At 40.8% G+C, this 288,358-nt stretch overlaps 3 protein-coding genes, 2 non-coding genes and 2 pseudogenes across 7 annotated transcripts; 1 reads left to right on the forward strand and 6 right to left on the reverse strand.

The window, feature by feature from the left end:
• Positions 1-1,236: 1,236 nt before the first annotated feature.
• CERS3 (ceramide synthase 3) lies at positions 1,237-136,762 on the reverse strand. 2 transcript variants are annotated; one of them, XM_025392216.1, is made up of 13 exons: positions 136,692-136,762; positions 121,561-121,821; positions 114,433-114,520; positions 94,757-94,930; positions 84,267-84,381; positions 78,319-78,437; positions 72,469-72,526; positions 71,906-71,956; positions 68,076-68,168; positions 64,903-65,031; positions 61,356-61,462; positions 47,634-47,787; positions 1,237-3,718 (listed from the first exon to the last, which is right to left on the reverse strand). In XM_025392216.1, exons 4-13 carry the CDS (start codon positions 94,927-94,929, stop codon positions 3,560-3,562), a joined length of 1,158 nt encoding a protein of 385 aa, XP_025248001.1. In that variant the 5' UTR covers position 94,930; positions 114,433-114,520; positions 121,561-121,821; positions 136,692-136,762; the 3' UTR covers positions 1,237-3,559. The 2 variants fall into 2 exon arrangements, with proteins under 2 accessions (XP_025248001.1, XP_025248002.1); XM_025392217.1 differs by lacking the exons at positions 114,433-114,520; positions 121,561-121,821; positions 136,692-136,762 and adding an exon at positions 96,766-96,791 and having other exon boundaries at positions 3,318-3,718.
• A 6,223-nt stretch (positions 136,763-142,985) lies between these two features.
• Positions 142,986-143,092, reverse strand: LOC112629510. Its single transcript, XR_003120618.1, has one exon. It is a non-coding gene; the product is annotated as a U6 spliceosomal RNA (small nuclear RNA).
• A 1,888-nt stretch (positions 143,093-144,980) lies between these two features.
• LOC112628334 lies at positions 144,981-146,577 on the reverse strand (annotated as a pseudogene).
• Positions 146,578-148,216: 1,639 nt separating this feature from the next.
• LOC112629650 lies at positions 148,217-148,323 on the reverse strand. The gene has a single exon (XR_003120728.1). It is a non-coding gene; the product is annotated as a U6 spliceosomal RNA (small nuclear RNA).
• Positions 148,324-156,803: 8,480 nt separating this feature from the next.
• LINS1 (lines homolog 1) lies at positions 156,804-186,718 on the reverse strand. 2 transcript variants are annotated; one of them, XM_025392252.1, is made up of 8 exons: positions 186,685-186,718; positions 185,993-186,483; positions 164,095-164,591; positions 163,910-163,999; positions 162,543-162,684; positions 161,206-161,796; positions 159,473-159,644; positions 156,804-157,690 (listed from the first exon to the last, which is right to left on the reverse strand). In XM_025392252.1, the coding sequence occupies exons 3-8, from the start codon at positions 164,491-164,493 to the stop codon at positions 156,811-156,813; spliced, it is 2,274 nt and encodes a 757-aa protein (XP_025248037.1). In that variant the 5' UTR covers positions 164,494-164,591; positions 185,993-186,483; positions 186,685-186,718; the 3' UTR covers positions 156,804-156,810. The 2 variants fall into 2 exon arrangements, with proteins under 2 accessions (XP_025248037.1, XP_025248036.1); XM_025392251.1 differs by lacking the exons at positions 185,993-186,483; positions 186,685-186,718 and adding an exon at positions 185,595-185,714.
• On the forward strand, positions 186,072-235,568 carry ASB7 (ankyrin repeat and SOCS box containing 7). Its single transcript, XM_025392253.1, has 6 exons — positions 186,072-186,520; positions 186,703-186,801; positions 193,196-193,317; positions 195,620-195,881; positions 213,372-213,977; positions 232,182-235,568. Exons 4-6 carry the CDS (start codon positions 195,671-195,673, stop codon positions 232,319-232,321), a joined length of 957 nt encoding a protein of 318 aa, XP_025248038.1. The 5' UTR covers positions 186,072-186,520; positions 186,703-186,801; positions 193,196-193,317; positions 195,620-195,670; the 3' UTR covers positions 232,322-235,568.
• LOC112629105 lies at positions 229,279-231,537 on the reverse strand (annotated as a pseudogene).
• Positions 235,569-288,358: the final 52,790 nt, after the last annotated feature.

The following is a 288,358-nucleotide window of genomic DNA, read 5'->3' on the forward strand; positions in this document are numbered from 1 at the left end:
CTGCAATGGCGTGGTCTTGGCTCATTGCAACCTCTGCCTCCCGAGTTCAAGCAATTCTCCTGCCTCAGCCTCCCAAGTAGCTGGGATTACATGCACCCACCACCATGCCCAGCTAATTTTTGTATTTTTAGTAGAGATGGGGTTTCACCATGTTGGCCAGGCTGGTCTCGAACTCCTGACTTCAGGTGATTCACTTGCCTCAGCCTCGCAAAGTGCTGGGATTACAGGTGTGAGCCACCACACCTAGCCCCTTTCATTAGTATTAAATATTCCTCTTACTATCCACTAATTCTCCTTTCCTTTGTCTGATATTGATATAACTATGCCAGCGTTTGTTTGGGGAGGAGTAGAGTTTGCATGGTATATATTTGTCCATCATTTTACTTTCAACATTTTTTATAGTATATCTCTTATAAGCACCATATAATTGAGATTTAAAAAAATCCAGCCTGGCAATCTTTGTTTTTACACTTGTTGTAATTACTGGTAAATGTGAACTGAAATCTACCTACTCACCATCTTAACATGAGTTTGCAATTCATGTTGCCTGTTCTGTGTTTCCTTTTCTTCTTTTATTTTGGATTCAATATTCTGTACCATTGCATTTTCCCATCTCTTAGCATATGAAACTGCAGAAAGGACTAAAACCAGAGGAGAGCACACAGAATCTTGACTGTTCTTCAGAAATATGTGGGACTCTGTTAAAATGAAGATTTCTGCTTCTCACTCCAGAAGTATTGAATCAAAATGTGGAGCAGAAACAGGCAAGGTGCATTTGTTTTTAAAGCTCCACAGGTAATTCTGATGGACAGCCAGTTGAACCATCAATCTAGACTCTGTTTCCTCCTACACCTTTGAAAGGTAAATACAGAAAATGAGGCTGAGAAAATACCTTTATAATCAGTCCCCTTTCTTAGCACTTCAGTGGTTCCTGCACAGGTTGCAGATGCCGTGCTCTGGTTAGACTCCAGCCCCCAGGCTGGCTGGCTGGTTCCACCGTGCATAGCCCAGAGGCTCACCCCAATCAGGCAAGGGGCTCCCCATGTCAGCCAGGCTTGTCTTATCTGGTGTCTGACACCACAAAGGCAGCAGCCCAAATATCCCAACCTGGCTTCCTTCTCCTCACTGCTTCCCTGATTCCTGGCATGGCCCTTCCGGAGGAATGGCGAGTCTTTACTTCCACTACACAGGAAGACCTGTAAGCAATGTGTGTGCTGAATCTACTCAATCACCACGTACACTGGACTTTTTGTTTTATTGTAAGTCATTACTGTTACAATATTGATGGCACCGAGACTGCATTTTTATAAGGTCCTCTGGAAGAATCCCGAGCCCTTGTTTCCTGTAGAAAGGGTGGTTTCCTTTAAAATTAACCACAAAAGCCCTAAATAGTGTTACAAAAATGTGTATCTACTTCTTATGAAGTGGTTTAGTGCTTTCAGCTGTATCAGAAATAGTTAAAACTGGTATATCAATTTTACCTTCAACATTCAAATGAGAAAACAAACTGGAGATAGAGCTAAACAAACACTTTTCTACCTTAAGCAAGAAGATATTGGGTACAGAGGCAGAAACCAAATAAGCAAATAAGAAAATATACCGTTAACTGAAAACATAAAAAATTGTATCTTAGTGTGACCTTCTTCCACCAAAATAATAATAATATAATATTAATAAATCAATAGCTATGCCCTAAAGTGGGTGCAGGCATTTTGATTTATAATATCATATTATACATATAATGCTTATGATATCATCCTCATAAAAGCAAATGTTATACAGAGAAAATCTGACCTTGTTTTTCTGTTCTAACAATTTCTCAAAAAGATATTTTGTTGCAGAAAGAATTCTAAAGGATTTTTTGTTTATTTTTGTTTAGCCTTAAGGTTTCAAATGTATACTTTTATGTAAAAATAATAGTAACGCAGTCTGTTCTGTGCAGTGTCCTTCCGGCCTCAGGGGCCCTGCAGCTGCCCTGCTTAGGGCTGATTTTCCAGTCCCTACAAGCCGACCACTCCTGTGGCTTTATAATACGAGCCCCTGAATAAATAGGATGAATGTACAAAATCTGACCATTATGAGAGACTGTGGCGGGGGTGAGGGCGGATGCAGATTTCACTGAGGGTCTTCCTTGGGAAGGCCTGGCCTCTCCTCAGTTAGCAGCCACCTGAGAAGTCTCCCAGGTCAGCCCTGCACACTGTGCCCAGGACATGTGTCCCTGTGGTGACAAGGCCACAAGGGAGGCAAGGACGTATGCAAGTCTTCCCCAGTGCTCCCTTCCTGAGGGTGAGGACAAGCTGGCTACTGACCTGCCCATCCCTATCCTTCCTCCCAGGGAGCTGGCACTGACTCTAACACCTGCCCTTAAATGTTTCTCGGGGGTATATTTTGGCCTTTTGTGTTGTGCTGTTTCACTGTGACACAGGCTGATTGGATTGGAAGCCAGAGGAAATCACGCAGCATCCTCTGTTCCCAAGATCTCCCCGGGTCAGGCAGTGCACATGCATGCCCTCCCCAGAGGCTCAGGCCTCCTGGGTGATGCGGCTCAGCAAGCAGCCTGACCTGGATCCCATTCCCCCGTGGAGGTCCCCAGGTAGTTGTGTTGGCCTGAAAGAAGGGCTCAGGGCAACAGCACAGAAATTTCCTTCCTAGAAAGGGAAAAAGGGAAAGACCAGCAAATGACAGGAAGGAACAGGGCCTAAACTTCCTTCCTTGAACCAAGGGTCCTGAGGGAGAAGAATTCCAGGAGAATCTGAGAATGACCCTTGGAGAACTGATGCATAAATAGTTAGCAAATAAAATGGAACACCTTTCTCGGCACTTTCATTTCCAGGTATCTCCAGAGTTATTTAAGAGGAATTTTTAAAGATTCTGCCTTTTGTTCAGGCCCAACGCAGTGCCAAGTTTAGCCAGGTTTCTCTCTCCCAAACAGTGCAAAGTGGGTTGGTTCACATTGACAGTGTGTACTTAAACTTCTGTGATCTCACTTAATCCTTACTGCAACCCTGTAGGGTGGCAGGCAGGGACTGACACCACCCTGTGGAGGTGACACACTTAAGCTTCAGGATGTGTCCATAACGTGGAAGAGTCTCCTGGTGTGGTCCTTCTGCTCCTGTCCTACTGCCACTTCTAACTCATTTTTGAGAAACAAGCTGCTCTTTGTGGCCAAATACACCTGAGAAAAATGGCATTACTTAGCATTTGTGAAAGTGTCCCGAGGACAGGCAAGGTGACAAAGTGAAAGGGCCTATAACAAAGTGATCCCCTGAGAAAGTTATATGCACAAAGGAGCGCAGTTAGAACTGACAGGGTTCTCTGGAGAAATCTTTGAAATATTTGACCAGTCTGAGTCCTAACTGCAGTAAAAATTCCTGGGCATGCTTGTATTTAACATTTTAACACAAGTTAACAACATTTTGGTAAACATATCTTAGGTGGGAGGGAAGGTGGTGGTGAGAAAGAGGGAAGGGCAGAATCTGGGGTATGTGTGGGGCTTGGAAGCCAGGCTGCCAACAGTCCTTGCAGCATGCTGTGCCGTGGGAGTCCCGTGGGCTTCCAGCTAACAGCTATGCTGACCATTGGGAATGAGGTGCCTCTCAGCCCCGAGGCCGTTCTTTAAACAATCCATCTCTTTGCCTTTGGTACCATCTTCCTCTTCCTCCTCCTCTTCCTCTTCCTCTTCATAATCCTCGTCATCGCTTCTCACATCCTGGATGTTCTAGACAAAGGAAAGAATTGGCTGAGTGACAATCTTCCAGGAAGAGTCTTGAGTAAATCTGCCAACAGCCAGTTTCAAGTATGGCTCCCTTTAAGGAAAACCCAACATCTGAATAACTAAACATTCACCAACATTGACTATATCATGGATCATAAAGCAAACCTTAACAAACCTAAATAATTGACATTATGCAAAGCATATTTCTAGACCATAATGGAATTAAGCTAGAAACCAATATCAAAAAGATAATAAGGAAATTTCAAAACACTTGGAAATTAAATAAGACCCTTCTAAACAATCACTGGGTCAAAGAGTAAGATTCAAAGAATATTAGAAAATATTTTAAACTAAATGAAAATTAAAATACAACATATCAAAATTTGTTCAATGCAGCTAAAATAATGCTTAAAAGGAAATACATAGCATTAAATGTTTATATTCAATAAGAAAAAAAGCTCTCAAACAATTTGAGCTTCAACGTTAAGAATCTGGAAAAAAAGAAGAGCCAAATAAACCCAAAGCAAGCAAAAGGAGGGAAATAATTAGGGCAAAACAATTAATGAAACTGAAAACAGAAAAAGCAATAGGGAAAACCAATAAACCCAAAAGCCAATTCTTTGAAAATATCTACAGCATTAGTAACTCACTAGCAAGATTGATAAAGAAAAAAAAAGGGAAAGCACAAAGTAGCAGTAAAGAAAAAGAAGACAAGACTATAGATACTGCAGACAATAGAAGAATAACAACAGAATGCTATGAACAACTCTATGCATATACATTTGACAACTTAGATAAAATGGGCCAATTTCTCAAAAACTACAAACTACTAAAACTTGCCCCAGCTGAAACAGGTAATCTGGATAGTCATATAACTATGAAGGACATTTAATTTGTAATCAAAAACCTTCTGAAAAATAGCAGCATTAGGTCCAAATGTTTACATTGGTAAATTCTATGAAACACACAAAGGAGAAATAACACAAAATATCCACAATCACTTCCAGAAAATAGAAGAGGAGGGAACATGTCTCACTTTATTTTATGAGGCCAGAATTAATTAACCCGTGTAAAGTTTTTGCAGATGTGATTAAGATCCTTGAGATGAGAATAGTATCCTAGATTATGTAAGTGGGCCCTCTATGGCATCACAAGTGGTCCTTATAAAACCTGAGGCAGAGGAAGGGCCAACACACAGAAGAGAGGCAATATGAAGACAGAGAAGAGACTGGGATGATGCAGTTACAAGCCAAGAAATGCTGGCAGCCACCAGAAGTTAGAATCAGCAAAGAACAGATGCTCCTCTACTGCCTCCGAAGAGAACACGACCCTGCTGACTGACACCTTTATTTTAGCGCAAAACTAATTATGGACTTCCGACCTCTTGAACTGTGAGAGAATACATTTCTCTTATTTTTAGCACCAAATTTGTAGAAAATTGTTACAGTCACCATAGAAATTAATACAACTAGCAGTGGCCAATTAAAAACTGAAATTTAAAAATCTGTGCCATTCATAATAGTTTGAAAAATCAAATATCTAGGTATACACCTAACAAAGCATGGATAGGATCTGTATTTAAAACCTACAAAATTCAGAGAGAAGTCCGAAATTCTTTGAAAGAAATCAAAGAAGATATAAATAGTTGGAGAGACATACTATGTTCATGAATTGGAAGACTGAACATAGTGAAAGTATTAATTATCCCTATATTATCCTATAGATTCCACACAATACCAATCAATGTCCCAGCAGACTTTTCTATAGATGCAGACAATGTAATTCTAAAATTTCTATGGAGAGGCAAAGGAACTCGAATAGCTAAAGCAAATCTGAAAAACATAATAAAATGGGAGGACTTACACTGCCAAATTTTAAGACTTATATAAAGTTACAGTAATCCACACAGGGTGGTATCTGCAAAGGAATAAACATGCAGATCAGTGGAACAGAATGGAGGCTCTAGAAATAGATCCACACAAGTATGGCTGATTGAATTTTTACAAAGGTTCAAAGCAATTCAGTGGAGAAAGAATAGTCTTTTCAACAAATGGTCAGAGCAACTGGACATCTGTAAGCAAAGAAGTAAACTTTGACTAAAATGTCATACGTTGTATAAAAGCCAGCTTAAAATGGGTCATGGATCTAAATGTAAAATATAAAACTATAAAACTTTTAGAAGAAAACCCATGACCTTGATCTGGGCAATGAATTCTTAAACATGGCACAAAAAACATGAAAGAAAAAAACTGGCAAACTGGACTCCATCAAAATTAAAAACTTTTGCTCTAAGACAGACACTAATCAGAGAATGAAAAGATAAGCTGCAAACCGGGAGAAAATATTTGCAAATCACATATCCAATTTGTATGCATAATAAAGAACTCTCAAAACTCAATGGTAAAAAAAAAATAAAAAAAAAAAAACCCTAATTTAAAAAATAGGCAAAAGACATACAAAGAGACACTTTATCAAAGAGGACACAGGATGACAAATAAGCATATGAAAGGATGTTCAACACCATTAGTCATTAGGAAAATGCAAATGGAAACCATGATGATGTACAACTACAAACCCATTAGAATAGCAAAAGTTAAAATGACTGGCAATACCAAGTGCTGACAAGGACGCAAAACAATTGGAACACCTACACAATGAAATTACTGACAATAAACTACTACTAACAATAAAAAGGAACAAACTATTGACATTTATAAGAAGTTGGATGAATCCTAAAGATATTATGCTGAGTAAAAAAATGTTAGTTTAAAAATATGATCTATTATATGGCACATGAATTTCATTTTCATGACATTCTCAAAAAGATAAAACTATAGGGATGGATAACAGATAAGTGGTTGCCAGGAACTGGGTTAGAGGGAAGAGTTATTTGGGGTGATGAAATGATGCTCTGTATCTTGATTATGGGGATGGCTGCACAAATATATGCACATGTTAAAATTCACAAAACTCTACATCAACAGAAAAATGTCCATTTTCCTGATAATAATTTTAAAAATAAAATTTATAAGGATTTCTTTTTAGGAAGAAAATACTGTGGGTTTTCCCACTAACATTTGCAAAGTGAAGTACTACTCAAGTGGGCATTTTGGTTGTCAGGATATTGTTATTACTTGTAATTAGAATGTTTTCTATTTTCTTCATGCAAGAACTCCTTCAAGGACAGTTACTCATTATGAGTTATATGTCTCCTCCTCTTCTCTCATGGTGTCTCAAAGTAATTCTGCAGAGAAATCTAGAAAAATAACATCGCCCCAAGGAAAGGAGATGGAGGTGCCATAGATCCGCCCTCACTGTGGAAGATAAAGGACGATATGAATGATTAAAACAAGTAAGATAACTCAAGCTCTGTACATGTCCAGTGATAGACACGACCCCGGGATCACCCTCTAGGCCAGTTCACAAATGTCTCTATTAAACCCAGCTTAGAAAAGAAAAAAAAACATGGAAGATGAAGACTGTTTCTTCTCACATAATTTTTTGAGATGACATCCATAACTGTACAACTGATTTTTTTTCCTTTTGTGACCTGCAGACTAAAATTGACCACCTCCCAAGAGTCTCCGCATATATGTAACCAAGTACCTCCTCTGTGTGTAATCTGAACATGGCTTTTGAAAACCCAATGTGCACACATTATACTGGCTTAATCACAGAAATGCAACTTCATGGGGCTCTTCTCTGTATGTTCGGTGCTTTTCTACAACACCACAGAAAGGGTGTCAAAATAAACAAGCCTCCCTGTAAACACTGAGGAATAAACTTGGTGTCTCCTCAGTTAAGATGCATCAGAGAAAGGCAACCTTTCTCTGATATGCTGGGAGCCGGGATCAAAAGCACTTCCTCCTCCAGATGAAGCCTTTCAGGAAAGAGCCATGCTTAGTTGATGCTTGCTTACATAGTCACTGCCTCTTCCTTTCTCAAAAGATTTCTATAGAGAACAAGGGTATATTAGTCTGTTTTCATGCTGCTGATAAAGACATACCCAAGACTGCAAAGAAAAGACTCCTTCCACACTGGTTAGGAGGCCTCACAATCATGGCAGAAGGCAAGGAGGAGCAAGTCTTGTGCAGGGGAGCTCCTCTTTTTAACACCATCAGATCTTGTGAGACTTATTCACTATTGCGAGAACAGCATGGGAAAGACTCACTCCCATAATTCAATTACCTCCCACTGGGTCCCTCCCATGATACATGAGAATTGTGGGAGTTACAATTCAAGATGAGTTTTGGGTGGGGACACAGCAAAACCATATCAGAGGGGAAACTCAAATCAGAATAAAGAACCTAATTTCTCTCCAGAATGGCATACCAGCATCTACCCACCCATCTCTGCAGGACTTAAAGAGCTATGTTAGCTAAGAAAGACACTAGTCCTTGAGGGTGCCACCCCATCTGCTCCCAGCCACATACCCTCCAGCCATTTGCCTTTAACAAGAGATCCCAACTGTATAGGGCCTGTTGGAACTTTATAGCATCTTGGCGGTCATAAAGGTTAGAGAATACTACTGACGTTTAGGGAGCAAAGGCTAGGGATGCTGGCAGTCCTGCAATGTGCTGACATTCACATGTCCCATCAGATATGCATGTAGGTGAAAACCCTGTCTGTAACTATCCAAGCCTAGAATCTAACTCCTTTGTACATTCAAGCACAATAATTTTTTGGATGGTTTTAATATATTCTGAATTTTCCAGGATTGCAACTATGTATATAAGTCAAAGTAAGACTATACAGTTTGCCCTCCATATCCATGGGCTCCACATTTGTCAAAAATATTCAGGAAAAAAAAAAAAAAAGAGTGGTTGTCTCAGTCCTGGACATTTACAGATTTTTGTCATTCCCTAAAAAGTGTAGTACAACAACTATTTACACAGCATTTACATGGTATTAGGTATTGTAAGTAATCTAGAGAAGTATACAGGAGGCTGTGTGTAGGTTACATGCAAATGCGACATCATTTTATTTATTTATTTATTTATTTTTCATTAATTTATTTATTTTGAGATGGAGTTTTGTTCTTGTTGCCCAGGCTGGAGTGCAATGGTGCAATCTTGGCTCACTGCAACCTCTGCCTCCCAGGTTCAAGTGATTCTCCTGCCTCAGCCTCCCGAGTAGCTGGGATTACAGGTGGCCACCACCGTGTCCATCTAATGTTTATATTTTTAGTAGAGATGGGGTTTCACTATGTTGGCCAGGCTGGTCTTGAACTCCTGGCCTCAAGTGATCCACCCACCTTGGCCTCCCAAAGTGCTGGTATTACAGGTGTGAGCCACCACACCCGGCCAATTTTATATGAAGCACTTGAGAATCCTCAGATTTTGGTATGTGTGGGTAGTCCTGGAACCAATCCCCAATGGATACCAAGGGAAATATGTACTTTTCTGTTTGGAAACTCACAATTCCAGAACACCACGTCACTGACAGCAATGCTACTGATGACATTTGAATCACCCATATAACACAGCTGTATCAGTCTTCATTTGTAGCCATCCATTCTTGGTGGTTCTGTATACACTCAAGCACAGCACTGGCCAACTTCATGACATTTTCTAGCATAGTTATGCACACATTTCACACACGAAATGTATATTTTATCAGAAATATCTTTCATCTCTTTTAAAAACAGCTGTGGAATTATATTGTTTTTTGAAATTATAATTATAGGTAAATTATATAACCTAGGAATTTAGTTTCAGGCCAGTGAAGGAATGTGGCTCCGATAGGATTGACAACTACTACTTTAGATGATGAATCAAGCTCAGAAAGGATCCCTCTGGATTTCCTTGTGGTAAGAGTTTGTTAGATGGATGAATAGGATGGGTGCATGTCATGCAAGCTTGAATGATATAAATTGGAAATCAATAAAATCTCACTTTATATTCAATTTTACCTTGTACAGTCCATCTTTCATATAACAATAATAGCAATGACACTTAAAAGGCTTAACATGTGGCAGACTTGGGACTAAACAATTACATGAACAACATTTCCTCCTCACTGCCACAGGACATAACAGCAGTTCTCTTTAAAAGAGAGGAAACTGAGGCTCAGGAGGGTTAAGTAAATTTTACAACACCACACAGCTATGAGAGGCACACAGGATGAAAAGCCAGACTCTAAGCTTACACACCTTGAACAGCAGTGCTCTACAGACCCTTGCTGGAGTAGGCTGCACAAATACTTGATGAGGCAGGACACCCAGGAGACTTGCAACCCAGTTCTATTTGAGGTTGGCTCTTTGTATAAGAAAATGCCTTCTCCCCTCCTTCTGAGCCAAGTGCCCCCTGTCTCACTACACCTTCCATCCCTATTCTGACCTTCCCTCAGGTGCCATCAGTTCTGGCCTTTAGGTATAAATTTGAAGATAAAAATTAATCCTAATAAATGATTATTTCCTAGGTGAGACAAGCACTGATAAGTTCTATATTCTATTTCATTTTTAAAAATGACAGTCTAGATCTATGAGATGGATTTGGCAACCTATTAATGATTTGCAACCCACAGTTTGAAAAACACTGGCTAAGGTATGCTAGAAAAATGAGGTTTTTCTAATCAGCTTAAATTTAAAAAAACTTTAAAAAAGGTGCAGCCCAGCACCCATATTCTGAGAAAAACCATATCACAAGTGCAGATTTTTTTCCAGTAATTAAAACACTTCATAGAAATTAGAAACAAAATCAAGTATGCTCTAGGGGGAACAAGGGATCTACACACTCACTAGAGGTCAAGCCATGGTGTTTTCTGAAACTCTGCCTGTCTGCTTTGACTTAGTGCCAAGACTTTGCTTGCAAAACCAGTGTGAGTCCATTTCTTTGAATCTACTGGGCTCACTGTGTTGCCCTTCCCACTTGCTCTCCACACACCAACAACCTGTAGGTTTTGTTACTGAGTTATTGGAACTTTTTTTAGGCAAATTGTTGGCCCTAACCCCCCTTCAAATCATTAAAGGGCCAACCAAACACATGCTTAAAGAAAGATCCAAAACCCTCTTTGAAGAGTGGAGAGGTGGACCTGCGTGTCGGCAGCCACAGGACTGTAGTGATTTTGTGCCCTGGCCCGAGCATGCTGTGGCACACACGCTTGTCATCTGCCAAATTGACTCCCCCTTGGGAAAGTTTTACTATAGCAGCCGCCATTACAGAGCATATTACTATTCTGATAACTTTCAATAACTTTCCTTTTAGACCTAGCAAAGGTATCTAATATTACACTGAACTTTCTCCAAAAACTACCTGGGTGGTCTAGAATAAGTTATTAGCAATATTATTCATTCCACATTGGAAGTGGATGGTCATGATTTTTTAAGGTCTTTTAGAAGTTTCTGCCCCCAACAACTCCCTTTGGTTACATAAAACAACAGTGAAAAGAATGAGAGACAAGTTTCTAGCTTAAAAGAGACCCAGTTACTTGTCCTAACAGGAGCTTTCGAGCCCTCACATCACTCACCAGGACCAGTATTTGCAAATATTATCAACTTGGCACTCCAGCAGGCACAGGAGGCCTGCATTCGGTGGGTGTGGTTGAAATCACAGTCACTACAAAGGGAGACTTCTTTTAGTTTGAGAACATACAATATACTAGGAGAAACTGAAAACCCTGAAATTAGGACCAAAATGACCTTCCCCTGATTAAAGGTGGATCAAAGTCAAAGTTTTCCTTTGAAGGGTGTGTTCTAGGAGCACAGGCATAGAGATGAACTGCCTCACATTCTAAGACTCACTCATTCAGAGCACTGGAGTGTCCCTAAAGCAATAGATGTACTTCCAACTTCTGCTTATCCTTTTCTTTCGAGGGGCTTAGGAAAACTGATTGAACCTGTCATATCACATGGTAATTAACTTTGGCTGGTATCAAATTTTTTAGACATAGAATACCATCACAAGATAACAGCCCTGACTTCCCACAGTCTAGAAGTGCCAAAGCATTGTCTAAAGTCCTTCTTAAATTTTTGTGGCAAAATGCACATGAGATTTACTATGTTAACCATCTTTAAGTGTGTTCAGTGGGATTAAATACATTCATAATGCTGTGTAATCACCACCGCCATCCATTTCCAGAACTCTTTTCATCTTGTGAAACAGAAACTCTGTACCCTTTAACAATAACTCCCCCACTTCTTCCCTTTCCCCAGCCTCTGGCAACCACCATTCCACTTTCTGTCTCTATGACTTTGTCAGTTCTAAGTGCCTCATATAAGTGGAATCATACAGTATATGTCTTTTTGTAATTTGCTTATTTCACTTTGCATAAAGTCCTCGAGGTTCATTCATGTTGTAGAATGTGTCCAAATTTCCTTCCTTTTGTGTTTTTTTTTTTTCTTTTGAAACAGAGTTTTGCTCTTGTTGCCCAGGCTGGAGTGCAGTGGCACGATTTTAGCTCACTACAACTTTGCCTCCCTGGTTCAAGTGATTCTCCTGCCTCAGCCTCCCAAGTAGCTGAGGTTACAGGCACCCACCACCAAGCCTGGCTAATTTTTGTATATTTAGTAGAGACGGGTTTCACCATGTTGGCTAGGCTGGTCTTGAACTCCTGACCTCAGGTGGGCCACCTGCCTCGGCCTCCCAAAGTGTTGGGATTACAGACGTGAGCCACTGCACCTGGCCAAACTTCCTTCCTTTTAAAGGCTGAACAATATTCCATGGTGTACATATATCACATATTGTTTATCCAATCATCTCTCAATGGTTGCTGGATTGCTTCTATGTTTTAGCTATTGTGAATAATGCTGCTATGAACAGGGGTGTGCATAAATATCTGTGTCCCTGCTTTCAGTTCCTTTAGACATATATCCAGAAGTGGAATTGCTGGATCATATGGTTAAGCCTATGTTTAATATTTTTGTGGAACCACCATACTGTTTTCCACAGTGACTGTATCATTCAACAGTTCCATCAACACTTATTATTTTCTGGGTTTTTTTTAAATAGTAGCCCTCCTAATGGCTGTGAGTGGTATCTCATTATAGTTTTGATTTGTGTTTCCCTAATGATTAGTTATGATGAGCATCTTTTCATGTGCTTATTGGCCATTCATATATCTTCTTCAGAGAAAGGTCTATTCAAGTCCTGTGCCCAATTTTGAACCCAGGTCACTTGGAGTTTTGTTGCTGCTGAGTTTTAGGAGTTCTCAATATGTTCAGTTTATGAATCCCTCATCAGATGTATGATTTGCAAATATTTTCTCTCATTTTGTGGGTTACCTTTAACTCTGTTGATGGTGTCTTTTGATGCCCCAAAGTTTTAAATTTTCATGAAGTCAAATTTGCCCATGTTTTCTTTTGTTGTCTGTGCCTTTAGTGTCATATCCAAAAAATTATTTGCCTTACGTTTTCTTCTATAGTTTTAGGTCTTACATTTAGGTTTTTGTGTGAATTCAAGTTAATTTTTGTGTATGGTGTTAGGTAAGGGTCCAACTTCATTCTTTTGCATGTGGATATTCAGTTTTCCCAGCACCATTTGTCAAAAAGACTCCCCATTGAATGGTCTTGGCACCCTTATCAAAAATTATTTGACCATATACATGTAAAAGTTTATTTCTCTATTCTATACCATGGTCTTTATGTTTGTCTTTATGCCGGTACCACACTGTCTCGATTACTGCAGATTTGTAGTAAGTTTGGAAATCAGGAAGTTTGAGTACTCCAGCTTTGTTCTTTTTCAAATTTATAAGGGGTGCCCTAAAGTCTTTTAAGTCCTGTGAAGTTTGAATCCACATTACTTAAAACACAACCTTAAGATCAGTTTAGTCATGGTTCCCTGACTTACAGAAGAAAAATAGAGCCAATTTTTTGACTGTTCCACGTATACAGAATACTTCTTTTTGAATTTCAGAGCCAGACACAAAAGTTGCTTTTTATACTCTCCCAACTAACCAGTGTAAAATAGAATATGTTCTATTTTTCACTAATCATTTTTTGCTACTCTCAATGAATCTCATTCCTTAAGGAATGATTTCATTTTATAAAAACCTGTGGCTTTTAAAATTAGCTTTTAAGAGAAAAATTAAGTTTTCGTGCTAGACAGACTCTGGAGAGTATCTGGTCTGACATTCATTTTTCAGATGAGATAAAAGCTACAGGGGTCAGTCCCACCCAGTAGAGTGATCAGCTTAGTGGCAGCAGAGCTCAGATTATACCATGTGACTTTTGATAAAAATACATGGATTTTTTTCATACTCTCCATATGACCTAAAATAAATTAAAAATGTACCAGACTGTGTGAGATCAACAAATTGTGATGGATGCAGAAAATGATTTGATTATATCAATATAATTTGCACTGGGGATTAAAACTGTTTAACATATTCTCCAAATTGCTACATTTTACATCCTTTAAAAACAGCTTTAGGTTCACAGCTTGAAAGTTCCACAACTCTAACCAGGCAAAGATTTGCAAAAACATTTTGAAAATAAAAGTGCACTGGGATTTTAGGTAAAGCAACATTCCAGAAAAAAATCATGGCAAGACAGAAGACTAAGCCCACAAAATTTGTATTAAAATTGAAATGTTGAAGTTTGTTTCAAATCTTAATATTCAAGATACACAAAGAACTCATATGCACCATTAAGAAGGAAGAAACCCAATGTGATAGGAAAGCAGGCAAAGGGCATGAACAGGCAATTTGCAAAAAAGTCAACAGAACTGACTACTATACTATCCTATCCTATACTATACTATATGCTAAATCTTAGTAATCAGTAAAATGCAAATTCAAATAATAAGATAAAATCTCATGTCCATTAAACTAGTAAATACTGAATAGTCTGATAATACTGTAACAAAAGTTGTTGAGCATGTGGGGAAAAATAAACACTCATACATTTGGCTAGAAAAGTAGGTTGGCAGCATCTAGTAAATGTAGCCTAACCACCAACCCCACAGAAATACAAGATAAGAAAAAACCCTCAGAGACTATTATAAACACCTCTATGCACATAAACTAGACAACCCAGAAGAAATGGACACATTCCTGGAAACATATAACCTCCCAAAATTGAATCAGGAATAAATTGAAATCATAAATAGACCAATGATGAGTTCTGAAATTGAAATAGTAATAAAATACCTGCCAACCAGAAAAATTCCTGGAACAGATGGATTCACAGCCAAATTCTACCAGAGGTATGAAGAAGAGCTGGTACCAATCCTTCTGAAAGTATTCCAAAAGATCAAGGAGGAGGGACTTCTCCCAAACTCATTCTATGATGCCAGCATCATTCTGACACCAAAACCTGACAGAGACACCGGAGAATCAGAGAGCCAAATTGTGAATGAACTCTGATTCATAATTGCTACAAAGAGAATAAAATACCTAGGAACACAGCTAACAAGGGATGTGAAGGCCCTCTTCAAGGAGAACTACAAACAACTCCTCAAGGAAATAAGAGAACACAAATAAATGGAAAAACATTCCGTGTTCATAGGTAGGAAGAATCAGTATCATGAAAATAGTCATACTGCCCAAAGTAATTTATAGATTCAATGCTATTCCCACTAAGCTACCATTGACATTCTTCATAGAATTAGAAAAATCTACTTTAAATTTCATGTGGAACCAAAAAAGAGCCTGTATTGCCAACAAAGCTGGAGGCATCATGCCACCTGACTGCAAATTATACTACAAGGCTACAGTAATCAAAACAGCATGGTACTGGTACCAAAACAGACATATAGACCAATGGAACAGAACAGAGACCTCAGAAATAATACCACACATCTGCAACCATCTGATCTTTGACAAATCAAACAAAAACAAGCAGTGGGGAAAGGATTCCCTATTTAATAAATGATACTGGGAAAACTGGCCAGCCATATGCAGAAAACTGAAATTGGACCCCTTCTTTATACCTTATACAAAAATTAACTCAAGATGGATTAAAGCCTTAAATGTAAAACCCAAAATGACCAAAAAAAAAAAAAAACAAAACCCTGGGAGAAAACCTGGCCAATACCATTCAGGACACAGGCATGGGCAAAGGCTTCATGATGAAAATGCCAAAAGCAATTGCAACAAAAGCCAAAATTGACAAATGGGATCTAATTAAACTAAAGAGCTTCTGCGCAGCAAAAGAAACTATCATGAGAGTTAACAGGCAACATACAGAATGGGAGAAAATTTTTGCAATCTACCCATCTGAGAAAGGGCTAATATCCAGAATCTACAATGAACTTAAATGAATTTACAAGAAAAAAACAAAAAGTGGGTGAAGGATATGAACAGACACTTCTCAAAAGAAGACATTTATGCATCCAACAAACATATGAGAAAAAGCTCAACATCACTGATCATTAGAGAACTGCAAATCAAAACCACAATGAGATACCATCTCACACCAGTCAGAATGGTGATTATTAAAAAGTCAAGAAGCAATAGATGCTGCTGAGGCTGTGGGGAAACAGGAATGCTTTTATACTGTTGGTGGGAATGCAAATTAGTTCAACCATTGTGGGAAACAGTGTTTCCTCAAGGATTCCTCAAGGCAATTCCTCAAGGATCTAGAACCAGAAATACCATTTGACCCACCAATCCCGTTACTGGGTATATGCCCAGAGGAATATAAATCATTCTACTATAAAGACACATGCACATGTATGTTTATTGTGGCACTCTTCACGATAGCAAAGACTTGGAACCAACCCAAATGCCCATCAATGATAGAATAGATAAAGAAAATGTGGTACATATACACCATGGAATACTATGCAGTTATAAAAAGGAATGAGACCATGTCCTTTGCAGGGACATGGATGAAGCTGGAAGCCATCATCCTCAGCAAACTAACACAGGAACAGAAAACCAAACACTGCATAAGTGAGAGTTGAACAATGAGAACACATGGACATAGGGAGGTGAAAAACACACACCAGGGCCTGTCAGGGAGCAGAGGGTAAGGGGAGAGAGTATTAGGACAAATACCTAATGTATGTGGGGCTTAAAACTTAGATAATGGGTTGATAGGTATAGCAAACCACCATGACACACATATACCTATGTAACAAATTTACACATTCTGCATTTGTATCCTGCAACTTAAAGTAAAACAAACAAACAAGCAAACAAACAAAAAAACCACTGGAAAAAAATCAGAGATGACAAAAACAAATGGAAAAACATTCCAAACTCATGGATAGGAAAAATCAATATTGTTAAAATGGCCATAGTACCCAAAGCAACTTACAGATTCAATACCATTCTTATCAAACTACCAATGTAATTTTTCATGGAATTAGAAAAAAGTATTATAAAATTCATACAGAACCAAAAAAGAGCCCAAATAGCCAGAGCAATCCTAAGCAAAATGAACAAAGCCAGAGGCTTCACACTTCCAGAGCTCAAACTATACTATAAGGCTACAGAACCAAAACAAAATGGTACTGGTACAAAGACAGACACATAGACCAATGGAATAGATTAAAGAACCAGAAATAAAGCTGCAGACTCACAACCATCTGATCTTTGACAAAGTTGACAAAAGTAAGCGATGAGGAAAAGACTCCCTATTCAATAAATAGTGCTGGGATAGCTGGCAATCTACAGAATGGGAGAAAATATTTGCAAATTGTGTGTATTCGTCCGTTTTCACACTGCTATAATGATACTACCTGAGACTGGGTAATTTGTAAAGGAAAGAGGTTTAATTGACTCACAGTTCCATATGGCTGGGGAGGCCTCAGGAAACTTACAATCATGGCATAAGGGGAAGCAAGGACCTTCTTCACATGGCAGCAGGAGAGAGAAGAGTGAGCAATGAAGGGGGAAGAGCCCCTTATAAAACCATCAGATCTCATGAGAACTCACTATCATGAGAACAGCATAGGGGAAACTGCTCCCATGGTCCAATCACTTCCCACCTGGTCCCTCCCTCAACATGTGGGGATTATGGGCATTACAATTTGAGATGAGATTTGAGTGAGGACACAGAGCCAAGATGAATCTAAAAAGGGTCTAATATCCAAAATCTATACAGATTCTACAAATCAACAAGCAAAAAACAAACAAGGGACCACATTAAAAAACAGCAAAAGACATGAACAGATATTTCTCAAAAGAAAACATACATGCAGTCAACAAGCATATGAAAAAATATTCAACATCACTAATAATTAGAGAAATGCAAATCAAAACTGCAAAGAGATATAATCTCACACCAGTCAGAATGGCTATTAATAAAAAGAAAATAACAGATATTGGCAATGTTATGGAGAAAAAGGAATGCTTACAAACTGCTGGTGGGAATGTGAATTAGTTTGGCCACCGTGGAAACCATTTTGGAGATTTCTCAAAGAACTTAAAACAGAACTTCCATTCAACCCAGCAATCCTATAACTGGGTATATACCCAAAGAAATATAAATTGTTCTACCAAAAAGACATATGCACTCATATGTTCATCATAGCACTATTCACAATAGCAAAAACATGAAATCAACGTAGGTGCCCATCAGTAGTGGACTGGATAAGGGAAATATGGTACATATTTCATGAAATGCTATACAGCTATAAAAAAGAACAAAATCATGTCCTTTGGAACAACATGGATGCAGCTGGAGGCCATTATCCTAAGTAAATTAATGCAGGAGCAGAAAACCAAGTACTGCATGTTCTCACAAGTGGGAGCTAAACATTGAGTTCACATGGACACAAAAAGGGATACAACAGACACTAGGGCCTACTTGAGGGTGGAGGGTAGGGGGAAGGTGAGGGTCAAAAAACTACCTATCAGGTACTATGCTCACTACCTGGGTGACAAAATCATTTGTACACCAAACTCCAGCAACATGCAATTTACCCAAGTAACAAACCTGTACACGTACACCCTGAACCTAAAACAAAAGTTGAAAAAGAGCTCCTCTTCCCCCTACTCCAGCCACGTAAGATGTGCCTGCTTCCTCTTCGCCTTCCACCATGACTGAAAGTTTCCTGAGGTCTCCCCCACCATGTTACCTGTACAGCTTGCAGAACCATGAGTCAATTAAATTTTTTTCTCTGTAAATTACACAGTCTCAGATATTTCTCTCTCTCTCTCTTTTTTTTTTTTTTTTGTTTGTTTTTGTTTTTTGAGATGGAGTTTTGCTCTTGTTGCCCAGGCTGAAGTGCAATGGCATGATCTCACCTCACCACAACCTCCGCCTCCTGGGTTCAAGTGATTGTTCTGCCTCAGCCTCCCGAGTTGCTGGGATTACAGGTATGTGCCACCATGCCCAGCTAATTCTGTATTTTAAGTGGAGATGGGGTTTCTCCATGTTGGTCAGGCTGGTCTCAAACGCCTGACCTCAGGTCATCTGTTGGCCTTGGCCTCCCAAAGTGCTGGGATTACAGGTATGAGCCACCATGCCTGGCCAGATATTTCTTTATAGCAGTGCTAGAACTGACTAACACAGAAACTTGGTACCAGCAGTGGGGCATTGCTATAAAGATACCTGAAAATGTGAAAGCAGCTTTGAAAGTGGGTAATAGGAAGAGGTTGGAACAGTTTAAAGGGCTCAGAAAATGACAGGAAAGTGAGGGAAAGTTTAGAATTTCCTAGAGACTTGTTGAATGGTTGTGACCAAAATGCTGATAGTGATAGGGACAGTGAAGTTCAAGCTGAGGAGGTCTCAGATGGAGATGAGGAACTTACTGGGAACTGGAGTAAAGGTCACTCTTTCCTTGTTTCAGCAAAGAGACTGGCTGGCATTATGCTCCTGCTCTAGGGATCTGTGGAATTTTTAACTTGAGTGAGATGATTTAGGGTATCTGGTAGAAGAAATTTTTAAGCAGCAAGTGTTCACGATGTGACCTGGCTGCTTCTAACAGCATATGCTCATCTGCATGAACAAAGAGATGTTCTGAAACTGGAGTTTATATTTAGAAGGGGAGCAGAGCATAAAAGTTTAGAAAATTTGCAGCCTGACCATGTGGTAGAAAAGAAAAGTCCATTTTCTTGGGAGGAATTCAAGCTGGCTGCAGAAATTTGCATAAAGAGGAGCTGAATGTTAATAGCCAAGACAATGGGGAAAAATGCCTCCAAGGCATATTCCCAGCTGCTTTAGCTCCAGCCATGGCCAAAACGGCCCCAGATATGTCTCAGGCCAGTGTTCCAGAGGGTGCAGGCCAAAAGCCTTGGCAGCTTCCACGTAGTGTTAAGCCTGTGGGTGCACAGAGGGCAAGAGCTGAGGCTTGGGAGCCTCCACCTAGATTTCAGAGGATGTATGGAAATGCCTAGACATCCAGGCAGAAATCTGCTGCAGGGGTGGAGCACTCATGAAGAACCTCCACTAAGGCAGTAAAGAGGGGAAAGATAGGGCTGGAGCCCCCACACAGAGTTCCTACTGGGGCACTGCTGAGTGGAGCTGTGAGAAAAGGCCCACCATCCCTCAGACCCCAAAATGGTAGATTTATTGACAGCTTGCACTATGCACCTGGAAAAGCCATACCCACTCAATACCAGCTCTTGATAGCAGCTGCTGGTGCTATACCCTGCAGAGCCACAGGGCCGGAGCTGCCCAAGGCCTTAGGAGCCTACCCCTTGCATCAGTGTTGCCTGAATGTAAGACATGGAGGCAAAGCAGATTATTTTGGAGCTATAAGATTTAATGACTCCCCTGCTGGGTTTCAGACTTCCATGGGGCCTGTAGCCCCCTTTCTTTTGACTTATTTCTCCCTTTTGGAAAGGGAGTATTTACCCAATACCTATACTCCCATTGTATCTTGGAACTAACTCATTGCTGTTTTATTTTACAGGCTCATAGGCAGAAGAGACTAGCTTGTTTCTGATGAGACTTTGGACTTTGGACTTTTGAGTTAATGCTAAAATGAGTTAAGACTTTGAGGGACTTTTGAGATGGGATAATTGTATTTTGCAATGTGAGAAGGACATGAGATTTGGGAGAGGCCAGGGGGAGAATGATATGGTTTGGATTTGTGTCCCCACCCAAATCTCATGTTGACCTATAATTCCCAATGTTGGAGGAGGGTCCTGGTGGAAGGTGACTGGATCAAGGGGGTAGATTTACCCCTTGCTGTCCTTGTGATAGTGAGTTCTCATGAGATCTGGTTGTTTAAAAGTGTATAGCACCTCCTGCTTCTCTCTCTCTCTCCCTTCTACTCCAGCCATGTAAGAAGTGCCTGCTTTCCCTTTGCCTTCTGCCATGATTGAGAGTTTCCTGAGGCCTCCCCAGCCATGTTACCTATACAGCCTGCAGAACTGTGAGCCAATTAAACCTATTTTCTTTATTGAAAAAAAAAAGTTGAAAAAGAAAAAAAAGCTCATTGGCTATACACACACCAAAAATTTCATATTCAGTTAATAAACTAAATGTTGTACAACAAAAAAAATTAAAGTGAGTTCCTTTGTGATAGCAAAAAATAAAAAATAAAATAAATTTGACCTCATAATTCCATGTATGGAGAAATTCACACACATGTTCACAAGGAGACATATATCAATATGAATAGTCTTATAATGAGTGAAAAAAGCTGCACATATATATATATATATATATATACACATATATAAGCTCATATCACTTACATAAAGTTTAAAAATACAGAAAATAATGCTCTAATGCCTGTGACTATATCCAGACATAATAAATATACAGAGGAATGAGAGGAAGGATACCAGCTTCAAGACAGTGGCCATCTCTGCAGGGAAAGAGAGGGGGAGAGAGAATAAAATGAGTAGGAATGTACTGGAATATACCATCTGTCTTTTCTGGGTTCTCACAGGTGATTTCATTTAGTACATAGTAGGCACTCTGTATATATTTGTTGAGAGAGTGAATGAGTTAATCTAATACCATAGCATTAATTTAATACTGTCTAACTGTAGATGACTTCCAAGTTTATATCCCCAGTATGGGCCTCTTTCAGGCTTCAAACTCAAATACTCAATAGCTAGAAAATCCCTCAGCTGTCTAACAGTCTTTAAACTCTAGTCTCCTCCTCTTACACCACCTTTTTCTCTGGCATAAACTTTCCATAGTTAAGCAAATGGTACTACCACCCACTCAGTTGCTGAAAACAAAATCCCAAACATTATCCCCAATCCCTGCCTTTTATGAGGTACTTCATTTCCAGCCTGTTACACTCAATTGGGTCCTTTGATATGGGTCCCTGTACTCTTCAGCTCTCCAAATGCTGTCTTCAGCAATGTCCAAGCTGTATCAGATCTCTGTGGCCAGGCTCCAGATTCTGAGCTGACACGAGTTGGCAAGCTCACACGAGTTGGCAAGCTCACACCCAGGACCTCAGGATAAGGGAGCACAGTAGTCAGCAGAGGGGCGTGTGACACATCGGCTGGCCCTCTGTGACACAGCTGCATATGTTTTGGTCCTGAGAGACCTCTCCTGACATACAGTCCTCTGCAGCAGGCTTTGTGATGGCCACTTCAGATAGTTCCTGCTGGACAGCATTGCATCTCTCAGAGGAGCAAAACTGCTATAGTTGGCAAGAATTCTGAATAAGGATAATTTTAAAAGTATCTCATCTGTGCTTCTCTATGGATAGACAAAATATGACTTGCTCTTAGGCAATGCCAATCTATCAGCCTATTTTCAAGTGAATAACATTATCATCTATTGGCCCATAGATAAGTGGCCATTACGTGAGGCTATTCTATACCAGAAATTCCCAACAGATGTGACAGGAAAGCGTTAAAAGTTATGCTGAGACATTAATCCTCTCAGGCCTTGGGGTAGCAAGGCAGAGCCTGAAGCTACCAGAGCTCCAGGTGCCTGGATTCCTTGTACTGTCTTCTCCTGCTTTGAGGTCCACCTCGGTTTACCCTTGCATGCTGCACAAACATCAATCTCTCGGATGCCAAGAAGTGATGAAGAATGGGAAGTACTGCCCCAGACTCTGACTACGAAACCAAATGAAATTTTTCAGTAGGTAGAAACTGTGATTCATTTTCTTCTAACAAGTCTTCCTCATAAATATGATTGCTTGAGCTAGAGACAAAAAGGTGTGTAGCTCAAACTCAGATTCTGTGCTTTCTGCCAAGAGACAGGTGAAGGTGGCCACCCCCAGGATGGGAACAGTTTTACTGAGTTAGACTTAGCAAGTAAAGAGGTCATGTGGTGAAAAAAAGAAGCAATGAGAGAGCCATGTCACTAAGTGAATTAGAATAAATGAAGAACCACTGTTTGGCATAGTCAAGACGGCCTCCCCTGGTGTGTCCTTCCCAGCCCACATGGTACATAACAGTGAAGGAACTGAAGGTTATAGTGCAGAGAGTGCTATCAAAGTAAATGTTTTCTCAAACTGGGATTACAACTGACACATTAGCTACAATCTCATTCCCTCCATCCATCAAAACTTTCCAATGCAGTTGCCTTATCTCAAAAGGAAATGGCTGGCAACTGTTTTCTTTCAAAACCATTATCATTTGAATAATTGTAAATGCCAATATTGCCATGTAAAGAAATACTAACCAGCTAATTTTGGAGAGCTTGGTTTCTCAAGGAATCATGTGTTTGGCTGTTCCTGCATAAATCAAACTTTCCTCTGGATGAGAAGACACTGGCAGTGGGAAAGCAATGAATAATTTGGGGAAAAACACCTTGCCACAAAGGGCAATCAACCAAAAGACAGACAGTTCATTCATTCACCCCGAGGTTCACAACCTTGGCACTGTGGATATTTTGGGCCAGGTGATTCAGGGACGTTGCTGCCCATTGTGGGATGTCTAGCAGTAAGCACCTCCAGTTATCTGTATCATACTAGTGGCACCTCCCACTTGTGACAGACAAAAATGTCTCCACAGATTGTCAAATATCCTTGAAGGCCAAAACTGCTCCAGTTGAAAACCACCAGTTCAAAAAATCCTTCTTGATATCCTGTGCCCTGTGCAAGACATTGGAGATATAATGGTCTGTTCTCAAATAACTTACAATCTATTGAAAGAACTGAATGCTACAGAATCAAACACACAATAAAAAATACATTGTTACAGATTTAATGAGTGTTAGGAAGTAGAGAATACCATGAAATTTAAATAGGGGAATCTCACTTAGATGAGGCTGATACCAGGGAGGCCTTAAGGAAATGAACTCAAGTTGTAACCTGTAGTTTAACAGGAGTAGCCTGAGAAGAGTGGAATAAACATTTCAAGAAGAAACAACGTGTGCAGAGGCCCTGCGATACGAGAACCTTGCATGCTTGGGGATTAGCAACGACAGCACAGCTAATGAATGTTGAGAAAGGCAGGGCCTGACTCCAGGTGAGGCCTGGAGTAAGCACGGATCAGATAATGAATTTCACAGGTCATGGTCAGAAATTCAAATTCATTTCTAAACCCAACTAGAAGCCACTTTGTAGCACTGTTTTGGGTGTTCGGAGTATATCAGTGAGCAAACAGTCAAGGTGTTTGTCCTCAGTGAACTTCCGCTCTGGGAGAGCTGGTTGCTATAGCAGTGCTCTCCTCCACTGTGTGGAAATGACTGGAAGGAGCCCAGCTGGCATACTCGGGAGGCCGAGGTCACAGTCCAGGAGGGAAACTCTGGAGGCTTGGGTCATCGGAGTAGCTCTGAGATGCGGAAGGGGTATTAAGTAAGAAAGAACAGTATCTGTAGACCCACAGGTTTGAAAGGCGCCTTTAAGCATCTTCTAATCCAGTTTCTATTTGGTGCTGATAGGCTCTTCATAATAACCCTAGCAGGAGATGCACACCCCTGCCTCTGCCTCTGCAATAATTCACTACCTGCTTCCTTTCATATTTGGGGCTGATCTCTGCCTCTTTGGAGCTCCCAAGCATTCCTCCAAGTTCTACCCCTTTGTACTAGGCAAAAGAAGTCTGTGTCCTCCCTTCAAACATTGGTTACTTTTCCAAACATTTAAAGATAATGAACTCCTCTAACAGCTAAATATTCCGCCATCCATAAGTTGATCCTCATATGACACGGCATGGAAAAGCTTCGCCATCCTGTGTTTCTTAAATAAACATATTCCTATCCACAGCCATCACCCCGTATTGTACAATATGTGTAACACAACCAGCATCACTCAATTAATACACAACTTCCCACCACTTTAATCTCCACCCAAAAAAAAGGTGAGCACAATACATTTAAAGTCAAATCCGGATGTCTACACTTTTGGCTTTATTTTTGGTGTAATTTTTTTGAGAGATATATATATATGTGTGTGTGTATATATATGTGTGTGTGTATATATATGTCTATATATATGTGTGTGTATATATATATGTCTATATATATATGTGTGTGTATATATATATGCTTATACATAATTAACCTGGCCTTCATCTGTATTCCTCAAAAATGATTGCAAGAATGACCAAAAAAAGGCCAAGTGCGGTGGCTCACGCCTGTAATCCCAGCCCTTTGGGATGCCGAGGCAGGCGGATCACGAGGTCAGGAGATCGAGACCATCCCGGCTAACACGGTGAAACCCCATCTCTACTAAAAATACAAAAAAATTAGCTGGGCATGGTGGCAGGCGCCTGTAGTCCCAGCTACTTGGGAGGCTGAGGCAGGAGAATGGCGTGAACCCAGGAGGCGGAGCTTGCAGTGAGCTGAGATTGTGCCACTGCACTCCAGCCTGGGCGACAGAGCGAGACTCTCTCTCAAAAAATAAAAATAAAAAAATAAAAAAAGAATGACCAAACAAAAACAAAAACAAAAACAAAAAACTTGACAATGAGAAAAAAAAAAACATTCCAATGCTAATAGGATAAAATGCTCATTTGAACTAAATGAATAATCTTTGCCCACAGTATTTCCATACACCTCTGGGAATGACATCTGTGCTACAGCTTCCATAAAATCATAGTGCTGTGTTTTTGAAGTGCTGTAACTAAATGCTGTGCTTGGGAATCTGTGGCTTTGCAGAAATGTCAAAAGCCCAGAAGATCGTGAATTACTCATAATGTCCCACTGCTTTTTGAATGACTCCATGTCTAAATCCGCAGTTGGCAATGAAACAAAGAGCTATATAATAAGCATTTTATGCTGTTTTGAAAGCAAATTTTTAGCTTTCACTGTATGAAAAAAATACATTCAGTCAGAGTTCAATTTTCTGAAGTACTAGCAAAGTACATTCCTTTTTGTTATATCGGTTCTAATTATCCAAGTTGACAAGGTCACAGAAAAAACAATTGAGTTTTTTCCCCTTTTTTCCCTCCTCAAGGCAGTCGCATTAAATTTAAATTGAGTTCTGTGAACTCTGGCTACACATGGCCGTTTTCCTTTCAGTTGTCCGGAATATGAATTTTTTAGACCAATGCTTCCCAAACTGTAACGTGCATGCAAATCACCTAGAGTTCTTGGTAAACTACAGATCCTCATGCTACAGGTCACTGGTGGGGCCTGAGATACTGTATTTCTAGCAGTCTCTGGACTGTACCTGGGCTGATGGTCAGACCACACTTCGGAGAGCATGGTTGTTAGACCACAAACCCTCTCTGGATTGCTACTCTTTGTGAAAAGAAATTGCAGCAGAGGGTCGCCTAAGGGTCTTTCAACTTCTAAAATTCCATGCTTTAAAATAACTTTGACTTCCTTAGTCTCTATATTTCACAAGTAACTTTTCAGTCCAGAAAGGCAACATAAAATTCCCAATATGTCTCAATTTACATAATAAATGGTTCTTTAAAAATAATTAGCCAATCATTTTATAAAATAAATCCTGTTTTTAAATTCTACAGAAAAAAATGTGCTATTTAAAGAATTCTGTTTTTCTACAAAAGAAAGAATCCCAAAGTGCTTATTTTCAAGTCTGAATTTTTATCAGGTTTTTTTTTTTTCTTTTAGCGCAGAACATCATTGTAACACAAAAGTCCACTAATTTTGTAAGATTTTCAAGATGGGAATGTTTGTTGAGGTCATGCCAATTGACTTTACAAATGTAGGGAAGAGTATAGTGATCTCTGCTTTTTAAAAAATAGACCCAGTAAATGGAGCGGCACCATGGACATTTTTCCAGTGGTGGAGAAGACACGTGCAGCTGGTTTTCTCTGCTTAATCTGGTAGATCTCAGCCTAGGATGCAAATTAGAATCATTTCGGGGAAGAAGAAGACTGTCAGAAATTCCAGTGTCTGGATCTCACCTCCATGGATTTAACTGGTCTGTATTGGGGCCTGGCTGTATTTTTCTGTTAATGCCCAAGCCACTCTAGTTAGCTGTAGTCAATATAGCTAGCATGTAACAAGTTAGCAATATAGCAGTAACAAGTTGATCTGAAGCAAAAAGTCTGGAATCCTGGGAGACCTTCTTTAAGGTGTGGGTAGTATATCTTCTTGTGTATTAGTCTTAAGTATAATTACAATCCTCCTCTGATTCAAAAAAAATAATTAGGACTTTTTCATGAGCTGGCTTGTATAACATACTCCTGAATTCCTTTAATAGGTCCTCTTTTGTGTTTTTTTAAAGACAGGGTCTTGTTCCGTTTCCAGGCTAGATTGTGCAGTGGCACAATCATAGTTCACTGAAGCCTCGACTTCCTGAGCTCAAGCAAACCTCCTGCCTCAGCCTCCCAAATAGCTAGGACTACAAATATGTACCACCACTACCGGCGTTAATAGGACTTTTAAACAACAGGTCATCAGAAACATTTAAGCACCTGTCACCAAATGTCAGGCTTTCCCATTCTTAAACAAAAGGCTGGAATGATAACCTGATGAAGCAAAATGAAGTTTAACAAAAAGGAATGTAACTTCCAACAAAAACGAAAAATCACTCTCAGCACCAGACAATTCCCCAGCGGAGGAAATGTTGCTTAACAATAGCTCATGTGAAAAAGACATGGAGGCTTAATCAATTTCAAGCTCAGTATGAATTAATAGCATAATGTGACTAACAGCAATGGAATACAAAACTAAGCTTCATCAATAGAAATAGAATTTTCAGAAAAACAGAGAAAACAAACCTGCTTGATTTTGTCTGAGTCAGACCATATCTAGAAAACTGTGCTGACCTCTAGGTATAACATTTAAATAATCTGGATAAAATAGAACAGTAGAGTGATCAGGTAAGTGAAAAGACTTCATAGCATATTTTAGGAGGTATGTTCAAAAGAATTGTATGTAGTTAGCCTGCAGAAACAGAGTCATGGAAGAGGTGGTAGGGCGTGATGATTGGTATCTGAGGGGCTACCATCTGGTTCTGTGCTGCTCTGTGGAGCTCTCCATAACTGAGATATTGTCAAGGTCACTTGCAAGGTATGTGGTATGAAATTTGTTATTAAAAATAGTTAAGTCTGGGCACAGTGGCTCACGCCTGTAATCCCAGCACTTTGGGAGACTGAAGTGTGCAGATCACGAGGTCAGGAGATTGAAACCATCCCGGCTAACACAGTGAAACCCCATCTCTACTAAAAATACAAAGAATCTGCCAGGCTTGGTGGCGGGCGCCTGTAGTCCCAGCTGCTCAGGAGGCTGAGGCAGGAGAATTATTTGAACCCAGAAGGCTGAGGTTGCAGTGAGCTGAGATCACACCACTGCACTCCAGCCTGGGCAATAGAGCGAGTCAAGACTCTGTCTCAAAAAAAAAAAAAAATTCAAGTACCTAAGTTTGCAATGACTTGAGGACTTCTGGGGCTGAAGAACAATGGTGGTAGCCTGATTACAAATTCCCCCCAACACCCCGCCATTCTCCCCAAACAGCTATAGAATCAACATGAACATATAGCTTCAGGTTTCCTAGGAAACAGGACACTGTTCAGATTATCTATAATGAGAAGAAAAAAATATATACAAATTCCCCTCTCTAGATGGCAGCCCATATCCAGTAAAAGGATTATGCCCAAATACAGAGGCCCAGCCTCCTTGGCTCAACTGGGTCATCTCTGAAGGGCCACCCAGCTCTAGAGCTCTCTGTAGGGTTGGTGGAGGCCTTGGTTGCACCCACATCGAGTTCAACTTCTCCCTTTGCTCAGCCCAGCTCCCCTCACTCCCCCACAGGTGTGGAAGCCCAGGGTATCCCCAGATCCTCCTGTGTGTGCATGCCCACGCACACATGCGCACGCGCACACACACACACACGGATCCACACGTACACGCACACACAAACACTCTCAACTGACATGGCAGGAACAAACAGCAATAGAAAGCCTCAAAGTGGGCAAAGCTTGCCTCAGGCTTTCGCCACAGCCTTGCTGACTTGTATCTTCCCTCATTACTCTCTTTCTCTGGACAGCCATGATCCTGGGACCCTCTTGAGGCCTGGGCTTTCTCCACGTTCTTCATACTGTCTTGCATGCAGGTAGATTTAGGGGCTACCATCCAAACATTGAACAGGTAGCTGCCCACATAGGGCCTGTTCTGGCCTTAGCCCCTGCAGTTAGGCCTCCGTGGAGAGCTCTGAGGAGTAGATCTGGGATTCCAACCCAGCTAGATGATTCAGCAGAGCCAGTTCCATTCCTTTGAAAAACAAGACCATGTTTCCAAGCTCAGAATAAAGACGTCTCAGAAGTATGCCAGTTGCTTGGAGGAATCGTGAGGCTGAGGCCCGCTGGAAAGGACAGGCATTCCATGATGTCTTAGCTCAGGCATCCCGGGCAGTGGCCATGGATCCATACGAAGAGTGCGTGCCCAGGACTGCACTGCTCCGGACTTCCCGGGCCTGTCATGTGGCAAGTAGACACCGTTTGAAGAACACAGCCCCTTTGAGCATCCAGAGTTCCACAGACGGCATGCGTGCTGTTCCCAAATCAGAGCACAGATCAAGCCATCTGCATCATAAATCACTCAGGCGCTAAAGCCCACATGATAAATCAAAGTGAAAATGTTTGAAAAACTAATTTCTTTTACCCACATCTACACACTGAATGAGTGTTCAGGAATAAGGTTTCTTTTGTGTCACACAAAGCTCTCTTCTGAGACTTAGGTAGTAGGGGTGGGGAGATAGCCACAGGGAGGGTGCGGCCACAGAAAACAGTGGGAGATTAGCAGGGACAGTGCTGGCCAGCATGGGGCCTCCCTACACCTGTTTTTACCAAGCTCTCTGGCCCAAGAACCCATTAATAAAACTCTCATATCCTGCTGTGAATGTGCAGATTTATTAACAAGCCATGAACTGTGCCTGTGCCCCCGGTCTAAAGTTCAGATTCCATATAAGACATCTGTGTGTATGCGTCTGTTTCTCTACTAATAAAAAGGAGACTATCTGTTCCTTTCAAGATTATATAAAAATTCATTTCGTTTTGGGAAATGATGTTTAAAAATAATGGGAACAAGGGATGTCAGAGCTTCTTGTACTGAGTTCTTCCCCCTCCCTCACCCTCCTTTCCAACATTAGCAAGACATGGTCTGTGGTTCTGGGTACATCACAGTCCACATTTGGGACAGAGGAAAGAGAGGCAGGATTGGAATCCCACAGATACCAACTCCGTGCTCTCAGGAAGCAGGTCTCATCTTAACAAACCCTTTCATTTGCAACTGCCTCCTTTGACTTCCCATTGGCCAAATGACTTGGGTAGCCCAGCACCTCGAAAGAACTAGTATTTTGAAAACCATTGCCAGAAAACATGTAAACCAAGAAATTTAGCACACTGGAGCTAATATGTGATAAACTAGAGTATGGAAGATCCCTCGTGTAACTAAGTCAGTCCTGAGTGATTACAGGGAAGAGAGGTCTGCTGTTGGAAACAGATGCCAGCAGCCAGAACCTCTTTGAGTAAACAGGGAGTACTGAAGAAAACTGGAATAAAAGCTTGTTTTACACTGGCTAGCCATATGCAGAAAACAGAAACTGGACCCCTTCCTTACACCTTATACAAAAATTAACTCAAGATGGGTCGAAGACTTAAATACAAAACCTAAAAGCATAAAAGCCCTAGAAGAAAACCTGGGCAAGGTTTGACCATTCAGGACAATATGAACATTCAGGACATAGGCATGGGCAAAGACTTCATGACTAAAACACCAAAAGCAATGGCAACAGAGGCCAAAATTGGCAAATGGGATCTAATTAAGCTAAAGAGCTTCTGCACAGCAAAAGAAACTAGCATCAGAGTGAACAGGCACCTATACAATGGGAGAAAATTTTTGCAATCTATCCATCTGACAAAGGTCTAATATCCAGAATCTACAATGAACTCAAACAAATTTACAAGAAAGAAACAAACAACCCTATCAAAAAGTAGCTCAAGGATATGAACAGACACTTCTCAAAAGAAGACATTTGTGTGGCCAGCAAACATGAAAAAGAGCTCATCATTACTGGTCATGAGAGAAATGCAATCAAAACCACAATGAGCTAGCATCTCACGCCAGTTAGAATGGTGATCATTAAAAAGTCAGGAAACAACAGATGCTGGCAAGGCTGTAGAGAAATAATGCTTTTACACTGCTGGTGGGAGTGTAAATTAGTTCAACCATTGTGGAGGACAGTGTGGCAAATTTCTCAAGGATCTAGAACCAGAAATACCATTTGACCCACCAATCCCATTACTGGGTATATACCCAAAGGATTATAAATAATTCTACTATAAAGACACATGCACACATATGTTTATTGTAGCACTATTCACAATAGCAAAGACTTGGAACCAACCCAAATGTCCATCAATGATAGACTGGATAAAGAAAATGTGGTACATATACACCATGGAATACTATGCAGCCATAAAAAAGAATGAGTTCATGTCCTTTGCAGGGACATGGATGAAGCTGGAAACCATCATTCATAGCAAACTAACACAAGAACAGAAAATCAAACACTGCATATTCTCACTCATAAGTGGAAGTTGAACAACAAGAACACATGGACACAGAGAGGGGAACATCACACACCAAGGCCTGTCAGGGGCTGCGGGGAAATGAGAGGAAGATCATTAGGACAAATATCTAATACATGCAAGGCTTAAAAACTAGATGACAGGTTGATAGGTGCAGCAAACCACCATGGCACATGTATACATATGTAACAAACCTACATGTCCTGCACATGTATCCCAGAGCTTAAAGTAAAATAAATAAATAAATAAAATAAGATGCTAACAAGACAAAAGTTTTTAATAATGCTAACAGACCAGTTTTGCATAATCATAATGATAGGACACCAGCTATAGGGGATTCTAAAAGCACAAAAAAAAAGAGATTGTTTTGCTTATTTAAACATCCTAGTATACTCTTTTCCATCAGAGGTCAGTTTGCCTAAAATTAAGAGCTAAAAAGACACACTGTTGTCATCAGCAACAGAGAGAGACACTGCAACATCTAAATGTGGTAATCATGACAATCCTATAGGAAGCAGCATCTGTTGTTTCCTGACTTTTTTTTTTTTTGAGATGGAGTCTCGCTCTGTTGCCCAGGCTGGAGTGCAGTGGTGTGATCTCGGCTCGCTGCAAGCTCCGCCTCCCGCGTTCATGCCATTCTCCTGCCTCAGTCTCCCAAGTAGCTGGGACTATAGGCGCCTGCCACCAAGCCCAGCTAATTTCTTTTTGTATTTTTAGTAGGGACGGGGTTTCACTGTGTTAGCCAGGATTGTCTCAATCTCTTGACCTCGTGATCTGCCCGCCTCAGCCTCCCAAAGTGCTAGGATTATAGGCGTGAGCCACCCCACCCAGGCTCCTGACTTTTTAATGATAGGAAAAAAAGACAGAAGACTCTCCAAAAAGCTTGAAAAAGATATCGAACATCCCAGTATAAGAAAACGTCTGGGCCGGGCGCGGTGGCTCACACCTGGAATCCCAGCACTTTGAGAGCCAGGTAAGGCGGCAGACACCTGTGTTCCCAGCTACTTGGGAGGTTGAGGTGGGAGGATCACTTGAGCCCAGGAGGCAGAGGTTGTAGTGAGTGGAGATGGTGCCGCTGCACTCCAGCTTGGGTGACAGAGTGAGACCACCCCAAGAAAAGGAAAAAAAAAAGGAAATGTCTGAACAATGTTATCCTGGAGTAGAGAAAAGATATCTAACTGAAAACTAGGTCACTGTTTTGCACAACCCTCAGAAGTGTGGTGGCCTCCACTTCCCAAACTAGCAGAGGAACCCCTTTTCAGTTTGGTGCTGCTTCCATCTCAGAGTGCGAATGCGTGGTTGGGTCCTCTTCTGAGCTCTCATCTGGGTGCCTGTGTTGTACCTGTGGATCTAACCTGGGGACCTCCCAGTCAAGGACAAAGCCACAGTACTTCTATGGGGTCAGGAGACCTGGGAAGAGGCTAGTTTATCCATGGGCCCTGCTTCCCACTCATAGAACATTTTCTTGCTTTTATTACCTTTGAGCCATGCAGATGATTGCCTATTCAACTTCAACTTCTTATAAACAACTCTACCCTTTATAAAAACTCAGGCTTATGATTGTTTTAAGGCAGAAAAATCCTCTAATGGGGATACCATTAATGAGATTTTTCTAGAGTGCCCTCTATGAAATTAATTCATTGATTAATTCATTGGTTACTTGTTAATCAATTACTTGTAAAGTAATTAATTCAATTACTTGTAAAGTGATGATAACAAACACTGAGCAAGGTAGAAGATACCATTATGAAATTCGTGAGAGGCCAGGTGCAGTGACTCAAGCCTGTAATCCTAGCACCTTGGGAGGCTGAGGTAGCCGGATCACTTGAACTCAGGAGTTTGGGACCAGCCTGGCCAACATGGTAAAACCCCATCTCTGCTAAAAATACAAAAATTGGTCAGGTATGGTGGTGCATGCCTGTAATCCCAGCTACTTGGGAGGCTAAGGCAGGAGAATCACTTGAGGCAGAGGTTGCAGTGAGCCAAGATCGCACCACTGCACTCCAGCCTGGGCGACATAGCAAGACTCTGTCTCAAAAAGTTAATAAAAAAGAAAAAGAAAAAGAAAGAAATTCGTGAAAGCTGAGCATAAGCCACACTAAATACACACTCAGGAAATATTAATATGTATCAGTTATGTTTTGAGGACGTATGTTCACAAATACAAAACCTCTGTGGAGGCCAAGGTGGGTGGGATCACGAGGTCAGGAATTCGAGACCAGCCTGTCCAACACAGTGAAACCCTGTCTCTACTAAAAATACAAAAACTAGCTGGGTGTGGTGGTGGGACGTATAATCCCAGCTACTTGGGAGGCTGAGGCAGAAAAATAGCTTGAACCCAGGAGGCGGAGGTTGCAGTGAGCCGAGATCATGCCACTGTGTTCCAGCCTGGGTGACAGAACTAGACTCTGTCTCAAAAAAAAAAAAACCTCTAGGGAAGTAGAAGAGCCCAGTATTAGCAACATGGGCTCTGAAGCATCAGGCTTCATGGGGGTGAATCCTGCTGCTGTGTGACATTAGGCAAGTCATGTAACTTCTTCATTCGCCCTCATTCTCTTCCTCATAAAAGAGGGATGACAGAAGCTGCTCCACAGAGTCACCAGGAGACTCAAGGTCAGTAGGAATTCACATATGTGGACATGCATAGCAAACTGCAATACAATAGCAAGGCCTTGCAGAGAGGAGCCACAGTGTCTTGGTAGACATTAATGGTGTCTTGGTAGACATCAGTGGTCTCTTCCATTGATGTCTTCCAGTTCTAAAATTCTATAGGAATTCCATTTTGTTGTTGAGCTGAATATATAGTGTAGAAGAACATTCAGATTTGAAATTCTTGAAGCCAAGCAACTCAGTACAGTTATTTTTACCATTACAAGTTTACAAATTATGCTGTTCCTTGAATAAATTTCCAAGCTAGTTAATTCGTACAAATATTCAGAAATATAAAAATATAAGTTGATGGTATTTCTTTTTTTTTCTAGACAGAGTCTCACTTTGTCACCCAGGTTGGAGTGCAGTGGTGTAATCTCGGCTCACTGCAAGCTCCGCCTCCCGGGTTCATGCCATTCTCCTGCCTCAGCCTCCCGAGTAGCTGGGACTTCAGGCGCCCTCCATCACACCCGGCTAATGTTTTTAGATTTTTAGTAGAGATGGGGTTTCACCAAGTTAGCCAGGATGGTCTTGATCTCCTGACCTCGTGATCTGCCTGCCTCGGCCTCCCAAAGTGCTGGTATTACAGGCGTGAGCCACCACGTCCAGCCTAAATTGATAGCAGTTCTAACATACTTTATTTCAACAATCAGTCTTTGTGGTATTTTTATAAATTATTGTTCAGCAAAGTGCAGTTTTACATTCCTTCTTACCTACGAGCAGAATAGCTTAGAGGCTTCTTGAATGTTACAGACTTTGTGTTTCTTCCCTAACGTGTTGACATCTGTGAGAATGTGTCAAAAATGACCACCTGGAATGTGAGTCATGAAAGTCAACTGGCAGAAGACAGCTTAGAAAACCGTCACAGGAGCCTTTGGTTGCAAGTCAAGGACTCACAAGGTCAGCTGCAGCACTGTCTGCCTGAGCAAAATGAAGAGGCTTGCTGAGAGCCAACTGCCTGACAACGACTCATTCACAGGCTCTCTGTAGTTTGGTAGAAAGAATCTGCTAAAGTAGTAATATTGATCATATTGATCATGACAATGGCAGCTAACATTTACAATGTGCTTACTATGTGCCACCCACTGTTCTAAGGGCTTTATCCTTCAATGCAGGCACTAATATCATCATCCCCATTTTACAGGTGAGGAAACTGAGGCAACGAATGAAGTAATATGCCCAAGATCACATTGCCAGTGAATGGGAGAGCTGAGGTTTGAATCTACACAGAACCTGTACTCTTAGCTATCTAACTGCTTTACTTGGAAGTGATGTGAGATTAAAAAAAGAAGAAAAACAAAATATTTTCTTATGCTTTAAAAAAGTTCAAAAGTAAGTTAAAAGATTTATGCTGTATTTTAATCTATGATCTTGATTACTCATCAATTGGATTATGTACCCACTTTTTTTTTTTTTTTTTTTTTTTGAGATGGAGTCTCACTCTGTCTCCCAGGCTGGAGTGGAGTACAGTGGCATGATCTCGACTCACTGCAACCTCCACCTCCCTGGTTCAAGCAATTCTCCCACCTCAGCCTCCCAAGTGGCTGGGATTACAGGCCCATACCACCACGCCCAGCTAATTTTTGTATTTTTAGTAGAGACAGGGTTTCACCATGTTGGTCAGGCTGGTTTTGAACTCCCAACCTCAGGTGATCCTCCTGCCTCAGCCTCCCAAAGTGCTGGGGTTACAGTCATAAGCCACTGTGTCTGGCCTGTATTCACTATTTACTTTCATTTTTTAAAAATTTTGTGGGTACCCAGCAGGTATATACATATATATTTTTTAACTTTTGAAAATTTTTGAATATTTACTATTTTATAACTCCATACAAGTATTTTAAATTAATTTTCTGGTTTTTCTAGTTATTATTTTTTTTTACCTTAATTCAAATAAAGAATAATTTAAAGGGTGAAGTGTTACAAGTTAAGAGACTCAAGTTCTACTCTTGGCTTTGCCACGAAATTACTGTGTGAATTTGGTCTAGGCTTCGGTTTCTTCATGTGTATTAGTGTGTGCCTTTCTTTAGCTAAAACAGTCCGGTGTATGTAAAGTATCATTCTATGAACTGAAGAGATCCTGCCTGTTGAGTTGCAGATGGCTGGGCAGGTTGCCAAGGGGCTAGTTTCTCCATCCTGGCTTTCATGGCTGCATGCTACAGTTCCCCCCACATGTCTTGAGTACTCACCAGCACAAGATGTCACAGAGACATGCTTGAGTTGGCCAGGATCCAGGATGATATTTAGAAAGAAGAGAATAAAAGCTTAAGGATGATCAAGTTCTCTTAAGTAATGTTAAACAAAAGCATACTATTTCCTTCTAATTTCCTCTCAAGGCACTTCTCATGTTAGCAAAGAAAATGAAAAGATGAGTGTCAGCCTGTCATATTTTCTGATGTAATGTATGGGCTAGTAGCTCATCACAAAATCAACCATTTTATAGGAACTAGATAAGTTTCAGTGCCAACCCTTGTTCTCAAGCAGCAGGATGCCTGCTAAGCAGGTCCATATATGCTAGAGTTTTGAAATTATAGTGATATTTTTATTTTTAAGGCATTCAAGAGCAAAAGCAAATAGTGGAAGGTTCTCATTCATCAAAAGCAATGACCTTATTGTTTAGGAAAAATAAGATGTGACTATTACCAAAAATGTTATTTTTAGAAGTATAATCACCTTCTTCTTTTCAGTCTACCATGAAAATTCATGGAGACCAAAAATGATTAATATATTATTTTGTAACCTGCTACCCAAAACAGGGTGGTTTTCCAAATTTTGTATCCTTTGCATATTTAAAGTTACTTACTGAGAGTTTTCCATGTGTAATGAATTGAAGGGACAAATTCACAATCTCTGTTACAAGACTTAAAAGAAATTTTTGGAGGCTTATGAACGTCTGCAATTTCATTTGTAAAGTATCCAAGAATTTGTCGCCTTAGTAACAATTAAATGCATTAAATGCTAAATGCTTATTAAATAGAGTTGAAAATTGATTTGTTAGTTGTTCCTCTAAGGATTTTAACTCCAGCCTCTAGCCCTCTCCTCCCCTTTGCAATGCAACTATGTCTTCACATAGTGTTCTTTAAAAGGAGGCTTTATGGCTTTGGAGGCATACGCTGACTTCACAGCCAGTTTTGCCACTGCTGTGGAAAACACAGTACACATGCAAGCCAGCTGAAGTCATACAAACTGCAAGGATTACGGCTGTGGGGGCCTCCACAACTCCTGTCAAACTGCAATTAGAAACAGCTTCTCAAAAGGACAACATGAGAAATTAGAAATTCTTGTCCATGGCTCCCCAACCTGCTAGGTTTCTAATCAGGCCTGGCATGACCCATTAGAGATCAGACATAGGAAAATCACAATGAAACTAGGGTATCTTCTGTTTTCCAAGTTTCACTCCCCCTGGATCCTTTCCAAGCCTGTAATTATTGTTTCTCATTAGTTAATAAGGGAACCGTTTCTCTACAGGGACAGGAGCTTTTGGAAGGCTGGACCCAATCATTACAGGCTCAGTCCAGGGCCCTTCCGTCACACCAACTACTGCAGGTGCAAATTATCTAACTGATTGAGTTCTTATTTAACTTATCTCAGTTACTTCAACTTTATCACTCAGAGAATAAGACAACTTTTTCAGAGATCATAGAAAAGCTATTTAGAACTTTAATAAACTAGAACCATTCAATGAAAAACTAGAACCATTCAATGAAAGTTTTTTTTCTTGGCACCACAACTTTAAGGGGGAAAGTTGTCTCTCAAGAAAACAAGGTCATCAGTAATTTAGTTAAAGAAGAAACTTCTAATTTTTTTTTTTTTTTAGATTAATCGAGATGTGGCCTAATTTCCCATACCTCTGTCAAGATCTAGAAGCTAAGAGACGGTAGAAAACTCAGAGGTCAATTATGGCAATTTCCATTTCCTTTGCCAACTCTTCAATGATCTTTGAGACACATTTACTAAAGTTGGAAAACTAATTAATCAAAGAGTTGATTAAAACTGAGCTTATCAGACTAACTGCCAGCATCCTTGGTAAACACAAGTCACTCAATCTGACAATACAGTGCTGTATATATTATACACGGATAGGAACACCTAAATGTGAGCCAGCTGTAACTTTCAACTTGACAGATCCTTAATTAAAACTCCCTTATGTAAACCAAAAATAAAATTCTAAGCCCCCCAGCTGCCTGATGGACCCCCTCTCAGCCAAGGACATTTCAATATAAACCTGAAAATCTAGTTCAGGCCATGATGGGAAGTGAGAATCAGACACACCTCATTATATACCCTCCTTCCTTTGAAATCCAGGCACAGCTGACCATCAGTAACATTAAAACAGAGATCTTAAGACTGACTTTTGTAGCAATAAGACACCAAGTTCCAGCCTGACTCTAGTATAGCATCACATGACAGACAGCAGCCCCTGAAAGAAACTGAAGTATTTTACTCCAAAATATATTTCTTTGATATATTTTGAAATGGCCCTACCAAACTGTCTTTTGTGAAGCAAACCTACATTTTGCAGAGAATCGCCTTTCCTTTCTGGATCTTTCCTCTGATCCAGGAGAGAATGAATTAACAGTCTGGCACCTTTTAAGGTCTGATAACAGCACTGAAGTCAGCTACCTGGAGGCTTCATCTGCATGATAAAACCTTGGTCTCCACAACCCCTTATCTTAATACAGACATTCCTTTCTATTGATTTCAGCTCTTATCTAATGAGTTATATAATAACTCTTTCAACCAATTGCCAATCAGAAAAATCTTTGAATCTGCCTATGACCTGGAAGCCCCCCACTTCCAGCTGTCTTACCTTTCCAGACCAAAGCAATGTACATCTTACATGCATTGATTGATGACTTATAGCTCCCTAAAATGTCTAAAACCTAGTTGTAGTCTGACCACCTTGGGCATGTTCTCAGGATCTCCTGGGGCTATGTCATGGGCCACTGGTCATTCATATTTGGTTCAGGATAAATCTGTTCAAATATTTTACAGAGTTTGACTCTTTTCATCAACACTTAGTAGTAGAGTACGATTTTAAGACAAAGCAGAAATGTGATCTTTTTCAGTTGCTTTAAAGGCTCAACTCAAACTCCATCACTCAATGAAACATTTCCTAGTCCCTTGAGTTAATTTATCTTTTTATCTTTTCTTCCATAGCAAGTTTCTGGAGCCTGTATGTACCATAGGACATTCTGTACGCTACAGTTAGTTGCCAGTAGGTGAACATTCCCCACTAGATGGTGGGCTATTTCCCTAAAGTCAGGGATTATCTTATTCATCTCTGTTGCCTTTCCCTCACTGTTTTCTGGAATTAAAGCATAGAACCTAATTCAAAACAACACAACAAAAAACCTTCAATAGTCTAAAAGGTCGAATCAATAGGCTAATTAATTTTTTATTATTTAGAGAAGATGTTTTCAGAAACAAAGTATAGTAAAATGATGGACAGTATTTCAGAGAGTAGTGGGGAGCAAGCTCAGAGGAGAGCATTATGTGCAATTTGGATATTCAATAAAAATAAACATAAGGCTCTGAAGTATTATTCAATTATCATCATAAAGGTTGCCCAAAACTAGAGCACATTTTGACTCATTATGGAATTCTTTAAAAAGCAGCAATCGGGAACAACTAGAGGCATCTGGTACATGCCTCCTCACCGAGGAACCAAATAGCGAGTAGATAATCACACTTTGAACAGATCCTCTTAAAGAAGAGTGGAATTTAACAGAGAAGTGACAGGAAACACTTAAGGCAAGAAAGCAAAGGGAAGCCAAGACCATCTGCTCAGCTAAGAACCTGGAGACACTCACCAATGTGGGAAAGGGGTAAGTAAGAAATCTCAGTGGTCCACATTCCTATCATGGACTCCTGCAATCCTAGCCACAGGAGAGCCCCTCCACTCTCATGGGCCATAAGACTAACATAGAGAGCTGCCTAGAGTTGACACAAAAGCATCGCTCCATAGAAGGAGCTCACACTAGGTCCCACATACCCCTAAGTCCTAAGCAGCTACAGCACAGTGCCATTTTGAGAGCCTAGCCTCCGCCAAACTGCAGCCTGTGCTGAAGCACAACAGTCCTTGCATCGACACATTCCTGGAACCCCACTGACATCCCCCATGTGTGGGAACTGCTGTGGCTGGCTGTTGCTACCAGGGCTGAAGCAGCAACCATTGACAGTAGCCCTGATACCCCCAGTAGTGTGCCATCACACATTTGTATGTGTCCCACTGCTGGATGCCACTACCAGGGCCAAAGTGCAAGCCACTGGCAGTGACCCTACTGTCTTAGTAGTAGAGTTGCCATGCATTTACAAGTGTCCTGAGGACAGGTTACCCTATCCACAGCTGCTACATGGGGATGAAGCATGTGCTCCCTAGCCAACTACCTGCAGGTGCTACCACTGAAAGCAACCCCACTTTTCCAGTAGCAGGGCACCCTGCCCCTGCCTACCACAACCAGCACATGCGTGCACCACAGCGGGGCCTGAGGATAGGTTTGCCTGGCCTGGTTCCACACTCCCTCCACCTACCGCCCAAGTATACCATTGGAAGGCCCAGAAATCAACTGGCTATGTTCACAATGATTGGTGCCTGAGCACTCCTCCCAGGGGCCTGAGGATGTGCCCACCTAACCTGCTGCTATCACCACAGCTAGTACTCACCTGCACATGCCACCTGCAGGCCTGGGGACTGGCCTTCCTAGCCCATTGCAGCCACTGCCAACACCAGTGCAGACCACTTGGGAGCCAGAGGATTGTTGAGTGACTGCTACTGCCATTGCCCATGCCACAGCTTCTGCCCAGGGGCCCAGAGGCTGACCTACCTCCTGCCCCATCAGTGCCACTGTTGGCACCTGGAAAAGCTATCTGAAGACCCAAGAATCAGCCTGCCTGGAGCTGCTAACACTACTGCCCAAGGATAGGACCATTTGGCCCACTACTGCCACCACTGGGGCCCAAGGACTAGACCACTTGGCATTCCCATCCCCAGCAAAACTTCACCAAAGTCTCCACTAACTGCACCCTAAGCCAATGAAAAATTCACAGACACCACTGAGGTTGTTTATAGGCAAAAAAAATCACATAATGACTACACTATTGCATGCACCCAGAATCAGAACCAAAGTGCCCTACCAACAACCACTGTAAGTACATCTTCAGGAAAATATCCTCCTCTATGAAAGCAAATTCAAAAAAATGTAAGAAGCAACTGTTATACCAGATGTGTAGATATCAATTTAAGGACACAGAAACATAAAAAAGCAAGGAAATATAATACCTCCAAAAAAACACAATAATTCTCCAGCAACAGATTCCAATACAAACAAACTTAAGATATCCCAGAAAAAGAACTCAATATAATTATATTAAAGAACCTCAGTGAGATATAAGGGAACACAGATAAACAATACAAGGAAATCAGAAAACAATTCATAATATGAATGAGAAGTTTACCAAAGAGATGGATATCATAAAAAAAGAACCAAACAGAAATTCTGGAAGTAAAGAATTCATTGAATGAAATACAAAATACATTCAAATGCTTTAAAAATAGCCTAGATCGGCCAGGCACAGTGGCTCACACTCGTAATCCCAGCACTTTGGGAGGCTGAGGTGGGCAGATCACGAGGTCAGGAGACCAAAACGATTCTGGCCAACATGGTGAAACTGTTTTTACTAAAATACAAAAAATTAGCTGGGCATGGTGGCATGCACCTGTAGTCCCAGCTACTCAGGAGATTGAAGCAGGGGAATGAATCTCTTGAACTCGGCAGGCAGAAGTTGCAATGAGCCAAGATTGTGCCACTGCACTCCAGCCTGGTGACACAGCGAGACTCCATCTCAAAAAATAAATAAATAAATAATAATAATAATAATAGACTATATCAAGCAGAAGAAAGAATTTCAGAACTTGAAGACAGGTCTTTTGAAATAACTCCATTAGATAAAAATAAAGAAAAAAAAGAATGAGAAAGAATGAACATAGCCTACATGACATATGGGACACTGTAAGAGAAACAACTTATTGAACTTTTGGTGTTCCAGAGGTGAAAATAAAATAAAAAAATAGAAAACTATTTAACAAAATAATAGCTGAAATGTTCGCAAGTTTGCAAGAGATTTAGACATCCAGATACAAGAAGTTCATAGATTCACAAATAGATATGATTCTAAAAGGTCTTCACTGCATATTATAGTCAAACTGTTGGAAGTCAAAGACAAAGACAGTATTCTAAGAACAGCAACAGAAATGTGTCTAGTCACCTGTAACGGAACCACCATCAGACTAACAACAGAAACCTTACAGACCAGGGGAAAATGGGATGATATGGTCATACTCCTGAAAAAGGGGGGAAAAAAACCTGTCAGCCAAGAATTCCATACCCAGAAAAATTATCTTTTATAAATGTAGGAGAAATAAAGTATTTTCCAGATAAGCAAAAGCTAAGGGAATTCATCACAACTACACTGGCCCTACAAGAAATGCTTCAGGCAATTCTACATCCAGAAGTGAAAGAATCATATCTACCAGCATGAAAACATAGAAAAGTATAAAACATACTGGTAGAACAAAGACATAAATAAATAAGAGAAAGGATTCAAATGTTACCACTGCAGAAAACCACCAAACCACAATGATAAACAATAAGAGGGAAAGAAAGAAACAAAGGATATACAGAACAACTAGAAATTAATTAATAAAATGACAGAAATAACCCCTCACATATTAATACTAACCTTGAATGTAAACAGATTAAACTTTCTACTTAAAAGATATAAACTGGCTGAATGGATTTAAAAATGACCCACTATATGCTGCCTACAAGAAGCTCATTTCACCTGTAAAAACACATATAGACTAGGCCAGGCACGGTGGCTCATGCTTGTAATCCCAGCACTTTGGGAGGCCAAAGTGGGAAGATCACAAGTTCAGGAGATGAAGACCATCCTGGCTAACACGGTGAAATCCTGTCTCTACTAAAAATACAAAAACAAGATTAGCCAGGTGTGGTGGTGGGCACCTGTAGTTCCAGCTCTAGGGAGGCTGAGATGGGAGAATGGTGTGAACCTGGGAGACAGAACTTGCAGTGAGCCGAGATCGTGCCACTGCATTCTAGCCTGGGTGACAGCAAGACTTTGTCTCAAAAAAAACAAAAAACAAAACAAACAGAAAACCAAAACAAAACAAAACATATAGACTAAAAGTAAAGGAATGTAAAAAGTTACTCCTGCAAGTGAAAACCAAAAGCAAGCAGAAACACCTATACTTATATCAGACAAAACAGACTTTAATTCAAAAAAAAGTAAAAATAGACAAAAAAGTCAATTATAAAATGATAAAGAGATCAACTCAGCAAGAAATACAATTCTAAATATATATGTAGCCAACAATAGAGCACTCAGACATATAAAGCAAATATTACTAGTGAGATAGATGAAGCCCAATACAATAATAGTTGCAGACTTCAACACCCTACTATCACCCTACTAGATGGACCATCTAGACAAAATATTTACAAAGAAACAGTGGATTTAAACTGCACTTTATGCAAAATAGACCTAACAGACTGTTACAGAACATTTCATCCAGTGGCTACAGAATACACATTCTTCTCATCAGCACATGGGACATTCTCCAGGATAGACCATATATTAGGACACAAAACATGTCTCAACAAATTTTTAAAAACTGAAATTACATGTAGTGTCTTTTTAGACCACAATGGATTAGATAAAGAAGAGAAAGGACTCAAATGTTACCACTGCAGAAAACCACCAAACCACAATGATAAACAATAAGAGAGAAAGAAAGAAACAAAGGATATACAGAACAACTAGAAATTAATTAATAAAATGACAGAAATAACCCCTCACATATTAATACTAACCTTGAATGTAAACAGATTAAACTTTCCATTTAAAAGATATAGACTGGCTGAATGGATTTAAAAATGACCCACTTATTAAATCAACAATTAAATGACCCACTTATTAAATCAATAAGAGAAACTTTGAAAACTGTATGAATACATGGAAATTAAACAACGTGCTCCCAAACGACCACTAGGTCAAGAAAGAAATTAAGAGGGAAATCAAAACATTTCTTGAAACAAGTGAAATAAAAACACAACATATCAAAACCTATGAGATAAACCAAAAACAGTGCTAAGAGGGAAGTTTATAGCAATAAACTTCTACATCAAAAAAGTAGAAAGATGTCATATAAAAATCTAGTGATGAACCTCAATGAACTAGGAAAGCAAGAACAAGCCAAATGGGAAATTAGTAGAAGGAAAGAAATAATAAAGATCAGAGCAAATCTAAATGAAAGAGACTGAAAATAATTACAAAGAATCAACAAAATTAGAAGTTGGTTTTTTGAAAAGATAAACAAAATAGATTGCTAGCTAGACTGACCAAGAAAAAAGGAGAAAAGATCAAAATAAAGAAAATCAGAAACAAAAAAGACACATTACAATTGATACCACAGAAATACAAAAGATTATCAGAAACTATAGTGAATAACTATACACTAACAAACTGGAAAACCTAGAGGAAATGGTTAAATTCATAAACACATAAAATGTCCCAAGACTGATTGAGGAAGAAACAGAAAACCTGAAAAGACCAGTAAAAAGTAAAGAGATTGGATCAGTAACAAAAAGTCTTTCAACAAAGAAAAGTCCAGGTCCAGATAGCTTTATTGCTAAATTCTACCAAACTTACAGAGAAGAATTTACAGCAATTCTCCTTAAACTACTAAAAAAAAAAAAAACTGAAGTGAAGGGAATTCTCCCTAACTCATTCTACAAGGCCAGCATTACCTTGATATCAAAACCAGACAAGGACCCAACAACAAAAAAAATACTACAGGCCAATATCCCTGATTAACATAGATACAAAAATTCTCGACAAAATTCTAGCAAGCCAAATCCAACAGTACATCAAAAAGGTAACATACCAATACCAAGTGGGATTCATCCCAGGGATGCAAGGTTGATTCAACATAAACAAATCAATAAATGTGACACATTACATAGACAGAATGTATAATACAATTTATATGATCATCTCAATAGACACAGAAAAAGCATTTGATAAAATTCAGCATCCTTTTATGATAAAAACTCTCAACAAACTAGTCACAGAGGGAACATACCTGAACATAATGAAGGGCATATATGACAAATTCATAGCTAACATCATACTAAATGGTGAAAAGCTGAAAGCCTTTCCTTTAAAAACTGGAACAAGACAAAGATGCTCACTTTACTACTCCTATTTGACGTAGTACTGGACATCAAAGTCAGAGCAATCAGGCAAGAGACAGAAATAAAAGGCATCCAAATTAGAAAAGAGGATGTCAAATTGTCCCTCTTTGCAGGTATCATGGTCTTATATCCAGAAAAACCTAAAGAACCAAAAAAGTCTTAGATCTGATAAACAAATTCAGTAAAGTGACAGGATACAAATTCAACATAAAAAAATAGTGTGTCTATATATGAACAACACACTAACTGAAAAAGAACTCAATAAGGCAATCTCATTTACAATAACTACAAAAATACCTAGGAATAAATTTAACCAAGGAGGTCAAAGACCTCTACAAGGAAAACTACAAAACATTGATTTTTAAAAATTGAAGAGGACACAAACAAATGGAAAGACAGCTCATGCTCATGGATTAGAAAAGTTAATATTAAAATGACCAGACTGCTCAAAGCAATCTACAGATTCAATTCAATCTCTACCAACATAGCAATGTTGGCCAGGCATAGTGCCTTACACCTGTAATTCCAGCACTTTGGGAGACCAAGGCAAGAGAATCGCATGAGCCCAAGAGTTTGAGACTATCCTGGAAAACATAGAGACCCAATTTCTACAAAAAATTTTAAAAATTAGCAAAGTGTGGTGGCATGTGTCTGTAATCCTAGCTACTTGAGTGGCTGAAGTGGGAGGATTGCTTGAGCCTGGGAGATTGAGGCAGCAGTGAGTCATAATCATGTCCCTGCACTCTAACCTTGAAGACAGAGCAAGACATTGTCAAAAAAAAAAAAAAAAAGATACCAATGCCATTTTTCACAGAAATAAAAAAAAAATACATACATTGGGGGAAAGGACACCTTCTTCAATAAATAGTGTGTAGAAAATTGGATATCCACATGCAGAAGATTGAAATTAGATCTCTATCTCTCATCATATACAAAAATCAACTCAATATAGATTACAGACTTAAATATAAGACCCTAAAATATAAAACTACTTGAAGAATACATAAGGGAAGTACTTCAGGGAAATACTTCAGGACATTGGTCTAGACAAAGATTCAATGGCTAAGACCTCAAAAGCACAGGCAACAAAAACCGAAATAGACACATGGGACTATATTAAACTAAGAAGCTTCTGTGCAGCAAAGGAAACAATCAACATAGTGAAAAGACAAACTATTGAATGGGAGAAAATATTTGCAAATTATTCGTCTGATAATGGACTAATATCCAGAATATACAGGGAACACAAACAGCTCAACAGTAAAACAACAACAAATAATAATAATAGTAATTCCATTAAAAAGGGGCAAAGGACGTGAATAAATATTTCTGAAGAAAAAACATACACTGGCCAACAGGCATATGAAAAAATGCTCAACATCACTAACCATCAGGGAAACATGCAAGTCAAAACCACAATGAGATATCATCTCACCCAGTTAAAACTGCTATTATTAAAAGGGCAAAAAGTGATTGACAGACACTGGTGAGAATGTAAAGGAGAGGGAACTCTTATATACTGTTTGTGGGAATGTAAATTAGCACAATCTCTATGGAAAACAGAATGTAGATTTCTCAAAACCTAAATGTAGAACTGCCATATGACCCAGCAATCTCACTACTGGAAATTCATGCAAAGAAAACAAACAAACAACAACAACAAAAAAACAATATATCAAAGAGTAGAATGATAGACACCAGGTTGGGAAAGGTGTGTTGGTGGGGTTGGAGGAAGATGAAGAAAGGCTGGGTAATAGGTAAAAACTTAGAGTTAGATAAAAGGAACAAATTCCAATGTTCAGTTAGCAGGTGACTATAGTTAACAACAATACACTGTATATTTCAAAATAGCTGTAAGAGAGGACTTGAAATGTTCCCAACACTAAGAGATGATAAATACTCAAGATGATGGATACCCCAAATGTCCTGACTACACATTCTATGCATGTACAAAATATCACATAAATATGAACGAATATTACATATCAATAAACAAAAGTTTAAAAATTTTCTTCAAGCATAAAAACAAGCAGCAATTTTTAGAATTTTTGAATTTTTGACATTTTTTAAATGTCAAAAATAACATGTTCTAATAAAAGCAATTTCTTTAAAGCACCTTAAAGACCTACTTATGAAAAATCTAGCTCTATTTTACCAAAATTTTAATCAAAAATAATCAAATCAAGAAAAAAAGAATTCTGGTTAAAACCATGAATTAACTTGAACATTCAACAGTCTGGGCCTCACCATTAACCTGGTAATGACATTAAGAGCAATAACATTTGGACAGTCCTTACCTTCATGAATATACATCTGTTGAGCATCTTCAAGATGTAATAACCCCAGTAAAGGTGAAGGACCTGCAAGATCATGAGCTGTAGGTTGAGGAAGATGTATGAAAAGAAAGGCTCGAGGTAATACATAGGCAAGATCAGCGTGCAATATAAAATCCTGAAACACCAAACAGATGAGAGAATTTCATCACAACCAAAGCGCTTATGAATTTTCAATAATAAAACAAATACTTTTTCTCCTAATAAAGCCCAGGAAATTATTGAAAGAAAAGATACAATAATATTATCTTAAATATCATTACTGGCAAGCAGCAAAAAAAGTACAATCTGTCTTCTTGAAGAAAAGTTAAAGAAAACAGCATTTTTATTACGCAGTGTTTAAACTAGAATGTTTCTGTACCTTGGTTTCCTCTTTTCCAACAAGAGCATACACTAACCATTTTTACCTTCTGGTGGTGGGGTTAGAGGATTTTGAAGAACAAATAAGATAATGCATGTTTACATGAGGTTATTATTGCCTTAAAACATAATCTCATTTATTTGGCATCAAAGGTGAATAGAGAATTCTACAAAAGTAAATTTTCCAAATAAAAGAAGCTTTAACAAAGCAAAAATTCCATGAGTACTTACACTTGTGCTTCCTAAAGTAAATTGCATGCTTTATTAGTTTCATAAATAGGCTCCTGGACACAATTTGAACTGCTCCTGATGACGTCAGATGCACAGTGTCTTCAGATATTATTGCCATATGGGCCGGGCATGGTGGCTCATGTCTGTAATACCAGCACTTTGGGAGGCCAAGGTGGGCAGATCACCTGGGGTCAGGAGTTCGAGACAAGCCTGGCCAACATGGCCAAACCCTGTCTGTACTAAAAATATAAAAATTAGCTGGGTGTGGTGGCACGCACCTGTAATCCCAGCTACTAGGGAGGCCAAGGCAAGAGAATTGCTTGAACCTGGGAGGTGGAGGTTGCAGTGAGCTGAGATTGTGCCACTGCACTCCAGCCTGGGTGACAGAGCAAGATTCCATGAAAAAAAGAAAAAGATTTTATTGACATATGAAGGGCTATTTGTTCATTTCTCAAACATATATAGTACCATGAATTTAGAGTCTTTCAATATGCTTGTTTATAAGTATATTAGTTATAGAAACAATTTTTTCATGTAACATTGGGGAAACAGGAAAAGAAAATTGTCCATAACACCATCACCTTAAACAAACAATATTGTAATTTTCATGCATTCTCTTCCAGTATTTTCCTAAACAATTTGTTTTTTTTTATTAACATGCAGCAAAATTTACTGTTTTTTGGTGTATCGTTCAATGAATTTAATGTCTATAGGTTTGTTTAACCACCACTACAATTAGGATACAGAACAGCCTATCTTGCCAAAAAATTCCGTGATGCTATCCCTTTACTGCCACACCCTCCTCCACACTTAAACTTGGCAAACACTTTGCTCTGTATCCTTTGGTCTGTCTGCCAAAGACATAAATGGAATCATACGTTGTGTGAGCTTTTAAGGCCACCTTCTTTCATACAACATAATGCTTTTAAGATTCATTCAGTTGTCATGGTTATCAATAGCATGTTCCTTCTTATTACTGAGTGGCACTCCACTTTATGGCTGCACCACAGTTTGTTTTTTTACCCACTGAAGAATATTTGGGTTGTTTCCAGCTTTTGACATTTATGAATAGAACTGCTATAAATATCCATGTAGATATTTATTTGTGAAAAGAAGTTTTGATTTTTCAAGCATAAATATATAGAGGTAGAATTGTGTGCCATCTGGTAAATATATGCTTAACTTTATAAAAAACTGAAAAACGATTTTGCAGAGTGGTTGCTTTACATTCTCACCAGCAAAGCATGAGAATGTAAGTTGTTCTTCACCTTTGTTTGTACTTCACATTGTTCTGTATTTTTGCCACTGCAGTAAACATAGCATTTGTGAGATTTTATGTTCAACTACATTTAGCTTTAAATCAAAGACATTTTATGCTATTTAGACAACTTGATGTATATAGTCTTTCATAAACTGAAATTATTTCTGTGAAACTATATATTTCTAAATGCGAGATTACTGTTTTAAGGTGTACGTTAAAGTTAGAAAAATTCAAGGTGTATATTAAAAGGTACTAAAATGTTATCAAATTATTTTCCAAAACTGTAACTATTTATAAAGCCACCATCAATTTATGAAAGAAGAATTTCACTGAACTCAGAACTGGTATGAAATAGTTTCAAAATTTGTTAATTTAAAAGATAAAATACTTTCAGTTTAGTTTACACTATTTGCAAGGCCTTAACATTTCCCCTGTGTCTGCTTAGTAGCTCTATTTCTTCTTTTGTAAGTTATCAGTTCAAGTTCTTTGTTTGAAAAACAGGGGCCAGGTGTAGTGGCTCATGCCTGTAATCCCAGCACTTTGGGAGGCCGAGGCGGGTGGATCACCTGAGGTCAGGAGTTCAAGACCAGCCTGACTAACATGGTGAAACACCATATCTACTAAAAAAAATACAAAAATTAACCAGATGTGGTGGCAGGTATCTGTAATCCCAGCTTGTCGGGATGCTGAGGCAAGATAATTGTTTGAACCTGGGAGGCAGAGCGTGTGGTGAGCCAACATTGTGCCACTGTACTCTAGCCTGGGCAACAGAGCAAGACCCCATCTCAAAAAAAAAATGTAATAGCTTGATTGGTTTTAAAAACTTAGCAATTACAGAAAAATATACAGAGGTTAAGGAAGGAAAAATCACTTGAAGTCTCACAACTTACAGGTAACCCAGAATATTTTGCTAAACATGATTCAGGATATCTCTCTCAAAACTATATTCTTTTTTTTTTTTGAGATGGAGTCTTGCTCTGTCGCCCAGGCTGGAGTGCAGTGATACGATCTCCACTCACTGCAAGCTCCGCCTCCCGGGTTCATGCCATTCTCTTGCCTCAGCCTCCTGTGTAGCTGGGACTACAGGCTCCCACCACCACACCCAGCTAATTTTTGTATTTTTAGTAGAGACGGGGTTTCACCGTGTTAGCCAGGATGATCTCGATCTCCTGACCTCATGATCCGCCCAAAGTGCTGGGATTACAGGTGTGAGCCACCACGCCTGGCCAAAACTATATTCTTTAAGGTGCTTCTTTTTTTGCACCTCCTATCACCACATGATTTTATGTAACGAGGTGATCACTACCTATGTGTGATTGTTGTACCCTGCTTTTTTCATGCAATAACATGTTACAGAGAGCTTTCCACATCAATAAACAAAGCTATATATCAAGAGTTAGCAAACTTGTTTGTAAAGGAACAGATAATAAATATTTCAGGCCTCTGGACCATTTGGTCTGTGTTGCAACTACTCAATTCAGCCATTATGGTACAAAAGCAGCCATGACAGCTAACATTACATAAACTAATTCATGTATAGAAAGTACATACATTAGTGTATGTGGCTGTGTTCCAATAAAACTTTATCAACAAAACCAGGCAATAGGCTGAATTTGGCCTTTGAGTCATAGCCTACCGACCCCTACTGTGTATCACTATATATAATGGCTTCACAGAAATTCATTTAATAGATATATAATAACTTAACTAATCCCTTATTAATAGACATTTAAATTCTTCCCAAATGTTCATTATATTCGAAAGAATGCTGTGAGAATTACTTGTAAAAACATTTATTTTTTTTGAGACAGGGTCTCACTCTGTCTCCCAGGCAGGAGTGCAGAGGCATGATCACAGCTCACTATAGCCTCTACCTCCCAGGCTCAAGCAATCCTCCAACCTCAGCTGCCCGAGTAGCTGGGACTCCTGGTATACGGCACAACACCTGGCCAATTTTTGTATTTTGTTTTTTGTAGAGACAGGGTTTCACCTTGTTGACCAGGCTGATTTCAAACTTCTAGGCTTAAGGAAGTTAAGCCTTCCAAAGTTCTGGGATTATAGGCATGAACCACCATGTGTGGTCCTATAAAAACATTTTGATGTAATTGTTTGATTATCCACTTAGAATAGCTAAAATCCTGAATCAAAGGGTAGACTCATTTTACAATTTGGAATATAGTGTTACACTGCTTTCCAGAAAGACTACACCAATTTATAATCTTGCACCCAATATATAAGATTACCTGCTTCCTCAGATATTGACCAATATTGTATTTTATCAGTCTCCACCTAAAATAACAGAGTACTGTTTATATTCATATTTTTATTTAATGTGGAGTGATTATATATATTTATATATCTATTTATATCTTTTATTGGTTATTTAACTTGGCTACTTTTATTTATTCTTTATGAACTGCTTCTTTGTGGCATCTGTCCATTTTTCTATTGGAGCATTTGTTTTTTTCTGTTGATTCTTAAATGCTCTTTATATATTAAGGATATCAACACTATTTTTAAATTATGTTAGCTTTATACAGTCTAGTACTTTCTTTCAATACTGATTTTTTTTGGCAAAGCAATTTAAAATTTTTTAAAATCAAATCTGTCAATTGCTTATTTTATACTTTGCATACATGTTATGCTTTAAAGGCTCTTTTTCAGCCCCATCAATATAAAACATATTTTCCCATATTTTCTTAAAATCCTGGCTTTACTACTTATATACCATGTCACTTATTTGTGCATTTCCTCATCTGTAAAATGCAAGCAGAGAGTACCTACCTTATTTATTCAATAAACTATTAAAATACTGAGCATCTACTAAAGTGTGACTTGACACTTGGTAGTAGCCAGGAATGTAGTAATGAATGAAAGGGACCAAAATGCCTAAACTAGTAGGACTTACCTTCTGGTATCCACATTTATTTATAAGCTTATTACAGGAAATGATACATGTAAAAACCTATTTGCCATTCTGGTTTGTTGGATCCTTGGGCAATTTTGTGCCTTATTCTGTACTCTCTCTGCCTAGAATGTACTTTCTCTTTTCAGTTGAACCCCTTTCCATCCATTAAAGCATGGGTCTCTCCACAACAAAAGTTTCTATGTAATTCTGGTCACCCCTGAATTTATTCCTTTCCTCCTGGCTCTCCCCTCCTCACTAGCAGGCAAGCTTTCCAAAGGCAGTGGCCAGGACACCTTCACCTCTGGGTCCTTCCCTTGTCTGGCTCAGAGCCTTGCCCCTTACTAGGTCTCCTGTTGGGAATTTGTCACTGTTATTATTGACAAAGGGACCTACTCAAAAATACCTTCTTTACACAGTCTACTAGAGAATATGAATAATTAGCTAAATATACAATTGCCCATTGTGATCCATGCAAAGAAAGAAAGAAAAGGACAGGGCATATGGCAGGGTTCTACATGTACAAAGACTGTGAAGTGGGAAGCATGATGGAAAATTAGAGCAGCGGGGAGAGGTATGGCAGTGAAGTGTGGTGTAAGATGAGGTGGGAAAGGTGAAGAAGCCATCTCAGGTAGGCCTTGCATGTCAAGGTAGAGGTGTGGCCTTCATTGTGAGAGCAACAGGAAGCTTGGCTGGTTTTAGAAAGAGGAATGACACATGTGGAACAGAATCATCAGAGCTGGGTTCAAGGCTCAATGCCACTAATTTCTTGGCTCAAAACTTGCATAAGTCACTGAGCCTTAGTTCCTTAGTCACTGGGTAGAACTAACTGCCCCTCCACCACCTCCTTTGACTAGAAGCTCCCAGGAGACACACAGCCAGCTTTACAAACTATATAGCCCTCAGAATGAAAGAAGCTGCCATTAAGATGCAAATGTCTTCTAAGAGAGCTGAGCCTCTGGGCAAAGAGGAGAGGCCAATGGAACTGGTGCTGGAGTCTTCAAGATTTCAATCAGGGCTCCCAGAATGTTACCAAGTTCCACAATCTCTCTGGGCTTCAGTTTCTTTTGGAAAATGAGAACACCACCTAGGTGGTTATGAGGATTAAATGAGTTGACAAATGGAAAGTGCCTATTACACAGTAAGTACTCAAAAATGATAGTTACAACTATTACTCTTACTACCACTATGGCCACTACTACTTTCAACAACCAGCCCTCTCCTACTGCAGAGAACTTACACCAATAACACAGTTAGAGCAACACCCCCCAGGAGAGTGCTCCTGAACTGGCTGGATTTCCTGCCAAGGGGAGGAGGAGGAAGCCACTTTGGAGAGGATGAGCAGGCTCTGAGGAATGGGGACTCTGCTGCCTGAACATTCTCTGCAAGAGGACAGAGGGGACTAGAGGCCAAAGAAGTGGAACAGGAGTCAAAGGGGAGTAGCCATTGTGGCACGGGTAACAACCAGCTATGATGCCACAGTTAAAATTTCAAGACCTCAATAAAGGATGGTCTAGTCTCTCAAGTTTCCTCTCCTTCTATGCTAAAAGAAGACTAGGAAAAAGAAAAAAAAATTCCATCTGCCCTTCCCAGCTCTCTTCCTAACATACGTGCAAACATGTGTGCAGGCACATACATAGAGCACACAACACTTGCACATTATCGGTAGTCACCACCTTACAGCAACTGAATGGAATTTTCCTTTTCATAAAGAATGCCAAAAGACTGCTGTATTCCTAAATTCTTAGAACTACTTTGTCCCTGTCCACTGGATTTAATCTTTCCAAATGGATAAGCTACTACCATGCCCTTGGATTGCAAAGCTCAGCTTTTTCTGTTTTCAGTTTTGTTTCCAATCTTAGTTCTTCCAATCACTGGACTTGGCATGGTTTGGATAAATTGCAGTGTTGGTATAAATATTAGCTGGTTTTGCTGGACTAGCTAAGGCAACCACCAAAAAGTTGTATTTGTCTAATGAAAACTGCAAGGGAAGGGTCTTATTTTCTTGCTAATTGTGGGTTTGAGCATTAAGCCCTTTTAGGATAGCAAATACTTGTTCTACAGGTGAACAATTGTCTACCTCAGTGATCTCTTAAGTTTCTAAATGGGTAGTTGAAGAAAACTTAATAAATATTTAGTGAAGGCAAATGATATACTCTTAATCATCTAGTTTCAAATTTAATTTGAAGCCTATCTGTTCTGTGTTTCAAATATCCTGTTTCTAGTCTTGATTCTTCCATAACTAGCTGTGTGATCCTGGAAGTACCTTAACTCTTCATCTGAAAAATAAACAGGTGTCTAAATGTTTCAACAATGTCAGTGACATGAAAGACAAAGAAGAGATAAGGAACTGTTCCAGATGAATGACAGCTAAATGCAATACGTGATCTGGAGCTGGATCTTCACACAGTGAGGGGGAAAGCAATAAAAGACATGATGTATTGATTGACCAAATTGGAACATGGAAGGTAGATTGCTACATTTCCTGCAATTGATAACTGTATTGTGATTATGTAAGAAAATGTCCTTCTTCTTAGGAAATACACACTGAAGTATTTAGGGCGCAAGGAATTATTCAGTTGATGTTTACAACTTGCAAACGGTTCAGAAACAAATACGTATATTCATACATATGTGTGGTGGGGAAGTAGAGAGAGAAAGAATGACAAAGTAAATGGGGCAAAATGCTAACTGGTAAAGAGTATATCTAGGGTTTCTCTGTAATATACTAGAAATTTCTTTGTAAGCTTAAAATTATTTCCAAAATTGGGAGGTTGAGGCAGGCAGACCACAAGGTCAAGAGATTGAGACCATCCTGGCCAACATGGTGAAACCCCGTTTCTACTAAAAATACAAAAATTAGCTGGGTGTGGTGGCATGTGCCTGTAGTCCCAGCAACTCAGGAGGCTGAGGCAGGAGAATCGCTTGAACCCGGGAGGCAGAGGTTGCAGTGAGCTGAGATCACACCACTGTACTCAGCCTGGCAACAGAGCAAGACTCTGTTTTGGAAAAAAAAAAAAAAAAATTCTAAATACGTGAATACGTGAATAAAAGGATTGGACTAGATTATAAACAAGGTTCCTTAATCTAGGATTCTATGGTTTGAAGAGGGGTGTAGCTGTTCTTCATGAACTTAAAAATAGCATAAAGAAGGCACCAAACACATGGGCAGGATGGGAGAGCTCTTCTGAGGGCCCCTGTGGAGCGAGACAGTGAACATATGTGGTAAAAACACGTAGTCTCCTTCATCAGGTGTGTAACTGGAAAGTCTAGTTCTGAGATACATATCTGCAGTGGTGGCTCAAGGGAGTGGCCCAGCTTCAACAGAGTCTTTCTTGCCTTGTACCTTCCTTTTCTTTGCTGGCTGCGCAAACAGCATTAAGCTGGCACCACCATCAGAACCCATGCTCTGCCCACTGCTTCTCATTTAGGATCAAGGTTTCAGGCCTTCAGAGGAAAAGAAGGGTCCATCATTCCCTCATCCTGGGTCCCCACTGATGAACATTAGCTAAGAGCACTGTTGGGTGCTTTCAGCTTTGTCTTTCTCTATTTTTTAAAACTCTCCTTTCTCTCTTAACCATTCCAAGTATTTACATGGTCTAATTGTCGATAATATTTCCTTTCACATGTGGACTTCCCAGGGTACCATTTTTCGACACTTCTAATAGCTGGATCATCAAACGCTGAAATCTGAAGTCCAATGAACCAGTGGTGAGGGAGAAACCTTACAAGCATACGTATCTTTGCAAGTAAGGGAGCTAAGTATTTGAGTATTATTTGCAGTTGAAAATGTTTTGTGTTTTTCTTTTTGAGACATCTGAGAAACACAGGTCAATGTGAATAGTCTTCAAACATGTGAATCAGGGGTAGCCACACAGATCTCTGTACTACCATGATGCACTCCTGAAAGGCACAAGCTGTGTCTCACTCCCCTTGTACTGTTTAAAACACCCAGCTGTGATGAGTTCAAGAAATGAAGCAACAAGCCACCCTGCCCCCTGCACATTCAGCTGTGACAGACACTGACCTTGCAGGTTGCAAAACCAGCAAAGCAGAGCATGCACGCCTTCCCTTCAGGCAGACCTACCTGGGTGGAACCACGATCTGCTCTTGTTATTTGTGGAGGAAAACTGTTAGTAGTCAGAGGAAGAGGTTTGCCTGGCCTTAGAAAGGTCTTTCTAGCCTAATAACTCTCTGTGGGTATTTGGATAATGTTCAAGAAGATAGATACATCCAATAATTCCAAACTAGAGAAATAATTTTTAAAAACAATAGTTGGGAATACAGTGTGAAAAACATATGCCTGCGATTTAAATGATTTTGAACAGAAATGCAAACAAATGGAGTTACCAGACAATTAAATTAAAACTATCTGACCAGCGTGCTTTTGAATTTCTGCCTAATGTTAATGAAACAATGCTTAGAAGACCAAAATAACTCTTGCAGATGCTGACTGAGAATGGGATAAGATCCTCAGAAATAGAAGGGCACAGTGGCTGGACATGAAAGGGAGACTCACCAGGAGAATATGCAAATGTGCTTGAGGCTAGGGAAAATCAGAGAAAAGTCAAAGAAAGGGCCAAGGGAAATGTACACACTCCAGATCTTCTTCTCAAGGCTTCTAGACAAATCTCAGATGAGCACAACCCCAGTTAGCTTTTGCCCCGCCCCACCGTGTATATCACCACAGGATGTGCAACAAAAGCAGCTGGAAAGAAGAACAGAGCAACTAGATTGCAAACTGCCTCCCAGAGTGCCTCTAAAATGTCTGCATGGTGAAACAGGTTAGCTAAGCCACCCTCCAGTGATAACTATGATCTGCACATTGCTTGGTCCATAGTAAAATCCCAATACATTAGGATAGAATAAAGCATCCTCGAAAAATGAATCTACAGAGTTATAAGTTTTAGACAGAGGGAAAGAGCCAAGTTAACAACAAGGAACTACATTTTCCCCTTTGACTCCATGAAGATGATTGTGCTGGTGGCAAGTTCATGCTGGTGGGAAGACCATTTAAACTAGAGCAGTACACTGTACCTGAAAGAAGCTCCCTCTCTGATTGACATGCTTCCTTCAGAGACCATTGAAAATCGATCTGCCAAACTTCCAATGGCTTAGTGAGGTTTTTCTCAACTTTCCAAACAATGAGAATCAGTCAACATCCATACAGAAATATTTTTACCAGGAAACAGTTTTTGTCGTTGTTTTGTTTTTTACCTTTTTTTCTTTTTTTTGAGATGGAGTTTCACTCTTGTCACCCAGGCTGGAACACAATAGCACAATCTCGGCTCACTGCAACCTCCACCTCCCAGGTTCAAGTGATTCTCCTGTCTCAGCCTCCCGAGTAGCTGGGATTACTGGCACCTGCCACCATACCCGGCTAATTTTTGTATTTTTAGTAGAGATGGGGTTTCACCATGTGGACCAGGCTGGTCTTGAACTCCTGACCTCAGGTGATCCTCCTGCCTTGGCCTCCCAAAGTGCTGGGATTACAGGCTTGAGCTACCATGCCTGGCCTGTTTCGTTTTGTTTTATAGTCAAGTCTGTTCATATTGGTTTATTTGCAACCCACCTCCTTGAAGACAGCAAATAGGAGTACTGGCTGCCCTCCCCAATGGGCAAGTGAATTCAGTATAAAGATCAAGAAAATGCCAAATACATGTAACTTAATTTTCCTTGAAAACCAGAAATGCTGGCATGAGAATGAGTTTTTAAATCTAGGGTTTTTAAAAACAACAGTGTGTGGGAAAATAGCGCACTACCCCGACAATCACTGAGCACTACTGTGTTGCTCAATTGTTTATGGGTAAGTAAGCTTGCTTGTTTATTTCGAGACATCATGGGATAGTGTGAGGTGAACGTTCTCCATTGCTAAATCAAAAGCCAACCATGGCAGCAATGTTGCAGAAGCTTCTCAGAGGGTTCACTGGACCGAGAGCTTCTATGGTGTGTGCTTTTAAAATACATCTGCAAATTCTTCGAAACTGCTCCCATCAAGAAATGTAGTCTAGTTTTCCTTCCCTTGAATATGAGTCAGATTTAATGACCTGGTTCCAATGAGAAATACAAGGTTGGAAATGACATGATGTGACTACTGAGTCTGTTTATGAAAAAAGATGCAGCATCTCTCTAGCACTCTCTTGAAATGCTCACCCTTGAAATGCAGGTGCCATGTGATGAGAAGGCCAAGGAGTAGAGGGGCTGTGGGTGTTCCAGCTGACAGCCCCAGCTGAAGTCTCAGCCAGCAAGCACAAGCAGCTTCAGTCAGGTGATCTTTCTCCCTTCCTTCCTTCCTTCCTTCCTTCCTTCCTTCCTTCCTTCCTTCCTTCCTTCCTTCCTTCCTTCCTTCCTTCCTTNTCCTGCCCTCCTTCCTTCCTTCCTTCCTTCCTTCCTTCCTTCCTTCCTTCCTTTCTCTCTCTCTCTCTCTTTCTTTTCTCTTCTCTTCTCCTTCCTTCCTTCTTTTTCTTTTTTTCTTTTTTTTTTTTGAGACAGAGTCTTGCTCTGTTGCCCAGGCTGGAGTGCAGTGGCACAATCTCAGCTCACTGCAACCTCCATCTCCCAGGTTCAAGCAATTTTCCTGCCTCAGGCTCCTGAGTGGCTGGGATTATAGGCATGTGCGCACCACACCCAGATAATTTTTTGTATTTTTAGTAGAGACGGGGTTTCACCATGTTGGGCAGGCTGTTCTCGAACTCCTGACCTCAGGTGATCCACCCACCACAGGTGATCCACCCGCCTCGGCCTCCCAAAGTACTAGGATACAGGCGTGAGACACCACACCTAGCCTGATTTTCTATATATGACTTCAACCATGTGTTGAGGACTCTAGACACTATGGGACTGCTCAGCCACCATACACCTGTTACCACACAAGAGACCCTAAGTGAAGATCATCTAACCAAGGCCAATCAACTCCTAGAACCATGAGAAATAATAATAATCTATAAGTTGTTGCCTTAAGACAGAGGTCTGCAAACTATGGCCTGTGGGTAAAATCTGGCCTGCAACCTGGGTGTATGTTATCGTACAGCCCATGAGCTAAATAAGTATGGCTTGGTACATTTTTAAAGGATTATAAAACAAAACAAAATGAAGAAAAACCTGCAAAAAAGATCATATGTGGCCCTCAAAGCCTAAAATATATATTCTCTGGCCTTTTAAAGAAAAAATTTGCCCATTGCTATCTTAAACCACTAGACTTTCAGAGGCTTTGTTATACAGCAACAGGCAATTGGAACATGTAGTGCCTTTGGGACACAAGGAGAAGAACTGAGGGGCAAATGCTGAATTGACAGTGTCATGAAAGTCACACTGAAAAGTTATGCCCAACTGTCATCTGCAAGTCAATATTATTCTATCAATAATTGCTATCATACTCGCTCTCTCTCTCTCTCCATATATATATATTTCTAAATATAAATATATATATATTTAGAAATATATATATTTAGAAATATATATATATTTACAGACAGGGTTCCCCCAGGTTGATCTCGAACTCCTGGGCTTAAGTGATCTCCCCCACATCAGGCTCCTGAGTAGCTGGGACTATAGGCATGCACCACCATGCCCAGCCATTACTAAAATTTCACAAACATACTTGCTCAGTCAAAGTAAAAGTGATGGTAATGATTTATCAACCAAGGAACATATCTGAGACATTTATCTTAGATTTGATTCCAGTTTAACTTCAAATTCTGAGATATTCATTAATAAGTTTAATTATAGCAGGTAGCATTTACTGATTCTTTACTGAGCACCAGACATTGTTCTAAACTATATAAACTAGGTAAGCCTCATGCCGACCCTTATTTCCATTTTACATATGAGAAAACTGAGGCACAGAGAGGTGGTCTAACCTGTTCAAGATCACAAAGGTCGTAAGTGTGGAGTCAGGATTTAAATCCAGGATGGACTCTTGTATGTAGCAACTTAACCACTACACTCTGTTGCTTCTCTCCAGAAAATGCCTAATACACATGGGTCTAAAGAATGCAGCTGGCTTCCAGGGGACGGCATTGACCTCTCTGGCTGGATTTCCCTGGGTGCTAGCCAAGAGTGCTGTCTATGTACTTAAGAATGAGGCCTGGAACTTGAGTCTCCATCCATTTCCCCTGGATCTAGGCTCTTCAATAGCACTAAGTCTTCTGTTTGGAGAATCCCAAGTTCCCAGACTAGCCCCAAATTATGGTCGGTTAAAAGCTGTTCCTTCCAAGCCGTCTAAGTCTTCCTTGCATGTTACTCTGGTTTCTGTCAATCAACACATGGAACATTATGTTTCCCAAGGAAATGATTGTCACGGGAGATGCGATATATGCTTTTCATTGCCAGTCTGTGGCTAAACAAAATCAACAGACTGATCGAGAGCCAATCATATCGAAAGGATACTCAAACCATTATTAGAATCAGTGGTCACGGAGAACGAAATAAACAAGTATCAGTTTTCCTTATCTGGGAAGTGGAAGTGATAATACCCATCCTTATGAGTTATTGTGTAGACTAGAGCCAAGATATGGAAAGGACCTAATCCCATGTCTGGCATTCAAGTAATGGCTGTAATTATTGTAACACAGAACATGCCTCTCTTTTAGAGAACTGGTAATTGGACAGTGACTTTTCATTGAGTGACTGGAAAAGCTGTTAATCACAAAGAAAGGTCTACATTCACAAAACAAGACAGAGTAAGAGCTGCTGCTTGCCCATCGGGTCACACATTTTCCATCTCCCATTACAATAAGCCTTTTCCACACTGTAAAGTGTTGTTTTAATTATTTATAAAAATTACTCCATCACATTCTTTTCTCCAACTGTCCTTGACACAAATAACTGGAGACCCATGTATGGAAAGGGCAACGCCCTGATGGTAATCATGTGCTGAGGCCACCTCTGCACACTGACCAAAGGCAGGGCACATCACCAGTCTACTCACCAGAAAGGAAAAATAATGAGACGACTGATGAAAAATATGGCAGAGAAGATGAAAAACAGGGTGTTACAGGTCTGTGTCCATCCAGCATAAGAAAACATCTTAGCAGACTGTGAACAAAGAAAGAAACTGCAGATAAAGTGACAGTAGCATACCTTTTTAAAGTTAAATTTATAAATGAAACGATATGAGGTCTGGGATTTGTTTCAAAACAATCTGGGTGGAAAGTAGGGGGTACAGGTGGGGCAATAAATTAAACAAGACTGGCCATATTGATAACTGGTAAAGCTGATGGGTCCATTATATGATTCCCTTTATCTTGTCATATGTTTGACATTTTCCATAATATAATTTTTTAAAAAATATATTAAAATACCTATAATACTACTCGTGTCTTTCAAAAACACTTTAAGTTGGCATAATCAATTTTAGGATGCACTTCATGTGGGCATTTATTTAGTATCTCCATGTAACTGGGAGGAGAGCTGGACTGAAGAAAGGCTGGAACAGGTGGGAAATCCGGGGCTGGGCTGGGAATGCTGCAATCAAGGAGGCTACTTCAAGGCAGATGAGGGAAGAGGCAAAGTTGGGAGGCAGCTCTCAGGGCCCTGAACTCGTTGAAATAAAGTTTCGAGCATTTGATCTTTCCTAATTCTTTCATGCTAGTCTATACTGCTCATATTATTTGTGTTGAATAGAAAGAGCTGCAGAAAGAGTTGGTGAGTGTGGTAGAAGACAGTTTATTGATAAGCGCTCCCTAGTGCATTATCCAGCAGTGTCCAAGGCTGAAGATGGAAGTTTCTGGTGGGAATAGGGAGTGGGAGTCCGGAAGCAGGAGGTGGGAGGAGTTGCTGGGGCACAGATCATTCTTCTAGGGAACGTGGCTTAGACTTGGGCAGTTTCAGAACCAACTTCACCCCAGAGGCTCAAGGTCCTTCCAGAGCAAGAGAGGCAACACATTTACATTCCAGGAAGGGTTCACATGGCATCTTTCATATTTTGCCAAACTACCAAGGGGTGAGAATATGCCCTGACTGTGGGGTTGGCAGAGGGCCCCCAGGGAACAGCTTCAGTTGCTGACATAGAGAGGCTGGTGTGCCTGGTGGGTGGGAGACGGGTGTGGGGAGAAAGGTCCAAATTCAGAGTGCCTGTAACAGAGTGGGAAGCTGGTGGAAGGGTCAGAGGCTTAACTGGACGGGAAGTGAGGGATGTGCACAGGCATGGGAAAGGATCCCTGTGAGTCCATTTGTGAGGGCAAAGTAGCACACTTTTGGGCAAAACACACACAGAACATATTCTGGATTGTGTAATGATGAAATGATAGACAGCAGCCCCTTTGCTTGCTAAGTATCAATCAGGATATTAGGTCCTGGATCCAAACTTGACCATGTGGAAACGTAGAGGATCAGGAAGATGCATGAAGGAGGCAAAAAAGGTCACTTACGAGTGAGAATGGTAGATGTGAAGGCTGTTTTTCCTCCAAAAGAAAGAGTTAAGAAATGACCCCAGTGTCTTGAGAAATATGAAAGATGAATAGGCACCATCTCAAGGAAGCCAGGGGCAAAAGTTCTGCTGTGTCTGGGTTCAGTTAGAACTCGATTGAGAAAACAAACCCTAAAACACACTATTCGAGTAAGCCGTGGGCTGTGCACCCTGGGAGAACATCACAAATAGGCCCCTGCCACCACTTAATATTTTGTCTACCACCAGCTGATGAGAGGTACCAGCCTTGCTCATTGAACCTCATGTCAGATCATGACTTGTGAATTAATCGAGAGTGATTCGCAATCATTAGCAACATGAAGCTATTCTTAAAGTTGGCCCATGAGGGAACCTCTAAGATTGGACAGTTCATTTTTCTTTCTCTTTTTCCTCTTTTTTTTAACCTAAGGACCTCAGAACGTTTTCAGATAATAATGAGCTAAACTTCATCACATACCCCAGGGAACAGATAAGACTTCTCATGTTACAGCTGGGGCTAGAAAACAAAACAATAAGTGATTTGTCCAAGTCACTTAGGGAATCATGTCACATCAATGAAAGGGTGGTGAGGGTGGCAGGGCAACCCCATGTTTATTCCCAGGGTGAACGTCTAACTCCCTTTAATAACACAATGAAGCTGTTTTTACACTGGACACACACCAAAGGCAATTGAATATGAGGGTTTAGAAGCAACAGAGTAGTAAAAAATTCTTAAGTCAGGGCCAATGTGGTCTTAATTTTCTGTCAGGATTACCGAGATACGATCAGAGAAGGAGGTAATTACATCAGCAAGGGCTGCATCCAGAGAGCACCATGGAGAAAAAATAGTATAGTCCTTCTCCTGCTAAGCCATTTGTTGCCCTAAAGCACATATAATAATCTTGACCTTTAGAATGGGATTTACATGTCTAATTATGATTACATACAGGGTAGAAAAAAATTCTGTACACAGGGGATATTTTAACAGTGGCCAGTTGCTTTGAAATGGCTGCAAATGACTTCTGGTGACTTCTACAACAGGGTGTGGTAAATTACATCCAGTCCATGGGCTAAAGGCGATCAGCTCTTAAGAATGGTTTTCACATTTTTAAAAAGGTATTAAAAAAGCAAAAAACAAAGAAGAATATGTAACAGAGATCATATGCGGCTCACAAAACTAAATTTACTATCTGGCCCTTTGCCAAGAAGTTTGCTAAACCCCAACCTAGAAGAATAAGATTCTACTAAATTTAATTTCTTCCATATCAACCTATATTCAATTGTTAGCCCTTCAAGAAGTAACCCCAAATGTGAAATGGTTAGCATCATTTCCCATGGATTCATTATAAATGAGTACATTTAAATAAATAACTCAGCAGTTCTGGGAACTGTTGCTCTAAATACAGCAGGAGATCTGGCAGAGAAGGGGACCGTTCCATCACTGACTGGGGTCAACAGGAATCAAAACAGAACAGAAACAGGTCCGGAAAACAATCCCAATGTGACTTTGTTTCTTCTATTTTGTGTGGGGTGAGATTAGGAAGGCTCTTGTTTTAATGTTGGCTCCTTCAGAAAACATCTTAAGCCCTCTTCCTCCCTTAGAAAATGCAGGCCTTAAAAAAAAAATCATCTTACACTCCTTAAAGCAAGGGATTGGGCTGGGGGAGGGGAGGGGAGGGCAGCGTGAACATTCAATGGGTATTCAAGCATTGCCCTAAGTGAATAGATGGTGCCACCCAAATCTGGGAATCCTCAATGTCATAAATCCAAGTTTTCCTTTTAGAAGATTAGAGTTCATTCCTTCTTCAAATATCCCATCTTCCTCCCTGAGTGAGCATGTGCATGCAACTTTCAGGAGTGGAATCACACACATTGACATCTCTCTAGTACCATGGAGAAGGATTGAAAGTGAAAACCAAGAGGTTTCATTTCTGTAATCTTGGAGGATCTGGGAATCTAGAGATATTCTCAGACTTTGGGTGTTTTCCGGACAGAGAGCCCTGCTAAATCGCTCACAATTACTTCTGTGAGCAGTTACAGAAACCCAGGATGTGGTATTGTCATTAGGTTTTTAATGGCAAACACTTACCTCCAGCCAAATGTCAGCCACATCATGTACAATCATCACGAGGGTCCCACTGCGAATATAATTAGCACACCAAGAGAAGCTCATCAGACTAATAGCAGCCAGGTGGTGGATGATATGAGCTAGAAAATCCTATAAGGTGAGGGAAAATGGAAACCATTAAGCAAATGCATTTATTTCCCAATCACTGGAAGAGATAATAATAATAATAATAATGAGATCAATAACTTACATCTGCACGTTTTGAAATTTATAAAATGCTTTTACTTTATTCTTAAACATAATCCTTGTGAGAGAGCTAAGACAAGTATTATCCTTGTTGATGGAAGTCAGTTAACTTTGAGATACCATCCCACACTGGATATATGTATACACACACACTGCCCCCCAACACACAATAAATGCATATACACACAAGCATATTCCTGTGTACACCTAGTTATTGTTTATCCCCTGCCTATTCCCCAAAAAGAAAAAAAGATTGATATAATAAATCTACACAACCATTAAATAAGTCAGTGCATATGAAATAAGACAATCTAGCTTGAGGAAAGCTACTGTCACTAAGTATAATAAAGACTTAAAGGTTTTCTGCAAAGAAAATATACAAATGGCCAATTCACACGTGAAAGCATGCTCAGTCATTAGTCATCAGGAGAATACAAACCAAAACCACAATGAGATATACTTCACACCCACTAGGATGGCTATAATAAAAAAGATGAACAATAACAAGTGTTGTCAAGGATGTGGAGAAACTGGAACTCTAATACAGTGCTGGTAGGAATGCAAAATAGTGTAGCTGCTTTGTTAAACAGACTGACAGTTTCTCAAAAGATTAGACATGGAATTACCATATGGCCCAGCAATTCCAGTCTTAGGTGGAATGAAAACATATGTTCATGCAAAAACTTGTGTATGAATATCCACAGCATTACTCATAATAGCCAAATGGAGGAAACAACCCAAATGTCCATCAACTGATAAGAGGATGAATAAAATGCATCCATCTGTACAATGGACTACTACTTAGTAATAAAAAGTAATGAGGTACTGATACATGCCATAACATGGATGAAAACATTACACTAAGTGAAACAAGGCAAACACAAAAGACAAGGTATTATATAATTCCATTTATATAAAACATCCAGAAGAAGCACATCTATAGAGACAAAGGAGATTTGTGGTTGCTAGGGGCTGGGGAGGTTGAGAGAAATGGGGAGTGACTGCTAAATGGTATAGGGTTTCTTATTGGGATGATGCAAATGTTCTAAAATTGACTGTGATGATGATTGCACAACTCTGAATATATTTTAAAAACCACTGAACGTATACTTTAAATGGTTTAATTGTGTTATATGTGGATATCTCAATAAAGATGTTTAAAAAACTTAAAGATTTCAGCTTCCTCTTAGCCAAAGTAAATGCAATACCAATAATAGCTGAATTTATTGAGCATTTGCTGTATAGCAGCAAGTGTCTTTTTTTTTTTTTTTTTTTTTTTTTGAGATGAAGTCTCGTTCTGTCACCAGACTGGAGTGCAGTGGTGCGATCTTGGCTCACTGCAACCTCCACCTCTCAGGTTCAAGCAATTCTCCTGCCTCAGCCTCCCGAGTAGCTGGGACTACAGGCATGTGCCACCACACCCAGCTAATTTTTGTATTTTCAGAAGAGATAGGATTTCACCATGTTGGCCAGGATGGTCTCAATCTCTTGACCTCATGATCCACCTACCTCAGCCTCCCAAAGTGCTGGGATCACAGGCGTGAGCCTCTGCACCCAGCCTCAGGAAGTATTTTATATAGATTAAACTGTTTAATTCCTACAACAACCAGAGGAGATAGGAACTATTTGTAGCTCCATTTTATAGATGAGGAAATCAAGTTTAGAGAGTTTAACCAACTAACTCAGATGTTGGTGCGTGGTGAAGCCGGGAATTCAAACCCAGGAGACCTGACTCCAGGGCCTGTGCTTTAGCCACCTCCCAATAGCTTTATGTTTCTGAAGATACATCTTTATAAGACACATAACATATATTTATATTTAATTTTTAAGAAGGTGTTCAATGCACATGTAAATAATAAAAGGGAAGTCAACTACAGCAAAATCAAAGGTGGGTGAAATATGTGATCAACCTACCTGTATATAAAGACTTTCTAAAAAATGATTATTTTCAATTCTATCCCTTGAGAAAATGACTCAATCAATTAAATTTTGATGTATTCCTAGCCTAAAGTTAGTATAGTTAACCTACAGCTATTACTGAGTTATATGGAAATGGAGATTATTTCTATCGGATATTTTCACAGTACGTTCTTATACTTAGATTTCTCATGTCTTAAGACGTCTGGTTGACTGCAGTGTGTCCCTTATAATGTCCACCATCACTCAACACAAACATTTAATCAAGCTGAACTGGTTTATCCAATATTAAATGTCATTGTACTTATCATACAAATTCTGCTACAAACCAGCCTTTTAATTACGGTGTAGTTTATGAAGTATATGCCAAGAGAATTTATCATTTGATCTGAATTGCTTACATATATGACAAAATCTTATGAGTGCATTCAGGATTTAACATGGTTTGCTGGATTAGTAATTAGGAATCTGTAACAACCAAACCACTCCTAAAATACCTCACTTTGTGACCTCGGAAGTGGCATTTAGCATGCCTGTCACTGAGTTTCCCTGCAAATAAAGCAAAGCTAATAATGCCTGAAGCAAGGTTTCCTCATAAATATATTTGATGAATTAAGGGGAAAATATTTTCAATGTCTTTGAAAACATCAAAAAGTTGTATATAAGGTGGTTTTGCAATCAACTAAAAGATGTGGTTGCAGAATTAATACTAGTAACATATTTCTTCTTTGCACTGATGGACATTAAATTCCCAAACCAAAAGAAACAGATGCATAAAGGAGATTTTTTTTCTTAGTGAACAGAGGTGGAGCTTCAAAGTTAAAGTTTTTTATAATGTTTCACAACAAATGTTTACCAAGGCACCAAAGCATGAGTATAATTAGCAATAGTCTATGTACTATAAAGCACACAAAAGCAATGAACTGGACCCAAATACACAGAAAAATACAACTTAAAGATTAGAATTTGGGGCAGGGAGATGGGAATTTTTGAAGAAACTGATGAAGAAGCTTTGTAAATAAGACACTTACCTTTCTCTTGACATCAAAGCCAAGTCTAAATAACAGAGACCAATAAAAACTCATTTCTAAAATGTAGTACCAGTACTGGGATAGCAGCAGGGGCTGAGAAAAAGAAGAGAATTCATTACTTTAAATGCCATCATAGAAGCAACTCATTTTGATGCACTAACACCCACTTTTATACCTATTTATATCCCACCAGATTCCATAAAATAACATAGATTTATATTTCAATTTATATTTCAACAAAGGAATTAAAGATAATATTTCAAGGCATTTTATTTCTAAAAGGGTAGATGAGTATTCCAAAACCAAGTTGAATGTTTTGTTTACAAAATTAAATACAACTGCCGCAGGTGTAAGTGCCTTCAGTTTATTCAGAGTTAAGTTTAAATTTTTTAAAAAATTAAAAATCTTTATTTAGGAACAATGGGAAATCTTTTCTGCTGGTCCCATAATTTACTTTGATTAATGTTTCTTGAATATTACTCAAAATCTGATGTCTTAATCTCTTTTCTGGTGCCAGGCTGGTGGTTAGAATTAGCCCATTCTAAAATGGGACAGTAATAAAATATGCATAATTGTTTAAGAACTCTAAAAACACCTTCTGAATAAAATGATAAACTTTTGATAGCTAGAATTTTCTTAACAATTTTATAATGGGAGTGGTGGTGTTTATTTTAGCTAAGTTGAGACATTATATGACTTAGTGTACCCAGTGAATGTTGCCTTCTGATATCTAAGCCCTTGTGCAGTCTCCTCCAACACTGACTATGGACTTGATCCCAGTCTTTGGCCAAGGAGACATAAGCAAATGTGATGCATGCAGAGACTTTATAAGTACTACATAAGAAAGCTGAGCCATCCTGCTGAAGGGGCCACAAAGAAGAGAATCAAGGTGCTGACTGCCAACGCTATGAATGACGTCACCATAGACTCGAGCCATTCCCTAGCCAGCCTCCCAATTGTCTGAAAATGCATGAATAAACTCAGTTGAAACCACATGGAGTAGAAACACTGCCTAGCTGAGCCTAGCCTAAATTGACAACCAAATCAAGAGAAAATAAATGGTTGTTGTTTGAAGGCACTAAGTTTTGGGGATGGTTTGTTATGTACCAACAGATAACTGATACCCCTGAGAAGATATGAATAAGTTGGAGACAGAAGATGATAGGCCTGGGGTTTGGTCTAGATAATTCTTAGGTCCCTTATTGTCTAATTTTATTTAATTCTTTAAAGCTGAGCCTAACATATAACTAATTTTTTTGGTCAACTCATCATCCCTGATAAGGCCATAAAAGAATGAGACAGAGTTTCTGCTTTCTTCTATGACAGGACTGTGTGAGACTAATCCTCCTATTAAGAACAAGTTAAAAATCTGAATAAAAGACAAGAAAGAATATCTGTTTGAAGACACCAGAGAGCAAGTAGGGCATCGAGAACCTGTGGAGTCAAGATCCTAAAGAGAAGAAAAATGCACTAGAGTGAACCCTTTATTTCAAGTGAACCCTATTTCTCAAGCAGCACTCTAGGCCCTAAGAATAAATTCAAAGAAGACCATCTTATACATATCATAAATTCTGCATATGCCAATTTATAAGCAGTATGGAGCCCAGAGACTAAGAAACAGCAGAAGTTAAGCAGTAGTGGCTATAATATCAGAGTACTAGGAAGCAAACTGGTGTTCAGGTTGACTAAGGAAAAGGAGTCATGGTAAGCACTGTTATCTTTTATTTGAAATCACTGAAGAAGAATATCCTAGAATATGGGTAAGTTGGGAATAGACTTGCCTTCACAAAGACTGAAGTCTACCTTGAATCAGCTCAATCAAGGATTAAAGGTGATCTGCCCCTATTCTAACACCTAACAGAAGTAAAAGTAAGTCCTCTGTAAAGGAATATAATATCATCCTGACCATCTATACTTTTTTTGTATACAATGCCTGTCATTTAATCAAAAGCTATCAAGCGTAAGGAGACAGGAGCAAGAGAGAAAACAGATCTACAGGTGGTCAAGAGATGAGACTTATCAGACTCTGACTTTAAAATAACTTCAAAAATTGCTTAAAAGAGAAAATTTCAGTAGAGAACTGGGATCCACTAAAAAATAAAATAAAAATTTGAGAACCAAAAAATACAATAACTGAAATTAAGAACTCAAAAGATGTGTTTAATAGTAGATTAGACATGGCTTAAGAAAAGCACCAGTGAACTGGACAACAGGAAAGTAGAAAATATCCAGAATAGTGAAGTGTCTGACATTTTACCCCAGTTGCAAGCTAACAAGTTAGTTTGCCACAAGTTCCATGAATGCTGGTAGAAGATAGTAGACACTTGGTAGACAGCAGGTAGTTTATGACTCACAGTAATAGCAGTAGCCAGAGTATCAGTATTTGGGCCAATCCTTCCATCCCCAATCCCCATAAGGCTAAAGGTTAGATGATAACTGCACACATCATGGATTGTGTTACAAGAGAGGAACCCTGAGCTAGAGAACCTGACCTTTTATAATAGACAATAACTTGCCTACTGTTTACTCCAGAGGGAGACATTATCTCTATCTCCTGTGGCTGTTTGCTATACAAACTTCCTTGAAAAGATCATCTAAAACAAAAAGCAGTCAGTGCTTGAATTCACAGGGCATGCAAGAGACTTGTGTAGAATTGTCTCTCAACAGACTGAAGCACAGAGAGGCAAGAGAACGGAGAATATTTTTTAAAGCAAAAGAGACATATGGGGCCTAGTATAAAGGTCTAGCATATTAGCACATTTATAACTGGAATTTCAGAGGAGTCTGGAGAGAGAATGGAACAGAAGTAATGGCTAAGAATTTTCCAAAACTGACTGAAGACATCAAGTCACAGATTCAACATGTTCTACAGACATCAGGCAGGATAATTTCAAAGATAAGCACATTTATGTATATCACAATAAAACTGAAAGACAAGACAAAATATTAAAATTGACCAAAAAGAGAAAAAAGATACTATATTCAGAGAAGCAAAACTAAAAGTGACAGCTGAATTCTTACAGAACTGAAGAGATCTAGAAGACAATGAAATAAGATCATTAAAAGTGAAGGAAAATAACTGCTAATCCAGAATTCTATACCCAGCAAAAATATCCTTTTAAAAATCAAAGGCAATATAACATTTTTCTGACAAACAAAATCTGGCATATCCACCATTAAAAAAAAAAAATAGCAAAGGTACTCCTTCAGCCAGGAGGATAATAATCCCAGATGGAAACATGGAAATACAGGAAGCAAGGAATAGCACAAAAAGGGTAACTTGACAGATTTACAAAACAATAATAGCAATGACTTGTAAGGTTTTAAATATTTGAAGGAGGAGGGTATATGGTATATTCTAATTACCTTTCAGTAAGTGGAAAGAGGTAAGAACACCGATTTGCATCAGACTGTAATAAGTCAAGGACATATACAGTAATGTCTGAGATAATTACTAGAAGAACAAAAGCATGTGTAACTGAAAAGTCAATATAAGGGATGAAAAAGAACAGTATTTTTTTAATTACTTGACTGTCCCATAGAAAAGCAAGAAGGGAATACAAAAAAAAAAATGCATCAGATGGTACAAGTAAAAAATAAATAGTAAGACACTAGATTTAAACCCAAATATGTAATTACATTAACTGTAAACAAACTAAAGGAATGAGACAAATGAGGGTCAATAAGGATGAGGAAGCTCAAGTAGAAAAAGTGCCAGGGATGACGTAGTAGTGAACAAAGAGTAGCAGGGGACCAAGACCTAACTAAGGAGATAATTTGAGGGACCTCGGTGTTGAATTAAGAGGAGGAATACGTTAGAAGGGACTTACCTGTTTGGGATAGCCATTCCAAACCTCCCATAGGTCATACAGCCAAGGTTTCTGAAAGAAGAAGAAGAAAAAAAGAACCAACAGATGAGAAATAAATTTGTCGGTGTCAAAGGCCAATTTTGGCAGAAAACCTAAGCTCTTCCTTATGTCATTTATAGCAGGCAAAGATGCACAGGAAATCGCCCTTTGCCATATTCTTTTGCTTCTATTGCATGCATTTCTCCCTCTGTAGAGTATTTCTTACATATTCCTATATAACACCTCTGTGAAATTCACTACTAGTGAATCTAAGATAAGTAAATAGTGCTGTCTCATAGAGGAAATTGTTTCAAACAAGTAACTGTATGAACCAAATTATTTCTAAACCAATTATGTTATTGCTTCTGTAGCAATAAAAAAAACTTGAGATATCTGTAGCAATATTTGAGACAAATCTTGAATCTTGAGAGAAAGTGCTAAAACTGGTTATCTTATTGAAAGTACTATACCCTAAAGGAATTCACAGACAAAAATTTCAAAAATTAAAGACAAATTCCAATCAAAAATATAAAAAGATAACTTACATCATAAAGAAATGCAACTCCAGCAACAGTGATCACTAAGTAAAATGCAAATCTCCAGCTGCCAAAAGAAAGAAAAATCTTTACTCCCTTGTAAAGGTAACTGAGATTCGAGGAGAAAATGATTAGGTATGGCAGAGTTTACAAAGAACACATATTCTGGAGTCAGACAAATCAAAGTTTCTATCCTGGCTCTGCCCTACTTATTAGATGGCTACAACCTTAGGTAAATCATTTAACCTCAGAAAGCCTGACTTTCTTATCTGTAAAATGAAAATGACAACACTACCTCAAAATGTGAAAAGAACTGAAAATCTGTGATAACAGGTCTAGCATAAAGTAAGCAACAATAAATGGTAGCCATTATTCTTATTATAATGGCTAGCCCCGTTCCAGGCACACAATAAACAGTGGATTTATATTAGTATTATCAAGAAGGAACCTAATTAGTCTAATTATTTCTCTTATCACCATTTAATTCCCAGTTAAAAGTTTTTATGCTGCCAGACTTTACTCTTTTCTCCTAAAAGCAGGATTTTGAAAGAAAAGATTTTCCTCATGTATGGAGAAAGACCTGTAGACTAAGAGACTGGAAAGACACATCAAACAATTGTAATGAATGGATCTTATTGAGATCCTGATTCAAATCAAGAAACTGTAAAGAAAATTATGAGACAATCAGGGAAATCTAAACACTGAATATTTGCTATCATTAAGTAAAAATCTTTTATTAAATAAAAAATCATAGGATACTGATATTGCAATTATGCTGAAAATAAAGAGTTCTTATCTTTTCGAGATACATGCTAAAATACTTACAAATGAAGTAACAGTGTCTGATATTTGCTTCCACACCTATCTGCGGTGGGGGAGAGGTGTAGTGGGGATAGAGAGGACATAGGATTGGCCTTGAGTTGATCAACTAAAGCTGGTGATGAGTAATAACACACTTAATTCATAATGCAGTCTTTCTACCTTAATATATGCTTGCAATGTTCCAAATAAAAAGTTTTTTTAAATTATGTCTATTTTATCTAATGATTGCTGGAGAAATAATAATATTAAAATAATATGTTTTCTTATCTTTGTGTAAGTGCTTTCCTTGACACACCTGTAAGATAGGTAGGACATAGAAACATAGATATATACCCATTTTGTAAATGTAAAATCAGACTCAGAAAAATGAGGCCATCTCCCCAGCTCATGTAGCTAACAAGGAGGAAAGCTGCAACTTCAAGTGCAGGTCTTTGGACTCTGCACCAAGGAGTGTTTCCTAAACCTTATCATTTCCCCGAAGCTAGACGGCAGTCTTTCTTCATGGCTTGTTTTGATAGGAGAAAAAAGTAGGGTTCAATACTCAAAAAGTTGAACCATAGGAATATCTAAAAGACATTTACAAAATGAAAGTTGAGACTTTACCGCACTCATTTTATTTGCTGAGAACATTTCCTTGGCTCCCTGGATTATCTTGTCCAAACAAAACCTACAAAATATAGGAGACGATAAGGCCAGCCAACCCACAAATGAGGCCAAAAGTGTGGGTGCTCTCCTTGTGTTTATTTCCCAAGCATTTATTGATTTCTCAACTCCGTCAGCCATGGGGCTAAGCACACATGTGCTATCACATTATTTTTTTATAAGAGTATGAAGCCGATGCTATAATTAGCCCCTTCCTACAGACTGCTGCTAACAGTCAGTTTCCTAAAGGAAATCGAACCTAAGAGAGATCACAAAACTTGCCCGAGTTTGGGGAGTAATACTCAGATCCACGAGTATAGCCAAGTCTCACATGTTTCTGGACATATCCTACTCAGAGAAGCCCTAAACCAGGGATTCTCAAAGTGTGTGCCAGGGAACCCTGAAGTCAGAATATTTTCATAATAATACTAATACAGTATTTGCTTTTCTTCTTCTCATTCTCTCACAAGCGAGGTCATGTGACATGTGATCACAGTACTGCTCTGAATGAAATTGCACTGATGAAATGTGTACTTGTGTAGTTTCCTGTTTTATAAATACCTCAGTTTTAACTTCAAATACAGTAAATATCAATAGGTATAATACACACAAATGTTCTTTGGGATTTTCAAGAGTTTTTAAGAGACCAAGGGGTCCTGACACCAAAAAGTTTGAGAATTGCTGCACTTCACTGAAAAGATGAATGATAATGTTCTTTGTCAATGTCATTTCACTAGTTTTAAATGAACCTAAGAGAGTAAAACTTTTATTTTTTTCCAGGAAAGAATGAGATAAACATAAACATGGGAGGGGAGAAAACCCACTGAAAAACTATTCAGAAACAAATTGGTTGCGCAACGATGGTGACAGTGAAAGGAGAGACCGCATGGTGCAACCAGGGTGGAATGGGCAGAGTGGTGAGAGGCACTATTGGGGCCAGACGGGAGGCCCGCGGTGGGGATGCTGCATAGAGTGGACTGTGGACTGGACGGGTCAGATGAGGGTGAGGGCGCATCCACCCAGCCAGGGAGAGCCCTTTCACCCACACTGAGGAGTTCTCCTACCTGGATACCTAAGAACTTGAAGGTCCTTCTTATTGCTAGGTGGAAATGTGTATTTTAAAATGAAAAAGTGGTCAGCTAATGTGAAATTTGATTTTTTTTTTTTAAAAAAAGGACCCATTATGTATTAAAATCCTGAATGCTGTGGAATAGGGCACAAGGGTCACCATGGAAGAAAGTAACCAAGGAATCAATACACTGAACTCATGGTGTCTGGGGGCTCATCCATCTGGACGTTACAGAGGAATTTTTGCCTGTTGGAAAGTAATCTTAGGAGCTGGTGTTAAGGAATAAATGCCCGGAGATTTTCAAAAGTCTTGAGTTTAGGTACCTCATGCTATGACTTCTGTAGCACATCCCACAGCTGATTTTTAAAAAGCAGAGTCCCTGTACAATTAAACAGCGTGGCACTAGGTTTAGTCTGTTTATCTAGTCCATAAAAACTTTTAACTTAGAATAAACATATGACATTGCTAAAGAATAAGATAAAGCTTAAATTTTATTCATGGGCCCACTTACTGTGTCCTGAATATATTGCATTATTTCCTGCTTTGTGTCTTTGCCTTACTTGAAAATACTGCCTCAAACCCTGCTTTCTTTTCTTATGGCAATCTGACCCATTCTTCAAGGTCCAACCTATGTCTTCCCTTCTCTAGAAAGCCTTTCTTTAACTTCTCCAGCCATGCTGATGCCATCAGCTCTAAATTCCCACAACACATCTAAACATGATGTTGTATCTGCCGGTGTACACTCCCATGTGCCACTGGGGCGTGACAATAGATGTTATGGTTTTGTGTGTGATAATCTGGCCTCCCTAATTCGCTGTTTAAGGCCAGAAACCATGACTCACACGTTACTCCTCTCTTAAAATCTAGAACGCCACAAAATCTAGGACAGTGCTATGCACAGAAAATATACTAACCTTTATCTCTGCACTGCCTGACTGACTGATAAGGGTAACTCAAAATTCCCTTCTCCAGCCTGAACTCTGGAAGAATTTTAGTAGGCTTACTGACATGGCCAGATACCCACATATTACTCAATTTAATGATCCTCTGCTTGCTGGGAGGTAAGCATTAGGTGTCAGGGGCAGTATGATAGAACAAGAAATAGTTATCAGAATAGAAGTCAGAAGATCTGAATGCAACAGCCATTGAAACACCTAAGAGACCCTTAAACTAGATGGATGTGCAGTTTCTCATTGAAACAGGGTGGCCCCACCTTCCCCGACTGTGTCATATCATTGGCAGAAGGATCAAACAATTATTACTATTATTAGTAGTATTATTCTGAGATGGAGTCTCGCTCTGTCGCCCAGGCTGGAGTGCAATGGTGTGATCTTGGCTCACTGCAAGCTCCGCCTCCCGGGTTCACACCATTCTCTTGCCTCAGCCTCCTCCCGAGTAGCTGGGACTACAGGCGCCTGCCACCATGCCCAGCTAATTTTTTGTGTTTTTAGTAGAGATGGGGTTTCACCGTGGTCTCAATCTCCTGACCTTGTGATCCGCCTGCCTTGGCCTCCCAAAGTGCTGGGATTACAGGCATAAGCCACCGCGCCTGGATGGATCAAACAATTATAACCTGTAAGGCACTATAATGTATTTAAAAAAATGCCAGAGAATTTTATTAAAATATGATTCAGCTCAGAGGTGGAGAATTAGTCCCTGTTTGGGGTCTTTATTTAAGAATCATCTGTTAGCAAGAATGAATGATTGAGAGCAAGAAAAAGGATGATATAATGTAAGATCAGCTCCATTTTGTACTGTTTTGTGCTGATGGTTAGAGAGGTATACTTCTGCCAAGCTGACCTCAGCAGCAACTATATATTATATTTACCAAACTTTCAAGACCTAAAAACCAGACAGATGCTGGTTAGAAAACAAACAAGGTCATACACCACAAGCTGCTATGAGAAAGGCAATGGAAGCCTATGGTGAGAAGTCTTTGGAGACATCCTGAAGAATGGGTCTATCTCTTTAAACATCACCCACTTTCACAACTGGATTATATGATACGGTGGCGGGGCGCGGTGGCTCACGCCTGTAATCCCAGCACTTTGGGAGGCAAAGGCGGGTGGATCACGAGGTCAGGAGATCGAGACCATCCTGGCTAACATTGTGAAACCCTGTCTCTACTAAAAATACAAAAAATTAGCCGGGCGTGGTGGTGGGTGCCTGTAGTCCCAGCTACTCAGGAGGCTGAGGCAGGAGAATGGCGTGAACCCGGGAGGTGTAGCTTGCAGTGAGCCAAGATTGCGCCACTGCACTCCAGTCTGGGAGACACAGCAAGACTCCGTCTCAAAAAAAAAAAAAAAGAAAAAAAGAAAGAAAGGAAGTTATTAAAGTTTAGCCTTCTACAGTCTCTGCTTATTTGGGAGTCTTACATCAGCTCCCTTATTCATTTCACCTTTAAAACAAAAATATCTCGTGGAAGTCACTGGGCAATGTGAGGGAAGGCCTTAAGAATCAGGCAGGAAGATGGAACACTGCTGGTGCATAGAATGTGGCATTGAACACAGCCCAACTCATATACATTCATCTGGATAGAAAGAAGGGGAAACAAAGTGAGAGCAATGACCTGGTTCACCATTTTTTGCACAAGTGTCAGTTTCTGCCACAAGAGAGTGACCTAAAGTACTATGATATCCTATAGGAGGGGGAAAAAAAAAAAAAAGCAGAACTCGAATGAAACTAAAAACAAATCCAGTGCAGTCTCCCTGCCCTCAGAATGGACTCCAAGTAGCCAGCTCTGGTAAGACCCCACTTGATGCCCCAGCCCACCCTGATCCTCCTGCCAAGCCTCCTGAGAAACCAAGAGGATGAGCTGTGCACCCCACTGGAGGACTGAGGTCATGAGCCACGCCACACAGAGAGGCCTTCTCAGTGTTCTAAGAGGGAACACACATCCTCACAGACATTCTCTGCTCTTACAATTATGATGGTTGGACCCAGGTGACAAAGTCTGGTGACCTAGGGCCAACCCTGACCCTAAGAAAAGAGAAACACCAATTAAGATATTTTTATGATTTTTTCTGTGCTTCAGGCCGAGTACATAACGTCTCCTGTTCATCTTAGAGAGTTCATAGTGTGGGAGTCTGTCTGAACCTATTCTGGTTCGGGGGGCTGGATAAATAGAATTCAGAGCTTACTCGATTTATAAAGGAGTGTAGGAAGCAGGGAAGGGAAATGTGTGAGGAGCCTAAAACACCACAACGGTGGGTGACAGAGATGGGTCTGAACCCTCCCTCTGCTGCCCTGGCAGTATTCTCTCTGCAAGGACCACTCTGCTCCAGATAGGACGGCAGCATTCCTAAAGCTTAGTCCGTCCTCCTTACCAAGCTTCCTGGAATTTCTTCATCCTGGAAGGCCTCTCTTGATTCCGCCGACTCCTAAACCATCTTTCCACCTGGCGCTCCGTCAAGTTACACTTCTTTGCCAGTCCATAAATATCAGTCTGAAAAGGGATGAAACGAATAAATGAGTGATAAAGAACAGAGTCAGACTGGCAGGCAGACAAGAGACAGGGAGATTGAGTTACAAGAGCTTCAGTACTGGGGATGAGAAAAATTCTGTCATGAGACCTGGAGCCAGGGAACTTACCTCTTTTGCTTATGGAATCACACACACACACACCCCCCAAAAAACAAAATGTTACTATCCTAGCTCTCTAAGTCACTAAGAAAGATCAATTCTCCATAAGTTGGCAGCAACCCATGCGTTCAAGTTGCATGTGTGAGCTCACTTGTTCAGCTAAAATGTGCTTAGGACTTCCTAGGCGCCAGGTAGAGCAGTATAGTTTAAATCAAATCCAATAAAATCCAATCTCCTCATTTTTCCTATGAGGAACTGAAACCCCAAGAAGTTTAATGACTTGTCCAAAAACCTAAAATTAGTAGCAAAGTGTGGACAAGAACTTAGGCTAGTGCATTTTGTTATTTCACATGATCTTTCTGACAGCTCCCGAAGATAATGCAGGAAAAACTCAAACAGGTGTTAGCCATCTACTTTTACATTTAATTATATAGAGAGCCTATTTCAAAATAATCCAAAATAATTTCAAGAACAAAAATAACAATTGCAAAATATGATGATGATGATGATGATGATGATGATGATTGCTTCTCTTTTGGGAAGTAGAAGTTGTAGGCTATGATTTAAAATTGGAAACAATATGAATGATAGATTCTCTCAAAGGTTAACAATTCAAAGATCTACCCAAGCCAGACAAGAAACATAAATGACCAAATGGACCAGGTCTGTTTCACAGTGGGATTTTATTGTGTTTTTTTTTGTTTGTTTTTTTTTTTTGAGACGGAGTCTCGCTCTGTCGCCCAGGCTGGAGTACAGTGGCCAGATCTCCGCTCACTGCAAGCTCCGCCTCCCGGGTTCACGCAATTCTCCTGCCTCAGCCTCCCGAGCAGCTGGGACTACAGGCGCTCGCCACCTCGCCCGGCTTATTTTTTTGTATTTTTAGTAGAGACAGGGTTTCACCGTGTTAGCCAGGATGGTCTCGATCTCCTGACCTCGTGATCCGCCCGTCTCGGCCTCCCAAAGTGCTGGGATTACAGGCTTGAGCCACTGCGCCCGGCCCACAGTGGGATTTTAACATAGGAATGTTTTGTACTTTAAACCTATGGTAAACTTCTGCACATCCACAAAGAAATATGCTTATGAAAAATGCCAGCCCTCTTGACTTTTTATTTCCTGAGTAAATATAAGAAATATTTCTGGCCTGGCATGGTGGCTCATGCCAATAATCCCAGCATTTTGGGAGGCCGAGACAGGCGGATCACCTGAGGTCAGTAGTTCGAGACCCGCCTGGCCAATATGGTGAAACTCCATCTCTACTAAAAATACAAAACTTAGCCGGGCGTGATGGTGGGCTCCTGTAATCCCAGCTACTCAGGAGGCTGAGGGAGGAGAATTGCTGGAAATTTGGGGGCAGAGGTTGTAGTGAACCGAGATCGTGGCGCTGTACTCCAGCCTGGGTGACAGAGCAGGACTCCATCTCAAAATAAATAAATAAATAAATAAAATAAACATTTACATTTCCTCTTAATTCTATTTTGTGAAAAATAAAACGTCATAAAACTGACCCTCAGCTTCAATGCTGAGGAAAGAAGTGGGAGCTGTATGGATACAGCAGGCAGAAAAGCACATATCATGTTCCAAAAGGCCAGGTATGACCGAGATCTGGCTGACACTTCCAGAGAAAATGTGCAGACCCAGGATTTTGATGGGAAATCACTAGGTTTTAAAAAATGTTAACCAATCCCTCAAGGTAAATTTAAACCAATTATGGATGAATATCGTGAGGGCCAAATAAAGCCTGCCTCTGGGCCAGATGGCTGAATACCCAAAAGTCGTGACCAGCCGGATAGCTTCTGCTAGATTATCTCATATGTTCCCTCGCAGGAAGGAAAGAACACTGCAGTGTCAAAGCAATTGGATATGGTAGGAAGGGTAGGAAGCTGAAAACAGAAGATCCAGTTCTGCTACCTCCTAGCTATGTAGGCATAAGCACCGCACTTTGACCGCCATGGAAAATGGGATATTAAGAGAATGTTTGCTACCCATCTCAGAGGGATGATTTGAGGACCAAGGGACTGGAATATGCTAATGAAACTATTAAGTGCTGTGCCAATGCTAGAGATTTTTATAAACAAACACAGAAAGGAAACCATGGACTACGAAAGTATTCCTTTACTTTTAACACAATTTGCAAACATAAACAGACCCCCCAAAATGGAGAACACAATTCAAATTCTGTTGGTTGGTGCACAACAGGACATATTTGGGCATGCTGCTGCACTATACTCTGTGTGCTCAGATGGAAGGGGCTCTGGGCCTAGCTTTACTATTTGAAGTGTTTTAGTCATTCATTCCTTTGAAAGGATTTAAAGAGTCTCTATGCACTGGTGCCAGGCACCACCTATGCATGGGAGATTCAGTAGTGAGCAAAGCAAACTAAAGTCCTTGTCTTTATTCTGGAATGTTCTCAGATCTTAGAATAATCTAATTTTATTATCCCATGACTTCTACAAATAATTGCCTAATGAATTATTAATAAACATATATAGAAGACAGTAACTGTTTATGATGTGAAGTTTTTTTTCTATTTTGGAGTACAGAAGAATCTAGTTGAAAGACAGTCTTGTCAATACTGCCCTCATGCACTATGATATTATTGAGAGAGAAAACTCCTTACAAGCAAAAGTCTCTAAAAGTGTTTTGTTGAATTAATGTGTGAAACATGAAGCATTTATTGACCATCTGTAATGATCAGAAAATAGTGCAAGATGTCATGGGAACAAAAACAAGCATGATTAAGAAACAAAGTGACAACTCCCTTGAGTTAAGAGGACATGTTTAAACAGGCTCCTTTGGAAGTCAGTGCATGATAGGCACAAAGTTAATGGTACAAATAATAATAGCTGATCTTTACTGAGCATCTATTGTGTTCCAGGTGCTATTCTGAGCACTTTATATGTATTAACTCAATTTGATCCTCACAAGAAAGAGCCCTATGAGATAAGCAATATAATTATGCTCAGTTCACAGAGGAGGAACTGAGGCACAGGAAGTTTAATCTGTCCATTTCCACACAGAAAGCCTGTGACAGAGCCAAGCTCTAAACCCACATGGTCTGTCCTCACAATTTGTATTTTAGCTTCTATACTACCTATTGCCGTGAACATTCAGAAGTGGGTTAGAACATACAGGAAAGGCCTCTCGCAGGCACAGCCTCAAGGAGAGGTCGAATGGCCTAAAGGAGAAGTGCTGAATGGGGCCAAGAGACCTGGCCTCTGGACTGAAAACGGAACCCTCTGTGCCAGTGGAGGAGTCACCCTACCTCTTTGGCTCTCACATGTCTCACCTGTACAATCAATTGCACTAGAAGAGGTTTTTGCTCTAAAAGTGTTTGAATCTATGAATGACTCAAGTTAGCACACTGGAATACCTTTATTGATTATAGTAACTGGCTTGAGGTCAGTCTAACAGTGCCATGTTTCCTTTAGATCTCTTCCAGAACTTGTTTGTTCTGCATCAGCATATATATATCTCTATATGTATATATAGTGTATATATAGTATATATACACACATATAGTATATATATGTATACTATATATACACTATATATACATACCTCCCACATTAACCTGGCCAGTGTCATACTATATATATATACTATATATATAGTATGCATATGTATATATAGTGTGTATATATATAGTATGACACTGGCCAGGTTAATGTGGGAGATATGGTAAGATGAGTAAGGTATGGTAAGCTGGAGTGCGGTGGCGTGATCTCGGCTCACTGCAACCTCTGACTCCCTGGTTCAAGCTATCGTTCTGCCTCAGCCTCCCAAGTAGCTGGGATTACAGGTACTCACAACCACGCCCAGATGATTTTTGTATTTTTAGTAGAGACAGGGTTTCACCATGTTGGCCAGTATCTTGATCTCCTGACCTCATGATCCGCCCACCTCGGCCTCCCAAAGTGCTGGGATTATAGGCGTGAGTCACTGTACCTGGTCACTTTTTTTTTCCTCTTACTTGATGCAAATGTCAAAATTCTATCTGTATTAAACTATACTGTAATGTCAGTTGAGTTAGAATAATTGCTATAAACACAGAGCCAGCCTTTAAAACATATTTTTAACATTCCAGTTACAGATAAAGAACTCACTGGAGCATGGTGGAAAGGTTACTAGACTGGAAGTATGGGCCAGGTTCTAGCTTTTGATTCAGCCACTCATTAGCTTCATGACCACTCATTTCCCTTTGGCTGGGCCTTAAGTTTCCTCATCTTAATCATGAAAAAGAAAGACCACCACCCTATAAACCTTTTCAGCTATCTTTAGTTTTCCTTTGTCATATGGCCATTTTTTCTCCATAGCAGAGAAGCTTGGTAAGGACCAAATTTTCTAGATAATTTTAAATATCCTGAAAAGCTGACTAGAAGCTCTTAGCAATAGCAAATATAGCAACTAATTGGCATTATAGCACTGTTCTTCCCATTTTATACAAAGTATTACTAAAGCTAGTTGTTCCCAAACAAAGAAGGATAATAAGGGTTCCAGAAAGAGCCCTATTTTTTTTTAACACAGCTAAATAACTTCCCATTTGAAACATATAAAGGGATGCTTAGGTATTATTATCACCAGTAGTAACAAAGGGATTTAGATGAATGATGTCAGTCATTTAAAGCACATGGGAATAAAAAATATATAAAGATGGCTTGTCAGACTATCCCTAGGTTACAAAAGCAGTCAAATACAGGAGCTGAGGGCAGAACAAGTTAGAGCCAGCTCTCACTTGCTATGAGCAATTCTGGACACTATATCTCATGCGAGGTGGTCAAACCTCAAAGTGCTTTCATGTGCAGAGAAACCACAAGAACAAATTAGAGCAATTGTCATAGTAGAGGCAACTTAATTCAGCAAATAAAGTTCAGGACCCTCAAAAATCTATTTATCCTAGAACTGTGTTAGTATATGTACTTGATTTTTTAAATTACTGGGGATCGCTGTTTGTATTCATCATAGAGGTTGTATCACTTTTGGAGAAGTTTTGTTTCATCTATCATTTTAACGATGGAAATATAATAAAACTGGAGTGAACACGAGACTTACTTGGACATTTTTTTTTAACTATTAAAAACTTTTTCTTTTTTCTTTTTCTTCATGTATTTAAGTATGCAGTGTACTACAACATAAATGAAGGAAACTTTATATTGTGAAGAGAACTGTGACTTTCTCAGAAATTCTCTCTGGAGAGTAGTCAGGGGCACAGCATATTTCTGAGCATGTTGAGGCTTTGAGTAAAATAACAGTCCTACTCATGAAAGCGACCCCAATGAGGATTTTCATAATGTGTGTAATGTATTTTGATGATGCCACAGTCATCAAAAGTGTCAGATATGGGCTTCTCTGCCCAAGCAATTTTCTTTCTTCATCTGTATACTTTGTATATATTCTACCATTAAAAATTAAATTTTGACCTTTATGCCCAAATTATGGCACTGATCATTAGTGCTCAACACGATAGTTAAATATAATAGTTCAACTGTTAACATTGTTATTTTATATTAGCATATGTATCATACTTGGGATGTTCTAAACCTGTCAACAGAACAAAGAAATAATAAATCCAAATTAATCCAAATCATTTGCTGGTCAACTGGAATAGATTTTTGCACACAGAAGGTAAGCTATAGATAACTGAACCATTAAGAAAGAAGATTTTTAAATTGAAAAGCAAAGAATTTGTACTTACTTGCATTGGTTGCCTTGTGGAATGTTTGAAAAAATTCTCTAAGACAGTATTTGGTGTAACCTTTCGAACTGTCTCTTTAATGCCAAACGATTTTGCTAGAGGTGAAGCAACAAATCTACAAAAATATGAAAAGAAAGAAGTTCAAAATCTAAGAATAAATCCACAATGACACCAGAAAATTAAAGCTATAACTTTAGGTTTCTAATGAAATCAATCATTCGTTTATGTTGGCACTGGGGCTACCTATAGTCAAAATCTGTCTCTCGACACAGAAAAGTTTCAGGCCATATATACAAGCAATAATTAAAAAAAAAAAAAAACAACATTTGCACAATTCTAAAATTCATTTTATGTTAATCCAAATATATTTAGAGATAAGATTTAGGAAATAGAATAAGCTGTTCTACTTAGAATTTTAAAGACTCCCAGGGATTGAAATAAATAAGAATTCTGTTAGAAAATGTTTTATTTGGTGTTATTATCTTAAAGAAATTACTACCTTCCGATTTCAAGTTCTAACATAAGAAAAAATGGCAGAACTCTAGGGCAAATACCTAACAATAGGATTGATGGGTGATATGGCAAGTATACATTTAACTTTATAAAAAACCAGCAAGTTTTACTTTGTTTTTCAAAGTAGTTGTACTATATTGCATTCCTACCAATAACTTGTCAGAGTTCCAGTTAGCCCATATCCCTGCCAACACATGATACTGTCAGCCTTGGCAGTTCTACTGGTGTGTAGTGGCTTTTTGTTGATTTTCCATTATAATCTTTATTATTTCCAATCTTCTACTTGCTTTAAATATAGATTGATTTTATTTTTTCTAGTCTGTTAAGGTGGAAGTTTACATTATTGATTTGAGGTCTTTCTTCTTTTTAAATATAGGTGTTTGCAGCTATAAGTTTCCCTTCAAACACTGCTATTGCTGCGTTCCATTAAGTTAGTATGGCATTTTCTTTTTCATTCATCTCAAGTATTTGCTAATTTACCTTGTGATTTCTTCCCTGACTGGTTGGTTATTTAGAAATATGTTATCTAGTTTACATGTATTTGCTAATTTCTTTATTTCCTTCTGTTCTTGATTTCTTTTCTTAAGAAATGAGGGTCTCGCTATGTTGCCCAGGCTGGTTTCCAACTTCTAGCCTCAAGTGATCCTCCTGTTTCAGCCACCCAAAGTGTTGGGATTACAGGCATGAGCCACTGTGCCTGGCTGTTATTGATTTCTAATTTCACTTCATTGTGGTTGGAAAACATAATTTCTATTTAAATCCTTTCACATTTATTGAGACTTGTTTTATAGCCTAATATGTGATCTATTCTGGAGAATGTTCTTTGTGCATGTGAGAAGAATGTGTATTCTGCTGTTGTTGAGTAGAGTGTTCTATAGATGTTTGGTAGGTCTAGTTGGTTTACAATATTGTTCAAGTCTTCTATTTACCTGTTGATAATCTTCTGCCTAGCTGTTCTATCAATTATTGAAAGTGAATATTGAAGTTTACAACTATTATTGTTGACTTGCCTGATTTCCCTTTAATTCTGTCAGTTTTTACTTCACGTATTTTGGAATTCTGTTGCTAAGTACGTATATGTTTATAATTGTTATATCATCTGGACAGATTTACCCTTTTATTATTATAAAATGTTCTTTGTCTGTAGTAACAATTTTGAAATCTATTAAATTACATTTTGTATGATATTAGTACAGCTACTCCAGTCCTCTTTTGGTTACTTTTTGCATGGTATCTTTTTCCATCCTTTTACAATCAACTTATTTGTGTCTTTAAATATAACAGGTGTCTTTTGTGGACAACATATAGTTGGATCATGTTTTCCTAACTATTTTACCTATGCCTTTAATTAAAGTGTTTATTCCATTTACATTTAAAGTAATTCCTAACAAAACAGGATTTATATCTGCCATTTTGCTGTTTGTTTTCTATATATCTTATGCCCTTTTGTTTATTTGTCCATCACTACCTTATTTTGTGTTAAACAGATATTTTCTCATGTACCATTTTAACTTTCTTTTCTTTTTGGTTTTTTACTATTTTAAAAGTTATTTTCTTAGTGACTGACTTGGGGATTATAATTAACATATTAATTTATAACATCCTAGTTCCGATTAATATCAAATTAATTTCAATAGGGTTAAAAAACTCCATTCCCCTCCCCCTCCTTTGTGCTCTTGTCTCACAAATTACATCTTTATAAATTGTGTTCTGATCAACACAGATTTAGATTATTGTTTTATGCAGTTGCCTTTTAAATCAGATAGAAGAAAAAGTGTTACAAACAAAAAATATGGTTATACTATCATTTTATTTTCTTATGTAGTTACCTTTACTGGTGCTATTTCTTCATGTGGATTTGAGTTACTGTCTTGTGAACTCTCATTTCAGTCTGAAGGACTTCCTTTCAAACTTTTCCTATGCTAGGCCTGCTAGTAATGAATTCTCTTGGTTTTTGTTTATTTGAGAATGCCTTAATTTATCTTTCATTTTGAAGGAGAGTTTTGTTTGGTTCACAGTGTTTTTCTTTCATCACTTTTTATGTGGCATTCCACTGCCTTTGGCCTACATAGATGCTGATGAGAAATCAATTCCTAATGATAATGAGAATTCCTTGCATGTGATGAGTTGCTCCACTCTTGCTGCCTTCAAGATTCTTTCTTTTTGGCTTTTGACAATTTGATTATGACATATGTAGGTGTAGTTCTCTTTAAATTTATCATACTTGGAGTTTGCTGAGCTTTTTGGATATACAGATTCAGAATTCAGGGAAATTTTTGGCCATCTATTTCTTCACATTTTTGGGGTCCTGTTTATTTTCTTCTCTCCTTCTGGAATTCCCATTATGTGTATGTTGGTATTCAAGTCTCTAAGACTATTTTTCTTCATTCTCTTTTATTTTGCTGTTTCTCACACTGCTGACTCTTTCTTATGCCTGCTCAAACACGCTATTGAGCCTCTCTCATGAAATTTTGATTTCAGTCGTTGTAGTTTTTAACCCTAGAACTTCTATTTGGTTCCTTGTTATAAATTATAGTTTTCATCACTTTATTGATGTTCTTGATTTGGTAAGACATTGTTTTCATGCTTTCCTTTAGTTCTTAAGCATGTTTTTCTCTAGTTCTTTGAACATATTTAAAGTAGTTGACTTAAAGTTTTTGTCTAATAAGTCCACTATCTAGGTTTTCTCAGAAACACTTGCAATAATTGCTGTATTTCCTGTGTATAGTCCATACTTCTGTTTCTTTGCATGTGTCATAAGTTTTTGTTGAAAATTGGACATGTTAAATACTATAATGTGGCAACTATAAAAATCGGATTATTTCTCCTCCCCAAAGTTTTGTTTTTGCTATTTGTCGTTGTCCATTTGTTTGCTTAGTCACTTTTTTGAATTAACCTATAAAGTCTTATTTGTGATATGTGAGCACTGAAGGCTTTATTAGGTTAGCTTGGTAGTCAGCTAATGATTAGACAGAGATTTCCTTAAATGCTTGGAACCAATAAGTCCCTCAGTGTTTCCTGAGGAGCTCTGTGCATATGTTGGGGCACACCTTCAACATTTAACTAGGCAGTAAGCAACTCTGCCTTAGCCTTCACTTAACTGTTTGCACAGAGCCTAAAGGTCATTCAGAGGTGACAGCTTGTGGCCTTCCCAGGTCTTTCCTGAGCATACAGATAGCCATAAACATGCACTAACCCTCACACATAAAAGGGGCCTTCTGGATTTCCAAGAACATGTCAGAATTTTTCAAAGCCTTCTATGCACACCTCATGTTCTAGGTTTTTCTTTTAAGCTTTTTGGTCATTTTATTGTTTGCCCCAATTGTTATACACTGTCTTAGACAGTTATGAAGTTAATCAATTGTCTCTAATTGTTTTAGACAAACACCCTCAGGGAAAAGGCTTTTTCACTGGGTGAGCTCTGAGTCAGGTCAGATAAAGACAGCACTGTGAGTAGTGTCTTCCAGAGAACCACCAGACATGTCAGATAATGACAATCCTCTGATAATGAGCTTTGAAGGAAATTCTACTCTGTTCTGCTCCTTTCAGTGGCAGCCAGGCTGCTTGTTTCCACTGTAATTGTGGGCCATTGGTTCTTCAAGGCTCTCCCGAGATGGACAGGGCAAGATGGGAAACAGGGCAAGTTAAAAATGTCACACAGCTTGCTATTCCTTCCAAGATTCTGCTGTTTTTCTTAAATAACAATCCCTAGATCACTAGAAGCCTTTGGTTGATTCTCAATTCTGAAAAATAAAACTGACTATGACAATTTTTGCTAGTTTTCTGGTTGCTTTTATGGAAGAAAGAATTTTCAGAGTTTCTTACTCTGACATTTTTGCTAATCCAGTGCATTGTGGTTTTAATTTGTATTTTCCTAATGACTAATAATGTTGAGCATCTTTCCATGTGCTTATTTTCCATTTGTATATCTTCTTTGATGAAGTATTTACTCAAATCTTTTGCCTATTTTTAAAACCAAGTTATTTCTTTTTATTATTGAGTTCTGAGTTCTTTATATATTCTGAATTTAAGTCCTTTATCAGATATATGTTTTACATATAATTTCTGCCAGTCTGTGGCTTGCCTTTCTATTTTATTTACAGAAACATTTCCTAAAAAGATAACTAGTAAGGTATTTTGCATATCATATAATTCAATATTTTCAAGTATACAATTTTTTTAAATGTATAAAATGACTTCTTAGTAAATTTACTAAGTTGTACAACCATTACTATGAATCAGCCTTAGAACATTTCTATCATTCATGTCTATTGTTAATCTCTGTTTCTTCTTGCACCTGCCCCAGGCAACCACTAATCTATTTTCTGTTTTTATAGCTTTACCTTTTTGAATATTTAATATACATGAAATTATACAATATGTGGTCACTCATGTTTGACTTCTTTCACAGAGCTTAATGTTTATGAGGTTCATCCATGTCATAGCATGTATCTGTAGTGCATTCCTTTTTATTGCAGAACAATATTCCATTGTAGGGATATACACTAACAGTGTCTTGAAGAGCAAATGTTTTAGCTCTTTACCAACAGAAATAAAAGCATATATCCACACAAATTCTTGTACTCAAATGTTCATAGTAACTTCATTCATAACAGCCTAAAACTGTATGCAACACAAATTTCTTCCCATCAACTAAAGGATAAATAAGTTATAGTATATATGTATGTTGAAAGACTATTCAGCAATAGAAAGGAACCACTGATATACATAACAACATGAAAAAAATCTTAAAAGCATTAAGCTTAATGAAAGAAGTCGAACACAAAAGACCATAGTCTGTATGATTTCATTTAAAGGAAATCCTAGAAAATACAAAATTATAGTGACAGAAAAAATGATTGCTGGTGGCTAGTGGGTAGGGAGGGTATTAACTGAAAGCATTATAATAATTTTTTAGCTGACAGAAATCTGTATCATAATCGTGGTAATGGTTGCAAGACTGTATACATTTGTCAAAATGTATCAAATTTTGGATGAATTTTATTGTATGTAAATCAAACCTCAATAAAGCAGATATTTTTAAAATAAAGAGATTTCCTTATTCTTCCTTCAGTTCTGACAAAGGCACTATCTTCTGCCAGGTCAGTCAATTCTAGGACTTACTGAAGGATAATTTTTGTGTTTAATTAAATGCTGAAAATTTTACTTATGAATGACCATTTAGTTCTTAAATTCATTTTTATATCGATGGAAGTTGAATAAAAACTCTCTTAAGATAATCTGATTAAATGTATGCCAGTCCAACTTCCAGATGAATTAAGTTCTCGTGAAAATGGCCCCTAAATTTCAGAGACATATAAAAATAAGTGAGTTATGCACCAGATGTACACAGAGCAATGTGGAGAGATCATAAAACATAGTGCTAAATTTTAAAAAAGAAGAAAGAAAAGGTCTTAGCGCAATACCATTTATGTCAACAAGTGATACCGGCACATGAAGCACATGTTTTACTGGGTCATACAAATAAAGGATCACCAAATACACAGAACACAGCAGAGAGGGGAATGGGAGTAATGTATGGGGAAAAAAGGGAATTAATGAAAAAGTCATCAATCACTCAAGATTGCTCTTATATAGACATATATATACACACACATATATATAGAAAGAGAGCATATATATGTGTGTACATAAATATATATAGAGAGAGAAAGAGAGAACATATATATTCTCATATATATATATGAGACAGGGTTTTGGATAAATAATTGAATTAGTTCATTTATCCAACTGGAATAAATAGCTGGAAAATTTTAGTGGAGAAAACATCCATTTTTTTCACTATTAGAACAATACAAACTGGAAATAGTTTCATAGGGTAGTGTTTTCAATATATTCACTCAGTGCTATCTCCTCAAATGTTAGAAATGAAGAAATTAGGAGGGGAAAGCAAAATAGAATTAAACCAAGGATTTATACAGTAAGGGGACAAAACTAATCTCAAAGCCAAATGAAGCATAACATTCTTCTCTAGAGGGTCATGTGAGAAACAGCATGTGGATAAGTATGCACGTAGATAAATATATACATTCGTAGTATCCTTGCTGATATGAGGAATAAATACCTGTTAAAATCATTAATTTAAACAAGAAAGAGAACTACAGTCTTCATTAATTTCAAAGACAGACATAATGATTTTTGTTTTACTGGATCCCTACCTCTTACACACAGAAAATAAAACTTTTTTTTTTTTTTTTTTGAGATGGAGTCTCACTCTGTCGCCAGGCTGGAGTGCAGTGGTGTGTTCTCGGCTCACTGCAACCTCTGCCTCCTGGGTTCAAGCGATTCTCCTGCCTCAGCCTCACGAATACCTGGGACTACAGGCGCTCACCACCACATCCAGCTAATTTTTTTGTATTTTTATTACAGACGGGGTTTCACTATGTTAGCCAGGATGGTCTCGATCTCCTGACCTCGTGATCCAGCTGCCTCAGCCTCCCAAAGTGCTGGGATTACATCGTGACCCACCGCGCCTGGCTAGAAAATAACCTTTTTAACAGAACAGAGTATAGATGTAAATATAGTCATCTAATTGAGTGCTATCCTTCTGTTTCAAATAAATCTAGGAAATCAATCACTTTACCTAATAAAGTGTAGATGAATAGTCACTTTATTAAAAATCTATTTTGAAAAAGGAGAGAAGAAAGGAGCACAGTAAATATTTGATAAATGGAACTGAAGAGAGAAGGGAAATTGTAAGTCTTAGCCCTAGGAAGAAACTTAGAGATAAGCTTGCCAGCTAGCTTGCCTAAATTTTCATTTTATTGATATGGAATAGAAAAAAAAAAAGTCTGAGAGGAAGAAAAAAGAATGAACTTCTGCTCCCACGTAAATGGATCAAAGTTAGGTTAATTATCAGGGAATGAGTCCCTTAGGTTTGCTACTATTGCAGAATTAAGCTTTCAGACAAACCCATGCAGACACCCAGACAACCCCCTCTTTGTCTAGCACCCCATCAGTTACCTGGGAGCCAAAAGCCTAGACATCCCAGATCTCCCTTTATTTTTAATATTTTTAATAGAATAAAAGGAATGTTTCCCTAGGCAGATATTAGGCATGTTACATTTAAATACTTCTCCTAAATAGATAAAATAGCCTATTGGCATAAGATTGATTCCCAGTTCCTAAGGATTCAGAGGTTCTGTGAGTAGAATTTTCCAGAGGTTTTTTGTTTGTTTGTTTGTTTGTTTTTTATGTGAGAACAAAATATTGGGAGCAAAGTAGATCTCAGATGAAAAAGTCTAATGTGTATGTTTTAAGACTATTTCCAGTTGGGACAGTTAGTAACAATACTTTTTCAATTTATGTAAGTCGCTACAGATAGGTTACTCCATCTACCCTACCTTCCTTCAAAGAATGATGGACATACTGCCCCATCATGACCTTATATTGCTAGGGTGGGGAATATATTTGTGTATTTTTAAGTAACAACAATAATAAAAATGTGACCTTCTGATTCTACCACCTGCACCCCTGCCTTGGACTCTTCTGGGACCATGATTTAATCTGAGATAATGTGTTTATTATACAAGTGTTGATATTTGAGCAGCTTAGGTCTCCTTCAAATCATACTTCAGACACATAAAAGAATGCATACAAGATAAACTAATTAGAAACTAGTAGTCTGGACAAAATAAAAATCGAAACATTAGCCACACACACAAAAAACAAAAAACAAAACATAAGCCACAAACTAAAACTTTCAAGGAAAGAAAATCTTAAATACAAAGTAAATGTCAGTTACTTTCAAATTATCTGCTTCTTTGTTTCTCATCTGTCTGTCTCTCTCTTCTTGATTTTCTAGGAAGAAACATTAATTTCTGATCTTAAATAGTTCTTGGCTAGTTCTAAAGGACAATAATGAACCAGTCAAATCACAAATCTTGGTCACTTCATAGAATGAGAAGATGTAGCACAAATACAGTCTAGGACAAAAGAAAGACGCTTTCTTGTGTTAAATCTATCAGGATATGCTGAAACATATGGTTATATTTACATGAATTTTTAAAATAGCTCAGAAATTTTTGTGTTTGCTATTATCTCTTTAAGCTTGCTTTCTGTATTCCCAAGAGACATTTGTGTACTCTCTTCTGCCATCAGGAGTCTTTCACTGTGAAAGTCTAAGAATTACTGAAACAGTCAGAAAATAAAAAACCAACAACCCTAAATCTGAGCTCAGGAGTTCAAGTCCCATGTTAACTGTGTGACCTTGGCCAGGTCATTTACCTCTCATTTCCACACATGCAGACTGAGACCACACCATTTGTGATTTTATGTAGCTCTTAAACTATAAGCTCCTATTCAAATGTAAGGTATAAGTGATATTTTATTTATGATATAAGTGGTTCAATCTCCCACTAATGATATAAAAGCTCTGGAAAAAAATATAAACTTATACTTCAAAAAGTATGACCTCTCTCCCCGTTAAATTTTCCTTTCTTCTATGGCATTAACAGAGATATGGCATTAGTGAAGCAACACATAGTTTTCTGTAGCACCACAATGGAAAAAGCTGAGAGTGAGTTATTGGGAACTGAAGTTATAAGGAGATAGAATAGAGAATATAGACTACAGTTAATCCCTTGAGAAGAAGTAACAATGGTCCTAGGAATTAAGAGAGGGTTGGATTCCTTCCTGATTATTGTTGGAGAGGCCAAGACAGGGACGTAACAAGCTGGTCCTCCACAGCTGTGCTGCTTTGGCAACCTAAAGATTTTTCTGGCTCACAGTCCTGGCCAAACTGTGAAAAATGGAGCTGTCCACCAAAAAGTAGGAAATCTGTAATGGAAATAAGTAATAGGCCTGGATGCCAAATTCACAGATCACCGGAAACAATGCAAGAACAGCTAGTATTTCAGGATAGTAATTTGCTAATTTTGAAGTTCTACTTTATTTATGCATTCTTGACACATCCAAATATGTGAGTAAAAAGTAGAATTAACTGTCAGAAAAGAAGTACATTTTCAAATGTTCTCAGCCAGGGTTTAGTGGTATCCAGGGGCTTTCTCTTCCTCCCAGTAGGAATAGCACACTGTTGGCCCCAGTGAAGCTGTTGTTGTACAAAAACTTTTTCAAGAGTTCATTAAACAGAGTTGGTCAAACTAACTCTCAAGATAAGAACCCTGCAAATGGTTATAAACATATGATCTGCATTACAGTTAGTCTTGGCAAAACGATCTCTATCAGATTTTGTCTCAAGTTTTTCCAACTCTTGACATTTGAATATTCTCTTTGCTCCAAATGAATTAATGTGCTAATAACAGCTTTTTGAAATAGAGTCAACTACAGAGATTATAGATGAACATTTATCTACTGTTATCATAACACTAGTACAATTTTAATAAAAAGGCTGGAAATAATATCCATTTAAATTAAATCAAGAAAAAAATAAGTTTACTTTTTCTGAGAAAGCAAACTGATAGTTTTTCTCTTTGATTTCCTTGCACTTTAGAATGAAGGGCAGCTATTAAACCTCGAAATAAACCTTTAAAATAAACTGTACCATATAGCAATATTTGGTTTAGTCTTTAATGAGCCATTTTTGTTATTTTATAGGCATTTGAGAATGATAATGCCTCCTGAGTCATAGACTCTTCTAGCCCAACCTTCCCGGGAATGCATGTGCATTGTTGGACACCATGGAAGAGTAGAAGATGAACTGGGTTCCCATATTGTCAAATGAGCTCTGTGGTCTGCAACCTCTCTTGATCTTGATTTTCTTCGTTATAAAACTAAAGCACTCAATGGGATCCATGTTTCTAATTTTTTGTTGTTCAGCCTTTAAATAACATTTGGAGTGCATCTGATTACATTAATTCATCCCAAGAATCTGTGGCCCATTAGTGACAACCTCTGAACAATAGATTCTTTAAGGATCTCACTAAGCCTAAGACTGTATTATTCTAGTGTTAGAGCAAAGAGGGGGAATGAGAAGGAAAGACTAAAGTACTACTTACTTTTCAAATACACGTCTGATAATCAGCAAGAGAAAAGCATATGGAATTGTCATGTATAAATGAGAAGGTTTTACATAGACGAGTCCATCATGATCCTCAAGATCTGACCACTTTATTGTTGGAGGAAGCCAGAATCTTTCCAACCAGAACCATTCTTTAAACGTCCAAAACATTCTAGAGAAATGGAAACAGAAGACATTAGGCTTGTAAAACAAACACATAACATTAGGATAACATTGATCACCTTCACTCAAAATGCCAAATCCAGAGAGCTTAGAAAATAAGGCAAGAGGCCTAGCACAGTGGCTCATGCCTGCAATATCAGCACTTTGGGAGACTGAAGCGGGTGGATCACGAGGTCAAGAGATCAAGACCATCCTGGCCAACATGGTGAAACCTTGTCTCTACTAAAAATACAAAAATTAGTCCGGTGTGGTGGTGCACACCAGTAGTCCCAGCAACTCGGGAGGCTGAGGCAGGAGAATCGCTTGATCCCAGGAGGCGGAGTTTGCAGTGAGCCAAGATCACGCCACTGTACTCCAGCCTGGCAACAGAGCAAGACTCCATCTCAAAAAAAGAAAGAAAAAAGAAAGAAAATAAGGCAAGAATGGAGTATTATTATTTAATGGATTGTATGATCCTTCATTGCATTAAACAAGAATTACTCTTCTATACCCTCGTATCTTTATGGCATGGAAAAACTAAAGTTTAACACATCACTGTTCACACTTTTGGCAAAACATGTGAATATTATGCATGTGTATTTTCTTTTTATATGATTCTACGGTATTAAAAAAAAAGGCTTTACAACTTTAACATGCCAAAAGTCAACGTCCTGAAGGCTCCAAGTAGGTATAAATCATCACTAGTACCCTAAAAAATTCCCCAGGAAATAAGGGGCAGGCACGTTTCACTTCATATTACAAGGAGATCAAATTAGTCTATGTAAAGGAATATTTATTAAGATTCTGTTATTTGTGAAGTGCTGTGCTGGGCACTGAGGATAAAACAATTAATAAGACAGGGTTCCTGCCTTGAGGACCTAATAGTCTTGTAAGCAAGGCAGGCCTGAACAGATGACTTCAACACAATTTTTTTTTTTTTGGTATAATAAAAAATGTATACAGGTTGCTGTGGGAACAAGACGATGGGCACTGAGCCCAGTCAGGAAATATCAGGGAAAGGTAATTGGAAGAAAAAGTCCTTGAGATATCTTGAACAATAAGTGGAAATAAGCCAGGAAAGGTAGGAAAATGGGGAAAAGGGAATAGAAGTTCTAAGCAATAAAGTATTAATACCACAGTCAAGTAACCAGAGCATAGAATAATGTAAATTAGATGTTTTAATATCATTGTTTAGGCTATGATCATTTTGGACTTGGGATTTTGACTTGAGGATGTGTTGATTTCATCTTTTAATGTTTAATCAGAAAAAAAGGAATCAAAATGTCCTCAGATTCGCAACAAGGTTGTCAAAATAACTCTGTCAAAACCTCTTAATCTGGAAATAACAAGGTATATATAGAAAACTACCAGTGTGTTGGTACTACCACAGTGAATGAATGCAAGGTGTGAAATGGTAGGTTACAAATAAGTGCCCAGGCACTGTAGTGGATTGCCCTGTCATAATCAGTAATAGCTTTTCCTTCTTTTCAGAAGTATTCTGAAAGGAATACTTTGGACAATGAATCATATGATCACCCTCATTAAAATGCTGGTGGGACAAGCAGGCTAGGTCTTAGAGGGTTTGCTTGCATTCCATGCTAAGGAGTTTGGCTTTTAGCTGACAGGACCCACTAAAAGGTATTATACAGAGGAATGAGATGGTCAGCTATTTTAGAAAGGTCAATTTGGTAGCGACCTCCTCTGTGAGCCCATAGGGTGTCTTCGTGCCAATTAGAGGAAGGTATTCTCTCTAGGCAGACATAGCTCTGCCAAGCCCAAAATGATGAGTGGAATGAGGGCTGGATTTCAAGCCCACTCCCCACTTCACCTCACCCAGGCACATGCATGGCAGCTCTTCTAGCAGTGGTGTGAAGCACACCTCAGGAGATGGAGACACTGGAGAGCAATCAGCTCACAGCAATAGATGCAGTCAGCAGAGAGAAGGTTTGGCCAGAGCAGTGGTGACCAGAGGGAACAACGCCATTTGTGGGATGCAAATCAGGTAGAGGATAAAGGGAGCCCCAGAGAGAAGATTGATGGGGAAGCAAGAAAACTCAAAGGAGTGAAGGTCAAAGACCTGTGTGTTGGGAGTGAGGCCACGGGCCCGAGGGTAACAGGAAGACTAGATCAGAGGGTAGGATACAAGAGTGGAATACTGAAGTGACAGATTTCTTACTGGAGATGAGAAAGAATTCCACGGTGTGGACCCCAATGTCCTTCAGAAAGATCCGCACCAAAACCAAGAATTGAACCCTGGTGAGATAATTCCCTACCTCATCTCACCTCTTACCCACTGTTCGGAGAAGTGCTAACCCAGTCACCTCCACACCTGCAAGGCTGTGCCCCTGGAGAAAGGCTGCCTTCTTTTCCACGGACTATTCTTTTTTTTTTTTTTTTTTTTTTTTTTTGAGACAGGGATTCACTCTTGTTGCCCAGGTTGGAGTGCAATGGCATGATCTCGGCTCACTGCAACCTCTGCCTTCTGGGTTCAAGCAATTCTCCTGCCTCAGTCTCCCAAGTAGCTGGGATTACAGGTATATGCCACCATGACCAGCTAATTTTGTATTTTTAGTAGAGACGGGGTTTCTCCATGTTGGTCAGGCTGATCTCAAACTCCTGACCTCAGGTGATCCGCCGGCCTTGGCCTCCCAAAGTGCTGGGATTACAGGCATGAACCACTGCACCCAACTTCCATGGATTATTCTTTTATTAGAATTTCTACCCTGAGAGGGAGGAGTGAATCCTATTTATACCATTGCGAAGTTGTGTAAATATGGTGGAACAAAGATCATCAACAAAGACTTAGTGAATACTTCCTCTCGATTAGGCTTTGGGGCTACAGAAAGGATGGGGTGAAGGGGTGACCCTGGACTGCAGACTTGATCTGGGTAGGAAGGTATAGTGAGAACTGGTGACAGAGCTGTTAGGAATTGATCAACTTTCATGGTTGGTTTGGTAAAATAAGTGAGGACTCAAGCTTGGTTGCCTGAACCCTCTGACCTGAACAACTGACCAAAAGGGGAATTAAGAGAAATCTATTTTGAAGTATCTGCCCAGAACATCTCAGAACAAGAGTATCCACAAGCCTTTGAGTCAAACTCCAGCTAAAGTTCAAACTTCCTAGAGACTTGAGAAACCAGTCGAGGCCACAGAGTCTCTCTGTAATGGGCAAAGCTTGTGCCAGGTCTGTGTTCCTCAACTGCATCAAAACCAGATACTCCTGCAAGGGCAAAGATATTTTTTTTTTCCTAGAAGTTTGCCTCAGCATGTTCCTTACTTTATTGGCTCCAAATTTAATAGATAAGGACTCAGGGAACAAATAGCAATGACACTGAGGTAGGTTTTCCCTCCAGTATTATTATAATCACTGTTATACAAAACAGCTTGCTCACCCGTAAAACACAACTTAAGGCAGTACAGATTATTTCGTGTAATGTGAAATATAACTAATCAAATAGTTTATCATGGATATGTAGGGGTTACCACTCTAAACAATTCCTTGTGCATTACATGTAAGCAATGAATTAAGATCTGTTGAAAGCCATAGCAACTTTAATATTCAACAGCCAAAAATATTTAGGGGAGATGGAAAGAACTCAAGAGTTGAGGATGGCCTCTTGGAAAATGTAGTCCAAACTGAGAAAGACAATAAATCTACGTTCTTCACTCTTTCTTCATGTGCTGCCACCAAACATCAATTATTGCAGCTTCAGAAGTGTTAAGAACCCATTCTTCACATCATACACAAAAATTAAAAGAAAGCACAGATCTAAATATAATGGCTAAGATTGTACAACTCTTAGAAGAAAATATAGGAGTAAATCTTTGTGACCTCGAGTTAGGCAAAGCCTCCTTATATTTCAAAAGCACAAGCAGGCTGGGTGTGATGGCTCACACCTATACATCCATAACCTTGGGAGGCTGGGGTGGGCAGATCGCTTGAGCCCAGGAATTCAAGACCAGCCTGGACAACATAGTGAGATCCTATTTCTACAAAAAATACAAAAATTAGCTAGGCATGGGGCATGGTGGCATGCACCTGTAATCTCAGTTACTCAGGATACTGAGGTGGGAAGATTGCTTGAGCCCAGAGGCAGAGGTTTCAGTAAGCCAAAATGGGGCCACTGCACTCCAGCCTGAGTGACAGAATTTGGTAGCCAGCTCCTCTGTGAGCCTATGGGGTGTCTTTGTGAGCCATAGGGTCTGACAGACCCTGTTTCAAACCAAACGAACGAACAACAAGCAAAAAGCACAAGCAACAAAAGAAAGAATAGACAAATGGATACTATCAATGATGAACCACAGAATGGAAAAAATATTTGAAGGTCACATATCTGAGAAGGGACTTGTAGTTAGAATACGTAAAGGACACTGACAACTCAATAAAAAAACTGACAAATAATCCAATTTAAAAATGAGCAAAGGATCTGAATAGGCATTTTAACAAAGACAATATAGAAATGGCCAATAAGCACATGAAAAGATGCTCTGCCTCAGCCATGAGAGAAATGGAAGTCACAACCATACCCAGAGATGCCCTTCACACCCACAGTTGCCATCCAACAGATCACAAGTGCTGACCGGGTGTGAAGAAACCAGGACCGCCTCCCCAACCAGACACTGCTGGTGGGAATGTGACAAAGTGCCACTGCCATGGAAAACAGGCTGTTGGTTTCTTAAATGGTTAAATATACAGTTCCCATAAGACTTCGTAATTCTACTCCCAGTACTGAAGAAAATAGAAAAGATTCATGCTCAGTATGGATGACCCTTGAAAGCATGATGCTAAGTGGCCAGACACAGAAGGCCACATATTGTATGATTCCATTTACGTGAAATATCCGGAAGAGATACAAAGTAGGTTAGTAGCTCCTTAGTGAGGTAAAGCAGAAGTGGGGACAGATGGGGGAAAATGAGAAATGGCTTCTGATGGATACAGGGTTTCTTTTTAAGGTGGCGAAAATGTTTAACATTTGAATGTGGTGTTGGTTGCACAATTCTGTAAATATACTAAAAAATATTGAATTGCACACATTAAATGGGTGAATTGCATGGTATGTAATTTATACCTCCAAAAAAATTAAAAAGTTAGGAAGCCTCCTTCTCAGCTTCATCAACTTTTAACCTTTATACCTTTTAATCTATGGCTTATCCTGAATTTCATGCTGCAGCTGCCTGTTTTTCATTTCTCCTGAGTCAAGCTTGCATCCACGAACCCCAAAAACTAAATAAAAGAAATAAAGACTATAACCAGGTTCAGACCTCAGCATGACTTTAAATTTCATGACTTTATGGAAGAAAAAAAACGGTATGCTTTAAAAAGTAAAATTGAACTCTCCTGAAAAAGTGTCTCTCCCAGATGATGGACGCTTGAAAATAAGGGTGGTCATAGACTCCATAAGCCAATATTTCAGCTCTGGGTGTGGGCTTTAATGGTCCAGGCTACCCCTCCAGCCAGCCTCATCGTCCCTCAAGATGAGATCAGAGGCTAAACAGACAAAAGAAGTGAAGACTGTGACAGTCACTCTTCTCTAATCCTCTCTGCCACTTCAGACTATTAGCAAGAAACAAGTCACATTCTCATGGCCTCTCCATGGCTGCTCTAAGGCCACAGCCTGTGGTAACCCACAGCCAGAACCTCTGGGATCCTTCAGAGTCACATTTACCTGATCCTAGTATACTGGACATGTCATTTTGGACATGCCACCAGCTCAGCACCCAGCCCACATAGTAGTCAGGGAAAATTGCCACCATGTGTGAAGTTAGTGCGATGCCTTTCCCACTGTGAATGCCAAAGGGGGCCATTCTCCATCTGCTGGCATTGACCTGACCTTAGAGCTAGTCATTCAGATGCTTTTCTTGGGACTGAATCTGGAGCAGATAATGCTATCCGGCAGTAGCAGCAGATGGCATCCTGCTGAGGCAGCGGCGGCCGTGACTGCTGCTGCTCAAAAGATAGTCCCGGTCTCTCAGCTTCTTGGATTTCCTGATTGTCTTGGTTTCCACTGTTATCCAAGTCTAGTCCACTAGCCTTCCTTCAATGATGTGAGTTGCCTCTAGGTACTAAGAAAGAGGTAAAAGAGGTAGATTCTATTGCCTATAACCAAGAACCCTGACTTATACATCCAGCATCCTCCACACCCTCCTTTAGAGAAACTGATGACTCCAATTTGGTTGTCTGAACCTAAAGTGTAGCAGAGGTACCTGTTTTTAAGATTCATAACTGGGAAGTACACAGCCTGCAGCATTTGTCAGTTTCTCCCTCTGTTTAGCCTCTGACCTCATCTTGCTGACAATGAGCACTCACTTGCTCATTTGTCCCTTTTTCTTCTTTCTCTCCCATTTTTGTCTCTGCTCTTCCTGTTGGAAATTTGACAATGACACTCTTAGTTACTGCTTAAGGTGGTTTTTCTCCATGTAAAGGAGGCTGCTGGCTTCCCTGAATAGCCTTAAAAAGATGCTTGGTGGATGAAAAAAACATATCACCTATACTGTGAGTAGAACGATACATTTGTGCTGGGTTAACTATGTAAGTATTATAATACTTCAACATTACTCAGATGGAAAGGACAGTTACAAAATATTGAGATGGAGAGATATCTGCATTTTTAAAACCCCACATGTCACTGCTGTGAAAAATTCTTGACCCTTCACAGCAATGATTCTGTCATTTAAGGACCCTGATTGTGAGTCACTCACTTTTTGGTCAGTCTCAGGAGCCCACTGATGCCCACATTAAGTTCTTAGCCCATCTCCCATCTTTAGTCATTTGACTCAATTCTAGCAATTTCTGGCAGTTTAAAAATAAACTCTGTTAACAACTCTTCAGTATCTCTGCTTGGAATTCTCTTGGAAGCAAATGTACTTATTTACCCTTGGGTCATTCCCAGTTCCTTTTTCTCTCTTCAGCTACTCAAGGCCCCTTTTTCTCATCCCTTGTGCATTCTCTAAGTTCTGCAATTTTTACTCATATAAAAATATCAGAAGAAATTGTGATTTTATTTACACAAAAAATGTCTGAGGCTATTTTTTAAATAAGAAATATTTGCAATAAAAATGCCAGCAGTTATTTATTTGTACTTTGGGGGAAGCAATAGGAACGGATGAGGCATCTCAGCCCCAGCTGTGTTTTTTGCTAATACTGTGGAATTCTTAAACCCTATTTTTGACTTGGCAGCCGCCAAAAGTTTCCAAGAAGACAATGTAGCTAATGTAGGGGGTTCATGGTCATTCTTTTCTAACCTCATAGGTATAGAACCTAATGTATAAATGAAGACTGTTGAGCTACTTCCTCAAATGGATGCCATTCCATTCAACCTTAGGACTGAAGGAATAAAACTAACTGGGCCACAAGTTTATCACCATTCGAAGCAACATTTTTGTAAAGTTTTAAAAAATATGACAGTCTAACTCTCGCTGATGTAAGAACTCCAATCCACGATGAGGCTTTGGACAACATCTGGTAATTATTCATCCTATTCATACTGTAAGTTCCACACCAGCTTAGAAGATATCGCTATAGAACATATCCCTCAGATAGAGGAGAGCAACAAGAAACTATCTCTACACAACAGAAGGTCTCTCTCAGACAGAGAGCAGTAACAAGAAATGGCAAGGTGGGCAAACAAGTCAAACTGAAGTAAAGGTATTTTTCTGACTGACAAAGTGAAAGGACGCGCTTGAGTCAACATTCGCAATCTCTGAGTACTATTATGGTTGGAGGATATGAGTTGGCAAGAGCTTTTGAAGGTCAGGTGACCAGCTAGATTATAAGTGACCAGCGTTCTCTGGTGAAGGGAAAGTCAGCTCTGTAACAGAAGGACCTTCTCTGTCTTGCTCACTACTGCCTACTCAGAGCTGGCCACACAGTAGACACCAAACGAGTATTTATTGAACGAATGGATGGAAAGCTTACTGGGGCTAGAATGCATTTTTGAACAATCAAAGAGTGATGCTTCAGCCAAAAATAAAATCTGATTCAATTATCTAAAAACAACCTCATCTTTGTTAGTTGTAAAAAATTCTTAAAATTTGGTTAAAGGGTCGGGTAAACATGTTTATCTACATTAGTCTGTTTGTGCTTTCTTTGGAACCAGCTCTACAAACCCAGCCAAAAAAAAAATGGTATGACTTTAAGATAAAACACAAAGGAAAACATGAGCATCTACGCACCTCCTGTGCACACCGTTAAGACCAAGCCCACTGTAAATTCCAATTCTAAATGCATTTAAAATTGTACCGTTTCACACGAAGAAGACAATGCAAATGATGGAACAATTTAACCTTGAAGGATATTCACTGTGACTAAGTTAGTGCATTTAAAAAAACTATAAATGCTTTAGGCTCTAACTGTAAAAAGAACTGAAGAGAAAAAAAAAAGAAAAATATCCTGTACTTTAATGTAGTGGAGCAATTAACTTACTACAAGACAAAAAATAATTTTAAGGAATTCTCCTATACAAAATTTTACAATTATATTAATTTAAAACCTGGAAGAAATTCATAATAGACTTAGAGATTTTTTAAAAAAGAAGAAAAATTCATAATATTTGTGACAAAAATATGCTGTCACCTCAAAGATGTCATTAAGTGGTATCAGGATGCTCCCAAGTATCCATTTATTCTTTTTAGTCACACACCCCCAGCCCCCACCCAAGTTACACCTGGCATGTAGCCGCCTGCTCCATGAGGCGGTATTCTCCAGCCTCCCCAGACGTGGCACATGTAACTATGCCTGGGTCAATGACATAGGGGTGGAATTGATTTGCATAATCTCCCTAAAGACCAAGCTGCATGTCCTGGTTTCTCTCTGCCTTCCTGATAGCTGCAGATGCAGCTGATAGGACAGGAGTGATTTTTAAAGCCAATTAGCTCATTAGCCCTGGACCACTCATATCTGTACTGTTACATGCAAGAGAAATCAACTTTTATCTTAGTCATTGAATTTTGAGTTATCTTTGTACAATAGGTGAGACTGTGACTCTAATAATACAGAGAAAATAATAGAAAAGATAAGTAAACCAGAGCTATCATTTGTGTTGTTTCCAGGTAGACTGTAAAACATGGAGATTTCTGCTCATCAAAAGATACCATAAAGGTTGGGCGCGGTGACTGACGCCTGTAATCCCAGCACTTTGGGAGGCTGAGGTGGGTGGATCACCTGAGGTCAGGAGTTCGAGATCAGACTGACCAACATGGTGAAACCCCATCTCTACTAAAAATACAAAAATTAGCCAGGTGTGGTGGCAGGCGCCTGTAATCCCAGTTACTCAGGAGGCTGAGGTGGGAGAATCTCTTGAACCCTGGAGGCGGAGGTTGTAGTGAGCCAAGGTTACACCACTACACTCCAGCCTGGGTGACAGAGCAAGACTCCATCTCAAAGAAAACAACAGCTTTAAGAGAATAAAAAAGTCACAGTACAGACTGGGAGAAAATAAGTGCAATATAAAGAACTTATATCTAGAATATATAAAGAACTTCTATAACTCAATTTAAAAAAACAATCCAGGGACTTTTTCCGTCGTAAGTCCATTGGGAGACTGGGTTTCCATTAATACTCTGTTACATGCTCTAGAGAGAAGCATCATAAGTCTTTGCTCTGCTTACAGGGCTTCTTTTATGAAGCTTGGGCCAGTTGTCAAGTTAACGCCTCTCAACTCCAAATTCATCCTTTTTGTCTGCTATGGATTCAATCCGTTTATGTATTTTCCCTTTGCCAGCTGGCCAGGAAACTTTGCCAGAAGAGGGTCATGGAGCAACATGGTGGGAGGAAAGGGTTTCGCTTTTGTGATCTGGGGCACTTACAGTGAAGGGCTCCAGCAGCCCCCAGCCGCCAGCAGATTTTAACACCTCCCTTGGGGGTGTTGTGGCACCGTGCCTCCAGGGACATACCTGCTAACAAGCAGCTCTCCCAGCACCCTATAGAGCAGATTTATGGCAAGTTCCAGAGGGCTGGTTTCCAGCAAGTTCCGCTGGTACCATAAAGACTCCTTTCAAGAGGGTCTGCATGTCAGCCTGCAGGGAGCCTCTTCCTTGGGTGCTCGATATCCCAGAGGTGTGATTGCTTCTTATACGTGCTAGTCCAATATTCATCAGAGTTGTTACTAGCCAATCTCCCATTATTCTAGCCCTGACTGGACCCAGTCTGCCATGATGGAAAAGTCCAACCATCTTTATGTGCCTACTCTAATACTAGATATCAAAGGCTGAGGGTATTCTAAGCAAGTCAAAAAAGGCCTCTGAAGCCCAAATGAGAAGGGAGAGCCCTCTCATTTTCCCTCCTATCACTGTTGGTAGAGTTTGCTTTACTTTATCGTGCTTATAAATTAGGTGATGACTTGAGGTTTCAGGATGATGTGATTCTGCCCTTCTGCTCCCACTGATTCCAAAATTTAAATTAATGTCTCCATGAACCAGCTATCACTTTCTACTAGGGCAATACTTTCTCGTTGTTACTAAATATAATTGGGATATTTTCCTAGCAAAACTAATAAACCTCAAAAATGCCAATTAAACATTTGGCATCTGTGTGTGGTCAAGTTCCCTTTCAGGCCAGAGCTCTCCCCTCATGCTCTTCTCTTCAAGATGTGTTTCTCTTGGCTCTGAAATAAAACTCCGTGATACACTGTGATCTAGGTTGCCATCTATCAGCCCCTTCCTAACCTAAATCTTGAGCCAATGAATTAATTCTTAGAAATGCTCCAGGTAGCTACTGCTGTCTCCTGTTGTGTGCAGAATAAACTCCACTTGGGGAAGGTTCTGTCAGAGGCTTTTTGTCCAAAATGAGTCCGCCTCTGTCTGGAGGCAGCTCCCTATCTTACGTCTACCTGCACTCTCCTGTAACTGAGATGCTTGCAGGAGGGCCCTGGTTGGCTGGACCCCTGCCTACTTTTCCGGTCCTTCTGTGCCCCACTTCCCCTCAGTCTGTGATACTGCAACTGTGAGGGGTCTGCTTTCTAATCTTTGAAAGTAAAAGGCAAAGTTCTTGTTTTCTTTAAATTTTTTTTTTTTTTTTGAGATAAGATCTTGCTCTGTCACCCAGGCTGGAGTTTAGTGGCTCACTGAAGCCTTGACCTTCTGGGCTCAAGCAATACTCCCACCTCAGCCTCCTAAGTAGCTGGGACCACAGGCGTGCACCACCACACCCAGCTAGTTTTTCATTTTTAGTAGTGACAAGGTCTTACTATATTGCCCAGGCTGGTCTCAAACTCCTGGGCTCAAGCAGTCCTTCCACCTCAGCCTTCCAAAGTACTGGAATTACTGTCAAAGTTCTTTTTTTAGCCTTGAGGCATTTGCATAAGCCATTCCTTCTGCCTAGAATGCTCTGCTCACCACTTCACCTCACTCTCTCCTCCTAAATCCTCAAGTCTCCATTTAAGCGTCTATAAGATCCTCATCTAGGCTTTCCAGAGCCCCAGATCCCCCAAGGTTCCATAACCTGGCATACAGGAGGAACAAATAGTAAGTGCTCAATACATATACCATAGCAGTCAAGCACATGGACTTTGGAGCCAGGCTCCTCAGGTCTAAAACCTCGTTCTGACACTTAACTAGCCACGTGCCCATGGACAACTAGCATGACCTCAGTTTCCCCATCTACAAGATGGAGTTGATCATTGTACGTCACCTCCCTGCAGGGTTGTTAGAATGAGTAAGTGGGTAAATGCTTGTAAATTGCTTTATTTCATGTCTGTTAAATGATAAATTGGAGTGAAGCTATTAAATACCATGAAATTGCCCTTCTAAAGAAGGGAACTACATAAACTTCCAGGTTCTAAAATTCTTTAATTGACACTTATTAAGTTAGAAGAAGTTATTTAAAAATAATATTCAGTGCAAACTACCATATAGTAAAATTACTACACGCATCTGTTACTGGTGGCAACATAAATGATAGTATCTTTTTGGAAACGAGATAATAAATTTTAGGAGTCACTAAAATGTTCAAGTGTACCTGGGAATATACATAAAACTGGACACAATTTTTGAAAGCTACAATTAATAAATAACACTTCAATGTCAGTAATACTAGTTTTTAAAAACCAGAATGTTTAAGCATATTTGAAATATTAACTCCAGATAATATCCAGCTAATGTTATAAAATGTATCAACATGAAAAATCCCATGACATATTAAAAAGTAAAACCCAAATTCAAAGTTATATCATACTATGATTATATGATGCATATGATCTCATTATATGATACTATTTTATACATATCATATGTATGTGTGTGGGTATAAAAATAAAAAGTAGAAAGAAACATAAAAAATAATTGGTATACTAAAATGATAAATTCCGGGTGGCTTAAACTTGTTACTACTGGCCGGGTGCGGTGGCTCAAGCCTGTAATCCCAGCACTTTGGGAGGCCGAGACGGGCGGATCACGAGGTCAGGAGATCGAGACCATCCTGGCTAACACGGTGAAACCCCGTCTCTACTAAAAAATACAAAAACTAGCCGGGCGAAGTGGCGGGCGCCTGTGGTCCCAGCTACTCGGGAGGCTGAGGCAGGAGAATGGCGTGAACCCGGGAGGCGGAGCTTGCAGTGAGCTGAGATCCGGCCACTGCACTCCAGCCTGGGCGACAGAGCAAGACTCCGTCTCAAAAAAAAAAAAAAAAAAAAAAAAAATATTGTTACTACTGATTCAACATTAGGAAAATGTATCACTGTTTTCTTAATTGATTATTCAAATCAGTGAAAGCAAATTTTATTCTAAAAATCATGCAACATCTAGCCCAATGCTATAAATATGACGAAAGTGAATCCCAGGGAAATAAAATTGCTTTATCTGAGTAAAGCCAGGAAAGCCAGTGTTTTTCCAATATACACCTAGTTCCCCCTGACCAAATTATGATTTGTTTCACATTAATACTTTAAGAGGCTAATTTTTTATAGTAAATGTTTCATATACAAAAGCTAATGCCTTCACACAGATAATACGTGGATTAAACTGATTTGAAATAAGGCAAGTTTGCTACCTACATAAAAACTTATCACAGCCATTTTACTCACACAAACAGCTAACTACTGGAATCTTTTGGATTTTAACAATTTCAGAGAAAATATAAAGTGTACTCCCTTAGTCAGTAGGAAGACAGGCTCTTGAAATCTACCTGTAAACTGACTTTACAGTGTGGAGGTAATAAAGACACAATAGCACATGGCTTTCCAGGAGGCAGTGCTCACCAAAATGGAATTCTCCCAAGGCCCCTTCACCTTAATCTGCTCAGGCTTGTCTTTGCCCCATCATTACCTCGACAGAGATTATCAAAGGCCTACTCAGGACCCAGGGTGGTAAGTGAGCCAGGAAATTGACTTAAACTGGTAATGTGGATAGAAATTTGCAGAAAAAACAGGTATGACTGAAATCAGAGGGGTGTAAAGCAAAGTTACAGAACAGAAATGTCTTAGAAGAATGTAAATCTTAGGGTTCCAAAAAAAGGGATCCAAGGTGATGGGGAGGAACACTATGAGATTGATAGTTCTGTTTTCAAAGGTAGAACTCCCCTCCCCACCTTTTGGTGGTTCACTTTAGGAATCTAAAATGTAAATTGGTGGCTGGGTAAGTAGGCAATGGTGTTGCAACATTAAGAAATGTTAATCCAAGTAGCATCCTGTCAGCATTTCCTTTCCAATTGCTGGTAAACATCTTGCTCCTCTCCACTGACCACCTTCGCGAACTCTCCTCCCTCGCCTGGAGAACACATCGTGCCTCACAAATTACCCTGTTATTAGTGTCGGGCACAAGTGACTGGTCCAGGCCAGAGCAAAGGAATTGGGAATGTGCTGCCAGTGAGTCACAAAGGGCCTAAGGTGAGTCACCTGGTTCTGTCTCAGTTTTCCCATTTGAGGGACTAAAGGATTGCCTTTAGTGTCTGCAAAGACCTCCTGTGTGCCACTCAAGGGTGCTGCACTGGCTTCTGGTCACCTTATCCAGTTAGAAAGGGGTGGGTAAGGCCGTTATACAAATTGCAAGCTGGCAATTGATGAATACAATAAAAATAACAAACAAAAATGAGTGAATGCAGCACTTCACATACCACAAGCAGCTATAAGTCTTGCACAGAGCCTAAAATCTTTCAAGAGAACGGTGGCTCTACAGTCAGGAAACCTGGTTTGAGGGCCAGTCCTGTCACTTAGTAGCTGAGTGATCTCAGGCAACTCAATCTCTCTGAATCTTTGTTTACTGGCCTGTTACATGGGGCTAATTCCACCTACCACAAAGACCTGTCATTGGACTAAGGGAGATTAGGTATACAGACATACCTGAACACAGTAACCCACAAAGCTGGGTAAGTGTTATGTAGTAAGCTCATCTTATTATCCTCACCTACTGGGCACAGGAAAGAATCAGATGTCAGGCTGGTTTAAACAATAAAATTAAATACTAAGTTTTAAAAGATTCCTCAGAGAGAGAAATGGGAGAACCTCCTATGGCTTCATAGCCTCCTCCCCCATCGTGTTCTCATCTCTCTCACTACTAGATAAAGATAACTGGTTTCACAGCCGTCTTTCAGTAAGGAAAGCCCACATAATGGGTACCAACTGTGCTGAGTAAAATACCCAGGGACAGGTCCTGGAAAGTCTGTGTTGCAGTGTCAGGTGGTTCCAAGCTTTCCAAAGATGGGCCTCACCTGGGAGAATGCCCAGATTTCCCTCCCAACCCCAGCAAACGGGAGTAGGATTTCCAGGACAGGACATGTGAGAACCCAGGACCTAGTGGCTTGCTAATAAAAGGAGTTTGGGAATCTGAATGCCATTTTCACCACTTTCCAACCACATGGCTTAGAGCAAGCGATGTTTTCCTGAATTCCTCACAAAGCCTGAAAACTTAGAACTGTGGTTCTGGAGTCAGGAAGCCCAGTTTGAAGGTCAGTCCTGTCACTGAATAGCTAAGGGATCTTGGGCAAGTCAGTCTGTAAAAATAGACACAACATTTTATGTTTATTTTGTAAGTTCTAGGTTAGGATTAAATAAAGTACATCATGTGTCTCAATTACCTAATGTAATGCCTGGCACAAGGCAAGTGCCCAATATACTGTTGGCATTGGTACTGCAGTCACTATTTACATTTCCTCATCAATGGCACTGTGCCTTCCAAGTGGCACGATGGCCAGCCAGCAGTCCCTCCTTTCCTACAATACCCTGATCAGGGTTTAGGTCAGCCTGACCAAGTGTTGGTGGGGGAGTGGCTTTTCTGAGGGATAGTGTCACTTGCAGGTTGACTCATTTCCTCAGTGACAGCAGGATTTCTTACCTCATAAAACTTGCTTGGGCAGTGCCACCAAAGGAATCATTTTATGAAAAAGAGTAGGACCTAGAGGAGGGTGTGAGGCCACCTCTTGATCAAGAAGGAATTTGGAACATCTGTCTCTCACCCACAGATAAAGAGGAAGCTGGGTCACTTTTAGGAAGGATTTGGGGTTACTAAGGTACACTGATGAAGCAAGCTCCAAATTTTAATATTTTAAAATAAGTTTTTGTTATGTAGTGTTTGCAGTCAGCATTTCCTGTTGTACAGCCCCCGCAAGATAAAGCACCCCTTGGAAAAGAACAGGATGACAAAGATTCTAGTAGTTCTTGGAGGAGGGTGGGGTGCAGCAGGTATGAGCTCCTATGAGCGCCTACAGGAGAGGCAGGGAAATGGTGAAGGAGTGCAGAAAAACATCCCCCAAATACAGTCTCAACTGCTTTCTTTTCAGACTCTGAAATCACAAGAAAAGTCAGAGCAATATCTCTGGCCAAGGGCCAATGGCATTGAGCTAGGGGATTAGGCACCTGTTGGAATAGTTACTGTTTTCTACCTTGAGCAAATGGGGATTGGTCATTCATCTCTCTGGCCACGGCAGCTGCTCCCTCTGTCAGTGATCACCAGCCCTTGCTAATTACTCACCAAGAGAAAATAAACCATAAGACTTCACACTGGAAACAGGCTAATCTTTTCTGTCTAGCCCTGTCTAATGCAAGAACCCTCTTAAAGAAAAAAATATATAACACCCCGATTTTAAATAGATAGAGGGGTGACAGAGAGATAGACAAAGACAAACACAGAATGAGAGAGAGAGGGACAAAGAGAAAGAGACAGAAAGAGACACACACAGAGTGACAGGGACAGACAGGGACAGCGAAAGACAGAAGGACAGAGAGAGAGAGAGAAGGACACAGAGAGAGAGAGAAGGACAGAGAGAGAAAGAGAGAGCATGGCTCATACAGAATATCTGCAGTGCCTGGAACATTAGAGAAAAAATTTCATTTATTCAATTTTTTGATTAATGATTAAATCTATGACTTTGAATTTAGAGATACTTCGCTTACAAAGATGTCTGGCAGAAAAAGTCTTGGGCATATTGTTTGAAAATGTAACATATTATTTAAAAATAAAAATTTCCAGACTTTTCAAATATACATTCTTTCAAAGGAGTATCCTTAAATTTCTGTCAATATGCATTTACACAATTTTCACATCATCTCTCTGCCTATTAGTGAAAATCAGCTGGTATGAATGTGAGATGATACTGTGCTAATACCATACACAGGATTTCCTAGCTCAACACTACACCAGGCACATGATCAGCTCCTTTTCCCTGGGGGATCAGTCAAACATGTGCCAATGTGATCTTCTGATTCTCCTCTATTGATCTTTATCTGGGGTCACTGAGTTCCTAAGCCTTCTTTTTAAAATGCTTTCTTTAAGACTTATTGGATATTTTATTTTAAAAAATTCCTCCAGACTGGGCGTGGTGGCTCATGCCTGTAATCCCAGCACTTTGGGAGGCCAAGGTGGGCGGATTACCTGGTCAGGAGTACGAGATCAGCCTGACCAACATGGTGAAACCATCTCTACTAAAAATACAAAATTAGCCAGGCGTGGTGGTGTGCATTTGTGATCCCAGCTACTCAGGATGCTGAGGCAGGAGAATCACTTGAACCTGGGAGGCAGAGGTTGCAATGAGCCAAGATTGCATCACTGCACTCCAACCTGGGCGACAGAGTGAGATTCTGTCTCAAAAAAAAAAAAAAAAAAAAAAAAAAAAAATCTTCAAAAAATATACTTGGCCAAAGTGCTACTGTGAATCACAAGTCCAGATTTTGTGGAGGAGAATGCTGGAAATGAGACAGTGATGGAAGTGGACTTGGAATTGAACTGACCACTCCGACCCCCTTCACTCCCATCCCCACCTTCCAGCAGCAGCTCCAGGTGCTATGTGAGGGGACTCAGAGTTCCTCAATGTTATTCATGTTCATGAAATTTAAATATAGATATCTTTAGGTTGCTCTAAAGGAAATAAATGCTCTGAAAAAAAAAAAGTGAACAGAAGGGTCATATGATATTCAGCTTCAAATATACCAACTATTACCTGGAATATACATATAAAAGACACTGAACCTACATGGATTCTAAAAATATACCAAGAGACACCCATCTGAGCCTCCGTGATGTCCTCTTGTTTGGGGAGAGGGAGAGCCTTGGATTGTTTCTCTTCCCCGCCCAGTGAAGTTTTTTCTCAGTAAACTGCTCTTCCTGTTAGCACACAAGGTTGGGAATGTCACTCATCTGCCATCTTATGAAATCCCAGCCACTCCAACCTTTGCCACGCTTCTAGGTCGATGTTTATGGAGCATGGAGGTGGAAGAAGAGCAATACTTAGATATTCCACAGCAATTCTGACATTGCTCAGCCTTTGTCACTCTGTCGCACATCAGTCAAAGGTATGATTAAGTGCCATCTGTGTACCAGGACGCTGTGCTTGATCCTCAAGAGCAGCCCCACCCTTACATTTGGCCTTAATTTAAAAAACCCCCACTCTGGCCCTCCTCTGGCCTCACTTCTTCCTTGCGTGAGGAGTCCATGGGTTCAAGGAGACATGCACACCCACATCCATGCCCCCTTTCCAGACTTGCTAGGTGATTAAGGATCCTAGAATTCCCTGCCTGAGCAGCTCTGAGCCCACTTCCAGGACCTGCATGGGCCCTTTTCTAGGTCTGCCCTCTTATAAATGACAGCACAGTATAATGCTAGGCCTGGAGAAGGCCCAAAGAAGACTTGGGGAGGGGAAGGCAGGGAACGTAGCATGCAGTGGCCACATACATGCACACCAGGCTCCTAGTGGAGCAGGACATAAGTGGGGCTGGGAGGAAAGACCAGGCCCAGCTGAGGGCTGGTGCCTCCATTTGTATTCTTGCCCTGTGTCTTGCAAATGTTAGGGGTAGGCCTGTTCACAGGGCCTTGGGATAGGTCTGAACCTCCAGAAGTCCCATGAATTCTGGAAGCCAAAGATCTGTTCCGGCTGTGTAGCCACCAGAGGTGCTGATAGCATGACCAAGACAGACATCCTTATGTGACTCCTAAAGGTCCCACTGGACTGCTCCTTCCCACAGCAAGCACTTTCTTTGTGAGCAGGAAGTATTTCTTCCTCCTATTAGGCTTCCTGTTCACCACTGTCACCTTCACTAAAAAGCAGGCTGGGAAAATACATGTGTGATGAACTGCCTTTGCTGTTTAGCAAAACTTTTGGTAGGAAGGTGTAGAAAATGATAGGCCCAAGGCAGGGTGTTGCCTTGGATGGGAGCCCCTTCTGCCTGAGTCCTCCACTATCCCATTAGGAGTGGGCAGGGTGGGAAGGAGGGGAAGCTCTGTGTGAGCAAGCACAGCTGGTGCAGGGAGAGCATAGACCTGGGATCAGACACCCAGCAGCATGAATATCTGGTTCTTGAAGCTGAAAACTGGGAATAATAACACCAGCTTTTCACAGACCATTGCAAAAAGTAAATGAGATGATTAAAATTATAACAAACAACTGTATATACCACAGCTTACAATGTTGAACCCACAAGCATCCACTCATTGAATCCTTACAACAATAATAATTATTCATGCTTCCAATTTGCAGGTGAACAATGACGTTTAGAGAGATAAAGCAACTTGTTCAAGGTGATACAGAGCCAGTCTCAAATTTAGACATTAACGGTAAAAGTGCAACTCCTCCCCTCTATGTACCTGACTTTGCCTTTCATCAAGTCAATATTTGTGAACATGCTTCATGAATGACTTCCTCGTACAAATGATCATTTTTTATCATTTGGGGTCATATTTTATGATTTTGAAGGAATGTGGTTTTGAAAGTTCCTCCTTACAGGTAAGACGTTGGAAGCTAGAGGCCTGCCCAGCACTGCCAGCTCTTCCTTCCTTCCCATCAGAACAGCAGGTGTTATGGGGGAGGGAAGACCAGAGCACAGACAGCAAATGCCACCGAATGATGGCTCTTTGCTACCTGCTGCTATCACATGAAGCTTTCTCCTGCATCTCCCCTCTCAAAAGGAAAAAATACAAATCTATAGTATTTCATAGAGAATAGCATGGTACTGGCTTTGCCCAAAACTCCACTTGTCCCCAGAATATGCAAAACAGTGACAGATAATCAACTTCTGAGTCACAGATGTTAATTTCCCAAGATTATAGTTAAGAAAACACAGTAGAGATAAAATAAAATAAAATAAAGATAATTACCTGAGTATATATGATAGCTTTCTACTGAGGAACTCAAATACTATATGTATGTATATATATAAATGTCTCCTTTTGTTTCACAACATCCCTGCAGAAACAGAAAAAGAGAAACATAATTAATATACTATACAACTATGCCTGTAAGCATCCTTCTATAATAGGTCTAAAACTTAAGTCAGAGTTTCAAACCAATGGGAGAGCTTGGTGCTGGCAAAGTTGGGCCTACCAGTTTGGACTGGTGCATGGGGCTTTAAAACGATTTCAGCCAACACTGAAAATTCAGGAATTTGCATATAGAAATCCAGATTTGCAGCTTCACTCAGAAACTCAGAAGATTGGCAAGAATCACTGGAGCCATAGGCCTTAAATGGAACACATGGTTACCCACCTGGCCAACTGTTTTCAGGGACCTGACTGACTTTCTAGGGCAGTTAACTTTGTGACTCCTTATGTTGCTAACATTTCTCAATATGAATTATGTCTTCAAGTCAGTGTAACTTGAGCAGAGATAATAAGGGCCTAGCACAGGCTGGTGTAAAAATTACAGTTTGTCATAGCACATAGGTTTTCAAAGGACCAGTCGTGAACCATTAGTGCACTGGTTCCCAACCCTGGTTCTACATGTGAATTCCTTGGGAGAGATTTTTAGACTATGCTTTCTACCTAACCAGATCAACTAAACCAAGATTTCTGAAGGTACAGTCCTGGTATCAGTATTGTCACTGCTGTATTGTCACTGTAATATAACTACTGAAGTATAACATACAGATGGTAAAGTGACAAAGCACAAAAGAATACGACCAGCACCCCAGACTCTTCCTCATGTCTCTCCCTGTCACCACCATGGATTCATGTTGCCTGTTCTTGAACTTTATGTAAAAACAATTGTTTTGAGCACATTCCTTGGCATCTGGATTCTTTCACTCAACTTTCAGGACTGAGACGCATCTCTGTTGTTGCATGTAACAGTAGCAAACTCATTTTCATTGACGTTTTATATTCCATCCCATGACTATATCACAATCTGTTTTCCCATTCTGTTGTTGATGGAAATATGGGTTTGTTTTGAGTTTGGGATTATAACACTTAAAGGTGCCATTTATGAACATTCTTGCACATGCTTTAGGTAAATACGTGAATGCATTTCTATAGAACACATACCTGGGAGTGGAAACGCCAGGTCATAAGGCATATGTATATTCAGCTTAATGAATATTGCTGAACAGTTTTTCAAAGCTGTTGTGACTATTTACACTCCTCCCAGTGATGTATGAGAGTTCCAGTGGTTTCATATCCTTGCCAACATTTATAATGTCTGTCTTTTAAATTTTCACCTTTCTGATGGGTGTGTAGTGGTACTTCACTGCAGTTTTAATCTGCATTCCCCCAGAAAGCTAACAAGGTTAAGTATGTTTCATGTTTCTTGGCTCTCTGAATATGTTTTTCTGTGAAGTACCTGTTCAAACCTCTTGCCCATTTTTCTGTTGTGATAGTCTATCTTTCAGAATTGCCTTGTTTCTGTTTTGGATAGGACTCCTTGTTTGTTACATGCATAACAAGTCATGTTATATGCATGACTCCCTGCATGTTATTTGCATGGCAAATGTCTCCTCTCCTGCAGTTTGTCTTTTACTCTTTTAGTGGTATGCTTTGAGAAACAGAAGTTCTTATTTTTAATGTAACCAATTTATAGATATTTTTCATCATGTTAGTACTTTTTGTATCTTGTTTAAGAAATTGCCGGGTGCGGTGGCTCACACCTGTAATCCCAGCACTTTGGGAGGCCTAGGCGAGCAGATCACAAGGTCAGGAGATCGAGACCATCCTGGCTAATACGGTGAAACCCCGTCTCTACTAAAAATACAAAAAACTATCCGGTCATGGTGGTGGGCACCTGTAGTCCCAGCTACTCAGGAGGCTGAGGCAGGAGAATGGCGTGAACCAGGAGGCAGAGCTTGCAATGAGCCAAGCTTGCGCCACTGCACTCCAGCCTGGGCAACAGAGCAAGACTCTGTCTCAAAAAAAAAAAAGAAAAGAAAAAGAAATCACTGTCTACCCAAGGTCATACACATATTCTGTTTTGTCATCTAGAACAATGCTGTTCAGTAGGAAAAAAATGGGAGTAACATATGTAATTTTAAATTTTCTAGTATTTCAGGTACTCAATAGCCACATGTGGCTAGCAGCTGCCACATTGGACAGTGAAGATCTAGAAGTTATATTGTTTTACCTATCACATCGAGATTAATACTTAGAGCTGTACAAATTTTAAGATGAGACTCAAGACTCATTTATTTGTACATGGACATTCAAATGGCCGTCCTTTCCTGTAGTGCCAATGTTGTCATAAATCAAAGGTCCAAATTTGTGGAGGTTTTTTTCTATCATCTTAGTCCATTGGTCTATTGTTCCCTAGTTGATTATAATTTTCAGAGAGTATTGAGAACCACTACCAGTAGGTCACAAAATTAATTAGTAGTTTATGACCAGAAATTTTGTAAAGTGTAATGAAATGAAATAGAAAACATCAATATCTATAGGTATTGCTTTTATGAAACTATTATTTCAGAATTGTGTATGTGTATGTATCCTAAGTTGAGATCTGAAAAGTATTTCTTGCTATCAGTAATGGTTAAAAACGTTTGAAAATCACTGCAATAGTGTAATCTACACAACAATCACTTAGAAAAATTCAAGTTGCATACAATTTTATAGTCATCCTAGAATAGCTCTGAAGTTTTACTCTTACACAATTAGTTATAGCCCAGAATTCCACATAAGGCAGATCTCTGTTGGAATAAAGCCAGGAAAAGCAAGCTACAGCTAATGGGATAGGAATAGCTCATTATGAAACCCTGTAACTTTGACCCAAAGTGGAATATAGTAATGATCCTGTGATGTGAACATTACAAATGAAAATTGCTAATCTGCAGAATTTGACATTTGTTCAGCATCAGTATATCGTATGTTTTTAAAGTTTTAATCATGTGTCAAACAAGAAAACAAACTTTGAGGGGAAGAAATTGAAGCCAAGTTAGTTATTAAATGATGTCAAGTAATCTTCATTATTGAAGAAAATGCTTTCAGAATGTTTTGTTTAAATTTTGAAATAATTAGTTTATTGTTCAGCTGTGTCAGGGTCAATCCAATCAACAAGTATTTATTGACTATCCAGTAAAATATGTCTGGCAAAGAAATCAAAATAAAACAAATAGACCTTATCCCAGCAGAGAATTAAATGGATTATCACATGATTTTTCTTCACTAAGTACTTCATCTTAGAACATGAATATAGTAAGTAAAAATGGCTTCAAGCTCCTTAATGTAATATTTTACCTCTTCAAATAACCTAAATATATGCCTTACCTGTGAATTTTACACTTTTCTCATTACTGAGAAATGTATGCATCTTTTGGTTGTGTTTTCATATTATGCACATGCACACATGCACACATGTGTGTGTATGCGTGTGAGTGTATGTTTACCAATCCTGAGCAGACAGATTTGGGAATTTTGGTTAAATATCTTAGTTTCCTGGTATTTCCTAAAGATTTAACTCAGGAAACAATAAAAAGGAAACTTTCCATTAGATCGAAATATACAATCCCAACACCAGCACAAATCGTCTCCACAGATTTTCCAGCGGCCAGGTAGGCCAAAAAATAAATAACCAGAACCCTTTAATTTTATATTTGAGTAGCAAGAAGATACTCACAGATGGAGAAATTTAAAATTCTCATATTTGGGAAAGGTAAAATTTATTTCATGAACATCCAAGTCAAATCTCATCAGAGCTATTTTCTATTTATTAATGGAACTTCTCAGCCTTGAAATTATGATAATAACAACCTTTGGAAGTGATCTAACTGAAGCCCATTTACAATTGAACATCTGTCCACCATCAACAGAAAGCCCTGTGGAGAATTGTGGCTGTTACAGTTTTGTACAAGGTCAAAGATTCTTAATCTCTCCGTTCACTTGCCAATTGGGGTTTTTATACATAACCCTAATTTATTTATTTTAATTAGACTTTTAGCTTCATTTGTTTTCATCATTTAAAATTCCAGCTACAAGGACAAATCTTAAGGCAGTACATACAGTATGGCTGTAAAATGATGGACTTGATTGTTGCACAGGACTTAGGAAAATAAATCCTGCTACTTTAGAATACCTTCTTTCATACTGCCAACTGTCTGGTCTGTCTAGGGTCGGCACAAGGATTTCTTCAGTCATCCTAGGTCCACTCAGTAAATAAAACCACAAACTCCGCCTATATAAGATCAGTTAGATTGTTGTAGTGTGTGTTGAGGTGTTTCCAGGAGAAAAAAGAATCTACCTGCAGCTGATTCCAGAGAGAGCTTCCCTGTGTTCCCCTCTGCTATCTCTCTGCTATGATCTGAAGTTTCTCCAGATTCAAATATAGAGACAGATTGCCAAAACACCATTCTTGATGCCAGCTGGCCTACTTGATGAACTTGACTGAAGGCTTTTTGCCAAAACATAAGTCAATCGCTTTTGTCCCAAATCCATCCTTATAAAGGTGTATATCTGCAGGTCAATCTTTGCATCGCATCCCTAAATTCGTGTTGGGGAGGGCTTGGAAAGTCCAAGCTTGTTGTGTGGATGGCTTGGGGCCCAAGATAAATGAACAGTTGCCACGATACACTCTGTGCTCTGTGAGCGAAGGGAGCTCCCTTGGAGCCAGCCCAGCACCCTCCTTCCATGAGCACTCTGCCAGCTCCTGGCAGTGCTTCTGCTGTGGTGTGGAGGCCAGGGAAAACCCACATAAACTGTGTGTGTGTGTGTGTGTGTGTGTGTGTGTGTGTGTGTGTGTAAAAACATAACTTTCCTGGCCTACCACAACAAACTGACTTTTGAAAAAGAAGTATCTAATGTTCTTGCTCTTTGCCTGATTTTACTGTGCTTTGGGGGATTTTTGGCATAGGACATTCAGTACTTTGCTTAAGGGGCTGTTTGAAAGCTGGATCAGCTCCACAAAGGAAGATAATTGCAAAGTGATTTCCCAAGAAAGTACACTAGGATATAAGGAACAAGTACCAGTGGAAAGGCAACTCCCTGAGGGCAGGGACTTGTCTACTTTGTTCACTGGTGGTACCCCCAGTCCTAGAACAGGATCCAACATGTCAAGAGCATGAAGAAATCACTGCAAAATGGGGAAATTAATACTGTTTACCAAGGGCCTACCCTCTGTCAGGTCCTACGGAAGGCATTTGACATACCCTGCCTTTTTATGCCTTATAATAAACAACCTCGTTTGATGGATGTTATAATAATTATCTTATAAATAAGGAAACTGAGATTTGAAGAATTTCACTGATTCCAGGGTCACACCTGGAATCCCAGCACTTTGGGAGGCTGAGGTGGGCACATCACTTAAGGCCAGGAGTTCAAGACTAGACTGACCAACATGGCAAAACTCCCATCTCTACTAAAAATACAAAAAAAAAAATTAGCTTGGTATGGTGTCACATGCCTGTACTCCCAGCTACTTGGGAGGTTGAGGCATGAGAATCACTTGAACCCAGGAAGCAGAGGTTGCAGAGAGCCAAGATCATGCCACTGCACTCCAGCCTCAGTGACAGAGCAAGACTCCATCACAAAAAAATAAAAAAGGAATTTCAGTGACTTGCCAGGGTCACAGTTAGTAAGCAGGATTCAGGAATTTGAATTTTGATCTGTCTTTCTAATCAATGTTCTGTCCACCACACCAAGCCTTCCCCCAGCAGCAGAAGCAAGCGATAAATTGATTGATTTTGGCCTTTTGTTATAAGATACCAAGTTAGAGTGTTTGAATATTATCATGGCTTCAGGAATCCCTCCACACAACAAGGACCCTGTGAGGGGTTAATGGAATTGAATGGGAATATAGAATGGGCTGAAATCATATATCTTAGTGTGTAGAAAGGCAATAAAACTGTGGCTTTCTCACATCCCTACTGTACCACTGTAAATCTCACTAAGCCTCAATTCCTCATCTGAAAGTGGCATATCATGAGCCCTAAATGGGAAAATGCATGTACACACAGCAAGGACTTAGTAAATGTAGATTATTATTAGCCCAGAATGATCTTCAAACTTATGTAAATCAATTTGATTGATACTTTAGAAAAAGGCAGAAATATTGTTAATGAGAGGACCACACAATTATTACCTTTATGAACATATACTTATTTTCTCTTTAAAGAATTTGTCCCTTTTTCCAGAAATTCTGTTGATGAAATTATAAATGGAAACCCCTTTTAAGAAAAACAAAAGGCTTATAGGGGGAAGGCAATGAAAAGGTGAAGTTTCAAGTCAAACACTCACTTATGGTAGAGAAGGCACTTGAACATTGTGGGTTAATGAATAAATTAAAATTCATTATCTGGTCAGCCCTAAAGGTTTATTTCCCTTGCTTTGTGTAAAGCTTTCAAAAAAATAAAAACGCTTAACAGAACATTCTTGCTAAACGTTTGCTTGGATCAGAAAAAGTAGTTTGATTTTGTTTCATTTCTTTTGCATGAGACTGGCAACCTTAGAACTAAACAGCTAATTTCTCCTGGCATGACATTGAGCACTATATCTCTCAGGACAGCAGCAGCTTAGGAAGGCTTGCCACTAGGGGTGAGCAAGTCCCACCTTGTTCTCAGTTTAAGGCACTCTGAGACGGTCTGAAATGGCCTTTGCCATGCCACCTGGCAAAGATCTGTGGTGACCCCTTTCATTCCGCCTGGAGTCAGGGCTTTCCTAATAAACCAAGCTATGCCGAGTATTCAGCGCATGTGATTTCATTGCCCAAACCATTCTTCCTAACCCTCAATGAATCAGTTTAAACTCGCCCGAGAGCAATGCAGGTCAGGAGTGGAAGTTTGGACTCAACATTTACCCTCCACTACTAAACACTTACAAGCAAAACTCTACAAAGCAAAGGGCCCCAAGTCTGTCTTTTCTGTATTTCTCCCAAACATCAGACTTCATTTAGCTGCCTCTCCCCCACTCTCTGTCTCCTCTCCCTCTCTCTGTCACGCACCCAGGCACACATACACCCACAAGCTCACACACGGAATCACGGCCACCTTGGTTTTGAAAGTCGTCAAATTCTAACTACATCAATGAGATGGTGCCTACCTTTCTGAAATGTCAGTCCACAAAAGGTGCCCCTTGCTTGTGAAGTGTAGTCAGAGAGCAGCTTCCAGCATTCCAGCCAGCTTCGTTCTCCTCAGAGAGCAACACACCTCATCTCTGCGTAAGCCCTGAAATTCCTTCAGAGACCCACCCTCCAAAGTTGCAAGTCGAGATTTCTGACTGAGGGCAGTCAGTGACGTGAGGCGAAGCTACTGGATGGCACCTCAGGTTCTTCCTGATGGGATGTTGCTTCCTGTTTCGCCACTTTGAGAAAAGAAAACTGGAATTCAGTCAGACATTGAGTTACAAATGCATCAATTGCCTCATCGTTGTCGCCTTTTGGTGCACACAGTCATTCATCAACAGGATGATCTTGCTGTTTGTATTAAAAGGAAAGGGCTTATGCGCAGAGAACCCCAAAACACCAGTCATAACCCTGCACTGTCCTAGGAGCTGGTTTGACAAGTATAGTACTCTCCAGAAAACAGGCAGGGCTCTTGCTAACTAAATCACCACCATGCCACAAAACTCATCCACTAAGGGCATTGGTCCACAGGAATGTGATTTATCTGCCTTCTTCCTAGGAATTGAGAAAAAAAATACTTTTTTGAATCATATAGCCGCCAAAAAATAAAATAGTCTGGCAATCTTTTCTTTTTAGAACAGTCAGATATAATTTGTATTTTTATCTGTTTGTCTCTAAGAACAATCATCATAGGTAAAGACAGATAAGCTCATTAGTATCAGGAAATAAACATTGTTGCTTGTCTCCATGTGCTTGAACCACTACAATTTCAAAGGCAAGTGTGGATGCATTTTATAGTGTTCATTTGAGATGTAACCTTTGAAGCCATTTTCACTTTCTTTTGCCTGAAGATGAAACAACTCTGGGCTTGGATTATTTAAAGGTGCTTTGACAAGTAGAGAGCTTCAACAAGTTGATTCCTGTATCACTCATAAACCAAACATTAGCAGTACCGCCCACTCTGAGAGCCTGATTCTCATTAGCTGTCTTCAACTGCTGAAAGACAGTTTTCCTTTTTCATCAGCTAATAGATGACCGCAAATTAAAAATAGACTGGATGCAGATAAAGGGAAATGCCAGTTTCAAATTCATTGAAGCTCCAAAGTTTCTCAGATTTCACTAATGAATTTAGTTCAAAGAGAGAAGATTGATAAATGCCCTTCCTTTCACTGGGTACTTCTCACTCAATGCTTCATAGTCTGCCTTTCTCTTCGAAGACTTTCTCTTTTTCATTAATGGGCTCATACATTTTTAAAACCATCTGGCAGAAGTGTTGAACTTAAAGCACTGAGATAGGCTCAGCTCAGGTCTGCCTCATTTCCTGCCAGGAGATCACTGCAGAATTGGTTTCCTGACATGAGGCTTTCTATGTCTGGTCCATCTTCATCCAATTGTCACCTAACTCATGTTCCCATTCTCATTTCTTTTTCTTCTGCTGATTAAACTCTACCAGCCACTTTCCTCCTATAGGATCAAGACCAGGTTCCTTGGCACAATGGCCTGGTTGCAACCTGCTGCTCCAGGACCTCCTTTTGCCCTTTCCCACTATATTCCAGACACAACATTGGGCAGCTTCTGGGCCCTTGCCATGAGCTGCTCTCTCGCCTCTGTGCGTAATGAAAGTCTGAATCCTGCTCAAGCTTCTCTAGCCTCGGCCCTCTCTGTTCTGTAGGCATACCTTTATTGCAACACTTACTACACTATCACAACTTAACTGATTTTTGTATCTGCTTCCCCACTACTTTGGGAATCGTCACTGGACAAGTCTTAGATGTCTTTCTATCCCTGGAGCTCAGCTGTTCAATACTGGTCAAACAATTAGTACCCCAAACTGTGATCATCCAACACTCATTTTTAATCCAGGGATATCTTGGAAAAGAATGCTCCTGAACCCTATTTTGGACTCTCTTTCTCAGAATTAAACAAGCCAAAAGAATATTGGGGAACGAGGCTGGGCATAGTAGCTCACACCTGTAATCCCAGCACTTGGGAGGCCGAGGTGGGAGGATCCCTCGAGGTCAGGAGTTTGAGACCAGCCTGGCCACCATGGTGAAACCCGATCTCTATTAAAAATACAAAAAATCTCTACTAAAAATACAAAAAAAAAAAAAAAAATGTGGGCGTGGTGGCAGGCCCCTGTAAGCCCAGCTACTTGGGAGGCTGCGGCAGGAGAATTCCTTGAACCCAGGAAGCAGAGGTTACAGTGAGCCAAGATCATGCCACTGCACTCCGGCCTGGGTGACAGAGCGAGACTCTGTCTCAAACAAACAAACAAACAGACAGACAAACAAAAAAACCCAACATTGTAGAACCACATGTTTTCATGCTTTGTTTTAGTCACTTCTATAATGAAACACATGTTATTTGCTGATAAAATATAATGTTCAAATCAAATCAGAACTATTCAGACATAGTTCTATAACTCCTGTTTAATCAAAAGAACCCCGTCAGCATCTGCTATCTTTTTTTGAGTCACCGTCAAGGTGTAATTCTTCCCTCTTCTTTAGGGATAAGATGTAAAAATGAGACTATTGCATAACTTGTGCTAGAGGGATGAGAGTGAAGAATTTTGAGGGTTTGCTGGTGAAGACTTTGTGGGAGCTGTGGATCTATGTGTAAGTCAAGTCATCTCCTCCATAGCTCCTCTGAGGAAAATAACCAAGGGCAGGAAATAGGCCATGTGTGGAGTTGAAAACAAAAGCAAATATGGTTCTCTCAAGGATTTCTAAGTTGATTCCTTTTTTCTTCTCTTTCTTACTTGTGCCTCACCATAAATGTATCAGTGCATTGCTAAGAGAAAAGACAGAACCCCAGGAAGCATTATAGGAAAGAGCAAGATGCATGCATGTGGGTGTCATTTCTCCTAGGTAGTACTTAGCTGTTTCCTTTTATGAGAAAACTGAAGCAGTGAGTTGAGACATTAAATCAGTTTTATATTGTGAATCCTCATGAATAGATATTAAGTCACTTATTAGCATGTTAATGATTCACTGCATTTTAAAAAGTGAACATCGGACCTCTGACAAATGAAATGTAGACAATTAAGCATGACAGTGGAGAGGTGTTGGAAGCAGTAGAGGTGCATTACAAAGCGTCTACTTGGTGACTTTCACATAGTAAATTGGGAAGGAGAGAGATAGGAGCAGTGTAGACCAGAGACAAACCCAGTCAAGGTTCTGGAGGGCCACTTAGGAACTAGAAGAGGAAAACACAGTAAGCCGGATGCAGGAAAATTGACTCTGGGCACCAGCAGCAAGATACTGCGCCAAAAGCTCTCCTAGCCAAGGGCAGAGGTCCCATAGATGCATGGGTATAGATGGGGAAGAAGGGGAAGCAGGCAACTTCTAAGCTGCATTTTATGCTTTCAGCCTATCCTTAACCTAATTTCCTAGAGAAGAAAATGTAAGAATCAACCGACTTTTCCCTCAAAGGAAGGAATCCCTTCCAAGAAACTTAACAAATACAGGTTTGGACTTATTGTGCTTAACCTAACCGGCAAAACTTTTGAGGTTTTACTATCAACAAACTGTTTTCCTCTCATGTTTTATCTTACCATTTTCATAGACCTTTCAAATGCTATTTGTTCACAGACAGAAATTTAAGTCAAAATGCTACCAAACTACCAGGTGCAGTGGCTCACACCTGCAATCCCAGCACTTTGGGAGGCCAACGCAGGAGGATTGCTTGAGTCCAGGAGATCACGACCAGCCTGGACAACATGGCAAAATCCTGTCTCTACAAGAAAAAATAATAATAATAAAAATAGCTGGGTATGGTAGCTGTGGTCCCAGCTACTTGGGAAGCTGAGGTGGGAGGATCACCTTAGCCTGTGAAGTCAAGGTTGCAGGGAGCTGTAATCCACCCAATACACTCCAAACTGAGCGACAGAGTAAGACCAAACTGCATTCTTTAAAGAAGTGTGTGGAAAAACTCCTGTGGGATAATATGAAACAAGCAAATGTCTTCACAAGTGGTTCCCCACTACACTGGGAATTCTCAAGGGACATGACTTAGGCATCTTTATATCCCTGGATCAATACCTGCCCCAATCAAATTGGAAGCCTATGTCTTATTGTCATAAAATCATCTCACCTCCCTGACACAATGATTCCTCTAGATCCCCACATGGATGATAGGATGAGAGGACCTGAATTTTATCCTCCCTTCCCCCCTCCACTCCGCTTCCACACTCACCCTGGCCCAGGGTTGAAAGCCTCTCTGCCGGATGACCTGAGAGGCCATTTGGTGACAAAGTGAGAAAACTAAGGAGAAGACCCTCTGTTGTCAAATTATTAGGAGAACAAGTGCTTCCCTGCATCCAGACTCCCCTGGGGGCCTCCCTCCCTACAAACTCCAGCCCCTCTCCTGCTTCATTTTCCTCCACGTCACCTGTCACCTTCTAACTTACTGTATCTCTTATCTGCCTCTCCCCCATGTAAGCTTCAGGAGGACTGGAATTTTCATCTGCCGTGTTCAGTGCTAAATCCCCAGGGGTTAGAACAGTTCCTGGCACAGAGTTGACACTTGATGCTGACAGCATACATTTATGTATCTATATATTTGCCATTGTGTCTCTTCCTCTCTACCACAGTAGGTAGTTACTTTTTGAAAGCCAATTCACTGGGCTCCTTCCTTCCTTCCTCCCTCCTTCCCTCCCTCCCTCCCTCCTTCCTTCCTTCCCTCCCTCCCTCCCTCCTTCCTTCCTTCCCTCCCTCCCTCCTTCCTTCCTTCCTTCCTTCTTCCTTTTTTGAGATGGAGTCTTGCTCTGTCACCCAGGCTGGAGTGCAATGGCATGATCGCAGCTTACTGCAACCACCGCTTCCCGGATTCAAGCAATTCTCCTGCCTCAGTCCCCCAAGTAGCTGGAATTACAGGCACGTATCACCATGCCCAGCTAATTTTTTTGTATTTTTAGTAGAGACAGGGTTTCACCATGTTAGCCAGTATGGTCTCAATCTCCTGACCTTGTGATTCACCTGCCTCAGCCTCCCAAAGTGCTGGGATTACAGGCGTAAGCCACTGTGTCCAGCCCATTGCGTTCTTTCAAAACTTGAAGTCAGTATGCTGTGTCATGAAGGAGGTCAGCTCTGAGTTTGCTGGGAAACAGGGGGATTTTTCCCTTGAAGAGTTTAGTCAATACTGAGAACTTCATGCAAAGGAGTCTTAGAATTAATTAGCATGTACTCTGGGAAGGCTACGGTGCTATATGCAGGCCAGACCACGTCACCATGTGAGCAGGCTCTCAACACAACTGTCTCCCTCAGCTCACCACCTCCTCTGAGGGCTGGCCAGATGGGTAATGGCCACTTATGCCTACAGCCCCTGGCTATAGGTGTGGCTGTCAATGATGGGACAGGACATGGCTCAACTTGCCTCCTCTAGAAAATGTTCATTGCTAACCCCCAATACCACTTTGTGCTCACTATGTGACCTTATTCTTATTAGCTGTGTGACTCCAGACAAGATACTTAACCTCTCAGTCCTCAGGTTTCTCAACTTCAAAATGAGGAAAATAATAGTGATACTTACAGAGTTGTAAAAACATTGAATGAGTTAATATATTGAAAAGCACTTAGAATAATACCTGGCTCATAGCAAGCACAATGTGAATATTAGCTAAGATTATGGTTATGATGACTATAATTATTAGTAGTATTGTAAAAGGAAAATAAATCTTGGGACCCCAAAATCGCTAAGCTAAAGGGAAAAGAAACTGGAAATTGCTCAGGGCAAACCTGCCTCCCATTCTATTCAAAGTCACCCCTCTGCTCACCAAGATAAATACACATCTGATTGCCTCATTTGGAGAGGCTAATCAGAAACTCAAAAGAATGCAACTCAAATTGCTTAAGGCAAACCCTAAGCAAACCCTAAGGAATTTCCAGTTTATTTTTCCCTTTAGCTTAGTGATTTTGGGGCCCCAAGATTTATTTGCCTTTCACAATACTAATAATAATTATATTCATCATAATCACAATCATAGCTAACATTCACTCTGTGGTTGCTATGACTCAGGTATTGTTCTAAGTGCTTTTCAATATATTAACTCATTCAATGTTTTTATAACTCTGTAATTTGTCTCTTACCAACCTATGACCTGGAAGTCCCCTCCCCACTTCAAATTGTCCCACCTTCACCTCAAGTTGTTCCACCTTTCCAGACTGAACCAATGTACATCTTACACGTATTGATTGATGTCTCATGTCTCCCTAAATTGTATAAAACCAAGCTGTGCCCCTACCACCTTGGGCACATGTCTTCAGGACCCCCTGAGGCTGTGTTATGCATGTGTGTCCTCAGCCTTGGCAAAATAAACTTTCTAAATTAACTGAGACCTGTCTCAGATTTTGGGGTCCATAGTATATTTAATTATTTTATCCTTATGTTACTTTGTAACAGCCTTTATTTTATACACATAGACTTAGTTTCTCCACTTAAATTTTGAGTACAAGGATTGTGTAAAGTTTCCAAGTTGCAGGCATTACTGTTCTCTGAACATAGCATTCAGTCATTAACTCATTCAGCCAGTATTTATTGTTTCATACTATGCGCCAGGCTCATCACATCTTTTGAAGGACCTAAGGATGTCAAGAATAAAAATATAGCATGACTGCCAAAACAGACACAAGCACACACTCACAGACCTATTATACAGAAGTGCAGAAAGAAGTATCCATATGTGTATGTGATGTGGGTATATTCATATGCTCATATGTAAGTACAAATTAAGACCACAGAGAAGATTGACTCTCAAGATTTACTATTTCATATCCCACATCCATGAAAGAATAAACCATGCATTTTATTTTTTATTCTTGTTTTTGAGACAGGGTTTTGCTTTGTTGCTCAGGCTGGAGTGCATCAGCGTGATCATGGCTCGCTGCAGCCTCAACCTCCTGGGCTCAGGGATCCTCCTACTTTAGCCTCCCAAGTAGCTGGGACCACAGGCACATGCCACCGTGCCTGGCTAGTTTTTGTATTTTTTGTAGAGACAAGGTTGCACCATGTTTCCCAGACTGATCTCGAATTCCTGAGCTCAGATGAACTGCTCACCTTGGCCTCCCAAAGTGCTGAGATTACAGGCATGAGCCACCATGCCCGGCCTAAGCTGTGGATTTTAAATGAGGAGCTAAGACTACATAATATGAAATTAGGAAATAGAAGTAGGCAGATAAAGTGTCCACCTCCCCAAATAACCAATCCCATGACTGTCTTAGTTTGGAAGATAGAACTTAGTAGCTCCAATATCCACAATTCCTTTACTGAACACTGTGCTGGGCATCTCAGTCAATGCTCCATGTGCTTTGAATAGATTTATATGAGTTGTGCCACCACTAAACAGATAGGAGGACTAAAGAGGTAAGAGGGCAATGAGTGTCTGAATGATATCTGGGCTGTCGATACCATGTAATATCTGAACAAGACAATGAAGAAACAAAATGCTTCCTATTCATCTAGCCATCATTCATCTGACACATGTATTGCACAAGGTACTTGAAATACAAAGATGAACCAATATCCCAGATCTCAAGGAGATTATGACCTAGCTTTTCCCTCTTCCTGCTGTTCTACCACCTATCCCATATCCTACCCTGCCACTTGCTAACACAGAACTGGGAGAACTACTTGGGAAACCTAGGACACTCAAGAAGGGGTACCCTCTCTTCAGCCTGTGAATTCTCTAGTGGAATTTTTTAAAAAGCAAAATGGGGTGCCCTATGAAAACATAAGCTAGGCTAAGTTTCATAATGTCAGCCAACTATGACCCATTCCCAAGAAAAAGACACTCACACTCTCTGCCTTCTCATTAACAAAAGATTTGGTTGTTCCAGAGGGCATTAGAGAAATGTAGACCAAGCTTGAGGTTGAAGTGAGCATGTGTAGCATTGTGGCTGTTTGGCAGTGTATTGGTCCATTTTCACACCGCTATAAAGAACTGCTTGAGACTGCGTAATTTATAAAGCAAAGAGGTTTAACCGACTCACAGTTCAGCATGACTGGGGAGACCTCAGGAAACTTACAATCATGGCAAAAGGCGAAGAGGAAGCAAGGCAGCAGAAAGGAGAAGTGCTGAGCGAAGTGGGGAAGAGCCCCTTGTAAAACCATCAGATCCCATGAGAACTCCCTCATGATCACAAGAACAACATGGGGGAAACTGCCCCCATGATTCAATTACTTTCATCTGGTCTCTCCACTGACATGTGCAGATTATGGAAATTACAATTCAAGATGAGATTTGGGTGGGACGACCAAACCATATCATCTGTCCTGGCCCCCTCCCAAATCTCATGTCCCTTTCACATTTCAAAACCAATCACATCTTCTCAACAGTCCCCCAAAGTCTTAATTCATTCCAGCATTAACCCAAAAGTCCAAGTCCAAAGTTTCATCTGAGACAAGGCAAGTCCCTTCCATCTATGAGCCTGTAAAATCAAAAGCAAGTTAGTTACTTCCTAGATACAATGGTGGTACAGGCATTGGGTAAACACACCCATTCAAAGTGGGTGAAATTGGCCAAAACAAAGGGACTACAGGCCCCATGCAAGTCAGACATCCAGCAGGGCAGTTAAATCTTAAAGTCCCAAAATGACCTCCTTTGACTCCATGTCTCATATCCAGGTCACACTGATGCAAGGGGTGGGTTCCTGTTGTTTTGGTCAGCTCTGTCCCTGTGACTTTGCAGGGTACAGCCCCGCTCCCAGCTGCTTTCACAGGCTGGTGTTGAGGGTTTGTGGCTTTTCCAGGAGCACAGTGCAAGCTGCCAATGGATCTACCATTATGGGGTCTGGAGGATGGTGGCCCTCTTCTCACAGCTCCACTAGGCAATGCCCCAGCGGGGATTCCATGTGGGGACTCTGACCCCACATTTCCCTTCTGCACTGCCCTAGCAGAGTTACTCCATGAGGGGTCTGCTTCTGCAGCAAATTTCTGCCTAGACATCCAGGCATTTCTGTACATCCTCTGAAATCTAGGCAGAGGTTCCCAAACCTTTATTCTTGACTTCCGTGCACCTGCAGCCCCAACACCACGTGTAAACTGACAAGGCTTTGGGCTTGCACCCTCTGAAGCAATGGCCTGGGCTCTATATTGGTCCCTTTTAACCATGGCTGGCATGCAGGACACCAAGTCCTGAGACTGCACGAAGCATCGAGGCCCTGGGCTGAGCACACAAAATCACTTTTTCCTCCTAGACCTCTGGGCTTGTAATTGGAGGAGCTGCTGTTAAGACCCCTGGCATGTCTCCATGCCCTGGGGACATTTTCCCCATTGTCTTGGTGATGAACATTTGGTTCCTTGTTACTTATGCAAATTTCTGCAGCTGGCTTGAATATCGCCTCAGAAAATAGGTTTTATTTTCCATTGAATCATCAAGCCACAAATTTTCTGAACATGTATGCTCTGTAATTCTTTTAAACATAAGTTTCAATTCCAAATCATCTCTTTGTGACTGCATAAAACTGAATGCTTTTAAGAGCACCCAAGTCACCTCTTGAACACTTTACTTTTGAGAAATTTCTTCCACTAGGTACCCTAAATCATCTCTCTCAAGTTCAAAGTTCCACAGATAGCAAGAGTCAACTTTATTCCAGTTCCCAACAAGTTCCTTATCTCCATCTGAGACCATCTCAGCCTGGACTTCATTGTCCACATCACTATTAGCATTTTGATTAAAGCCATTCAACAAGTCTCTAAAATGTTCCAAACTTTCCCACATCTTCCTGTCTTCTGAGCCCTCCAAAGTGTTCCAACCCCTGCCTGCTAACTGGTTCTGAAGTTGCTTCCACATTTTTGGGTATCTTTATAGCAGCACCCCACTCTCTGCAGTACCAATGTACCTATTAGTCCATTTTCATACTGTTATAAAGAACTCTTCAAGACTGGATAATTTATAAAGGAAAGTGGTTTAACTGACTCACAGTTTGGCATGGCTGGGGAGGCCTCAGGAAACTTACAATCATGGCAGAAGGTGAAGAGGAAGCAAGGCACCTTCTTCACAAGGCAGCAGGGAAGAAAAGTGCTGAGTGAAGTGGAGAAGAGCCCCTTATAAAACCATCAGATCTCAGGAGATCTTGCTCACTATCATGAGAAGAGCATGTGGGAAACTGCCCCCATGATTCAGTTACTTCTACCTGGTCTCTCCCTTGACACATGCGGATTATGGGGATTATAATTTAAGATGAGATTTGGGTGGGGACACAAAGATTAACCATATCAGGTAAGCTTGGTCACTCTTTGATCATTTCCAGACCCTCTCAAGGGGAAGATCAAAACCGAATGCATTTCCCCTTATCAGTTGCTTCTGTGCCACCAAAGCATCCCAGGAGAGCTGGCCATCAGTGTGACTGAAAATGGTGCTGAGATTCCAGTCCTGGGAGGCTGTTTCCCTTCCCTTTCTGGTCCTGAGGCAGAGCTCTCCTCCTGCTTGCTATTCCAAGTAATCTCAAAACACAGCCCCCATCAAATTACTTTCTTGCTCCAGAATTTATGGCTTCTTTATGCTGATTACGTTAAATCTAAACTTCTAGGATTATCTATTTCCTAAACCACCCTCTGAAGTTCAATCCCCACCCCACCTGTCCCACCTTACTGTCCACCAAACCCAATACTGTTCTTTCCTTCAGTTGAGTCCACTGGCTATGATCACTGTGACCTTAGCTCAGGCCCCATCTGTGATCCCTCATTATCCAAGTCCCATCCCTTTCCTCTGGGAAACTGCTTCTCAGATTAACCTTTCTTGGCCAGGTACAGTGGCTCATGCCTGTAATCCCAGCACTTTGGGAAGCCAAGGTGGGTGAATCACCTGAGGTCAGGAGTTCGAGTCCAGCCTGGCCAACATGGCAAAACTCTGTCTCTACTAAAAATACAAAAAATTAGCTGGGTGTGGTGGCAGGTGCCTGTAAGGCAGGAGGCTGAGGCAGGAGAATTGCTTGAACCTGGGAGGCAGAGGTTGCAGCAAGCTGAGATCGTGCCATTGCACTCCAGCTGGGGTGACAGAGCAAGACACTGTCTCAAAAAAAAAAAAAAAAATTAACATTTCTCTTCCTAAACTCTTTATGCTAATTATCCAAATTACACCATTAGCCCCATTTTATATGCAGCCTTATTGTTTAACAGTACCACACAAACTGCTTCTGCAATACTACTTGATCACAGTGTGCGTGTAGTGCATGTGTGTATATGTGTGCACACAGGTATGCGCTCTGTCTCCAGTAAGCTCTTCATCCTATGAGTCCAGATCTCACCCCAGAAACACTGTTGGGTTGACAAGAGACCCTCAAATGTATTAATTAAGAGTGGATAACGCAGTTATCTGAGGATGACATCAAACTCTTAGCAGATAATAACAGTCTCTACCGCTTTCTTTCAAGCTATGTATACTTTCTCCTGCTGTTTTTCTTTCTTTGGTGTTTTCATGTATTCAACAATGATTTATTATGCGCTTTCTATGTGTCTAAAAATAGAGAAATCACAGTGAACAAGGCAGATACCATCCCTGCTTTCCAGCTACTGAGAGTCTGTAGCTTTGGTTGGAAAAAGCTAGGACATCCCTGAATGCCAGCAGACATTCACTCTCCCTCTGTGGGGGTCTATCAACAGATCAACTGAGCTACGTGGCAAGCAGCAAGTGCTGGGGCCCAGTATTTTGGAAGGCACTTAAGAGATATGAAGAAAACCATAACATACTAAGTTGGTTAAAAAGTGTCCCTCAGGTGGGCAGAACACCTGAGGTTGGGAGTTCGAGACCAGCCTGACCAACATGGCAAAACCCTGTCTCTACTAAAAATACAAAAATTAGCAGGGCATGATGACACATGCCTGTAATCCCAGCTACTCCGGAGGCTGAGACAAGGTATTCCTTGAACCCAGGAAGTGGAGGCTGCAGTGAGCTGAGATCGTGCCACTGCACTCCAGCCTGGGCCACAGAGTGAGACTCTGTCTTAAAAAAAAAAAAAAAAAAAACAGTGTCCATCACTGGCTTTTACTAGGACCTTAATAAGGAAAAAAAAAAACTAGAAAGAAACTGGAATCTTTGTTTTTTTAACCTCTGTTGTACTGGACCGGTTTTGAATGAGAAATTCAGATGTGAACTAGCCTGTTTCTTTGTTGGATGCTGTTTGAACATGTTCTGTAGGACAGGATGATTTCTATTCACTCATCTCTGTTCAGACAGATGACTTATTGCTTCCCTGAAATAAACTTGCCAAAAATTAGTCTCTCATTAAAAAAAGGAGTAAAAATTAAGTTTACTAAAAAGTAGTAACACATCACAATGTTTAGATAAATACATTATAACATTCATTCATTCATTTATGGAGCTCTCATCAAAGCAGTTATGACACCAGTGAGTATGGTTAAAATAAAAATAATTTGCTTGATCCTGTTACACTCTCTGCAAGGCCTATTTACAAAATGGGATACTAGTCATTTATAATTAAATGTCTGGACTAACCATTAGAGAATAAATGGTATACCAGGAAATTATTTCCTAGAAATATAGTCCATACTTTCAGCTATTTAAATCCTTAAAATCAAAATCAACCAATGAATCAATCAAAATAGAAAATATAAAACTAATTATTACAATAAGCATTAAATGCTTCAACCTTTGCTCAAAATTTTAAAAAAATCTTTTATGAAAGCTGAAATGAAAATTATCTGACTTGTTAATAATGAAACCCCTTCAGCCTCAGGAATGAACTATGACCAAGGTCCTAAGCTTTCTGAGAAAGTAACATAATAACTGGAACAGACAAGAAAACTCTTGGACTGTTGAACTTCTTTACTTTGTTTCAGCAGAAACAATGTAAAGCAAAAGATCCTTATTTGGTCACACATGCATCAGTAGAAGTAATGTATAAATCATGCATATTTTCATGGTAACAATAATGGCTCATGGCTTCCATAATCGGCAACCACCACAGTGACTGTTCTCACATATTGGAACAATTCTGCCATTGCATTCCTTACAAGTCAGGAATGATCTATTCTTAGTGTGATAGATCAGACACTCAAATGCATGCCATGCTAATACTATGTAAAGTAAAGGTAAAACATGGAGCTAATAAGTGCATAAAATACCATTGAACTCTTCTATAGTTCCAATCAGGTAAATAATTAGTATGCAATAATTATTACTACCATAGGGCACTTTCTGTATATGTAACAAATTTATCCTGGTTCAAACCCAGTAACAATTTTAAGAATGTAATTCACAATAAATACATGTTATATCATGATCTAATACAAATACACCTACAAATATATATGTATATGTATGAATATATACATGTATATATACACACATATATATAACTGAAACCACATTTTCACAAAATAATACTTATCTATGCTGTCTATTTATGATACACTGTATTGCGTATTCAGGTCTATTTTTTTTTTTTTTTTGAGATGGAGTCTTGCTCTGTCACCCAGCCCCGAGTGCAATAGTAGGATCTCAGTTCACTACAACCTCCACCTCCTGGGTTAAAGTGATTCTCCTGCCTCAGCCTCCTGAATAGCTGGGATTATAGGTGCCCACCACCACACCTGGCTAGTTTTTGTATTTTTAGTAGAGGCTGGAGTAGTTGGCTAGGTTGGTCTTGAACTCCTGACCTCAGGTGATCCACCTGCCTCGGCCTCCCAAAGTGCTGGGATTATATGCGTGAGCCACCATGCCTGTCATATTCAGGTCTAATTGAGACTCTTTATTTTGAAAACTGTTGATGTGGACCCTGGCACTGGTTTTCTGACGGTTAATGCATGATGATGCACACTTACGCTGCCCAAACCAACCTAACTGAACTGCTTTACCATTTCTACACTCCATATACTACTTAGATTTTGTTCTCATTTCAGGTGATTTAAAAACATTTTCTAATGAGAGTTTTGAAATTGGGGGTAAGCTCAAATATCAGAGTGATTCAGTCCTCTGAACTATGACCACAAGTGAAGGCTTCCTTCCTTCCTTCCATTCCTTCCTTCCTTCCTCCCTCCCTTCTTCCCTCCCTCCCTCCCTCCCTCCCTCCCTCCCTCCTTCCTTCCTTCCTTCCTTCCTTCCTTTTTTTTTTTTTTTTTAAAGAAGTTTTGCTCTTGTTGCCCAGGCTGCAGTGCAATGGCCTGATCTTGACTCACTGTCACCTCCGCCTCCTGGGTTCAAGTGATTCTCCTGCCTCAGCCTCCCGAGTAGCTGGGATCACAGGTGCCCACCACCACACCCGGTTTATTTTTGTATTTTGAGTAGAGACAGGGTTTCACCATGTTGGCCAGGCTAGTCTCAAACTCTTGACCTCAGGTGATCAGCCCTTCTCGGCCTCCCAAAATGCTGGGATTACAGGTGTCTGCCACCGCGCCTGGCCGCGGGTGGATGCCTTTCTTACCTTTGAGGTCCTAGCATCTAGAATTGTAAGTTCTAGGTACATTCTGGACCCTTGATATATGTTTTGAATTTCAGAATAAGTTAAAGGGTATCTTTAGTGTTCGTTTAGTCATGATATAGGGCTAATAACTTACACCTGGGAACCCAGCAACCCTCTTCTCAATTTGCGACATATAAACCCACGAAAGTAATCACAAACTTGTTAACCGCTGGGCACTGTAGCCCTGGAGCACTCTTAACGGACTTTGCAAGGCCCAGTACCCAGAGGCTGCAGCGAGGGGGCGGCGACTGGGCCCCAGGACACCGCCTGTGCAGGGACAGGGACTCTGGGCCTTGGCCTGCGAGGGAACAGGCGCCCTCTGTCGGCCTTGACCTCCGCGGGGACACGGGCACACTTTCGGCCTCGGCCTGGGCCTGGACAGAGACGAGGACTTTAGGCCTAGGCCTGCGCGGGGACACGGGCGCTCTCTCGGCCTTCACCTGCGCGGGGACACGAGCCCTCTTTCGGCCTCGGCCTGGGCCTGCACAGGGACGGGGACTTTGGGCCTGGGCCTGCGCGGGGACGAGGACGCTCTCTCAGCCAGGGTCTGCACGGGGACAGGGACCCTCGGCCGGGGTCTGGGCGGCACCTGCTGGGGGCGAGGTGGGGCAGCCCCACACACCGCAGCGCGCAGGGCCTGAGGGCCGTCCTCCCTCCACTTCCCGTCCCCACATCCGCCCCGGGCCCACCACCTGCCTCCTCCTTGTCCTGGGCCGAGGCGGGTCCGCAAGGGCGGGAGAGAGGTCCCTGCAGCGGTGCATCCTGGGACACCGCCCCTCAAGCCCGGGGGCGAGGGATGCCTGGGTGGGGGCCAAGAGAGCGCCCAACAGACCACCAGCTCCTTTCCTGGGTGCCCTTTTCAGGTACTGTCCCTGGACCACACTGGTCCTACACTGGCCTCGCGAGACAGGCATCACTCGTGACTGGGTCAGAGGGGCTAAGCAGCTCACCCGAGCTGCACAGCTGGTGCCGGGCACTGCTGGGGTTTGCACCTGGGCCTTTTATGATTCCAAACCCAGTGCCTTACACAACCTCTTCAGAAGGTGAAAACACGAATGGTCTACAGGCTGTTGACAGGAAGGGGAAGCCGTTCTAGAATAATTTCATAAGCGCCCGTGGAGTATCTCAGCCGGCAAGCCCAGGTCTGCAGTCATTTCCCATTGTGAGGTTGAATTAACAGAGACTGAAAAATAGAAAATAGATAAGGTGAGGCAATGAAAACATCCCCAGCAAAAGAGAACAGGGAGCACCCTTTCTCTGAATATTTGATTAAAATACAAACCTAGGAAAACCATTTACATGCAGCGAGCTGTGATGGCACCACTGCACTTCAGCATGGGTGACAGAGCGAGGCCCTGTCTCCAAAAGACAAAACAAAACAAAAAAACATTTACAGAGGAGACAGTATAGCAGAGTAGGGGAAAACAGGCATCATAGCCATATAGCCCTGGGTTTAAACTCCGACTCATTCACTAACTTTGGGATGTGTGCCTTCAGGCTTTTTAGTGCTTTTTTTTCTTTTTCTTTCTTATTTTATTTTATTTATTTATTATTTATTATTATCATTTTTTAAGACAGAGTCTCACACTGTCACCAGGCTGGGGTACCGTGGCACGATCTCGGCTCACTGCAACCTCTGCCTCCTGGGTTCAAGCGATTCTCCTGCCTCAGCCTCCGGAGTAGCTGGGACTACAGCCGCGCGCCACCATGCCCAGCTAATTTTTGTATTTTTAGTACAGACAGGGTTTCACCATGTTGGCCAGGATGGTCTCAATCTCTTGACCTCGTGATCCTCCTGCTTCGGCCTCCCAAAGTGCTGGGATTACAGGAGTGAGCCACCATGCCTGACCTCTTTTTTTTTTTGAGACAGAGTCTCACTCTCACCCAGGCTAGAGTGCAGTGGCACAATCACAGCTTACCCCAGCCTTAACTTGCTGAGTTCAGGTGATCCTTTCACCCCAGCCTCCTGAGTAACCACAGGCGTGAGCCACCATACCAGACTAATTTTTGTATTTTTTTGTAGAGACGGGGTTTCACCATATTACCCAGACTGATCTCCAACTCCTGGACTCAAGCAATCTGCCCACCTTGGCCTCCCAAAGTGCTAGGATTACAGATGTGAGCCTCCACACCCAGCCTTGTTAGTGCTTTTTAATTACCTTTTGACACATGAATTCCCTTATGAGTAAAACCTGCTTTGAATGTAATGAATTGAATTGGAAGATCAAATCGGGTATGAAGAAGTAAAGAAGGCCGGGCGCGGTGGCTTACGCCTGTAATCCCAGCGATTTGGGAGGCCGAGGCGGGTGGATCACCTGAGGTCAGGAGTTCGAGACCAGCCTGACCAACATGGTGAAACCCTGTCTCTACTAAAAAAACAAAGTTAGCCGGGCATAGTGGGGCATGCCTGTAATCCCAGCTACCTGGGAGGCTGAGACCCGGGAGGCGGAGTTTGCATTGAGCCGAGATTGTGCCACTGCACTCTAGCCTGGGTAACAAGAGCAACTCCATCTCAAAAAAAAAAAAAAAAAAAGAAGAAGAATTCAGATATTCTCCCAGAACACTCAGGAGAAGATGAAAGTGGTAATTAAACATGCAGATTGGAAAGCAGAAACTCAATTTACAAATAATTCCTTAAGACAGTGAAATGTAATATTGAAGGATGGCAAAATAACTTAGGGAAAAAAATACGTGTGATGGGTCTATAAAAGACATATTGCCATTAACAAAAAGAATGGCAACCAAAAGACATACTCTGATACACAGTCTGAGAAAATATATCTTTCTTCTTAGGAAATTGTTGGGATGCAAACATAACCCAGTTATTTTTCCTGGAAACATTACCAAAGAAAGGAACCCAAATTAAGATTTTCTCATTAGACACATCATGAAATAAAGACTAAATAATAAATATAATGGTGATAACAAAATGTAGTGTAAAAGTCAAGAATAAAATTTGAGAAGATACATAATGTAAAAAATCACTGGGAATAACAATTTGGTTTATAAATTCAAGTGAAATTAACAATGGCCAGAAAGCTGGCGGGGGCAGGAAGCGCATTGCATGCAGAATTTACTTCAGTCTTGGCTTTGATTACTGAAAAAAGGAATTTTCAAGCATAGTTTTTGAAAAGAGGAGAAAGGTGCCTGGGTACAGAGGCTTATGCCTGTAATCCTAGTGCTTTGGGAGGCTGATGTGGGAGGATCACTTGAGGCTGAGCTTGAGACCAACCTGGGCAACATAGCGAGACCCAGTCTCTACAAACAAATTTAAAAGGCTGGGCATTGTGGCACACACCCATAGTCTCAGCTACTTGGGGGGCTGATAGGGGAGGATCACTCGTACGCAAGAGTTTCAAGGGTGCAGTGGGTTACCATGATTGTGTCACTGCACCCCAGCCTGGGTGACAGAGTTAGACCCTGTTTCCAAAAAACTAAAAAATAAAAAGCATAGAAAGGCAATGATTTGGCTGGGCGTAGTGGCTCACACCTATAATATCAGCACTTCGGGAGGCTGAGGCAGACAGATCTCTTCGTCAGGAGTTGGAGACCAACCTGGCCAACATGGTGAAACCCTGTCTCTACTAAAGATACAAAAGTCAGCTATGTGTGGTGGCGCATGTCTGTAATCATAGCTACTCAAGTGGCTAAGACAGAATTGCTTGAACCCAGGAGGCAAAGGTTGCAGTGAGCTGAGATCATGCCACTGCACTCCAGCCTGGGCGACAGAGTGAGACTTGGTCTCAAAAAAAAGAAAGGCAATAATTTAAAACAGATATATTTTCCAAATAACTATAAGAGAGAAATGGAAATCACTAACAATTCATATGCAACCCAAAAGAAAACAAAAGAAACACTAAGACTAAAATAAAATGGCAAATACGTAATTTATGACAAGAAAAATTATTTAAGAGGTTACACCTATGTCTGTTTTACTTTAATAAAAAGGGAAAAGAGGCAAAAGCTTGTCAATTGAGTTTATAATATAAAATTCATTTATTATCTACTACTTATAAACAATCAGGCCAAAGAAATTATACCAATGTTTTAGACTTTTAGTCACATAATGGAGTGGTAGAACCTCAAAGCCTGGCCTTGGATTATCCCAATGCACTTTCCTGGACATACTACAGTTTTTGGTTTCTTTTTTTCCTTAAAAGATACAAAGTTTTATTAAACAAACCTGGAATCAACAGTATTATTACATAAATTAGACAGCAGTAAGATTTTCCTAGGGCATATGTACAAATTACAGTGATTTCCATTGTGCAACAAACAGACAGGATTAAAAATAGGCACTCCCCTCCCCGCCCCCCATGAAAAGGTGAGATCACGCCACAGGGCTCCCAGTTCCGGCTCACCAAGGGGTGCACAAACCTGCAAAGGCACTCCACCTGTGTGCATGGCATCCGCCAGCAGTAACAGGGGCCCCAGAAGCACATTGGCAACATGGTGAGGCTGCTCAGCGTTCAGCGCAAAAAAAAAGAATTCGGCTATGACAGCTGAGCAGAGCTCAACAGCCACCTCAGAGGACAAGAACTGTGGAAAGCCTTCAAATCCCATCTGCTAAAACACACATGGAAAGCCTTTTACATACAGAACAGACGTGTCCACCATGGAAGATCAAACTAAGCCTCAACAGAACTTCCCAACACATGATAATTTACAGAGAACCGTGACAGGGCATCCACCTTTTATTAGGAAGGACTGTTCTGCTGGGTGCAAGGCCATAAGGTTTGCAAAGCAAACTTGATTATGAAAAGGCTTGGTGAAAATACAGCCCCCACCTTCACCAAGACACACACACACACACGCACACACCCCAAAGAAACTATCCAAATACATTAAGACACCTGTTCTTGTGCTTTTCTTCTTGCTTTTGTTAAGCGAATCCCATCGGTTTAAGTTAGACTAATTAGAAGGCCTTCTTGCTTCCGTTGGCAACAGAGAAAAATGGTGCAAATGACTCCTCCAATGTGTGTAAAATTCATGCTAGTTAGATTGAAGGAAAAATGAGAGGAACCCCGGCACCCCATTTCAAATCTCTGCAACTGGAGAAATCAAAGGCTGCAAGGACTGTGTAGACCTGATGCAAAGTTAACAGGCTGCAAAAATAAAACCCAAGCCAGTGCTGTGTTTCACTCTGTTCACTCAGTAGCTGGAGCAACGAATGATTGTGACATTCTGGTGTGATATTTGTGCAGCCTGAGGTACACCCTGGGCACAGAGTTGAGCCTTGGGGTCTTTAACAGTATTAAGCCATAGTTTCACAGTTACAATGGTCCAAAGAACTAGAGGCCACGTAGGTCAAACAAAGAAATGGTGAACACATCCCAAAGCACTCAACTGTTTAGTTCCACTGGAGATTTTTTTTTTTAATGGGTAGTGATTTCAAATGATTTGGTCTTTTTTTTGTTTTGTTTTGTTTTGTTTTTCTTCAAAGCAAACAAATGATTTGGTCTTTAAGTATGGACAGAAAGAAACAACACGCTGAACGAGAAATTCACTAACAAGTGACTGTACAGTTGTTTCATGGGCATGGAGAGAGAGTGGGGTTGAACAGAATTTTGAGGGGATGAAGTAAGATTGCATTTTGATGCAATCTTACCCCATTGCTGGGGGGTTTCTGCTTCTTATTCTATCATGCTGACAGCAAATATAATTTGCCCATCACTGGCTATAGATAGTTTAGGCTAAGCAGGATTTAGACTTGTGTTGGGAAGGAATTAGAATAATTCAGTAGATGCAGCGTATACTATTCGGTTGTGACTTTATTTTCTTCCTGGCTTTATCAATGCCTATGAAAGCAGGCTGGTGGCATTTCCCTTGAGGAAAACAAGACTTGCCCCACTATACTTCCTGTTGTGGCATATCCATTTCCTAAAGATATTCTCTTATAGAGTTCCAATTTGAGAAAATACTGCCAACTCATAAAATTACATGAAGCAAAGTAAATTTGTAATTTTTTCTGATACAAATTTTTTGATTATTGTAATGAATTTTCCTCCACATTCAGCACAGTGATTGTTTCATGTGATCATCTATGCGAAAATTTTGGAATGCCATCCAGATAAACTAATTTTATTTATTTTATTTTTTATTTTTTGAGATGGAGTCTCACCCTGTCGCCCAGGCTGGAGTGCAGTGGCACAATCCCGGCTCACTGCAGCCTCTGCTTCCCAGGTCCAAGTGATTCTCCTGCCTCAGCCTCCCGAGCAGCTGGGACTACAGGTGCCCACCAGCCAGCACGCCTAATTTTTGTAGTTTTAGTGGAGACGGGGGTTTTGCCATGCTGGCCAGGCTGGTCTCGAACTCCCAGCCTCGGTTGATCCACCTGCCTCGGCCTCCCAAAGTGCTGGGATCACAGGCATGAGCCACCATGTCCGGCCAGGTAAACTATTTAAAAATTATACATAGTGATTTTTCCATGTTTATAGCTCATTTTGATTAAATTAACCTCTACATGACATTGGGCCATTTAAACTATGACCCCACCATGGGGCAGTTACCAGGTAGCCTGTATCACTTCAAATGTTGAAGTGTGCATGACGGTCAAAAGTGGGTTTCACACCATCACACGTTCATGGAAGCGCTTCTAATTTCTCATTTGTTCTGTATGGCTGGAGGCTTATTACAATGTCTGTAAAGAACAAGGTCATCAATGTGCTTGCATATTTCATTTTCCTGCATATCTGTTCACAATTAAGGCAAGGTATTTCAGGCTTTCCTGATGCAAATTTTCATCAGTATGAAATCCTGGATAACAAAACAGGCAACCTAAAAATAGGCATATGGACTCGTGGGTCTATGTACTTTTTAAAGTGTGCTCAAGAAAAGTGTTTCATTTACGGTTTTATTAATACTTTTTAAAGTAGAATGTTCAATAATATTATTACTATGATTTATTTTTATAGTCAGCAAACATGAGACTTAATGCTTTTCCTTCTAGCTCCACATATCAGTGCACAGTGTAACATTTTTAAAAAAAAAATATGGAATGCTGCATGAATCTGCGGATCTTCCTTGCACAGGGGGCCATGCTAACCTCCTCTGTGCCATTCTAATTTGAGTATACCTGCTGCCGAAGTCAGCACCAGTTTCACCTTTTCACATTCATAGTAAAACTGATGGGAAACTGAATGTGAAATGTTTAGACAATGATGGCCCTCAACTGTTAATCCCAACAGGATGGTGACTGAGGTGCACAGGCTGAAAATACAGTTGTCTAAACATTTCCACATTTCACTATCTGAACATCATTTTCCAATTAATAACATAGTTATTAATTGTAAAGAGTTTATTCTACTCAACCCACTAATTATTCTCACCTAGTGAGTTGACCTCAATGTGAAGAAAAGGTCATTGATGAAAAAGGGCGGCTATGTTCTGTTAACATTTTTTTCTTTTTACAGAGATGGGGTCTTGCTATGCTGCCCAGCCTGGTCTCAAACTCCTAGGCTCAAGCAATCCTTCTGCCTTGGCTTCCTCAAATCCTAGGATTATAGGAGTAAGCCACCGCACCCAGCTTCACTGTCCTTTAAAGTCTTAAGGTGGACGTTCTCTTGATTCCACCTTCAAAGCCATTGCCTGTTTTTTTTGTTGTTGTTGGTTTTTGTTTTTGTTTTTGTTTTTAGACAGGGTCTCACGTGTCACCCAGGCTGGAGTGTAGTGGTGTGATCTTGGATCACTGCGGCCTGGACCTTCCCGGGCTCAAGCGGTCCTCTCATCTCAGCCTCCTGAGTAGCTGAGACTACAGGCACATGCCACCATGCCCGGCTAACTTTTTTGTATTTTGTAGAGATGAGGTCTCACCATGTTGCCCAGACTGGTCTCCAACTGCTGGGCTCAAGCAATGTGCCCACCTCAGCCTCCCACAGTGCTGGGACTACAGGAACAAGCCACTGCACCCAGCTTAGATGAAATTTTTGAAAGTGACACAGAAGGTGTTTTTAAATACAGTACATTCCTCCAACAACTTCAATGTCATTGTAGATTCTTGGAATAAATTCATTCCCATATCTTCTTCTCTTTGTTTCTTCTTTTAAAGTCTCAAGTTACCAGGTAGGAAGCACTAAAGCTACTGAAGGTGGATCTCCCCATGATATTTTTTTCACCCAAACTAAAAAACGCATGTGAGGTGATTTTTTAAAATCCATGCAACACACCCTTCAGATGTTGTCCCCAAGAGAAGAGATTTTTGAAAAAACAAATTGAAAAATAAAAATTATAGGCGCTGTGAAGCATTAACATTTACATCACTGCACAATTTCTGTGGATCTGCCATAATGACTTCTATATATACACACAGGTACACACACACACACAAATTTGTGGTTATAATCGAACAAGTCCAGTTCAAACTTATAAACTTAAGTCTATGAGAAAAACCAAGACATCACAATAGAAACACAACACTAAAGGATAAGACAAAATCTACAACCAAACAACTTTCAAAACCTTTCTACAGTGTGGAATTCCAGCTGCTTAAATAATGCCAGTTACATTATTTTCATCTATGCTCTGATCTGTTTCTTTTTTTTTTTTTTTTTTGAGACGGAGTCTCGCTCTGTCGCCCAGGCTGGAGTGCGGTGGCGCGATCTCGGCTCACTGCAAGCTCCACCTCCCGGGTTCACGCCATTCTCCCGCCTCAGCCTCCGAGTAGCTGGGACTACAGGCGCCCGCCACCACGCCCGGCTAGTTTTTTGTATTTTTAGTAGAGACGGGGTTTCACCATGTTAGCCAGGATGGTCTCGATCTCCTGACCTCGTGATCCACCCGCCTCGGCCTTCCAAAGTGCTGGGATTACAGGCTTGAGCCACCGCGCCCGGCCTTCTGATCTGTTTCTGTACATACAGGCACACAGAAAAGTGGAAATGTCCTTATCACGTGAAGAAGACATTGCTTCTGGTCTGCTTAGGTGCAGGTCTTTGTTCCAGGCAGATTCCAATCTTCTTGTTTCTTCCAGATGTGAGCTCCTGTCCTCAGAAATTCTTGAAGATTTCTAAATCCTTCTGCGGCATGGCGGCGGCTGTGTCCTAGTCATTCTCTGGGTAAGTTTCGAAGTTGGAGGTGTCTCCGTCGCGGGCTATCTTGGGCACAATGGGAGCCTTCAGTTTTCTCTGCGGAACAGCTTCCCAGTCCACGGAGAGGAACCACCGATGGCGTTTCACATCATTAGCCCTGTTCTTCATGTTTCCTAACCGCCTTGTTCTGTCAACCACGAGCAGTTTCTTAATGAGGTCTTTTACACAGAAATCCAAATGTCTGGGGAAATCTATTTTGCCTGCAAGAATTTTCTGATAAATGCCAAATGTGTTATCACAAAAAAAAAAAAAAAAAAAAAAAAAAAAAAAAAAAAAAAAGGAGGAAACCCTGAGAGCATCTCGAATATCAGGATGCCGAGGGCCCACCAGTCCACGGCCCTTCCGTGGTCCTCGCTTTGAATGACTTCGGGGGCCAGGTACTCGGGTGTTTCACAGAGGGTCCAAGTCCTGTCTACCAGCTTCTCGGCGAACCCAAAGTCCATGAGCTTGATGTGGCCGTCCCTATCCAGCAGGATGTTCTCCCTATCCAGCAGGATGTTCTCCGGCTTAAGTTCCTGTAGACGATCTCCTTGGAGTGGAGATGCTCGATGGCACAGGTGATCTCCGCAGAGTAAAAGAGACCCTTGGCGCTGGAGAAGCGCCCCCGGTTGCGCGGGTAGCTGAAGAGCTCGCCGCCCGGCAGGTACTCCATGAATCTGTAGAGGAAGCGCTAGTCATGCCACGTCCAGAACAACCTGATGGGGAACCGGTGGATGACTTCCTTCAGGACCGACCTCTCAATGTGCAGGTGCTGCTCCTGCTTCAGGCGGATGACGTCGTGAATGCTCATCACCTTGAGGGCGAAGAATTGCTTGGCTGTTTTCTTCTTCACCGGGTCCACCCGCCCGAACATCCCAGTGCCCACGGTGGCCAGTGTGTCGAAATTCTGCAGGCGGTAGGCAGGCGGCTCGGCTGGGGCAGAGCGCGGGCCCCCAGCTGGGGGTCTCCTCCGCCACCTCTCTGGGTCGCTGTCCGCGGCGGCTGCCTGGTCCAGTCACGGCGGAGAGCTGGCCCAGGCTCTCCACTCGGGTCCGGGGAACCGGGCCAGGCCGGAGCGCTCTGGGAGCCGGGCTTCCCGGGACGGAGCCTCTGAGGGCGGCGCGGCGGCGGCACCAACGGAGGCTCCCGGTGCGCGCCCTCGCCTCCCGGTGCTCGGCCCGACGCTTGGCCCAGCGCGGCTGACTAAGCCCCCGGGTGGGAGCAGCCGCCGACCTCAGGGGTCTGGCACCGAGTGCTGCGCGGTGGCAGCGAAGACGGGGACCGCGGCCAGGGCTGCCGGGGCAGGGAGGGGGCCCTGCACATTCCCGGTCTCGCCTGGCGCCTGCCGCCGCCTCCAGTTCAGTAGCTGCGAGCGCGCTCTACGGTGTTTTGCTTTTGTTTGTTTGTTTGTTTGCCAGCTGATTCACAACTCAAGTAGCACAGTGAGGGTGGACAATACGGACTGCCCAAGCATCCCAGCATCGTCTGTTCTACATATCACTATTCCAAATGGCATGCTGCTGTGTTTGTGAATCCAGCCTCCCACGGTGGGTATGTCACCACTGACCTGTAACAATGGGAATGACACATTTTCACTAGAGGCGGGCCTTGGCCATCCTCCACAGCAGACTATTAAGTAACAAAATAAGCAATACTATTTATTTACTTCTTACTATGCTGTTTTTTTTTTTAAGCCTCTGATGAAATCCTGGTGGCTTCTTCTCTCTTCTTACCAATCCAGGAAGTGTAGAGAGCTGTTGAGCCCTGTTTCCAAATCCCCAGGTGAAGCTGTGCTGACATGCCTTCTGTCCGTACAGCCCTTTCCAAGACTCAGCTATTTGTGATCACCCTCAAATGCTGCCCTGATTCTATTATCAACTTGTAATAAAACTCACTTGTATGGTGGAAAGGCTGTTGCCAATTAATTTTATTTTCTTTTTTTTTTTTTTTTTTTTTCTTTTTTTTTGAGACAGAGTCTCGCTCTGCTGCCCAGGCTGGAGTGCAGTGGCCGGATCTCAGCTCACTGCAAGCTCCGCCTCCCAGGTTCATGCCATTCTCCTGCCTCAGCCTCCCGAGTAGCTGGGACTACAGGCGCCCGCCACCTCGCCCGGCTAGTTTTTTGTATTTTTTAGTAGAGACGGGGTTTCACCGTGTCGGCCAGGATGGTCTCGATCTCCTGACCTCGTGATCCACCCGTCTCGGCCTCCCAAAGTGCTGGGATTACAGGCTTGAGCCACCGCGCCCGGCCTAATTTTATTTTCGTTTGTCACCTATCTTCCCTTCCGTGTAATCGTCAAACTGTTTGTTGTACATATTAAAAATAACACACAATCAAGAGGGCATATGCTATATTCAAGCAAAGAATGCTATGTGAGCCAGGCATGGTGGCTCATGCCTGTAATCCCAGCACTTTGGGAGGCCAAGGGGGGGTGGACCAATTGAGGTCAGGAGTTTGAGACCAGTCTGGCCAACATGGTGAAACCCCATTTCTACTAAAAATAAAAAAATTAAAAAAACAAACAAAAAAAAAAAACAAAAAAAAGCTGGGCATGATGGCGCACGCTTGTAATCCTAGCTACTTGGGAGGCTGAAGCAGGAGAACTGCTTGAACCCAGGAGGTGGAGGTTGCAGTGAGCCAAGATTGCACCACTGCACTACAGTCTGGGCAACAGAATGAGATGCCATCTCAAAAAAAAAAAAAAAATGCTATGCAATAAAAAAATTATGTACTTGTCAATAGTCCAGTGAGTCAGGGGAACCCTTTCTCTTTATTGTGGAGAAAAATAGCACAATCAGAAAAAAAATTAAAAGATAATTTTCAGGAAAACTGACAGTTAAAAATCCAATGTTGTCTTACAAAAGTAGGATATACTACTCTTTTGTGTTTTGCAGAAAAACAAATATCTGGTGATTTGGAGATGGACAATATATGGTCCTTAGCAAATGAAAGAAGTTTAGCTGTGGGGAAACCTGTCCTTCCTCACAGTTTATTGAATAGCTTAAAAAGATGTCATCAGCAATTATAAATGTGCTTCTGGGGTGCTAACTTCATGGGCCTCAAAGGGAGAAATGAGTCTGACAGGAGGCTTGAGGCACTTAAAAAACACACAGACATTCTGATTGCCACCCCTAGAAAGTGCTTTTTTTTAAAGTTAAAAAATATGAAATGCTTCATAAATTTACATGTTATCCTTGAGCAGGGGCCATGCTAATCTTCTCTGTATCATTCCAATTTTAGTATATGTGCTGCCAATATAAGCATAGAAAGTGTTTTTCAGATGGCCAGGCATGGTGGCTCATGCCTGTAATCCCAGCACTTTGGGAGGCCTAGGTGGACGGATCACCTGAGGTCAGGAGTTAGAGACCAGCATGACCAACATTGAGAAACTCCGTCTCTACTAAAAATACAAAATTAGCCAGGCCTGGTGGCACATGCCTGTAATACCAGCTACTTGGGAGGCAGAGGCAGGAAAATCGCTTGAACCTGGGAGGTGGAGCTTGCAGTAAGCCGGATCGCGCCATTGCATATTTTTCAGGTAAAACCATGCATCAACTCTACTGCCTTCAATGATTAGGTAGGCTCTACCAAACAGCAAACACCTGAGCCATTCTCACTGGAAAGAAAATCACAGGCAGATCACATTCCATATCTTAATGCTTCTAAATATCAGAGAACTGCTGGCACAGTGGTGTGTGTCTGTAATCTCGGTACTTGGGAGGCTGAGGCAGGAGGATCCTTTGAACCCAGGAGTTTGAGACTAGTCTGAGCAACAAAGCAAGATTCCATTGCAAAAAAACAGTATGTAAAGTAAATTTAAAATAAATATCAGAGAAGCGTACTTTGAAAACAAAGCAAAAATCCTGAAAAGGAAAAACACAAGTAATCCACGGTGTACACAAACATGTATTGTACCCAATGCAGTAAGTAACTGGACTACAGTTCATTCCAACTACTTGGTAAGGTTCACTGTGAACTGCAAACTTAGAAAGGGATCACTGTTTGCTTTTCCTTTATCTTAGAAAAGACAATAGGCCAGCTTTGCAATTAAGAGGGCATACATGGCATTTACTGTAAAGGCTTTGATGTGAGTTCAGCTCTACCGTCTTTAAAATAACCAGAAAAACTCAGAAATGGTTTGCTAGTCTGATCTATGATCCTACTATTAGAAAAGGCATTTTATCAACCATAATTTTCAAATGTGCATTTTGATAAAGCAAGACACGTTTTATACTGTCATAAGTGACAATCAAGACCAATTAAAGTTTAATATTTAGGTCAAGTGTCCAAACATCTGGGCAGTCCATGCCTGCCAAGTGCAGCCCTGCTGGGTTGTATTAAGGAAAAGGTGGGAGATACAGCAGTAAGTCCAGTTGGTGCCCAGGGAGATGGTTTGGATGTCTGGAACATCACCTTTGGTGATTGTGTTAAAACTATTTTTGACTTGAATGGTATTATTTTCAGCCTGTCATTTCAAAGGTGCAACCCAGAATGCCAGTATTATTTGTGTGCAGAGAATACAAATAAATTGAAAACCACTATCCTTGGTTTCTACCTCTTCCCCTCCCGTGCACACTTGGGTCTAACAAAAATTTCTCTCTTAAATATCATCAACTGCTTCCTAATGGTCAAATCATCTGGTGGTTTCTCAGATCTCATCCCACTGTTGCTCTCAGAGATACTAAACCCCACATACATTTTCCTTCTCAAAGCTCTATAAAACCTTTCTTAGTTTCCTCATAGTATTTTTTGTTTTCCTGCCTCAAATTTCCCTCACTTTCCTCCTTCTATCCAGTCCTCCCCCGACCCACCCCACCTTGTCTCTCTCCACTCTCAGGACAATCACACTTTCTTCCATTATTTTCATAATACCTGTACACAAATGACTCATATTTGGCTCTGTCCTAATTTTCAACAGAGCATTTCTAACTCTCTGCTGGATTCCACACTGTGCTGATAACAGTATCAGAAGTCACTCAGGTGAGAACTGAACTTTTCTTCCTCCTAGGGTTTCCTACTTCCTTACTGAGTAAACAGAGCAGCATCTCAGCATGCCAGTGAAACGATGGCTCTTTATTTCAGGTCGATCCTGTTCCTCCTTTTTACATTTTTTTTTCCGGTTATACTTGCACACATTATTTAAAGACTAAGTCTTTCAGTTCTAAAAACTTTTCTTGAATTTCTTTGGTACTTTCTCTTTTCCAGTCCTTTTTACTCTTTTTGGTACTCCTATTATTCAATTATTGGACCTTGGTGACCAGTTCTCACATTGTATCATCTCTCTCTCCTGTTTTCTAATTTCTTTGTCCTGTTGCTGTAAAATCTAGATTTCCTCAACCTATTTTTACTACATTTCTGAGTTTTTCATTTTTGCTATCACATTATTAATTTATAAAAGGTATTTGTTTCCCCACTGAATATTTTTTTCTTTTTCGAGACAGGGTCTTGTTCTGCTCTGTCACCCAGGCTGGAGTGCAGTGGTGTGATCATATGATTATAGTTCACTGTCACCTCAAACTCCTGGGTTCAAACCATCCTTCTGCCAAGCCTCCCAAGTAGCTGGGACTACTCTACTCAGCTATTTAGTTTTTTTGTTTTTTTTTGTTTTTTTGTTTGTTTTTTGAGGGACAGAGTCTCATGATGTTGCCCAGGCTAGTCTTAGACTCCTGGGCTCAAGTGATCCTCTTGCCTTGGCCTACCAAAGTGCTGGAATTACAGGTGTGAGCTGCCATGCCCAGCCCCTCACTGAACATTTTTTATGTAGTATACTTTATAATTTCTTTGAGGGTATTGATAAATTAACTTCCTCTTTGTTTAATCTGTTTCGTGTTTGTTTTGATCTCTGCCTTTTGGGGTAGAGGCTTTCCCCTAATTCCTGATGATCCTTGGCTATTCACTCATATGTAAGAGTGAGCCACTTAAATGCCAATTAGCTCTATGTACATGGTGATATTTGCCACTATGGGCTTCATAGTAGGGTGATTTGGCTGAGTAATTTACTTGGGGAACCCTGATATCTGTCTTTAGATCTTTTTTTCTTGGGTTTGTTAAATTCCCCAGAAAAGTCTCTTCTAGCCTCCTACCTAGAGTTAGAAGTGTTCTGGCAGTAGAGTTGGGGAGAAGGCCGGGGAGGATGGTGGTTATATTTAGTATGTACATGTTTAGTTAATCCTGTTTTCAGTGTTTTATTCCTATCTCCAGCTGTGTCTGGTGTTCCCTAGTCCAAAGACCTGTTGTTTCACACTCTCCGGGAATAAACCTCTAATCTGCTAGGTGGTGGAGGGAGCAATCGCTAACTACATGGAATGGGGCAGAGGATCTAGAAGTAATTGTTTCCAATTGCTTTTCCACCCACCACCCCATGGTACAGCATGGTACTCAAGACTACAAGCTCCTGAGCCTTCAGAGGAATCCAGCTCATAAGTCAGGCTTTTTCAGTTTTCCCCATTCCAGATAGGAATGTAATGTTCCTGGGTCGACTAAGTTAGTTTGAACCCGCCACTGCAAAATTGAAACTGAGACAGTGAAAGAGATCTGACCTAACCAACTCCATCTTGCTTCTAACCTGCGAGCTGTCCTTGTTCATCCCTGGGCATAGGCTGAACTAAGTTTGGGAGGAATTTAGTTTATAGTTTAAAACAAAGATAAGAGGCAAATCCCCTTCTTGACTGGGGACTAGACTGCCTTTATAGGATTAACAAATTAGTCACAAGATTATAAATTATGGTTTAGGAGTCATGCAGCTGGAGGCTGCAAGATTCTGACCCTCCCTAAACTGCTCCTAAGTCAGTAACTATTTTGCAGAGTCTGCACTTGATGGATCAGCTGGCATCACCCAGATTGATAAACTGGCTCATCTGATCTTGGCTCTTGTGGCCCCCACCCAGGAACTGATTCAGCACAAGAAGACAGCTTTAATTCCCTGATTTCATCTCTGACCCAACCAATCAGCACTCTTGACTCAACATCCCCTACCCACCAAATTATCGTTAAAAACTCTGATCCCTGAATGCTCGGAAAGACCGATTTGAGTTATAATAAAACTTCAGTCTCCCCCACAGACGGCTTTGAGTGAATTACTCTTTCTTTATTGAAATTACCCTGTCTTGATAAATCGACTCTGTTTAGGGAGCAGGCAAGATGAACCCACTGGGTAGTTACGAATTTTCAACCTACCTACCTTTGAGCTTCCAAAATTGTTTTCTCCTTTTCGATTTTGTCCTCATGTGTCTTGTTGCTTGTGATTTGGCCTCTTTATTGTTGTTAGTGGGTGTCTGAAGGCAGAGAAGCTGATGTGAGCATTCAGCCAGGCCTGGATCCCATTCCCATTGCCCTTGCCTTCAGTGGGATTTCTGCAACAAACTCTTCCCAATCTTTGTGCTTGTCAATGTAGCCACTATATTGCCACTAAAGTCACTTTCTTCAAACACAAAACCAGTCATTTACTCAAAAACCTCATCAGCTGTCTACTGTGTATAGAAAAGTCAATACTCCTTAGCACATCACCCTAGGTCTTGGATGACCTAACTCCAATATACTTTTATGGTGTGACTTATACCACCCACCACACATATCCAAAGCTGCAACAATTTTCGTTTTAATAGTGTACATTCCTCATCTTCTGTCTTGAAGGCAGGGAATAAATTATGCAAGGAGTCTGAGAAGAGGTTGGAACCTAACTACTTGAATCCATTACTTCAGCTCTGCCACTTTATGATCTTGGGCAAGCTACTTAATCTCCATGTCTGCAAAACAATAATAGTAATAATAATAGGACCTACTTTCTAACATTGTTAGAAGGATTAGATGAGCACTTAAAACAGTGGCAAGTAGGAAGTGCAAGGTAAGGATAATGATTATAATTCTCTGCACATCTGTCTCCTCCAGCAGATTATCAAGTCCCTGGAGAAGGATCACTTCTCATTTATTCAACATTTGTGCTGTGCCTATGATGTGACGATGTAAAAAGAGCTTAGCAAATGGAAAGACTGTTGACTTATGGTTCAAATATAATGGACAAATGATACAACACAGGAAAGAGCAAAGTGCAGAGAATACAGCATGCAAAATTGAATGGTGTGGAACAGATGGGGAAAGGCTTCACAGATCTAACACTGAAGATGGGGCTTGATGAATGAGTATGTAAGGGCCAAGAGTTGTGCAAGGAACAGTGGATGGGGAGAAAAGCACAGACAGGCTGGAGAAGCAGGTTGAGGCCAATTGCACAAGGCCCTGCATAACCTGTTTACCATACACTTTATTGTTTGACCAGTGTTTGTTAATCTCAGTGTGCTAGCATATAGGGTGTGTTAGAGAATTATGAGGAGTCAAAGTATTTGGTTACCAATAATAGCTGAAATGTGGGGACTGTTTTTTTTTTTTTTTTTTTTTTTTTTCCTGAGATGGAGTTTTGCTCTTGTTGCCCAAGCTGGAGTACAATTGCGTGATCTCAGCTCATTGCAGCCTCTGCCTCTGGGGTTCAAGTGATTCTCCTGCCTCAGCCTCCTATGTAGCTGGGATTACAGGTGTGTGCCACACGCTCGGCTAGTTTTTTGTATTTTTAGAAGAGACGGGGTTTCACTACATTGGCCAGGCTGGTCTCAAACTCCTGACCTCAGGTGATCCACCCAACTCGGCCTCCCAAAGTGCTGGGATTACAGGCGTGAGCCACCACACCTGGCCAGGTACTTGACATTTTAAAAATAAATGAGGACACACTCCCAAATGATGCTGAACAGAAGAATACATAATCTATGACTCCATTTATAAGAGTAAAAGAAAGAGAAAACCAGGCAAAGATCATTTCTGTTGTCTCAGTTCACGACACAGTTACCTTCAGGGGTGGACAGTGACAGGGAGAGGACTCAAGAGGGACTTCTGGGTGCCTCATGCTATTTCTTCGTCTGGGGACTGGCTGCATAGATGTGCTGTTTCTGAAAATTCAACAAACTGTATACTTATAGTGCACTTTTCTGTATCTCTTCTGCTTTAAAACAAGTAAGTTAGGTGCATGGCACCATGTACTCACTTGCATTTCCATACGCTTTTACTGGAAGGGCCGAGGTTACAGACTGCTCTTGTGTTGTACTCTGGGAACTCACTGTGCAGACATATATCAATAGTTTTGTGTTCCTTTATGACGTAACTCTGGGAATAGCGCTTAGATGCTCAGAAGGGCCAAGGACAGTGATCACACCAGCCAAGGGTCACCTTTAGCAAAAGCAGGGCTTAGTGAGTGTGTGATGAATTGACTTACACTCTAGTTAGTTATAAATGTAGATATTCTGAAACACCAACTTAGCATACCTGTAAGACTGCTTTTCCCTCATTTTACACGCAATGAGGGGCTGACAGTTCCTTGCTAATCCTATAGAGAAACACAGGTCAAAACCACACCTGCATAAGCATGAGTTATAATGCATTCAACATTTATGTACCCTTTGGAACAATATTCGTTTTTTTTTTCTTTTCCCAGTTATTTCCATTAAAACACAGTTACCCATGTGTCACCTGACAGGGACATGTTCTGAGAAATGAGTTGTAAGGCAATTTTGTTGTCATGTCATGTGTGTTACAGAGTATATTCAACAACGTAGATGGCATAGCCTACTACACACCTAGGCTGTATGGTATTGCCCATTGCTCCTAGGCTACAAACCTGTACACAGCATGTTACTGTACTGAATACTGTGGGCAACTGTAACACAATAGTATCTGTGTATCTAAACATGCCTAAACAGAGGAGAGTTACAGTAAAAATAATGGCTTGATAGTCTTATGGGACCACTGTACTATGTGGTCTGTTACTGAAATATCCTAATGCAGTGCTGCATGTATCCAGCTAAAAATAGTACAAAAAGATGAGAATTTGTCTTCCACATCAGACCTGTCTCCTAAGGCAACCACTATTATGACTTTCTTATATAGTCTTACATACATATTTTATACATGCACAAAAGCACATATATTAATGTGTATTACTCCTGCCCTGCTTCTTTCCCTAAATAATTGCAAGCCCCATGTATTTACTTGTTTTTTACTGGAGATGTTTCACATCCACAAACATGCATAAAATGCATTATTTTCACAGGCATATAGTATTCCACTGAACAAATCCTGACTTAGTTAACCAGATATTTCTAGTGAAACTCTAAATAAAACCTTAAAATATTTTGCAAATAATGTGGCATCCTTGAATACACATTCTTTGACGTGCTTTTTCAATTATGGTAGAAACTGCCTCAATGCTGTTTCTCAACAGCCTCACCAACATCATGTTAAATGCAAACCTGTTGACCTTTGCATTGCTATTTGGCTAACACTGGTACTTCACTGTTATTTTAATCAGCAACCTTCTATTTAGCTCCACTGTTTTTTCCATTTCTACCTGAATTAAGTACTAAACTGTTTCAAATACCATAGCCTTAATCTATATTTTAATGTCTGGTAGGTTTAGTCTTTATTCTGTTTCTCTGCAAAGAGATCATTTTAAAAAAAATTTACAGGCAATACTTTAGACTGCCTTAATGCAAGACTTAGCAGCACAATGTAGCTATTGCTCCTATTACACAAACATATTAAAATTGACTTTACTGCTTCTCTTCAAGAGTATGGAACACAATTATTCATGTCACAATTTTAAATAGGAAAATTATATAGTGATTAAAATTTTTTTTAGAAAGAATCATGTTCATACAGTAGGCCAGGTATAATAACTTCTCAAAGAAATGGCTAAGGTTTTACATTTTTAATATATCACTTTCTATGTAAATATCCCAGAAGGAAATAGTAACTATATTTGGTTAGTGACCCTCCTGGATTCAAGTCCATCAAGAACACGTGAAAGTGACCTTATCTGGAATTAGGGTCTTTGCAGCTGCAATCAAGTTGAGACCATACTGGATGAGGGTGGGTTCTAATCCAATGACCGATGATGTCCTTGTAGGAGGGAAACTGGACACCGACACAGGAAAATGCTATGTGAGGCAGGAACTGGAGTGATGCCGCTACAAGACAAGGGACACCATGGATGGTTGGCTGCCACCAGAAGCCAGAAAGGGGCAGGGAGGGATTCTTCTCCAGACCCTGAGAGCACTGCCCTGCTGAACCTTGAGTTTGGATTCTGGCCTCAGGAACTATGAGAATAATTTCAGGTGTCTGAAGCTGCGGCACATGTGGCAAGTTGTTACGGCAGCCCTAGTTAAGAAGCGTGATCACCACCCCTGATTTTGTATCAGTTTGAACTGTCATAAATCTCCAGTGGTATATAGGTATATTGAGTGACTTGTCACTTGATATCTCTTTTTCAGTCACTAGGTTGCTTCCAATAAGGCAAAAAGTAAGAACTTGTTTAGAAAACCCAGCCGGGCACAGAGGCTCATGCCTGCAATCCCAGCACTTTGGGAGGCCAAGGCGGGTGGATCACTTGAGGTCAGGAGTTCAAGACCAGCCTGGCAACATGGTGAAACCCCCGTCTCTACTAAAATACAAAAATTAGCTGGGTGTGGTGGCGGGCACCTGTAATTCCAGCTACTCGGGAGGCTGAGGCAGGAGAATCACTTGAACCAGGGAGGTGGAGGTTGCAGTGAGCTGAGATCGTACCACTGCACTCCAGCCTGGGTGACAGAATCAGACTCTGCCTCAAAAAAAAAAAGGAAAACCCTTTTGTGGTGATTATTTTATACTATTATTTCATTGAGACATAATTTATATTAAGGAGAAACAATTCCTGGAAAATAAAATGCCAATGTTTTACAAAGTGTTCATAGTTTTATTACTTATCACTTCTATGTATTTTAATAACTTCAAAAGTGCAGTTGGATTATATGGGAAAAGATTTTTCTTTTGCAAACGGCAGATGGCATCTTGTAGTTCCTGGAAGCATTTTACTATTGTGTAAAATATTCCCACTTCAGAGACGACATCATTTGGGGCTACTTCACAATCAAAGGAGAAGGCAGTATCAAATTCTTTCAGAAACAGAGGCCTTGATGGAGGCTCAAGGCTAAATTCTTCTTTATCTCTGCTTGTCCCAGCTGCATCCTGAATCTCCATAGTTGCTTGTTGGTGTAAAGATGTCTGTTTACTGTTAGCTAAACACTGGTCTGTAGATTCCACTTCAGAATCATCAGAGCTGTCGTAATCTACCAGACTTTGAGAGGCCCGGGGGGAAGACAGACTAGAAGTACACATGGTGTCAGTCCCCTTGGACATCATAGCTTTCAGTGGTTCAGAGGGAGCATCGGAAGCCCAGGAGTGCTGAGCACACACATCTATGTGACTATGAGGAGCAGTCAAATGATGGGGTGTTGTTCGGTTGGTGCTTTGGTCTTGGACAAGTGAGGGGACACAGTCACAAATACTTATGTCATATTTAGATTCAGTTGCATCAAAGTTATTGCAAATGGTGAAAAAATTATCCCAGTCCTTTTGCAGTAATTTTAAATATCTAACAAAATATTCAAGAAAACAGGTTTCTGATGAAATCAAAAAGTCAAGAAGAACTGTAGAATCAAATCCTATATTTTTTAAGAAGAACAAGAAAATACAGTGAGGATTGTAGCCATTTTCATGTGTGTGATGGTCCCACATTTCTTTTCCTTGGGTCAAGCTTTCAGTGGCTTCACATCCTCTGAAAATGAAGAAAATGGAGAATCCAGATTAACGACCTTACAAAAATAAACAGTTTTAACAGATATAATTCACATACCATAAATTAACCTATTAGATTACTTTTAAATCAATGCATCACTTCTTAAAAGAAAAAATTTCAAAACCTATTCCTTTCCCCATAAGCTCTAAATAAGTCTGACTCAGTAAAGCAAAATCCACTGACTTTGGCAGTTCTAGTTTTTGTCTGCCCAATAAAAGTTCTCTGTCATCCTTTCTCTTGACATCAGAATTCCTCATTCTTACAGGTAACCAATTCCATGTGGTAAGATAATTCCTAAACCTCCTTCCTTACCCTTCTCAACAAGGGTGGGCATGGTGACCCAGGCTGACCAATCAGAACACTCCATGCTCCTGGCCACCATGACTGGTTCTGACAAGGCTCTGTAACCCAAGTGGGTTAAATCAGATCTCTCCTGGGACTTTTGCTGGAGCTATGGAAGATTATAACTGTAGGGCTGAGGTAAGCCTTGAACTGCTGGTGGCCATGCCTTGAGAATGAATTCAAAACTGTGAGACAGAGAAAAAGAGAAGTGACTGATGACATGATTATAGTCCCTGTACATACCTAACTCCAACTTGACCCTTTAGAATTCCCAGTTATGAGCCAATAAACTTTGGTTTTCGCTCAAATTAGAGTTGGTTTCCATCATTTACAACCAAAAAAATCTTAACAAATACAACTACATCTGAAAAAAGTATCTATGTTGTAAGCACATGCCTCTCTGGACACACCGAACTGGAATTAAGTCAGAAATTCACATACAAAGTAAGTTTAATTCAGGGGTTTCCACTTCCTGAGGAGTAAGGAGCTAACTTTGAGTACAATTAAGATATACTCTTACAGGCGTGTGCATTTTCAGACTGAATTTGTATTTGACCGTTTTGAACCTAATTCAAATCACATGCAGGAATTTTGAGTTCTTGATTAGAATCTTTTGAAAATTGGCCCCAAACACTTAAGAGTCTAAGAGCAGCCATTGCCAGCAGTGTCATAATACAAGTAAGTACTGGCAGCACAACACTGCACCACAGATCATTAGCAAGAAATCCCTTTCTCCCAGGCCAAGAAAGAAATGGAAATAAAGCAAGTATGTGAGTGTTTTAATAAAGCAGAAGCAGAAACAGTGGAAAAGGTCATCAGTTATTAGCTTCATAACCAATTATAGATATTTGCCACAAGAAGATATTACCTCAAGTACAGCTATTTTAATAAAGCAGAGACAATCAGTATAAATCATCAGTAACATAACCAATTTCAGACATTTGCCTCAAGAAGGTATCAGCCCAAATTCAACTGAATATTGAAACGAAAATTCAGAACAGCTCCTTTTGACGATTTCTAAGTTTGTATTCACCTTTACAAAAGCAAAGATCATCTTACTGAAGCTTAACACAAAAAAGTAAGTCTTAGGGGTGAAAAGAGGTCTTAAATGAACAACAATTAGGATTCAGAGAAGTGTACTGACTTACTGAAGACTAAATCAGAAGCCATGGTTTTAGATACCAGTCTACTTATACTACCTGAGATCTGCCCAGCCAGCCAAGTTTTCACAGTGATGCAAATGCAGTCTCCTTTTCATGTAAGTCAGGGTTAAAGAAAGGAACTGCAACTTACGAGGAAACCACAGGATGTTTTACCCCAAATGATGCAAAGTAAGCAACACGCCCAGCAAATTCTCAGAAATGTTTTCTGCTTTCCTGACTTGTAGGCCGTTCAATAAATACTTTAAAATACACTAACCTGGTCAGTGTTAAGTAGATGCCCAGTGATGCCTTGGCAGCCTCCAGCATGTCATCGTCTTGTTCTATGAAAACTCTAGACAGCCATTTGCATGGATTGTGTAATTGCAGAGAGGGCTGAAGGTGAGGCTTTAAGAAGGTCAATAACTCAGACATGAACCTCTGTAAGTCAACTTCAAAAAATGCAAATTTCAAACTATAGGCAATAGTTCATGAATGAATTAATATCTTGCCTATATATAAACTCATAGTGCCTAGACTACCTTAAGATGCAATTATCCTAATTCACTTTCAAAAAGTCATCAGGAATCAGTTAGGAATCATCTTTATTTGGCAAATGAGGACACTGAGGCTCATTCCAGAGCATACATTTAAAATGTACAGCTAGATCATCTATTCGCAACAACTGCCAAATAACTGTCTCTCAGAAATAAAAGCTATGTGATTTCTTGCTAAAAGCAGATAAATAAATGAGCAGACCACAAAGATCACTTCATCGGATGCCAGAGCTGTCTGTTACTAGAGGCAAGAATGCGACCAAGCAAAAATAATTTTGTCTTCAAAATAACAGAAAAACATTTTTTGTTTGTTTAGAGCATAGAAGTACTACTATTAAGCACAAAAATAAAAAACATTTTAGGTAGTTTTAACTACAATTTAAAACTGACTTATATAACAGGTGCCATCTAGTGTTATAAATTATAACTGCACAGAATTATAACTAATGTGTAGTTATTAGAAGCTAAATTATATCCAAAGCAATTCAGTGATGTCACTGCTCACATTCAAACTTTTCACTGAATCTGTATGCTGCTTGTTTAGAGACATTTACTATTCATTTTTCTCAAGTAAAATGGAAGACTGAACTCCTGTGTTACTATCCTGGAAATTCTATATGTAACAATTTCTTTATCAATATAACTTCTCATATATTAGCTTCAAATCAATATCTAATTTTCAATAATCTACATTAGTAGAATAATTGTATGAAGGATTAATATAAATGGGGTAGGGAAATGGAGGCGGGAGGATCGCTTGAGATCAAAAGGTTGAGGCTGCAGTGAGCCTGGGCAACAGAGCAAGACCCTGCCTCAAAATAAACAAACAGTAAACATAACAATAACAAAGAAACAATAACTAACAATAGTAACAACACTTAAGTGGGAGTGAACACATTTTTCTTTAATCTCTCTGTCTCCTCACTCTCTTTCTCTCTCTCTCTCTGACAGGATTTCCATCTGTTACACCAGGACTGGAGTACAGGTGTGCGATGGATCGCAGCTCACTGTAGCCTTGATCTCCCAGGATGGGACCTCCCAGGTTGGGACAGGAGGAATAGCATGGGCTGAAGGCGGGCCAGGGCTGCAGTGGGCCATGGTCATGCAACTGCACTTTAGATTTTTTTAAAAAAGAAGGATTAATATAAATAAAATGCTATAAATACTTGAATATGAATTTCCATCACTTACTTTGAGATGACTCAACAGCAAGTTTTTTAAACCTAAATCATTCCTTATACTTTACAAATTCATTGTAGCCACAAAAAGCTGACATGTTTCTTAAAGGTAAATCCAGTTCTCTTTTTTTTTTTTTTTTTGGAAAACGTAGCAAGTTATAAATAGGATAACAGACAGCTTAAATTAGTGGAATTTATATTAGTCCTGAGATTTGATAATTATGAATTACTATACTTAATAATTACACGCTGCATACAAAAGGAGTTCGGGGAATTACCTTTCATTTCACTTGCTGACGAACAATTCTGAAACTTGATTTCCAAGGATTTCATTATAACTAAGCTTGCTGCTCTAAGGATCACATGATCTGGACTAGCGATATGTTCACATCCAGGTTGAACTTCATTACCTCCAAAAAAGGAATGTTTTCCATAAACAGACAGTGTCTTCAACAATCCCGAATTCACAGCTTGCAAAACGGCACTAGCTAAAGCCAGCATGTCCATTGCTACATGATGGTCTGGCGGCATTAGGGGAGGTACAGATCCACGACAAAGGTCTTCACCCACTTTAAAGAGAAGGCATTTTTTGAGGAATATGATGACCTTCCTTTTGACAAAAGCCTGAATAGGCCAGGTAATAACTTCTAGCATGCAAGATGGTTTCAAAAATAAAATCCTCTGGCAAGTGAAATGTAACTTCAGGTAGATTCTGGAGGCTATGAGAAGCTCAAGCAACTCCAGGAAACATATCAGGATGTTTACTATTTTAGAAGTATCCTGGCAGTTTTCAAAATGCTGAGAGAATAAGGAATTGTAAAACACTTCAAAAATAGTGTCGAAATGAGTCAGGAACTGCTTTAGAATTTCTGCAATTATAAAAATAGGAATTATAAACAGGGAAAATGCAGTCTTCAAATAATTTTACAATTCGGTTTTTATAAATATCACTTTATAAGATGAAAAAACAGATTTGGAATGTTTACCTCTAACATTAACAAATGAGGTTACACAGAGTAATGGCTAAGAACCACAGTTAAAATTCATTTTACGGTCAGGTGCAGTGGCTCACAACTGTAATCCCAGCACTTTGGGAGGCCGATGCTGGTGGATCACTTGAGGTCAGGCGTTTGAGACCAGTCTGGTCAACATGGTAAAACCCTGTGTCTACTAAAAATACAGAAATCAGCTGGGTGTGGTGGTGAGCACCCATAATCCCAGCTACTCGGAAGGCTGAGGCAGAAGAATCACTTGAACTCGCAAGGCAAGGGTTGCAGTCAGCCAAGATCATGCCATTGCACTCCAGCCTGGGCAACAAAGCAAGACTTGTCTCAAAAAAATAAAAACAAAAAAATAACCAAAAAGAAATTCATTGTACGAATATCAGTAGCATCAAACAATGCAAGGGATTTACGACCATGAAAAGTTTTACTTTTTTCCTTATGCTTTTTTCTTTTAAAACAGGTTATCCTCAATCAAAATACATTGGAAGAGACTGAGTTTTTCATTACTTTAAGACAGATCAGATGTTCCAAAGTAAGTTTTGTTTCTCATTATAAATACAATACTCCCAGGAGGAAGATGACGATTGTTTATGGGGCCATGTAATCCATACCTGTTTTTTGTGAACATGAATCTTTAAAGATTTCTTTTATTATTGCTGTAAGAGTCCAGAGGCAGTATATTGCTTTATTACTCTCAGAGTATTCAGAAAGATTTTTCTGGCAAAAAGCAATCCAGGAATTACTTAAGGTTATCTGCAAGTGAGAAAATAAAGAAAGTAGTTAAGGAAGGCCGAGACAGGCTGATCACGAGGTCAGGAGATCGAGACCATCCTGGCTAACATGGTGAAACCCTGTCTCTACTAAAAAATACAAAAAAACTAGCCAGGCGAGGTGGCGGGCGCCTGTAGTCCCAGATACTCGGGAAGCTGAGGCAGGAGAATGGCGTAAACCCGGGAGGGGGAGCTTGCAGTGAGCTGAGATCCGGCCACTGCACTCCAGCCTGGGCGACAGAGCGAGACTCTGTCTCAAAGAAAAAAAAAAAAAAGTAGTTAAAATACAATATTTTCTTTACATAACACAACTGTATACCACATTGTTTACACATTTGGTCAAAAGAAGTATGATAATATGTGGTAAACTGAGAAGGAACAGAAATATCCTAATATAATTTAAGTAAAAAATTTGAATATGCCATAGAAATAAAATAAAAAAGGAAGATGAAAACGTTAGCAGTGTTATCTCTAAGTGGTGAATTTTTAATTTTAATTTGCTCTTTATACTTTGTCTATTTTCCAAATTTTCTACTATAATATCACTTTTTATATTCAGGAAAAGGTTATTGAAAGAAGCAAGAGATTATGGTTGAAAAGTCAGTAGATACTTCATTTGTTTAATTCAGAGATAAGAGAGAAACTCAACTCTGAATTTGTTTATATTGTTTTACATTATGCTGAGGATTGTTGTTAGAATTTACATTAAACCTGTGAACATAGGCTTGTTCTCAAGAGGTGGTTCCTAAATCTTTTTAGGGGAAAGGGGTCCACCTAGTAGTTTGAGAATATGCAGAAAGTTATGGACTCTTACGTGAAACTCACCTCTCAGGTTAAGAATCTGATTAAGATTGACAACATATTTAAGACTCTAATCCTTGACACAAATAATCTATTCTATTCTTACATTTTTATGGTTTTACATATGTTATTATGTGAGCAAACGTCTTATTAATACAAACATTTGAAGGGTAAAAATCAAATGTCAAAGAGCAATTTTAAAGAAACTATAAGAGAAACAAGTTGGGTGCCATGGCTCTCGTCTTTAATCCCAGCACTTTGGGAGGTTAAGGCAGGAGGATTGCTTGAGCCCAGAAGTTTGAGACCAGAGTGGGCAACACACTGAGACCTTGTCTCCACAAAACATTTAAATTAAAAAAAAAAATTAAGAAAGAGAAATAATAACGCACTTTGATTACTTATCTTACCTTTTCTCTCAATTGGAAATAGAGAAGCAATGCAAGGCACTGGGCGGCCATGTGACATAACAATTTATCTGAATTTTGGAACATACAGATCTAGAGGAAAACAAATACAATTAACCACTATTGCTGAATGTTCTTAAAATTTTTATTTTAAATATCTAGATCTTTAAAAAAAACAAATGGCTTACTAATTTAGAATCAACTTTGGCTGATTCTAAGAGAATTTTAATTATATCTCTGTATTTCTCCTTTGCATGGAACTCAGTTTTGACAGACAATATCCGGGTTGTCATCACTTTGATCACTGTTAACTGAAGGAGCATTACTTCTCCGGAACTGCTCATCAGAGAGTTGGTCTTCAAACATGCAGGTGCTACAGCAATGGGAGCCACACCGACAGAGATAGGCTGATGCCTGTCCTGGATACCATAGGTGTTTGCCCATTCTAAGGAGGTGGCTGTAGAGCAATCTTGATCTGAAACTCCTGGGTTGAGATAAAAGATGTAATCATGGCTGTCATTTTCAAGTGTGACTCCAAGAAGTACCTTCTTGTATAACTGTTCTAAAACTTCACAGAAAACTTTCATTTTGACTTCCAAAATGTTTAAGAAGGTCAACAACTCCAAGTTGTAAACATTAAATCTCAGAGGTGCAATGACTCTCTAAGATGTTTCTTCAGTGAAACCTAAAATAGGAAAAGTAATAAAAAAAATTCTAAGTGCTATACACTTATTACAAGAGAAAGCAACTGTTTCCACTTAATCACCAACTCTCTCAAGTTAAAGGGTATGCTGACTGCTTAATTTTTAAAATGGAAAATTGTAACAGGAACATTATTTCAAGACCTTAACAATGAAATGTATGCTTTCCACACAGATTTGAGAGCATAAAATTATGTTTAATTTTAACACAGCAGAAACTTGAGCTTCCCTCTAACAGTTTTCAATGGCTATCAGGGTTTCTTAATCTTGGCACTATTAATATTTGGAGCCAGATAACTTTGTGGTGGGGAGCTGTTTTGTGTATTATAAGATGTCTGGCAGCATTCCTGACCTCTACCTTCTACACGCCCAAAGCACTTCCCACCTGACCTGCCAGATTTTGACAACCAAAAAAATGTCTGCAGACACTGTCAAATGTCCCCTGGGGGACAAAATCACACCAACTGAGAACCACTGAGCTAATTCAAATTCACTAACCTTCACCTCCAATTTATATATAAAAATTTAAAGTTAGACTGCTATATGGTCAAACTAGATTATGGCTATTGCCAATGAAATTCCAACTTAAAATGCATCAATATCAGAAGCAGCAAGTAGTTACTATAGAGGGAGTATGGCAAGGAAAAACTTAGGACTTTGGCATAAGCAAAAGAGATTACTGAATACCATGACAATGGAATGCTGGAGCCTCTGGGAACAATCTGACCCTGGGGAGGAAGAGGGTTTTGCTCCTTTCATTGCCTTTGAGCTATTTCACACCTCAAATAATTCTTGTCCAGAGATATGTGAATAACTGTCTGACAAAGAGGCAACCCTGTCCCTAGCGGGAAAAATCAGTTTTGCTTCCATCTGTAAACTCATTTTAACATTCCTTCACTCTACATAGATTTCATGGTTTTCTTACTGCTCCTTTAAACAGGTTGTGCCTGGTTCCCTTACTAAAAAGGTAAATAAAATCTTTGATACGTGGTCATTTTATACGGGTTGTGATTTTGCACTCTTGAAATTTACCCTTTAACAAAATTACAGACTTCTCTGCCCTGACCCATTTATAGACACCCTTCCCATCTTCAACTTCCAAAAGACTTTGGAAGGCTACCACTTATACTGGGTCTTCCGTCTACAATATGGCCCACTAGCCTAGTCTTGGTCTTTAATGGCTGGCTTCTTCCCGATTTAGCCTGAATTTCAATTGTTGATTACTCCACAACACAAAGCTGCCCTGTTTTAGTCCTTTCATGGAGAAATAAATATTAAGAAACCTATAGATTTTAAAGTTATGAATGAAACTTTTGATAAGTTTTCTCTGAATCACACTTTCAACCTGTGGTATGCATCCCATATGATTTATTAATACAAACGTTTGTAATGTTGTTCCATCTGACAGTGTTACACTTTATCTTAGCCCTGAGTGCTCTCAGAAGGCCAGAATGGATAAGCACCACACCCTTTTTTAAACCAAGAAACGGTTAACCAGAAAGGACCAACTGAAATACAATTCCCAAATAGGACCTACTTCTACCCTTCCTTGATGACTCCCGTTTTATTAATCCCTACCTTTTCTCCTTCTTCTTCAAGAGGTTTCCTATTAGTGAACATTCTCCCTATTGCAACTGCCTGAACAAAATAATCTCCTTAATTGCCTGATATATCATCTGTCACACATCAGAAATTAGGTCTTCATGTTCCACCTCAAAGTCTAATTCCATTGCACTTACTTTATATTTTAGTTATAATATTTCTTTTCAAACTACTGATACTATAAAACAGAATATTTTGTTTTAATTACTATCACATGCTCAACTCTTTCAGTAAAAATTTCAGCAACAAATGGAATTATTTTTATTTAAATGCTATAGCAATAAAAATACTTCCAATATTCTTATGGGTCACTAAGTCCTTAAATTTTACCAAAATGAGAATGAAATTGCTATCTGACCCAGTTTCAACCCACACAAAGGGCAATTTCATATGGCTCAATCATTTTAGCACACCAACCAAAGTGAATGCCAGTAAATAAAATATTCCAGGGGGTTGATGGGCTGTCTTCTCTCATGGTGGGACCCAGGTTCTTTGGTAAGAGTGATTGTGAGAAATTAGACTGAAAGGTTGTAAACTTTAAGAAATGCAGATTCAAAATGAGCCTTTAGAGACAGAGGGGGGAAAAAAAGCATTGGGGTTATGAGAGGAAGAAATAAACTCAGTTTCTTCCACTATTCTCTTACAACATGCTTCTGACCTCAGATGTGTGAAGATTTCTCCCCACCAGCCAGTAAGCAAACAAAGCAACTCTGCACAGACCACTACTTGGGCATCCTCCAATTCAATTCTACATTATCTACCTGGGGATACCATCAGATCACACAGATTGAAGACTGAGCCACAATTCTAACGCCAATTGCAAGCCCCAGGATGTTTCACCTGTGCTTCTGATCAACTGGCTCTAAATCAGAGTTCCCCTGACTTCTCCTTTGGGTTTGATTAATATGTTACGGCAGCTCACAGAAATCAGAAAAACATAACCATAAATTCTTCCCTCCCCTACTCGACTGGCTAAGGACAAAAGAAGCCCACTCAGGCTCCACATCCTATCATTACAGTTCATGGCTGTCACTCTAGTGGAACGAGAAGCATGGGAAAGCGTGGTCTTATCAAATTATACAGATGCTGAAAGTTGGGGATTACACCCAGGTATCAAAGGAAAGCTCACAGCAAGCCATCACCTCTGGAGGAAAAGTATACAAAGCAGCACCAGTGCCCACCTAAGGTCAGAGACGTCTGATACTCTAAGATTGGACTCCAAAGGGGAACACCCCACGGGGATCCTCTGGACTTCAATCTCTATAAAGGGGACGCCCTTGGCAGAGGTTCTGAGGTCTAGTACTAAACTCTCCTTAGAACTTTCTCTCGTAGTTGCAATACTGTTTGGCCCCAATGTTTGGAATCTGGAGTTTGCCGTTGAATGGGAAAGTGGGATGGTGTTGCATGTATCCAGGCTTTTGTGCTGCTGTTCTAAGCAGAAGGCCTGGTTAATGTGTGGTGCTCTTGTTTGGAACTGTTTGGCCCCAGTGTCCTTTGGGGTCTGGGGAGGTTTGGCGTTTAAAAATCAAACTGCCATGGAAAATGCTTTACTCGAAATTTTGGTTCACAGCTTTCATGGGATTATTTATTGCGGCAAACGAAGTAAAACCGGTGAGCTTGTATTGCTATCTCACGGCTAGGGTTCCAAGCTATTGGATCTTGGTTCGTGTATGTGTATACATGTCTAGACGTCTTTATTTGTATGTACATTTGTTGTTATATGCTGTGTTTACTGAACTGACTTGTAAGAGTGCTCATACATTAACTAAGTCTAAGCAATTTTTAAGTTCACGTGACTTAAGTATAACTTTACTAAACAAGCTGGCTTTAAAATTACTGGTAAAATAAAAACAAATGCCTTCAGAACTATCAGCATACATTTTTTGTCTGGTTTTATGTTTGTCTTCGCTAGATATTTTGAGATGTCAGCATTTGGCATAGAAGATTATAAAACTATAAACCTAGCCAAAACAAAATGATCTTGGTTAGCGTGACTTTTTTTTTTTTTTTTTTTTGACAAATCAGAGAAATCTGTGAAAGGAAAATATCTTGGGCCCCCAAAATCACTAAGCTAAAGGGAACATTCAAGCTGGGAATTGCTTAGGGCAAATGTGTGTCCCATTTTACTCAACGTCATCCCTCTGGTCATTGAGATAAATGCATATCTGATTGCCTCCTTTAGAAAGGCTAATCAGAAACTCAAGAGCATGCAACTGTTTGTCTCTCACCTACCTGTGCCCTGGAAGCCCCCCCTCCCCACCCCCCTTAGAGTTGTCCCACCTTTCTGGACTGAACCAATGTTCATTTTACATACCATGATTGATGTCTGATGTCACCCTTGTTAAAACTGAAAGAACTGAGCACAGTGAATGGGATAAATGTTTTAGGTAAACTTTTTGTGTAAATTAAATGCTTTATTTTTGATGCTCATTTAATATCTGGGTCATTTCCAACAAAGAAAGGGATGGGATATGGGGAATTATGTTTCTAAATTGTGGAACTGTTCTTATCTATAAATGCCCACATCTGACGGTTCAGAATTTCTTGCTTTTTGGGGTTTCACACAAGTTTTAGGTTACTAAGGATAAGAATTCTAGTTAACACATAATTCTGTAGATAATATGTGCCGAAAAGTTTATATTACTAGTGAGAAACATAATAATTTTGTCTAATTCAGAAGTTATCTAAAAGTTAGTTCAGATTACAGATTTGAAAAGGTTATTTATGAAATACCGTAGTAATAAACCAGTAAGTAGTGGAGAAAGATGTGGAAAAGGTTTAGATAATAAAATATTCTTTAAAACCTGATAGAGAATTGGAGACATTTGGCTAATTAATGTTTTCAGTTAAAGCTCTTAGTCTTGATTAAAATAAAGTAAGTATTGTAAAGAAATGCAGCCAGGTTCAATGGCTCACGCCTGTAATCCCAGAACCTTTGAAGGCCGAGGTGGGCAGATCACGAGGTCAGGAGATCGAGACCATCCTGGCCAAAATGGTAAAACCCTGTCTCTATTGAAAATACAAAAATTAGCTGGGCGTGGTGGCCCGCACCTGTAGTCCCAGCTACTCGGGAGGCTGAGGCAGAATTGCTTGAGCCCAGGAGGCGGAGGTTGCAGTGAGCCAAGATCATGCCACTGCTGCACTCCAGCCTGGCAATAGAGGGAGACAGTGCCTCAAAAATAAAGAAAATAAAAAAATTTTTTTAAAAAGCATTAGCAGTTTGGCAATTCTTTAATATAGTTAAGCCTGAAGCTGGATTTAGTGTAGAGCCAAATTTCACATACGTGCACGCATTGCTTCACACTATGTTTACTGTTTTGCATGGATAGTGCTGGCAATGAAGTACTTATTGGTCATGTGCCTAGAGTGAATTTCTTGATTGCACAGGATGTATAATGATACTGGTGAACTTAAGGAAACTGAATTGTCTAATAGTAACTAAATACTCATTATGTGGGTTTTTTGGGGCCCTGGGTAACACTGTAGCCTCCAAGATAGACTCAGTAGGAAAATTTATGGTTGGTTTTCTGCTTCTTTGTGCTTCTAGTTTTCATTTGTTTGCTGTTTATTCTCCTCTGGACTTTGCTCGTGTATGCATATATATAAAACCAGGATTTTTTAAAGTTCCTAAGTGGAAGGCTTTTATTTGGTTCTGTGGGTATTTTGTTTCCTATGGGTTTCTAGAAAGTCATCATTTGTCCCATTTATCTGGAATTCCTAGGCTACCTTTGTTGGGCCTACAGGAATTAATGGAGCACACCAGCTTTTTAATCTTAAACTAACTTTTTTGGAGTTTAGGCTTCCTGATACTTTAAGTGTCTTGATTATACTTTTGTAATTAGAATTTGAGTCATATTTCTCACTCTGCCTAATTTCTCCAAAATTTGTAAACCATTTGTGAATATTCTTAACTCATGTGAATGTGTTTGTTTGCATTACAGTTGACCAGGGTCACTAGGGTTGCTTAGGGAGAAAGAGCCCAGAAATCTGGCATGCCATCAAAAGGGCAAGAATTTCTTAGTAGTTAGACTCTGGCCTCTCTCTCTGTGCAAACTGGTTAAATGAAAGGTAAATGTCACTGTTTATCTCCTCTATAAAGTTTTAATTAATACAAAAGGAATTCTGAGGCTGGTTGTAAGCTGTAGTGAATCTGGTGTGCTTTGTGTGTCTTCCTGTGTTGTTCTGTCATAAAGAGGGGTACCTTAGGATAAACTGTGCGTGTAGGGCCCCAAAAGCCCACTGTTCAAGATGGCCCAGCAAATTGGTCAGTCATGTCCTTGGGAGTTTGACCTTGTAACTATGTGGCTGTACTTTCTCTTTTCACAATGGTGGCCCGGTTTAGGGTTCAATTCCTGGCTCAGGGAATGAATCCTTTATGTTATACCTGTGTATTTATATGTGTTGTGTGTATAACATAAAAGAGCTTTAATTAACTGGTTAATTAAGAGCTTAAATCAAATATTTTGTCAGAAAAGTAAAAAGTGTAATGCCTTTCATTTAGTTCATGTGACTTAAGTAATCTCTGGGAAATAAAGACAGTTTTAAAGAGTATTGGTAAAATAAAAATATCTTCACAAATGTAAACATTTGGTCTAAATTATGCAGGTCAGATATTAGGTTTGCTAAATGCTTTAAGGTCACAAACTGCTTCTTTGACTTTTAAAAATTCCTTAATTTACTCTGGAGCATTAGATTCTAGATAAATCTTGGGGACATGTGAAATGAGCCATGCCCTCTAGCTATGCAAAGAAGGTTTTACATAAGAAAGGATCTTGTATGATAAATTCTTGTCCTAAAGTAAAATAACTGCTAGTTTAAAAGAGGGATGTTTAGGACAAGTCAGAAAGTCCAAGCATGTAATAGATGGTCTGTGTAAGTCACGAAAGAATTTATGAAAAAGAATTTATGCAAGAAATGTTGTACAATTTAAAGGTGATTAGGCCTCCTAAATGCTTTGTAAATGCCACTATGACTCTTAACTGTACAATTTGCCTGTTTTACAGCTAGGTAGGGCCTGGGACACATGGAGTTAGACGCTAGAAAGAGTCAGACTTTATCTGCATTTCTTTCTGGGTTCTAGGCGCCTCACACCTAGTACTTAATTAAAACCCCAAACTTATCAAAGTTTTCACCAAAAGTAAAAGTCACTAAGAGTTAACATTGTAACATGTAACTGAGACTACTGAGGAAACAGTTTTACATGCAAGGTGTGTAAGAAAAGTGAAAGGTGTTGTTCATAAAAGACTATAAGAAAGCATGGGAATGTACATTTTTGCCTAGTTTAAAGGGTTAAAAAACAGAAATAACCAAATTTCCTTGTATAAAGCAGCTAACACAACTAGAACAAGAATGAATTAAATACTTTAAGAAAATACTTTTTGTCGGATTTTCATGTTAAACCAGCTAATACTGAAATTGTTTCGATATACATTATGAATGAATTCCACGATCTAAGTCAAATTACCTTATGATAACCCATCAGTTACTAGTGCTATGCAGCTAATTTGGAGAAACAACTGGCATTCAAGAGGATATAAGTCTAATATTAACTAAGCATGGACTCACTGAGAACCAGGATGGTCACCTTGTCCTTTCCAAGTCCTTAAAGCTTTTATTATTAAAAGTTCTGCATTCGATGACTCATCACAGAAAAGATAAAATGATCCAAACTGAATATACTGGTGTGGTGACTTACAAATTACTGAAATAGTTTATAACCAATGTTTGGGCCCATATTCCTAGGAAAACAATCAAAGCTTCAGGTACATTTGGTCACCTGATGGGCCATCTAAACATTCTATAAAGTGATTTCATTCAATTGTTATTTTCAATGCATGTTTTCTGGTTGTATAAAAGCTCTCCTATGCAAGAAGGCTCATGTTATAAAACTAAGACATTATACCATGGTGTATTTTCACCAGGTAGAGAAAGTTTTTTATGGTTCACTGAGGACAATCAACCCCTTCACAATCTAGAACCTAAAGATTAGATCTTCTGAGAACATCAGAGAAAGATTGTCCTTGCCATCCGCATTGCAGCAAAATTTTGGAACCCTGAACTTTGGGTTCATAATCTCACAACTGAGGAGGGTCCCTCCACACTCTTGGAGCTGTACACCCACAGGAACCCTTAAGATAAAGCTAACCAAGGAAGTCTTTCCCCAGAAGAACATGGCATCCTTGATGTGAACAGCTTTTCCCAAGATCACAGATCAAGACTTCTACTATTATGAGACTCTTATCTTTGAATATTTTTTGTTTATGCCTCTAAGAACAACAGAAATGAAAAGGGGGTCTGTTGTATGCACTTATGGGGTACACTTTTATTTGTGAAGGATTTTGCTGCCAGCCTCATATATGAATAACCTTATACTTTGACAGATAAAATATGAAGGTCCAATGCAGGTGAGAAACTTTAATGGTACACACATTGCCTCATAATCAGTCAGAAACAGAACATTGGTTCACTTCTCTTAACCCATATCACGAGTTAAAGAGAACATTGCTAGGAGGCATTCAATCTTCTAGAAGGGCATCATTTGTTAGGTCCTTTTTCCATGGCCCTTTTCCATTGCAAAAGAAGCAATAATTAGAAATGCTTCCCTCATGATAGGCTGTATAACAGATTCTTCTGTAAAGGCTACAGTTACACAACAGACTTTAAATTCCCTTGTTAAAGTTATGATAGAAATGGCTGAACAGAGGAGCTGCTGGCACTTGTGGCCTATGGAGAAATACATCAAATGAAAAGTATAGAGATTCATTGTAGGGCATTAACAAAAAGACTGCTTGGTTAAATGAGTAGGCTCTTGAGCTCATTCTTTGATCTATTTGATTCTAGGTGGTTTGGTTTATGGGAATCCCGGGTAAGAAGCATACTCCAAACTCTTGGTATTATCCTCCCAATAGTCGTAACAATGGTCTTGGCCAGGAGTAGTGGCTCATACCTATAATCCCAGCACTTTGGGAGGCTGAGGCAGGCAGATCACCTGAAGTCAGGAGTTTGAGACCAGCCTGGCCAACATGATTAAACCCTGTCTCTACTAAAAATACAAAATTAGGCAGGCGTGGTGGCACACACCTGTAATCCCAGCTGCTCAGGAGGCTGAGATGGCAGAATCACTTGAACCCGGGAGGCGGAGGTTGCAGTCAGTCAAGATCGCACCACTGCACTCTAGCCTGGGCGAAAAGAGCAAAACTCTTGTCTCAAAAAAAAAAAATAATAATAATAATAACAATAATAGTTTCCCTTGTGCACTGTATTCTCTTAAAGGTTTTAAATGCTTGCACACAGCCATCTCTAGAATGTCAAATGGTCTGTTTTCAACTGGAATGACAAGAGCTGAAAGAAATGTGTGAACATGAGGACACCATAACCTATGAATCACACACTGAGACCAGAAACCTAAAATGAAGGTAACTGAGAGAGGTGCTAAGGCCCTAAGTTTTGGTCACACTCTCACCTAAGTGAGAATCTGACCAAAAGGGGGAATTTTTTAAAACAAAATTATGGGAGGCCATTGTTTTGGACTGAACTCATGCACTAGGCCCCAACAAACCAAACCAAATCAAACCAAAATGGAGTCGCTTGCATTAAGACATTAAGGAAACACATAGATCCTAGAACAGACTAGGTTTTGTTTTTCTCCTACAAATCTCTAAAAAATGTTCCTGGAAGCATAGGTATCCACTCCCTGAAGTTCTCATTAAATCTTTTAACTAAATTCATTTCCTCTCGCCTAGAAACCATCAAGCTTCAGATGATCATGCAACAAAGGTTCCAGCCAGTTCCAGACACTACTCCTGGTCATCAAGAAGCTACCCTGCCTCCACTAGACAGAGTGGGGCGAGAGTTCCGTTGATTTCCAATAGGTAGGGACTATGCCCCAAGCCAGCATGAAGCAGTTACAGAAGACAGATCATCGGTCTCTCTGCCTCCATAAAGATTTATGGGGATCACATCTTTCTGGGGGGAATGAAGCAAAATAGGGTCTGGAGGTAGGAACATAAGGCTAATTCATGCTGACTTTCTAGAACTAAATCAAATGGAAACACTTCACCTACGAAGTATCCTCTCCATTTACATAGCACGTAGAGTAAGTAAGTGACTTGACTTTACCCTCTTCATTTACATAAGGCGTCACCTAGTAATCAATGGAAACCTCTAGAGGGTATATAAACGCCAGAAAATTCTGTAACAGGGCTCTTGAGCTTGGCCCACTCCCACCCTGTGGGGTGTACTTTTGTTTTCAATAAGTCTCTGCTTTTGTTGCTTCATTCTTTCTTTGCTTTGTTTGTGTGTTTTATGTGCCTTTCCTTGCTTTGTTTGTGCTTTCTTTGTTCAAGACGCCAAGAACCTGGACACCCATCAACTGATAACACTTCCGGATTTTTATGGAGGCTTCCTTACTTAGGCATGGTTGATTAAATCACTGGCCCTTGGTGATAAACTCAACCTCAAGTCCCTCTCCTCTTCCTGAGACTGGGGATAGGGTTGAAAGTTCCGACTCTGAACAAAGGGCTGGTTCCCTCCCTGGAGCCAGCACTCCATCCTGTAGCCATCTAGATGGTCCAAAAAAAATCACCTCATTCACATAAGGTGGGGTGTGCGAAACGTGTTTATTGCCTTTGACCTTTAGTGCTCTGAAGCTGTTCTTGAGCTGCTTCAGGAACCCAGGACAAAAGGCCATATATTTACTTTAACAGAAGATCAACTTACTGTTCTAGTCCCATAGGAAATAATAGGCTTAAAGGAGATGAGCCTGGAATCTTAGATGGAAATCAAAATACATTCATCTTAGTAATACAGGTCACAAATGCCAAGGGGCCAGGCAGCTAATGAATGAATGACGACAATAGGTGCTAGGCTGTTTTCTATTGTGATCAAGCATAAACCCCTCTTAATTACACTGTCTTTAAAATAAATGTCTGTGGGTAGCCCAGTGGAATTGAAAATTGCAGTTTGTGTGTGTTTTTTAAATCAATTGTGGTATTAAAGGAAAGGATAAATCCTTAAGAAAACAAACTAGGGGATTTAACTGACCACAATTTTTTCTGAAGTGGATGCTCTGAGGTTTGCACATCTCATTCTGCATTATCATGCTGGCCTGGGGGAATGTGTACTCTTCAGACAACAAGCTTTTAAGAGACACCAACAAACCCAAGTGTCTGAGGAAGGGTGCACAGGATGCTGACAGGCTTTGAGGCCATCTATATATGACAAATGAGAGATTTTTCTAGCCTGGAGAGGAAACAAACAATTGGGGCAGTCTTACTAGGTAAATGAAGGGGCAGTGCTTCTCTTAAGTGTTTTCTCTTGGCAGAGGAGCTGAAATCCCACACCACGTGGCCTAAGGGTGACCCATATTAAGTATAAAATTTGTCTGAAGCCTCTATTAATTAAGTTCTGTAAACTATTTGAATTTTGCATTATATGCCTAATAAAACCATGTGTTTATTAATATAAAATAACATACTTTCTATCCATCTTCACCAAAATTGCTGTGTTAGGAATACAAATCTTTATTGAGTACCTACTATGTACCAGATACTGCTCTAAGTGAGTTTCACAAAAACTTTATGGGGGGGGGGTACTTAATTATTGTACCCATTTTACAGATAAGAAAACTAAGACAGAGAGCTGTTATGTCACAGAGCTTAAGGGGCAGAGTCAGGATGTGAAGCCAGAAAATCTATTATCAGAGCCTGTGCCCTTCACCACTCCACCACAGCACTCTTCAAACTTCCACTGGTGCTCCAAAAGTCCAGGACAAGAGTTCAACATTGGACCTCAAATTAAGTAGTAACTTATACAGCTTAACTGTTCACATTGTAAAACAATATCAGTGCTCAGAATCATTTTCACACACCATGCAAGATCTAAAATCAAGGTCAATTACTATGCAATTTCCCAATATAAACTAAGATTACTTTTTTCAAAAGATACTCAGCAACTACAGGTTGAAAGGTGAATCAGGACAACCATTTGACTGAATTTTAAAAATTATATAGTCACCCCTCGGTACCTGTGGGGGATTGGCTCCAAGACCCACCAAGGATGCCAAAATCCATGGATGCTCAACTCCCTGGCAAAAAATGGCATAATATTTGCATATAACCTGTGCACATCCTGCCATATACTTTAAATCATCTCTATATTACTTATAATATCTAACACAATGTAAGTAATGTGTAAATAGTTGTTACACCGTACTGTTTTGATTTGTATTATTTTTATTATCATATTGTTATTTTTTATTTTTTCTTAATTTTTTTTTTTTTTATCTGAGGTTGGTTGAATCTGTGGATGTGGAACCCGTGGATCCAGAGGGCCGACTATAGTTCCATTTAAGCCCCAGAATCAATAGGCCAGCATGGTAATCAGACCTTCAGGGGTCTCTGATTTTGGTTAATGATCATGAATCTTGTGAGATCAAATGCTGTTGGTAGTGCTACTGTCAGTGACATGGTTTTCTGGAATTGTGAGTTTCTGAACAAAACAAAGAGCAGTTGTCCCTCAGGATCCATGGGACATTTGTTCCAGGACCCTCTAAGCATACCAAAATCTACAGGTGCTCAAGTCCCATATATAAAATGGTGTAGTTATTTGCATATAATCTATACACATCCTCGTAGGTATTTTAAATGATCTCAAGATTACTTAAAATATTTGACACTGTACATTGTAAACGCTATGTAAACATTTGTTACACTGTATAGTTTAGGACATAATGACAAGAAGAAAAAATCCAGACATGTTCAGCGCCAACTCTGAGCACAGGGCTGGTTCCCCTGGCAGTCAGCACACCATCCTGTAGCCAAAAATTTTCCCCAATTCCCTAAATACTTTTGATCTGGGGTTGGTTGAATCCAAGGGAGCAGAACCCACTGGAATGGAATCCGTGGATATGGAGGGCTGACTGTACTTTTAGTGGCTGTACCAAACCCAGCAAGCTCCTCGTGAAAAATGAACTATCCACTGTTCCTCCTCAGGCATCAACAGTTCATCAACATTAAAGGCACTGTGAATAAAGGTGACTATGACCTTGATTTTGCTTTCTCTAAAATAATTCCAACCTTTTACAAAAATTAACCCTAAATGGGTCATGGCTGTAAAATTTAAGCTTTTAGAAAAAAAGTGTAGGAAAAATCTTAGGTATCTGAGGCTAGTCAAAGCATTCTCAGACTTGACCATAAAAGCATGATCCACAAATGTAAAAACTGATAAACCGGAACTCAGGAAAATTTAAAACTTGCTCTGCAAAAAACCCTAAGAAGATGAGAAGACAAGCTACAGACTTAAAGAAAAACATTTGCAAAGCACATGACTAGTACCTAGAATATACAAAGGACTCCCAAAACTCAACATTAAAAAAAAATTGAATTACAAAATGGATCACAGACATTTCACCGAAGAGGATATAAAGACGGCAAATAATCACACAGAAAGATGCCGAACCATATTAGACATTACAGAAATAAGAATTAAAACTACAGTGAACTACCACTACAAGAAGAGCTAAAAATGATTCCAAATGCTGGGAAGGATGCTGAGAAACTAGACCTCTCTTACATTGCTGGTGAGAATGTAAAATTGCACATCCTCTTTGGAAAACAATTTGTGGTTATCTTTAAAAACTAAATATGCAACTGTCATATGACCCAGCAACTGTGCACCTGGGCATTTACTCCAGAAAAATGGAGACTTATTCACATAAAAACCTGTACCTGATGTCCTTCAGTAAATGAATGGTTAAACAACCTGTGGTCCACCCATACCATGAAATACTACTCAGCAATAAAAAATGAAAGTACGATTGATACATGCAACAACTTGGATGGTTCTCAAGAGAAGTACATTGAGGGGAAAAAAAGCCAATCTCAGAAGGCTGCATACTGTATGATTCCACTCTTGAAATGACGACATTAAAGAATGGAGAAGAGAGCAGTGCTTGCCAGCTGTTAGGGAGGCCACTCTCACTTGGTGGGAAGGACTATAAGGGGTGACGTAAGGGATACTTGTGATGATGGAACTGGTGGAGGACACGCTACCCTACATATATGATAAAGTTGCACAAAATTAACTATACACATACATAAATGAATAAAAGTAAAACGGGAAATCTGAATAAGCTGGTGGATTGTGTTGGTGTCAATATCCTGGCTGTGATATTACACGATTGTTTTGTAAGATGCTACCATTAGGGCAAAGTGGGTAAAGACTATATAGTATCTCTCTGTATTAATTCTTTTATATTATTCACTGCTTATGAATCCATAATCATCTCAAAATAGTTTAATAAAAAAATTTCAGACGTCAGTCTTTTGATTCCTAGCATTAATATGTATAGGATTTCATTAGTATCAATTAAAATATAAATAAAATATACTTGAATTTTGATTTTAAAGGTCTCTAGACCTAAAACTGAACAGAACAGTATCTAAAAATGTTAAGAGTATTTTCTTACAGAATATTTAGAGACAGGGTCACACTATGTTGCCCGGGCTGGATAACGGTGGCTATTCACAAAGGTGCAAGCATAGCACACTACAGCTTCAAACTCCTGAGCTCAAATGATCCTCCTACCTCAGCCTCTCCAGTAGCTGAACCACAGGCGCATGCCACTGCACTCAGCTGAAATACGAAGAACGTCTAAGTACATTGTCTACTCGTTAGAAAACGCTCTCCCATCACTTAATTTTGAAATTATCAAAGAACAAGCTCCTAGTAATTTAATCTTTGTTTTTATGTGACCAAAAATGCCACTACTTTTTAGGATAAAGTCTATGTTTAAATTCAGAATACAAAAAAAATCTAGTTTCATAGTCAATATTAAAAGTAAAAAAATTACTAGTTTTCTTAATATGATGTGGCTACTATACAGACTAATAGACTGGAAAGTCAATAGTGGGCCTTCCCCTAATTCAACAACAGGTTCAAATCTGACCACAGCCCAAGAGGATACTTAATCTATTTTGTTCCATTAATGAAGATGCAATGACACTTGAAGCAGAAGTTGAGGCACTCCAAACTAAGGCTGTCTTCCAAGATTCTGGTTCCCTCCACCAATCAAAACTGCATGAATTTTGACAGAAAAAAATAAAATGGGTCTGGTTAGACAAGAACACCTCCCTCCCCTATTAAAAGAAGTGGGGCAGATATCTTCCAACAGCATGCCGTGTGCCAGTATCTTCCCTTTAGTTCCATTCTTCATCCTCCTCAGTGCCCCAACAGGCTCCAGGAGATTTGGAGTGGGAGGGGCCAAAGGCAGGCTGGACTTTCAAGCTCCAGCAACTGCCAGCTCTCCTTACCTTCAGGGCTAAAGCGGGTGCTGGTGGTTACTGGCCCTTTCCTCAAAACAATGGTGCTCAAACTGTGCTATGCACTTGACAGGTTTATGAAAGCAGACTGCAGGGCCCTACCCTAGGAGTTTCCCATAAGATAGTTCTGGGGTGGGGCCCAATAATTTGTATTTCTAACAAGTTTCCAGGTTACTTCTGAGATAGCGAGAACACAAATTCTGTCACATGTTTGTAAATTGTCTTCCTATTAAACTCTTGTCTTAGGACTCTGAAAGAGGCCAGATTTTTTTGGCATGAAGGAAGAGCCTGGCAATCAACTTATAGATAAAAGATTTTGCTGTCAAAGTGATATACTGGTAACAGCCTGATGATACAGGAGCTAGAAATTATTTAGACAGATAGTGAGGGTAAGAGAGTCCTCAGCAAGGCTTCCCTTTTAATAAAAAGCAGCCCCCAAATCATTTCTTTTCTAACAAAAAGCGGCCTGAAAAATCAAGCTGCAAGCATAGATATGCAAGCTAAAAGCCTGCATAGGTGAATGCCGGCAGCTATGCCAATAGGAAAGGGCTACCTGGGGACCAGGCACAGATAAGGATGTAACAAAGAGGAAGCCTGCTGCAATTGGTTATAATCCAAGCTGGCCAAAACCTTGACCGAATGCATACTCTTGGCTGCACTATGCCCCTATTACCATAAAACTTCCCTGGGGAAACCTCCCACTCCCTGCCACGTACCTGAAGCCATGACAGTTCCAGATTAATCACATTTAGTCAAGAAAAGGGTGGCACCCTTATTCGGGGAACTGCCTGCCCATTTCCTGTAAACCTTCTCCTTTTATTATAGAATACTTTGTGCCTTCATCATGCCTATCTGTGTAGTGAGCCCGGACCACATTACATGCCTCTTTTGAGCATATCCACACTCCTCTTTTGAGTGTGTACTTTCACTCTGTAACAAACCTACATTTTCACTGTGGTCTCCCTTTCAAATTCTTTTGTGCAGAGAAGAACCTGACCTGGCCTACTGGCAACCGTATCTTTCTCAAGGAGCTCTATTACGTGACCACTCCAAAGGCAAACCTTTTTTTTTTTTTTTTTTTTTTTAAACATAGCACAGATTAATGCTAGACATTAGAATCATAACATGTTCATACTAGAAAAAATCTCAGAGATAATTTAGAGATAATTCTCAAACTGCAGCATCAGAATTCCCTGAAAGGCTTATTAGAACACAAATGGCTGGGCCCACTTCCAGAGATTCTGATTTAGTGGGTCTGGGGAGGGCCCAAGAATTGAACCAGGGACTATGCTTTGAGAACCACTGTGCAATCTACTTGATTTATTGATGAGGAATCTGAGCTCCTTAGGTTTTTATCATATTATGCTAATGCTAAGCATTTTTTTAAATAAATGGAAACTCTCCAATGTATCAATATGAATGATACTTTTCTACACTTAGTTGCTAAATTATGACTATGTTTTAAGTGGTACTTCAGAATGAAATATTTCACAGAAAGGTTTTCCTTAGTCTTCTCCTTTTCCAGTCTATGTCTTGTCCCTTTTCCATCTGCCCCCACAAACCCGCCACCAGTGGCAGGGTAGCATTTAGGAACTGTCTATAGATGGGATACTGTCCAGATTTTACTGAACTCCTAAATTCTGTATGCAGACAAGATGTGATTTTTCAATAGATAAAATGAGATTATCTATCCACCTCAGATAGCAGCATACTCAAAAATTTGCAAAAATTAACTGGCTTATATGTAAAAACACCTATAGAACCCAAGTAGGAGGACTTCGGTATGTCTTTATTTATTAACCTTGAAAGGTTCCTTCCAGCCTCTGGGCCTTGGCATAATGTTTCTCCTTCCGCCCACTTTCCCTTTTGTTTTAGACTTAAATATGACTTTCTTTGGCAGGGGTAGGTCCTCCGGTGATATTCTGTCTTCTAGTTCTGGTGCCATATCTTACAGAATGTGTCACAATTACACTTTAACAATCTGTGCAATGATCTGTATGATTTACTAGACTGTAAATTCTGTTAAGAGTTGTCTGCTTGGTTCTTCCCCAGCTCCTAGCACAGCATTTGATACACAGTAGGTACTTGTATTTGTGGGATACATTCCTAGCTGAAGATTAATTTAGTAGTGTATATGTCTCAATCCTAAAATCAGTCCCAAAGTATATTTTAGTACCATTTTGATCTCAAAAAACTTTTAAAATACCATGTAATATTTTAAGTTCTGAATTTTAAATTAAAACAAAAATGTAGTATCAAAAAACTATAAACAGTAGTATCCATAGCAGGGATTAAGTTCTGAGCTCATTCAGTCTTTACCGTATTATACATCTGACAACGTACTTGACAGAAGCAACACACATTGAAGTACCATCTTAAAATGGTTGTGGTAGAGTACAAATTAAAACTACCCTGGAAGACCAAAATCCCTTAAATTAGCAGGGCAAGAACTATAAGGAACTCAAAAGCCTCCAGTTAGCTTCCTTTCTTTCAGCATTCTTTTTGCTGTGATGACTAAGGTCTGAAATATAATTTGTCTACCCAGCCCCATCTCCTTTTCTGCCAGGTACAGCTGAACTAAGTTGGGCTAACAAGGCAGAAAATGGGCTCCAAACTTTGCTGCATCTGTCTTTCTGGTGGCCCTCTTTATTACACCAAGATCCCCAGACACCACCTGCAGGCCCAGAACAGCCTACTGCCCAGAACAGTGCCTACTGCCAACTAGAGCATAAACTGCTCGTTCTCTCCACCACCAAGTGCTTTATGGGCCAGGACACAGCCTCCTGGGCAGTGGTCCTTGACCTTGGAATCTGACCTTGACACCGACATCACTGGATCATTAGGAAAATCCATGAGCCTTTGACTCCCTGGAGACCAGCTAAATCAGAATTGCTGCAGTGGGGCTGGGGCATTTTTCCAATGATAAAGTCTTTTTCTACTCAAGAAATAAACTCAATTCTGATTGAGTCAGGGTTTCATGAATTAAGCTTCCTACCTACCCCAAATTATTTCACTTATATGTTGTAAGATGTTCCCATTTTTGTGAGTTTTGTATGGTTAACTAAGTGAATGGGAAATGAAGTATATTTGTTAAAACCTAATCAATATTAACTTGTTAAAAATACTCCACAATCTAAACCGCTTTTACATCAATGAAAAGTTTGTTTCAACACCAGAGGATAAAAAACAAATCAACAAAAAGTTATAAAAATTAGCAAATCTGATAGCACCAATTCAATAAAGCAATTTAAAATCATCTAGTAGCACATTCTGTAAAACTTTGACAACATGATGTTACTTGGTTGTAATATAATCATGTACTTCAATCATTTGAAAAATGGTTGTTTAACTCGAAGGCAGGATTTTAAATGAAAAACAAATGGCCAGAAATACAAAGAACTAGGAATTAGGAGACAACTCTGTTTCTAGGCTCTTCACCAAGTTCTTAGCCCCCCATCTCTCTATTTAACCATCATTTAGCAAACACACCATATGAATTGCACGGGTGCCAAGTCTGCCATAAGAATGAATATATTCTCCACAACAATTTACATATTTATTCACTTCTTTCTGCCTCTTTTTCCTTCTTTTTGGAGTTCAAAACTTCTTGAGTCTATAATTAGTAAATGTTATAAAACTGAACATATATATTATATGTGAACTGTTAAAAAACAAAATTTGAGGCTGGGCACAGTGGCTCACACCTGTAATCCCAGCACTCTGGGAGGCCGAGGTGGGTAGATCACCTGAGGTCAGAGGTTCGAGACCAGCCTGGCCAACATGGTAAAACCCCACCTCCACTAAAAATACAAAAATTAGCTGGGTGTGGTGGAGCACACCTGTAGTCCCAGGTACTGGGGAGGCTGGGGCAGGAGAACTGGTTGAACTTGGGAGGTGGAGGTTGCAGTGAGCCAAGATCGCACCACTGTACTCCAGCCTAGGTGACAGAGTGAGACTCCGTCTCAAAAACAAAAACAAACAAAATTTGAACAAATTTAAAGATGTAATCGGCTTTTATTAGCAATTCATGAATCTGGCAGCATCTCAACTGAAAATTTAGAAAAGGTGTTCTGATTAGCTGAGCAGAGGTGGGCTGAAGAGGGTTGAAGAAGCAAAAAGAGAATAAAAGACAGACTGGTCATTTCAAAGTTACTTTCCTTATAAAGACAAAATGGAGGAGAGACTTTTTTATCACGCTGGCTCAGGTAAGCCAGGCCCCCTTGACTCCTTGCTGTGTATCTTCTGGATTTTTTGACAACTGGCCTATTTCTAAGTTGTTTGATTATGTGGCAGCTAGCACCAGCAACTCCATTCTGATTTGGCCTGGTCTGTTGGGCCTAGTGCAGGAGTTTAATCTAAAACAATGGCTTCCTATAAATTTCATTTAACAATACTAATAAAATACCGCTTTTATTTTATTTTTTACATTGGAGTCCTGCTGTTAAGGAAAAAAAAAAAACGGGGAAAAATCATGGTAGAATTGAAAGACCGAAAGCTACTAAAAATTGATACCATTTAATAGTCCTGAATAAGTTGTTTCTAATTATAATTCAGCTACCAATTTCAAGGAGAAATGGAAATTTATAAAGTTGAAATTATGAAATATGATTGCTGGGAAGTACAAAGGGACAAAAATTAAAAAGCTGAATCTATCTTCACTGCCACTACTGCACTTCTACCCTGGACAACTGCAACCAATCCCTTCCAAAGTGGTTGTATCCTGGCCCACCCTACACCCACTTCCTTCTGAAAAACCAATCCACTTTCCTTAGGATAGAGTCCAAACTCCTAAACAAGGCTTACAAAGGCCCTTTAAGATCTGACTCTTGGCGTCTTCTCACCTTTATACCCCAAGCCCCAGTCTCATTACCAGTCATTCTTACCTCTATGCCCCACCCCCCAGTTTCATTACCAGTCATTTTCCCACCACTCTGCTTCAGCTACCCTAGCTTTCTTTCTGGCAGTTCCTGTAAAGAGCAAAGCATATTCTGGCATCAGAGGCTTTGCATTTCTAATTCTCTCTGCTGGCAAAATCCTTTCCCTAGACCTTGGCATGGCTGGCTATTTGTCATTCAGATGGCTGCTCAAATGTCACTTCTTCAGAGACCTTTCCTATCTTTCTTAGTTCGTTTCCTTCTGCTTATAAAATAATTTCTAAAACTCGGTAATTTATAAAGAAAAGTAATTTATTGTCTACAGTTTTGGAGGCTGGGAAGTCTAAGACTGACGGACCACATCTGGTGTCAGGAGGCAGCGCTGCTAAGTATCACGTGGTCAGGGGGCTGAGCAGGCTCACGTGTTGTCAAGTCTCTCCTTAAAAAGCCACCAGTTCTACCTCCATGATAACCCATTAACCCATGAATAGATTAATCCACTCATGAAGACAGAACCCTCATGATCCAACCACATCTTAAAGACTCTACCTCTCAGTACTGCCACATTGGGGATTAAATTTCAACATGAGTTATGGAGCGGACAGATATTCACACCATAGCACTACCTATCTAATATAGCCCATCACGTCCTGGTCAAAATCGATCCCACTATTCTGCTTGATTTTCCTCATATAACCCATCCCTATCTGATAATTTTGTGTATGTCTCCCCGAAATCACTATCTTGTTCACTGTTGTCTCCCCAAGGACTAGAACTGTGGCCAGTAAACACTTGCTAGATGAATATAAAGTGCTTAATAAACATGCCTTGATCAGTTTATCTCGCATTTTCTCCACGCCCCCTCTCCATTCATTCACAGGAACCCGCCAACGTTGCTATCCTTTCAGGAAAGTCCTTGGCCCGGCATCGCCATCCCAAAGACAGGCCCTTCTCCCCTCTAGGGGAGGCATTGCCAGCCTGGAAGCTACCGGGGTCTCAGGGACCAACAGCCGCGCCAAGACCGGGTACTTGCGTCTGAGAAGCGTTGAACAGGGGCGGAGAGACAGGGCACCCCTTTTCTTGCTTCCTGGAGCCTGCCGCCCTCCCAGCCTTAAGCCCTGAACCAGTCCCTCATTTGGCCGCACTCGTGCCTCCCCTGCTGCCAGCTCAGCGGCCGCTCCCGGTTACCTGCTTGGGATCTGGCTCAGGCGAACACTCCTCACACCGCCATTCGAGGGAACACAAATGCTCCCTCTGGGCCACCGTAGTTCACAGAAAGTACAAGCTGGCCCCTCCCTCCGCATGCGCAGAGCCCGCGTTCGGCGTATAGTGTCTCTTAGCAACGGCTTTGAGTCCCTCCGCCAGGGGCGGAGCCTCGGAAGCCACCACGGGGAAGCTGTAGGGGGAAGTGAGTGAGACCAATCGGAGACGAATCTCTGCCTCGTTCGGCACGCCTCCCTTAACTGTCGCGAATGCAGAGGCAACTTTACGGCAGGCAGAGGGTGGGGGCTGCTGGGGGTAAGGAGGAGAGAAGGAAGCAAGCAACCAACCAAGTCGCCCCCACTCCCCCCACCCCCACCCATCCCGGACCTGGTTTACGGCTCCAGGCTCAGGCTCCACTGCGGCCGCTGATTGGTTGCTGAAGGCTTGGTCCCATCCCAGTGACCCCAAAGTGCTGGAGGGAGGGGGCGGGGGTGGCCCAGTGCAAAGTGCATCTCGAAAGCCCCCTGTCCGGAGACCCCACGACTGGCACTTCGGGCCCCGTATGACCTGGGACCTCGCCGTCCCGAGACCTCCTGGGTCCCTCCGTAGCTGGAAGCCTCCGGCCCGGAGCGCGGCAGCCCCCTGCTCCGAGCCCTGGACCGGGACTGCCCCCCCACCCGAGCCGGGACTTCCTCCCTGCCTCCCTGCACCCCTGCCCCAAGGCTGCCCGGCGGCCGGGATCGCCACCTCCTGCCTGCTCGTCTGTTCGGATGCTCGCCGGGCTGGGGCCGTGAGGCACCGAGGAGGTTCAGGAACGCCAGGGTCCGGCCCTGCCTGGGGTATTTCTTCAATGGAGAAGTTGGTGAGTGTAGAGGAGGCTGAAAGGAGGAAGAGAAGCAGCAGCTGAGGAGACAGGTAAAGTCCTTTACCTCTCCCGAGGGGAAGAGGGCTGGCTGAGGAAGGAGGGAGGAAAATCTCTGCTTTTTCTTGCCTACTCTTGCCACTATCCAGCCCCTTTTCTGAGTTCCCCCTTCTTCAGAGCCCCCTCCTCCTCACCCCTCAGGCACTACACCACTCACTGGTTTCTGTTTTTCTAGGTTTGAGCTGGCTGAAGAGGACGCGAAAGCAGGAACGGGTCTGCCCACCTATCAGAGAAGCAGAAGGCACAGTGCCTCTGACCAGCATCGTCTATAAAGGTAATGAGCCAGCCCTCCCCTCCCCCACTGTTTATTCCTGGCCCCTACCTCATTAAGCAGTGGTTTATTTTCAGGGTGGTTGCCTGGGAATGCAACCTTTTCTAACCCCCCCCCACCCCCAGTTTCCCAGGAAAAATAAAAACATTACCCGTGCCTGATCCTTAACATTTTATAACTTCTCTACTCAGGAACGTATTTTCCCACTTTCTCTCTGTACAGTGTGTTTCTGTGTTTTTCATTATCTTTTGGTACACTGTGCCATTTACTCTGCTCTGAGGCTTTGAGACCTTTTTGTAGCTACCCTCCCTTCCTTACTCTCATAGGAATTCCTCAATTCCTTGTTAATTGCTTGTTAATTCTGAACGACTTTCGTTTTTAATTAAACCACAATTTACTGTTTTCCCCCTTATTCTTTCCTATCACCTTTCTTCTACCAGCATCAGAAAAATCTTTTGAGTTATCGAACTGACATCGATTTGGTAGAGAAAGGTAAATTATTGGCCTGAGATTTATGAGTTTCAGAAAATAATTTGATTTTATTTCCTTCTAGAAAGCCAACCTGTGTACCTTAAGAGTGTGAATGGTATGAAGGCAACATTATTACCCTGAAGCACTTAGGCGTAATTAACTCTTTGGGCTTTCTGTGTGTTTGTGTGTGACAAATGTGGATGGGCTTTAAGATACAAACAATGTTTGTTACACCTCAGATTTTCTAGAAGAGCTTTTAAAAATTTACACAATATCTTATTAATCATTTGACTCAGGATTTTAAAAACAAAGGAACCTTTTGGTGTGTTTACATATCTGGGTCTTAATTTTAGCACTCTATAAAAAAGATTTCTCTTTCTAAAACCTTTACATAGAGTTTGCTAGATTGAAATTTAGGCATCCAATTCATGTGATCACATTTCTGCTGCCATATTTTGTTGTTGCTTCTGAAAATGCACTGAAAGTAAACTTAGGACATTAGTGTAATTCCTAAAAAGGGGATATAAGCATGAAAATTATACAAGGTTTAATTCCAAAATTAGCCAAATGAATGACTTTTCTAACGTCCAGTAGCAAAAGTATAAAGTGACTTGTTAATCTGAGTTATTTGACTATCCCAGATTGTTTAGGGAATTTTTGTTACAAGGAAGTACTTAAAATAGCAGAAGTTAATATTTTTGATTTCCTATGTTCCACTGGACTTTCTGCCTTCCACAAAAAGAAATTAGCATCTTTACTGATTCTGTTAATTCTCAAGACATAGCTAAAGACGTTTTTAAGGGGATCTGCGGTATACATATTCTTGAGACATGGAACTGCATGCTAAAAGAAGAGATTCTAGGGAATAGGATTTAGAATCAGTATCTACCAATGACTGTTCCCTGATGAATACTTAGGGCAGCTTTTGTATGTATATGTGGGGAATCAGGAGTACTTGACTATGTCATTTCAGTAAAAGCTAAGCAGAAATCTTTAAAGGCTAATTTTTATTATGTAAGTATGGAAGTTTCCAGGGAGATGGCCTAATGATTACTTCAGAACTTTTAAAAAATGCTAAAATATTTGAAGCATGTTTTAAAGATCAAAATGAAGTACTGTGTTTTGTATTCAAGCCTCTCAGTTAAATATTTTTTCAGCTTTAGATTTAACTCTAGGATGCTTTCATTTCTAAGAAGTAGTTTCACCTGAGATGGTAAGGGAGGGAGTCTGTGGCTATTCCAGTATATAAGGTAAGAGAGGAGAGGGCTTTACTCTGACTCTCAGCCAGTTCATTCTCATTGCTTAAATAGTATTGGATCATCTCATCTTTTAATGGTTTTTCTAAGATTAGGGAATATATATAAATTGTCAACGTCTGTCATGTTTCTAATATCAGAATGATTGAGAGAGTTTTGTCTAGATTATACCAGACATTTAGAATATTTAATTTGGGTATTTATTTACCAACATGGCTAGTTAGGTAGCTTACATTTTTTAACCTGGCAGTTAGCTTTGTATTAATTCTATTGCCAATCATGTGGCTTTAAAAAAGCCCAATTTATTTGGTCACCAAATACAGATTTATAATCATGTAGTGCGAACAATTGATTTTAATTGAAGATATACAATGATGCATCTTTAGTATACTGTGGCCAGTACTTACATTCTTTACACATAAAGTGATGTCATTTACAGTTATTTAATACTGTGACGCATACAATATCTCTTTAATTCGTTCATGTTTAACTTTGGTGACACAGAGATACACCTCATCCCTAAAAGGTCTAAAGCCAGATATCATTTATATTGGCATATCTGTTACCTGACTTGCAGCCTTCCATTTCATAATCAACTGAATGCACTTCTTATGTAGGATGATTGTCTCCTTTCTTGCAAACTTTCTAGGAACTGACACAGGCTGCAAAGATGGTGTTGGCAGACCTGGGTTAATAGGATAATATTGACAGGACCTCATTGTTATAATACTTGTGATTTAAGCTTTGAGTTGGGTCTGGATAAGTGAATTCTAAAATTTCTTCTGTTGCTTCATCCACACTTCATGAAAGTTACTGGTTTCTCTGCTGGAATTTATGTGAGTCATGGATAAGCTGTGCATGCTAATAAACCCTTATGTTATATGGAGGCCCAGTAATTTGGAGGAAATACTAATGCCTTTATTTGTTTTGGAACATAACCACTATGCTATATTTTGTTGAGTGTTACTGAAATAACACTTCTACTTTATTTTGGGTTCCAGGCTCCTGATCCTATCAGCAGAGCTTGTGAACAGGCGTCTCAGCCATGTTCTCCATTTTGGTAGGGCCGTGTAGTGTTTTCACATCCGTCTTCCCTCTTAGATCTTGTGAATGTGAACCATTGAAGGATTTTTTTTTTCCTCAGACCCAGTGTCATTGGAGTTGCTGATTGCATTTATTTTCTTAGCAGCGTGTATTTTTGTTTACTTTGCAAAGAAATGCTTATTTCTTTCTTTGAGCAGCAAGCCAATATCTTGTTTCTAAGTTTATGTGACATCAGAAAGCACAGTTCAGTTTACATCACTTAATCAAAACTGTGGACTTTTAATGATAATAATATGCAAAAAGTCATTAATGTCTAATTTATGCTGAAGGAAATTTGGGAAATATGGTCAAATTTGGTGAAGGTTTTGTAACTTTGGACAGGTCTTAAGCATATTTTGTTTTATGTTTATTTTATTCTTCACTCTGTTCTATCAGTATAGACTTTTAACTGTATGAAGCAAGAAGTTTTGGGTTTAAATGAACTACACTTGACATCTATGTGGAAATTAGATGGTAATGTATTTGAATTTCTAAATTAGTAGTTTTTAATATGGTCAGTAGTACTAAAGCTTGGAGCCTAGATTGTTTTATTTTGACCCCGAGTGGAAAAGAAAGTCTTCCTTGTTTGTATGCTTTTTTTTTTCCTTCTGATTGAAACCTAGAATAGAATTTCTAAAGATCATACCCTCAGAGTATCAGTAGCTCCTGAGTCCACAAAAGCTTAACTGAACATACATAACTTAGAAAATTACCTCCTGGCTGGGCACAATGGCTCACACCTGTAATCCCAGCACTTTGGGAGGCTAAGGCGGTGGATCAAGAGGTCAAGAGATTGAGATCATCCTGGCCAACATGGTGAAACCCCATCTCTACTAAAAACACAAGAATTAGCCGGGCGTGGTGGCTCGCACCTGTAGTCCCAGCTACTCAGGAGGCTGAGACAGAATAGCTTGAACCCTGAAAGCAGAGGTTGCAGTGAGCCAGGATCATACCACTGCACTCCAGCCTGGCGATAGAGCGAGCCTCCGTCTCAAAAAAAAAAAAAAACAACCAGAAAATTACTTCCTTTGCTATATTCGTTTTTTATTTTATAGGTGACTTCCGTGAGCTATCAGTTTTTTAGTAAACTCCCTGAGGGAAAATAGACTTTCTTCTATTCTCATCTCTGGACTTCCTCTGTCGTTTTTTAATAGACATCTTTCCCACTGGATATTGTGTTTGCTTTTCAGCTCCATGGTCTTTTCTTCATTTATACACATGTGACTAGCCCTACTCTGTCAGGCGCAGCTCTCATAAAGTAATACCAAGAGGAAATTACTTGTTCATGCTTTTGACTATTTGGGGGTCTTTTATAATAAATTATTGTCTGTCACAATTCAAAGCAGTGCACTGACAGGGATCATGTGTGCATGACTTGTGTGTATGTTTTTTTCTGGTAAACACTGATGCGCTAGTACATGCAGGGAGTACTTTTTTGGTTTAAACCTGTGGTTATTGTTGATAGCACTTGGTATTTTCAGAAAAGAGAAAAATAATCTTAAAATGTCTGGGATTTTTAAAAATTCATTTTAAGTATGCAGAACTCTATTGTAATACCACCTGGAGGTGCTACCTGTGGCCAGACCCTATCACTGTGCCAAGTACTTGTGAAGCGTTCCGTAGACATTTGTTTGTTTGACTGAAGGAGCTCGTATGGAATTATCACAAGTTGCTACCGCCTGTGCATCTTTCTTGTGGGGAGAAATAGTTTCGCCACTTCATCTTCTACCACCAGGCCTTCTCTTGATATTATTAATAAATTAATACCATTTCCTATTCTGCTCAGCTCTCATGCCCTCTTCCCTGTCACCTCCAGCTGCCTCCGTGGACGTGGAGATGGGTAGTTGGAAGCCAGCAACAACCACAGGAATTCTTACAGGCTTGAAGCTATATTGGGTCATTTTTACTTCTTATGGGAAGCAAGGGGTGCTGAGGACACACTTAGAAGTGAGAAGTCCAGTAATGTTCACTCTTGAAATGTAGATGTAGCTCATGTGAAAAGTGGTAGCATATTCATTTGTGGCAATGTGTGAGGCTCATCATTGGAGATGCTGATTTGCATTTTAAAATAAAATTTATTATAGGAAAGCTTTGGATTTACAGAAAAATTACAAAGGCAGTACAGAGTTCCTAGATGCTCGACACTCAGTTTCTCCTATTAACGTCTTGAATTAACATACATGTTTGTCACCACCCTGAGGAGGGACTATCTATACAAATTATTTGGAATTCTGAACAACAGATGTGTTTCTCCCCCTCTTTATTTATCCAGTCAGTTATTTGTATCAGTGTGAACTCTTGGTATCTGCTTCGTACTTTGTCATTTGGTACTATTTTAAGTATTGCTCCAGTTGTTCCCTCTTTGGCTATTGAGGGATCGTTCAGTTGGCTCCTGTGTCCCTTTGACTTCCCCCATCGTGGTGTCTTTCTTTGAGCACCTCTTTGCTTTCTGGCACCGTGCGATGTTCCAGTCTTGGAATCAGCCATTTGTATAAGGATCGTTTTGTATGTTTCACAGCTTGTTTCGTAGGATTTGTTCTGATCCTGTCTGCCTCATTTATTTAGAAATAATAATAGAATTTTAAAACAAATTTTATTTCCAAGAGCAAGTTGGCAAACTCTTTACCTTCCTTGAAGAAGTTTGACAAGGAAAAGTAGATGAGAATAGAGGAAAAGAGAGAAGTGGATATACCAATTTGGATTGGTTGAAAATTCTGGTGTGCAGCTGGCAGGACATACAACTGCCACATGCCAGGTTGCTAAGTGGTCTGACCTTTTCTTGTCTGAAGGTTTAAGTGATGCTCACCCACCATCGGGGGATAGGGTAGTACTTCTCCCAATACGTAATTCCTAGAGTTTTGTGTGGAAGTCACTTTGTGTCTTTAACCTTGATGGAATTAACAGAGCTGGAATTTAATTGACAAGAAGAATGATCCCTTTTCTTTTAGTTGTAGAGAGAGTTTATTCAGAATTCACATGGGGAACCTGGCAAGGCTGTTGTTAATGTTTTATCTAGTTTGGTGTATGCATAGAGGAATAACAATTTCAAAGTGATTGACTTGATGCCTTTAGGGCATGTGAAGAAAAAGCATTTAAAGACACAGTCTCCTTTTAGTTGTCATAGATTTTATTTTAACCCAGGCCACCTACTATATTTAATGCACACATATTCTCATTTAAGTCCTGTTTAGAAAGTGCAGGTGACTAATGGTGTCAGTTAAAAAGTAATTCAGATAAAGCAAGTCTGAAAGTATATTCTCAGTAGAGGAAAATGAAGAATCTATGTTTGCATCCAAATTCCAAATATGTGATTTATTATTTTTTTTATTTGCTCTTTTTCAAATAGCTGCATTTTGGGGGAAAAATCCTGAAACTAAATTATTTCTTACAGAAAATAACAAGATTATTATTTCTGTAAGAAAATAATCTTGTTATTTTCTGTAAGAGTTGATCTGAGTTCTTTCTCTGCTCTACAGATTTATTGTAAAGCCCTGAAGTTTAAATTCATCAAAAGATAGACTGTGCAGACAGCTATGATTATTATTTTAAGGAATTTTCCTATGATTGTTATTTTTATTTGTTTTTAGGTCAAGAAGGCTTTTTTGCTCTGCAAGCTGGACATATTTTGAAGCCCCTCCCCACGATGCTGTATGTGCACAATGGTTATTAGGCAATCCATACATCAGGAGAAGGGACACTCTTCCATAAGGTGAGTTGACTCAGGGTCATTGATCATCTGTGTTGTTCTGGGGGAAAACTCATTTAACTTTTTTACTTCTCTCTTAAATCGGTTAATGTGTACTAAATACACCACTCACTAAAGAAAACCCAGGTTTGTTTTCATATTGTTTCAGTCTTTTTCTTGTGTGGTAGACCTCATTTTAAGTGCCAACATAATCACTTCATTAAAAAGAAAATCTGTTAAGGATGATTGTGAGCATAGTAAGTTTCCATTAGTTCCTTCAGATGGTCTTCAGCATTTTCTGTTATAACTGAGAATAAGCAAAAACCTATTCTGAAAGGATTCTCGTTTTAAAATTTCTGAGAAGGGACAATTTTTGTGAAGGAATTGAGAGAAGAAATAAGAGACAATCTTGTGGCGGGGCGCGGTGGCTCAAGACTGTAATCCCAGCACTTTGGGAGTGCACATCACGAGGTCAGGAGATCAAGACCGTCCTGGCTAACATGGTGAAACCCCGTCTCTACTAAAAATACAAAAGAATTAGCCGGGTGTGATAGCGGGCACCTGTAGTCCCAGCTACTTGGGAGGCTGAGGCAGGAGAATGGCGTGAACCTGGGAGGCGGAGCTTGCAGTGAGCCGAGATTGCGCCACTGCACTCCAGCCTGGGGGACAGAGCAAGACTCTGTCTCAAAAAAAAAAAAAAAAAAAAAAGGAGGCAATCTTCTCTGAGGAAATAGCTATTTGTAGAAGTAGCTTGATATTTTTAAAGTTGAGCACTTAGTCATGATACTTATGAGTAGGTAATGACACCATTTCCTATGTATAAAACAACATAGGATATTTGTATTCTTAAGTTGTAACGATTTAACTTAAGTTAGCCCTAAGTTTGCCTTTATACAGTCTATAATAAGTTTTGCAAGATAAATGATTGTTGGTAGCAAGATTATCCTGAGATGTCTAACCTACATATGAGAACAGAAATGTCTTTAAAGGGCTTTATCACACTTTAAAAAATTTTTAGAAACAGAGGCTGCTAGTTAAGAGATGAGTCTAATCTATTCCTTCCAGTTAGCACACCTGGAGTTGCTTTCCAGAAGCTTGTTAGTTTAGTTTGCTGTATGTAGTTAAAAACTTAAAAACACACTAAAACTGTTTTTGTATACACGCGTAAGATGCAACTTTTTACCATTTCACTTTGGACTGTTCCTGTTTCCATAAAGGAGGTCTCATTTTACTTTCTTTAATTTTTGAGACAGGGTCTTGCTCTGTATCCCGGGCTGGAGTACAGTGGCACAATCACAGCTCACTGCAGCTTCGATCCAGGCTCAAGTGATCCTCCTGCTTCTACCCGAGTAGCTGGGACTACAGGTGCACACTACTATGCCTGGCTAATTTTTTTATTTTGTATTTTTTTTGTAGAAACAGGGTCTCACTGTGTTGTCCAGGTTGGTCTCGAACTCCTGGGTTCAAGTGATCCCTTCTGCCTTGGCCTCCCAAGGTGCTGGGATTACAGATGTGAGCCACTGTGCCTGGCCAGATATTTCATTCTATATTCGGTTTTAGTACAGTCCTCTTTTCTGAACTATTAGAGAGTATGAGAATTCACTGTACTACTTTTCCTTTCAGTAATTTTATCATGTGGTTAATCACCAGATTGTTTAGATTCTTTTTTTGTTTTGTTTTTTTGTGACAGAATTTCACTCTGTTACCCAGGCTGGAGTGCAGTGGTACAATCTCAGCTCACTGAAACCTCCACCTGCCGGGTTCAAGCAATTCTTGTGCCTCAGCCACTCAAATAGCTGGGATTACAGGCATGTGCCACCACACCCGGCTAATTTTTGTGTTTTTGGTAGAGACGGGATTTCACCATGTTGGCCAGGCTGGTCTCGAACTCCTGGCCTCAAGTGAGCCGCCTGCCTTGGCCTCCTAGAGTGCTAGGATTATAGGCGTGAGCCACTGTGCCTGGCCTGATTGTTTAGATTCTTAAGGTTTTAAAATATATTGTATCATCTTGCTAGTTTGTTTTTTTGTGGTTTTTTTTTTTTTTTTTTTTTTGAGATGGGGTCTTGCTCTGTGGTCCAGACTGGAGTGCAGTGGTGCTGTCATGGCTCACTGCAGCTTTGATCTCCTGGGTTCAGGTAATCCTCCCACCTCAGCTTCCTGAGTTGCTGGGACTATAGGTGTGCAGCACCACACCCAACTAGTAGTATGCACTGTCATTAGTAAGGTTTACTGATTTAGCAAATGGAATGTTCTGTAATATTTAATGGACACAGTATCAGGAACCAGCTATTCTAAATTTTACATTTTCTACCTTCTCTTCTTAAAGGCTGTTCCCCGTGACCTAATGAATCCTTTGTAAAAAGTGGACTCAGCTAGGATGTTACACCATCATTGTCGAAGGAACCCTGAACTCCAGGAAGAGTTGCAGATTCAGGCTGCGGTGGCTGCTGGAGATGTCCACACAGTGCGAAAGATGTTAGAACAAGGCTATTCTCCAAATGGCCGAGATGCTAATGGCTGGACTCTGCTTCATTTCTCTGCAGCAAGAGGAAAGGAAAGATGTGTTCGGGTTTTTCTAGAACACGGAGGTGAGTTTTGTAGAAGCAAATCTTTTTCCCCAAGGAGAAGCATAAATTATTTTTAGTTTAAAATGTGTCTATGTGTAATTTTTAATGCTTCTTTTCTGTTAATACTCAACATTTTATTCTCTCTCCTTTGTGAAGATTTGCTATAAGTGTGCCTTTTTGTTTAAAACCAGATTGTTTAAAAGATCAGTTTTATGAATGGATTATTTTCCCTGAAACTGTAGTTTCTGTACAGCCAGGTTTGCCCAGGTTATTTCAGCTAAGCAACCTTTCTTCAGGTTGTCCAGTTGCTTTTGTTTCAGAAGCAGAAGTGGCTGTGGTATACTCATAATTAGAGAATTACACAAGTTTCCCCTGTTGATTATTGCTCAAGCATATAGACCGAGCACCAGTCCTTTAAACATCATGGCCTAATGATACCCTATCCTTATCTTTTTCTTTTAGATGCTTTCCTTTGTTATTTTAGAGCACTTGTTTTTTCCAGAAACTGTACATAGTTTGTAGGTATACTGTAAGAAGATTGGTTATCTGAGATCTAATTTTGTATAAATATATGCAATTGGAAACTATATTTGACATATTAATGTTTTTGCTTCAAAAAACTGTCCATTCCCATGGTTTTTAAACCAATAGTTGTCCAAAACTACTTTCTCCAGTTGAATTTCAACCTACTTTATTTTCCTAGAGATGGATTTTATATATATTTGATCATGTACACCCATATTATCTCTGTAAATTATGGTTGAAAGCAGCTTGGTTGGGGACTCAAATTACATACATGCCATTCTAGGGCTTTAATTGCTCATTAGAAGTGATTTAGTTTCCTTGCTAAGGTGCACTTTGTTACAAAACTAGCCAAACTTACTTGCATTTTGAGGTGCAGAAAAATGTTGGAAGTTCTAGAATTCTTATGAGGGTCATGTGAATAATATGAATACAAAGGCTAACAGGATGGACTGATTGCAAGGCGTGCTAACACTGAGACTAGGAGTAGCCGTATGGCCCAGGGGCCTTGAAATGGGAACTATATGCCTGAAATAGTTGACCATTGTCAGAACCCAGAAATTCTGTGGCCTGTGCCTACTTTGTAGCTTGTCTTCCATGTAATTTCACCTTATAACACAAAAACCTCAGTTCTGAAGTTGATGAAAGGGAAATAGAAGTGGAATGCCAGGAAAAAGATATGTAAAAAGTAAAAGGTGGGTGTAAAGTCAGAACGGTTAAAATTTTATGCAGGGTTTCATGACATTAAGACCAAGATCAGGGCTCACAATGTTTATTCCACCTAGTCCTGTTGCTTTTCACTTCTGCCAGCCTCACTTTAAGAAAAGTTAATAAAAAATATTCTGTTATTCAAGTAATACATGAATATTGTCTCTTTCAAACAAAGCAAATCTTCAGTTAAATTACAAATAAAGCCAAAGTCCCCTTTGACTAACCCTAATCCTTGTCCGTCTGCCTCTGTGTGGATGTAACTGGGTATACATTTGGTTTAGTGCTTACCCTTCTAGAGTATTTCCTAACACTATTACATGAACTCATAGAAATTCAGTCATATGGCCAGGCACAGTAGCTCACGCCTGTAATCCTAGCACTTTGGGAGGCCAAGGTGAGTGGATCGCCTGAGGTCAGGAGTTCGAGACCAGCCTGGCCAAGGTAGCGAAACCCCATCTCTACTAAAAATAAAAATTCAGCTGGGCATGGTGGCGGGCGCCTGTGATCCCAGTTACTCAGGAGACTGAGGCAGGAGAATCGCTTGAACCTGGTGGGTGGAGGTTGCAGTGAGCTGAGATCATGCCATTGTACTCCTGTCTGGGCAAAACTGTGAAACTCTGTCTCAAAAAAAAAAAAAAAAGAAAAATTCTGTGGTATTATGTTGTGCATTGTTTTTGAACATCAATAATATACTGACTGTGTAATTCTACAACTGTTGTTTTTTATACAGCTGACTTAAAGACTTTTTAATAACAGGGGTCTGCAAACTTGTTCTGTAAAAGGCCAGATAGTAAACATGTTAGACTTTGTATGCCATACTGGCTTTTGTAACTACCCAGCTCTGCTGTCATAGCATGGAGCCAGCCACAGATAGTATGTAAATTAATGGGTGTGGCAGTGTTCCAATAAAACTTTATCAAAACCAATGTGGGGTGAAAAAAAGAAAAAACAGTGAGAGGCTTAGAGGCTGTAGCAGGGGTGTCCAATCTTTTGACTTCCCTGGGCCACATTGGAAGAAGAATTGTCTTGAGCCACGAATAAAATGTACTAACACTAACAATAGCTGATGAGCTTAAAAAAAAAAGCGAAAAATTATCATAATGTTTCAAGAAAGTTTATGAATTTGTGTTAGGCTGCATTCAAAGCTGTCCTGGGCTGCAGGTTGACCAGCTTGGGCTAAAGTTTCTGAATCTTTCTCTCTGTGTATGTGTATGTATCTGGTTACATGCAGCATAAGGACATTTTGCTCCATCATGGACCCCATTTACAATGGTGGTCCCATAAAATTATAATACCATGTTTTACTGTACGTTTTCTATGGTTAGGTACACAGATACCATTGTATTACAGTTGCCTACAGTATTCAGTACAGTAACATGCTGTATAGGCTTGTGGCCTAGGAATGGTAGGCTATATGATATAACCTGGGTGTGTAGTACGCTGTGCCATCTAGGTTTGTGTAAGTGCCTTTTATGATGTTCACACAAGAGCGAAATCACCTAACAACCTAGTCCTCAGAATGTATCCCTGTTGTTAAGCAGTATATGACTGTATATCTATATATATTTTAATAGCTTTATTGAGATATAATTCAAATGCCATAGAATTCACTCATTTAAAGTGTACAGTTAATGGCTTTTGGCATATTCATAGAGTTGGATATTCATCACCACAGTCAATTTTAAAACATTTTCATTATCCCCAAAGAAACCTTCTATGGGTTCTATTAATACATATTGATTCACTCTTCTTTTCAGCTGCTGAATATAGTATTGATAAGTATGGATATACTATCATTTGTTTATTCTCTTTTATTTTTTGAGAATGGCTGAAATGTTCACAGCAGGAGATTTGTTTTTTAAAAGGTAGTGCATACATACATGGTTAAAAAGCAAATTAAAGCTGCTATAGACTGATCAATGAGGGGCAAATCTCTAACTTTTAGCCCCAGTCCCTTACTCTTCTTCCTAAAGGCCATCTCTTTCACTGGTTTCTTTTGTACCATCCAGAGATAGTCTATGCATGTAGGCAGAAATATTTTTCTATTTTCTACCTTGTAGCCAGCTCCCTTTTTTAAACGTTCTGTTCCACCTCTTGATTTTTTCACATGACAGTTAATTTAGTGATGGTTCCTTATCTGCATAGGACTCTGTCTCAGATTCCATCGTATAGATGTAATTTATTTACACTTACTTTCTATTGTTGGACATTTTACGTTTTCATTTTTCTGCTACTAGAAACATTACAGAGAATGTCCTTGACTGATCATATTACATTATGTGAGAGTTTATTTCTTGACTAAGTGCTAGAAGTGCATTTGCCAAGTCAAAACATTTTTTATGGATATTGGCAAGTTGTCCTCCAAAGAGATTGTCATCATTTTATGTCCTTACTGACAGGGCAGGATAGTGCCTGTTCACCTGCCTTTGTAGTGATGTACTACCAGATGGTTTTCTCCTTCCTGGTGTGATATGCCTGCCTCTCTTTTTTTTTTTTTTTCTTTGAAAAAATGACATGAGTAACAAACATTGAAAGACTGGGCTTTTTGTCTTATTGATTTGTTGGGATTGTTTATATATTCTCCTTTGTTAATATGTTGCAATATTTTCTCTCTTTTTGTAGTTTGTTTTTCACATTCTTGTTTCTGTTGTTGGGCAAAAGTCTACTTTTTAATGTAGGTGAATTATGGTTTTCTTTAGCCTTATAGTTTGTGCCCTTTGTGTCTTGTTTAGGAAATATACTGCAGGGTCATTATTTGCCTTTATTTTCTTCTAAAATGTTTTATGACATTTAGGTTTTTTATCTGTTCAGAATTGGATTTGGTGTATATGAGGTAGCCTGGTAAAGTTTCACTTTTTTCCCATGAAGATAGCCTAAATCATGCCTTCTTTCTTCATTATCGTGCACTGCTAGGTCAGATATAAGAGTTTCATATATGTGTGGTTCCATTTCTGAGTTTTTATTTAAAACAACAAATATTTTGGATAAGCCCTATATTTGTTTTTATATAGCACCTCCTACCTGATACCCTTTCCCTAGTAGAATAAGAGTTTCAGAGAGTGTTTCACCTAGTGTATTATGAACCAACTTAGAAAAATTAGTAGAAGAAAACACCTACTGCCCCACTTGCTTATGGCCACTTGTGGTGCTTAGGTGTGCTCTGTATTTAATCTAGTCCTGGCTTGTGACCTCTAGACCAGTGTAGCCAAGTGTGTTTAACCTCTGCACTCCCATGGCTGATAGATGTCGTCAGCACAGCACAAGCTGTGTTCGTATTCTCACTACGGTGTTCATTCTAGCAAATGACACCACAGCCTCTGATTGCCTTGCCAGGAATCTAGAAACCATCCTTGGTACCTTTTCTTTACCTCCAATATGACTGATGGCTAAGTCTTATAGATTCTGCCTCCTAAAAAGTTGTCAGATCTTTTCACTTCCTTTCCCTGGAGATGCTGCCCCATTCTTGGGCCAGGAAACATTCCTCACCAGGACTGTTACAGTGGTCTCTTCCATCCCTGCTTCCAGTCTTGCCCCCTCCCAACCTGTCTCCAAATAATGTGACCTGTTAAAATGGAAATAAAAATATTTCCTTTTAAAAATCCATAATTGGGCCGGGCGCGGTGGCTCAAGCCTGTAGTCCCAGCACTTTGGGAGGCCGAGACGGGTGGATCACGAGGTCAGCAGATCGGGACCATCCTGGCTAACACGGTGAAACCCCGTCTCTACTAAAAAATACAAAAAACTAGCCGGGCGAGGTGGCGGGCGCCTGTAGTCCCAGCTAGTTGGGAGGCTGAGGCCGGAGAATGGCGTAAACCTGGGAGGTGGAGCTTGCAGTGAGCTGAGATCCGGCCACTGCACTCCAGCCTGGGCGACCGAGCGAGACTCCGTCTCAAAAAAAAAAAAAAAAAAAAAAAAATCCATAATTGGTTTCCCATTTCTCTTACGATGATATTGAAAGTTTATAATGTGATCCACATGGTCCTGCAATGCCTGGCTCCTCTTACCTTTCCAGCTGCAGCTTTGAGCCACAGCCCCTCTGCGTTCTTTCAGAGTCGCTGAGTGCAAAGGTTTTGGCCTGGGACCCTCTTGGATCACTCTTCTGCTCACTCCCCACCCCTGCCCCATCACGTTGCTCTGCCTGCTTCTCTCTCAGCTCTCACTGATCCTTTTCTCAGGGAAACCTTCTCTTACCAGCCAGACCAGGTCACCTAGAATCCTTGTATATATCCCTGCTATGTGATACTATTGTTCCCTGTGTAATGTTATCCTTCTGTTATATGATATTATTGTTCCCTGTACTTTTTATTATTATAGCTGTCATGAGCACAATGAATTGTTTTATAGATCTTTATTTAATGTCTGTATCTTTGATTAGTCTAAAGCTTCTTGAGGGTAGAACCCGTATCTGTTTTGCTTCCATCAAGAAAGAGAGCGAAAACTAACAGCAATTATCTAAAGTAATAGTTCCTCAGTTTTACAGAGACAAGACTAATCTTTGCTTTTATCAAAAAAGATTGGAAATGGGCTGCCTTTTGGTGGGATTAGGAAGTCGCTTGAATACATCATACATCCCCCATCTCCCACAGGGTCTCCCTGTGTCACCCAGGCTGTGCAGTGGCACACCCAGGAGTGCAGTGGCATAATCATAGCTCACCGCAGCCTCTACCTCCTGGGCTCAAGCTGTCCTCCTGCCTCAGCCATACCTGTTACTTGCAAAACAAGGCAGTTTATCTTTCCTTTCCCTTTCCCTTTCCCTTTCCTTTTCCTTTTCCCTTTCCCTTTCCCTTTCCTTTCCTTTTGAGATGGCGTCTTGGTCTGTCACCCAGGCTGGAGTGCAGTGGCGTGATCTTGGCTCACTGCAACCTCCACCTCCCAAGTTCAAGCGATTCTCCTGCCTTAGCCTTCCGAGTAGGTGGGACTACGGGTATGTGCCACCACACCCGGCTAATTTTTTTTTTTTTTTTTTTTAGTAGAGATGGGGTTTCGCCATGTTGGCTAGGCTAGTCCCGAACTCCTGATCCCAGGTGATCCACCCACCTCAGCCCCCCAAAGTGCTGGAATTACAGGCATGAGCTACCGCACCTGGCCTCAAAACAATGATTTCTTTAAAACTTTGTGAACTCCAGTCAGATTGGCTCTTCCTGTTAGTAGCTTATTTTGTGGTGCATAGTAAACCAAAAGGAAGTCAAAGATCTCAATAGGGAACAGAGTGAGTGGAAAAGCTCATAAGAAACAAGACTTGACTTTTCACTCTCCCTCACCTTCTCACCCTGCTCTCTGTGTGTGTGTGTGTGTGTGTGTGTGTGTGTGTGTGTAGAGACAGAAAGAAAGAACAAGAATTCATATATGTAGATAGACAAGGTGGCCAGTTGATCCCTTATAAACTATGTATTCAGAAAATATTAATTGAGCGCCTAATAGATGCCAGGCCCAGGGCTGGGCCCCAGGATGCAGAAATGAGCAAATATGGGGCTCTCCTTCTGGTACTTCATCATCTGCTGGGGGATAGAGTTATAGCCAACATTTATTGAGGGTTTAGTATATGCCAAATTCCTCACAGCTCTTTTAGGATAGTAAGTATTATCAGTTTTTACATTAAAAATTCTAAGCTGCAGAAGAGTAAGTAATTCACCCAAGGTCATTACTTCATAAGCAGTGGAGCTGGCATTCAAACCATTGTCTTACCTATAATTCTGTATTGCCCCTAAGAAAACAAGGCAGTTCCAAAAGAGTGAATTTAAGTGCCATGTGTAATAAGGTCCTCGCTGTCTGCTGGGCTGGGTGGATGAGTGCAAGGAAGGCTTCCTAGATAAAGCAGAGTTGGAGTGGAAATCTGGAAAGGTGAGGCAAGGATGGAGACTGGAAGGATGGAGGTGTGGAATTATTCCAACTCAGGGTACACTACATGTGACGGGTTGAAGGAAAGAAGGAACACTTCTGGTTTTAGGAGCTGAAAAATGTTCAGTAGGATTGGAGCATATCCAGTAATTGTAGGGACATTGGTGAGGTGTCAAAACATTTGACAGAGGAATGGGAGAACAGATTTGTGGTTTAGTAATCTAGCTGGTTGTAGTATGTGGACATATCAGAAGGGCGTAAGCCCTAAGGCAAGAAAATTAGCTGGGATGTGAGGTGAGAGTGAAATAAATCAAGAATGACTGAGGTTTTGGCCTGAGGATTAGGAAGATTGTTGTTAATTGAAATAAAGATTAGCAAAGGAACAGGAGTGAAGCTAGCCAGATGCAGTTTATTAAATGGGACATAGGTATCTAATACCAGTCGCTCACCCAACTAGAAATTACTCAAATATATTGATGGGTCAGATTTTACTCGTGTTAAATTCAGATACCTGCCTGGTGAAACCATCGACCAGTGATCACACAGAGCTAGCCAAAATCAGAGAAAGAGATTGTCTGTGACCATAGTTTGGGGAAAGCATTGTGACCACAGACAGCCTGGTGGGGAGCGACCACGTGAAGCCACACTTGCTGGCGCTTCTGGAGAAATCTAGTTTTGTTGAGAACATGAGCAAGTTTGAGTTGGGTAACTGACGCTACCTATATTCCAAAAGGAAAACACAGTGTGGCTCTCTTTCTAGTTTAATCTAAGCCTGTGCTGTCCATAGCAGCTGTGGTTATTTAAATTTCAGCCAAGTTAATTAAAAAGTTCAGTTCCTCAGACACACTAGCCATGTTTTAAATGTTACGTGTGACAAGTGGCTGCCATATTGGAGAGCACAGTTGTCCTTTGGTGTCTACAGGGGATTGGTTCCAGAACTACCCCCTCAGTGTAACAAAACCACAGATACTCGAGTCCCTGGGAGAAAATGGCATAGTATTTGCATATAACCTACACGTATCTTCCTGTATACTTTAAAATCATCTTTAAACTACTTATAATACCTAACACACTGTAAATGCTGTGTAGGTTGTTATTATACTGTATTGTTTTTTAAAAATGTATTATTGTTGTATTGTTATTTCTAATTTTTTAATCAAATTATTTTTCATCTGTGGTTTGTTGATGCTGTGCTAGGGAACACATGGATATGAAGGACAGACAGTGGAACATTGGCCTGTGCATATAAGTGATATATTCCTGCTTTACTTTCAAGCATCCTGCTTCAAAATGATGAAAACTTAGGGTTTTACAATGGTCCAAAATTATTTGAGTTTTTAAAAACAAATGGGATGCATATAATAGCACATCTGTACAAATCCTGGTAGTCTTTCTGACCAGGTTAGTGTACTGTTAGAATCATAATGGAAGAGTCTCTATTTTAACCGTGGAAATTGTAACAAACTCCTGATTGTCTTCATTTCCCAATTTGGAGTCTTCTAAAAACTCCAAGACCATGCTGGACGTTTCAAGAAAATAATGTTGAAGAGACAATGTCTTAGTGCATTTATTCATCTTCAGATTCAGTGTTTATACAAATTGGCCTGAGGGAAGTTGGCTAAAGATCTAGAAGTTAAGTCTATAAAGCAGATCCCCAGAGGAACCTGAGAAAACCTCTCGATAAAATAGGTAAAATCCTTTTGGTGAAACACAGGGAAAAAAGTGAGAGATAAGGGGGTAATCAAATCCACAGAAGAATGGTGAAAAATACTTTTAGCTTTTCAAAAATGAAAGATTTTGCAAATGATAATTCCAAATGTGGTGAAACTGGCACATTGATGGGAATTTACAAGAGTACATTTGGAAAGCAGTTTAGTAGTATGTATTGAAGTCTTAAAAACAGTAGCTTCTCTTGCCAGTATAGAATTTATATTAACTCTATTCATTTAAATTAAGTTTAGTTAATAATTAGATTAAATACAATTCTTTTAACGTGGCCAGAGGAATCAGTCTTAAAAGCAGGAAATATTTTCTATATAAAAGTTTCACCTTACTAAATGTCATGATGTATTGAAAAAAGCCTATCTTTCATTGTATATAATTTTTCAAATGTAGGCACTCTCAACGCATATAGAGAAGCAATTAAGTAATTAGAGTATGGTTACAGCTACGTATAACTTTTTAAAAATGTGTAGAAGAAAAGCTGAAAGTCTATCATCAATGTTGACAGTAGTTTTTAGGAAATGCTGTTCTCTTACCTTTGAGGAGTTTTGCCACAGACAGTATATTTTTGTCATCATTTCATCTTTTAAACGAAAATAGACAATAATTATGAAATTAAATTGTTGTTGGGCTTATAACATATAAAGATGAAATATATGACAGTAATTGCACAAAGAAAGGAGCTATATTGAAACAGTTTCTGTATACTTCTAGAATCCAGTTAATCCCAAAGTAAAAACAGGAATGAAGTAATAAAGAGAATAATTGAAATCAGTGGAATTGAAAATGGGTAAACGACAGAGAAGATAGATGGAACTGAAAAACAAAAAAGGATTCTTTGAAAAGATCAATTTTATTGATGAATCTTTGTCTAGAATGGTGGGGGGGGGGGGGGAAAAAACAAGAGAAAAGATACATAACCAATATCAAGAGTGGAAGAAAGATTTCCTGTAATACTGGAAATCCTAGCCAGAGCAGTCAAGCAAGAGAAAGGAATAAAAGGCATTCAAATTGGAAAAGAGGAAGTCAAATTGTCCCTCTTTGCTGCTGATATGATCTATGTCTAGAAAAACCTAAAGACTTTACCTAAAAAACTCTTAGATCTGATAAATCAGTGAAGTTGTAAAGGATACAAAATCAACATACAAAAGTCAGTAGCATTTCTGTATACCAGTAATGAAACAGGCAAAAAAAGAAATCATGAAGGTATTCTCACTCATAATAGCTACAAAAAAAACAAAAAAACAAAAACAAAAACAAAACCTAGGCATAAATTTAACCAAGAAGATGAGAGATCTCTACAAGGAAAAGTACAAAGCACTGATGAAACAAATTGAAGAGGACACAAACAAATGGAAAGACATCCCATGCTCATGGATTGGAAGAATTAATTTTGTTAAAATGACTCTTCTGTCCAAGGCAATGTGTAGGTTCGAGGCAATTTCTATCAAAATACCAACGTCAATTTTTGTGAAATTAGAAACAACAATCCTAAAATTCATAAGGAACCAAAAAAGAGCCTGAATAGCTGAAGCAATCCTGAGCAAAAGGGACAAAGCTGGAGACATCACACTACCTGACTTCAGAATATACTACAAGGCTCTAGTAACCAAAACAGCATGGTATTGACCTAAAAACACAGACCAATGGAACAGAGAATCCAGAAATCTGTGTATTTATAGCAAACTGATTTTCGACAAAGATAACAAGAACGTACATTGGGGGAAGGACACCCTCTTCAGGTAAATGTTGCTGGGAAAACTGGATATCCATATGCAGAAGAATAAAACCAGACTCCTGTCTCTCACCATATGCAAAACAACACAAAATGGATGAAAAACATAAGCATAAGACCTGGAACCACAAATCTACTGGAAGAAAACAGGGAAAATGCTTTAGGACATTGGTTTAGGCAGAGATTTTATGGCTAAGACCTCAGAAACACAGACACCTAAAATATAGGCAAACGGGACTATATTTTAGAAACTGAAAAACCTCTATACAGCAAAAGGAACAATTGATAGAATGAAGAGACAACCTGTTGAATGGGAGAAAATATTTGCAAACTATTCATCTGACAAGGGAAATTGTAATATCCAGAATATACAAGGAACTCAACAGTAAAAACAACAAATAATCCGATTAAAAAGTGGGCAAGTCAGGCGTGGTGGCCCACACCTGTAATCCCAGCACTTTGGGAGGCTGAGGCGGGTGGGTCACCTGAGGCCAGGAGTTCAAGACCAGCCTGGCCAACATGGTGAAACCCCATCTCTACTAAAACTATGAAAATTAGCTGGGCCCACGTGGTGGTGGGTGCCTGTAATCCCAGCTACTCGGGAGGCTGAGGCAGGAGAATCACTTGAACCCGGGAGGCAGAGTTTGCAGTGAGCCGAGATGGCGCCACTGCACTCCAGCCTGGGTGACGAGAGCGAAATTCCATCTCAAAAAAACAAAAGTTAGCAAAGGACACAAATAGACATTTCTTGAAAGAAGGCATGCACGTGTCCAGCAGGTGTGTGAAAAATTGCTCAACATCATTAATCATTAGGGAAATGCAAATCAAAACCACAATGAGATATCTTATCCCAGTTATAATGGCTACTATTAAAAAGACAAAAAATACCAGATGCCAGCGAAGAGGCAGAGAAAAGAAAACTCTTAATATGATGTTGGTGGGACTGTAAATTAGTACATCCACTGTGGAAAACTGGACATTTCTCAAAGAAACTAAAAATAGAAATACATATAATCCAGCAGTCCCACTACTGAGTATCCAAAGGAAAAGAAATCAGTATGTCAAAGGAATACCTGCACTTGTGTGTTTATTACAGCACTATTCACAATAGCAAAGATTTGGAATCAACCTAAGTGTCCATCGTGGTATATATACACACAATAGAATAAAATTGGGCCATAAAAAAATGAGATCATTTGTAGCCACATAGATGACTGGAGGTCATTATGCGAGGTGAAATAAGCACATTACGTTCTCACTCATGTGGAAGCTAAAAAAGTTGGCCTCTCGGGAGTAAAGAATAGAATGATAGATAACAAGAGGCTGGGAAGGGTATGTTGGTGGTAGGAGGAGATGAAGACAGGTTGGTTAATGGGTACCATTTGTTAGAAGAAATAAGCTCTGACTTTCAGTAGCAGAATAGGGTGATTATGGTTAGCAACAATGTATTATGTATCTCAGAGTAGCTGCAAGAGAAGACTTGAAATGTTCCCAGCTCATAGAAATGATAAATGCTCAAGGTGATGGTGAATAATACAAATACCCTGACTTGATCATTACACATTCTGTTCATGTAATAAATATTCCCATATACCCAATAAACATGTAAAATATTACCAATAAAAAAAATTTAAAAAGAATGGAAAGGGGTATGTTTCTACAGATCCTCTAGACATCAAAAAGATAATAAGGAGTATAATGGGCACCTGTGTGCCATTAGGAAAAATGGACAGATTTCCTGATGCACATTGCTAAAACTGACCCAAGGAAAAAATAGATTAATAGCCTTATATCAATTTAAGAAATCTAGCTAATCACTGAAACCTTTCACTGAGAACACTTTAGGCCCACCTGGCTTCTCATTGAATTATTTCAAATATTAAAGGACATAAATAAGAATTCTACACAATATTTTTGACAGAGGAGGGAACACTTCCAAGCTTGTTGTATGAGGCTTGTGTAGCCCTGATACAGACCAAACAAAGACCTTGGAAGAAAACTATAGGACAGTATTTTTCATGACAACAGATACAAAAATTCTTAACAAAATATTGGCAAATTCAGTCTATTGGTGTATTAAAAAAAGGATATTATGCCCAAGTAGTATTTATTCCAGGAATACAATATTTGTTTGACATCTGAAAATCAATAGGCTAAGTAATTTGTCACATTAGAATAAAACATAAATACCAAACAGTCATTTCAGTAGATTCAGAAAATGGGACAGTCTTAAATACCTTCATGAGAAAGACAGGAAACCAGAAGCAGAAGGTGATTTCCAAAGCAGTGAAAAGCTACAGCTTCCCAGGTGGTGAACTACTGATTTCTTTCCTTTTAAGATCAGGAACCAAGGGAAGGGTCTCTGCTTTTGCCACTTTATTCAGCACTCTACTATAGGTTCTAACCAGTGGAATGAGAGCAGAGCGGTAATCAAGGGTCATGAATTGGAAAGAAAGAAGTCAAACTGTCTTTATTTGCAGAGAAAATAATTGTGCATGTAGACACTGGCAAGAAAACTACAGGCCGGGCACGGTAGCTCACATCTGTAATCACAGCACTTTGGGAGGCCGAGGCGGGCGGATCGAGATGTCAGGAGATCGAGACCATCCTGGCTAACACGGTGAAACCCTGTCTCTACAAAAACTACAAAAACTACAAAAAAAAAACCAACAACGACAAAAAAAAAAAAAAAACAAAAACCGGGTGTAGTGGCAGGCGCCTGGAGCCCCAGCTACTGGAGAGGCTGAGGCAGGAGAATGGTGTGAACCTGGGAGGTGGAGCTTGCAGTGAGCCGAGATCGTGCCACTGCACTCCAGCCTGGGTGGCAGAGCAAGACTCTGTCTCAAAAAAAAAAAAAAAGAAACCTACAAATGTGTACTAGAACTAAAAGTGATTTTGGGTAGATTATAGAATACACAAGTCAGTGTACAAAAATCAGCTTTATTTCTATCAACAGTCATCATTTGGAAAATGGAATTTTAGCTCATTAATAGCAACAAAGTTTAAAATATTTAAGAATTTAACAAAATGTATGCATGATGTATATAAGCTATAAAACATTGCTGAAGAGAATTAAGACCTAAATAGAGAATTATCCCATGTTTATGGTTTGGAAGAATCAATATTGTTTAGATCATTTTAGAGAGGTTGCCGTCCTTAGAGTCAGTGGAGTTCTAATCAAAATTCCAGCAGACTTGTTTGAAGAATTGACAAGCTGATTCTAAAATGTATTATCCCGAATATTAATAATTTTAAAGAAGGCTAGAGAACTTAAGCTACCTGCTATTAAAACTTACTGTAAGCTACAGTAGTCAAGACAGTGTAGGTTTGGTGTATGGAGAGACTTTTAGACCAATGGAACAAAACAGTTCAGAAATAGACCTGCACTTTTATGGTAAATTGATTTTCAGCAGTGACACTAGGGTAAATCATTAAGAAAAGAGTCGTTTTAACAAATTGTGCTAGAACAAGTAGGTATCTTTGTGGAAAGTACTCAACCTCGAACTTACGGTATACCACACACAAAAATTAATTATGGGCCGTTGATCTAAATGTGAGAGTTAAAAGTGCAAAATTCCTAGAAGAAAAAAGAAAATCTTTGTGACATTGCATTGGGCAAAGATTTTTAAAATAAGATACAAAACCACAAACTGTAAAATAAACAATGGGCTTCATCAAAATCAAGTCTTGCTCTTCAAAACATAATACAGAAAATGAAAAGGCAAGCAACAAACTAGGAGAAAATATTTACAAAACACATCTGACAGAAGGCTTGTGTCCAGAATATACATAGAATTTGTACAACTCATTAATGAGGAGACAACCAATAAAAGTGGATAAAGGATGTGAACAGACAATTCACAAAACAAAGTATATGAATAAGTTGAGTATAGCTAGTTATTTGGGAAATGGAAAAGTCACGATTTTACCTGTCTAGAATGAGTGAAATTAAAATTACTAATGATACCAAGATGTAGAACAATTTGAACTCATCCATTGCTGGTGAGAATGTAAAATGGTATAGCCATTTAAAAAGCCACTTATAAAAGTTTAATGTGCATTTAACATATGACCCAGCAAGTCTCTTGGAGATATTAAACCCAAGTGAAATGAAAACACACACTGTCCCTCTCTCCTTCTCTCTCATGTATTAATTCATGATAGCATTATTCAAATAGCCTCAAATTGGCAATAACTCAAATGTCCATCTTCTCATAAATGGATTAGAAAAACTATATATCTATAGTATACGGTACTATCCAGCAATACAAAAGAATGAACTGTTAATACAACGTGGAAATATTTCGGAAACATAATGCAAAGTGAAGTAAGTCAAACACAAAAGTCTACATATGATTCTATTAATATGAATTTCCAGAAAAGAGAAAACTTTTTGTTGACCAGTGGTTTGCATGGGACCCAGAGTCTGGGAAGGGCTAAAGAGAGATGAAGGAACTTTTTGAGATGATGGAATGTTCTATATTTTAAATAGGGTGGTGGGTTATATACCTGTATACAGTTATCAGAGCTAATCAGTCTGTACACTTAAAGTGAATGCATTTTACCTCAATAAAGCTGTTAGAAAAAAAAAAAAATCCCCTCATATTCATAGGGAATGTTTCTTTGCTTCTGTTTATATACATTACATTTTTTTTCCCAGTAAATTTAAATGAACCCGTTGAGATTTTGCTACAGCTTATTTAAAATAAGTTCTACCTGGGGAGAAAATGTTCGATAAGGGGACAAAGTAATTAGTTTGGTGGGGTTGCTGTTTTAGATGAAATGTTTAGGGGAGGCTTTTCTTTTTTTGATAAAGGGACATTTGAATGAATACAGATGACATGAGTTGAATTAATGTTTTCTTTTCACATGTCTTATACATTTCTTACTGAATTTCTGTCTAGGTGTTTTGTAGTTTTTGTTACTATTACAAATGACATATTTTTCTTACCTTATTTCATGGGCTAATAATCTTTAAATTACATTTTGTTTGCATTTTCATTTGCTTTCTAATCTCCCATTTGGTTTTAACAGAGACTAAGCAGGTCATTGTTGTGTGTGTTAATCTCTGTTTTTCCTTAGCTCAGTGTAGCATCAAAACGTACATAGAACCTAAAAGAGACCTGAAATGGAAACCAAAGATGCAAGTGCAGTGTTTTGTAACATAATTTTAATTTTACCGTCAAATAGAACGAGTATAGGATGCAAATAAGGATGTTGGCTGGCTCCTTTAAAAGCACCACTGGTGGCTGAAAGGTGGGAGAAGTGAAAGAAGGTATTCTTAAATTTCACTTGCAGATTAAGAGGGAATGTCTGCAAGCAATTGACTGGCCAGGTATAGATTAGAAATGACCTTTGGCAAGATTTTTTGTTTCATTTGAATGGGAGAGCATCTTGTAGATTTCACGCCTGATTTCAAACTTTTGGTGAGCGATGCACCTGAAACAGGCTTGAGTAACTTGAGGGCTCAGCAGTATCTGTCCAACATAAACATTAGTAGCTCATGCTCATGCCTTACCAGCAGATGGCAGCAAAATGCTGTGTTAAAATGTTCTTGCCCTATTTATTTAAGTCATATAGTAAACAGGTACTGTATATTTTTCTTTCAGTTAAGACCAAGGTAGATATGATGCTCTTATTTCCTCTAAATAGATACAACTAATACTACCATTGTGTACTGTCACTTTACAATAAATATTTTTAGAAATCTACATGATATGGCTTACCTAAAAAAATCTTATTTGGTATAGGTTTTGTTAGCAACTGCTTCACCGAAGTACTCTCCACAGTGTTATTTTACATACAGTTTTCTGCCTCGTAGATTTTTCTAAGAGAACCATTTATCATAATATGTTCTAGACCTAAATAACATTTATTAAATAATACATGAGTTTTTACTCACCTGTGGAGGCTGTGTGTGTTGTGTGTGTGTATGTATGTGTGTGTGTGTGTGTGAAACATTAATTATTTTTTTTTCTTTTGTTAACAAGCCAAAAATTAAGGGTGACTTTTACAAGAAGAGAGCATTTTTATCCTGGATAGTTAAGTCTGATCAATTTGTCTTTTGCACGGAATTGCTGGCTTCCAGGAGGTGCCCTGCATAACCAGTCCTTGTCCCTCTTCTGCCCCCAGCCAGAGATGCCATGGGGTGAACACCATCAAGAACCAACCTTTGGCTTAATGAAATATCTGAGGCCAGTGACAAAAGTCTGTGACTTGAGTCACATAGCAGATAAATTATTATAGTTGTTTTTTCTTCTGCAGAGATCAATTAGGAGAGGTTTTTGGAACTGTTTTAGAAAATAATATTTACACAATGCTGAGGTTATTCACATAATGCATTGCTTAATTCTTATAAACTCTAAAGTTCATATAAAACTAGGAATTCAGAATAGACTTCTATCTTTTGAAAAAACAATTTATCAAGATTACTTGACACATATCTGAAATGCTTTGGAATTTTTATAGACCACAGAAAAACTTTTTTCTTATTACTTAATATACCCTAAAACAACACAGTGTGCCAGACCATAGTACATCCGTAATTTAGAGCAGCAGATGTTGCTACACATGCTTCTCTTTAAGACCAAGAAGAAGCACAAGAGAAAATAAAACAAAAAGTTCAAAACAGAAGAGCAACGTGAAACAGTGCAGAGATGAAGGAGTTGAGTAGCCAAACGCAGTTGGTTAAATTAGCAAAGACAGGGGATGTGGTGATCTGTACTCCGTGTTTTTTGTGTGTATCATTTTAAACACTTTGTCTTTCTCCTTTCATTAACCCAGACGTGATAACATTCTACAAAATTTATTTTCCATTAAAACTAGACTTGAATTAAACTGAGGAAAAAAGTACTTCATATTCATTACAGTGGTTGGTTGCTTCACATTTTATATGAGAATTGGCCACAGTTTGCTGTGCCATGGTAATGTTTGTTGTTTTGTCTTAGAGTCTGCTAATACTTTCATTTTGGTTTTAACTCCAGCTGATCCCACAGTTAAAGACTTAATCGGAGGCTTCACAGCTCTTCATTATGCAGCCATGCATGGCCGGGCCCGTATTGCACGCTTGATGTTAGAATCTGAATACAGGAGCGACATCATTAATGCAAAAAGCAATGACGGCTGGACTCCCCTCCACGTGGCTGCCCACTACGGCAGGGACTCATTTGTCCGGCTTCTCCTGGAGTTCAAGGCTGAGGTTGACCCACTCAGTGATAAAGGTACCACACCGCTTCAGCTCGCCATTATCCGAGAGAGGTCAAGCTGTGTGAAAATCCTCCTGGACCACAATGCCAACATCGACATTCAGAATGGTTTCCTGTTGCGATACGCCGTGATCAAAAGCAATCACTCTTATTGCCGAATGTTCCTTCAGAGAGGGGCAGACACAAACTTGGGTCGCTTAGAAGACGGACAGACTCCTTTACACTTATCTGCCCTTAGGGATGATGTGCTCTGTGCACGGATGTTATATAATTATGGAGCAGACACGAACACACGGAACTATGAAGGACAGACCCCATTGGCTGTTTCAATAAGTATTTCTGGAAGTAGTCGACCATGTTTGGATTTCTTACAAGAAGTCACAAGTATGTAATATAATTATTACTTTATTGCATTTTTAAAAAATTTGCATCTTCTGAGGAGCTTAATGTGTTTTTGCAACTTAAGATGACTAGATATTAATCATTCCTATAACCACTGCTTGGTAAGCGATGCCTCATTCTTCTGAAATAAAAAAATAACTTTGAATCACAAGATTTCATAAAAATTCAATTGTGTTTCTAAATGTAATAGGGGTAGACAGTAAGAGTGAGGGAAGGAATGGAGAGAAGGACAGAGAGGAGAATTTCTTTAAATAAACAAAGATCTGTGTTAGAACAAGGCAATTCCTGTTGGTCATAAGGATAATCTTACCTGGCTTCCATGGACTTCAAGTTGAGGAGTTAGAGGGAGAATTTTGGATTTTAGATTCCTTAGCTGTGAAAATATCCTAGAATTTGTGCTTTATTGCTAAGTTGTTCACGTTTTAGTTGTGGCTTTTCTGCTTCATGAGAACCCACATGAAATGGAACAGTGGTACTGTTTCTTTAGGGATACTGCTAGTGGAAGTTAAGGATGCTAGAAATTGTTGTAAGAAAATATTTGCTAGCAGTGGGAAGTTTGGCATCACTGTCCCTGGACCACATGGCTTCCATTGTATTTGAACAATTTTTGTGTGGGTGCTTTTTTTTAAAGCCTTGAAGTGTCTGACCCACTTTCTGTAGTAATACATGCGTCCTAGTTGTTTCTGTGATGGGGTATCAGTTCGTGTGGACTTAGCCATCCTCTCTTGTCAAGCTTACATGTGACCAGTTGATTGTGTGTCTCATGCTTAATGTCCAACATGAAGCTGAAATCTGTAAACAAAATTGATTTTGCTGTCTGCTGAACTTTTTAATGAATTCCTTTTTCCTCACTGGTTTTGAACCTTTGATCATGATGATAGAAGAAGACATATTAATATCCTGGGTACCAGCTACTAGAGGACAAAGGCTTTACTTGACTTGCTTGTAAATAACCCACTCTACCCCTTAGAACCGACCTTTGGAGTACAAACTTGCTTTATGAAGAAACAAAATGTAACTTGAATTTTGCAGATTCATGGAAGAAAAGATGAAATTATTATCACTAATGTATTCAGACTAAAGCATAAGAAGAAATCACACTACTTTGTGTACTCAGTGCTGGCTAGTACCAGTTTCTGTAATGTTGGAAATGGTCTCTCATTACTGTCCAGTATAGTAGCCACTGGTCCCATGTGGCTGTTGAGCACCTATTAATGTGACCATTGCCACTGAGGAATTGAAATTTTATTCTATTGCGATTTAAGTTTAAATGGCCACAAGTGCCTGGTGACTCCTTTGTTGGTCCACACAGATCTGCCTGCCTTGGGAGAGGTATTTGGGGCTGACTGGTGGGCGTTCCATTGCAGAAAGCTTCTGAGACACACACAAGTAGCCAAAGATGGGAGATGTGATATCTGCAGTGCTGCAGTTCCTGGTTGCCTTGTTGTTGTTGTTCTTTTAACTTCTACATTAGAGACTTAGTTATCATGAGTGTGGCTACCCTTAGGAAGGCATGTTATATACTCACCTAAATGCCTCAGCCCCCTTTTTTTAAAATACTTTGTTCAGCGGTTAATGGCATAGACTAGAGCTAGACTGCAAGAGTTTGAGCCCTAACTCTATCACATGTTAGCTGTGACCTTGAGCAGATCACCTAATCTCTCTGTGCCTTAGTGTCCTCACCTTCAAATTAAGATAATATAGGCTTGTTATGAGAATTAAATGAGTTAATATTTATAATGCACTTAACATTTAACACGTTCCAGGTGCTGTTCTTTGTCATTGTTTTTCAAGATAAAGTGTGTAACTAATAAAGTGAGGGTGGATTAACAGCGAGGACTGGCTTGCTACCAACAGAGCAAATCTTTAGATTCATATTCAACTCAAGCCTCCCAGTTTCAACCGTATATACAACTGTTTAGAGTCTGTACGTGGAGCCACGCAGCCAGGTGGCTGAAAGGAGCCGCTGGGCAGGAAAAGCATGTGGGCAGCCGCCCTGTGTCCCTGAGCCCTTAGAGCTGCCCCCAGCAGTGCTGTTGCACAGCAGGAATGTTGAGTTAAAGGCTCACGTGCACTTTAAAATTTGAGCAGATAGAAACATCAGTGGGGACTGCCTCTGTCTGTGCTTAGGTTCTCCACTGCACGAGGAGCAGAGCTGTGCACCTAGGAGGTCCTCAGTAAGTCCAGGCAGTCTGGCTGACTCTGTACAACGAGGGGTGGGGACTGAGGAAGCACAGACTGCTTTCCTGAGTGCAGGGCCCTCTGTCTGTTAAGGCTGCAGTTGTCCTTTGTCTTCAGGTGCCTCAACATAATTTAGTATTTCTTGACTCTCCAGTGATGTTTCCTGCCAAAAGCAAATTGGTGTTTCTGCTTCACCTGTGTGTTCTTTGGCTCTAAATAGGTTTTCTTTTCCTAGTGAACAATGTGGGCCAGAAGGAGCAACTGTGGCTGATGCTCTGGACTGAGCTTTCTTATGAAAAGCAGCTCGAAAGAAGGTTGGTTAGTTTAGGGAGCACTAAATCAAAGCTGAGAGCTTCTTCTAGCCCGTGTGCTCTAAGCACTGCAGCCCCGGGCATCATGCTGTTGGCTTATGATTGGAGATCGCAGACTGCCAAGGCATAAGGACAGCAGAGGGGCCACATGGTGGTCTTCATTCAGGGACATTTTACTCTTCATCACACTGTTTTGACTAAAAACAAGATTATTTACATTGGAAGAGACCAAAAAAATTATAATACCAGAATTTAAAAACTACTCTGGCCTTTTGGAAAAATTGCCATAAAAACTCTAATATATAGTGCAAACAAAAACAAAAACAAAACAGAGTGCACTCGTGGCTTGGTAATAAAGTAGCATCTGCTGGTGACTTGTTGATGCTGAGTAGGGGGAGAGGCCAGGAAGAGCTGCTGTTGCTGTTCCCTTCAGCCAGCCCGCTGTCTAGCATTCAGACCTCAGAACCTCCCCCTTCCAGGATGGCAGGAGCACAGCAGGGCCCATCCATGGAGGAGCCTCTTCTCTGTGCCCGGGAATGATAAACACAGTTAAGAGGAGCCAAAGCACCTGCCTGAATAATGAGCATCACTTGTGGAAGGAAAGCTGTGTCCTGCTTAGTTGGCAGTGTTTATGAGAAGCCAGTTTTTAGTTTTTTACTTGTAGTCAAAAAAAAAAAAAAAAGAAAGAAATGAATAAATTAAAGAGAGAATAGTGAAGGTGTGACCAGTGTCAAGTAGAAATGGTAGTGACGGCCAGGCGCAGTAATCCTAGCACTTTGGGAGGCCGAGGCGGGCGGAGCACCTGAGGTCAGGAGTTTGAGACTAGCCTGGCCAACGTGGTGAAACCCCGTCTCTACTAAAAATACAAAAATTAGCTGGGCATGGTGGCACATACCTGTAATCCCAGCTACTTGGGAGGCTGAGGCAGGAGAATCACTTGAACCCAGGAGGTGGAGGTTGCAGTGAGCCGAGATTGTGCTACTGCACTCCAGCCTGGGTAACAAGAGTGAAACTCTCTCAAGAAAAAAAAGAAAGAGACAGAGACAGAGACAGAGAGAGAGAGAGGAAGGAAAGAAGGAAGGAGGGAGGGAGGGAGGGAGGAAAAGGAAAAGGAAAGGAAGAAGAAAGAAAGGAAGAAAAAAAAGAAAAGAAAGAGAAATAAATGGTGATGAGGACAGACAGCAGTGGCCATTCTAGAGGTAAATAGCCCCTTGTACCTGGGCCAGGACTAGGTTGAGGCAAGTGACGTGGCCAGGGCACAAAACTTAGGAGGCCCTCATTCTCAGGCTCGTGCACACAAAGTGGAATAATGTGTACATAATGTTTGCACACACACCACTCCAGAACTAAGAGGATCCCAGAGGCTCTGACATGTGGGTATTGGTTACAGTTCTTCAGCCTCAGGTGAAGAGCAGAAGGTTGTGGGAATGTTTGCCCCATTCAAAAGAGAAACTTGGTGGTTATGCACAAGAAAAGGGTGACACGAGAAAATGTTGTTAAACAGGTACAGTACTATAACGTCGTGAAAAGATCGTTCCTCAGTAAAGCTTGAGGAGTAAATAATAATCACCCACCCTGAAGAATCAGATAGTGAGTTAGTGATTTTTTTTTCTTCTTGCTCACAATGTAAACTCCTATAGTCAATGTATGGACCAAGGAGTTATTCAGAATATGAAATCTTTTAGAAAGAGATTCCATGAGAAAGCTGAACCTGAGGCAGTGACTAGCAAGAACATTTAATCGTACATATATTCACATATACACACATATAAAAACGAGGCTTTAATGATTGGCACAACTGGAATTTTGTTCAAAGAGAAGTAGGAGAGAACGTATGTTTTTGGGGAAAACCCCACCTCAGAATGCTTAAGCACAAATTATAGACCTGGCAAGGTAAGTACTGTTCTCACTCTAAAGCTACTTCTTTAGGTGAAAGGAAAGGATTCAAAAGAAAAGAGAAAGGGCCAGGTGCAGTGGCTGACACTTGTAATCCCAGCACTTTGGGAGGCCAAAGCAGGTAGATCACTTGAGGCCAGGAGTTAGAGACCAGCCTGTCCAACATGGTGAAACCCCATCTCCACTAAAAGCACAAAAATTGGCTGGGTGTGGTGGCATGCACCTATTGTCCCAGGTACTCATGAGGCTGAGGCAGAAGAATCTGGACCCGGGAGGCTGCAGTTGCAGTGAGCTGCAATCATGCCATTGCACTCCAGCCTGGGTGACAGAGTGAGACTCCATCTCAAAAAAAAAAAAAAAAAAAAAAAGAAAGAAATAGTAGCTGCAGTTCCTTGTGCAAATGGTATGGAAATTGGAGGAAACTTTTCAGTAACACAGTCCAGTGAAAGTTGAGACAGCAGTAAACAGGATGGCTCCCTCCTGGAGAAGGCCACTGGAAAGGAGGCGGTGTCTGATTGGCTAGATTATTTGCAGAAAAGATGCCATACTGTGCTTTCTACCTAGGAATTCCTTTCACTGTGAGGCTTTTTACCCTTTATGTAGGGGGGAAAGGTTCGAAAGGCAAAGCGGAGTCAAAGGTTTGTTTGCCCCAGCAGACAAGGTACAGTGCTGTTGGAGGGGTCACCTTGTCACTCCTTTTCCCCTCTGCCAGTGACATCCACAGTGACATCTCTACTGTGTTGAGAATTTCACCTCCTCAGAGCTACTGCTTATTAAGGCATGAAGACAGTCAAGATTTTACAATTACCATTTAATAATTTCATTAATGTTAATAATTATGGTTATTTTAAATTCCCTGACTGGTAATTCCAACACCTGTGTCATATTTAAGTCTGGTTCTGATGGTTATTTTGTCTCTCCAGACTGTGTTTTTTTTTTCGTGCCTCTTAGCATGTTTTGTGATTTTTTTACTGAAGCTAGACATGGTGGGTAACAGAAACTGAGGTAAACAGTCCTTTGACGTGAGGCTTTTTGTTAATCTGACTATGAATTGGGCTGTGCGTCATGTTTGTTGCAGCTGTGGGTGCCAGAGGGTTCCAGTCCCTGCAGTGCCCTTGTTTTTGTCCCGTGTCTTGGCTTTGGGCTTCCCCAAGCACCCTCATTGGAGAGAGGGTGCATCCTGCAGCTTTCTTGGCTTTCATCCTATGTCACACGTTGGAGCCCCATTGGTGCAGTTGTAAGGTGTGGGAAGGGCCAGTGGTCTGCAGTCTTCTGATTCACTCTCAGTCTTTCAGTGGACCTGTGTCTCTAGGCTGCGTCTTCACATGTTTCTTCTTGTGTAGCTTTTCCAGCCCCATAAGTGAGACAGGAGGCCAGAGGGGACTGGACTCAGGAATGCCCTTTCCTCATGGCTCTGAGACAAGGCTCTGAGAAAGTCTTCCCCACCTCCGGGGTGCGGGCCTTTATCGTGGAGAAGGTTCTGGGTGCATTTCACAAGGGTTACTCTTCACCTTTTCATGCTGGAGCCATAAGAGGGTCTTTACTGGCTCTTTACCTTGAGGACTTGGTGGGGTTCCTGGGATTAGAGCTCACAACCAAGTGGGAGGCTTCATAAGACCGGCTGCCACTCTCAGACTAGTCAATTCACAGTCTAGCCATTCGTCAAAATTACCATTTCAGTGTTCCTACCAGTTTATGGCTTCAATGACTTCGGCTGCAGGTGCACAGATCTCAGCCATGGCTCTGAATTTGTTTCCTCTCCAGATTTTGTGGTGGAGGTTTGCCCCACAGCTTCAGTTTTCTGATAGATCCATGAAAAGTCATTGACTTCGAGTTTGTTCAGGTTTTTTGTCTTGTAAGGATGGGCGTCATGATTTCCAAGCTCTTTACATGTTGGAACTAAAACTGGAAATCTATTTAGTTTTATCATTTTTATTTAAAATAGGAAAAACATATACTCTGTCCATTGTCCTTTGAGCTGGTTAATGGTTTGCCCACTGGGATCAGGTGTCTCCCGTACATCATCCCAAAGATCTCGCCACTGTGCCTGTGCCAGAGGCACTGTTGAATCAGTAGGATGGGACGGTAGAGCAGCTAATGGGCTTCTGATCTAGTGTCTGACTCGCCTTAGAAACTTGGACAAGATGTTTAACACTCCCCCCACCCCACTGGCATCAGTTTCCTTCTCTGAAAAACAGAGGAATTGGAACATAGTCCCCAAATCCCTCCCTTTTAAAATTTCTTGCCACTAACTACTCTTAAAGGCTATGATTTTCTGCTGCTTATGATTGAAAACGAAACAAAAATGGTTTTTCTTTTTTAAATTTATGTTAGAATGTTTTTCAGTGTGGACTTTATAGCCGGGGCTCCTCAAGATTGTTTTAGGTGCCTATGAGATCAAAACGAATTTCCTAACAATACTAAGATGTGATTTGCCTTTTTCACTGTGATGACATTTGTGTTGATGGTGTACAAGCAGTGGCAGGTGAAACTGCTGGCATGTTAGCATGAATCGAGACAGTGGCCCCAGCCGGTACTGGTCATTGTTCACTGCCAGACACTCTGAGGAAAAAAGATTCCAATTCCACTTAAGAAGGTCTGTGATGAAGCGGTAAAATTAATTTTATTAAATCTTGTCCCTGCGAATACTTTTTAAATTTTCTGTGGGATGGAAATGGCAAGTATTCTTACTGCATACCAAAGTGCAGTGATTTGATTGAGGAAAAGCAACTTCAATTTGTTTGAGCTGAACTGGCAGCTTTTTCATGAAACACCATTTTTACTTGAGAGAGTAACAACTAAACTCTAGCCATTTAGTCTTGGGTATTTGGCAGACATTTTCTTGAAAATGAGTAAAATTCACTTGTCACTTTAAGGAAAACAACTGACAGGACTTATGGCCAGTCATAAAATTTGAACTTTGCAAATGAGGATTTGAGAAAACTTATATTTGCTGCTGTGAGATTCCTAGTATCTAGAGACTTCTTTAATCAATGAAGATATTAACAAAGTTATTTTTTGATCTTATATAGTGGAACAAGTTAACATTTGGAAGATCCACATAACCCAATGAACCTTGTTTTCCAAATGACTAATGCATAATGTGACAACAATCACACATGGATAAATGATCCATTTCAAGTGCGAGTTGAACCAGTGGATTTTAATGTAACAGAGTATGAAAGTTCATCAATTTGGTACCAGATTTCATATTGTAACTAACCATTAAGAAACGCCCACTTGTCTAGTTTTGATGGAGTATCAGAGAAGATCCACAGTTACTTGAAAAAAAATTATTTAAAAATTCCTTCCTTTTCCAACTACGTGTCTGAGTGAGGCTGGATTTTCTTCAGGTGCTCCAGTCAAGACAGCGTGTTGTAGCAGATGAAATGCAGAAGCAGATCTCTGACTGCGGCTGCCTTCTGTGAAGCCAGACATTAAAAGAGATTTGCAGAAAACTGTAAGAAGTGCTGTTCTCACAAAAATCCCTTTTGGTTTGGAAAGCAGCTCTTATTTTTACATAAAAATATTTCAATTGATGATGGATTTTTAAATGAATTGGATATTTAAAAAATTTCTCAATTTCTAAAATGGTAAATGTAGGTAAGTATAACTGACATAAAGATTCTTTGCGCTTCTCCAATTTTAAAAGTGCAAGGGGGTCCTAAAACTAAAAGACTGAGACCTAGTGATATACATTCCCTACAATCAGATTTTTAGGGTGTCCTGTTAGCCTAGTGTTTCAGAATTTGATGAATCTCTAATGTATTTCTGTTTAAAGTTAAAATCTGTGGATAATACGAGATGTATTACATTATTGCTTGCCGTTTACTATCATATTTACTATGTAGGCTCTGCAGAGATCTGTGATTTCCTGAAATTTGTTTATGAAACTGGCTGGCTAGTTCAAAGGTAGTGTCCACAGTCAGTTACAGATCAGATCCCTCATTCTACTCTTTCCTCCGCTCTCAAGACTGCACTTGACTAGTCTTAAAGAAAAAGAAAAATTGTGGTCTACCAGATACTGTGGAGTCAAGTGGATTCATGATTCAAATCAGTTTGGAAGACAAGTACCTTGGATCCTAGGTCCAGGTTTCAGAGGTTCACTGTGCACAGTAACATATCAAAGGGGCCGGAAGTCCTTGAATAAATAAAGCATTTATTTGTTCACTAGTGTGAACAACTTACTTTCACATCTTACTTTTACACTGTAGCATCTTTTTAATTATTATTAAGTTCTGGGATACACATGTAGAACGTGCAGGTTTGTTGCATAGGTATACATGTGCCATGGTGGTTTACTGCACCTGTCAACCCATCATCTAGGTTTTAAGACCCGCATGCATTAGGTGTTTGTCCTAACGCTCTCCCTCCCTTTGCCCCCCCACCCTCCGACAGGCCCTGGTGTATGATGTTCCCTCCCTATGTCCATGTGGTCTCATTGTTAAACTCTCACTTATGAGTGAGAACAGAGCATCTTCTATTCCTGTGGCAGGCTCTGGTCTAGGTGATTCTTAAGTCAGAGAATATGCTAGTTTGGTATTTACTATCCATAGGAGGCTGAGCTGAGTAAGTGAGCTGTTTGTAGTAGACACTGTTCACAGACTGGAAGCCACCAGCAGTATGCTTTGGTGGTGTATAACAGGGAGGGCTGGGCTGTGTTTTGATTTGTATGTTTTAAGGAGTTAACTGGCATGTATTTCTACAAGAAAAAGATCAGGTAGATGGGAATTGAGTTGTATAAACGGTTTTGCAGAAGACAGTCTGTCAAGTACTTAAAGTAATTGCTTTCTGGAACATTAAATACAGATATTTGAAAATACTATTTTATAAATATCACAGTAACCTGAAATATTTTTGTTTAAATTTTAGCAATAGTCAAGTACTGTGTTCTAGCTGTAGAAGTAAACTTTGAAGACAGCATTTCCAACTTTAAAATAACTTAAATAAGGCATAATAAAAATCACGACTCCTCCTTTTTTTTTAATTTTGACAAAGCAAAATTTAGGCTTCGGCTTTCTCAGGTTAAACCCCATACAGCAATAAGTATATGAGCAGCTGATCACACAAAATGCCTCTAAAACAAGTGCCTTCCCCTCCTGTGTTCCTTTTGAATGCTACTTTGATATTTTTGTAGGATGGTTTATCCAAAGCAGTGTCGTATAGTACAACTCTTTGGAGAAGTAATTTGCGTAATACATTTTAACCAGGGGCATTTTTGATTATTGATTTATAATTATATCATAGTCTTACTAGGTTTTTCAGTCCCAGTTACTAAGAATCGCTTTTAGAAATAAATAGTAACACAATTTTTAGTCAGATTGCATCACATTTTAAGGTTCTTTGATACAAAAATATCCTGCCATTTATAGTATTTGTATTACTTTATATTTTTAATGTAGACATCTAGAGATTTGTTGTCATTTGACTTAGTGCAAATGGAAAATATAATTCAGAGCTCATTTACCTATGGAAAAAATCTAGCAATAGAAAAATATCATAAGCCTGATGTTGTATGCATTAGGATTCTATTGAAGAGAATACCATAATTGTTATTTTAAGGAGAGCTGGAAACTGCCTTTGTCCTACAAAGTAAGATTTGTTTAGCACATTTCATACTAGGTCCCTGTGAAGGGAATTCAGATGCAAAAGGAATAAAATGTATTTATGGTAGGATTTTTTTTTCTCTTTTTCTTTTTTCTTTTTTTTTTTCGGAGACAGAGTCTCACTTGTCGCCCATGCTGGAGTACAGTGGTGTGATCTCAGCTGACTGCACCCTCCACCTACAAGGCTCATGCAATTCTCCTGCCTCAGCTTCCTGAGTAGTTGGGACTACAGGCACGTGCCACCATACCCAGCTAATTTTTGCATTTTTAGTAGAGATGGAGTTTCGCCGTGTTGGTCAGGCTGGTCTCAAACTCCTGACCTCAGGTGATCTGCCCACCTTAGCCTCTCAAAGTGCTGTGATTACAGGCGTAAGCCACCATGCCCAGCCTATGGTAGGATTTTAAAATGGGAAGCTGAAATAAAACAAAGAGATATTGGACGACCATCCCAGATGTTGACCTAAGATGGAGAGAGTCTGGAAGGACCAGGTCAGGTGTGTAGAGCAATCCAGAGGACGCAAATCTTTCACTTATTCCTTTGTGCCTCCCCTCCACGTCCAATTTCTACCGCTCTCCACCCGAAAGAACAACTTTGGAACTTTTTTTGGCCTTCATTTTGCTCACTTTGGGTATTTAAAAATATTTTTCCTCTCTACCTTTATGAATCCAGATATTTTTAAACAAATAAGTTGATCCTATCATAAAAACGGTAATGGCGATGTCACAGGGAGGTGATTTAGGCTATTTAATTTTCTAAATTATGCCGCTGGCCCTGGTTTTGTAATTTATACTAGACCCTTCAAAAGCTGATTTCCTATTTTATACCAGCCCAATTATTACTAATGATGGGCTTCTTTATAAAATGGAAAGACTAATAACTCTTTGAACTATTATGTAATTCCATTGTAGTTCATTAGTAGTTTTTTCTGCATCCCCTAAAGGGTTTCTCGTTCTTTAAATTATGCTCTGTTGTGAGATGTCTTCCAGTTTTCCCCTGTTATGATCCCATGGACAGGGAAGTTGTTCTTTAACGGGAGGAATTAATTTTCTAAGATGCCTAGTAAATGGTGTGCACATTTGTGTTGATTTTTCTTCTTTCATTCTCTTTATTCTCTTTCTCTGCCTCCTCTTCTTCTGCCACTGCCGTTCTCTTCCCTTGGCCCTTTAATCTCTGGGATAGTGCATTGTTGAATACACATAGCATTAATAGATGCTCAGTAAATACTTTTAAGCGATCAGTTGACAAAAAAATAAGTACTACTCTTTCAGTCATAATCTTCTATTCCTAAAATGCCATTTCTGAAAAAAATAGCTCCTTAGACAGTCTTAGAAATGACAGTACTTACCATGAGCAGTCATTATTCCTAAAATTTAGCTCACTCTTCACTCAGCAATACTGGTACATGGCAGGATGAGTTCATACCTGTACACTCGTAGAGAACAGTGTAATGATATCCCTCACTTCATCTCTGCACATCTTTTTATACAGGTAAAAGCCCTCACATCTCTGCCTGATTCAAGTCAGGCAGGGATTTCTAGAATATGATTTATATCAATTTGCCCAGGACTGTTTCCCACTAATGGGTTTCCAGTTGCTCCTTTACTGTTAAACTGTCACCTAGTTTTCTTACTGTCCTGACACCAGGAAGATGGAGACTGCAGCTTCCAAAGAGGGCCCTCTACTTTTTTGGTAACCAGAGCAGACATCCTTACAAATATTTAAAAATGTATTTACCTGGTACTTACTGTGTGCTTGGCACTATTGTAAGCACTTTACCAAAATTAACTTTTTTAATGCTTGTAAAACCTTTGAGGTGAGTGTGATTATTATGAGAAAACAGGCAGGAAGCTAAGGAGCCCAAGATCACACAGATTGTAAGTGGTGGTGGGGCCAGGAGCCAAATCCAGGCAGCCTGGCTCCAAAGTTGATGCTTTTAACCACTATGATATGCCTCTATCATTAAAGGAAATTCTGCAGACAGGAGTTACACATGGTCAAGAAACCTTTAAAAGGTCAGATTCTTCCAACAACACACGTTTTAAGGAGAAGAAAAATTAGTCTAGAGCATTTCAACATATTGACTAGAGCATTTCAACATATTCAGGCCTAAGAATGTGTGTTTTTCCCTGGAAAAGGCTTACGCAGAGATAACTTGTGAAGATGGTAGCATTTCTGTCGGTGCTTCCCTTGAATTAAAGTTATTGTCTCATTTTTGCCCTCTTGCATCTTATCATAGATAATGAAGAAAAGCCAGTGATACTTACAGTATTCTGCCTGAGGAATTTACTTAAATAGACCATTAGGTCATAGGACATTTCCTGTTTACCACATTTCCCCAGGTGACAGTGTTGCCAGACTTTGCACTATTACATACATACAAGGCTTCCCTGTCTTCCAGCTTCTAGTAACATTCAAAAAACTTTTTTATACAGCCCCAACCAAGAGGCTTCTTAAAGCCCTTCTGGCTTCCTTGTAACACTCACCTCAAAGCCCTCCCACTGCCTGGTGCCAAGGGCAAATCCCCACTTTCAGGTGCCAGAGTCTCACTCGGTTATCTAATGCTGCAGAACTTTAGTGGCTTAAAACAACAAGAGTCATTTGTTTTACTTCCCCGCTCCACACATTATTTTCTGGAGCAATTTGACTGGGGCCTCTCTGTTTTGAAAATGGCTCACTCTTGCGGCCAGGCGCAGTGGCTTACGTCTGTAATCCCAGCACCTTGGGAGGCCGAGGCAGGCAGATCACCTGAGGTCAGGAGTTTGAGACCAGCCTGACCAACATGGTGAAACCCTGTCTCTATTAAATATACAAAAATTAGCCAGGCGTGGTGGTGCATGCCTGCAGTCCCAGCTGCCTGGGAGGCTGAGGCAGGAGAATTGCTTAAACCCTGGAGGTGGAGGTTACAGTGAGCAGAGATTGTGCCACTGCACTCCAGGCTGGGTGAAGGAGTGAGACTGGCTAAAAAACAAATAAACAAAAGGCTGGCTCAGGTGGCTGGCGAGTTGGTGCTGGCAGTTGTCTGGGAGCTCAGCCAGGATTATTGGTCAGTGACCTCAGTTCCCTTGTGTAGGCTGCCAGGGCATCTTCGTGGAATGGTGGCTGTGCTGCAGTAGTAAATTGTCCCAAGAGTCTGGCAGAAGCTGCATCACCTTTTATGACTTAGCCTTGGAAGTTACATAACAACTGTATCACCATTATCACAGACCCACCCAGTTTCAAGAAGAGGGAACATAGACCTCATCTCTTAATGATAGGAGTGTCCAGCCTCATTGTGGAAGGGCATGAGAGATAGGAGGTAATGTGGTCATCTTTGGAGAGAAGTCTGTCACAAAACAAATCCATGTCAACAGATCCCCCATTCCGTAACCTTTTGTCTCAGTCCCTTCTTTTTTTTATTTTTTGAGGCAGAGTCTCACTCTTGCCCAGGCTGGAGTGCAGTGGCACGATCTTGGCTCACTGCAACCTCTGCCTCCCGGGTTTAAGTGATTCTCCTGCCTCAGCCTTCTGAGTAGCTGGGACTACAGGTGCCACCACCATGCCTGGCTAATTTTTGTGTGTGTGTGTGTGTTTAGTAGAGACAGAGTTTCACCATGTTGGCCAGGATGGTCTCAATCTCCTGACCTTGTGATCTGCCCACTTCAGCCTTCCAAAGTGCTGGGATTACAGGCGTGAGCCACCGCGCCCAGCCAGCCCCTTCTTTTTTACTTTAGCTAAGCAAATTCTAGTAATTTAGTTTTTACCATTTTTTTGCATGATGTTTTCATTTAAGTATGCCTGTATACACATATGTAAACTCGTTCCTCGTCTGTTTTTGCCTGAATATGTTGTGGTGGTTCTTTTTATTAGTATTAAAAAGGGCCTGGCATGGCAGCTCATGCCTTGTAATCCCAGCACTTTGGGAGGCTGAGGCAGCTGGATCACTTGAGGCCAGGAGTCCAAGACCAGCCTGGCCAACATGATGAGACCCCATCTCTACTAAAAATACAAAAATTAGCTGGGCATAGTGGCACATGCCTATAATCCTAGCTACTCAGGAGGCTGAGGCATGAGAATAGCTTGAACTTGGGAGATGGAGGTTGCAGTGAGGTGAGATTGCACCACTGCACTCCAGCCTGGGCAACAGAGTGAGACTACTTCGCAATAAATAAATAAATAATACTTAAAAAGAACCCATCATCTATTAGGAAAATCAAATTCTTTAAAGAAAGAAGATTCATATCTAATTCACATTCCGGTTTGCATTTGCAGATCAAATACTGTAAGCATTTCCTGAAAAATGACAATGATAATTTATTCTTTTCCTAAAGTAGCCCATGAATAGTGTTGAAAAACAATTCAAAACAGGCTTGGAAATGATTTGCTGTTGACCTGGGTGTGTTTTGCGTTGACTGTTTTATACTTTAAGGACAACCCTATTAAGCATTCATTCAACTAATATTCGCTGAATACTGTGTCAGCTGTCAGGTTTACATTGGCAAATGGAGCCAGACATGGTCCTCCCCTCATGGAACATGTCATATAGTGAGGAAGATGGGCATTAATTAACACATAATCACCAAATAAATGTGAACTCACAACCTTATTAAATGTTATAAAGGAAAGGAACTCTGGGAGTATCTGATGGTGAATCCTGACATAGTCTCCTGTGATGAAGTGCTATTTTGGCAGAGATCTGAAAGGTGGAGACATAATCCTCCCAAGAGACACGTGAGTGTGTGTGTCACATCCCTGCACAGATCCATGTACAGACATCTGTGGATACACATATTCCTAGTTTGCAGACATTTGTAAGAAAGCAGTCACTTCTGCTGCCATTCTGTTAAGAGACCACATAGCAGGTAAGGTCTCGAAAAGCATATGTTCATACAGGCCTTACAGAGCAGAGGTCTAAGTCAGCCTTTGTCATTTATGAAGAAGTACTTCATTTTGAATAATGGTGATCACGGTAAGCAAGTACAATGGATATAAGGGATAAAGTACAAGAATAGTTTTCCAAGTATGGTCTAGTGGACCCTGGAGTCCCCAAGACCCTTTTGGGGTATCTGTGAGGTCAAAATGATTTCTTTCCTTTTTTTTTTAAATAGAGAATGCAAGCCACAGTTTCTGTTCTATAAACACAAACTTTTGTATTATAAATACAAAATAAGAAAAGATAGTGATATGTTAGCTGTTATGAAGGGTGAAAACTTTATATAAACTTCAAAAGGCTGCTTTCTGCATCTGCATCAATGTAATTTCATGATTCTCTACCAGTTTCATTTATAGAAAGAATCTCTGTAGTCAAATTATTATTCATGTTTGTGTCCCCCATATCTATAGGAATACAGTTTATTGTCTGCTCCTCCACTCGAAGGAGCCCTGTGTCTGTCTAGTCTGCTCTCAGAACTTTGTCTTCATGAGCAGCCACATCATAGAGAGAAGCCTTACAACTTCTTGAATCCCACAGCTTGACAGTGTTATATAAGGATCCTGAAATCAGCTGTGGTTCATGGGTAGGAGACCATTGTACTGACGTCTCCCAACCTGCATGTGAGGTTAGGGACGCAACATGAAAGAACCATCTTTAGTTTGGGGATCCCACAGTCTGATATACCTATCTGTGCTTCCAGATGCTAAACATTTACAAAGTGGAGAATAGGAAATACAATTAAACACTTTATTTCCTGTAAAGTTGACTTAAGATTGCCAAACATGACATCCCACACACTAATTGTATGGTCCCAAGGTACACTGCAGATTTCTTCAGCATCTGACCACATCACTGAGGAAATTGCTTCCTTGTGGCCAGAGAAGGTCACTATGGGAGTCCTTGTTAGTCCCAACTGCTCTGTTTTCTGTTTCTTTCTTGGTCAATTTGTGGATTCCTCCATTTCATCTTCTTCTGTAGGGACTGTAGACCAGATCCTTAGCATCTTATCCCAGGAGCCACTGCAAAATTTAGTTGCTGAGCTATCAGTAGCTGTAGAATCTATACTTGTGCCGCAGTGTAGGGTTTTCACTTTGTTTCTCTCAACATTCCACTCCCATGTGAGAATAGTCTGATCCATAGAGGCACTCAGTAATAACACAAACTGTGTTTTATCACCCAGGCCATATCTTTTACAACATCCATGTGTCCCACAATTGTCAATGTTGACTTTCCTTCCAAGGACCAGATCCAAACCAGTCAAGATCCATACCTCTGTCCCTTAAATTGAACTGGTCCAGTCATCATGGACACATCATTCTGGGTGGGGTGCAGTATACTTCTCCACATATTCTATTTCCACAACTTCTTCTAATGAGATGTTCTCCTGTTCCATGTGTTTGACCAAGGGCATTCGCAGAAACTGATCCTTAAAAAGGAAATCAACTCCATATATTTTTGGAACTCATTTCTGTCCTTTAGTAATTTATTGATGATGTTAGTAAAGTCATCACTTTCAGAGACAGCAGTGATTGAGAAGGGAACATCATCAATGGCCTATTTCTTGTGATCAGTGTAGAAGTGTGTTTACAGCTGAGCAATGGCAGGGAGTGCACACAAGACTTGGCCACAGAAACATATGGGTTAGTAGGCTGAGAACGGGAGCTCCTGTATCTTAGGACTACAAAGAGACAGCTCAAAATTACACTGCACAGGTAAGCGAGAAGCTGCAGTCTAATCTTGGACTTTGCTTTCTCTCCATAGGTCTGCTCCTGATTTTCATAATAACACTGAGATATGATTTGCCTTTTTCTCATTCCTTTTGACACGAGTGTCAGTGTTTTCCAGAGACGAGGTGGTGTGATTGGTGTGATTTATCTCAACAGATTGAATTCAGAAGCATATATGAAAATTCAGCTATCATCTATTAAGCCAGACATTAAAAGCTTTGCAAAAATGTGAAAGAATGACATTCTTGTTAAATTTTTTTTTGGTTTTGGAAAATATAGTTAATTTTCATAATGATGTGTTATTTATGTTAACATGTAAAGGGTTTATTAGAATGAATTTAAAAGTATTTCTAAAATTTCTGTTTTAACTTAAAATATGGCATTTATCTATAGGGATAGCCCACATAAAAGTTTTTTTGGGGTTTGCAATAATTTTTTTAAAGTGTAAAGGAGTTTTGAAACCAAAAAGTTTGAGAATGACAAATATGGCATTCAACTTGACTTTAAGCATGTTACCTAATCTCTCTGAGACTCTATAAAATGGGGGCGATGATCAAAGTACTTCCCTCATAAAAGGATGAAAGGAGTTCATACATGTCATTTGCTCTTAACAATATATGGCACAGAGTAAGTATTCAATATATATTAGCTTTATTATCATGTTTAATATGAAAGCAAAACTCCCTGGACTCCAAACACTACTGAAGCGCAGTCGAAGAATTCTTGCTTGTTTTTGGAGCCATCTGTATTGTTTTTGTAAAACAAAATATTCCAAAGGGAAAGAAATAGGATTTTGTGATTTTTCTTTTGAATTGAGATATAACAGGAGTTTTTATTGGCAAATAATCAGGGTGTAGAAGCTTGAAGCGATGTAGATTCAGAATACCTTGAGGTGCTTTTTCACACCCCATTCCTGCTGCACTCCTCAACTCTCAGCCTTATAACCAAGGTTCTGCTATGTTCAGAATCACGGAAAACAGGTGGGCAGATCTGGAAAGCTTGTTTGGAAATTTCCACAGAGGCCGTGGTGGACTTCGGGGCTCCAGTGTCCTAGACCCAGAGCCGAAAGGGAGGCTCACAATAGGGGACATCTCATTCAGTCCCCACACTTTTCAGATTGAGAACCCAAGACTCAGAGCAATGATTGGCTCACAGTGGCTCACCCAGCCTGAGAGAGACCTAATCAGGACAAGAACCAGAGTTTTCCTGATTTGTAACAGAAAGGATATGAGGCTTAGAATCAGAACTGTTTTTAGTCTCAGTCTAAAGCCTTAATTGGTTGTCTGATATTAAGCAGCTTGTTTACATCTGATACTCAGTATTCTTATTTGTAAAATGGAGGTGAAAATATCCACCATCCCAGAGTTGTGAAAAAGATCAAATAAGGCATCGCATGAAGGTCCTAGGACACTTTGTTTGAGTTGGTATCTTTCCGGGCCTTTGCGTGTAAAGTCCGTAGAGAGAACTTCTCAGTGAAATAAACAGTTCTTTTCAAAAGTGCCTTAAATATTGTGCTTTGTGGCTTTGTAACATTCTCTTTTTTCTGTCTTTTTAGGACAGCCCAGAAACTTGCAGGACCTGTGCCGAATTAAAATTCGACAATGTATAGGCCTTCAAAACCTAAAGCTACTTGATGAACTACCAATTGCCAAGGTCATGAAAGACTACTTAAAACACAAATTTGATGATATCTGATATACCAGAACTGTGAGCAGGATTAGGAGTTATATTCCAGATACTTAAAAGGCTTTTTGCCTTGCACAAAGTATATCCTATGCAATTTCTGATTTGCTGTGAAATCAGAAAGCAGGTATACACTTTTGGGTTTTCTGTTTGTTTGGTTGGTTTTCATTGTAGGGAAGGGATTTTTATATATATATATAAAAACACACACCACATGCTTGAAGGTCTTAATTTGGTTTCTTGGTCCAAGTTTAAGAGGTCCAAGCTTTGTATACAATACTGCATTTAGAAAAATTGTCTTTTCTTAAATGACACAAGCAGGTTTGGAGTGGAGAATTTACCCTTTCCAAATTTATGGTTTCCTTGGTAAGCACGATATTCTAAACCAGCAGAGCACTTGTTAATGTTTGGAGGCACAGTTTCACCCAGGGGGGCCCTGGGTTCTTCTGGAAAATGCCCTAAGAAATGTTTAAAGTAATGCTGTCACCTCATTCATTTTTAATGAGTACAAATTGGCCGTTTCAAACTGTTCTTTTTCCTAATTGATGTAGCTTTCGGATGACATAAATTCAGTATCTCTGCCTTTCTTTTGGTGTGCTCTTGTTTTTAACTTTTTTTTTTTTTAACAACAGTAGTACACTACCCTGAGACATTGTGTCTCGATTTCTATCTCTAGTTAGAGTTGTGCTTTTAAAAAAATTAACGGGAAAGAAACTAACTTTAATTGAAGCCAGTGTATTCTGTTTTTAAAACTGTGCCTGCAGTGCAATACTCTTTCTGGTGTATTTTATCCATTATTTCACTTGCTGGTCATCATTTCACAGCCAGCTTTGACATGCCCGTGAGAACAGGAGCCGCCACTTTAATTTTCATGGCAGAACCATAGTATGTCAGTTGCAATTTCCATTTTAAGCTATGTCTTTTACTTCACTTTAAGCAGAAAATTTTGTATCCTGGTGGTAGAGTCTTCCCTTAAAAATTGTTAAATCATTTGGCTTTAATGGTTCAATAATTTGGAATGGCTTCATGGTGTTTCTTTTTCTCCCAGTTTAAAAAAAAAAAAACTTTTTAAGGGTAAAATCTTTAAGGGGTACACATTTGTAAGTCTGGCTAATTTCTAATATGCTAATTAAACATTTCCTATTTTAAGGTTATATACAGTGAGGCTCTTCAGGACAATTATTTTCTGGGTTGATTGGGCATTTGTTTGCTGTGTAAACACGGATATGATAAGTGTCAGTAACAATGGAAAAGGTCCCAGAGGCATTAGGCATCTAAGATGATGCCCTCAGAAATGTATTCTGTGCTTGATTTGTGTTATTAGCTTCAGAAGAACCTTTTCAAATGTCCCAGTATCGTTTTTAGTGCTTTGGGAAAAAATATTCACACACTGTTAATAAATTTGTTATCAGAAGTTTACAAGACGAAGGGCTTCTCTCATCTGAATTTCTAGATTTAAGTCATAAAGCGTAAAACTGTTTCACCCGGAAGTGTAACTAAGCAGAATTAGGAGTTGTCTCTGGCTTTACCTTTTTCAGAGCCAGCAGTGCTGTTTTCTCAAGCACAGCGTTTGTTCTCTTGGGTGCAGAGTAGTTGTGGCGTCTTACACTCGATCTGCTTGTACCTAGGCATTGCACAGGTTTCCAAAGACGGGCAGCTTCAGAAAAAAGGATTATTCGGGAGATTACTGGTGTGACCCATAGACTCTTTGGCATAGACTGTTTCGCAGGCAGCCAGTCTGAGTGTGGCCAGTTCTATAACCATCCCCAAACTAGATGGAGCCTGATGGATAGGAACGAGTAGTCTGTCCTTTTTCCCATAAAAATATTCCAAAAATTTATCTCCAGAGAAAGTCCCCTGTGAAGACAGTTGCCAAGCTATATTCTCATTCTTTAAACCAATACCCAGGTCAGGGCTAGGACACACTAGCAGTCTTAGGGACATGGTGTGGCTAGAAATGAATTGAGTGTGACTTCTCCCTAAAACCCCAGGCCCAGGGATGTGAGGAGGCAGAGGGGTGCCTGGAGTTTCTGCACTCTGAGCAGTGATGTTAATGTTACACTTGCACAGAGCTTATTTCCACGTATGTGTGTGTTAATTTATTCACCTAGTTTAAAATGTTTTCTCTCCCCAGCCATTCAGAGGTTTCCAAACTAAGCCACTGAGTTTGAGTCAGGGAATTCCAAGTAAAAAACGATCAGATTAAGGTAAATTCTTTGTTCTGTATTGCTGCTGTGACTTCAGAAAAAAATTATGAGAGCTCTTCCTGGAATTTTGAAATTTCTATTTAATGAAGAAGTGTATAATTCCATTATTTATTGTTTGAGGTTTGATTTATCTGGAAGCTTAAAAAGAATGTTTTATTTTTGTTGTTAATAAAATCCCAATCACATTTCACAATAACTAAAATGTCTCCAAGTGGGTTACTGATAGATTATAGTGGTGAAACCTGCAGGTCTGCATTTGAATTGGATTGACAGAGAAGCATTCCATGGTCACATAATGAATAGGGAGAACAGAACTTTTCAGAAAAATCAACTGATTGTTTTTTCCAGAAGACAGAACAGAAAATGTTCAGAATATTTTCAAATTTGTCAGATTCTTTTATGTTTCCTTTGAAATTTATTATTTAAGCCTATTACTAAACCTTTATAAAAATATATTTGGCAAATACACCAAAGAAACCAGCTCATAAAAGATTATGATCATTAATGAACTGTAAACCTCATCTTTCGAAAACAAGGTTTTGTGTTTTGTTTTTTTTGTAAATATTTGTGTTTATAAATGTACAGCAGAGTAAGAGTGTTTTTTAGATTATTTAATTCCCATATTTCTAAACTATTTACTACACAGTAATCCATGCCTGTTAGTTTGGAGGACTTGACTGTTTCGTTTTTTAATTCATTATCAGTCATGCTTGGAACAGCATTTCCACTAGAGAATTCAGTGTTCTGGCAGTAGCAAGAGTGCACATCTGGAGCATGAGGGAGTCTAGCATGATTTGTCAGATGCACACCCTAAGAGACGAGAATGGGTAGTTTAATGACCAGCATGGACCATACGAAATCGAGATTCTAACTTTCCTGCAGAAGTGCTCATTAGCCCAGAATGTGATTGGGATAAGGCCATTTGCCCACAAATTTAGCTTTCATGTAACTCCTAGTGTGTTATATCATAATGTATTTTGTTCTTCCTTTTTAATGTAAGTTTTGCTTTGGGTCAATTTGAATTAAAAAAAAATCAAATCTGATTTAAAACATGTTGGAGTTGTATTTTATTTCCAGTCTACCTTAACTTTTTAATATGTCCAGCTATTTGGTGAAAATAAATAAAACTCTGTCCTTCCTTCATCAGCATTTTAGATCACTGGGAATTGTTTAAGAATATGATGATGCAGAAAACAATACCACTCTACATTGTCACCAGATAAGCCATTTCTTACCCTCCTTTAATTTGTTTAATGCATTCTGCAAATACCAACCAACTAAAGATTATCACAGTGTTGAGTGTATCGATCCAGCACTGAGCTTTCTTGGGCCGTAATCGCCACCTACCTCACGCGTGTCACACCTTGACTGAGGACAGGATTTAGACCACAGCGTTTCTAAACGTAGGACAGTATGCAGTCAAAGCAATGAATCTGACGGAGTTACCCTGCAGGGGATGAAGCAAAACAACTTTGATTTCACATTTCCTCTATAAAACATAAACACAGCTTGATTCAGGAGAGACCCAAAGTGAATATGAATGATGGTGTGCTAAGAGAAAGGGAAGAGGGACTGCTTAGCACCCCATGCAGAAGTGGGATGTTTTGGAATTATAATCTTGTTGCAGCCTTGTCCAGGGTTTGGCACGAATGAAGGCCAAAAATAGGACATTTGAAACTATTTCTAATGATCAGCAGGGGAGTTCAGCTTTGAAAAATTGCTGTGTTGCTTGGAAACCTTGAGATCATTCCTTTTCCAATATGATAGAAGTAGTGTATTGTTTTCTCAGCTGAGAGACAGTTTACAAAAATAGTTTACAGCTATTGATAAAACATTATCTACTTGATAAAAAAAATAGTTCCACATCTCACATATTTGGATATCTGAGATGAAAGAACATGGATTTGTATCCTCTGCCTGTATTTATGTAACTTAATGTAACTGTGTGTGCTTAACTGAAGGAGTAAGAGTGAAGTTTTACAAGTTTTGATGCTAGAACTCAACATACTAAGATACAAAGATAATTTTTCTTTATTCTATCTTTAGTTATTTTGTTATTACCTATTAAATGAAACAAAGGTTCAGACAGCATATGGCCAACTGGATCTCATGACTTCTCTTGTATGCCCCTGACAAATAGTGTTCCACTCTTTGTAATATATTTCCTGAAGACCGTGGCTCATTTGATGGATATTTCCTTATCTTCCAGAAGAACTCTATGATTCCTGAGTGACAGTCAACATTCTGAATCACATTTGAAAAGACTGAGGTGATTTGTGTATGGACTATGAAAGATCATCAGTGTGGGAGTAAAACCCTAAACTAGCCCTGTTGCCCCAGTGCTTGGTCTCACTGTCCTGAGCGAGTATCTTACACTAAATGATTAGATGTGATCTTTAAGTCTCATTCATCCAGCTATGCCTAGAGCACCTCGTGCTGCTTTTCAGTTGTGTATCTGCAAGGCAAGGGTTTGATTCATTCTGACCCTTAAACCGTTGGAAGTAAAGGATCACATTCAAGCACAGTATTTCTCTTCTTTCGCAGATGTGAACTTTTAAAAACGTCATCATTGGTAGTTATTGTAAGTTTATTTTATTTTATTTTAGAGACAGAGTCTCACTCTGTTGCACAGGCTGGAGTGCAGTTGGCACAGTCTTGGCTCACTGCAACCTCTGCCTCCCAGGTTCAAGTGATTCTCCTGCCTCAGCCTCCCAAGTAACTGGGATTATAGGTGTGCTCCACTACGCCCGGCTAGTTTTTGTATTTTTAGTAGAGACGGGGTTTCACCATGTTGGCCAGGCTGGTCTCGAACTCCTGACCTCAAGTGATCCACCCACCTCAGCCTCTCAAAGTGTTGGCATTACAGGCGTGAGCCACCATGCCCGGCCTGTAAATATATTTTCAATCTTGATTCCAGTATCTTGAAAATCTCACTTGGAACCTTTATGTTTCCTTTTTATTAGAACACTGTTTTAAATTAAAAGTGTAGCGTTATGTTACATTAAGAAGTAATGAAGTTATTCACTTTTTTGCGAAACTAGTTTATGAATCAGAACAGAGATGGCTGAATTTGGACAATGACATTCAGTTTAAGTTGAGAAATTTGGTTATGTGATGAGTAGACTGACACAGAAGTACTCCAGCTGCAGAGATTTCCTATTTTATCTGGCAAATGTAGTCATATTTTTCTTGCTGCTCAGTTTTGAGCTAATGTTGCTTTTCTTCCTCTAATAGTTTCAGGTCAGGTCACTTCTTAGTTTTCTTTTTCTTTACCAGAAAAAAGAACAGTTGTGGGGCATGGACTTACTGTACATGACCATTTTAGATTTCTCTAGAGAGTTTCTAGATTTTCCCTCTCTTCATTCTGGTCACTTAACCCTTTAGTGAGGTACACGCCTGTGTACAAGGTGTAGACTCAGCCTCATCAGGTTGTTTTAGTGTGCTGATTTTCGAGTTCCCAAATGGCTTATTTTCTCTGCCTTACCTGAGTAGAAATATAGCTTATCATTTTGGAAGAATGCCTCCTTAGTTGGCTACAGCCATTTTCCATCTTGGGTAGCACCAGAGAACAAATTGCATTTCTTGCTGGTTTACCACTGGTGCTCTTAAGAATTCATTTGCTATGAGTCCACTGGGCAGAGTTCCTTGAAGACAAACACTGGGTCTTATTTGCCTGACCCTCAAACAGTATTTGCCAACAGAATCCATTTTCCAGGGCCTTAGTGGCATGTGGCATTTGGTCCCTAGCATGTTAACTTTGTTCCTTCAGGGATCCAAGGAAAAGAGGGCCAGGTCGTTCATAGCTTTAAGTCTCAGGCCCTCCTAATTCCCACCAGTCTTGCCTTTGGCTCTTCCTTCTTCCCTCCGCCTCCTCTCTTCAGCCTCCCTGCTGTCAGCGTCACCTGGCAGTGGAGCCTAGCTACTGGTCTCGTGTGGGCACTGAGACCTTCAGCAGAGACCACTGGATTTTGGTTGCCAGGAATTGTATCAGTCAAGATTCTCCCTCCCTGAGCCCCCACAGTGCTGCGAGCCCCCGAAGGAGGCAGGGCAAGGCACAGTCTAGATGGCTGACTCAGAGCTGCCCCCAGGCACCTGCCTCGCTGGAGTATCTATGCAGGCTCCAGCTGTGCTTGTACAGCGCTCTCCGTGAAGCTGGGTGGGGACTGAGGTGGATCCCCCCGCATCTCTACGCCGTGTTGCTTTTTCTCCATTGTTTCATACACCGCATGGGTGGTATTCTTACATAGGAAAGCCCTGGCCGACTCGGTCCTGGTTTGACCATTTCTGCCCTCTTTAGTGCCTGGCTGGCACAGTGCCTTTCACACTATGGATTTTCACTCCCGCAGATTTTCAAGTGAATCTAGTCCAAACCCTTCCTTGGGCAGGTGGGAAAGCCAGGCCTTCTTATGCTCTTAGCTGGTCCTCACCATCCCTGAATTGGTGTCACTCCTCTCCTGCTGGCATCAGTTGTTTTCCACGGAATGGAAATCACCCCATTATGAGGACAGCAATAATAGAATGAGACCCATCTTGGCAAAAGTTGGCAAGGCTTAGGATTTCATATGTTATACTTCCTGGATTTAAAGCCCACACATCTATAAAATGCCTGTAATTTCCTATAAAATGTGGCCCAAGAGTTCAGTCTTAGCCTCCACCATGCCTTCCTTTTTTTTTTTTTTTTTTTTTTTTTTTAATTGAGACGGAGTCCCTGTCTGTCGCCCAGGCTGGAGTGCAGTGGTGTGATCTTGACTCACTGCAACCTCTGCCACCCGGGTTCGAGTTATTCTTGTGCCTCAGCCTCCTGAGTAGCTGGGACCGCAGGTGCACACCACCATGCCTGGCTAAATTTTTTGTAATTTTAGTAGAGACAGGGTTTAGCCATGTTGGCCAGGCTGGTCTCGAACTCCTGACCTCAGGTGATCTGCCTGCCTCAGCCCCTGCAAAGTACTGGGATTACAGGCGTGAGCCACCGCACCTGACTGTCTTTCGGATAATCTTGACTAAGAGGAAACAGCTTGGGTTCTAGAACTCCCTTAGGAACTCCGTGTGCCCTTTGCTGGCCTCGGGAGTGTGGCAATAAGAATTACTTCCTAGGCAAGGATGCTACTGCTCTCAGCTCCGCCTGTCCACTGTTTACAAGATGAGCAGGATAACTGAACATATGAGCCTGCACACAGAGGCCAGTGGCATGCATACTTGGCTGGCTTTTTCTTTTAGCTTTCATTACAGTCAGCTAAGAGATTGGTATACTGCTATCCTTTCATCATATTTTATGATCCCTCACATTTATAACATACACTTCCACTGAAAAGAGAAAAAGAGACTTGTTAAAGAGACTTGGGGAGGAGTAGGGAGAAGAACGTGGATATTTTGTCTTAGAAATAAAGTTGAAATAAATATCCTTGTATCCGATAGCACTTGTTGGGTGGCTGTATATATTTTACATTGACATTTACTTACGTGGAGTCTTCTCCTGAAGTTTCTATAAGAAGTTGATAAATTAATCTATTAGTTTGTTAGACCATTAGGCAAGTAAAAAGAAAGATTGCGTATTTCAGTGTGCTGATTTCAAGACTGTCATACCATTAGAGTTTGTCCTAATTTATCAGCCTTTGAGACTAAGATAGTGATGCTTTATCCCAGAACTGTGGACTCACATATACTATCTATGGAGCATCTTGAGGTTCTGTGTTTAAAATCACAGTGCACATGTCAATGACAAGGTGATCATGTCTCTTGCAACTTCCCGTCAAACCTAATACCAGGTAGATTTGAAAGTCATCACCCCTACCACTCCAGCCTCCCAGCCCCATCCCTGGTAGGTGTTTTTAGGACATGAAGTGTAGTGGCTCAGCCCTTCACTCTACCAGTAAAGCAGAGATGAACGGCCCTTGCCTCCTACCTCTCCTTGTCAGGAGAGCGTTCCCTGAGAGGCATGGAGCAGGACACACAGCGGCAGCCTAACAACAGATTCTAAGGTAGACCTGGCGCCTGGGATGGAGACAGGCAGCACTGAGAGCAGTAGCATCCTTACCTAGGAGCCCCTCAAAGACTAGGGCACAACATCTTGTCTGGGGCCAGGAGAGCTCTGCCACCGTTCCCTGCCTACACTGGGGGCCTAGAAAGCAACTGCTGCTTTGCTACAGCCTGTTCAGAACACTCACCTTTAGTCCTGCTTCGTATTAAGTCTGTTCTCAGGACACATTTGTCCTCTAATGTGAAAATGACATAAGTTTACCACCCACCCCAAGGGGTGTGTGCGTTTACATTAAAGCCTTAGATGAACGGGGATGAGGTTCTGATACAAGGCATGCTGGTGCCGGGCGCAGTGGCTCACACCTGTAATCCCAGCATTTTGGGAGGCTGAGGTGGGCGGATCGCTTGAGGTCAGGAGTTTGAGACCAGCCTGGCCAACATGGTGAAACCTCATCTCTACGAAAACTATAAAAAGTAGCCGGGTGTGGTGGTCCGTGCCTGTAATCCCAGCTACTAGGGAGGCTGAGGCTGCAAGAATCGCTTAAACCCAGAAGGTGGAGGTTGCAGTGAGCCGAGATGGTGCCACTGCACTCTAGCCTGGGCAACAGAGCAAGACTCTGTCTCAAAACAAAAACAAAAACCGTGCTGGGGAGGAAACTATACCTCTGTCTCATCCACATCCACAGAGGGAAGGCTGGGCCTATAGCTCCTCTTCAGAGAGGTCAGCTACAGTTGTGCAGGCCAAGGCGGGCTTCATTGTTCATGGCCTGTGAATTTAGAGTAACCTATGCTCAAATTTTCTAGACTTTCCATCCCTTTCATCCCACCAGAGATGGCAGAGAGGCTGGTGCCTATGCAGAAGTGTGGTCTGCTAGTCGGCGGGCTGGGGAGAGCAAAGGACTGATTTCCATCCTGCTACACACCCCATCTGTACCCAGGACAGCAGCAGCCTCTCAGACCAGCTGCTTTGGGCATTCGTGTTCCAGTTGGGAGGGTACCCTTTCCCTCCACCTTCCTTGCCCTTGGGTCTGTCTGTGTCCTTGGGAAACTCCAGGTTGGAAGGGTTGCCCCACAATTCCTCTTTGTAATGGGGAAACTGGTTTGTCTGCCACGTCGGAAGCCCCGGGAAGGCAGGGATCTGGCCTTAGGCTTGGCGGCCCGGCAAAGAGAACGGCGCTGTGTGTGGTCCCTGGCTGACAGATGTTGGGTGAGTGAGGAAACGGGCAGGCCTCTGGTCGTAACCCTGGTACCAGGTGAGAGAACTGGAAAGGAATCAGTGATTTGTTCGTGTACCCACTCCTAATCTACAGCCCTTCCCATGCGCCCTCACCACCGCCCCCCCACCCCGCCCCACAGTGGGTATTCCAGTCATTTCCACAGGTGAAGAGGTGGAGGGGCGTCTTCCCTTCTCTGCCCACTTCCGCAGGGCCTCTCACTGGGATGGTTTCCCCAGGCTCCTGAGCTGGTGTAGCTCACCCTCCTGGGTCCCCACAGGCCTGTTTTGTGACACGTGTTCCGCTGTCCTGCTGTGTGTGTGTGTGTGTGTGTGCTCCTCGGGGCTCCGAATTCAGGGCTGGGAAGCCCCTCTGAGGGGAGACACGTGACCTTTCCCGGGAAGCAGGTCTGTGGCGTTGTCACCATGTCCAAGGGGACTGTGATCTCAGCAGTATTAAGGCGCCACACATGGGCGCCCCTGTGATAGTTCCCGAGCATCTCTGCTCTGCTGAGCTTGCCGACCTCAGGTGACTTGATTGAGTGTGCCGCACAGGGCCTGCCGCCTCCTGCCTTCTGGACCTCGAATCCCCATCCCGAGGCCCTGCCTCAGGCTGGGTGGGTTGGGAGGCCTTGGGCCATGTGTGTTCGGAGGCCTCAGGCTGAGTGGGTTTGGAGGCTGCCCCTGTGTTCCCCGAGTTCTCCTCCAACTCTGTTTAGGCTTCTTCACTTAACTCCACATGGGTCCTGTTTTAGATGCAGAGAGAGAGTCTGTCAGCACTCAGGAGGCGGCCTCCAGGCAGAGAGCGAACATCAAGACTGAAAGAGCCTGGAGAGCTCCCTGCTGGTGGCGATGCTGGGCTTGGCTCTGGTGCTGCATTGCTGCCGGTCCACTGTGCCCACATTTGCCCCAACGCCTTGCAGGCTGCTATGTTACAATACCCAGCCTGGATTTGCCTGCAGAAAGGACTTTGAAGGGAGATTCTCAGAGCTGTGAGGGGATGCAACAGCGATGTCGGGTGTCTCGGCGATGAGCTGTGACATTCTTGTCACCAGGGTGTGCTCACTTGCCTGGAGGGACCCCCCCCCCCCCGCCAGGAGAACCACTATGTAACTGATGCCAGGCCCCGCAGTGGCTGGTGGCTGGGCAGGGTGGGGATGCCAGCAACTGAGTTTGGTTGTTGCCTCATCCGTGAGCCAGGCTGGCTCCCAGGTGTTGAAGTCCTCATGGCATGTACTTCTGGACAGCTTTGTGCCTTAAGATAAAAAAGCACAGGCTGGGCGTGGTGGCTCACACCTATAATCCTAGCACTTTGGGAGGCTAAGGCAGGTGGATTACCTGAGCTCGGGAGTTTGAGACCAGCCTGGGCAACACGGTGAAGCCCTGTCTCTATTAAAATACAAAAAATTAGCCCAGTGTGGCAGTGTGTGCCTATAGTCCCAGCTGCTCTGGAGGCTGAGACAAGAGAATTGCTAGAACCCGCGAGGCGGAGGTTGCAGTGAACCGAGATCGTGCCACTGCACTTCAACCCGGGCGACAGAGCGAGACATCGTCTCTAAAAAAAATTTTTTTAAAGCACATATATAGGCTCCACGTGGAAACATCTAAACCGTGTGTTATATGAGGAGCCTGATGAGCCCTTTGAGAATTCTGTAGAAACACTTACTCATGAAGCCTATAATTAAGTAACTTTGGCTAGCTTCATGGAAATGCTTGATGTTTAGGAAGTTATTAGAGGGTTCAAAAAAAAAAAAACCCTACCCTGAGATTAACCTGTACCATTACTTCCTACTCCATCTAACAATTATTTAATTAAAAAGTATTCTAATAACCTTGTGTTTTAGTGGGCAATAATAAAAAGCCTGCTCAGTAGAAGCTCATCTTCTCATGACACGCACTTTGAGAGATTTCTCAGGTCAGACTGTATCCCCTGGAAGTGATACAGACCCTGAGAGGAGTCCCGTGGTGCTTCTAAGTCAAGCCTAATCCCCGTTCGGTTCTGCCCTGGTGTTCCTTACTGCACATGTTCACAAAATCCCGAGAGTGTTCAGAAATGAACCTGGTGAGTGCTGCTTGCTCATTCAACACATACTTTTTGAGCACCTACGCTGAAGGACCAGATTCGTGCCAGCACTCAGAAGGAGCCCGCGTGGGAGCCCAGATGATGAGCAAGAGGACAGAAGCAGGGTTGGCACAGGAAGACTGGGCTGGGTGGGGATCAGGGCTGGGGCTCTGCGGAGCCAGGGACTTCTGCTTTCCAGATTCAAAACATATGCAATCCCTGGGGTGTGGAATTATGGTACTCTCTGTGTTAGTGCAAGTGAGCAAGCATCTGTACCCACTGGAGAACTTTTTAAAATAGTGCAAGTCCTACCTCCAGAATTTCAGATGTAGTGGTTCTCAGGTGGGGCTTAACAATCTCCATGTCTAGCCGGGCATGGCGGCTCATGCCTGTAATCCCAGCACTTTGGGAGGCTGAGGCGGGCAGATCACCTGAGGTCAGGAGTTCAAGACCAGCTTGGCCAACATGATGAAACTCTGTCTCTATTGAAAAAAAAAAAAAAAAAAAATGCCAGGTGTAGTGGCACATGCTTGTAGTCCCAGCCACTCAGGAGACTGAGCCATGAGAATTGCTTGAGTCAAGGAGGCAGAGGTTGCAGTGAACCAAGATCGTGCCACTGCACTCCAGGCTGGGCAACAAAGTGAGGCTCTGTCTCAAAAAATAAAAAAATAAAAAAAAAATAATATCCATGTCTAACAAGCACCCAGGTGAGGTGTGTGCTGTTGGTCTGTGGACTCAACTTAGAACTACTGTGTAAGGGTATTTGGACTCTTTGGAGCAAAAAAAGGACAAGGTAAAAAAAGAAAAGAGAAAGAAAGAAAGCCTACTGTCACTATGAGATGTTACAGTAGCCACCTATCTGCTTACCCATGAATTGTGAGTAATGATGTAGTGATTTTCAGAACCCACACGTAAAACTGAGTCTTCTTATTTTATGGACCAGCCTTGAATAGTTCCGCATGTGTTATATGAACAAAGACTACACATCTCTCCTGCCACACTACAAGCTGACTCGACATCCTAGGCCTTTATGTCTCCAATTATCTTTTGCAATACTTAATTTAAGTTGGGCACAGACAAAACCAGTAGCCTGTAGTTCTGTTATCCTGCTGTTAAATGTTCTTCAGTCTCATTTGCTGGCTCGTAAATAATCATGTGTGCCAAACATTAATAATGACAACCCCGGCCTGCTCCAGGGTGGGAGAGACAATGACTCTAGCTGCCTCAGCCAGCATGTGCCTTGGCACTGCCCGTGAGGCGGCCTGCCAACGAAGTGTCTCTAAGAAGCATGGGCAGCATTGCGCCAATTGCTGATAGCAGATAGAAAACACCTTGTCAGCTCCAGCTGACTGCAGCCTGACCAACCCACCCCCAACCCTTGAATAGTAAAAGAAGCCATGGCACCTATGAATTCTTTCCCAGCCACTCAATGCAGCCTGAGCTTCTTGCGGGGGCGTTAAGAAAAATAAATCAGCTAGGAGGTAAGCATAGCCTCACATCAGATGCTGCTGCTACTGTGGGTCCTGGAGCCACTGGTGGGACCACCGACATAGAGTCATCTCTGCATGGAATCCGCCTGCTAACACAAAGATGGGTCTGCTAGGCATGATGGCTCACACCTGTAATCCCAGCACTTTGGGAGGCTAAGGCAGGCAGATTGCTTGAGGTCAGGAGTTTGAGACCTGCCTGGCCAACATGGTGAAACCCAGTTTCTACTAAAAAATAAAAAAATATATCCAGGTGTGGTGGCAGGCACCTATAGTCCCAGCTACTCAGGAGGCTGAGGCAGGAGAATCACTTGAACCTGGGAAGTAGAGGTTGCAGTGAGCTGAGATTGTACCACTGCACACCAGCCTAGGCAAAAAGTGAGACTCCATCTCAAAAAAAAAAAAAAAAACAAAAACAACAAAAAAAAACTTGGTTCTCTTTTGGTTAACAGTTTTTTTGAGATATAAGTGTTACACAAAAAATCGCACACATTTAATGTATACAATTGGATGAATTTGATAGGTTTCTCTTTGAAATTGGAAAAACAGACAACTCTGAAGGAAAAAGGACATCCAAAGTTTCTCTTCAGAGTACAATCATCTACTACACACAGCCCAGGACTGGGTCCAGCCTGCCCTGCTCCAAAGCCTGCCCAGTTTTGTAGCCCCTTTTAGTAAGAACACAGCCTGTCAAGATGTAAGGGAGAGGGGGTTCAGAAATCTTTTCATCAGGCAAAGGTGCTTAATAAAATATTTAGGGTCTTTGAATCCTCACATAGATTGCAATGGCCATATTTTCCAACTTCTGTATCTACTGACTTACCTAACAATATTTTTCTAGAGGGAAATGCTGCTAGATCCCCGGCTCACTGGTTCAGGACCCCAGACAAGTCCTGGCTTGCCATGATACTGATTTTATTTGACTGTTTTGGGTTGGGAGGGACAAAGTGAGTTTGATGAAATGTACTGTTTTGGAAGTAAGTATATGACTGTGCTATTTTTCTCTGAGCCTTCATTTTAATATCTTTTTTTCAAAAATGAAAAAGGAAAATTGTTGTCTTACCCACTTAATTGTTTTTTGTGGGCTGAGTCTATTTTTTCCTCAGTTTTTGAATTTCAGCACAGAGGTTCCAAGTGTCGACCCCTTACTTGGAAGTTTTATTCTGTTTTGGTGGAAAAAACAGGATCCTAAAGTTCATCAGTTAGGTTTGTTATTGACATGGAGAGATTCCTTTCTTTTTCTTTTCTTTTCTTTTCTTTTCTTTTCTTTTCTTCTTATGTCCAATGCTTCCTATATCCAATATATGGTAGTTCATCTTGGAGGAGGAATGGGATCAGGAACCCACCTTCCAAATGTTTAGACCCTTGGAGAATAAAGAATATAAACAAAAATTATTAATGCACTAACACTAAAGCAAGGCTGCCGATTAGAGACGAACAGCTTCTGCAGTGCACTCATGAGACCTGGTTCCATTTTCTTTCTGATTAGCTTGCTAAAAAGACAAAAGAGCCTAACCTGGCCTCATGCAGGCTAACATTGAAGGCTGGCTGTGCTGGTAAATGGTGGTATGACTCTGGCCGAGTCATTTGCCCAGGGTTAGAGGCATGAGCTAAGGGTTCCTTCAGCTGCCACACACTGTGATCCTAACATCACAGAGAAGCCAGCAGGGGGAAAAACCGGGCACCCAGGGCAACAGATGGAGCCGAGAGCCCCACATCGGCTGCCTGTCACCATGCTCCCCTGTCCACCCACCCTCTTACCATGGCTTATTAGAGGTGGCTTATGAAAAGGCTGGAATCCATGCTCCAGGGCCTGTTTTGCTCTGGTGGAGGGTTTAGCACTATAAAACTCACTTTGTAAAAGTGCACCAGCTGTGATAAATAAGCTTAAGCCTCGGTAATCACTTTTTCACTTTTACCAATTACTCTAGGCTGCTTTGTGACAGAAGTTAATACCAAGTAAGAATTTTCAAGAAGCCTCATTTTCCTTGTCTAATTAAATTAAATACTTGAAAGGTGATTTGCATCTTGATTTTCCCCCCATTTAGTTAACTGAAAATTACAGGGTCTTTCAGGAGTTTGAGTCACCTGATTCGCCAGCTCAGCCTCTGGGGTCAGGGAGCCCTCACCCTGGGACCCTCTCCTGCCAGCATCCCACCCACCGATTTTTTGTGTGCAGCTGTCCATGGTGAGGCCCTTGGACCAACACTGCCCAGGAGAATGTAGGGAGGGCATGCCTTGTTAGTTTTCTAACACTGTCGCAAAAATCAGCACAGGACGTCTTTGTCTCCAGGATTTTAATACTCCTAACATGAAGCGGGTCTTTCTAGGGCGAGAAACCACAAGGACAGTCTCATCCCGTCCAGTTCTTTTTGTTGCAAACCAGTAACAGAATTCGCCTGGACTGAGTTCATCGAGTCAGCATCTCTAATTTTCCTCTGTAGTAGAGATCTGGACTATTTAACCGCTAGAAATCCTGGCAAGTTATTTCAATGGTGACAACAGGATGCTGAAATTTGAGACTTGCAATACTTTATTTTCTGTTTTTTCCCCTTCTGCCCTTTGTTTCTGAGATAACACACATGCATTGGAAACTCTAACATGCTCTGCAGAAGTATTTCCTTGGACATAGAAGAGGCCTTGGGGGCATCAGGGAGCCCGGCCGATGCATTATGTGTGAGTGAGTGTGTGAGTTTGCCTGAACATCTGAAGAGTCGTCATCTGTAAAGTGACTTTGTCTTGTGCAGGTTTCATGTTTGAATCAAATTATTCAGCAGTATTCCTGCTCTAAGTCACCCCCCACCAATGCATATAACTCATTGTGTGCATCTTTTGAAAAGTCTTTTTTATTTCAAAATGAGCATATACCCTTAAAATATAATCAGTGAACAAATACCTTAGGTAAAAAGTGAAAGCCTGTTCTTTCTTCCCAGTGCTAACCATTGCAGTGTGGATTCTTCCAGCTCTTTCTCTGTGCATCTATCTGTGTGCATGTAGTTTACAAAAATGATCTCTCTGCAGCTTATATGTTTCTACTTGCAGAAACCCTTTCATGTTACCATGTGCAGATATAGTGAATTCTTGTTGTTGGCTAAATAATATTCCACATTCAATTTTTCTTCCAACAATATAAAGAACCTTCCACATGCCAGATGCTTTTCCAGAAATACAGCAGGAACAGGTTCTATTCTACTGTCTTTCTCTTGCTGATTTTTTTTTCTGGAATCTAAAGTATTTAACCTACTTCCCAATCACCTTATCATCATGAAGTGCTTTTATTTTTTCAGGCTGAAATTTGCTTGATGTGTATTTGTTTATTGTTCATTTACATAAAAATATAAACTCCATTAGACTGATAACGTTGCCTGCCTTTACTGATACACCCTCTGCACTAAAACAGTATTTGGCACGTGCCAGTAACTTAAAAACTACGGATTCTCTATGCATGGATGGATGGATGGATGGATGGATGGATGGATGGATGAATTCTCTATGGATAAAGGCAGTTGGGGAAGAAGTAGAACTGCTCATTGATGACCTTGATTGGGTTTTCTTAAACTTCCAGCTCAATTCTACCTACTTTAGACAGTTAAATGGAGACACGACTGACTCTTATTTATATTCATTTTATCTTTATATGTGCGTGTGTTTACCCATTCTTTTGTTAAAATATTAACTACTTCCATACAGATGGGCAAATAGGCATTCCCTGAGACCTCCTGGATCTCAGGTACCTCATCCAGATCCAGAAACTCCAGGACTGGCCCTTGCCCCAGCAGGCGGGCTCTCTGGCACCTGGTTTCTATGCAAGGACCAGTGTCAACTGAGACTGGCAGAGCCCTTGTCTCAAAAGTTGCTCCGTGTTTTTGATATCACCTCTGCCTTCATAGACTTGATAATATTCTGGTTTACTCTTTCAAGATAATCATTTGGTTTTAACCTTTAAAAACACAGATCAGATATGTCACTACTCCTCTCAAACCTACCGATGGCTTCCAACTCACCAAATCTGAAATGCTTCCCATGGCTTCCAGCCCTCTCTGGCCTGTAGCACTTTCCTGGAGTCGCTCCGAGCCCTGCAATCCCCACGTGCAGAGCACACCCCTGCCCTGCAGCCTTTCTGTGCACTGACTGTTCCTCTGCCAGAAGTACTCCTCCCTCCGGAACACAGGGCAGCTCGCTCATTCACTCCAGTCTCAGCCCAGAGGGCACCTTCTCCAAGAGTTCAACCCTGGCCCCTTGGCCAGAAGTCAGACTCTCTATTGCCAAGCCCCTTACCATGCTTTATGTATTTCATCATAGCATGACATATGTGTATATGTCTATGTCCATGGACTATAGCAGGCCCTCAGTAAATATTTATGGAATGAATAATTGAATGAACTAAAACCTCCTGTAATGGGTATAAGTTGTTTTTTTGTTTTTGTTTTTGTTTTTGTTTTTTGAGATGGGCTCTTACTCTGTTGCCAGGCTAGAGTGCAGTATCACGATCTTGGCTCACTGCAACCTCTACCTCCCGCGTTCCAGTGATTCTCCTGCCTCAGCCTGCCGATTAACTGGGACTATAGATGCACACCACCAAGCCTAGCTAATTTTTGTATTTTTAGTAGAGACGGGGTTTCACCACGTTGGCCAGGAGGGTCTCAATCTCTTGACTTCGTGATCCGCCTGCCTCGGCCTCCCAAAGTGCTAGGATTACAGGCTTGAGTCACCGCACCTGGCCTGGTATAATTCTTTTAGTTCAGCATCCAGAGGACTGAAGATCAATGTGAGAACATTTTCTCATCATTCATATAACCAAGTACAGGAACTGGGCAGTATTTGATTTTACTTGATTTTTGAGCTATCATCATTGGTGCATATATGGATGGCTCCCTTCCATTTTTCAAGTGATCCTCCTGCCTTGGCCTCCCAAAGTGCTGGGATTACAGGTGTGAGCCACTGCACCTGGCCTACCCTGCATTTTGATTTTACAATGCTCTTGTTTCCTCTTTTCATGCCTAGTAGTTTTATCATGCACACTTGTTGGCTGGCAGTATTTTCTCCATTATGCTTTTCAGAAGACAGAGTAGTGGAGTGCATGGCTTTTAATTAGAATAGATTTTTCACTAACTTTTTTTTTTTTTTTTTTTAGTTTGAAAACTATTTTCGTTCGTTTGATTTTATTGTTCTTTATTTTCCTTCCCCAGCTGTTTAATATGAAAGCATTTGTGGTTTCAACATTTGTAAAGATGTTAACATCACTGAGTTATCTTTATGTGTATGTGGAAGCCTATGTATCTTTTTTTCTGTGCTATTTAAAACTAAGTTATTGGTTGGGCATGGTGGTTTAGACCTGTACTCCCAGGACTTTGGGAGGCTGAGGTGGGAGGGTCACTTGAGCCCAGGAGTCAGAGACCAATCTGAGCAATCTAGCAATACTCTTTCTCTACAAAAATTTTAAAATAATAGCAGTAGTCCCAGCAACTTGGGAGGCTGAGGTGGGAGGATCACTTGAGCCCCGGAGGTTGAAGTTGCAGTGAGCCATGACTGTGCACTGCACTCCAGCCTGGATGACAGGCTGAGACCTTGTCTCTGAAAATAAATAAATAAATGAAACAAAAGTATAGACATTATGATACTTCACTTGCATCCAAAAATACATTCTTCAATATAACCAGAATGCTGATATCATTCGTAAGAAAACAATGGTAATTTCAAAATCTAATACAGAGTTCTTATTCAAATTTCCCCAGTTGCCACAAGAATATCTATTATAACTGTTTTGATTTACTTTTTAAAGCCAGGATTGAATCTTGGTTTACACGTTGCATTTGGTTGTGTCCCTTTGATTTTTCATTCCAGAATAGTACCCTACCTTAAAAAAAACCTCAGGAGTTGACTAAAGAGTCCAGAAAATTTGTCTTAGAGAATATCCCATATTCTGGATTTGCGTGCCTGTTTATCCCTGGTGCCATTTAGCTTGTTCCTCTACTTTTGGTGTATCCGGTAAACTGGAAGTAAGTTTGGCAGCAGGCTGGGTTCAGTGTCAGCGTTTTGGGCAGGTATGTTTCATAGATGATGCTGTGTTCTAGGATATGTTTTTAGAGTTTCATCTCTAAAGGCAACTGAAAGTAGACAGCTCCCAGGCCTTGTAGAGTGATTACTAATTGACTTGAACATTAAACAGGCAAGAATTATTTCTACCCGAGGAAAACCTAATGAGGAAAACATCTGGCCCTTCAGCAGAGGCTGGGAAATGCTTGTGTCTCTTCCAGGGACTAGCCAGCGCCTGGCGACGTGCAGCGCTTTGCTAACGTGCATTTTCCGACTCCATATGTTCCTGCGGTTGAGGGGAGGCGAGGCGCGGGGCAGCGCGTGGAGAGGAAGGCCTGGCCAGGCCACTTGGGTTTTGTTTGGACGGAGGATTTGGCTCTTCATTTATTTACACCATGGTGGATTGTTTTGTCCCTCACCTCCTCTCTAATCCCATATTTCATCTCTCTGGCCAACAACCGAATAATAAAGTAAATAGATAGGACAAGCTGGTGGGTCCCACAGAGCTGGAGCTGACGAGACTTGCTTGAAAATTCCCTTCCTTAGATTTTAAATTCTGTGACTCAGACTTGTATTTAAACACACACACACACACCCCTCACAGAAATGTGTGTGGGAAAGTGGAGGACTGAGGGTCATTATGTCTCTCTGTTCCCACCTAACCTAAGTGGCCATTTCTAGATGCCATTTTAAAATTGTTTCCTTCCTGTAATAAGAGCCTCTCGTACTAAAGAAAATCATCTTTCCTGAAATGTGGGTTTCTTGGGTCTGAAAAAGACACATGGTGAGTGTAAGCATGTGTTGCGTCCCAGCTCCATGTGAGGGCAAGGGGATCCCCTCGGGAGGGGGCTTCCGCCTGGCCCTGAAGCCCGGGTGGCCTCTGGACTCAATGATCCTTGGGCCCTGCTGGCTGTGATGGCCTAAAGGCTGTGGTTACTGACAACTTAGCAACCTGGGTGCGTGGATTGCATGCGTGTGTGTGTGTGTGTGTGTGTGTGCTTGCGCGATACTCTCTCTTCCAGGCAAACCTTCTCAATGACTCTATAAGGCAGGCACTCCATTACCGCAAGATGAAGATGAGGAAATTGAGGCACAGAGAGGCTAAGGGAGTTGCCCGAAGTCATATGGCGAGAAAGTGGTAGAGGTGGGACGGTAGTCACATGTCTGTCTCTAGGAACTCTCAGGGGACTCCTCTGCAGACAAGACAATGCTGCATGTAGTCTAACTGGTCCCTTGACTGGCTTTACTGTGACATCTTTAAACAGTTCACCCAGAGCCCAGGTGACGTGTCTCGGGCCACTAGCCACTGTGGGTTGGGTTTTGCTGGAAGCCTGCCTCGGCACATTCCACTGTGAATTGCTTTCCCCACTCAGACCAGGGGCTCCAAGGCTTCTGGCTGACTCTCAGGCATTACACAGGTTGACAGGGCTGTTTGGCTCCTTGTCAGCCAGTCCAGTGAAGGGCTGGGTAACTGTAGGAGAGCCCAGCTTCTGAATCTAAATCAAGCAATACCAATCAACAAAAAACACCATGGTCTTCTGGCTTGAAAAACTTCTTGGTGAATAAGAGGCAGCTTTTGATTTCATTTTCTGGATGTGTCTTCCCACCCATCCCTGCCCCCTGCCCCCTGCCCCCCAAGAAAATCTAGTTACTGTGACCCAATAACAACCAGCAAGCTCGAGATATGTTCAAGCTCAGACAGGGAGTGATGTGGCAACGATTGGAAGCCCATGCCCAGATCTGAAGGAGTTTTGCCTGCACGTGGGCTTCAAATGGGGCTGTCCTCCCAGGGGCAGCTCCTAGGGCACCAAGGGATGGACAGCACTCCCAGCACGGGAGCAGCACCCGGCTCACTCCTGCAGGGCTTGGAGCTTTCTGCGAGAGACAGCTCGGCTGACTCCTGGCAGGAATTTGCCTGCCTTCCGAGGGTGGGTCCAGCCCCCACCACCGTTACTGGAGTCTGGAGAGCGAGAGAAAACCTGGTTACTTCCCCCTGGGTAAAGTGAGTCGTGAATGAGGCAGGCTTTTGTAGACGGATCTACTTGTTTGATGGCCTCATTTTCTGAATCCTGAATCAAGACTTAGATCTCTCAATGAGGTTTTATGCTGTTTGGGGGTTTCGGAGGCAGATTGGCAGAGGGTATTTTGTAGCTTAAATGTGAATTTCTGGAACATTTTGACAGCTTATGAGGACTGAGGTTTAGACACTTGGAATTGTAACTTTCCTGGAGATTCCAGGGTCTTTGGTCGCTGTATTAGTTTGCGAGGGCTATTTCAGAATGCCACAGCCTGGGGACTTAAGCAGCAGAAATGTGTCGTCCTCTCAGTTCCGGAGGCTGAAAGTCAAAAATCAAGGTGCTGGCAGGGTGGGTTCCTACTGAGGGCTGGGAGGAAAACTCTGCTCCAGGCCTCTCTCTAGCTTTGGGGGTTTTCTGGCGATCTTTGGTGTCCCTTGGCTAGTTGAAAACTTATCCTGGTCTGTGCCTTCATGTCCATGTGGCAATCTCCCCATGCGTGTCTCTCTGTGTCCATGTCTCTCCTTTTTATAAGGACGCCAGTCTCATTAGATTAGGGCCCGCCCTAATGACCTCATCTTAACTTGGTACAGCCTGCAAAGACCCTATTTCCTAGTAAATTACAGTCTGCAGTGCTCAGGGTTAGAATTCAACACATGAATTTTAGTTGGGAACACAATTCCACCATCAGAGTCACCATATTTGGCTCCACATAGCCATGGCCTGCTTGGTGCAGTCAACCTCCACATGGTCATAGGACACTTGATTAAGACCGGAAGGATAAGGGCTCACTTTTCAAAGCATGCTCATTGAAGTGGCAGGAGGCTGTGAATCACAGGGACCCAGTGCTGGGAGCACTGGGTATATGTGGAAGTCACAGGGAGAGAAGAGGAGATGGGGAGAATTGGGATGTTTACACTATTACCTGGGAACCCATGGGCTCTGCTCCCGGGCTACCTCACCCCAGCCCTGTTAATACATCGGCTGTTCAGGACCCTTTCCCCAGAGCCCCAGGCTGGGCTCTGACACTAAGGCCCATACCCGCAATGGAAAGGCTTGAGGTATTGGAAAGTAAGTCCCCCCGCCCCTGCAAGACTTCCTGAGAGCTGCCAGGTGAGCATGGCAGGAGGTGACCACACTGTTTTAATATCTGGAAGTCACCAGAAAGGGGCGGGCCCTGCCAATGGCTCTGTTGTTAAAGGGGCCATTTCCAGCGCAGCTTTGGGAGTACAGATAGAAACAAATGTTTCATGAACTAACCTCCACCCAGCGATTCCTCTTCAACATGGAAATGGCAGCACTGTGTAGCAGGGAGGTGAACTCTGCCCTTAGGGGCTACTGGGGAGAACTTAAGGAAAGCTCATTTGCATCTTGGGTTAAAGCACCCTGGGCGCCGTGCCTCTCTCTGGGAATCTCTGTGGGTGTGTGGAATTAGATGCACCTGTGTTCAGGTCCTGACTGTGCACCTCTGTGCTGCGTGGTGATGTATAAGCCACCTCACTCCCAGAGTCTCAGTTCCCACACCTGGACAGTGGGCACAGGGCTCCTGTGAAGGGGACCCAGATGATGGGTGTCAACAGGCACTGGCAAATGCCAGTCAGCAAGTTAAGCAAGCTGCGTCCAGCCAAATCGCCCAGCCTTTGCTTTGCTGGGGTCGTTTCCCCCACCCCACTGCAAAATCCATACTGCTACAAATGGAGGCAAAAAGCACTCCCTAAAATACTCGTGACTCTAATTCCTGTGACTCTAACCCAAAATACTCGTGACTCTAACCCAAGACTCCCCCATTTTTTTTCCTTTTTAAGAGGAATTACCCAATAGAGCTTGGAATTTGTTTATTAGCGGTTATTTGTGCACATTTGCAAAAGGGGGAGACCAGTTGGAGACAGCAGTATTTACGAAAAGGAAAAAAAGCTCGTGTCCTGTTTTCATGCGTGTGTGTTTTAATGAGTCACATTCGCTCCAGCATGATCTGCTGGGCACGGGGATTACCGAATATTCTGGAGTCTCAGGCTCTAGATTGTGCCGTTATTGTAAGATGTGCCATCAGGGTAGTAACAGATTTTCAGAAGGGAAAAATGCCACCATCTTAATATAGGCGTTGATTGTAAAAGGCATCATCGATTCAGAAATGTTAAAAAGAGGGTAAAATGTAAACCAGGAAATATAGTGTGTGAACGCCGACCATCCGGCAGAGGGCAGGACAACCACAGCCTCATTAGAGGGTGGGAGACAGAGCAGGGGACAGTCTGGGGGCTGCTGTTGAGTTTGGGGTTGGAAAGGCAGCTCTGTGTGGGTGGGAGCCTCATATGCATAAGACTGGCCCAAATGTGCCCCCTCAGAAAAGCACAGGTTGCACTTTTCATCTCCACATCCCACTTAGGGAACCCCTTTCTGGACTTTTCTTTTTTTAATTGTAGATTGATAAATTATAGTTGTATGTGTTTCTGGAGCACAAAGTGTTGTTTTCATTTATGAATACAATGTGAAAAAATTAAATCAAGCTAATTAACATATCACCTCAAAAGTTTTTGTTTTTTTGGGTGAGAACGAAGTTTACTCTCTCAGCATTGTTAAAATGTACAATACATTATTATTTATAATTTTATTATGATGTGCACTATATCTCCAAGGAAAACGAAATTTCTCCTCCTTTTTAATTGAGGCCCTGTACGCTTTGACCATTGTCTTCCAATTTTCCCCAACCCCTGGCTCTGGTAACTGCCATTCTATTCTCTGTTCCCTTCCCTGCCTCCTTGCCCTCTCCTTTCCCCCCCTTTTTTTTTTTTTTTTTTTTTTTGAGATAAGGTCTCACTCTGTCACCCAGGCTGGAGTGCAGTGGCGTGACCCTGGCTCACTACAGTTTCGACCTTTCAGGCTCAAGCAATCCTCCCGGCTTAGCCTCCACAGTAGCTGGGACCATAGGCCTGTGCCACCCCACCCAGCTATTATTTTTTTTTTTTAATCTTTTGTAGAGATGTGGATATCACTGTGTTGCCAGGGATGGTCTCTAACTCTCCAGCGATCCTCCCATCTCAGCCTCCCAAAGTACTGAGATTACAGGCATAAGCCATCATGCCCAGCCATCTGCTTATTTTTGATTCCACATATAAGTGAGAACGTGTGGTATTTGTCCTTCTGTGCCTGGCTTATTTCACTTAGCATAATGTTCTTCAGTTCCATCCATGTGGCTGCAAATGGCAGAATTTCTGTCTTTTTAAAGCTAATAGTACTACATTGTGTATATGTACCACATTTCCTTTATCTGTTCATCTGTTGATGGATGCTTAGGTTGATTCTATATCTTGGCTATTGTGAATAACGCCATAGTGAACATGGGAGTGCAGATACCTCTTTCACATACTGATCTCAAATCTTTTGGCTAAATCACCAACAGTGAGATTGCTGGATCTATGGTAGTTCTATTTTTATGTTTTTGAGGAACCTCCATAGAGTTTTCCATAATGACTGTACTAATTTACCAACAGTGTTCAAGTGTTTCCTTTTCTTCATATATATATATAAATTTTCTTTTTTTTTTTTTTTTTGAGATGGAGTCTTGCTCTGTTGCCCAGGCTGGAGTGCAGTGGCACGATCTCGGCTCACTGCAAGCTCCACCTCCCGGGTTCACGCCATTCTCCTGCCTCAGCCTCCTGAGTAGCTGAGACTACAGGCGCCCGCCACCACGCCCGGCTAATTTTTTTGTATTTTTAGTAGAGACGGAGTTTCACCGTGGTCTCGATCTCCTGACCTCGTGATCCACCTGCCTCGGCCTCCCAAAGTGCTGGGATTACAGGCGTGAGCCACCACATCTGGCCTTTTTTTTTCTTTTTAATTAGGCCTTGAGGCTTACTTTTATTTCAGACTGAGATGAAGTTTTGAATCCATTTTTTGGTATGTGAAATTGTTTTTTTAGACTTTAAGTTCTAGGGTACATGTGCAGAATGTGCAGGTTTGTTGCATAGGTATCCATGTGCCATGTTGGTGTGCTGTACCCATTAACTAGTCATTTACATTAGGTATTTCTCCTAATGCTATCCCTCCCCCTGCCCCCCCACCCCACAACAGGCCCTGATGTGTGACGTTCCCCATCCTGTGTCCAAGTGTTCTCATTGTTCAGTTCCCACCTATGAGTGAGAACATGCGGTGTTTGCTTTTCTGTCCTTGTGATAGTTTACTCAGAATGACGGTTTCCAGCTTCATCCATGTCCCTGCAAAGGACATGAACTCATCCTTTTTTATGGCTGCATAGTATTCCTTGGTGTATATATGCCACATTTTCTTAATCCAGTCTATCACTGATGGACATTTGGGTTGGCTCCAAGTCTTTGCTATTGTGAATGGTGCTGCAATAAACATGTGTATGTGTGCATATGTCTTTATAGTAGCATGATTTTCTAATCCTTTGGGTATATACCCAGTAATGGGATCACTGGGTCAAATGGTATTTCTAGTTCTAGATTCTTGAGGAATCACCACACTGTCTTCCACAGTGGTTGAACTAGTTTACACTCCCACCAACAGTGTAAAAACATTCCTATTTCTCCACATCCCCTCCAGCACCTATTGTTTCCTGCCTTTTTAACGATCACCATTCTAACTGCTGTGAGATGGTGTCTCGTTGTGGTTGTGATTTGCATTTCTCTGGTGACCAGTGATAATGAGCATTTTTTCATCTGTCTGTTGGCTGCATAAATGTGTTCTTTTGAGAAGTGTCTGTTCATATCCTTTGCCCACTTTTTGATGGAGTTGTTTGATTTTTTCTTGTAAATTTGTTTAAGTTCCTTGTAGAGTCTGGATATTAGCCCTTTGTCAGATGGGTAGATTGCAAAAATTTTCTCCCATTCACTCAGAATTGCCCGTTCACTCGGATGATAGTTTCTTTTGCTATGCAGAAGTTTAATTAGATCCCATTTGTCTATTTTGGCTTTTGTTGCCATTGCTTTTGGTGTTTTAGTCATGAAGTCCTTGCCCATGCCTATGTCCTGAATGGCATTGCCTAGGTTTTCTTCTGGGGTTTTTATGGTTTTAGGTCTAACATTTAAGTCTTTAATCCATCTTGAATTAATTTTTGTGTAAGGTGTAAGGAAGAGATCTAGTTTCAGCTTTCTACACATAGCTAGCCAGTTTTCCCGGCACCATTTATTAAATAGAGAATCCTTTCCCCATTTCTTGTTTTTATGAGGTTTGTTAAAGGTTGTAGATGCGTGGTGTTATTTCTGAGGCCTCTGTTCTGTTCCATTGATCTATATCTCTGTTTTGGTACCAGTATCATGCTGTTTGGGTTACTGTAGCCTTGTAGTATAGTTTGAAGTCAGGTAGTGTGATGCCTCCAGCTTTGTTCTTTTTGCTTAGGATTGTCTTGGAAATGCAGGCTCCTTTTTGGTTCCATATGAAGTTTAAAGTAGTTTTTTCTAACTCTGTGAAGACAGTCATTAGTAGCTTGATGGGGATGGCATTGAATCTATAAATTATCTTGGGCAATATGGCCATTTTCACGATATTGATTCTTCCTATCCATGAGCATGGAATGTTCTTCCATTTGTTTGTGTCCTCTTTTATTTCATTGAGCAGTAGTTTGTAGTTCTCCTTGAAGAGGTACTTCACATCCCTTGTGAGTTGGATTCCTAGGTATTTTATTCTCTTTGTAGCAATTGTGAATGGGAGTTCACTCATGATTTGGCTCTCTGTCTGTTATTTGTGCATAGGAATACTTGTGATTTTTGCACATTGATTTTGTATCCTGAGACTTTGCCGAAGTTGCTTATCAGCTTAAGGAGATTTTAGGCTGAAATGATTGGGTTTTCTAAATATACAATCATATCATCTGCAAACAGGGACAATTTGACTTCCTCTTTTCCTAATTGAATACCCTTTATTTCTTTCTCTTGCCTGATTGCCCTGGCCAGAAGTTCCAACACTATGTTGAATAGGAGTGGTGAGAGAGGGCATCCTTGTCTTGTGCCAGTTTTCAAAGGGAATGCTTCCAGTTTTTGCCCATTCAGTATGATATTGGCTATGGGTTTATCATAAATAGCTCTTATTATTTTGAGATACGTTCCATCAACACCTAGTTTATTGAGAGTTTTTAGCACGAAGTGCTGTTGAATTTTGTCAAAGGCCTTTTCTGCATCTATTGAGATAATCATGTGGCTTTTGTCATTGGTTCATAAACAGTGATGGATTACGTTTATTGATTTGCATATGTTGAACCAACCTCGCATCCCAGGGATGAAGCCCATTTGATCATGGTGAATAAGCTTTTTGATGTGCTGCTGGATTCGGTTTGCCAGCATTTTATTGAGGATTTTTGCATCAATGTTCATCAGGGATATTGGTCTAAAATTCTCTTTTTTTGTTGTGTCTCTGCCAGGCTTTGACATCAGGATGATGCTGTCCTCATAAAATGAGTTAGGAGGGATTACCCCTTTTTCTATTGATTGGAATAGTTTCAGAAGGAATGGTACCATCTCCTCTTTGTACCTCTGATAGAATTCGGCTGTGAATCCGTCTGGTCCTGGACTTTTCTTGGTTGGTAGGCTATTAATTATTTCCTCAATTTCAGAGTCTGTTATTGGTCTATTCAGAGATTCAACTTCTTCCTAATTTAGTCTTGGGAGGATGTATGTGTCCAGGAATTTATCCATTTCTTCTAGATTTTCTAGTTTATTTGTGTAGAGGTGTTTATAGTATTCTCTGATGGTAGTTTGTATTTCTGTGGGATTGGTGGTAATATCCCCTTTATCATTTTTTATTGCGTCTATTTGATTCTTCTCTCTTTTCTTCTTTATTAGTCTTGCTAGCGGTCTATCAATTTTGTTGCTCTTTTCAAAAAACCAGCTGCTGGATTCATTGATTTTTTTGAAGGGTTTTTTCGTATCTCTATCTCCTTCAGTTCTGCTCTGGTCTTAGTTATTTCTTACCTTCTGCTAGTGTTTGAATTTGTTTGCTCTTGCTTCTCTAGTTCTTTTGTTTGTGATGTTAAGGTGTCGATTTTAGATCTTTCCAGCTTTCTCTTGTGGGCATTTAGTGCTATAAATTTCCCTCTACACACTGCTTTAAATGTGTCCCAGAGATTCTGATACGTTGTGTCTTTGTTCTTATTGGTTTCAAAGAACATCTTTATTTCTGCCTTCATTTTGTTATTTACCCAGTAGTCATTCAGGAGCAAATTGTTCAGTTTCCATGTATTTGTGTGGTTTTGAGTGAATTTCTTAATCCTGAGTTCTAATTTAATTGCACTGTGGTCTGAGACACAGTTTGTTGTGATTTCTGTTCTTTTACATTTGCTAAGGAGTGCTTTACTTCCAACTATGTGGTCAATTTTGGAATAAGTGTGATGTAGTGCTGAGAAGAATGTATATTCTGTTGATTTGGGGTGGAGAGTTCTGTAGCTGTCTATTAGGTCTGCTTGGTGCAGAGCCAAGTTCAAGTCCTGGATATCCTTGTTAACCTTCTGTCTCGTTGATCTGTCTAATATTGACAGTGGGGTGTTAAAGTCTCCCATTATTATTGTGTGGGAGTCTAAGTCTCTTTGTAAGTCTCTGAGGTCTTGCTTTATGAATCTGGGTGCTCCTGTATTGGGTGCATATATATTTAGGATAGTTAGCTCTTCTTGTTGAATTGATCCATTTACCATTGTGTAATGGCCTTCTTTGTCTCTTTTCATCTTTGTTGGTTTAAAGTCTGTCTTATCAGAGACTAGGATTGCAGCCCCTGCTTTTTTTTTGTTTTCCATTTGCTTGGTAGCTCTTCCTCCATCCCTTTGAGCCTATATGTGTCTCTGCATGTGAGATGGGTCTCCTGAATACAGCACAGTGATGGGTCTTGACTCTTTATCCAGTTTTCCAGTCTGTGTCTTTTAATTGGGGCATTTAGCCCATTTACATTTAAGGTTAAGATTGTTATGTGTGAATTTGATCCTGTCATTATGATGTTAGCTGGCTATTTTGCCCATTAGTTGATGCAGTTTCTTCCTAGCATCAATGGTCTTTACAATCTGGCATGTTTTTGCAGTGACTGGTACTGGTTGTTCCTTTCCATGTTTAGTGCTTCCTTCAGGAGCTCTTGTAAGGCAGGCCTGGTGGTGACAAAATCTCTCAGCATTTGCTTGTCTGTGAAGGATTTTATTTCTCCTTCATTTATGAAGCTTAGTTTGGCTGGATATGAAAACCTGGGTTGAAAATTCTTTTCTTTAGGAATGTTGAATATTGGCCCCCACTCTCTTCTGGCTTGTAGAGTTTCTGCCGAGACATCCGCTGTTAGTCTGATGGGCTTCCCTTTGTGGGTAACCCGACCTTTCTCTCTGGCTGCCTTTAACATTTTTTCCTCATTTCAACCTTGGTGAATCTGACAATTATGTGTCTTGGGATTGCTCTTCTTAAGGAGTATCTTTGTAGTGTTCTCTGTATTTCCTGAATTTGAATGTTGACCTGCCTTGCTAGGTTGGGGAAGCTCTCCTGAGAAGTGTTTTCCAGCTTGGTTCCATTCTCCCCGTCACTTTCAGGTACACCAGTGAAATGTAGATTTGGTCTTTTCACATAGTTCCATATTTCTTGGAGGCTTTGTTCATTGCTTCTTACTCTTTTTTCTCTAAACTTCTCTTCTCACTTTATTTCATTAATTTGATCTTGAATCACTGATGCCCTTTTTTCCACTTGATCGAATCGGCTATTGAAGCTTATGCATGTGTCACGAAGTCCTCGTGCCATGGTTTTCAGCTCCATCAGGTCATTTAAGGTCTTCTCTACACTGTTTCCTAGTTAGCCATTCGTGTGATCTTTTTTCAAGATTTTTAGCTTCCTTGCAATGGGTTCAAACATCCTCCTTTAGCTCGGAAAAGTTTGTTATTACCGACCTTCTGAAGCCTACTTCTGTCAGCTCGTCAAAGTCATTCTCTGTCCAGCTTTGTTCCATTGCTGGCGAGGAGCTGTGATCCTTTGGAGGAGAAGAGCCTCTCTGGTTTTCAGAATTTTCAGCTTTTCTGCTCTGGTTTCTCCCCATCTTTGTGGTTTTTTCTAACTTTGATGTTTGATGTTGGTGACCTACAGATGGGATTTTGTTGTAGATGTCCTTTTTGTTGATGTTGATGTTATTCCTTTCTGTTTGTTAGTTTTCCTTTTAACAGTCAGGTCCCTTAGCTGCAGGTCTGTTGGAGTTTGCTGGAGGTCCACTCTACACCCTGTTTCCCTGGATGTCACCAGCAGAGGCTGCAGAACAGCAGATATTGCAGAACAGCAAATATTGCTGCCTGATCCTTTTTCTGGAAGCTTCGTCCTAGAGGGGCACCCACCTGTATGAGGTGTCAGTCAGCCCTTACTGGGAGGTGTCTCCCAGTTAGGCTACACGGGGTTAGGGACCCACTTGAGGAGGCAATCTGTTCCTTCTCAGAGCTCAGACGCTGTGCTGGGAGAACCACTGCTCTCTTCAGAGCTGTCGGACAAGGATGTTTAAATCTGTAGACGTTTCTGCTGCCTTTTGTTCAGCTGTGCCCTGCCCCCAGAGGTGGAGACTACAGAGGCAGCAGGCCTTGCTGAGCTGTGGCAGGCTCCACCCAGTTCGAGCTTCCCTGGCTGCTTTGTTTACCTACTCAAGCCTCAGCAATGGCTGACGCCCCTCCCCCTGCCAGGCTTGCTGCCTCACAGTTCCATATCGGACTGGCAGTGAGCAAGGCTCCATGGACGTGGAACCCACCGAGCCAGGTGCGGGATATAATCTCCTGGTGTGCCATTTGCTAAGACTGTTGGAAAAGCACTGTGTTTGGGTGGGAGTGTCTCATTTTTCCAGGTACCGTCTGCCACAGATTCCCTTGGCTAGGAAAGGGAAATCCCCTGACCCCTTGTGCTTCCGGGATGAGGTGATGCCCCATCCTGCTTCAACTCGCCTTCTGTGGGCTGTACCCACTGTCCAACCAGTCCTAATGAAATGAACCAGATACCTCAGTTGGAAATGCAGAAATCACCCATCTTCTGCATCTATCACACTGGGAGCTGCAGATTGGAGCTGTTCTTATTCAGCCGTCTTGGAATGGAATCCTGTTGTTTGTTTGTTTGTTTGTTTTTGTTTTTTTGATGGAGTCTTCCTCTGTTGCCAGGCTGGAGGGCTGGAGTGCAGTGGTGTGATCTCAGCTCACTGAAACCTCCACCTCCTAGGTTCAAGCGATTCTCCTGCCTCAGTCTCCTGAGTAGCTGGGATTATAGGCATGTGCCACCATGCCTGGCTAATTTTTGTATTTTTAGTAGAGATGGGGTTTCATCATGTTGGTCAGACTGGTCTTGAATTCCTGACCTCATGATCTGCCTGCCTCAACCTCCCAAAGTGCTGGGATTATAGGCATGAGCCACTGCACCCTGCCGAGGTTTACTTTTATCTGTTTGGCCTGGGAACAATTGTTGAGAGTAGGGCATATAGGGTCATACAATTGTCCCCAGCAAAGTGGTGCTGTTTGCAACTTCCTCTCCCCAACCCACACTCTGCATTCCCCAGGTGGGACTGCCTCACCCCTCTGGTGCATGGGTTGCTTTCAGCTGATATTACTTTTTCTTCATTCAATGGAGTGACCTTCCATCTCTCATATTCTAATATTGACAGTTTTTCACATTTTAACATTTCTGAAACAGACTGTGGCTTAAAATGAATGGCATCTTATAGTTTATAACACATAGCAGCTGACTCAGACTTACCTGTCAGCCATTCTCAGGCCAGGTTTGTGTCCTGACGTTGCCCCTGGGGTGAAATTAAAGCTTCTTTTTGTTTTGTTTTGTTTTTTTTAAGATTTTTTCTTTTTTTTCTTTTTTTTTTTTTTGAGATGGAGTCTTATTCTGTCACCCAGGCTGGAGTGAAGTGGCACGATGATCTCGGCTCACTGCAACCTCCGCATCCTGGGTTCAGGCAATTTTCCTGCATCAGCCTCCAGAGCAGCTGGGATTACAAATGTGCCACCACCACACCTGGCTGATTTTTATATTTTTAGAAGAGATGGGGTTTCACCATGTTGGCCAGGCTGGTCTCGAACTCCTGACCTCAAGTGATTCACCCACCTCAGCCTCCCAAACTGCTGGGATTATAGGCGTGAGCCACCACGCCTGATGAAATTAAAGCTTCCTGTGGGTCTGTGGGCCCCACTCATCTCTTCTTGGCAGTCTCAGCCATTTCCCCAAGTGCGACATTCTCTCTCACCTCACCGTCTCTGCGTCTGCTGCTTCTGAGGCCTGAGTCTGGCTAGGTTTCCACGCCATTTCAGTTTCTCCCTTCTGCTGGTTGAATCCTGGGCATTCCTAAGGTCTCAGCTGAGACATCCTGTCCTGCAGGAAGCCTTCTCTGACCACCCCAGAGTAGGTGGGGAGTCCTGTTATTCCCTGTATCACCTGCTGTGGGACTCTCCTTCCCACAAAAATGTGAGCTTCATGAACATGGGACACCTTTTTCATCCAGCACCTGGTGCTTAACACAAATTTCTTAAGAAAACAAATGAACATTATGACCATCATGTTATGACATTTGGAGAAAAGATGAAGATAAAAGTGTTGCAAAGGCAACTCCTAACTACAATCCATTATCCAGAAGCCCTTATGCACCTGATCAGATTAGGGGAGAGAGAAGAGACTGGCCAGCATGTGGGGGTGAGGAAGGTTTCATGGGCACAAAGGACTGGGCCCCACTTTTCTTCTAACTCAGACAATGGGTGTGCCCCATAGGGACCCTCTTTCACAAACTTCATGACATATCCTTTCAGAATGTCCTCCATGTGTCTTTGCAAGTTGAGAAACTTGAGGCATGTGGCCAGACTTTGCATATGGAGACACAGAGAGTTGTGTGGAGTGCAAATCCTACCCCTGATTGGAAGCATTCAGACATCTACTCTACCTTCAAGAGTTGACTTGATGACGACTGGGCATGGGGAGAAGGCCAGGAGCCTTGGAAAATCTCCAGCAAATGGATCTGCTCACTCAAGGGTCAGTCCCTCTGAAATGAAGCCTTTCTGTTTCATTAATGTTTGGTAATGAAGTGGTTGATGTTGTAACCACTCAACAGGTTCTTCTTGTCTACTGCCCAAATAGAGCCCATTTCTCAACACAGGGGAATTATAATAGAGAGGGAGTTAATACACATAGAGCTGGCTAAACAGGAGACTGGAGTTTTATTATTACTCAAATAAGCATCCCTGAAAATTTGGAGCTAGGTTTTTTAAAGATAGTTTGGCAGGCGGGGAGCTAGAGAATGGGTGTTGCTGACTGGTTGGGGATACGATCATGGGGGTGTGAAAAATGGTCCTCATGCACTGATTTTGCTTCTGGATGGGGGCCACAGGAATCACTGGTCCTGGTGGAGTCATCCAGTAGTCAGAAATGCAAAAGTCTAAAAACACATCTCAAAAGGCCAATCTCAGGCTCTACAATCATGAGGTTATTTACAGGAGTAATTGGGGAAGTTGCAAATCTTATGACCTCTGGAGTCATGGCTGGTAATAGTTTAACTGTGAATTCAGGCTCCTCTAAGCTGCCTAAGCCACTGGCCTTTCATTCGTTTTACAGAGGCAGTTTAGTTTTGGGGGGAGGGCTGTTATCATTTAAACTATAGACTAAATTTCTCCTAAAGTTAGCCTGGCCCACACTCAGGAATGACCAAGGGCAGTTTGGAGGTTAAAGGCAAGATGAAGTTGGTTAGGTCAGACCACATTTAACTGTCATAATTTTCTCACTGTTATAATTTTTGCAAAGGTGTTTTTAATGTCATTGAACTACCTCTATCAAAAACTCTAAAGTCTGATGGTTTTGCAGCATCCACAAATGAAGAGTGCTTTAAACACTTGCTAGCATTTTGTCATCAGGCATGAAAGGGTATTTTAACGCAGGGCTGGATCTATAACTCTAAAGGCAGTTGGTAGTTCCAGTTCAAATACTGCAGTAGACAAAAGCCCCAAATCTTATTTTTTTCACAGACTCTTTTATTGTGGACTCTAACAGAAGCTTCTCTAAACATCAGAGTTAGTTGAGGGCCATCTGAGCAGTCAGGGAGTGGTTTCCTGTGGACCCTGCTGTGGTCAAGACTTTACTCATGGGCCCCAAGGCCAGTAAGGGTCCCTGGGTGGGGGTGGGTCTCCTGGTTCTATTTCTGATAGCCCCTTTTGTCCCCACTCCTGCCATGCAGAGCTGTCATCTACACATGCTTTCCTCTCCCTTCCGATTGCTGAAAATATGAACTGCTCCTTTAATTTTGGAGGACTGCCTGGCATGTGGGCCTTCCTGGAGGTGCTGAGGCACTAGTGACAGTAGCTCCATCTGCAGAGAAGAAAGGAAGGGTTTCCTCTATCCATCCTCCAAAAATACCCATGATTTTGTCCTGTGGGTCTGGAAGAGAATCTGGGCTTATCACTCCAGACAGGAGATGTTTTGCCCTTAAGTTGTCATCTCCTTTTTCCTGGAAGCTGGCCTTGGAGGGCTCTCAGGTCTTGGCCACAGAGCAGGAAAGAGTGCCTTCACTCTTTAGGGCACCCCTTTAGGGTAAGGACGGAGGTGACTTCTTTATTTCCTCCTTACTGCTGGGCCATCCTGAGAAGAGAGGGGCAGTAGCCATCCTGAGCTCCCCAAGAACTCCTGCATATAAAAAAATGTAATTCCACTTATGATCTCCAAGGCTTTAAACAAGTTACCCTACTTTCCCCAAACGGAGTTTGTCCTGGCTGACATTTAGACACTCTCAGGTCTTAGGGAAAGACAGAGGACGAATATTATCCTTCAGTGTCTGATTCCATCTGAAATGAGAGGTTCTGAATTCCCCTTCAGGAATTCCACATCCCGTGGAATTTGGTGTCTTGACTGAGTTTCCTTGAGAGCAGACATTCTGCAGAAGCGGGATTAAGGCAAGCCACATCCAGGCACCGTGTGCTCATGGATGGATTGAGACGAAGGCCAGAGCCTCAAAAAGACCCCCGATGACAAGTGGGCTCCCATGCTGCGGTTCCAGCGGATGCTCTGGTGGAGCGCAGGACATGAGGCGCATTTCCTAGGACACAAGGGTAGGGCTGCCCACGTGCTGAAAGAGATGTGGAGGGCGAGGCAGGCCCCCGAGGATGGTGGAGCTGGAGCTGCTCCCGGAGAACAACGCTTGTGTTCCCTCCTCATGAGGCAGCTGGATGGAAAGTAGCTGTGGGCTTTCTCAAGTGCAGGCTGGGCTGCATCCGCATCAAGACAAGATCAGTGGGAGAGCACTGATTCTCCATCTGAGAAGGAGGGAGGTGGCCGCACACCCCAGGAGCTGTTTTATTTATTTATTTATTCATTCATTCATTTGCATTCATATAGCTAGGGATGATTTTAAAAACCTGTTATTTTAGGTTCAGGCATACATGTGCAGGTTTTTAAAAACTTTAGGTTCAGGAATACATGTCCAGGTTTGTTCAGGGGTACCTGTGCATGTAAACACGTGTCATGGGAGTTTGTTGTACAGATTTAGTCCCCAGGCACTAAGCCTAGTACCCCTACAGCTATTTTTTCCTGTCCTCTCCCTCCTCCCAGCCTCCACCCTCAAGGAGGCCCCAGTGTGTGTTGTTCCCTCTATGTGTCCATGTGTTATCATTATTTAGCTTCCATTTGTGAGAACATGTGGTGTTTAGTTTTCTGTTCCTGTGTTAGTTTGCTAAGGATGATGGCCTCCAGCTCCATGCATGTCCCTACAAAAGATATGATCTTGTTCTTTTTTGTGGCTGCATAGTATTCTAGGGTGTATATGTAAACAATGTTTTCTTTATGCAATCTGTCATTAATGGGCATGTAGGTTGATTCCATGTCTTAGCTATTGTGACTCGAGCTGCAGTGAACATATGTGTGCATGTGTCTTTTGGTAGAATGACTTATATTCCTTTGGGTGTATATACCCAGTAATGGGATTGCTGGCTTGAATGGTAGTTCTGTTTTTAGCTCTTTGAGGAATCGCCACATTGTCTTCCACAGTGACTGAACTAATTTACACTCCCACCAACAGTGTGTAAGCATTCCCTTTTCTCAGCAACCTTATCAGCATCCGTTATTTTTTTTGGCTTTGTCGTAATCAAGGGCTGTTTTAAAGAGCTCTGGAAGCAGCTTCCTTTCTGCCACCAGCTGACCCTAGATGTGGTGGGAAGTGGGTCCCAACAGCACCCTGCATGCCACTGTGGTGTGTTCTGGGGCACAGGTCACAGTGGGCCTAGGCTGGCTGCTGTGGACTCCGGTCCAGATGTCACCGCCCTGGAATGCTAGAAGGCAGGTAAAGCTCAGCCGTAACTGGAAAGGGCATGGCCAGAAGTGACTGCGCCCTGTCTGGTTTGCCTGCCTGTCTGGAGTTTGTTTGGGTTTTTTTGTTTTTGTTTTTGTTTTTTTTTCAGATGGAGTTTCACTCTTGTTGCCCAGGCTGCAGTGCAATGATGCGATCTTGGCTCACCGCAACCCCCACTCCCCGGGGTTCAAGTAACTCTCGTGCCTCAGCCTCCCAAGTAGCTGGGATTACAGGTATGCACAACCATGTCTGGCTAATTTTTGTATTATTATGAGAGATGGGTTTTCTCCATGTTGTTCAGGCTGGTCTCGAACGCCCAACCTCAGGTGATCTGCCTGCCTCAGCCTCCCAAAGTGCTGGGATTGCAGGCGTGAGCCACTGTGCCCGACCTGTCTTGGGATTTTAGGGGGGTTTCCCTCTTTGCCTCTCTAGATGACTTTCAGCCTCATAGTTTCCTACTCAGAAGGGAGGGCGGAAGGGAGCTAATGTTTCCTGAGCCCTTGCACCAGCCACGTTAGGTGTCTTATCCTTTGAAAGCCTCCAGCCACCCTGCAGGAAGTGTCATTCTCCTCTTTAGCAGGCTGAGAACTGAGAGAGAGACAGGTTAGGCTCCTTGTGAAGTCTGGGTGCAGATTTGCACCCTGGGGAGCTGACGCCAGTATAGCTTCACCTCACCTCTACTAGGGAATGAGCCCTTGTCCCCTTCACAGCAGCCTGGGCAGCACCTGCTGGACGTGCCCTGAAGGGACAGAAGTCATCTTGACAAAAGACTTGGAGGCTGGGTGAGGTGGCTCACACCTGTAATCCCAGCACTTTGGGAGGCTGAGGCAGGTGGATAACCTGAGGTCAGGAGTTCGAGACCAGCCTGACCAACATGGTGAAACCCCATCTCTAATAAAAATACAAAAATTAGCCAGGCATGGTGCTGCGCACCTGTAATCCCAGCTACTCAGGAGGCTGAGACAGGAGAATCACTTGAACCCAGGAGGCAGAGGTTGCAGTGAGCTGAGATTGTGCCACTGCACTCCAGCCTGGGCAACACAGTGAGACTCCATCTCAAAAAATAAATAAATAATTAAAAGACTTGGAGGTTCGAAGCTGACACTGCTGCTGGCCCTCAGGGTTCTGGTCTCAGCTGTTGTGGGGAAATTAGCCCCTTGGGAGGTGGCAGGCTCAGGACGGGTGGCCACACCCAGGGAGCTCTGCCAGGAACTTAGCAGCTCCAGAGGGGGAGGGGTGAAGATGGCCGTTGGAGGCTGAGGGGACACTGGCTGCTGGAACAAATGACCCCCTGCATCTCAGCGGTTTGGCGTGTAGGCCTTTGTGTTCTACTCTATGGAACAGCAGTCCGAGGCAGACGTGCTTGGGCAACGGCGACCTGTCCGTAGAGACCTGGATCTCTCCATTTTGTGTCTTTGCCATCCCCCAGGCCCCTGGACCTACTCCTTCTGCAGCTGCAGAGTGGAGGGAAGGCTCAGTCACGTCTGCCTCAGAAACGACACTCAGCACATCTGCTGACATTCCTCTGGCAAGACCTAGTCACTTGGCCTTGGCCTTGCCTGTAAGCAAGGGAAGGGGGAAATGTCGTTCCCGGCAGGGCTGTTGCTGGACAGGGCTGTCTCCCAGGCACCACCCCAAACTCGGAGGTGCGCACACATTTTTGGTGAGCACACAGCCTTCTCTGCAGTAGCAGCGTCAAGGCCCAGAGGGAAGCGGGTGACTGTGAGGAAGGACTGCTCGCTGAGGGCCACCTGCTGGAGAACAAAGACAAGGGTGAACCTGCAGTTCCCACTCATGGGAAGATATGTCAGCCGCACACATGAGCTGAGGCTGGAGCCAGAGCGTGGCCCCTTGCACATGAGATGTTCTCGGACCATGCCTTCTCAGCTGGTGCCTTCGTCCTTGAGAGTGGACTTAGAGCCAGGAGCCCTGGTGGGGAGCAGTGGGGAACAAAAGAGTGACAAGACAGGTAGTTAGAGCAGAGTCAAATGTGGCGGTCCTTTCAGGCCAGGGCATCCCAGAGGTCAGTGTGTCCTTGGCAGTAGCTCCTCAGTCCTCTCTTAGAGACAGCTGGGCTCGTGGGCAAGTGACCTGCGGTTCTCATAAAGGGGTCATCCTGTATTGTCTTCCCTGGCCAGTGGCTTGGAAATGGTCACCCACAAATCCACTGAAAAAGAAAGGCATGTGTGAATAGATGAAGTTGATGCTGGATTTGAATTACGAGATTGATTGGGATGACGAAAACCTTGGAAATCCGGATGAGTGGTTTGAATTTTAATCCTTCAGCATGTTTCACAAGTGAGGAAAGCAAATGACTAATATTTTATTTTCCAGAATCAATCTTTCTGTGTCTGTTTGGTTCCTTGGATATTCATTCGAAAGACATCATTTTAGATGTCGTGAAACAAAAACCATTTATAACCCCAGTAGGAAGTGATTGAGGCATGAGTAAGACCCAGTGAGGGGAGGACCAATGAAAGAGACTTTTTCTGAAAACAAAAGAAAAGTGATTTAAATAAAAGAATATTTGCTTAGTGACATGGATAGCTCCTAGATAGTTGTCCTTGGGAGAAAAAATTAAAGTTTAAGTGCACAGCATAATCAATTGTATCTTTTCCCCCCTTCTATATACCACTCCCCACACATGTCTACTCAGCCAAAAATGATATAATATGTAAAACCAGAAATCCGAGTGGGAGAAACACTTAATAATGATAATTAAATGGGTAAACATGTGTTCTGCCAAAAGTTTAGCAATGTTGTAATCACATGAGTAAGAGTTTCTCAGAGATACTCAATGTGAAGCTTCTTGGTGCATAAGGAACTTTCAACTGGTGCAGTGTGAGTCAAAGGCGGGAATGCACTCCTCCGGCTTTATTCAGAAACCCTCAGGATGGACTGAAAGGGGGATGGAAAGGGAGAAATGGAAGGGGAAAAAAGGGGAGCCTTCTAATGGATCTAACATGACCAGCCAAAAAAAAAAAAAAAAAAAACTCCTTGCAGGAAACAGAGAACGGGGAGGGATGGCATCACTCAGCCCAGGATTACAAGAACAAGAAGAGCAAATTCCAGGAAGAGTGAGTTGTACAGCCTGTAAACGCTGATGCTGAGTGAGGAAGGTAGCTCTATTATGCACAAAAACTTCCAGGTTTTCTCCCAAGTCAGAGTGTCAGGCAGGAATGATCCCAGGGTTAAATCATTCTGCTGAGCTGTGTCACATCAGCTGCAGGGGTGGGAGTGTACAGGGGAGAGAGAGAGAAAGAGAGAAAGCACTGGGGGAATGACGGAGAGCCCTGGGACAGGCGAGGGCGCAGGGCTCTCTAATTGTGAGAGTAATTTGCCCTCAAAATAAATCAAGCAAACCCCTAAACATTGTGTAGGAAAGAGACAGACAACACAATGTAGGGGCAGAAGCTTGACTCCAGACCCTTCCTAGTTGATACTGGGGGGTGGTGTGCCACTCAGGACCCCAGGGCAATAGTTCAGTCTCATTGCTATGGGCCACCGGTGCTGCCCTGCTGCTGTGAGGACACTGCCCCCAGGCACAGACCCTGCTGTGCTCTTTGGCTCAGAGCATGAAGACTGGGCTACTCAAGTCTGAACCCCAGCAAGCCTGACCTCCCAGCCTCCTGACTGTGGGCATGGTGTCAGGATAGAAACTCAGAGTTTATGTCTAAAAGCACCAAACCTTAAAACGAAGGCAAGCCTTCCTTCACAGCCTCCCCACTGCCTCCGTGCCCTGCCCACTCCTTCTCAATAGTCCACAGGAAGAGGGCATTGTGCACTCTTTGCCACCCTGGTCCCTGTGTAGGGAGGGGCCTTGCAGGGGGAGCCTGTAGCCGGAGTAGGTTTGGGACTTCAGGAAGCGCTATGTGTGCCCCAGTGACACTGATGCAATAGAAATGGAATGTTGCAGTGCGACCCTCAAGCTCACCAGGAGGCTCATCGTGTGTCGCCAAGTCAGAGGTGAGATGAAAATCGGCTTATCGCATGGCCCACGTGCCAAGACATCAGTAACACCAGGTGAGGGCTGTCATCAGTGTGCTCTCCCCAGTAGTGGGATGGGGGGAGGCCTGTAGACCCCAGACTCTCCCAGGGCAGGTGGTCCCCCAGCACGCAGAAAGCTCCTTGCAATCTGAAAGCACATCACACAGAGCAAGAACGTTCTTCGTTTCTGCCTTCCCTTTGTATACCCTCACTGCGCTCTGACTGTGATTTGGGGCTTAGGAACTGTGTACGACAGACCCAGGCTGGAGTCTTGGCTGTGCCCTTTCTAGACAGTAACCTAGAGCAGGTCATTTTACCCATCGGTGTCTCTGACTCCTGTGTAAAGAGTGTGTGGAGGAGAACTCCTGAGCTTGCCTGGATCCAGTGCTCTGCTCTGGTGGACCACAAGGGAGTTTCTATTTTCCTCCCTTGTCAGACAGGGCCGTAGCACTGCTCCCAGCCAAAGGGCTGGGAGGGGAAGTGATGAGGATCACTTCTGGGCCAAATCATTACATCATTTATGATAGTTGGTTTGACCCATAATTCCTTTGGAGAAACGCTCCAGAGTGAAGAAATGGCTCAGGTGAGTCTAGATGAACCCAACCAGCCCACTGAGATGGCCTGAGATTCCCAGGTGCACCGGTGCGTGCACGCACGTGCATACACACACACACACACACACACACACACCCCTAATGGAGACAGTCCCTGATTTGAGTACTACTATGTCGTCCTGTCTCATACCTGCCTAGAAGAGTCGTGCCAGCTGGTGTTTTGTAAATGCCTGAAAGCCCCTGGGAGAAAGGGCCCTGGCCAGGTTGGATGGATGCCTCCACAATAACCAGTGAGGATACTAAATTCCCAGGGCAAACTTGGGAGGTGCCAAGGTGCCTTTCTTTTGTAATTAGAATGATCCCGTCACCTCCCATAGATGATTGGCCCCTGACATTGAAACTTGGGAAATGAAACTGCTCCCATCCTTGGTCCATGGGTCACAAATGGAGCCCACTTTAGCACAGGGGTATCAAACCAGGGTCTATGAGTTGGCTTCAGGGTCCTTCTTAATTCATTGAAAAGTATGTGCCAACAATAATTTTTTGGTGGAAAGGGTACATAGCTTTGTTGGATTCTCAAAGGAATCTGTGATCTCCTGAATCTTAAGAACAAGTAGAACAGGTTAATACGTTCTAAGGTAGAAGGAATTTTGGTCAATTGTGCAAATAAACTGAAAGTTATGCTTTGCCAATAGTTAGTTGCAGAGAAAGTCAGTGTGAAGCCAATTCTAGGCACTTGATTAACATTATTGTTACTTTCCTTGTAATTCCTGGCCCGAAAGCCTCCCTTGGTACCACTTTTCCCAGCCAAGTGGTGCTTTCTTCCAAATGCCTTGAGGTACCTCTCAAATTTTGGAGGGCAGCCAGTGCCATGACTTCAGGACACGCTTAATTTTCCAGGCCTCCAAAGGGTCATGCAAGTGGCCCCTTTTCTTTTTGTTTGTCCCCTCGTCCCCTTCTCTTTTCCTCATTGTTTTGTGGATTTTCAAAGATTTTTATATTTTATTTTGTTCTCGATCTCATTTCCACAAAGGATATGAAGTGTCTGATTTTGTCAAGATGTAGGGTGTGTGAATCCTTTGTGTATCTTACAAATGTCCTTTCACCCAAATGTTTAAGGAGGGCCCTGAATACTCAAGAATCAGTTAATAAAATCATCGAATTCACTGAGGATTGACCACAGAAGCATTTCCATTTGCGTCGTCACTGACAAGGCGCGATGCATGTGTTTGTTCTCTGCCTTGGGAAACAGCAATCATCTCCAGTATTGATTCTTTTGTTGGATGGTTGGACAGTTCCTTGGGGATTTGATGGCCTTAGAGTCACCATCCTAAGGTTGCCTCCTCGTTGGTGACAAGGCTAAGACTTGTTTTGTGGATATGGCTATTGTTATTGTTCTTTTAGTATGTCCTTGATATGAATTTGTTTTATTGTGATTTCTTTCTCATTACAGGAGAAATGACCTAATGCATTTAGAGTTTTGATTATGTTCCAGCTTGTTAAGGGTTTTGCCCTGCTGAACAGTTTGTAAGTTGAAGAGGCCAGAAGCGTAAGGAGTTCTAGGAAGCTTTCAGCTGGCCCCTGGCAGGGAAACATGTGCCTACATTGACCAGACATAGGTTTGAGACAGACACATGTTTCTCCATGTTGAAGCCTAGGCTTCTCCAGCTCCTGAAGAGGAACACTGTGTTTGTCATTGGCCAGGGAGTCCCCTCCAGCCTTTCTCTTTTAGAGACTTTTACCCAGCGGTGTAAATGATTGTGACTCTCAGTCCAGAGCTCCTGTCGAGACCCTGTATTGAGAGGTGTGCCAACAGGTGCAAGGAACCCAATCAGGCCTCTGTTCCAGCTCCTCTCTGACTTACCTGCTCAGGGAAGTGACAGCCACATTCCCCTCAGAGAACAGGAGTCCAAGTTGGCCCTTGTCTATTCTTACCCTGGTGCTCTGACTGTACACCAGGTGCTACCCAGTGCAGTGTGGTGAGCAAAGGACATCGCAGCTTCTTGGCTCTGGCTTTTGGGCACAGGTGCAACTGACACCCAGTCCAGAGCCCTGATGGAATTAACCCTGCCCTGGGGTCTGGGAGCAAGCTCATGGAGACACGAAGAAGGGGAAGTCCAGAGGGGTAACTAACAGATGACTGGTGTCAAGAGCAGAGCTTGGTGCCAGGGCCCAGGGCCAGGAACGTAGCGTCAGGTGGATCTGGGGTGACCCGAGAGAGCTGGGCATCCTCAGATGCCTTTGTGGCTCATCATGTGAGGGGGACGTCTTCTGTGGAAAGAGCCAGCAGACAAAGAATCATCCAACGCAATCATTTTGGCCACTTACCAATCCCTTGGGTAAAAGTCCATTGGGTGTTTAACTGGCTCATCACATAAACGTACAGATTTTATGATGGTTTGCCTTAGGGTTTTTCAACTTTACAATGGTGCAAAAGTTATACACATTGACTAGAAATCACACTTCAGTACATTATTCAATAAACTGCATGAGGTATTCAACACTTTATTATAAAGTAGGCTTTGTGTTAGATGATTTTGGCCCAACTGTAGACTTATGTCAATGTTCTGAGGCTGTTTAAGGTCAACTAGGCTAAGCTATGATGTTTGGTACATTAGGTGTATTAAATGCATTTTCGATTTATGATATTTTCAACTTATGAAGAGTTTATTGGGATACAACCCCATTGTAAGTCAGGGAGCATCGTAGTCTTTATAGGCCAGTGTTCTCATGGAATAATGAGGCAGACGCTCAGAGAAGTTGTGTGAGGTGCCCAGAAGTCTTCTGTCATTTAGCTTAGGTTCAGTCCTCCTCCCTCTGTCCATGGCTCCTTCACTCCCACCAGACAGTCCCATCCTTTCCCTTAACATATTGTCCTGAGTTTGGTTTTGACATTTCCTTGTCTTCAAAGCCCAGCAAATTCAATGCCTTGCATCTGAACTCTTCCTCTTGGGAGTTTGCAATACTCTCTATGCATCTTCTTAGACTTCTGGAACATTGTTAAGCTTTAAAGTAGGAAATCGTTGAGGAGGCACTTGAAAGTCCCTGGCTTACAGTATCACTCGTAGTCATTCCTTGCTAAGAATTTTTCTCAACTTTCATTTCTTAAGGGTTACCAAGCAAGTCACATCCTGGACTTTCATCGGTGAGGCCTTCGTGTTTGCTATGAGCCAGTTCAAAGACAGCAGGGACTCAGGCTTTGGGCTCAGACCAGCAAGCTGGGGCTGGTCTGGCCTTTGCCCTCATTCTTGGATATCTGTAACATCCCATGTCACTGGATAAATGCAGTGAAGCCATTCCTCCACTAAGGGTCAATGCCTTTTCTTAGGCCACAGAGCAGAGCCGAGTTAGGAAGACTCCAAGGTAACGGAGTTTTAGGAGTACAGAACCAGAGCAAGGAGAGAGCAGCTGAGAGATGCTGGAAGTGGCGTGGAAGTTGCACTCCATTTCATGGGGCGGCATCTCACTCCCACCCTCTGGCTTCCATTTCTTATGGGCAGTCACTGCCCTCAGTAAGACTGATGGAGCCCAGGTTCTCCTCTTAGCTCTTCTTCAGGATGTGCACAGACCTCCGGGAGTGGGCATCATTAAGCATGTGCTTCAGCGTACTGGAAAGATAGGATTCTGAGGGTGTTGCCCCATGGGGGCCCCTCTTCATTTGCTGCTTCTAAGTGGCTCCTATACTAAGACACATTATGTGGCTGTAGGAAAATAAATCTTTGCCTACATAGTCTGCCTAGCATGATGCTTCAACTTTGCAGCAACTACATGCTTCAACTTTGTAGATAGCCTTGGGGTGGATATCAACTCTACAAGCATTTAGTGAATAAGCACACCATTTTGTAAGGAATATATATAAGTATATATATAGCACTAATGGAGTTCCTGCCACATGCCAGGAGGCACTGGGCACTTTACCCTATGGTGCAGCATTTAATCCTCATAGAAAATTCCTCATAGAAAAAAGGTAGGTGCTATTATCATCTCTACTTTGGAGACGAGGAAAGTAGGCTTAGCAAGAGGAAGTGGCTCCCCTCGGGCCGCATGGGTAAAGTGGCAGAATGAGGCTCAAAACTGGGGCTATGTGGCTCCAGTGTCCACATACTTCCCACTAGCTGGTCAGCCTCTCAGTGATAATCGTGGCTTTGAAGGTTTAGAGGGAATGGCTTCAGCTGTGTGTCCAAGCAAGCCATATCTTTAAAATGAGTGCCTTCTAAGTGGGTAGAACTCAGAAAAGCAGAGAGGAAAGGAGGGAAATTCCAGGTGAGTTGGGCCAGTAGTGACAAACACACATAACTGGTTTGATGGATGGAGAGTGAACAAGTTTGGCCAGAATCAAGCAGCGTTTCTCAACAGGGGCACCACTGGCATCGGGATGAGACAATTGTTCAGTGTGTGGGACTGTTCCAGGCATTAGAGGGTAATTCTCATGCCTGGACCCTGCCCAGTAAGTACCACCCCCATCCTAATGACAATGAAAATGCTTCTACACATTTCCAAATACCCTCTAGGGCACCCCAGGTTGAGAACCACTAGAGAAATAAGAGCTGGAAATCAGCTGGGGACTGTTATTGGGATTAGACTGAGGAAGGCCTTGAAAGCCAAACAAGGTTAGCCTTAAGGCTGGAGACGATGGGGAGTGACTGAAGGTTTATGAGTGAAGAAGAGTGTGCGGGGCAGCCAGGGGGAGGCACTGGAGAAGGAGAGAACCTAGACTCCAGTGAGAGCAGGCTTTCAAGGTAGCTGAGAATACCTGTAAGCCACCTTCTGCCAGTCCTACAGGGATCAGTCTCATATTCACATGAAAGAGCCCAGCACCACTACCAATAGAGGTACAATGACACAGAAGAGTACATGACTCCCTGATCAATCTCTAAAGGAATCAGGGGCTCTGCTCAAGGCATGGTGGGGAATCAAGGCTAGATAATAAAGAGATAAACTACCCTGATATTACTAACAGAAAGGAAACAAGGAAGGAAGGAAAAGAGGGAGAGAAACTAAAAGAAAGATGACTGGGAAGCTTGCCAATGATTATTTCTTTGCCTTTTTAGTTCAGTTTATTTAAACTATCTCTGAGCCTGCATCCCTTTATCCAAGAGGTCATCAAACTTTGTCTTATAAACTTCATCACAGGATTAACTTGCAAACAAGGAACGTGCTGTACCAGCCATGGGTACTTGAGCTAGGAGTCTCAAGGAACTTAGTACACACTAATAGACCCTCAGAAGCCTTAGCCCTTGACCGTTGATATCTCCAGGCAGAGAAAAGTACAGGGCTTTGGAGTAGAGGAAGAAGCCCTCTGAGGTCCGTGTGAGCTGGTTGTCTCCACATGTGTCCTGAATGAAAGTAGCTCCACTGGGGAATGAAAACTGAAACCTAGACCCCTAGTTGCCCCTTGGGACCACTGGGCATTGCTCTTTGGCCTGGAAAAGATGCTGTAACTGCCAGCATTCCAGTTATCAGACAGCTTCAAGAATGATATGTAGTTTTGTTTATAAGGAAAAATGCCAAGCCCCTGAGAAAATTCCCAGAACAATGATTGTAACTCATGACAAGACCAGAGTATATGAAGTTTTTCTGGCGCCTTGGCCCAGGTTGTTGATGTAGGACCTTGTGGGATTTTCTTTTTCATCCTTTAAGGAAGTTATGCTTTTTCACCAAAATACTGATTTTTAAAAATGAACCTTCATGGCTCTTTTGGGAGGATTCAAAGGAATTCTATACTAATATCGGTGTTTCTAAACAACTTCATCCACTCCATTTCAGCTGGGCTGTAAGTCATCATTTCCCATCCAGAGTAAGGGCTAATTTTGTAATGCGTTATCACACTGATACTGGATTTTAAGTCAGAGGGTGGGGTGGTATGATCTTGGTTTAATAAAATTTTAAATTCCCCAAGTCCTACTAACACCCACAACTCTATGACGGCAGAACAAATTTTGTTATGTATTTAGTGAGGAACACTACCCAGGATCATATTCCAAACTTCCACCAGTTCTGAAAATGTCTAGCTAATATCTCCTCAAATATTGACTTTTCTCCATTCTTTTCTTCCCCTTCTCTGACTCTGATTAAATGCATGTTGGTCTTCTCATTCCATCGTCCATATTTCTTAGCTTCTCTTTCATATTTTCCACTTTTCATCTCTGTGCTTCATTCTAGGTGATTTCTATTGACCTAGCTTCCAGTTCCCAAATTCTTTCTTCAGCTTTTTCTGCTTTTGTCGAACCTGTTGACTGAGTTTTAACCTATGATTATTCCTTATTTTTATTCCTAGAAGTTCCATTTGGTTCAATTTCAAATTTGCTATGTCACTTTTTATAGTTTCCTATTCTCTGCAGGATCTTTTAAGCTTCAAAAATCTTTTAACATCAAAAAGTGTAGTTATTTTATAATCCATGTCATATGATTCTAGTATCTGACTTTTTGCGGGTTTGTTTCTGCTGTTCATTCTTTCTATTTGGTCTCACTCATGGTGCCTTGTTGCCTTATGTTCTTGGTTATTTTTTATTGTATAATACTCATTGTCCTTGAAAAATTATTTGTGGGATAAAGTGTTTCCCTTCAGGATTTGCATGTTTTTTTGTTTTTTTTTTTTTTTTTTTCCTGAAGTTGTGTGAAGTCACTACTAGTCAAAGAGTACTTTAAACTAAATTTGCACTTAAGATTAGTTTGGGACCATCCCAGGAATGTGAATTTGGGATGCAGATCTTCCTAAAGGCCTACTTATCATTACAGATATTGAGAGGACATCACTATCCTCTCCTGCTCTGCTCAGTGCCTCATTTAATTCCCTCTCTTGGATGGGAGAAGAAGATTACTACTGACTCATTTTTATTCTGAGGGTATAGCTTTTTTGGCTCATGATTTAATATGGGGAGATTCTCCTGTTATACTCTTCACTTTTGTTTTTTCCCCTTCACCATCAGGAACCAATCAAAGTTCAAGTTTGCTGGATCAGCAGATGCCCTCAAAACAAAAGCAACTCCAGTATTGCTCTTTCCTCTCTGGGGCTCCCTCTTTCTCTTAAATGTTTGGCCTAATTATTCCTCACTATTAGGTTGCAACATATGATATTATTAATAGTACACCATTTTTGACTGTCAAAAGGCAACTTTAATAGATCTAATATTTAGCCAGCTTTTGGATGCTTCAAAATATGTGTCTCTCCTATTTTATCTGACATTTGTCATTGTGTTCTGCAGAAGGGTTGACCCAAATAGTCCAGTCTGCCAAATTCCCAGAAGCAGAGTCTGCCTTTCAGCTCTTCCGGTCGATGCTTGTGGGAAGACTTTCCTCTCTCCAAAGCCAGCTCACCCGTGTGTGATCTCTGGGAACTTTCTCCCACATAGTACCTTCTTATCTTGGGTGACCACAGTTTTTCTCTTTCAGTTAACCCTTTCTCTTCTGCCATTTTGGGTTAGTAGTTCATGTTTCTCTCTACTGGAAAACTTTTACAAGTGGGAATGACTTCTTTCTCATCATCTCTCTTCTAACTACTGCAAAGAGTAAATTAATACAGAAAAAGATCATGAAAAAATGAAAAATAAGCGAGCAGGAAACATGACTGAAAGGCAAAAAGATGTTTTGAAAGGTTAATGTGAATGGAATTCCAGAATTACAGCTATGTAGTTGCCTATGAGAGCAGCTGATCCCATTTGTAGCAGGAAGATAGAGGGCCACCAAAAAGAGATCTCCAAAAAAAAAAAGAAAAAAGAAAATACAAAATTAATAGATTATGGGGTATACTTAAATGTATTGAGAGGAGAATGTATCCAGAGGAGATGTTAATGAACAGCTAAGCAAAACAAAACAATACACATGCACACACATGAAAACAAAGAAGCAAAGAAAGAAAGGAAGGAAGAAACAAAAACCTAAAGCCATTATTAACTTCAGGGAAAAGAAAAACTGTAAAGCAAAGGAAAGATGGTCACTATGTGTATGGCACAACTATAGATAATATTTACATATCCATGACTATGTGAATATAAAAATTGGTTTATTGTGGTAGGTAAAACTATATTAGAAGAATGGGGAATATATATGTGGGTGAGGGGTGGTATAAGAGAGCTAAATTCTTATTTTCCCATTGTAGGAAGTCAATAGATAGTATCTAAACCTAAAAAAAAAATGTGCTTGTATGAACATGTTATTTAGAAATATGACTCTGTGAAAATGTTGAAAGAAGTAGCTAAAATAGGTCAAGGTCGCTGCATCTGAAGATTCAGAATAAAAAGTAAGTGTGGCAAAAAAAGTGAGTGTAGCAAGAAACTGCTTTTTAAAATTATAAATCTTCTAGTATCATTTGACTTTTAAAACTATGTGTTTTTATTACTAAGATAAAACATGAAAATTAAATTAAAAATATAAATATTAGAAACAGACAAAATTATATTTATATGCAATTATCGTGATTGCATATCTTGACAACTTGAGAGAGTAATTAAAAACTTAGTATTGAGTAGAACATGTAGCAAGTTTGCTGGATACAAGGTAAATATACGAAAATAAATAGCCTTTCTCTATTGTCAAAATTTAGTTAGAAATGAAAATGGAAAGCTCCTACTCATCTTAGTTATTTAAAATTCTGCAACATTCATAGGAACAAAACTAGCAAGAAGAATCTAACACCTACTGAAGAACATTATACAACTGTATTAAAGAAATTAAAACAACACTGGACAGACATATCATATACCTAAATAGAAAGTCAAAATTGTATAAAAATGAAAATGAAATGCGATTTTAAATGGAATCCCTATAGTATATCTTTAAATAAATATATCTTAAAGGTAATTGAAAAGAACAAAGTCTGAGAATAGCCTGGAACATCTTATAAAAGAATGGTGTGAGGGGAGTATTTTGCCTCAGGGGATATTACAGCTTTAAAACTGTTTTAACAAAACAGTGTGGCATTGACACGCAAATATTCACATAGAGCAGTGAAACGGAACAAATGCAGAAATGGTAACATTTTCTTCATCATCCTTGGCTTGTTTCATTGTTGCAGACATGTATTACTTCATAATTTAAAAAATCCAATAAAGATAATTCAATAATCCAATAAAATATTTTCATGTATATGCATTTTAAGTATTTCTTTAAAAAAACAATGGTATTGTCAGATGATTTTCTCTTTTTCTGCATGTGTTTTTCTTCTTTTAAAAATTCTGAGGCTCATTGTCAACTATCCAATAACACAGAAGTATATTAAGAAAAACTTGGCTGGGTGCTGTGGCTCACGCCTGTAATCCCAGCACTTTGGGAGGCCGAGGCGGGCAGATCCCGATGTCAAGAGATCGAGACCATCCTGGCTAACACAGTGAAACCCTGTTTCTACTTTAAAATACAAAAAATTAGCCCGGCGTGGTGGCGGGCGCCTATAGTCCCAGCTAGTCGGGAGGCTGAGGCAGGAGAATGGTGTGAACCCCGGGGGCAGAGCTTGCAGTGAGCCGAGATCGCACCACTGCACTCCAGCCTGGGCGACAGAGCCAGACTCCATCTCAAAAAAAAAAAAAAGAAAAAGAAAAACTTGTAGGTTTCTCTTCAAGACCCAGTCCTGTTTCCCTTCTCAGAGGAGATTTAGGGTGGGTTCTCCCTCTTAATCTCTAAGATTGCTTTGCATGGTTCAGATTACATGGTCATTTTATGGTTCTGTATCTTTACAAAGGAAAGATGGCTGCAAATATATTTAGGGATTTAAAAACTTAAATGAAATAATTTTTTAAAAAATTTAAAATAATTCTTCACTTACTATTCGTTGACTATTTTTAACATATCTTTTTAAAATGTTTCACACAACAGAAACATAGATTATTAAAAGTTCTTCATCGCAGATCCCATCTTCCCACCTCACTCTCAATCTGATTTCTCTTGCTAGAGTAACATGTTGGTGAGGACCATTCTAGTTCTTTGTTTCTTTCTATCTATCTATCTATCTATCTATCTATCTATCTATCTATCTCCCTCCCTCCCTAAAGGCCTACTTATGATTACAAATATTGTACATATATATATATATATATATATAGGCACTTGAAAAATGGGTCATAACAAATGTATTATTTTGAGGCTCTATCTTGCATTTAAGAATATGGCTTTGGTCTCGTTTTGCTTCTGTACATTTAGAACCACCTAATTCTTATAAATGATTGCATGATATTTCACAGGAGTCATACACCATCATTTATTTGGCCAGTCCCATTCTAAGAGACATTTAAGTTTCTCCAACTTTAGCTATTATTAGCAATACTGTGGGGAATGTTCCTGAATGTGTAGCCTTGTGCATGGTGTGAGGAATTGGGTCAGGTACATTCCTAACTGTGAGATTACTGGATCAGAGGGCCGCCTGTTTGGTCACTGGGCATTGCTCAATGCCCTCCAAAACAGGGTGCCCATTCCATACTGTGAGAGCTTGTGATGCAGCCTTGTGATGGATTCCTTTCTTTCATAACCTAACCCACATGTTATCTTATCAATCTTTAAAAATGTTTGCCAATCTGGTACATTTTTAAATGTCATCTCATTGTTTGAACTTGCGTTTTTAAGTGTAACATTTGTACTTCTGTGAATTGTGTTTTGGTGTCTTTTGCCTGGTTATTCTGCCCAGGTTGCTCTTTTTCTTTTATTAATTCTTAAAATTTTTTATAGTTTGTGAATTGGGATTATTTATCATACACATTACAAATAATTTCTCCCTGAGTCTCTCTCACTGTTAAACTTAGAAAATGATGTTATTAATGTATAGAACTTCTAAAATTTGTGGGTAGTTGAATATGTCATTATTTTACTTTATGGCTAATGGATTTGATATCTTGCTTAGCAAAACTTTCTGCATATTAGGTATGAAGATATGTTCCTATATATTTTTCTAATACTTTTATAAATTTATTTTTTGCAATTGATTCTTTGATTCATTTGAATTTTATTTTTGTATATAGTGTTGTGTTAGGGATCTGAGTAGCTCAATTTTTTTTTTTTTTAAAGACAGGGTCTTACCTCTACCATGTATTATGAGTTCATTTCAAGATTTGCTGGGGTTTTTTCCCCATCAATTTGTCTATCCTATTGCCAATACCACAATGCTTTAATAACTAAAACTTTATAGAATAGTTTGATATCCAATATCTCAAGAACCTTTCAATTATCTTATTTTTCAGACACTTCTGGCTCTTCTTTCAGATATATTTAAAATAGAACCCGTTTTGCAAATTCCATAGAATCCTTTAAGATATTGGTTGGCAATTTATTCAATTTGTACACTATTTGGGGGAGACGTGAGCCTTTTATAAAAATGAGCATTTCCATTGAGGAACATGGAGTTATTCGTGTCTTTTAAAAAATGTCCTTCAGTAAATTTTTGTTGAGTTTTCCATATAGAATTTATAATCTTCTGTTTCTATAGGGAGTTTAAAAATTGTTGAAACTTGTTTTTGTTTTTGGCCAGGCATGGTGGCTCACGCCTGTAATCCCAGCACTTTGGGAAGTCAAAGTGGGTGGATCACTTCAGGTCAGAAGTTCAAGACCAGCCTGGCCAACATGGTGAAACCCCATCTTTACTAAAAATACAAAAATTAACTGGGTGTGTTGGCACACACCTGTAGTCCCCGCTTCTCGAGATGCTGAGGCAGGAGAATTGCTTGAACCCGGGAGGCAGAGGTTGCAGTGAGCTGTGATCACACCACTGCACTCTAGCCTAGGTGGCAGGGTAAGACTCCATCTCTAAAAGAAAAGGAGAAAAATTATTGTTTTTTTCCATTACAGTTCTAAATGGTGATTACAGCTGTATTGGAAGTCTATGCCTTTTTTGTACAGTATGGTAGGGAGGTTAAAGTGCTAGGGGAAGAATAGCATGACACTAAAAGTTATTTCCTCACTTGTTTTTATGAAAGCACTGGACCTCATCTTCATCACCTTTTTTTTTTTTTTGTGCAAAATATGGTGAATCATGGATAATGCCTCAAGCTATAATTCTTCAAGATCTTTTATCATTTTACTATTGATTTATTAATTCATTGATTTGTAACTGAAAATGGAGTGGATACATCTTCCTGGGAGGGATATCAATATATCTCAGGGGTTTTAAAATGTACTAGGAAATATTTCATACATACAAAGAATGTGTAGATTGTCTATATAAGGAATAAAGAATAATATAATGGGTTGGGTGCAGTGTCTCACGCCTGTCACCCTAGCACTTTGAGAGGCTGAGATGGGCAGATAACCTGAGGTCAGGAGTTCGAGATCAGACTGGCCAACATGGTAAAACCCTGCCTCTAATGAAAATACAAAAAATTAGCTGGGTGTGGTGGCGTGTGCCTGTAGTCCCAGCAACTCTGGAGGTTGAAGCACAAGGATCGCTTGAACCCGGGAGGCAGAGATTGCCGCGAGCCAAAATTGCGCCACTGCTCTCCAGCCTGGACAACAGAGTGAGACTCCATCTCAAAAAAAAAAAGAAAAAGAAACCCTCATCTACCTACCACTCAACATAATAAATAGAACATCATTTAGTCTTTGAAGAACCTTTGAAGTCTTTCTGATTTCATTATTTTTCTTCTCTTGCAGAAGTAAGCAGTATCTTGAACTGTTAATCATTTTTTGCGTTTTAGGAATATGTATATGTGTGGAGGCAGTTTTTCAAAGTCACACACACTTTAACACACCTTCCTTTCCATCTCAGGCCATTCTAGTGAGAATCTTTGCCATAATAAGCCACTGTTACCCTGGGAATGTGTGAAGTACCCCAGAGTTTTAAAATTGTTAAGCTTCGGTTTCAAATCCCTTTGGAATAAGAAGTACTGGAGTCTGTTGGCAGACTTTTTACTCTATCTTGTTGTTATGTTTATTTCTCCATTAGAGCTCACCTTGATGGCTGTGGTTTAAGGTTAGCTTTGTTATAATATCTAGTAGTGCACTGTGCCCTCTCCCACACACAATGTTTAAATTACTATCATCTCTTCATTTTCCAAAAAAAACTTCGTATTCATACTATCAAGCCTCTCAAAAAGTCATCTGAGGGTTTTGATTCAAAGTATGTTATATTCATATGTTAATTTGGAAGAGTTTTTGTATTTACGATACTGAATCTTCCTAATCAAGAACTCATTATTTGTTAAAATTTTAGTTCCGTCAATTAAGTTCATAGCTTTCTCAGTAGGTCCTGCTTTGTTTCTAGTAAGTTTGTCTGTATGTCTATATTAACTTTTAACAGTATGATTTAAAAAGTCGTCTTTTACACTTTGTTTTCTACAAAGGAAATCTATTGATTTCTCTCTAATTGTTTTTGAATCCAGTCAGAAGGTGTCCATTTGAAAATATTCAGATAGACCTACCTAGTTCATAGAACAGGTGAGTATCAAACGAGAATAAGCAGAAGCTCTTTTAAACTGCAAAGTAATATATGAATGTGACTTACCCTTGTATTGTTGTTTTAAATTGGTGTCCAAGTCCTTACCCAATTGTATTTGCCACAGCTATGCCATGCCATGCTCTGGCAATAAATTAACCTTGTAAGAAACGAAAGTTTATTTCTTGCTCCTATAAGGCCCAGCAAGAGTGGGCAATAGTTATTCTCCATTTGGTGACTCAAGGATCCAAGGTGAGTCCATTTTGCCCGAGGTCACTGTAACACAGAAAGAGAGGGATGGAGGACACACACTGCCTCCTACTGCTTGTCCTGGAAGTAAAACCCATCTTTGGTGCTCACAGTCCATTGGTCAGAATTAGTCACATGACTTGGCCTCATAACTAGGGAGGCTGGGAAATCTGGAGTGCTCACAGAGAGGGTAGGTGAGTACTGCTTCCACCACACCAGCACGGTCATAAAGGCTGATGTGTGTGGTCTGGTGCTTTCACCGAAAAGTTTCAGCCACAGAGGATGGGCCTTGCAGCTGCTGACAATGTGTGGGAAAGTGTGCTGAACCCGGAGGAGCTCTTGGGTTCATGGCCGATTTCCTGGATTTCTCATTCACACCTTTTGTTATTTCTGACTCTGGGCTTCTGTGTGTAAACAGCCTCACTCATTCAATTCTTTGGCTTAGTCATCACTTCTAATTCCTCATGGGGCCCTGGGTGGCTTCTGAGGGAGCATCTTACCAGGCTTTCCTTGGGCCCAGTGGGGAGTCGGCTGGAAGAGAACACCTCCAGCTCCTGGGGAGAGCAAAGGAACCCAGTGTCAGGACTCAGCTCTTTTGGCTGCAAGCAACAGAAACCCATTCAAACTTGACTTCTGTCTTCTTTCACACCCCATATCCTATTGCCAGGAAACCCTGTTGATCTTTCTGGAACTACCCACTTCTCATCAGGTTTGCCACCTTCACTTTGTCTAAGCACCATCAATTCACATCTGAATGATGCGAGCTCTCAAGCAGCCTCCCTATTTCTCCCCATATTCCAGTCTTGAGAAAACGGCCAGAGTGATGGTTTCATAGTGGAAATCAGATGGTGACATTCTTCTGCCCACACCCTCCAGTGGCTGCCCTTGCCTGAGCCCCGCCATACCTCCTCCACCTTTTTCCCCATGGCTCTGGCCTTCATTCAGTCTCTGTTCCAGCCCCAGTCTCGTTGCTGTTCCTCAAACCTTCTGGGAGGGGCTGTGGGGAAAAGGTGATTTCTGCTGGCTAGTGTGTACAGTGTGTACAGGCCCTGGAACACCGCAGCTCCCCATGGTCCCTACCTCAGGGCCTGTCCCCACCACAGGGGACATGCAGCAGGCTGGAAACACTCTCCTCCCTTTGTCTTCTTTTTGGGAAATATCATTCCTTTTTTCCCTATGCATCAACACCCATCCTCCTAGAACTTGGCAGGACACCTGGGGGAACTCGGAACAGACTGTAAACCCCACTGATACCTAAGAAGGGAGGGGACGAAGGGATTTTTTTCCTCCTATGACTGTTCGCAAGTAGATATCCCATTGCATGACTAGAGTAAGGCCTCAGCACATTTTGAAAACTATAAGAAGCATATGTCACTATAGATTCAACCATATTCACTGATCATGTAGTTGGCCCAGATGTTGTACCTGAGGTTCTTATGTTCCTGAATCCTCCGCATAGCTCTGTGAGCCGGGCCTGGTGGAAGTCTTTCTTGAACCTCAGAGGAGTTATGGAGCCTGCCATAGCCACTTGGCTGGCAGAAGGGGGGAAGCCATGCTGTGAGCTGAGGTCTTTCACTTATTACTTCATGTGATGGACGCTGAGCTAGAGCTGGGGACGCATACCCCTGAAAAAGACAAGATTCGTCAAGCCTAGAACCGACGA

This window comes from Theropithecus gelada, chromosome 7b (genome assembly GCF_003255815.1).
Source record: "Theropithecus gelada isolate Dixy chromosome 7b, Tgel_1.0, whole genome shotgun sequence".
Lineage (NCBI taxonomy): Eukaryota > Metazoa > Chordata > Mammalia > Primates > Cercopithecidae > Theropithecus > Theropithecus gelada.

Bases quoted from the DNA above. Each gene is read 5' to 3' on its own strand.
- CERS3 (XM_025392216.1), bottom strand. From the start codon at position 94,929: ATGTTTTGGACGTTTAAAGAATGGTTCTGGTTGGAAAGATTCTGGCTT. The intron at 71,957-72,468 runs GTAAGTTATCTT...TTCTTCTTTCAG, and splicing joins GAGTTGCATTTCTTTATGAT to AAACCTTGGCTGTATGACCT. The intron at 68,169-71,905 runs GTAAGTCCCTTC...TCTTTTTCTCAG, and splicing joins GGAATGGCTATCCCAAACAG to CCCCTGCTGCTATCCCAGTA.
- LINS1 (XM_025392252.1), bottom strand. From the start codon at position 164,493: ATGAAAGTTTTCTGTGAAGTTTTAGAACAGTTATACAAGAAGGTACTT. The intron at 161,797-162,542 runs GTATGGATTACA...TTATAATTGCAG, and splicing joins TTCATGTTCACAAAAAACAG to AAATTCTAAAGCAGTTCCTG. The intron at 157,691-159,472 runs GTTAGTGTATTT...CTTCATTTTCAG, and splicing joins ATCTACTTAACACTGACCAG to AGGATGTGAAGCCACTGAAA.
- ASB7 (XM_025392253.1), top strand. From the start codon at position 195,671: ATGTTACACCATCATTGTCGAAGGAACCCTGAACTCCAGGAAGAGTTG. The intron at 195,882-213,371 runs GTGAGTTTTGTA...TTTTAACTCCAG, and splicing joins GGTTTTTCTAGAACACGGAG to CTGATCCCACAGTTAAAGAC. The intron at 213,978-232,181 runs GTATGTAATATA...CTGTCTTTTTAG, and splicing joins TTTCTTACAAGAAGTCACAA to GACAGCCCAGAAACTTGCAG.